The sequence below is a fragment of the Microtus pennsylvanicus genome, chromosome 7, assembly GCF_037038515.1.
Source record: "Microtus pennsylvanicus isolate mMicPen1 chromosome 7, mMicPen1.hap1, whole genome shotgun sequence".
Lineage (NCBI taxonomy): Eukaryota > Metazoa > Chordata > Mammalia > Rodentia > Cricetidae > Microtus > Microtus pennsylvanicus.
Window position 1 is genome coordinate 22609752 of NC_134585.1, and position 284801 is coordinate 22894552.

The following is a 284801-nucleotide window of genomic DNA, read 5'->3' on the forward strand; positions in this document are numbered from 1 at the left end:
GGCATCCTACATCCTAGGCAAGCACTCCGCCACTGAGCTAAGTCCTCAGACCCTTAGGTTTTCATTTTGGTTTTGTGTTTTGAGACAGTCTTTCTGCATAGCCCAGATGGTAGTAGTCCGGGCTGTCCTTGAACCCACATTCTTCCTACCTCAGCTTCCTCAGTGCTGAGATGAAGGTGTATACCAGCCTTCCCTGCAAGTTATTTTTTTCAAGTTCATATTTTTTTTCGTTCTTCCTTTCTCCCTCTCCCCACTTTTCCTTCTCTTTCTTTTGAGACAAAGTCTCAGGCTGTGGAGTTGAGGCTGGCCTTGAACTCCTGAACCTCCTTCTGCCTCTATTTTCCAAATGCTGGAATTAACAGGTGTGAGCCGTTATACCTGGTTTCTTTTAATGTAGTGATATTGGAACAAACATGATAATGGAACAGAGTTTTCAGTGTTGATCATTGCTGCATTCCTAGATAAATATTGTTCGGCCTTTTTTATTTTTATTTTATTCTATGCATATCAGTGTTTTGCTTGCATGTCTGTCTGTCTGAGGGTGTTAGATCTTGGAGCTACAGACAGTTGTTAGCTGCCATGTGGGTGCTGGGAATTGAACCTATGTCCTCTAAAAGAACAGCCAGTGCTCTTAACAGCTGAGCCATCTCTACAGTGCCCAGTGGTATATATACTTTCTGTTTATTTGTTTGTTTTTTTGTGACAAGAGTTTCTCCATGTAGTCCTAGCTGTCCTGGAACTAGCTCTGTAGACCAGGCTGGCCTCAGACTCACAGAGATCTGCCTGCTACCTTTCAAGTTCTGGGATGAAAGGTGTGCACCACTGTGCCTTGCTGCATTTTGATTTCTTCAGAATGTTATGTAGGGCTAACAAAATGGCTCAGCAGGTAAAGACCCTTGTCACAAAGCCCTATGACCTGAGGCTAGAGGAAAGTGTGGTTCAACAGACCACAGTGGCTGGTGTTGTTAAAACTCGGAGACCTTAACACCTGATCGCTTATTTCAGGCATATTTAAGCACAGCACGATTTGGAAAAGAGTTTCCTGGTGATAAACTCAATCCCTTGTTCACAACAAAGCTCAAGGCATGGTTTGATTAAACTTCTTTGTAAAGTACAAATGAGGACTTCCACAGAGATAACCTCCATAGATTAACTGAGGAAACTGCTGAAGGTAAACAGTGCTCTGGATTTGACGGACAGGCGGAGATAAACAGAGTCTGCCGCGTAGCCTGGCCTGACCTAAAGCACAGAAGTCACCAGGCTGTTAGCCACTTCCGTTCCCAGGCATCTGGGTGGAAAACAGGTTGTACATCTCCCCTTTGAAGAGACCACCCCGCGTGTTTAACTTTCCTGGTTTCCCTGGTGCTTCTTTTTGCGCACAAGGACCTACAGGCTTCCTTTTGAGACAGCATCCAGCCTGGCCTAGGTCTTACCATAGAGCCTAGGCTGTCTTGACATGTCATGACAGTCTTCTGAAGACTGCGTTCCTTGGCTCAGCTTCCGGAGGGCTGGAATTCTCAGACTGTGTCATTATACCCGATACAGATGGTCTCTTGTCCAGGTTTGTTAAGAAGGCAGCAAATGGTGCTTTTAGAAGGAGTTGGTGAGACTAGGTGAGAAATGAGTCCTTCCAGCTTCTCAAACAGAGCCTTTCTGGAATGTTCAGCTACATAGCTGAAGGTGACAAGAGTAACTAAAACTAACCCCTTCTACACTGAGCAGGGCCACAGCTCCTGTAGAGCACAGTAAGAGTCATCCAACTGCTCCTGGCTCCCAGACCAATTGCCATGTTTGCCTAATAAGTGTGTGTGGTCAGAATGATTTTCGAAGCATTTGATTCATCTTTTTCTTTTTCTTTTCTTTTTTAAAATGAAAGGTGTTTCAAGACAGGGTTTCTCTGTGTAGCCCCGTCTGTCCTAGAACTCACTCTGTAGACCATGCTGGCCGTGAACTCAGAGATCTGCCTCCTCTCCCTCCTGAGTGCTGGCATTAAAGGCATGTGCCACCATGCCTGGCTGCATTTTGATTTCTTAAGGAAGTTATGTAGGGCTGGCAAGAGAGCTCAGCAGGCAAAGACCCTTGGAAGCCGAATGACCTGAACTTGATCCCTGAGACCCTATGAGGTGGAGAGAAACTGTCCCTGCAAGTTCTTCCGTGAGTTCCATCCGCAGAGTAATTTTTAAAAAGTTGTGTAACTCCCCACCAACCAGCTGACCCCCTCGATTGGTTCCGCAGAGACTGTTTTTGTTGTGTGCTAAAAATTATAAACAGATGTGTGTTTACACGGCCAGTTACAGTGTAACCCCGGCCTCTCTGCTCTGCCCAGTTTGCTATGCTCATGGTGAGGAGGGGATCCCAGGCTGGACACCTGTCCCAGGGCCACTCAGGGGCTATTTGCTGCTGTCACTGTGGGCAGGACCCTCTTAGCAATTACCCTGAGCCCAGGGAGTTCTGGGATTGAAGGGAGGGTCTGACTGTTGAGGAGGGGCCTCTGACTGGTCTATGTGGGCTAGAGTGAGCTGCCTTCCTTCCTGCCAGAGGGAGCCTCACCAGAACTGAGGGGTCAGTGGCAGAGGAGGTGGCCTACCAGATAGAATCCTCTGTTTAGACTGGACCTCACTCTTGTGGGGAGGGTATAGGGAAAGGTGGGGAAGGAGCCGGAGTTCCCATCCATCTGTGGGGGCTCCCCATGCACCTGTGTCTCCCGCTGATGGGAGGGATTGTGGCTGAGGGAAACTGTTTAGTAAACCCCCATGTGAGCAACCGTTCTGCTCCGAGGCACGAATCTAACAAAGAGCAGCGAGCTTCGACACAGAACACTGATGTTCTAGCATCTTTACCCAGCCACAAATGGAATGGCATTTTGATCCAACACAGACACAGAACATAAGACCGCAGAATTCCTCAAGCACACTGAGTACCCCAGCACAGAGCAAATGACAGAACGAACAACAGGGGAGAGGATAGAGGTTTCTAGAGCTGGGGTTACTGTTGTTTAGTGGTCTCTTGTGAGGGACTGTCCTCTGAATCAAGCAACCTTAAACTTGGGGAGTTCAACAGTGCCCCCTGATTATCGCAGTTGGGCTTGTTGACTGTCTATATCCCCTCATGGATGTGTCGGGAGGGTCATGAGACCAGCATCTGAGATCGCTACCACCAGCGGCTACCTGCTGCCCGCCATATGCAGCTCTGCCTTAATTGCATGCGGGTTGGAGAGAGGTTAAACTATCCAGGTGGGAGGACCAGAGGAGATGAACTTCACCTATACAACTACAGAGAAGCCCTCATCTTTGTTGGGTGAGGCTTGATAGGTGGGGATAGGACCTACACCCCTGTAAGTAGCCCCTTATCTATGCTCTGTAAGGAAGCCCAATAAACTCAGTTACCCAGAGTAGGCTTCAGAGAACTGTGTCTTGGTTTGTCCTTGGTACCTTAGGAGAGGGAGTAGATGTGGCTTGCATTCCCCCCACCCCAGTGAAGGAATTTTAGCATTGTGGACACAGTACTGTTTTGAGGAGGGTGAAAAAAAATTTGGGATCTGCTTGGGGGTGACAGTTATGCAATATTGTGAACTCACTGGATACCACTGGGTGGCACAATATTACCTTGTATATGCTTTATCACGTTTTAGGAAATTGGAAAGGCAGGGTGGCATGGGCACCTTGCTCTTGCCTTTTGATGGGTTTGCTGCAGCCAGTGATGGTACTAGAAGCTCATGGAGTATATGAAAAAGAGCCCCAGGGATGCAGTGCATAAAAACTATTAAGAGAAAAGCTGGGCAGTGGTGGTGCACACCTTTAATCCCAACACTTGGGAGGCAGAGGCAGGCAGATCTGAGTTCAAGGCCAGCCTGGTCTACAGGGAGAGTTCTGGGACAGCTGGGGATGCTTAAGAGAAACCCTGTCTCAAGAAAACAAAAGCAAAAAAACCAAAAACCAAAACAAAAACACACACACAAAACTGTAAGTGAACTTCTGAGGTCTCATGGTGTCTGTAAAAGTGAGGGGGAAAGCCATGACTTGACTTTATGGGTGACCACATTTCTGTGATGGGGAGACGAGTATCTACCTCGCTAGGCTGCTGAGAAGGTCCGAGATGTTGAAACCCACCCTGTGCCTAAAACTCCACAGTCCTCAGGGGAGGCCATGTGGGAGGGAAGGGGAAGGAAGAGGGCAGGGAAGGGAGCGAGGGCCCTCTTCTCACTCTCTGACTTAGAAAAACATTTTACAAAATGCATTCATATGGTGTCCTAGAACCCACCCTGGGGAGGGATAGATAGACACGGGAGGGGACAATGGCCATGCTTGCTCAATTATTGCCTTCTGCCCTGTGCAGGGCACGGAGAAAACTTCCTGGAGCCCAGTGGGACTGAGTCCTGAGAGCAGTGAGGGACAGGGAGAAGAGGTTGTCCTTATTTCATGGTCACAGGGAGGCTGGGGTTCCCATAGAAAAGCCCAAGGTACAGCCAGAAAGCTGACATCACTTTTCTTTTAAGACAAAAACCAAGAACCAGATGTTGGGGAGACTAACAGTGAGTCCAGATGTGTCACTGAGTCCCCGCAGTGAATAACAAAGTCTGGTTATAGCCTGCAGAAGGACAGCAGCTGTTCCGGTCTGGGCTAGCTGGAGGACTAGCCTCTGGGGAGAGAGATGCAGAAGGATTCAGGTGTCTTCCAGTCCCAGGATGGTGGTGCCTCAGGATCCCCACCATGCAGACTGAGACGGTGACACTGAGGACCATCAGGGTGAGACAACTGGAATCATAGCGGAGACCCTTTGAGTCCCAAAGCTAAGCAGAAATCTTTGTTTTAGCCTCTTTGCAGCACAGCTGGGGACACCTGGGGTTGGAGGAGCAGTCTCACGTGGTTTTCAGTGTGTTTAAGAGAGTCTATAGGGCTGGGTCTCAGCAGAGGGGAGAGTGGCGGTCTTTTTATTTGTGTGAGTCACTCCTTGATTGTTTTCCATGGTCCTTCCTGTGGTTGAGGCTTGTCTCTGTGCAAGTAGCCCAAATCCTAACCTCTCATGAGACTTTCACCATGCATGACTTTGGCCCCCAGCAGCTCAGACACAGCCCATCACTGGCACCTACTTGGTGACAGGACTGTCCTTCTCTGGACAGCTGTAAGTGGAAGTCAACCCCCAAAGAAACTTACTAGGCAGCTTGGGGACCGATGGGGGCCCGATAGCAAACTGGAGGTAACCTCACCCACTCTGGGTCAGGTGCACCTCAGTTTGGTGTGCTTTCCTGGTGGTTCCTGACAGTCTCTAACTCCAGTTTCAGGGGATCTAACACTGTTTTCTGGCCTCTGCGGACATCAGGCATGTATGTGGTGCACAGACTTACTTGTGGGCAAGACACTCATACACATAAAATAAAAATGGAAGGTGCATGTTTGTATGTATTCATGTGTGTGTGCATGTGTTGGCATGTGCATGTATGAGTGCGTGTGTGTGAGTGCATGCTTGTGTGCTTGTATGTGTATGAGTATGTATGTGTGCATATATGCATGTGCATGTATGTGTGTCTGTGTATATGTGTGTATGCATGTGTACAGCACATATGCATGCATGTATGTATGTGTAGATGTGTTATGTGTGTATGTGTACGTGTATATGCACATTTATGCATGCCTGTGTGCTTGTGTATGTATGTGTGGTATGCTTGTATGTGTGTTTGTATGTGTGCATGTAGAGGCCATCTGTGGGGGGGAGCCTATGTAGAGGTTACTTCTCTGTGTGTATTTGTATGTATGTGTATGAATGTGTAGAAGCCTGAGTTTTGGTGTCATTTTCAGAAACAAGATCCACTTCCTTGAGACAGTTTCTTCCTGGCCCGAAGTTCACCATTGGGCTGAAATGGCTGGCCAGCAAGACTCAGGAATTCCCCTGTCTCTGCCTCGCCAGCACTGGGCTTAATGACAAGGGTAGCATTTTTGTCTGGCTTCTGGGACCTTAGCTCAGGGCTTCATCCTTTCCAGGTAAGCACTTTACCAATAGATGTATCTTTCCCAACCTGAAGGAAAGGTTTTAAATAGACAATGATGTGGTCAATGTGTTCAAGGTTATCCTTGGCTACAGATCAAATCTGAAGCCAGACTGGACTACGGGAGACCCTATCTCAAAATGTAAATAGTGGGCTAGCAAGATGACTCACTAAGAATCGAGGCGGAGTTCCCAGCACTCACATGGTGGCTCAGACTGTCCTTAACTCCAGTTCTAGGGGATCTGGCATTCTCTTCTGGCCTCTATAGATATCTGAAGGCAAAACATTTATAGACATAATATAAAAATAATAAATCTTTGGAAAGTACAAATAAACTCTCTCCTGTGCCCTTGGCCTCTCAACATGGTATCCAGGGTAGAGTGCCAGACCCAGACACCTAGCTGTCTTATTGCTACCATTAACTTCTTTGACCACAATTAAATTCTTTGTTGGACAACAAAACAAGGAGGAAATAAAAAATCCTCCCAAAACTCTATTCAAATAACAGCCTTCCTTTCCCTCTGACTTCAGTTTCTCTATACGTGAGACCAGGAGAGCTAGCAGATGACCTTTCAGAGTTCATGACCTCTCTCTGGGGATCCCTGCTATGATCCTACAAAAGCTGGTAGCCCCCTTCAAGCAGTCCTGAGGAAAGAGAAAAGCACAGATTATCCTTTGAGAGAAACTGAGGCAGGCTAAAGGACCTGCTGAGTGAATCCCGTCCCTCCTCAGTCCCGCAGATCTGTTTTCTCAGTGGAGTTTGGCTACAACCACCCTTTATTTTCATTCAGGGCCGCAGGTAGTGGGTGTCATGTATCAAGCTGTCAAGCTGTGGTCTCATTCGTGTGTGGCTGAGACCGGAAACATGTAAGAACAGGGGTTTCCATGGCTTCTAGACCCTTCTGCTCCTCCTGCTTGCTGGGGATTTAGGGTCACTGCAATGTCAAAGATTGGGGTTTGAATCTTTGGGTCTCACACGTACCTCATAGTTAATTTTGTTGGGGGTCTGTGTGGTTTGTCCAAGCCCCTCAGATTACAAACAGCCATGCATTGCCAAGTCCTGCCACAGCGCCCATACTGCAGCAAAGCTTGCCTGTACGCCACGGCTTGTGTCCCAAGCACATGAAACAAAGAGGGCATCGCTTGATAACAGATCCTGACATGCTGGCTGAGCAGGTTGAACTTAGGAGACTCTCGGACCACCCTGTTAAGAACCACTCCTTCCCCCATGGTGTGAAGTAGGGGAGAACTTACTGACCTGTGCAGATGGATTCTCTTGGAAGCTGAGGTTTCTGATGAGCAGCCCTGGGCTGGTGACAGCCTGTGTGCGAGCGCGCGTTCACACACACAAACACACACACACACACACACACACACACACACACACATACACACACACTTTGTCTTATAGTCTGCCAGGCTGGGGCTCCTGGTTACTTTAAAAAGTGAGAAGAGGGGACTGGAGAGATGACTCGTGGTTAGGAGCACCGACTGCTCTGCCACCATGCCACCAGCATGCTTACCATCAGATCATATTTATTGGCCCTCTATCAAGCTATATTCTTGATTTGTCAGGAGCAGAATGAGGGACAAAAGGCACACAGGAATCGGGGCATAGAGGTCATCTCAAACAAACGATCTTGCTGTGTCAAGGAGGGAGGGTCTTAAAGTTCGGCGGAGACAGCCTGTTGGCCATCTGCTGGGTTCCTGGCCACTGTTTGTGGTGTGCAGCAGTAGCTGTCAGGCTTGGTGACAGCGGAGGACTGAGGCAGTGTGGACAGGGAGGCTCAAGTCTTAGTCTCTGCTGCATATCAAGCCATTGTGAATCCCCCTGGGCGAATTCAGTTGAGCACTTCAGGGTGCGCTATTTTGCTATTTGGTTTATTTGTGTGTGTGAGACAGGGTCTTCCTCCGTATATCTATGCCTCCCAAGGGATTAAAGGCCTATGCCACTATGCCCGGCTCACAAGGCATGCTGGGTTTTTTTTGTTTGTTTGTTTGTTTTGTTTTTTTACCACACAGCCCCACTGCGGTTTCCTGGAGGATCTCCTAGGTAGCTCACGGGGGCATACTCCAGGCAGGTCTGTCCAGTCAGGTGGATTAAACAGTCGACTTTATAGTGGAATGTAATACTGCCATGGTTCAGGTTACAGGTCGTCAGATGGTTACCAGCCTTGGGAGACCTGTCACAAGAACCGAGAAGGTCATCGTCCCAGCCATTGTCAGCATCCCAGACCTGTACCCTCAGGGGTCCGCCTGTGGCCAGGAGCACATCCCCAAAGTCCAGCTTGTCAGTCCACTTGGGGTGGTTATTGTTCCACACTGTGCTGGTCCTCAGCTCCTGGCCACCAAAGAAGACCTTCACATAGGCGTCAGAGGCTGTAATGTAGTCTCCCCACAGACCCTTTGCCTGGAAATTGGTCACCAGCAGGTGGGCCAAGCCCCTCTGGCGTGGACAGCAGTCCTGGTTGGTGGTCTTCGAGTTGTGGCATACGCATTGGCATGAGTCCCGTGTGTTCCTATGCTGGCCTACCCTACAGGGTCGGTTACAGTTCTGCCAACGAGCCCTGCCTACCACGTAACCGCTGATAGCCTGTCTCAGTGCCTCCCGCCTCGGGTCCACATCTTCCACCAGCACGTGCAGGGACTCCAGGCTGTAATCCACCAGCCCAGGGCTGCTGACCAGCGAGGTTATCCAGGTTGAGAACTGTTCGGGGGTAGCCTGGTTCCCGAAGAGCAGGTCTTGTGTGGAATCGAGGTGGCCGCCGACCACGTCGACTTGACGCTCTCGGTAGGCCTGGTGGAAAGAGGTGGTCATCTTGTGCTGTTTCTTCTTCTCCTCGCAGGCTTTGTACTCACTGGAGGCACTGGCCTGGGCACCAATGCTGACCTGGGCCTCCACGTTCAGGCAGTCTCCTACCTCGTCAGCGGTGAGCCCTTCCAGGGCCAGCTGACATGTGCGCAGGGCTGTGAGGACGGAGACACGGCCACCTAGGTTCATAGCCGTAATAAAGTGGGTACCGTAGGACGAGATGAGCCTGTCATAAGCATCCTTCGTGGAGGTGTTGAAGTTGGGGGGAAGCCTCCTGATTGCTCTTCTGAAATCGGGGTGCAGTGGGGGTTTTTGGACCAGGCGAAAACTGTGGGGGGAGCAGAGCGTTAAAGTAGTCTAGTGGGTGGCATTTCCCTGGCTCAGTTCAACCTTCAAGGTCCCTCCCCCATACATACACAGAGATATGAAAGTAGAATGAGGGGGCCGGGCGGTGGTGGCGCACGCCTGTAATCCCATAACTCGGGAGGCAGAGGCAGGCGGATCTCTGTGAGTTCGAGACCAGCCTGGTCTACAGAGCTAGTTCCAGGACAGGCTCCAAAACCACAGAGAAACCTTGTCTCAAAAAAAAAAAGAAAGTAGAATGGGGCTAGTTGGGAAAAGGGAAGGGTTAGCAGGAGCTGGGATAAGAAATAATGTGATTAAAATATATACATGTAATGAAACCCATTGTTATTTAAAATTAATATATGCTATCTAAAAACATAAAGTGTGTATACGTGGGATGTTGTGCAAACTGTAATTTATCTTAATAACAAAAACCCAGAGTCAGATATTGGGGTAAATGCTGAAAGATCAGAGAAGTAATGGAGTCAGTCACTAGAGAGACTTTTTACCTCCTCTGAATCCTCAGATCAAAGTAGGCAGATCCTGTCTCCGGGAATCCTCAGACTGCATGCTATGAGCACCTGTCTCTTCCGCCTTAGATTCTTCTCTCTGCCCAACCATATCACTTCTGTCTCTACCTCTCCAGTGTTGGGATTAAAGGCATGTGACTCCCAAGTGCTGGGATTAAAGGTGTGAGCCGTCACCACCCGGCTCTGTTTCTGTCTCTCTCTCTCTCTCTCTCTCTCTCTCTCTCTCTCTCTCTCTCTCTCTCTTTTTGGTTTTTCGAGACAGGGTTTCACTGTAGTTTTTAGAGCCTGTCCTGGAACTAGCTCTTGTAGACCAGGCTGGCCTCGAACTCACAGAGATCTGCCTGCCTCTGCCTCCTGAGTGCTGGGATTTAAAGTGTGTGCCACCACTCCCTGACCTCTATGGCTAACTAGTAGCTTAGCTCTGCATTCTGATCTTCAGGCAAGCTTTATGTGTTAGAACATAAACAAAATATTACCACAGTGGAGTAAGGGGTAACGTGTCTCAATGGGTAAACTTTGTTGCTGGGCCTGCCAACCTGAGTTTGGTACCCAGAACCCACACAGTAGAAACAGAGAAAAGACACTTTCACAGGCTGTTTCCCGATCTCCACACGCTTGCTGTGACACACAGATGCACAAGCTAAATAAGTACATACATAAATCAATGAAATAGAAATAGTTTTTAAAAGCCCGAGAAACCAGAGCAGAAGACGTGGAGTCACTGTATCCATGCAGTGAGGAGGAAGGACACACTCAGGTTTCCTGTCTCTGTCCTTACCCAGGAAGGACACCATGGGAGGTTGACCATGCCTGGGAGAGAGGGCTTAGGTGCTCCCTGCCTGTACCTAAATGTCACCAAGCTTGGGCTCAGGAACAGTCTCGCTTCCATCCCGTTTTTCTCCAGATGTGGGTGCTCATAAATAGAGGAGGCCTTTCATGAATGGATACATATATACATACATACATACATGATTGATAGATACATAGATACATAGATGGTAGATAGATAGATAGATACATAGATGCATAGATGATAGATATATAGATACATAGATGATAGATAGATGATAGATAGGTAGATAGATTATAGATAGATATATAGATACATAGATGATAGATACATAGATAGATACATAGATGGTAGATAGATACATAGATAGATAGATTATAGATAGATACATAGATGATAGATAGATAGATAGCTAGATAGCTAGATAGCTAGATAGATAGACAGACAGACAGGCAGGCAGGCAGGCAGGCAGGCAGGGCTGTAGGATCTGTAATCTAAGGACGAGTGCCCTGTAGTTTTGTTGGCAACATAGAATCATCTGAGTCCCAGTGAGGGACTCTCTAGATCAGGCTGGCCTGTCGGCATGCCTGTGGGGGATTGTCTGGACTGCTCAACTAATGTGGGAAGAAGACCCAGCTTGAAAGTGGGCAGCGCTGATTCCTATTTTTGGGCCCTGGACTGTATACGAATAGAGGAAGGTAACTGAGTAGTAAGCATGAATGCATGCATTTCTCTCTGCTCTTGACTGTGGGTATCACGTGACCAGCTGCTCCAAGTTCCTGCCGCCTTGACATCATGTGATAATGGACTGTGACCTGGAAGTGGGGCTAAAACAAGCCCTCTCTTCTTAGCTGCTCCTTGGTCAGGACATTTTATCACAGCAACAGAAATGAATCTGGAGCAGTGGTTCTAAACTTGGGGGTCACGGCCCCACAGGGGGTGTGTCACATAGCCGATATTTACAGCACGAGTCATAACAATCACAAATTACAGTTATGATGTAGCAACTAAATAATTTTATGGTTGGGGTCAGCACAACATAAGGAACCATGTTAAAGGGTCATAGCATGAGGAAGATTGAGAGCCACTGGTCTAGAACAGTCAGGATTTAGTGTCCTTCTGTGAAGCTGTCTGTAGACTCTATGCTGTTGTTTCAGAGCTCCCGGACCCCTGAAGGGTCCCACTACTCTTCCGGCTCCTCTGTCCCACTGCGCGCTGCCCCAGCTCTTACCTGTACAGGTGACACTCCACTGTGTCAGAATTAAAGCTGTACTGGTCCTGATGGGTCTTCTCGGTTGCAAAGTTGGCTACCTGGGAGTGGGAGCCAGCCATGGACACGCGCATGCTTGCCTCGGGCTTGGGGTTCACATCCAGCCCCACACGCCAGTCATTATTGATGTTAGCAGCTGCATCCCGGGCCACACCCTCCGTCGAGCTCACTTTGGCTGTGGCCACTTTACGCTGGCAGCCTGAGCTGTGAGGCCGCCAGTGGGCAATGGCCAGAGGCAGGCGTTGTATAGCATCTTTCTGCAGGGCATTTTTACAGAGAGTACAAGTACGGTCAGGCCTCAGGAAATTCATTGTGTTCACTGGGAAGGAGCCGGAGCGGCGGAGGGTGGTCACGTCCACACCTTCCCCAGCCAACCATGCCCCTGGCACGAACTTGCGCTTCTCCTTGCATTCCGACCGAGTGGCAGTGTAGCAGGGAGCGGGGATAGGTGGTGGCAGCAGCAGGAAAAGGCCCAGGAGGAACAAGTGAGTGGCCATGGAGCTGTGGGTACTCTGCCGTGAACTCTGGAAAGCTGTGGAAACAGGGATGAAGGATGCTGACCTCACACACTACTAGGGATCGTCAGGGAGAGAGACTGAAATAACTCTTTAGTGACTGCATGCCAGAGCTGGCCTCGTCCATTGTGCAGAGAGGCCCAGAAAGGTTAAACGTATAGCCCAGAGCCACACAGCCAGGAGGAGCCCTGTGCTGAGATTTTACTATCTCAGACCTAGTGGGAATCAAGATTGATGACTCTGACCCTGGGCAATGGATGGGGTGTGGGGAGATGGCTTTCACTGTAAGAAGGGACAAAGCATCTATAATAGGTTTAGGCTTTAGAGAAGTTTTCTACCCACAACAGGGTGCGTTTTCCTACCCGATTCCGCTCTCCTGTCCCGGGGATGGACCCCAGAGCCTCATGCACAGTAGGCAAGTGCTCTGCCTCTGAGCCACACTTTACCTCTTTATTTATTTATTTATTTTGAGACAAGGTATCGTTAAGTTGTTCAGGGTGACTTTGAAGTCCCTTTGTAGCCCAGACTCTATGCTCTAGAGGAGCTAGGATCTTATGCCTGTGGTCCCAGGCAGGGCTCCTAACTAATCCTCGATCTCTGTTTCTAATTGTAGCGCTCACTTCTGTCTCTCCCTGCAGTGCGCTCCCTTCCCCTCCCTGCACTTCCCATTTGCCTCCTGGAAGGGCACTAGCTCCAATGCTACAGTGAACAATGGCTGCCCTGTGTCTGTGCCCTTGGCTCTCCTGTGAGGGGCTTTGAAGTGTGCCTTCCCCTGCTCAGGTTTCCTGTCTTGACATTCCCCACCAAGTTCTTTGTACTTGGACTAATGGGAGGGACAGACACCTATTTGTTGCCAACTGCTGGGCAACAATCACCTGGATTGTTGATCAACAGTCAACTAGAAGGTTCTTCCTTGCTTTGAGATGGGTTAGGGGCCCACTTTTGATTCCCAGTCTAGCTCTGTTCCACTTCAACGGTTCTTAGCCCATGGGTCACGACCATTGGAAAATGTGTTTCTGATGGTCCTAGGAACTGAGACACTGCTCAGGAGCAAAACTGCAGTTATGAAGTCACAGCGATAGACCTGTTGCTCTATCTCCTTCCAGGGCCCTCAGAGATCGTTTTCCTCCACTGTCTGCCATATGCAGCAGGGTCTTAGGCGAGGGAGTGGGTGCAGAAGTGTCTCTCACACCTAACTGCAGGCTTTCATGCCCTACCCAAAAGCATTGACTTGGAGGCGGAGTTCAGGTGACATGTGGGGCTGAGAGACAGACAGGCAAAAGGGAATCCTGTCAAGCTTTCTGGTCATCCTGCTTAGGTGACCAGAATGCTCCTGACACTGATCCAGGTTCATCAGTTCCCTTCTGGAACTCATTGTATTGTTAGGTAGTCTGTCTACAGGATTTTGCTTCTCCCTCCCCTCCCCTTCCCTCCCCTCCCTTTCCCTTTTCCCTCTTCCCTTCCCTCTTCCCTCCCTTCCCCTCCCCTTTTCTTCCCATCTCCTTCCTTCCCCTTTCTTGCATCTTTTGCGACAGGATCTCGCTGCCTTCCCTATGGTGGAATCATAGGTGTACCCCACACCAGGAGGCCCATTTCCATATTATAAAGACTCTCACTGGGGGCTGGAGAGATGGTTCAGTGGTTAAGAGCACTGGCTGCTCTTCCAGAAGTCCTGAGTTCAATTCCCAGCCATCACATGGTGGCTCATAACCATCTGTCATCAGATCTGGTGCCTTCTTCTGGTATGCAGACATACAGGCAGGCAGAATACTGTTTACATAATAAATAAATAAATCTTAAGAAAAAAAAAGGAAAACTGCCAGGATTTGAAATAGCCTTTGAGACTGTGGACAGTCTTCATTTACACACGAGCCCAGAGTGGGCACAAGGCCGATGAAGGAGTTAGTGACCAACCTGAAGGCTTTCGGAGACCCAGGGCTCACGTTTTATGGTCCTAGCACTGCTGGCTCCTTCGGGCTCTGCCTCCCAATTCTCTTTCCCAGATTATCCCAGCCCCTCTGCTTCCCACCCTTCCTCTCGCGTACCTGAAGTCCCACAGAGATGCTGCAGTACAGGGGACACCCGCACTCCCGATGGACGTCTTTGAAATGGTGCTGCGGTCCCCAGGCAGGCCCACCCTAGTCACCGTCACATCACTACTGCTTCCTGCCCTGCCCCCAGACTGTGGTCACAGGTCCCCACCAGCACCCACCCTGTTGTCACCTCGTCATCCGGTCTGTGACAGCCTTCAGGAAGTCAGCTGTGAAGGCCAGGGCTTCATCTGCCAGGCAGAGGTGTTGGGGTGTGGGACTCTGGTGCGGACCAGCAGGCTGACCATTCTCTGCTTCTGCAAGGAGCTGTCAGTCGGTGAGCATGGCCTGGGCTCGAGTGGCCTCTTCCTGTCTCAGCTCCTCATCCGAACCTCTCACCACGTCCTGGGAGAAGGGACATGAAGATGAGGGGCAGTGTTCAGAATCAGGCTGGATTGTCACTCATTCTCAGTACATGTGACTTTCCCCTCCTCCCTGGGTGTGGGGAAGAGATGTTCACAGCTGGTGCCCACTTCCTGTCCATACCTACATCCCAGCCCTGCACCAGGTTTGAGCAAGCTAGTACTGTTGAGAGCTAGGAAGGAATGAGAGACTTGCCCACTCTGCCTTGCTGAGGTTAGAGTGGGGTGATTTCCATGGGTGGGGTGACTCACAGGCACCTTCTGGGGGCAAAAACAAAATCATACTGGTTATGAGGTAGGTAAAAGTGGGCGAGGGGGGCTAGTTCTCAACACCTCCAAGTGCGTACGTGCTGGGAACAAGTAGCCACAGACCCCAGCCACATGGTCACATCTCGCCCTGGCTTATACCGTCCTCTCAAAACCTGGCCTCCTCTTCTGTTACTCTCCAAGAAATGGCACCTGCCTTGTCCCATGCTGGTATTCTACCCAAGTGGCCTGACTAGGAAGCCAAAGCTTGGAGGTATTTAGTCCCCAGCCATGCTGGAAGGACAATGGGAAAGGCATAGATACCCGTAAAAAGCTTACAGGAAAAGTCCAGACTCGAAACAGGCTCTCTCTAGCTCAGATACACTGGAAACCCACTTTCAGCAGTAGTTTTTTTAGCCTCTTTATACTCCTAAATTTGCTCATCTATGAAATCGAAGGGAGGGTGCTGGGCATGCGAAAAGCCCCGTGTCTTTACCTTCAGTACTATAGTCATTATCCTTGTTATTATCATGATCACCACTATCATCACTATTATATCACCATAATCATGATCGCAACTCCATTATCATCACCACCATCTTCATCAAATAAGCAGTATCATCTTCACTATCATCATATCAATGACATCACCAGCCCATCATCTATATCATCACCAGCACCACCATAACCACCATCACCACCATCATCATCACCATCATTATCATTACCGTCATCACCATCACCACTACCACCATCACCACCAGCAGCAGCACCACCACCATCATCACCATCATTATCACCATCACTATCATTATCACCATCATCATCACCACCATCATGCCACCATCACATTACCACCACCATAATCATCAGGAAACCTTTGTCTTTTTAAGAATCCTTTTAGCCGGGACTGGAGAGATGGCTCAGTGACAACGAGCACTGGTTGCTCTTACAGAGGACCCAGATTCAATCCTCAGCACGCAATGGCAACTCAAGTATGTAACTCCAGTCCCAGGGTTTCTGACACCCTCACACAGACGTAGACGCAGGCAAAACACCAATGAACACAAAACAAAAATAAATTATATATATATATGTGTGTGTGTGTGTGTGTATTTTTAAAAAATAATCCTAGCACATGACAAGATGTGTGTGTCAAAGGTTCCCCTTGGGGGTGTCCTTTAGAGAGCCATGATGACGCCAGTGCTTCTGACAGGTCTGGACTGGCAGACTTGGTGAGAGTTATCTTGTCTGTTGACGTGTGCAGCGCACAGCTTTCCCTCGGAGATACCAGTTTTGACTGTATTGAGATGTAATTCTCCGCTCTACACACACCCGTTGAACATATCTGACCCCATGATTTTTTGCTATGCTCAGAGGGCTGTCCATCTACCACCACAGCAGACTTTAGAATATTCTTACCACTCTCCAAAAAAAAAAAAATCCCTGAGCTCACTCGCTGGAGGGCATCTTGTTTTCCCTTAACACGAACCTAGTCTGTATCTCTGGATTTTCCTGTTTTCTTACTGCTTTGACTGTTTTTTTCTTTAGACTACTGTCATCTGGGAAGGGGGACCTCAGTGGAGGAAAGACCCCCATCAGATTGCCTGTAGACAAGTGTGACATGCTTTTTCTCAATTAGTGATCAATGTGGGAGGGCCCAGCCCACTGTGGGTGGTGACATCCTTGGGCTGGTGGTCTTGAGTTGTGTTAAAAAAGCAGACTGAGCAAGCCATGAGGAAGCGGGCCAGTCAACAGCCCTCCTCCGTGGTCTTGGCTTCAGCTCCTGCCTCCAGGTTCCTGCCTTGAGTTCTTGCCTTGACGTCCCTCAGCCAACTGTGACACTGGATACGTAAGCCAAATAGACCCATTCCTCTCTGCTACTTTTGGCCGTGGTTTTTGTCACAGCAACTGAAACCCAACTAGGACATTGATTTTTCACTTAAATGGAATCGTGCAATATGACTGTTTCTGTCTGGCTTATTTTGCTCGATAGCTTCAAGCTTCACGAGTGCAGGGGCATGTGTCAGCCTTTCCACGGCGGAATAATATATGACCGTATGGGCATACCACATTTGCTCAGCTATGCCTCAGTGGATGCTCATATTTTCCCACTTACTCATTATTATGAACCCTGCTGCTCTGAGTATTTCGGAACAGATTTCTTTGTTTGAACACATGTCTTCATTCCCTTCAGTGTATGCCTAGGAGTGGAATTGCACAGTTATGCGGTAGCTCCCATTTTAATCGTGTGGGAACTGTTTTCCCAAGTGGCTAAAGCATTTTCCATTCTCACCCGTGCTGTGTGAGGGCTCCGGCTTCCCCACCGTATTTCCCACCCTTGTGATTGTCTGACTGTGCTACCCTAGCAGGTTTGAAGAGATCGCTCACTGCGCTTTCGATTTTGATTTCCCTAACGGTGATTGATAATGTTAGACCTCAAACCTGGGGTGAACAGCTGAGATGCCTAGTTAAGGAGTCAAAGCAGATCCTGGCTGCCAGGCTCTCTCTGCATCCCTCATTCTTTACCTGTTACAGAGCTCTCTCAATTGGGATATGCCACTCCCTATCCTAAACGTCTTCAGCCTATGGGCTAGGCTGCCCTCCCCACAGCTGGCCTTCTCTATATAATCCAACCATTTAGGTTACCTGGTCCTTTCGTCTCCTCTCTTTTGGTTCTCCTTGCTGCTGTACCTGGTTCCCCTCTCTCCCATCCCCCCTCTACACATGGCCCAGCTCAGTCTGGTCATGTCCACCCTGGACTCCTTTAGATGTCCCTGACTCTGGCTATGCTTCTCCCTAATATCTATAATAAATGTTCTTCTCCACCACACCTAGGAGCAGTCATGTTCTTTCCTTTCTTATTTCTTTTTTTTTCTATTCATTTAAGAGATGTGTGCTTCCATCATGGGTCATTTGTTTATATTCTTCGGAAAACTGCTTTCCAAATCCTTTGCCCAGTTTTGAACTGATTTTTTTTATTACTGAGTTGTGATACCACTTTATATATATGGATCCTAGACCCTTCAGAGATACAACATTGGCCAGGACCCAGCAGGTCATTCTTCAGTGACAGGTTTCTGAGAGGAGGGACCAGGGGATCAGAAAATAAAGAAGATAGCAGAGTTTGGGATCAGGAGGTCTTGCCCAAGGTTTGTCTCATACCAAGCAAGTTTAAGAAGTGCAGCGTCTTGTATTTGGCTTGTAGGGGGAATATGGGGCAGAGTCAGCATTAAGCTGTCCTACAGTGGGGTAAAGTCAGCAGGAAGATAACCAAGCAATGTTGCACAAAGGGAACACAGGCTATCTCAAGTGCACACAGTGGCCTAGGGAAAGATAACCTAGCCTCTTCAAGGAGGAAAAGCCAGGTTACCAGGAACTGAAATCTTAACTCTTCCGAGGCTCTGCCCAGCCTCAGGCTGGACCTTGCCAAGTCTGCACCCAGCAAGGACCCAGAAGCAGAGTTCCCTTGGTCCTTCCATCACGTACTCTGAGATAGCCTCAGTCAGCCTGGCTACCAACACATGGTTTGCAAATATTTCATTTCTGAGTCTTTTTTTTTTATGATCTCATTTTTTTTCTTTCCCTCACTCCCTCCCCACTTTCCTTTTTGCTGTACTAGGAGTTAAATCAGGGCTTCCCATGCTGGGCAAGTGCTCTTCCGCTAACTCTATCCTCAACCTTCCCTTTGAGCTTCCTTTTTTTTGAACAAACTTGGGGGCTGCAGGCACCATATGCACACAGTGCACTTACAGACACACAGGCAGGCAAAACATCCAGACGTATAAAACAGAAAAAGAATGTGAGCGTAAAAAAATTTGGGGGGATTTATTTACTTTTTAAATTTTATGTGTACGGGTATTTTGCCTGCACGTATCTGTGCATATTTGCATGCAATGGCTGTGGTGTCAGATCCCCTGGAACTGGAGTTACAGACAGTCGCAAGCTGCCATGTGAGTGGTGGGAATGGAACCCAGGTTCTCTGGGAGAGAGGCCTGTGCTCTTAAATCACTGAGCCGTCTCCCCAGCTCCCAAGCTGGCTCTGAACTCATGTTAAAGCTCAGGGTTCTGCCAAAGATTCATGAGTAGCTGGGATTATGAGTCTACACCCTTAGGACCACTTTCCTTCTCCCTCCCTTCCTCCCTCCCTCCCTCCCTCCCTTTCTCCCTCCTTTCTTTCTTTCTTCTTTCTTTTTTTTTCTTTCTTTTTTTCCAAAACAGGGTTTCCCTCTCTAGACCAGGCTGGCCTTGAACTTACAGAGATCCACCTGCCTCTGTCTTCTGAATGCTAGGATTAAAGGCGTGGGCCGCCACTGTCCAGCTTTTGGTTTACTTTCCTTTCTTGTCTTTTGCTTTTCTTCTTGCTATCTAGTATCAGTTTTGGCAAATGACATTTCTAATGGAAAATTTCAGGCCCATGGGCTTGTTATTTATAGTATGGTACCTCTATCTTTAAAGCATAGCTCTCTGAGTTAGTAGTATGGTATTCTATTTTATTTTTAGAAGGAATCTCATTGTGTAGTCCTGGCTAGCCTGGGACTTCATATGCAGAGCAGGCTTCTCAAATGCACATAGATCCAACTGCCTCTGCATCCTGAGACTATGGCCTGTGCCACCGTACCTGGCTTGGTCGTGCTTTTTAAAGGATTTTTTTCTGAAGATTTTTAGATGCTGTATAATGTTAAGACCCTGTTCTTAATTTATTAATCACCCCTGTAGGGAGGCATTTTTCTACTTTGTTAATAGTTTTCCTTATCTATTTTCTTCTCCTTTTCTATATTATTTAGTCTTCTATTGATCTTTTTCCTAAGTTCTTTAGAAACACTCATTAATTTTCAACCTTCTTTTAGGAAGCACTGAAGCATTTTCTTACATATATTTTACTATTTACTTCCATATTTTTAATCAATTATTTTTTAAAGACTTATTTATTTATTATGTATACAGTATTCTGTCTGTCTGTCTGTTTGCAGGCCCAAAGAGGGCACCAGATCTCATTACTGATGGTTGTGAGCCACCATGTGGTTGCTGGGAATTGAACTCAGGACCTCAGGAAGAGCAGTCAGTGCTCTTAACCTCTAAGCCATCGCTCCAGCCCCCTTTTTAATCAATTATTTAACTTTAATTGTATGGGTGTTTTGCCTGTATGTATATATGTGCACCACATACAGAGGAAGTAGGGGCTGCCATTGAGATTCCAGATGTCTTAGTTACGGTTTCCATTGCTGTGAAGAAATGCCATGACCATAGCAACTCTTATAAAGGATAACATTTCATTGGGGTGGCTCGCTTACAGTTTCAGAGGTTTAGTCTGTTATCATCATGGTGGGACATGGCAGTGTGCAGGTAGACATGTGCTGGAGAAGCAGCTGAGAGTCCTATATCTTGCAGGCAACAAGAAGTGGTCTGAGACCCTGAGTAGTGTCTTGAGCACATATGAGACCTCAGATCCCACCTCCACAGTGACACACTTCCTCCAACAAGAACACATCTACTCCCACAAGGTCATACCCCCTAATAGCACCACTCCCTTTGGGGGCCATGTCTTTCACACCACCACACCAGGGTATTGTAGGGTGTGGTACATCTGCCAAGGAAAGCTGCGGGTACTTGGTAGAGCCATGTTAAGACAAAGCATACGGAGACCGTGGACAAAATGTCATGGGGTTAAATGAAAAATTTTCATAAGCTCATATGTTCAAACCCTTTTATTGCAAGAGGCTGCTGAGACTACTGGCCATAAGCCCTAGCTGGCAGATGTAGGACAGTTGGGTCACAGCTAGCATGTTAGCATGTAGCTTCCTTCTGCCCGTCACGATGTGAGGTGCTCCACCCACATCCCTGCTGCTGTGTAGCCGCCCCGTCATGCCTTCCTGGCCCGCATGGATGGTAACCCCGAAGACTATGAGCCAAAAGAAATCCTTTCTTCCTTAATACACTGCTCCTGGATCTTCAGTCTGTGTCCTGAGGGGCCCTCGTATGTCTGTCACGGTCTGTCAGACAGCCCCTCTGTGCTCAGACAACCCACCCCTGTCCAGTCACTGCTCACGATTCCCGTCCGCTTTAAGGGAATAGGAGTGGGGAGAAGCAAGACCCAGGCAATTAAAGTCTCCTTGGCGGGGGCCAGGGGGTGGGGGGGAGGGGGTATAATGGAAAAAGGAAGCACAGTTGGCCAGTAGTGAGAAGTCAGGCATAAGGGTCCCTCCGAGCTAATGAAGCTGTCAGTGGGAGCTGAGACGGAAACCACCTGCTCAAATGTCACCCTCCCCCACTCCTTTTGTAAAGACAGGGACTCACTATGTAGCTCTGGTTAGCTTGGAATTTTCAGAGGTCCACCTGTCTCAGTCTCCTGAGTGCTGGGATTAAAGAGGTGACACAACTCACTACTCAGAACCACCCTAGGGCCCTGGAAGTGAATGCAGCAGGCTTGTGTCTTAGTGAGTGCAAAACTGAACGGCTCACTCAGGAGCTAAAAGAATGAGAGGTTTATCACTTGCAGCAAGCAATGTGTGCCCTGAGTTATTTGCTCTCCGGGGCGGGGGGGGGGGGACAAAGAAAACACCAGAAATTCTATGCATATCCATATAAGAAAGTCAAGGCAGGGGCAGGCATACTTCTGAGCACGCTCAGTTTAAAGTTCCTACAAAGCCACCTTCCAACAGGAAAGATGGCTGACACATTCCTGAGCATGCTCGGTTGCAAGTCCTAGACCATGTGCTCAGAGAGGAAATATGGCAGATATGAATGCTACCGGGCATGCTCAGCTCAGTATTATAACGAGCCAAGTTTATTTCAGGTTGCCTAAAAAGAATGAGTCAGAGTGACGTAGTGACCTTAGACGTTCCTTGTAAGTTTTTCCAAAGAGTTTTTTTCACTGAAACAAAAACGACGACTTTGGAAATAAGTTCACCGCCATTTAAAGAGCAGCAGGTTCTCCCCTCAAGCCAGTGCAGGAGTTTGCCTAACTTAGCAGCGAACACCAGCGCTGATGGAGAGTTCAGGATGGTCCAAACTGAGCCCAGCTGGTCAGAGGGCTGCTGAAACCCAAAGCAGGGTTGGTACCTCTCCCACAGATGGGCTGCTAGACCTCAATTACTGACATTTCTTCCTGAGATCTTAGGTTCGGGTTTTTGAACACTGATAACATACGCCTTTCACTACAGAAGCCAGTCTCTGGGAACGGAATGGGTGAGTCTTCCTTCCTTGCCCGGTCAGTATGCAGGGTGAGGTCATAGGGCGCTTGACCTACAGGGAGGACATATCTCTAGCTGCTCTCTGGACAGTGGGGCTGGGCGTCTTACCCATTTATTTTGGAAGACTCAGTTGAGGTCAGCTCCTCTGAGCCAGAGGAAACTGCTCTGGGCCAGTTGCCGTGGGCTGCAGGGCTGCATAGCTCAGGGGTGCTGGCTTTGCCTTTTGTACCATACAATCTGGAGGTCATTTTTAGCTCCATCCAGATTTGGGTCTTCACACTGTCCTTTAGTTCTCCATGCGCTTCACCCTCTGGAGACCTCATCTCTCTGCGGCTCTGTGCGGAGCTCCACCTAAGGCAGAAGCCCAGCTCTACTGGCCCGAAAGTAGCCAGCTGGTGACCGAATCAGGGGCCCTGGGAGGAACTTCTGACCCGGTTCCCACCCTACCACCTCCCAGCTTACCCATGCTGACTTGGCTAATTGAGCTGGACATCTTGCCAAAAACAGCCCTGAGGCCTGGGAGCCAAACTCTGGGGCTGCTGGAGGGCCCAGCTGGGTTCAGCTGCTAGGACTTAACAAAGAAGAACAGCACCGTGGTTGGAGGGTGACTAATAGTGGCGGCTCCAGGTGTCACGTCAGTTGTCAGAGAAGATGATGGATCGCTTACCCCGAGTTCTCAAGACTCCTCCCTGAAGGCTGATAGCCTTACTCACTTTTCAAGCTGACTGCAGGGCCCGCTTCTGACTTTCTCAGTGCTCCACGGTGTTCCCTGCAATCTTCCTGCAGTGGGGTCAAGTTCAGGTGTGGTGGCAGGGCATGCACTCTAAGGCTAAACCTCTCTCCCTGCAGGGTGGAGAAGCTCACAGTTTGGCGAGAAAGGTCAGGTTGAATGCTTGCAAATCTGACAAGAGAGTGAGGACTGTGTTCTTTGGAGTCTCAAGAGCTGCTTCTAAGTCCCAACGAGCTGTGTGCCCTTACATTGGGTATATAAGCTTCTCCGGACCTCAGTTCGCCCTGTTTCTGAAATGAGGACACTATCCTTGCCACCAGAGTGCCATGGAAAAGTCAGCAACATCATTTTAACCCAACATTGGACGAGTTATCCTTGACTGACTCACACACAGCCTGTCCTGCCTGCTAGGTGCTGGTCTGTGCAGAATGGGCTCTTTCGGGTCTTGGCATTGTACTTCAATTCTCTGTGCACCTCGCTCTCTGGAGACCTCATCTTCTTATGACTCTGTGCTGAGCTCCACCAAAGGCAGGAGCTCAGCTCTACTGGCCCAAAAGTAGCCAGCGGGTGACTGAATCAAGGGCCAGGCAGTGGTGGCACACACCGTTAGTCCCAGTACTCAGGAAGGAGAGGCAGGCAGATCTCTGTGAGTTCAAGGCCAGCCCAGTCCTACAGAACAAGATCCAGGGCAGCCAGAAACATAGAAACCCTGTCTCGAAAAACCAAAAACCAAAAGAACAAAACAAAATAAAAAGCAAGCAAACAAGCAAACAAAAAGCAAATAATACATTTACTTTTTTTTTCAGATAGGCTTTTGTTAGAAGCCCAGTATAGCTTTTAACTCTCAATCCTTCTGCCTCTGTTTCCTAAGTGCTGGGGTCACAGGCACAGGCCCTGCTGATCTCAATAAACAGCAACAACAAAACAGAAATGTGTGAGAGAGGCGGGCGTGGTGCTGCTCTGCGCGTACTTCCAGCTTCCCAGGAAGCTGAGGCAGGAGGATCACATATGCCCAGAAGTCTACAAGCCTGCCTGGAAAAAAAGAGGGAAGAAAAGCATAGTTCTTTAAACTAGGAGAATTCTGCAAGTCTGTAATCCCGGCCTGAGCTAGCAAGATCTTAAACTCTTATAGGGAAAATTAGGTATCATATACAAAAATCAGGTTATCTGCCTCCTGCTAGGTCCCAAGCAGGTGCACATTCGAGTCCTTAGAACCACCTTCCTACTATGAAATCGGGGAGCAGAGTGGGGAGGACTGACGTCTAATGGGGATTCCACAATACTTTACAAGGTGCTAGCCACATAGCAGGCGCTCAATAAACATCCCTGTCCCCTAAAATGGCGGGATGTTGGGTAGTGGTAGGTGCTCGCCTCTTAAAGAACACGTAGATGACACCTTGGGACCGCTGATATTTGAGATGAGGCTTGCAAAAGCTCTGACCAAATCGAAAGCAAAGATTTCCAGGTATCTGCACGACTTGGCTTGACAGGGTACTCATCCTGGAAATGACCCAATGTCACCTCCAGCCAGACTACCACTGAGTGGTTGTCACAAGGAGGGCTTCTCAGTCATTCAGGGCTTTCAGTTTCTAAGACTAAAGAGGAAATTGAGACCCAGTGTCATTCCATCTGATGGCTTCTGCTCCCTGGTTCTCACAGAGCCGGACTGATGGCTGGTGGGACTCCGTCCCCCCCCCCCCCCCGCCACCACCGGGCTCTCTCTCTTTTCTTCTTTTAAAAATTTATTTATTTGTTTGCCTACTCTATATAGAAAGCTCCTGGCCTTGAACTCTCAGAGACCAGCCTGCCTCTGCTCCCGAGCACTGATATTAAATGTGTATGTAAACCCGCCTCTGTCTTTTCTCTACAGCAAGTGGCCTTTCTAGTCTCATTGCCACAAAAGCTCTGTGTTCCATGTCAAGCACCTCATAAAACGGCCATGGTAGCACCCTTCTATAATCCCAATATTTGAGAGGTGGAGGCAGGAGGATCAGAAGTTCAAAGTCATCCTTGTCCAAATAATAAGTTCAAGGCTAGCCTGGGCTACGTGAGACCCAACCTCAAATAAAACAAAAGAAGACGATACTTTAGGTCACGGCCTGAGGGTATGGCTTCTGGTATGAACACTTGCCTAGCATTCATGAGGCCCTGGGCTCAGCCTCTACACTGCAAAATCAAAACAAGTGGATTTTTTGTGCTAACTGGGAAATGGCGAGAAATGACTTTTAGGGATTTTGGGGTCCACCAAACTCATGGTGTTTTGTGTTTTGCTTTGCTATTGTGCTTTGAAATTTTCATTTGTGTGTGGATGTGTTCCTGTGTGGCCATGTGGAGACCAGAAATCAACCTCTGGTGTCATTCATGAAGAACCATTCAACTTTTCGAGTTAGTCTCTCTCACTGGTACCTGGGGCTTGCTGATTTGGCTAGCTTGGCTCTTCCGGGGGGAGGGGACTTCCTGTCTCTGCGTCTTCATCCTCAGAAATACAAAGTTTACATGGGTGCCGGTGATCAAACTCAGGTTTGCCATTCCCTGGCCCTGATTTTGTTTTTTAAAGGAGTCAGAGGCGCTGTCTGTCAGCTATGGATGCTGACTAAGAGATGATGCGTGGGGTTTGCTTTAAATAGCTTGGGTGCGGAGGCTAGCACTGATGTGATACTGGCCGTGTGACTGTAACGATAGAGCTGGGTACTGAGAAAATGAGGGGGTCTTCGTACTATTCTACCTTCATTTATATACGTGTGCATTTCTGAGTAATAAAGCAAAAGGTCAATAAGAAAGCGTCCCCCTCTTCCACTGAGCCTGGTCACTACTGCATCTGGGGCAGTGCAGTCATTTTGTGACAAAGAGGGGATAAGCCTGAAGATGAGACTAAGCATCAAGTAAGGCAGCACGGAAGGAGAGCTTTAAAATATCATATGTAAGTGGTTTTGTGCATCTACACGATATCTAGGCTCAATAATTGAGGGGATGCTTGACGTGTGTCCTGAGTCTGGCTTATTTCCCTTATTATGGTGATCTCCAGTTCGTTTAGTTTTCCTGCAAATGACGTAAGTACTTTCTTCTTCGTGGCTGAATGAATTTCTGTGGTGTATATGACCACATTTTTTTTTTATTAATCTGCTGATGGACACGTGGGCTGATTTCACAACGAGTGGAATCATTTTGAGGTGGTAGATTCACCAGCTCAAGAACTGGTTTACTTTTAGATTTCTTCTTTAGTTGTTGATTTGTTTATGTGTTTTGTGTGGGGGGTGGGGGGTGGGTGGGTGCATATTGGGCACACTCAGGGACAACTTCCCACCTTCTGCTGTGAGGATTCTGGGACTAAGCTTAGATTGTCAGGATTGAGGGCAAGTCCCTTCACCTGGCTAGTCATTTTACTAGCCTGGAATTCCTTTTCATGAGATGCTAATTAACATTAAAAAACAATTATTTGGCTGCAGGTACTCTTAATTATTCTAGAAAAAGGAGCAACATCAAGGCCTGACCCTTCGTCGATGAGGGGTGCCACCATGGCATCTGAAAGGGCACCAAGGTGGGAAGAAAAGCTTGTAGAAAACCGATGGACTCTCTCAGGGCTCCAGGAAGCACCAGAAGATGCTATTTTTTGCTTCCCCACTGGCCTCTGGGGAAGAGGATGTCCACATCCCAATCACAGACCTTATAGTTTCTGGGGCGGAAATCACAGAACCAGAGCTGGGAAGGACAGCTGTCCTTTCTGGCCTCCAGCCCACAGGGATAAGGAGACTTCCTTTCTCTGAGCCCCCCAACACCAAGCAACCGTGCCACGCAACGATTACACACAGGGTGCAAACAGCGCTGTTTCTAGCTGACCTCACGGCCCAGCTGCTCTCGGGGGATGTCCTCCGTTCTGTAATGCAAGACCAGTCACTGTGGTTAGCTGAACCCAGCCGGGTCTCCTAGATACGGACATTAGACAGTTGCCAAAAATGTGCGGAGGAAACGCTGGGGAAGAACAAGGAGGATGTGGAAAAAGGCCACAAAGCACGGATCTCTCCTTGTCCTCTGGATGCTCACAGAGTTCTGCCTGGGGCCACTGGGGCTCAACTATGCTCTAGGCCAGGCATCAGAGATTGGGATAACCGAAATCTGGAAGCCAGGATGAGTGGCAGGTCACAAAACTGTGTTTATTCTCAGTCCTAATTGGGCCCATTTTTTAAGATCTTGTTTAGTTGAACTGTAACCCTTAAATTTGAGCAAATATCAGAATCTCCCACAGCATGCTAGCTGCTGGGCTCACTCTCTCAGTTTGATCCAGCAGGTCTGGGGTAGAGCCTGAGAACCTGTATTCTAACTAAGCACAGGAGTAAGCCCATTCTGTAGTAAGGTTCCATATTTGACAATCACTGGCTTTTACCCCTGCAAGACCCTGACTCTCGGGCAGAGGGAGGAGGAATTCCAAACCCTTTGTCCTTTCACTTTGGCTGAATCAACCATAAGTGGCTCAGAGTGGTCCTGGGTAAGAGCTGAGAGCTTACGTTATATTTGTTGTGCTTAGATTTTTCTGTAGTGCTGGGCACGGAATCAGGGTCTCATGAATGCTAAGCAAGTGTTCTATCCCCGAGCTCACTGTGCGGTCTTGAAAAGTTATCTATCCTCTTCTGGGCCTCAATTTGTGCCCCTGTAAAATAAGCAATTGACACATTTCTGTATGTATTATTGTCTTCATTAGGGCTGTTGCTGCTGCAATGAAACCATGTGCCCAAAGCTATTGGGGGGGAGGGTTATTTGGCTCTATCACTGAAGGAAGCCAAGACAGAAACTCAAGCAAGGCAGGAACCTGGAGGCAGAAACGGATGTAGAGGCCATGGAGGGATGCTGCTTCCTGGCTTACTCCTCATGACTTGCTCAGCCTGCTTTCTTATAAGATCCAGGACCACCAGCCCAGGGGTGGTCCCACCCACCATGGGCCAGGCCCTCCCCCATTAATCACTAATTAAGAAAAGGCTCTACAAAAAAAGACAAGATTTCCTGAGTTAATTGGGAGCATGGGGACCTTGGGGGAGGGCAGAAGCGGGGAGGGGAGAGGCAGGGAGGGGAGCAGAGAGAAATGTAGAGCTTAATAAATATCGATAAAAAAAATTAAAAAAAGAAAAGGCTCTACAGGCCTGCCTACAGCCCAGTCTTATGGAGGCGTTTTTAAAATCAAGGTTTCCTCCTCTCCAGTACTCTAGTTTGTGTCAATTTGACATCTGTCTAGTCAGCACAACTATTGTTGCCATCATGAAGACGTTTTGAAAACTAAAAAGGAACACAGGGAGGCAGCATCTCCCAGGGGCCGTTGTGCTTGCAAGCTCACTGGTTGTGGGACACTACCTGGGCATGGATGTTTGCCAGCTGTGGGTTCTGGTCTGAGCTGCCTGACCTGGGGCTGTTGAGAAGATCAAGGTAGGCATGTCAAGTGTTAGCTATGATGACTGCTTCTGTTTTCAACATCTTTTAAGATTAAGAAACCAGAAAGATCTCTCCTCTTCCCCATCCCCGCCCCAGTGTGGATCTGGAGACCTTCACATAGACTCCCAGTTCCCATGCATGTCTTGAGTTTTCCCCTGGAGTGAGGGTTGTTCTGGGAATCACCTGAGCCCTCAGATTCTCCAGGGATGAATCCTTCTCTGATTCTGACTCATTTGATGATTTAGCATTGGTGAGGGCCTACTATGTACACAACACAGGGATTGAGGACCCTGGAGTTTAAAAAGCCCTCCCAGGTCCCTGCTCCCTATGGAAGATGGGAGCAAGCAGATGCTGATCTTGAAAATACACAGGATGACATTAGAACGCAGCAAGAACTGGCTCCCTTGGAGGAGAGAGAAGAGCCCTGCCAAGGTCCTGAGGCCGGGTGAGCATAGTGCCTGCAAGGAGCTAGGCTGGAGGGCTGTGGAGGCAGGAGGATGGGCAACAAAGGGTCTAGCCTCTATCCTGAGCCTGATGAAGGCTTTAGAGATTTGAAAACGGACAGAGCCACACGATGTGAGGGGCTGTCTCTTCTGGCTATAACTAGAGAAGATTCCAGGGGCCAGAGGAGATCTGTTAGAAACACAGCACGTGCTGTTCAGGAAAAGCGTGCTATGTTCTGGGTGATGTGGGTATGAGTTCGTCTTAGGAAGAGGATGCTGCATTTGAAAGATCTTCCGAGTCTGCTCCATGAACTCAGAAGTGACCTGGGAGCCCCAGGCTGCCTGGTGTCCCGATTGTCTAGGTGAACGTGGTGACTTGCACTGAGCTCTGGTGGGATTCTCTTCCTCTCTTGAGAATTTCAGAGCCACTGATTGCATCAAGGATTCTAAGATGAGAGCCCCCTTCCTGTGTTTTGGGGTTTTCACCTCCTCCAGCTAGTAATCAGACTTGTTTGCGATGATAGCAGCTGATACTTAACAAACCTCAGCCACTTGCTGGATACATTCTGTGACAACACTGCCCCTTGTCACAAACTCACACCCTTAGGGGCTATCGGGAACTCCCCAAAGTAAAGACGTGTGTCAACCTTGAGCCAGCTAATCTTCACCCTGGACCACAAGCAGGAGGGAAGGAAATGTGGAGGCTCTTTTTCCACAGCGGAGGCAGCAGGGACCTCGGTCAGGGGTCTGGCCCCCCAGCTGAGTCAGTTGTGTGACCTCAGTTGTCTAGTGGAACTATTGAGCCGAAGACTGGCCCTTGTAGACCCTACCCTCTGGGATTTTGGTGGTTCCAAGGAGCTCAGGCTGGAGGCTGGGCACATCTCCAGCCGGCTCAGTGGCTCTCCCTCACACTTGCTACAATGTAACCTCTCAATGCACACTTGCTACAATGTAACCTCTCAATTCACACACCCGCTTCCTCTTTCCTTCTGGGTAACTGGATCATGGCGTTTAGCTAATGCTGCCTTTCCTCTGTGTGGGATCTTCACCCAGGCAGGCTGGTTTACCTTCTCTGTGCATGGCCCCCTCCCAGCCGGGACACATCCTTTGCTCATCTGGCTTCTCTGTCTTCCCCAGGCTCCTTCTCCTCCCAGACATCCCTTGTCCTTACTAGCCACCGTCCTCCTCTAGCCACTGGCATTTCTCCAGACTTCTCTCACCTGGCGCAAAGCTTATTGGAACATGAGCCATCTCTTCTGACTAGCCCCTGGTGACAAACGACATCTAGCATCTTCCTCCCTGGAACCTTGCACTGAACATTGGATAAGTGTGGGAAGGCCATTGCCCATGGAGTGCCACCCACCCGTCCCTCCAAGCCACTCTCCCAAGGCATCAGCTTGGGAAACCCAGAACTTGCCTTCCTTGGAGACTCCTCCAGGCTACAAGAGTGGGTTTCTTCACAAGGCCCTGTTCACGTCCAGAGGCAGGGCTACCCAGCCACTTCCTCACCTTTTGTCCCCATTGCCCTCTCCCTAACAAAGCCTTTCTCAGTGGAAAAGGGCCTGGACACATAATCCTTGGCCAACACAAGCAACCATTGTAGCCTTAGGGAAAGGGGGTGGGGGCAGAGAAATAGGATGAGGTTTTGATTTCCCTTTGCCAAGGCTGGCTCCAGGGAAGGCCCCAGCCCACAGCTCATGACTCAGCCTCTGGGGCTGCAGCTGCAGTCTGTGCCTCTTGACTTGCTCTGCTGGGGGCAGGAAGGAGGAGAAGGAGGAGAAGAAGGAGTGGGGCCAGGGTGCTTGAGCTTTCTAGAGTAATCTCTGGGATGGCTTTTCCCATAGGGAGCAAGGGAGCTATTCTTATATCACTTTGCCACATCTGTTCCCACTTCACTGCCTGAAAGACTGAGGCCCCAGGCAGGCAAATCGTTATCTTAGAATCATTTAGTAGGTTTGCAGTGTTCTGAAGCTGAACCTTTGCAGCCCATAGCCTGTTCATCTCCTTGACCCTGCTTCGACCCTGGCCCACTTCCTGCCCACATCAACTTCACACTTAGCCCCCTCTGCCCTATCTTGACCTCACTGGTGGTTGATGCCATTTATAAATGAGTGCTTCGATGTCATTTGGAATATAATGGGCATGTGCTTTCTGAGCTGACTTCAGAAATGAGCTGGTCTCCCCAGACCTCAGCGTCATTTCAAAGCCGTTGGCACAGTTAAACACAAACAAGAAAATAATAAAAATAGCGAAGCCAATCATATGAGTACTTTGAAGTATAGACTAATTTCAAATCATGGAACATACTTGTAAAGTGGAACAAGAATGTGGGGTTTTCTGATGGGCTGTGGGCCCTGACTGTGGAACTGGTCTCGACAGGTCGTCAAGCCAGCATCTGCTGTGCCTGTTCTTCGCACTTCAGGCTATAGAGTGCGGGGTGGACATACTGGACGTTCCTCGTTTATTGTGTGTCTTTTGTGTCCTGTGGTTAACAGCTATGCCACAGATGAGGAAACAGGCTCAGAGTTGGGATTTCCATCTGGGCAGTTGGGCTGAGTGACCGTACAGGGCCCCTCTCTTCACCTTCCTGCGCCCTGCTCTTGATTAGAACACAGGACAGCAGAAGTACCCTAGGGTTCATGGTGTTGTCATCTGCAAAGTGGGAATATCCAAGGGGTCAGGAACTAGTAGGGCAACCCGGGAACTCCCCATCCTCATCATCAAAATGCTGTGGGACACCCCTAAGAGCAATGGCTCTGGAGTAGTCACAGAGCCGGCAAAGGGGGCGGAGCGGTCCTGGGAAGCTGTTCAGGCCGTGGCTCCGGAAAGCTCTGGCGTCTGAAGGGACGATCGCCCCGTGCGCCAGGAGCCCCCGCGCGCGGGCTCCGCGTGGCACTTCCGATTCGGGCCGCACGCCGTGGCTCGCCAGGCCCGCCCCCGCCCCCAGCGCCCGCGCCCCCCGCCCGAGCCGCGCGGCCCGCCCTGCCCGTGTACCCGCCCCGCGCCCCTAGCCGGTCTCGCCGAGTCCGGGCGGCTCGGGACAGCGCGGGTGGACAGAGCGGCTGCAGCTGGAGCTACCAGTGCAGGCGCCCTGCCGTGGGGGCCGGGAGCGGGCCGGCAGGAGGCGGAGGCTGCCGGCTGCTCTGCGATCTGGCAGACCGGGCACTCGGGCGCCTGCCGGTTCCCGTCCTCGCGCGGCCACATGGCTCGGCTCTGCGCGCTGCTGCCCTGCCTGCTGCCCTGGTACTGCACGCTCTGCGCGGCCGCGGGCAGTCAGACCCCAGGTGCGTGCGTGCGGGTAGCGCGGGGACGTGGGGGTTTCTGGGGTACTAGGGGTCCGAGTAGCCCCAGGATGCAGGAGCCAGCCTAGCAGGGTTCGAGGCGGGTGGAAGGCGGTGTGCACCAGGTTCAGGCTGAGTTACTTCGTTTTGGCTGCTTTTAGCCATTTCTGCCCCATTCACTGGCGAAGTGACCTGCAGGAGGGGTTTGAGAACACGCGTCTCTGCCCCTGAGAAAAAGTCACAGTGAGCTACCCCTCCCCCTGTCTTCCCCCACTTCTCTTGATCTTTAATGCCTTGTCTCCAACTTGGGTGGCACTTGTGGAATTGTGTGCACATGCGTGTCTGAGTGTGCATGTCTGGCTGTCCCACACGGAATCAGGCTAGCAGGTGATTGCTTCCCACAGCAGAAAACTGTGGGCACCGTTGCTTCTGATCAGAAAAAAAGGCTCTTCCCCTATTCCCCTCCAAGCCCACGACATAGCATCCTCAGATACTATAGGTTGTCTCCCAGGCATAGACCAGAGACATACCACATACATCTTACAGCATGGATACCCTTTGGGTGCTTTGGGGGCATACAGAAAGGCTCTGTCATTTCTAGGGAACGTTCATGTGCGCAAGTGGGACCCCTTTTACACAGTCTTGGGTTCCTTTGCCTGTCACAGCGAAAAGATAAAGGGACACCCCCCCCCATTTACAATGGCCCCCGGGGGATCTTAAAGGAGCATCCTTCTCTGTGTGTTTTATCAGTGCTGTTAGCTGGGGAGGCGAGGGATACGACTATGGAGAAGTGGAAATTCCTTCCAACTTGTGTCCATGAATCACCAGGCCTGGGAGCCAGTGAGCTGTCATTCCTGCCTGGCTGTGCACACAGAGAGAGGACTGCATGAGGATGGGGCCCACTGACTGGCAAATGGCCTAGAGCGCAGGGCCATGACCTCACACTTCAGTCAGCCCAAGTGGGCAGGTCACCCCCCGTGTCTCTTTTTATTTTTGAAGCTCTATATTTATCCTGCTTGGGGCTGGGCAGTGCAGATGTCTCACAGCCACTTCGATGCTTTTAAAAAAGTTTCCTTTCTAACCTCGGAAAAATATATAACAGCGCATTCCCTCACTCCCTTCTCCAGCCCCTCCTTTATCTGTGTCAAGGGCCCGGATCCCCTGGGTTTCTAGGTGTGTTTGTTTTGGCAGCGGCATTCTTGGGAGCGTGGCGAGGTCTCTACCCCAGGCTGGTGACTTCAGGGGGAGTTGAGGCAGGTCTGGAATTTCAGCCCTTTCTAAGCAGTGCTCAAAGTTGGAAGGCTTGTTGCTATGGTGATGGGACTCTGTTTGACATCATTTGTTTACTTCTGCTAAATATATATATATAAAAGACCGGACAGCTACAGAAAGAATGTACGTTCACAAATTTATGTCTACCTGATGGGTGAGGCTCAGGAAGTAATGAGGAGAAAAATGAATGAACTTGGGCTAAGGGCTCTGTGATAGGTGATGCTCACCGCTGCCTGTCCATCTCCCCCTCCCCAAAGGGAATTCCCAGATTCCTCTTACCTTTGTACAGCGTACCATGAAGTGACTCTGTGTTTACCTCCAGCAGACGGGCACCACCCTGGGAAACTCCGTGACTACGTCGTGACTGTGCCCTGTAGCACGGATTTTCAGGGACGCTTCTTGTCCCATGTGGTTTCAGCCCCCACAGCAGCCACTTCGCCTAGCCACCTCCGGGTGGCTCGCAGCCCCCCGAGACTGGAAAGAGAGACCTTGAGGCCTGGTGGTCCAAGGCACCACTTCCTCTACTTCAACGTGACTGTCTTTGGGAAGCTGCTTCACTTGCGCCTGCAGCCCAACCGGAGGTTGGTGGCACCAGGCGCCCCTGTGGAGTGGCACGAGGACTTCCGGGAGCTCTTCCGACAACCCTTGCAGCAGGAGTGTGTGTACACTGGAGGTGTCACTGGAATGCCTGGGGCAGCCGTTGCCATCAGCAACTGTGATGGATTGGTAAGGGACAAGACTTTCCCTCCTTCTGAGCATCGAGTTCCTTTCACAGCCCTGACCCCCTACCCATTCCCAAGAACATGGTACACAGTGCCACCACCATGCCCTTACTGGCTGCCATGCTCTGCCAGGTGTGAGGTAGCTGTAGTGGGATAGTACCTTTTATTCAACAGGAAACCACCAATAAGCTACTTGCTGGGACCTCTGGGCCCAGACTGAAACAGGTCATAGCCTAGGTCAGTGGTTCTCAACCTGTGGGTCATGACATGTTTGTGGGGGATAAAATGGCCCTTTTACAGGGGTCACCTAAGGCTATCTGCATATCAGATATTTACATTATGATTCATAACAGTAGCAAAATCACAGTTAAGTAGTGATGAAGATAATTTTATGATTAGGGGACCACCACAATGTTCAGAACTATATTAAAGGGTCCCAGCCGTAGGAAGGTTGAGAACCACTGTTGTCGGGTGTGCTGGTGGCTGTACTCAAAACCTATGCAGATCTGGACGAGCTATCCTTTCTATGCTTCTTCTCCTGAGTCTGTCTGCATGCACACCTGGGTCGAGGCATGGGGAGATGCTTCGTCTGTGTATCTTGGGCCTGAACTAAGGTAGGAAGGGGGTGAGCAGAACTATTCAGACCTCCTCAGGAACTGTCCTTGTCATTGAACCAGTTCACTGGTCTGCTGACAGTGGCTGACTGCTAGATGCTGCAGGGACCAGGGCCATGTGACTCTGACTGCTAGTGAGATGTACCTTACAGAGCCACAGGGTGCAGTGCACTTGACGACACTTGTGCTTGGTGGCCAGGGCTGGTGGATGGGTGGGCCTGGAGCTGGACTTGCCTAGGTTGGTGTTGCTGATTGCTGTGGCCTCTGTGTAAATGCAACCCCCCTTAGCTATGTCACCTTGGATAAGTTGTTTCCTATCTCGAGAATTTACACTTAATTTTTTTATTGCCTTTATTTATTAGCTGTGTTCATCCTCGGTGATAGGCAGGAATTAACTGCAGTACATGATATGTTCTATCCTAGGTGCTCACTGCGCTGGATGGTAGAGTGGGCGATGAGGGTCACTGCTTCGGGTGCAGGTCACAGGTCAAATGAGGGTGGAGCCCCTGCTTAGACAGGCTTAGGGGAGGAGGTGCCATTGCCTTAGAACTGCCCAAACATCATCAATAGGGATGCATGTGTGGGCTCTTGACGGCAGAGTGAAGGACGGACTCAGGAAGGCCTGAGAGTGTTTAGGTAGCAAACAAGGGTTGTAGAAGGCCCAGTTCGCCTCCTGGGAAGGGTTCCCTCAGGAGCTGATAGTCTGGGACACTTTCAGGCCTAAGGATCAAGATTGGGACTGTGTCCAGGTGACATCAAGTGACCCAAAGGGTTGCTCATCATGGCTATTGATGCTCTGTGTCTGGAGGAACATGGGGTTCCGGTAGAGGCCAATTTTTTGTGGGTGCTGGGGGGGCTCCAGGATTCAGAATGGGGTCTCTGCTTCTTGGTCAGGGCTATCTCCTCCCTGGGTCTACCCAGAATCCAGATTATCAGCTGAGCCTGTCTCCCCAAGTCCTGGTCCTCAAGGCCCTGTCCTGGGTTTCTAAGGGAGTCGGCTACACAGTGCTCCCTGTCTGTCTTCAGTGTCTCTCGGAGTCAAGGTCTGGTGCGGAAGTGGCCACATGTGTAAGATTTGTCACATCTGGTTCTGTTTTCCCACACTGCAAATGCTACATTTTTAGTGGCATAGGGTGGGATTGGGGAGGGGCTCTGAAGGCAGGATCCAGTCCTCCTTTTTCTCCCACCACTAGGTCCCAGCCACCTCTGAACTAGAGTCCTTTTACCTTAAAACGGGGCTGCAGTGGGCCTGGGAGCTGGCTTAGTCTTTGGTTAGGGACTTGCTGGGCAAAAACGTTGATTTTTCTTCCTTAGTTGTATCTCCAGGCTGTGGCTGGAGGGGAGGGTGGCTGGGGCTGGTGGACCTCCTGGTCTCCATGGGAGAGACCTGGGTGGGCTCTCAGTGAGCGCCTGCAGGAGCTCTCCCAGCTCTGCAATGGAAAGTTTTGAAGGTCCTGCCAGGTCCCTGGCACGCTGTTAGAAACAGCACATAGGCCTTTCCCTGCCTTGAAAAACCTGACCCCATCACCGTTGTCCACATGATGTCTCATCCCTGGCAGGTCAGCTGCCCGTGTCTGAAGATGACCCTAGCACAACAATTTCTGTAGTTGGTCTCAGCTCAGAACAGCCCCTTCCCGTCCTTGAAGAAACTATGTCTGGAAGAGGCTCTTGGGGCTCAGTCTCCCTCTTTATTTCCCAGCTAAGAAAGCAAACCCCAGTGATGGGAAGAGACCCAGGGTACATACAAGCAAGTGAATGCCTTCTCAGGGTGGGTGGGATTGCCAAGGCACCTCCCACCTGACTCAATGGAAAAGGATAAAGTTCACAGGGGTGGTGATTCAAGGCCAGTGATGGCCAGTGAGATGGTAGTCATAGCAACAGCTTCAGGATCCTGGATACTGAAAGCCACAGGGCTGTTCCGGGGACTCCTGGGATCGGTAGGGTGCTAAATGAGGTGGTTTTAAGGCTCCTGATCCAAGAGCTAACTTGCCAGCCTTCTATATAGCATTATCTTCCTTAGAACTTGGAGTCCAACTAAGAAAAATGACGCATCAATGGCCCATGTTATATGGGGGCTTTAGATCCAATGAAACTTTCTGGTTTCCTAGCCTCAAATCACGTGGTTTGTCCTCTATCCATTTTCAGATCTCATCGTGGACCGCTATGAAATAACTCACTGCATGTCATAGAACATGGCAAGTCTTGTGGTCTGCTTAGCTTTCAGTGACGTGGCAGGCACTTAGATAGGCTGGCTTAAGAGGGAGGTCTGTAGGTGAGCGCATCTGTCAGGACACAGACTGCTTCCAGAAGGCTCCTGGCCTGGAGATGTGGGGTTACTGTCCCCACAGTTCCTGCTGGCCCCTTAACCATGGCCACTGTTGTGGGAAAGTAGACGGTTTTTATTATTTAATTTTATGTGTACGAGTGTTCTGTCTCCATGTATGTCTGTGCCCCGTATGCGTTCCCGAGGAGGTCAGAAGAGGGTGTCTGATTCCTAGTAATTGGAGTTACAGCTGCTTGTGGACAACCATATGGGGGCTAGGAACTGAACCCGGCTCCTCCACAAGAGCTCTCAACCACAGAGTCATCTCTCTAGTGTCAAAAGTAATGGCCATAGTCCAACCTCCTCGGGCTTGGTGCCATATGCCTGTAACCAGCTCTACCCGGGAGGCTCAGCCAAGAGAATTGCTACAAGTTTGGTGCCAGCCTGGGTTATATAGAGCGTTTTGGGCTACATGAGCTACAGCATGAGGCTCTGTTTTATTTAAGAAGAAACGAAAGCCTGCCCGAGTTGAAGGCCGGCCCAGGTTACTTCGTGAGATCCTGTCCCAGAATTTAAACAAATCATAAGAGGGCTAGGGATGTAGCTCGGTGACAGCATGCTAGCATCCGCAAGGCCCCAGCTTCAGTTTGCCGTGCCACAAATACAATCCTAGTCTCCAGGGGCCTTTATAATTGCTTTATATAATCTACCACGGTCCTCTTTGGGATGCTGTAGTTCTATAGATGTGTTTGTTGTCTGTCTCCATCTCAGTGAAGTGGTAGTTCAATGTGAAGTTGAGGTGTGTGTGTGTGTATGAATGTAAGAGAGAGAGAGAAAGAGAGAGAGGGGGAGAGAGAGAGAGAGAGAGAGAGAGAGAGAGAGAGAGAGAGAGAGAGAGAAAGAGAGAGAGAGAGAGAAAGAGAGAGAGAGAGAGAGGGAGAGAGAGAGAGAGAAATGGGAGGAAGATATCAGATGGTTTCCTCTATCAATCATTTGTTTGAGACACAACTTCTCACTGAATCTGGCCAGAACTTACTGTTCTGGCAATCCCCCTGTCTCTGCCTCCCTAGCACACACTGCCCTTAGCTCTTTACATACATACTGGGGATCTGATGCTAGGTCCTCATTTGTGCGAGTGCTCTCACCCACTGGGCCATTTCCCCGGGTATAGGGACACGTCATTTTTTTTATTATATTGAGAGTATTTAGAATGGCCCCTCCCTGATGAATGGTTAAGAAGTGAACTAATGAATGGATGGATGGATGGATGGATGGATGGATGGATGGATGGATGACACTGCAGGTGAGTGGCCTTACGGCTGCAAGCACAAACATTTGTGCTGCTGGTAACTGAGAGTCACACAGGGGAGGTGTCAGAAGCTTGGCGATATGAAACATTCTAGCGGTGCAGTCCCCAAAGAGAATTTACTTGTATTTCGTCTGCTCTTGCACCTCAGTAGAGGGAACTGGGGTTCCCAGAGGGTCAGTGTGTTGTCAGGGCCACTGGGGCTGTTGACATGGGATTTGGGTGTCTGATGTACCCGACTCACTACTCTCCTGTGCTTCCCTGACTCGCACAGGAATCTTCTCCTAGGCTGCCACAAGAGCTCATCCATCACTTGCCACAAACTGACCCTGTGTCAGAGTCTGAGATAGACGTTTATACTTGTTATCTAATATGGGAGAGATATAGCTGAGAGCCACGGCAGGACTTCTGGGCTCTCCCTTGGCTGGCTGTCCCCTGCTGAGGGAGCTGTCTGTACCCTTTTGCTGGAGCCGCCCCAGGTGTTCTGGTTGGCATCTGAGCCCACAGGGAGCAGACAGCAGGGCCTCCGTGCAGGGAGCTGTTCCTCAGTTCAAGGCTTGGCAGCCACGTTGCCTTCTGGCACTGAAGGCCTGCTTCCTGTCTCCTCGTCCTGAAGCCACAGTTGCTGCCAGGACTGGGAGCCAAGCAAGGGGCCAGGCAGAGCTCCCAGTCCGATCATGGTGGGCTGTGGCAAGGATGGAGTGGGATGGGGGAGCCTTGGAGCTGTGTGGCTTCTGGGCATAGGGAAATGGAAACATGGTGGCTTCGGCCCCCAGGGAGAAATGCTCTGACTCTGGATGGCCTCCAGGACGTGGTTTGCGGAGGAAGGGGAGGCTCAAGACACCTGTAGGTGTTAACCCTACCCTGCCACTTACACCAGGACCCCTCCTTCTGGAGCTGGCATGCATGGAAATAAAATAGCCAAGTTGTTAGTGTTACTAGCCAACTGAGTTCTGGTTGGCAATAGAGGACAGTTCATTGTCACCACCTATGTCATTGTCGTCATTATCGTCATCACCATCAAAACCACAGAGGGGCATGAACATATTTGCACTGTGGTCTTCCTCACCTTGGGTAGCCACTGACTTGCCTGACTTGCTGTTGGCCATCTGCACTTCATAACCCTTCAACCATTTCCTGGACCTCAAGACCCTCCTTGTCTTTGAGGACAGTCTTAGATAGTTTTTTTTTTTCCTCCCCTTTTTGGATTTTCAAGACAGGGTTTTCCTGTGTAGCCTTGGCTGTCCTGGAACTCCTCCTGGAACTCTCTCTATAGACTAGTCTGGCCTCAAACTCACAGAGATCCACCTGCCTCTGCCTCCCCAGTGATAGGATTAAAGGTGTGCGCCACCACTGCCCTGCTTGGGCAGTGACTTTTCTCTCAGAGGTGTTGGCTTTGTAGGGAGGAGGTAATGTGGTCCTGAGATGGAGAGAATCCTTGGTCGCTCCCTCCAGGGGTGTGGGTGCTCCCAATGGCAGAGGCATGCAGAACCACCCTGGCTTGGCTTAGCCCCACTCGGGGTGTGCACAGATGGTTCGCTGGGGTTTCTATTTCCTGCTTGCTTTCTGCATTTCTTCTGACTACCCCAAGCTGACCCGCCCATCTGTGAAGAAGACCTGGAAGCCCTTAGTCATCGCTTTGAGAACCATCTCATGGAATGGAAGCTTTCAGTTCGGGTGTGTGGTTCTCGGTCCTGACTGTGTGTGGAAATCCACCTGGGTAACTCTGAGGGCATACTGATGTCCAGGCCCCTCCAACTGAGCTTTGATGTCACGGGGCCGGGGCATGGCCTGGGTGACAATAGATCTGCAAATTCCTCGGATGATTAAAATTGAGCGTCCAGGCGGGAGGACGGTTGTCATAGCCATGTATTTGACAGAGAAGTGAAGGTCAGATCATGGGGGATCAGGAAAGAAAATAGAAAACCCCACCCTGCTGGCGTCATACCTCAGGAGACATCGTCCTTTCCCTCCCTCATTTTATCTCCCACCCCCAACCCTTTGGTTTCAGAAGTAGAAATCGAGGCTTGGAGAAGACCTGTGCCACTTAGCATGAATGGGGTCTCAGACGTGCCAATCCCCCATGGAGCCTCACCACTACTTGGTGGGAGAGAAGGAAGAGTCCATTGTAGCGGTGCTGTGGTCAGAATTTAGAATGTTCCCCCAGACATTCTAGTGGTAAGGTCTGGTCACCAACTTGTGCTGCTGCTGGGAGGTAGAGACTAACAGAAGTTAGGCCGTTGAAGGCAGACTCTTGAACAGATATATGGAGACCCCAACTGCTTCCTGGCACCATGAGATAAGCCGCTTTGCTGTACCCCATGTCCTCTGCCGTGCCGCCCGGTGCCACCACAGACTCTGAACCCCCATGGATCGGAGCCATGAGCCACATGTACCTTTCCTTCTTTTAAACTTGATTTTCTCAGACATTTTGTCACAGCCACGAAAAGCTGATGACCACAGTCTCCTTTTTGAAACTGCTTTAGGGGAGGGGAGTTGTAGAGTTCCGTTGCCTTCTGAGAGAAGGAAGCCATAAGCCAGTCAGACAACACACCATTTTAAATAGAAAGAAATCACTCCTGGGTAAAGTTACCCTCTGCCAGCCTCCTGTTCTTGTTAGGGACTTTTCCTACCTGTGGGATGTGCCCTACCCCCCCCCCCCCCCCGTTCTTGGGAATGTCTTTTCCCATTTCCAAGCAGAGGATCTGAGCAGGTAAAAGCCAGGTTGTGGCAGAGCCAGGAGCCAGAGACAAACCTTTCTGGGGTTTAAGAATTGGGCTCCCATCCCTGGGCCCACCATCCCCTTTCTGAGCCCCCAGCCTCTAAAACATTGATTTTCAACCTGTGGCTTGTGGCTCTTTGGGAGTCAAAGGACCCTTTTACAGGGATTGCTTATGGCCATCAGAAAACACAGATATTTACATTGCAGTTCATAAGAGTAGCAGATTACAGTTATGAAATAGTAATGAAAATAATTTTATGGTTGGGGGTCATTACGAAATGTGGGACTATATTAAAGGGTCACAGCACTAGGAGGTTGAGAACCACTGCTCTAAAACATAGTTTTGAGTGATGTTAAGGACAACCACAACAGGAAATATAGATTCTCCACATCTGTCACTGGAAGGCAGAAATGTTGTCTGTCATGTGTTAATTACCTCTTTACCAGATACGTTCACAGAATGTCACCTTGCCCAAGATCACCTGGATGAACAGCAGAGCCAAGATTTGAACGACAAGTCATTGAACTTAGGGTCTGTGCATTTCCCCATATTACCCACGATATTGCTACAGATGAGCTAGGTTTAGCCCCTCCCAGAGCCTGCAGAGGTCACAACCCTGGAAACAGACTCAGTGGCCATCCCATCCCAGGCAATAGCCCCAACTGGTGGAGACTCTGGATTCCTGATGTTTCTACCAGCGCTTGTCCTGTCCTGGGAGTCCTCATGTTGCAGGCTGGGGGGATGGTAGAGCATACCCATTGAGGACAAGTCTGGCTTTTTCAGCCCCATCCTGTAAGGGCTCCATGCTGCTGCCTGTTGTCAAGGCTGCAATTCAGTCTGAATCAGTCTGCAGACTTTCCTGGGCTCAGGCCGAGGCCTTGGCTGCCCTTGCCTCTAGCAGATCGCCCGCAGTCGGGGCCTCACATCAGGTTTGAGTTTGCAGCATCCCTGGGCTTTCGTCTGAGCCATGCTGACTCACACTTCTGAGGAAGCAGGCAGCTTGGGTGCTGTGCGTGTGTCTCCTCTTGTGTTCTAGTCTCCCCGAGTCCGCAGCTGCCTTACTGAAATGTGACTCATACGCCATGTAGTTTACCCGTTCAGAGCACACAATTCAGTGAATTTGATCTTTCTTTTCTTTCTTATTCTTTTTTCTTTCTTTCTCCCTCCCCCTCTCCCTCCCCCTCTCCCTCCCCCTCTCCCTCTCTCTCTCCCTCTCCCTCTCCTTCTCCTTCTTCTTTTTAAAACAGGGTTTTTATGTGTAGTCCTAGCTGCCCTCACTCTGTAGACCAGGCTGGCCTCGAACTTAGAGATTAGCTTGCCTCTGCTTCCTGAGTGCTGGGTTGAAGTGCACCACCACACCAGGCTTCCAGGGGGTTTTCTTTAGACAGGGATGCGCAACTGTCTCCATAGCCAACACAAAGTTTTTGCTGGCTCATAGAGAAGGGGGTGCCCCTTACCTCTTGCCCTGGTCATATCCCTCCTCCCTGCAGCCACTCACCTACTCTCTCCACACATTTTCCTATTTCCTTTCCTGTAAAGGCGCTCCAAGAATTTGTCACCTTTTGTATCTGGCATCTTTCACTCGACCCAGCGTTTTCAGGCTCATCTGCTCTGTGGCATGCATCGGGACTTCATTCATTTTTATGGCCAGCTCTATTGCACAGATATGTCATGTTGACGGTAGGCGTCTGGACAACTTGCCCTTTGTGATGGCTATGAACAATGCTTCTGTAAGTGCTGGTGTTCGGTGCTCTTCTGGTTGCTATGACGAAATGTCTGGCAGGGTTTAACAAGAGGTACAGCCTGTAGTGGTGGGGAGACGAGGCGGCGGGCCTGTGAGGCAGCAAGCCTGTGAGGAGGCTGGCCACACTGCACCTTTGTTCAGGCAGCAGAGAGAGGTGAAGGCTGCCACTCAGCTTTCTGTCCCCATTTTTCCTTTTTATTGGGGCCGTGGGATGCTGCTGCCCACATTCAGGGTGGGTCTCCCTCCGTTAAACCTATCTGGAAATGCCTTCCCAAACCAGTCAAGAAGTGTGTCTCCTAGGTGGTTCTGGATCCAACCAAGCTGACAATAAATGTCAACAGTTCGTGGGCAAGTTTTTTTGTGTGGACGTGTTTTTGTTTGTCTTGGGTCTCTACTCAGGAGGGGATTTTCTGCAAGTTGTATTAAAGCTGTTTAATTGTGTAAGGAGCTGCCAGACTGCTTTCAAGTGGCTGTACATTTTACATTGCCACCAGCAGTGTGTAACGGCTCCAGTGTCTCCTCGTTCTTGCCAACACTTGTTATTATCTTACTTTGATTCTAGCCAGCCTGGTGGGTGTGAAGCAGCATTTCATTGTGGTTTGGATTTGAGTTCCCCCACTGACTAATGACACCGGGCACCTTTTCATTGGCCATTTAAATATATTCCTTGGAGAGATGGCTACTCAGATCCTTTGCCTATTTTTTTTTTTGGAGACAGGGTTTCTCTGTGGCTTTGGAGCCTGTCCTCCTTTGCCTATTTTTAAATTGGCTTGTTTGCCTTAATTATCAAGTTGTTCAAGTTGTATCATAAAGATATGAGTTCATTAAGACTAGTAGAGGCTTGTCTTTTTTTTCCTTGACTGGTCCCCATCATGCCCAGGGAATAGAGAAGCCCTGACGGGAACCCCACGCTAAGGTGGCAGATGGATGGCGCTTCTCTCATGCCATATCTCAGAGACAGTAGTCCAGCATGGCCTTTCAAGGACCCTGGGGTGCTGCATGCAACTGAACTGACTGCAGGATTAGGGTACCAGGAGTTGCAGGTCTTGAGTCTTAGCCTACCTTGGTTTTTTCCCCCCATAGATAGGTCAAAGAAGGGAGGGAGAGTAGGTCTGGACACAAGCCTAGAGTTCTCTGAAGTTTGCCTGGCTGGTGGAAATCTGGCTCGCTCTCTGTTCAGGGGGTTGTTGGGTAAACATGAAAGGAATACACACACACACACACACACACACACACACACACACACACACGGAGTTCCGAGAAGGATGGGATGGCTGGTATGATCAGGAATTAGATGCCTGCATGAGGTCTTTCAAACAAGGATAGGGGATAAGCTTAGGGAGAGTGTATGCTTAGAGAAGACCAGGCTAGGGCAAAGAAGCGCTAGCCAACTTTAGCCACAGTTTAGTCCTAGGTGAGCACCTTCAGGGAGTGGTGGCTCCAGAAGCCCGTTTGCGGTGGGGAGAGAGAGACAGGGAGATGGTGAGACACTGGGCAACGAGTGTAGGTGTCTCTTTCCCGTGAGCCTGGAGAGGCAGCTGGGTAGGGAGGGGAGATCTGTGGACGGGCTTCAGTGTTGAGGGTCTAGCAGAGGAGTGTGTGGTGTTGCCGAAGAGACAGCCATACTCACAGGAGTCAAGCCTGGCCTATTTCTAAGCTTGGATTTCCATTTTGTTTGAGAACACTTAGCCCAAGCCTTCCTGTGGTCACCCTGGAGGTTTGTTTGCTGTCTCAGTGTCCGCTTATCTCTAGATCTCCATGGACATACATGCATCTTTGGAGTTAACATGCTTATACATGCAAACTCACACTTATGAACAAATTTCAAAATAATTTGGCTTCCGTTATCTACTGAAATATCTGGGACTTTATACTGATGGTAGATGACTACCGGTCATGAACTGAACTTGCTCAGTTAGGTCCATAGCAGGTCACAAAGTGTTTTCCCTTCCTTCCTTCCTTCCTTCCTTCCTTCCTTCCTTCCTTCCTTCCTTCCTTCCTTCCTTCCTTTTTTTTTCTTTTTTTCTAAGACAGGGTTTCTCTGTGTAACAGATCTGGCTGTCGTGGAACTTATGTAGACCAGGCTGGCTTCGAACTCACAGAGATCCGCCTGCCTCTGCCTCCCCTGAGTGCTGGGATTAAAGGCATGCACCACCACTGCCCGGCTTTACACAAGGTGATTTCCAACCCCCCCACTCCACCTCAGTTGTCATGTGACCACTTCTTCAGGTGCACTGGGATTCCACTGAAATTGTGAGTTCTTCCGTGCCCTGGACAACTGGGGAGAACCTCAGTGTGGCCTGGAGGCCTCTGGATGCAGACAGAGAGAAAGCTGTTGTTGCCTTTGCTATTGAAGTGATGTATGTCTGCCCCCACTAGCCGTATGCGTCTCAGGAAGGACACTGCAGAGAGAACCACATTGAAGGGAGTTCAGTGCAAGGCTAGGGTGGCCTGGCCTTCCCTTGAGGGTTTCCATCCTGAGCGACTGGCTGAGGGCCCACCTGGTATCTGGCTCTCTAAGATGTAACCAAGGATTCATTCTTTGTTTTGCTTTTGTTGTGTGAGGAGCCTTTGTAGTGTGCATTTCCTACTTATGTACTGCTTGTGAAAGAAGAAGCAGAGGGGTGGAAATAGCTAGGCCCGGCATTCGTTTCCCAGCCCTTCCACAAATCCCTTTTCCCCCTTTTCCTTGATGTTTTATCCAGAAATTTGATTTGATTTTAGTGCTTTAAAATTAGCTACCACTTTTCAGAAATATAAACGTCGCATAAATTGAGAGCCGGGGTGGTTTAGTGAGGAGGCAGGGAGCCAGGAGTCCCTGCTTGCCAGGCCGACGGCCTTGCGCAGTGCCTGGCTTCCTGGCCAGGGCAGGGATTCAAGGGGACTTGTGCCAAGCTTCTCTGTGTGTCAGGGAGGCAAGAAAAGCTGGTGGGGAAGGGTCAGGGTTTGTGCTGCCCAGTGGGTCATACCCTAGAGGTCTCCATGAAGGTTAGGGATAGCTGGAGCTGGGGTCCAGGGCCAGGCTTGCCTCCTCATCCTCTCTCCAAGACCAGGGTCTCTGAGGCTCAGAGACTGCCCAGATCTGACCCAGGCCTAGGCATCATGCCCCAAATGGGATAAGAACAATCTTTGGACTGTTCTCTGCTCTTGATTTCTGGGGACCAATGAGACGCATAGTCACAAAGTGTGCCCCTAGTTGCTGGGTCTAGCTCTTTTGCCATAGTTAGTAAATTAGTTTTTTTGGGGGGGGCATTCTCAAGCTCTGCCCTGGGTCAAGGTGTGAGCCTAAGCAGACAGGACGGAAGAGTTTGAGGTGTCAGAGAGCTGAGGGGGTGTGGTAGGCAGGTTAGTGTGGGCTGAGTGTCCTTTCTGGTTGAGAGATGGGAAGTCACCCCGGGAGTGGGAGGGCACTGTTCCCTTTATGAGCCCTGTCCTTTGGTCCTCCTCTGTTGTCACACTCATGGTGGGAGGTGTCCATGGGAACAGCTGGCCAGAAGTGAGACTGAGCATTCTTGTTCTTAAAAGTCAGATTCTACCAGAAGCCAAGAACTTCAGGTGGGATTAGGAAAAGAACCCCAGGGCAGATCGTAGCCCAGATGATCCTGGGCTACTGTGTGTAGCTTTTATGTGGGTTCTGAGAATCTGAATGCAGGTTGTCAGGCTTATACAGCAAGTGCTTTATACTCAGAGATTTAGTCCATTATCATCGTGGTGGGACATGGCAGCAGGCAGGCATGGTGCCGGAGCTAAGAGTCCTTACATCTTGACTCCAGGAGACAGGAAGTGATCTAAGAGACACTAGACTATAACTTGAGCATATGAGACCTCAAAGCCTGTCCCCACAGTGAAGCACTTCCTTCAGCAAGGCCACGCCTACTACAGCAAGACCACACCTCCCGTTAGCGTTGCTCCTTTTGGGGGCCATTCTCTTTCAAATCACCACAGCCATTATTTCTTGTCGTTGCTCAGCGTCTGCCTGTGACCCCCAATGCCTCTCTGATCCATGGCACAGTCCCTGCTTTTGTATGCTGCCCAAGGCCCCCGTCCACCTAACATGCCCTTTCTATCTTGGGTGGCTTCCTTCGACCACCCTACCACGTTCTCCCTTCCTCTTATGCATTCATTTCCGTTCATCAAGCCGTGGGGTCTAGCCCAGGCTGCCAGTCTCCAGGTGCCTGATTGACCGCTGCAACCACCACCGCTCTTCCTCAGACTGCACTGTCTGGTGGCAGAGTGGAGGTGTGCTGTCAACCTGGGAGAGAATGAAGCTGGTGCCAGGAAGCCTAGAGCATTCGAACCTCTTGCTTCTAGTCCCTATTCTGGCTAGTATTTCCATGGGGCCAACACAGACCCCTTTGGGCAGTGGTGTCAGTTTGTGTTTTTAGCTCTTGTAACTAGGTAGCGGGTGCACACCCATCCCTTGGGACCACACCTGTCCTAGTGCTGGGCAGGGTTGGACGTTCCTCGTCCTTGGCTCCTTTCCAGAGCCAGAGGCTGAGCCTTATTTGTCTGCTTCCCAGAGCGAGTGGTAGGTGCTGAGTCTTTTGAAGGAATGATAATGCTGACATTGCATGGTGTGTGTGTGTGTGTGTGTGTGTGCTTGTGGGTGTGTGGTGCAAGTGTGTGCATGCAGTCATTCACGTGCCACAGCATGCAATCAGAGAGCAACATGCTTGGGTCCGGTCATCTTCTACCTTGATTTAAACAGGATCTCTTGTTCATGGTTCTTATGCCAGGCTAGCTGAGGTCTTCCTGCCTCAGCTTCCAGTCCCCCCTCCCAGGCATGCTGAGACTATGGGGGTAGCCTGGGCTACTGTGTCTAGCTTTTATGTGGGTTCTGAGAATCTGAATGCAGGTTGTCAGGCTTATTCAGCAAGTGCTTTATACTCAGTCTTCCCAGCCCGAGAGTCCTGTCCCTGGCATTTTAACAAAAACAGCAGGATTTTCTCAGACCATCCCATTACCTGACAAAGTGGAGCCTGGGTAGGTCACACACTGTCACAATGCCACCATTTTTTCCCTGGAACATTTCTTGGCCTCCCAGATGGGTCTGTAATGAGGTGTGACGGTGACCGTCTCGGTCCTGACCAGCTTGGTTTTCTGCTTCAGTAGCGAATGAAAAGGGCCCGATGCTGCCGGGCAGGTGCACCGGGGCCTTGGAAGGACTTCCCTGAGGCTCAGCTCCCAAGCAGGCTGAGCTGGGGAGGTGGGTGGAATTGAACGGCATGCAGTGGCTACTTTAAGAAAGGAGGGGGTTGTGGTTCAAATGGAGAAGACTCGTCAGCTTATAAAATGTGCCTTGGAGCTCGGCTCTGTGTTCGCAGCTGGGCTCCTGGTGTACGGGATACTGAGGGCTTTCAGTGGGTATTTGTTAGAACAAGTAATGAATTCAACAAATATTTATTTATTAAACATTATCTGCTGTTTTCCGTGCACCATGGTAGGCGGACTGGCCTGCTTTATGGAGGTGACGTGCATGCATGTGTGTCTATACACATGTGCAGGCATATGCATATTAACATACATCTCTTTATATGCTTTATTGGCCTCTTTCATTATGGTCTTGGTTGGTGGCTAATAGCACATTTTCTGGCTTTGGCCAAGGTTAGGTTTTTGTATTTTGATTTCCAAGGCCAGCCCTTGATTTGATTTTTTTTTCTTTTTAAGGGAATATTTTGATGTGGACAGAATGTGAGATTGAAAGTGGAGCCTGTGTCCTTGGGTCCTTGGTGCAGCATCCTGGCTAGATTCCTGTGGGGCCCATAGCCCCTGCTGTACCATATACGTGCACTTTGGGGCTGAAACAATAACCCTTTGTACTGGAGCAGGGTCGACACCTATCCACGGACTGATTTTCCATTTTGTTCTGGGATTTTCCCTTTTGCCTTTAGGGGAGTAGGATACTGTCAGAATACTGTGCCTAGCTGTGTGCGCCCACTTGCCTTGAAAAGTAATAATAGAACTCTTTGTTCACATGAAGCCTCAAATGACTAGAACAAGCAAGGCAGGTCCTGCTGCGCTTAAAATGGGGGTCCCCCACCCACGATCAGCCTTCCTAACTTCTCTGTGCTTCCCCATCAAGGGACATCCGGAAGTCCTAGGGCTTCCCAGGCTCTGCAGGGAGAGCCCCAATTGTGTCCCCCATTCTCACCTCTTCTATCTCTTGCCTTGTTCCTGTTCTCCCTGGCCCGCAGGCTGGCCTCATCCGCACAGACAGCTCAGACTACTTCATCGAGCCTCTGGAGCGAGGGCAGCAGGAGAAAGAGGCTGGAGGGAGGACACACGTGGTATACCGCCGGGAAGCCATCCAGCAGGAGTGGGCAGAGCCTCATGGGGACCTTCACAATGAAGGTAGGCTATGGGCAGGGGGCTCAAGCTTAACTTCCGGTTTAAAGCTCTCAGTACTTGCCCTCAGTTTTCTCATTTGTGAAATGGGCCTGGGCCCTAAGGAGCGGCCAAGCCAGGAGAGTAGCCCCAGTGGATTGACCGAGTGGCTATAAAATGCCCAAAAACTAGAGAGAGCCACTCGGGTCTTGAACAGGGGTCCTCAGGATTTCAGCATCTCTGAGGATGCTCAGTATGATGGAGGCTGTGGCTAAGCTGAAGCAGAAGGTTGAATGGCTATTGGTTCTTTCCTGCTAAAACCCAACCCCACTGTGTGGGCACCACAAGAAGATCCTTAAGGTTCTTGCTAATCAGTTCCTGGTGTTGGAGCAGCAGGGACAGCTTGGTGTCTGGTGCACCTTTTTGGATTCTTGCTCTGTGATCCTAGGCGGGTACTTTAACATCTCAGAGCTTCCAAATGAGTGAGGTGAATCGATGGAAGCTATCTGCTAAGGCCGTGGCATGTCTCATGGAGTACTCACTAAAGTCTGCACAAAGCCAGGCGAACAGCAGACCCTTGATGAACGGCAGGTCTCACTGCAGTCACTTGGAGTAGGTAGGAACCCCTTAAAAGCAGGAGCAACTCTTTCCCAGTACTTGGGCACCCTTGCTGAGAGAAGGATGTAGGGAATGTGACAGGTGCTGTTCCCGGCCTTGCGCCAACTTCACAGTGAGTTGTAGCTTCCCTATGGAGTTCTTTTGAGAAGCAATGATACTGGCTGGTTGGAATCTAGTCTTGAGTGGCCACACCCTCACACCAGGGTCCCGTGAGGTGGGGCCTTGTGTGAAGGAATGCCCAGAAGCCAGTTGTTCCCTACATCTGTGAAGCTTCAGCTGTGCTCCAAATTTCACTTGTAAGAACTGGGAGGCTGCAGGCCAGCAGGTGGGCACGGGATGGACGCTCTTAGCCAGTGTGAGTCAGGCTGTCATGGACACGGTTCTTCCTTTCTAAGAAGAACATGGGATTTTTTTTTTCCGATTCTGAACCAAAAGCTATGGATCTGTCTTTGAAGAAAGGCTTGGAGAAGTCAAACTTCTCTCCATTAGCCTGACCCCAGTCTCCTCTGTAGCCACACGATGGAGGCCCCAAGGCCAAGCTTGCAGAGTTGAGGTATCAGCCCAGGGAACTGTGTCCGGTGTTCTGTACCTCAGGCTACGTGGGTGAAACCTCTGAGTACCAGCCAATGGTCAGGGCCTGGCCACCCAGGGTCTTTCGTCTGAGTGGCAAGGGATGGTAGAGTGCTTTGTTGGGCACCTGTGACTCTGTAGGGACACTTGTGAGAAGATCCCGGGTGTGCCTGTCTCCTTGTGCCATCACAAGCCGAAGGTTTCTCTTAGCTCTGCTTTCTGCCCAGCCTGTGGGGAATCATTTCTGAGCCTGGCAGAAGGCGCCCCAGCTTGAGCCACCCTGTATCTGCCCATCCATATCCTGTGTGAGTGTCCCTCTCCTTGTCCCTCCGAGTCAGCACTGCTTCCTATTGTTCCATCTCCTTCAGACGCTGGGGGGGGGGTGTTTCCCGAGGGACAGACCCCCGGGCTTCATCACCTTTGTGTGACCCCCCCCCATATGGACTCTTGTCTCTCTGTGTGTGTTGGTGGTGTCCAGCTGTATGGAGGAGGACAGACAGGAGGCCTGAAGGGCTTTATCAGGTGAGCCTGTTACTCAAGCTGCCTCTGGAAGGGCAGACTGCCTTCAAGCTTCTTTGTTAAGGGGTACAGCATTCACCCATGAACTTGGGGTGGAAGGGACTATTCCTCCAGGGCCTGCACACCTACATACTGTTACTGTACACACACACAAACTCCTGCACCTACACATATTCTCACACTCCCGTCTGTACACTCAGACATTCTCACACAGTGAAATACCCACTACAGTAACGTCTCCCCTCATGAGCCCTCGCCTATTCATGGTTGACCTTGTGGGCACCTCCCCCACTCTCAAACCATACACCCACACATGTGTGTACTATGCCCAGACCCTCACACTCTTGCTCACTGGCCCTTGAGACTTGGGCCCCCAAAGAATCTCTTTCAGGGCGTGGCCAAGCATGCAATGGCCCAATTTCAGTGTTACAGTGTCAAAAACCAGGAGATAACACTGAGATGTTGGAAAGGAAAAATTTAATGACGCCTGGGCCGTATTTTCAGTCTCCCATAGTAGGAGAATGAAAATAAATAACCCAGATTAAAGGTAGAGTCCCCTTATACCAAGCAGCCAGTAATTAAAAGTAAAATTTTGCAGTTATCTTTATGATCACAGGAAGGGTACGTGTGTGGGTTTATGGTCAGACAGTTGACATACCACAAAACATCTTCTGGTCAGTCATTTCTCAGAACAATGGAAACAATTGAAGATGTGTAATTCACAAGATTATTGATGAAGAGCCAGTCCAAAAAAAAAAAAACTGACTTGTAGCTAAGGACATGATCAAAGTCAAACATTGTTTAAAAAGAAAATGGAGTCAGCGCTCCCTTAGCACTCAGAAGTCTGAACTGCTCGGCCAGGCTGTTGGGGTATCCCCCTATGCTATGGCTGCACCTCAATATCCCCAGCTCCCTGTCCATCTCCTAACCCTGCCCTCTTTTTCAGCCCTGTCCTGCCCTGTGCCTTGTTCCTTCTTCCCACATCCTTCGTGAGAGGCAACTGGATGTGTGAACCAGCATAGATGCCTACAGCCGAGCCATGAGCGTATGTGTGTGAGGTGTATGTCCATGTTCGTGTGCATGCTTTGCTTATGTGTACTTGTGGGAGCATGTGTGTTCACGTGTCTGTCTTCCTCAACCGTTCTTTACCTTGTGTACTGAGGCAGGCTCTTGCACTTGGATCTGAAGCTCAAGGATTTGTCGTCTAGCTCCCTAGCCTGCTCTGAGGAGTCTGACCCTGCCTCCCACCTGTTAAGACTACAAGCTGGCAGCCACACGTCCCCAGAATTTATCTGGGCCACATGCTCGTGTAGAAGTCCTTTACCAGCAGAGCCGTCTCCTCAGCTCTCAAACTCGCCCTTTTAAAATGCATGGCTCTGTGGCTTTACGCCGCCTTCACAATGCGTGCAACCAAGACCTTTGTTTAATTCCAAAACGTGCTTGTCACTCTCTTTAAAATCTTCCGTCCTCCCCACGATGAGGGTGGATCCCTCTGAACACAGGAATACAGTTCGAGGCCTGTTTGACATCTTCCCTTTAGCGTTAAGGTTTCGTATTACAGCAGTCCCAGCCCATGTGCACAGCACAGTCATTTTCCCCTTCACGCCTGCACTCCTCTGTCCGCACACCTTAGGGGCCGCTGTGACGGTGCTGGTCTGAACACATGCATGCGTGCCGTTTTCTGTGAATCCAGCTGGCTTTGGGTGTGGTCTGGGAATGGAATCCGTGGGTCCCTCTAGGTTTCAGAGCTTGGAGATTGCTGATGGTTTTGGGCAGCTGTACATTTTCCATTCACTTGGGGCTTCTTGGGTGGGCTCCCTTATGGCTCTCAGCTCTGGCTCGCTGTGCCTGGAGGGTCACGGAGAAGAGGGTGCGACTGAGGTACCTATGACACCCCAGTTAACATATAACTCCCCTTTTCTCATTTGCGGAGAGGGAAATTTGGGTAGTCCCAGCCTGGGTGTGGAGGGAGACTCAGGTTTACAGTTTGGGCTCCTGCCATTAATTTGCTGTGTGACCTAGAGTGAGTTAGGTGACCTTTCTGAGCCTCCCTTCAGTGAATGTAGAGGGAAGACTCCAGGGCTGTTGAGTATCTGAGTGCTGCTCACATACTAGGGTGACTGTTGCTCCCTCCCCTCTCATGGAGAGTACTTGCTCCTTCCTCGCCCCTGCCCCCCCCTTCTACCCCACCCTGCCAGGATTCCTCCCTCCTTCCTCTGAGATGCTGGAATCACCATTGGGCTTAGATGCCGGGCTGCCAGGAATCTTCACTGTTTTGGATTTTTTGGAGCCTTTCCAATTTGGGATTTTTGGATCAAGGATGCTCAGCTGTCCTGGTGTATGAGTTCCAAAGTCCAAAAATGCTGATCTGAAATGGATAAGAAGCCCTCAAACTGTATGTTGGCACCATTCCATTTCCGTCACCTGACCTAAAGTGTAGACTCCAGTGCAGCCCCTCCCCGTTTATCATCCAGCTGCCCTTTGTCTACCCATCTGCCAGCCGCTAGGAGTGCGGTTGTGGGATCTTCATACTCCTAGCTCAGGGCCCACTCTAATGGGATTTGAGGTAAGTGGATTCCTGAGTGTATTTAGGAACAGTCTGAGGGGCTGGGGATATGGCTCCATTAGTGGGTTCACCCAGCTGCACCCCGTGGAATTATATGGTGGCGTGTGCCCTGTCGTCTCAGAACTCAGGAAGTAGAGGCACGAGGATCAGAAGTTCCAGCCCATCTTCAGCTACATAATAAGTTCAAGACCAGACTGGTCTACAGGAGAGAAAAAGAGAGAAAGGGTCAGGTGGTGGAGGTGTGCACCTTTAATCCCAGCACTCAGGAGGCAGAAGCAGAGGCAGAAGCAGGAAAATCTCTGAGTTTCAGACCAGCCTGGTTTATGGAGTGAGTTCCAGGATGGCCAGGCCTGCAGGTTTCCAGAAACCCTGTCTCAAACAAAGCAGAAAGAAAAAGAGAAGAAGAATGAAAGAGAAAGAAAGATTGATTCAACATGTGTTACAGCCTCCCACTCTTTCTACCCGGTTCTAGCCTTTGGCCTTGGTGACCTGCCCAACGTGCTGGATCTGGTTGGGGACCAGCTGGGCGACACAGAAAGGAAGCGGAGGCATGCCAGGCCTGGCAGTTACAGCATCGAGGTGCTGCTGGCGGTGGATGACTCGGTGGTTCGCTTCCATGGCAAGGAGCACACGCAGAACTATGTCCTCACGCTCATGAACATCGTGAGTGTCCCTGGGCACTGGGTGGCGCGGGTGGGTGGGTGAGCAGCTCCCAGTGCTGCTGTCTCAGGCCTGGAGCTCCTCAGAGACGGTGTGGGGGAGTGACAGCTTGTAATTAGTGCAGGGATGTGTGAGTGCTACAAGCCTGGTTGGTCACTTCCATGTGGCTTCTTCTAGCCTAGTAGGTAATGTGGGACCCATAAAATAATTTCAGGAAGAGGAAGTGAGGATTAGCCATGGATGTGGACACATCTACCTCCTAGGAGTATTGGCTGCTCAACCCAAGAGTAGAAATTGCAGGTCCAGCTAGGACCACATGGCAGGATGTAATAGTGTTTGGCCGGAGGTGGCAGAACCAGCTGTAACTTGCTGGTCTCTTGTGAGGTGGCATCTAAGTGCTACTGTGTCCACTCAAAGCCTGGCCTCTAATGGTGGTCTTCTGCCAGGTGGTATTCCATGACCAGTGACCCTGGTGGAGGGGGGGAGAAGATTTTTTTCTCTCCCTTCTTAGCTTGGGAGACAAATGAGCAAGAGGAATAGTTTATCAAGCCCTCAGGTGTGAGGCAGGGGAGTTACCTTGAGTATCTCAGGTAAGTGAGTTACTCAAAGAAGTGGCCTAAACTGGAAATTTTGCTCAGGTCAAATAGGTTCTTTTAAAATTATAGTGTGGCCTGGAGGGATGGCTCAGCTATTAAAGGCTAGGCTCACAACCAAAATTATAAAATTATAGAGTGTGTGCGTGCGTGCGTGCATGCGTGTGTGTGTGTGTGTGTGTGTGTGTGTGTGTGTTTTGATTGATTGATTGCACTGCAGAGAGCTAATGAGGGTCAGAGGACAATCTGTGGGGAATTGGTTTCTCTCCCTCCACTGTGCTGGTCCCAGGGATTGAACTTGGATCCCTGTGCTTGACAGCAAGCGCCTTTGCCTGCTGAACCACCTCTCAGACCCTCAGGTGGGTTCTTTTTTGTTTTGTTTTGTTTTTTTTTTTTTCGAGAGAGGGTTTCTCTGTAGTTTTGGTGCCTGTCCCGGAACTAGCTCTTGTAGACCAGGCTGGCCTTGAACTCACAGAGATCCGCCGGCCTCTGCCTCCCGAGTGCTGGGATTAAAGGCGTGTGCCACCACCGCCCGGCCTCAGGTGGGTTCTTAAAGGAAGGAGAGCACATGGAGATGAGGAAGTTCCTGGTTGTTGCTCAGTCAGGCCCCAGAGGTTTGTCTTCATGGTGAAGCTTTCCAAGGGATTTTCTGTGGCTCCATTTCTCTAAAAAAACGTTGCTCTTTCAGTAAGGGAACTTCCAGAGGTTTCTTTCTGTGTCTGCTCAACTAAGAATATTTTCATCTTACAGTATTCTAACCACTCTGCCTCAAGACAAGCATGGATGTCCTGGAGGGGCCTTTACCCTCTGCCTTAGGGTCGTGCCCTTGTGTGGGGGTTCTGGGCTGTGGAAGGTGGCCTCAAGTGACCAGGGGATGGAGATGACTTTGAGGTTTAGAGCTGATGGATGATGGAGAATGAGAGAATGGCAGGAAGTTGGCACCAGCCAGATATGGGGCTTCCCTTGGAAACGGGAAGAGGCCATGCATTTTTGTTATTATTGTTGTTGTTTTAAATTTATTCATTTTATTTTATGTGTCTGGGCATTTGGCCTGCATGTATGTCTGTTCACCACATGTGTGTCTCCTGCCCTAGAAGTACAGAAGAGGTGTTGGTTCCCCTGGAACTGGAATTATGGGTGGTTGTGAGCTGCCAATTCAGTGGGTGCTGGGAACCGAATTGTGAGCCATCTCTCTAACCTGTGGTTTTTTTGTTTGTTTGTTTTGTTTTGCTTTTTGAGATAGGGTTTTTTTGTGTGTGTGTAACAGCCCTGGCTGCCCTGGAACTTGCTCTGTAGATCAGGCTGCATGCCCAGCTTAGCCACTATTGGTTTGAAAGCAGATCTTGCTAAATAACTCAAGCTGGCATTTCTTTTCTTTCTTTCCTTTTTTGTTGTCCTGGGAAATTGATCCTTGAGTTTTGTACAGAGCTCTGACCCAGCTCCTCGTGTCTTACTCTTTATTTTGAGGCAGCCTCTTGCTAAGTTGCCCAGGCTAGCCCTGATCTCACTCCTGAGTGCTGAGATTAGAGCCTGAGCCATCACAGCTCATCCAAGGCTAGGAAGATCCCTTTGGATGGATCGTGAAGAGACTGTTCCTTTCTAAGGCAAGAGCACTTTTGAAACTAGCTCAGGGAGACATGATCTGGTAAACCCCTTGGAAGGTTTCCGAAGGATACTTCTGGTTCAGAAGGATCTGGTAAGCCTCCTCAGCTCAGGAACTGTAAGAGAATGCCGTTGGAGTGGTGGGGAAGTGATGAGAAGTTCTTTCTGGCGGTTAGGTGTGTGGGGGTCAGTATCCAGTGGCCATCTTTTCTCAGGCCCTTCTGTACTTCCCCATATTTTACTGTTGGACAAAGTAGGCCTGTGGCCCTCCCTGGCTGTCTTGGAACATTCAATTTCTATGTCCTGATTTTTGACCCTTGACCCCAACCTATGGCTTATATCCTTGGCCAGGAATCATTGTCAGCTTCCCCTAAAGACAATGCTCTGAGGGGCTTCTTTGGTGACTGCTGTGTGGATAGCCTGGGCCTATTCTTTCTTCTCCCCTTCTCTCTCATTTCTTCCTTCTGTGTTTCCTCCTTTCATCCCCCCTCCTGTCTTTTTGCTTATTTATTTTTGAGTTGGTGTCTTCCTGTGTATCATAGACTGTTCTTGAACTTAGTATGTGGTCCAGGCTGCCACCCCTTCCCAAATGCTGGGATTACAGGAATGGGCCACTACGTCCAACTTGGGTTCAGTGCCGTAGTCTTGGCTGCTTGCTCACTGCTGCCTTGCCATTTGGAGAGGAATCACAGGGCCTGGGATGGCACAACTGAGGCCAGTGCTTACCATGGAACCCAGCTTCCAGGGCATGGATGTTCACGGTACACACACAGACTATGACTTATGGGATTGCCATATATACCTGCCACTGCCGTCAGGCAAGCCGGTTGTGTGGGGCTGTGACTTTGTTGAACAGAGCATGGCCAGCCAGACTTCCTGCCCCCTGGAGGTGAGCAGATGGGCGGCAGACAGCCTCGCCCTCCCACGGGACCCGTAGCTCATCCTCTTCATTGTGTTTGGTTGGGATGCTGGAAGCACAGACAGCCCTGGGAGACTTCATAGTAAAGTACACGGGTGTCACTTTACTTTTGCCTTGAAGCTCTGCCTACCTGAGCAGCCTTGTCTCTGCCAAGGTTAGCCTGGTGGGATCATGGAGGATATCTGGTTGCCAGTACTGATGCTTTTATTGTACTAGTACGTGGGGTGAGATGGGGGAGAAGTTGGAGCAGATTCAGAGAGAGAGAGAGGCAGTTACCATCAGCCAAGGAGATCCTGTCCCCAGAGCAGTCAAGGCTGCAGAGAGAGTGGCAGGCTTTCATGCCAAGCCTAGCCTGCTTCGAGTTAATTCTGCACTCACTTGGCTTGTGTTAGAAAGATCCACAGCTACAGATTGTGGGCAGGGAATCCTTCTTCATCCCTCTCTCACCTGACAGTAGGCTCTGGATGCCTGGTCTTTCTCTGTACCTTAGGCCCCTTTCCTTAGGGCGTCTTCAAGTCTCAGTGCTAGAAAGCCCTTTGAGCCCCTGAAACATAATGAGTAGTTATTTTCAGGATGTAGCCTGCACCTGCTGGGAGCCTGACATTCTCAAAGCTTCACTCAGGCTGCACAGAAAAGCCTCGGGCCTCTGGGATAATCAGATTCATTGAGGACAGTGCAGAAGGACTTAGAGGTGGCAGAGGCCCAAGAAGCAGGACCACCTGTCCCATGCAGGCAACAGCCTGAGCATTTCACAGCTGGCTTGTTGGCCCCCTACTCATAGCCCTAGGAAGTCGCATCTATTGGCTTGTTTCCTACCTACCACTTCTGCCGTTGCAGAATTTGACAGGCAGTTGTGGAGAAGGGAGAAGGAAAGTCCTGGGCTTCCAGCCTAATGTGCATGGGGTGTGAGTGGGGGCTGGGTTCCATCCCCAGTAACACACACACACCACACGAACCACTGCCTTGAAATGAGTTGCTTTTAACTTTGAGCAAAAACAAAAAACAAAACAACAACCACGAAACCACTCCAAAACCAAAACCAAACAAACAAATGAAAAAGCAGTAGGTTTTGGGAGAGCGATAAAGGCATGGGACCAAAGAGAAGGCACGGGCAGCTTCAGGCTATATTTCTTCCTCATAAGAACTGAAGGAGGTGGGATGCTGCCGGCATCTCATGAGTGGAGACCAGGGAGCCCCTAGCATCCTACAGTGCATGGGGCAGCTCCCCAGCCAGTGTCAAGTTGTCCACAGTGGCAGGTGAAGCCCCTGCTCTAAGGTATTTGCCCCCACTGCTACGTACAGGTATGGATGTTTTATAAGCCTGAGAGGAAACAGCTCTCACCCCAATAGAAGGCACAGCACAGATGCTGCCCCTACCCAGCATGAGAATCATGTTAGCAAAGAGCGAAGCGGGCCTTCCTGTCCCCAGAGCACTTTTACCTATGGCAATTCCACGTTAGCCACCACAAAGGAGACTCCAGACATCCTATTTTCAGGACAGTGGCTCCCTAAATAGAAGTTAGTTTTAATCAAACAGATGCCATTGATTAAGTCCAGGCTCCCGAACTGGAAATTTGTCCCTCTTCGTCCTCCACACCATAGAGATACTCAGTGGGTTTAGGAGGCAGAAAATGTTGCATTTTGGGCTTGCCAGGCCTCCTCGTGCCTCTGTTTATACGCAGGCAGGCGGACCTGCCTGGGACATCAAGGCCGCTGTGTTTCCTAAGTAGGTTGTGGGGAAATAAATGCTGAACGTTGTAGATGGATGAAAAGGTCTCTGTTGTGCTGGGCGGGTCTGTCCCTGTGCTCTCCGAGCCACCCTGCACAAACAACCTGGATCTGAGGTGGGCCAGACAGCCCCATCCCAGGGGAGCTATGCAGGCCAGCCCTTAGGCTCTGGGGAACCTTGGAGACACCATTTCCCTTACTGGGTACTGATTGGCAGGCAGGGGACACCGCTCACTGAGAGTCCACACCAGCCCTTTGAAATATAAGGTCGTGCTCATTGGCTTGGGCTAGGGGACAAGTTAGGAGACTCGGCATCCTCCTTTCACCTCCGTGCTGGTGACTCCAGGCAGGATTTGTTGATGTGGCACATGGGGAAGGGTGGTACCTTGGCGAGGTATGCTCCGAGGGGACAAGGTTTTGGCGCCAGGCCTAGCAACTGTAGGGGTCAGGCCGAGCACCAGGAAGACAAACCAATGCTGGGGAACCCTGTGTTTAAATCTAGCCTGGGCTGCCTTGTGAAACCCCTGTCCCTTCCCTCCTCATACAGAAATGAAAGAAAAGGGAAAAGAATATCTGGTACCCAAATCGGTAGACGGTCTCTAAAGTCCCAGGTTAGTTCTCCCCAAAATCATTAAAGCCACCAAAAGCCAGGAAGGGCTAAGAAATGGTGGCAGATATATGACCTGCATTATTGTATCCTGGATGAGGTCCCCTCCACCCCACCTCCCAGCAAAATAGGAAGTTAGGGGGACACTGGAGGGCCAGAGTGATAGATACACAGACTTGAGTTAGTAATTTCCTGCCAGTGTAGATTGGCTCATCCTGATAACTTGAACCATACTTATGCAAGATGCCGGCAGTGAAAACAGATGGGCACACTGTGCATGGGATGTCCCTACTAGCCTGGCAAATTCTCTGCAAGCCTAAAACTTCTCTGTTAGGAGAGGTTCCTTAGGAGTTGCGTATCTCTGCTCTGGAACACCTGGGACCAGAGTGTTTGGGGTTTGGAATGTTTGCATGCCAGCGGCAGCAATCTTGGGGAGAGGATTCAAGTCGAAACATGAAGTTCACACGTGTTTCATGTTCACCTTAGATACATAGCCAGAAGGCAATTTCAGATGTTATTTTTAGTGCACCTGATTTTTTTGACAGCGACCCATCAACCAGCCCAGGTGTGGAATTTTCCACCTACAGTGTTAGTGTTACTCTGGCAGTCAAAATAAATAAGTAAACAAATAAACTCCAGAAATTAGAACCCATTTCCAGATTTAGGATGTTCAACCTGTAATTCAAAAGAAAACGGAAAGCCAGGCGGTGATGGCGCAGGCCTTTAATCCCAGCACTCAGGAGGCAGAGGCAGGCGGATCTCTGTGAGTTCTAGTCCAGCCTGGTCTACAAGAGCTAGTTCCAGGACAGGCTCCAAAGCTACAGAGAAACCCTGTCTCGAAACACTAAAAAAAAAAAAAAAAAAAAAAAAAAAAAAAAAAAAAAAAAAAAAAAAGACCTGGGATGCTCTCCACCCTGGACAGAAAAGCAGTCAGTGGGGGAGATGCTCACTGTGCTAATGATAGGCCACTGAGTGCTCAGCCCTAGCAGGACATTCTTATCAACCCCGCCATCAACATCTCAGAAGACGAGGTGGGGAAGATGTAAGATGGAGGGCGGGGAAGAGTGCCGTGGGATGCTATCTTCTGAATATGAACCACTGCAGTTGTGATCACTTGCAAAGGTCTATACAAGAACAAGCCAGTCAGAATCCTTACCTAGCTAGGGCAGGCAATGATCTTCAGGCCCCACTCCATACCGGGGATAGTGGCAGTCACAGGGGAATGGAGAATTGTTCTCTATTGAAGATATATGAACTGGCAGGTTTCCCATGCTCCAGCAGATGGCTCCATGCCCAATGATGTGTGTGCGTGCACATGTGTGGTGTGTGTTTGTGTGTGTGTGTGTGTGTGTGTGTATGTGTGTATGAGACATGAAGTTGGGAGGGGGATATGTTTTTGAGGGCATGAAGAAAATTGAAGGAGGAACATGGGGAATAGATATGGTCATATTTCCTTATATAGATGGTTGAAGTTCTTAAAAAGCAAGCAAGTAGGCAGGCAGGCAGGCAGGGCTTCCTCTTCTGTCTGGAAAGATTGCTAGGATTCAGGGAGGGAGGTGAGGCAGGGAGGACCCCCGTAGGCTGGGTTAGCACCTAGTGGCAGTTGGTGCCTCTGCCTCCAGTTGGTGCCTTAGATTCCAGGGTCTTGCCTCTTGGTGCTGTTTCTGCTCTGTCTCCTGGCCTGAAACCTGCGTGAGCCCTTTGACAGAGGTGGACAGTCTATCCTGCAGCTCCTCCCAGCATCGTCCCTCAGGAGAGAGGGAATGCAGACCGCAGGTCACTGTACTCCGTGGAGCTGTCTGCCCTAGCTCTGCCAAGGAGAGACTGGTCTTGATGTGGAACCCGGGGGAAGACTGCCCACAGCCTTCTCATGTTCTTCTGGGGGCCTGGTTTACCCCTCTAGCCGCAGACTGAGGCTGGGGCTCTCCCACCTCAGGCTCAGAGTCTAAAAAAACGTATAGTTCTCATACCGCAGGACTGTGGGGGCCTGACACCCCAGGGTGAAGGGGAGGGCGTCTTTGCTAATGCTGTTTTGCTCTCCATTGGGCTAGGAAACCCTCTTCTGCAACCTGGGAAGTCTTCTGTGATCTGGAAGTCAGACTGTGTGTTTTGGGAAGTGGGTTATTTGGGAGAAGGTTCCAGAAAGTTTCGAGGCATAGGGTCCTGGCTCAGGGTCCCCTTCCACTGCCGTCCTCCATTTCACTCCTCTCTGTCACAGAGGATGCTTTCTCTCCACATCTGTCCCGCTGAAGTTGCTGTGTTCAGGGCTCGGGTGCATGGCGCTCCCGTGGCTTCCCAGTCCCATCTCCCCAAATTGCAGCTCATGTCAGTGGGACCATCAGACATCGGGCAACAGGGTTTCTCCACAAACCTACCCTCCCAGGAGCCATATTTCTGAAAGGAGACCTGAGGAGACACAGCTCGAGGTGCGGAGGGCTGCTGGTGCACCTACAGCCCTGGCTAGTAAGAGTTCAGCTTCTGTCTGCTTCCTCCTGGTGCCATCCTCCGCTAGCTCAGGGCTTCTGTGCCTGGCTAGGGCTGACTTTGTCCTCTGATCTCTCTGTACTGGGCTGTGGGAAGCCCGCTTGCTGTCACCCTGAAACTGTCTGGACAGCCCTGAGTGTAAATAGGGGCCGCTGTTTAAATCCCAGTTTCCCACTTGCCAGATGGGGGGCCTTGGGCAGTTACTTAGCCTCATGGAATCTTGGACCTGAGTTCAAATCTCTGGGACTCACAAAGAAAGCTGGGCATGGATGGCCTTTAACCTCGCACTATGGGAATCAGAGACAGGAGGATCCCTGGGCCTTACTGGCTGCTGGCTTAGGTTCCGGTTCAGTGAGAGACCCTGTCTCAAGGGAATAAGGTGGAAAGGGACAGAGCTGGACACCCAGTGTCCTCTTCTGGCATGAGCATGTACACTTGCCCATGGGGGCACACACCCTTACACACACACTTGTATACGCACAGTCTCTCTCTCTCTCTCTCTCTCTCTCTCTCTCTCTCTCTCTCTCTCTCGCGCGCGCGCACGCACACACACACACACACACACACACACACACACTGAAGAAAAGAAAGAATGAATGAAAGAGAATCTTGTTTCCTTGCTTATAAAACTGGAATAGTTCTGTTCTCTAAGATGGTTAGGAGGTGGTGAAGAAAGCCTGGCCCGGTGCCTGGCACACGGTAGTTATTCTGGGAGCAGCAACGCACCCCTCCAGCCCAGCATTCTCCACCTGACCCCTCCCTTCTGCTGTTTTGTCTCCCCTTGGCCAGCATCCTGACCTTTGCTTGTTTTTCTGGTACACACCCAGTGGCTATCTCAGGCCAATAGGTGATGTCAAACCCTAACCTAGGAGTCCTGGCAAAGGTGGCCTTGAACTTGGATTAGAGGTGAGAAGTGAGGAAACCAGACACTCTGTTCATTCTGCCATGTGGGTGTGTGTCTTGTGGCCATTCTGTGTCCAACCATGGGAAGCAATTTCTAACTGTTCCCTGACCCCCTCTCCCACAGCCATGGAGACTGAGGGTGTTGGGCCAGGTCCTGGATGTGCAGCCAGGGGGGATTTTGTCAGAGGGTCCCTGTGAATGTGTCCTAGGGTTGATAGGTTCCTGGGCCTGCCAGGTAGCCACACCTCCCTCTGGCTGTGGCACCATGTGTAGGGGCAGTTTCTGCTAATATGATGGCCCTATCCAGTCACTTTTCTGGCCCATGTAAAACACGACATAGTTCCAGCCAGATCGACTCTGAGCTCCCGACTCCAGGGCCAGGACTGGCAGGGGTATTCGAGATGAACATGCCAGGGCCCAGAGAACTGGAGCAGAGGCTTGGGAGGGCAGGGCCTATACCGTCTGCCAGTGTCCTAGGCTGGGTGGCAATTGGAACAAGGATCATTGAAAGCCTTGATGAGGGGCTGGAGAGATGGTTCCGCAGTTAAGAGCACTGGCTTCTCTTCCAGAGGACCTGGGTTCAATTCCCAGCACCTACATGGCAGTTCACAACTGTCCATGACTCCAGTTTCAGGGGCTCTGACACCTTCATACCAATGCACATAAAATAAAGTTAAATAAATTATGTTAAAAAGTCCTTGATGAGTAGATGTGGTCTGCTGAGCAAGTGACCAAAATGAGTATGGTTGTCCCTCTGTCCTAACGGGATCCAATGGGATAGTTTCTAAGACCCCACCTCTGTAGATGCTCAAATCTCCTTTGTAATGTATACAAGTTTCTGATTGCCACCCTCCAGCCTTCTGTCCCTCCAATCCTGACTCTTCCCCCCGTCTTCCTCTCCCCCCTCTTCCTCCCCTGCTTCCAGTTCTGGACTTTCGTCCTGGTTAAGTTTTCCTCAACTTGACACAACCTCGAGTTATTTGGGAAGTGGAACCATAATTGAGACAATGCCTCCATCACATTGACTATAAGCAAGTATGTAGAGCACTTTCTTCATTAATTCCTGATGCGAGAGGCCCCAGCTCACTGTGGGTGGTACCACCCCTGGGCAGGTGGTCCTGATGCTAGAAGAAAACATCATGAGGAACAAGGCTGTAAGCAGTGTTCCTCCATGGCTTCTATGAGTTCCTGCCGTGACTTCCTTTCATAATGACGTTTGGCTGGGTTTGTAATCTCAAATAAACCCTCTTCTCCCAAGTTGCATTTTGCTCATTTTTGCTGTTGTTTGTTTGTTTGTTTGTTTGAAAAACTAGGCAGGCCGGGCAGTGGTGGCGCACGCCTTTAATCCCAGCACTCGGGAGGCAGAGGCAGGCGGATCTCTGTGAGTTCGAGACCAGCCTGGTCTACAAGAGCTAGTTCCAGGACAGGCTCCAAAACCACAGAGAAACCCTGTCTCAAAAAACCAAAAAAAAAAACAAAAACAAAAACAAAAAACTAGGCAGGCATTCCACCTTTGAGCTGCAGAGCTGCAAAACCCTCAGCTTTTGTGATTTACAGCATTGCAGGATGGCTTTGATTGAGTTTTTATTTAAGATTTTCTTTCTTTCTTTTTTTTTTTTTTGTTTTTTTGAGACAGGGTTTCTCTGTAGCTTTGGTGCCTGTCCTGGAACTAGCTCTTGTAGACCAGGCTGGCCTCGAACTCCCAGAGATCCGCCTGCCTCTGCCTCCCGAGTGCTGGGATTTACGATTTTCTATTCTGTCATGTGCATGGGTGTTTTGCCTCCGTGTCTGTGAACCACATACATGCAGTACCAATAGAGACCACAAGAGGGAGGCAGAGCTCCTGGACCGGGAGTAATAAGTTTTGAGCGGCTGTGTGGTTGCTGGGAATTGAACCCAGGTTCTCTGGATGAGCAGCCAGTGCTCTTAGCCACTGAGTCATCTCTCCAGCCCTTTAGATAACTTTGAAAAATGGATGCAATGTAAAAACTGTGCACATAGCTGCTAGACTGTATTGGTTAGGAGTAGTGGCAAAGGAAAAAAAAAACAAAAGCACGTGTTTTATATAAAAGTTTTTCCTCAGATTTCCAGTGTACAGTTGGTTAGGCCTGCAGGTGCAAAGCCTTCCAACACAGAGGGCTGGCTGCCACACGCAGGATCCAAACAGCATTTTCAACAACCCATAGACTCGAGGACACATGGAAAACAACAATAACTCGGGAGTCCCTCCAGATGTCCAGAACCCAGTATATATCCTTACTTAAATGTCCCAGTTGCCTCTGTCTTCTCTTTGTTCTGGGACAGGCTGTGGAGTTGTGTGTCACTGATCTAGTTGAATGGTGTGTGCCTCTCCTGTCTTCCTTGGGCCATCTTAGAGCCCACATACTGTACTGCCCCAGCCCTGTGTAGAAGAAGGGCTGTGTTCTGATGCTGGAGGGGCTGAAAAATCAGGAGTCACTTCTCATGGGGCTACAGAGGCGGCTCAGCAATTAAGAGTACTGGTTGTTCTTCCAGAGGACCTAGCTTTGATTCCCAGCACCCACATGACAGCTCAGAGCTGTCAGTAATCCCAGTCCCAGAGGATACAAGGTTCTCTTTTGCCTTCCGTGTGCAACAGGCATGTACTTGGTGTGCCAACATACATGCAGCCTCATACATGTAAAAAAGGTCACTTCCCTGCAGGTATCAGTAAAATGTCTTGAGGTTGGCATTCCGTGGGTGTGGGGGTGTAGCTGATAGAAGCTGCAGGCTTCCTAGGATAAGTCTCAGGCATGTGGGCAGAGGAAGCTGCTGTCGTTACACAATGAAAGCACTTTCTTTCTGTGAAGTCTTTGCTCTGGAAGATGGGAGGAAACCCTTTGCCCCGGGCCTCTCCATCATGTCTTGCGGTGGGGATTGGCAGTGTGTGTTTGTCCGCAGCAGGCACTGGGCTTTGGTCTCAGCACTCAGTTGGATCTAGTGCTAGACTTTGGTCTCAGTACTCAGTTGGATTCAGACACAGGCGCCAGGGAAGCCGATGGCAAAAGCCCAATGCTGGCTGCTCTGAGGCCTGCACATTCATATACAGGGGCCACTGCCAGCTCTGGGCACTGGGAGGATGGGCTGCTGGCTGGGCTCTGTAGTGTAGGCAGCTTCTAATTCATGGTTCTGGGCCCACAGCCTGGTTTCATCCTGTGCTGGCTCATCAGGTCTCCATTCTGGGTTTCCCTCCTTGCGGGACTCATGTGTTGAGTTAGAAAGGATGTGTTCTCTCTGCTTAGTGGGCAGCCACCCCTCCACAGCCTGTAGGTCGGTTACTTTCTATATGCGGTGAGACTGTCCAGATCCCAGAAAGCCATGCGGCAGGAGTCAGAGGTCACCCCTTTGTGTCACTGACAGTGCCTCTGGGCTTGCGTCTCACTTGTGGGTTCCAGACACGTATATGGGGGCGGCCCTCAAACAGCCGTTGGTATTTCCATTCTGCAAAAAAAAAAAAAAAGGAGCTCCGTGCTGTGCCCCAAGCCAGCTAGGTGATTTAAAAAACAAAACAAAACGAAACAAAAAAACAGAGCTGAGGGGGCTGGAGCGATGGCTCAGCAGTTAAAGTACTGTCTTTCCAGAGGGCCAGGGTTCGACTCCCAGTCCAGGTCTTTCCCATCTGTCACCCCAGTCCCAGGGGATCCCACACCCTCTTCTGGCTTCTGTGGGAACCGCATGTCCTTGGTACACAGACATACATACGTGGCAGGTAAAACACTCATAAAATTAAAAATTAAAAAAAAGAAACCAGAGCTGGGATTTGAACCCAGGACTCCAAGGAGCTGCTTTATCATTGCCTACATTGACTGGCTGAGGAAGTTCTTTCTCCCTAAGACTCCCACCTGCTATCTGGGATGTTAGTCACATCGGTGATGGCATATTCTATGCAGACACCAGGAATCACAGTTAAAGATACAGAACATTTGCCCTGGAGCCAGCAAAACACAAACAGTATGTTCAGCATAAACTATCACACGGGCATGCACGTGTGATGGGAGTTTGTTAACTGTAGTCATTTTTTTGTTGTTATTGGTTGCTAGTGATTTAATTTTCTTTGTGTGTATGTGTGTGTGTGTTTACAGTGAAATATTTTGTTTGGTTTTTAAGCCTTTACAAAAGCCTTTGTGTATGAGTGTGTGTGTAGGGGGGTGCAGGTGTGCAGGTGTGTCGGGGTCCAGCCTCAACAGGTTTGTACATTCCAGGGTAGGGGCGTGTGGATTAGAAATGCTAGGTAGAAAAAACAGAGATACAAAAGAAAAAGACAGAGATACAGAATAGAGTCGGGAGGGCAACCGAGTGAATATTGAATTCACCCACATTTATTTTCCATAGGCTTTGTACATCCCAATCCCAAAGCAGGGGAACAGAGTAATTACCTCTTCAATACCCGAAACATCAAGCAACTATACCCTGAGTTAAGAATTCTGTTGTTAAGGCAGGACATTCAGGGACCATACCTTAGGCCAAACATTCATAGGCAGCCACACCCTGGGTCAAATCTCCTGTCACAACCTTGAAGGGGCAAGAATAGGCCTGAATCATCTGACCTTTGGTCAAGCTGGAGGGAATCTACATCCTTGGGCTCCAACACAGGTGTGTGGTGTGTGCGTGGCACACTGACTGTGCAGATCAGACAGCAATTTGGGTTGTCGTTTCTATCTTGCTTGAGTCAGGGTCTTTTTCATCATTCACTGCTGCAATCACCAGGCTGGGTGGACCGCAAGCTTGTGGAGATTCTTCTGTCTCCATCTCCCATCTCTCTATAGGAACCCTGGCATTACCAAGGCGTGTGCCATTTCACCCTGCTTTTACTCAGGTCCCCAGTTAACTCAGGAGATGGACATCCTCAGGAGAGGGTGAATAACCCATCCTTGACGCCGGGTGGTGGTGGAGCATGCCTTTAATCCCAGTACTTAGGAGGCAAAGGCAGGCAGACCTCTGTGTGTTCGAGGCCAGCCTGGTTTGCTGAGCTAGTTCCAGGACAGCTAGGGCTGTTACACAGAGAAACCCTGTCTTGGGAAAACAAAAGCAAAAACAACCCATCCTTGGGAGTAGATAAACAAGCTCACTCCCTCTCTATCCAGGTTTCCTGACAGGGGAGTACCTAGGACTGGGTTTCTGGATACAGCCAGTGGGGGACTCCCCAGTCTCCCAGATCCTGGACCCGTGAGACAAAAGGATTGTTCAGAGCTGAGCTCCTTTGCTTGATAGAGTCTAAGAATGTCCAGGGTGCCTTGTTTAAACGCAGATCTGACTGGGGAGACTTGGCTGTGAATACTGTTTCTAAGATGATTCTGGGTGATGCAGCCACTGTCCACCCAAGGGCCCTTGAACATTGTCCTATTCTGGGATTTCCCTTGGGAAGGGTCCATGGCTTGGGCTTCACTGTGTGGGCACCACCAAGTAATGCCATCCCAGGATAACTGGAAAATACTTAGCGATGTTACAACAGGGAGCTTCAGAGGGGACCCTTGAGTTGGGTGACTTCTCTGGAAAGACCCTTCAGAGGGGGACAGATCTTAAGAGGGGGACAGATCTTAAGAGGGGGACAGATGAGCATCTTGATGAACATGTTGGTCAGTCACTAAGCTTCAAGCTATCCCTCTTCCCATAGATGTGGGCTCTGTGGAAAGAGCTCAGAGTTGGGATTCAGTGTCTAGGGTTTGAATCCCAGCCATGTGTCCTTGGGCACGTCATCACCTCTCTTGGCCTCAATTTCCTTACTTGGTAAATTGGGAAGGAAAAGTCCTGCTGGATAAGGTCATGGAGAGGTGAAACGGTGCTGTATGTTAGATCCTAGCCTGACGTGTAGCATGCAGTAGGTGCTCTCAGGGAAATTTGCTGCCTTTATACTGCTCTCCTTGTAGGTGGATGAGATTTACCACGATGAATCGCTGGGGGCCCACGTGAACATCGCTCTTGTCCGCTTGATCATAGTGGGTTACCGACAGGTGAGCCCCTGCTGCCTGGAGGGGGGCAGGGTGGATGACAAGCAGGAGACCACCAAATCCCTCTCCATGAGGAGTCTGTAGGGAAAGGAAGGCTTGGAGGTGGGGCAGTGACAGGGACAAATCCCATCATTGTCGAGCTTAGGGACCCTGACCTCCGCAGCTGTAAGCCAGGCCCTTGTTCTCCCTAATGGGGGTGAAGTCACACTTTCCTCACTAGTTACCATAGAGACTGGATGAGGGAGTAAGTTGCAGGTTGAAGAGGATGGAAATCGTATGCCTTGAGTCTCTAGTGGGCATGGGTACGGAACAGTGCTTGGCAAGCACCAGTGGAGGGAGGATTGTGCCAGCAGCAGCCAGATGGCAACAGCTGGTGATTACTAGGAGAGGCGCTGCAGTCCCTGGGAGCTTCCGTGTTACCCTCTGGAGAGCTCCCATGATGTCTGAGGTCTTTAACCTTTCCACTGTCGGCACCCTGCAGTCCCTGAGCCTGATCGAGCGAGGGAACCCGGCACGCAGCCTGGAGCAGGTGTGTCGCTGGGCACACTCCCAACAGCGCCAAGACCCTAACCACACTGAGCACCACGACCACGTCATCTTCCTCACCCGCCAGAACTTCGGCCCCTCAGGTATGTAAGGGACTGTGCTTACCATGGTCAGGTGTGAGCAGCCTGCAGGGGAGGAGTGGAGATTCAAGGTTGGACCTGGAGAGCAATGTTCTGTCTGTGGGGCTCACTCCAGGGAAGAAGAGGGGACAAAACCTAGATGGACCTAGATGGCCTTGGAATTTAAGGTCTGTGGCCAGGGAATATAGCCCACTTTGGTGGCCACTACCTCAGTCCTACCTGGAGCTGCTCTTTGAAGCCCCCAGTTGCTTGAAGACCTCAGAGACCTTAGGCATGATTCTGCTTACTCCAGACTGTGAGCACTTGGGGAGATTGTATGGCTGTAGGAAAGGAAGCCCATGCTCCATGCCACCTCATGGATCGTGGAACTCTTCAGCTTCTGGATTCTTCCAAGTTGCAACTGGGGGAAAGTGTAATATTCACTGTCTTCCATCTGCCAGCTGCTCACTGGGTAGAGGGGTGTGCTGACAACCATAAGCATCTATATACATGCAGCTTTGATCATAGTTACCATATAGGGAAACTGAGGCACAGGGTGGTGAAGAGACTTGCCTGTGCCTCTTACAGACAGGCAACACACCAAGGCCACATTGGCTCCCTAGATCTCTTGTTGAGAGCTTTTGGGGTGTTTTACTCATTCAATGGTAGAAATGAGTTGGCTAGCCTGACTACCCAAGAGTTGCTTTGCCTGAACCACCAGGTTCAAAGTGTGTATAGACTCATATGTGTGCGTACACATGCATAGACATATGCATGTTCACAGAGACACTGTACATATATGTGCAGTTACACTCAAACACCCAGACGTATGTGCATGTGGACAAGACACAGACACGCACATGTGTGTGTGTGGAATGGTATGGCCCGTAGCGCTAACCCCAGAGCTGCAGGCTAAGAGGCCTCGTGCCATGTACCATGGCACTGTGCTTCCCAAACCCTGTTAAGATGGAAGGTGGAATCAGTGCCACTGTACATCACAGAGCGCTGCAGGCCTGGGTGAAGAGCCCTTCCCGTCCACACCTCCATCTCCAAATTGTCCCAGTCAGCCTTCCTGCTGCAATTAGCATCTGTTTTAGTTGTTTATTTGCCACCCGGGATGAACTGCATGGTCCCTTGCAAGCTCATTTTAGGCTTAGCCACTGAACCCCAGTCCTCAGCCCTAGAGGTGCTCCTGAAATCAGACCCTTTGCTCACACACAGGCTTCACACAGCGGTGCCTACTAACAGCGTGGCTACCTGACCTATGTCCATGTGGGCCGTCTACACCTCTGCCTGTGTCTCCCCAAACTTAGGAGGGTTGTCTTTCCTGTTTTCCAGTTTGGTGCCTTCAGAGGTCACTCCTTGGCTTCTTTCCCTAGGCCCATCTAACCTTCCAGGGGGACCATTCCTTTCCTTCCCTTCACCTCTTCCTAGAACTTTTGATCCTTGAACTGTGGTCCTCAGGCCCACGTGTGCTCAGTTCCCATCTGCCTGCTGAGTTAGACCTCCTTAATGATGGGGTGTGTTGGGAGTAGAGGCATGGTTGTCTCCATTTTCCCCATGGTATCTACAGAGATTTCTTCCTCCTCCTCCTCCTCCTCCTCCTCCTCCTCCTCCTCCTCCTCCTCTTCCTCCTCCTCCTCCTCCTCCTCCTCTTCCTCTTCCTTTCCTCCTCCTCCTCCTCCTCTTCCTCCTCCTCCTCCTCTTCCTCTTCCTCCTCTTCTTCCTCTTCCTCTTCTTTTCCTCCTCCTCCTCCTCCTCCTTCTCCCCTCCTTTTCTTCCTCCTCCTCCTCTTCCTCTTCCTTTTCCTCCTCTTCCTCCTCCAGTCTCTCCACCTCCTCTCCCAATCCTCCTCCTTTCTCCCCTTCTTTGTTGCTGTTGTTAATATGTGTTTCTCTTATCTTGTCCAGGCTGGTCTCAAACTCCTGGATTCATGTGACCTTCCTGCCTTAGTTTCAAGAATATCTGGGGCTATAGGCAGGTGCCATTGTACCTGGCTCCCCACAGTACCTGACACAGGGCCATCCCTGACCTCTACACAGAAAATGTTCTGAGCTTGTTCATTGAGTGACTCACAGAATTAGAGTATGGGCAGGCTTGGGTCTCACCTGGAAGTTCCACTTGTTCAGAACGTGGAAAACTATAGGCTAAGAACACGTCCTAAAACTGGGACATGGTAGCAACAGACCTTTGTTTGTTCTCTGGGGAGAGATTTTTGAGAACCTCTCTTCTCCAGGAACCTCTGGCACCTACCATGTTGGGATGTCTCTGCATGGATCAGGCTGGGCACACAGGTCAGCACACCCCACCTCACTTGCCTATGGTGACCTCTCTCCTTTTCCCTGGCAGGGTATGCACCTGTCACTGGTATGTGCCACCCCCTAAGAAGCTGTGCCCTCAACCACGAGGATGGCTTCTCTTCAGCTTTTGTGGTGGCTCATGAGACTGGTCACGTGTAAGTAGCATGGGGAGGGTGGGTGGGTGGCTCTGTGGCTATGGGCCGAGTACTGAGCTCAGAGGGGGCCTGAGCGTAAAAGAACAAGGTCAGATGATAACTACCAGCTGCCCAGAGCAGGACACAGTGCCATGGCTGTGGGGACCACATGTGCCTTGGCTTTTGTCAGGCTGGTGGCAGAATGCCTGTCCTAGGCAGGACCTGCTGTCTGGGTGGCCTCTATCCTTACTGTTTCTCTTTACCCCAGTGTCCTTTAGAGACTAGTCCCAGCTCACCCTGGCTTGTGCCCTCTGAGGTGCTGGCCCAAGCCCACCATAAACAGGCACACTTTGAGGCCAGGCAGTAAGCCAGTTGGGGTTGGCAAGCGGTTCTGTGGACTCGGATGCTGTTTAGAACACACATTTGCTTCCTCACCAGTATTTGCTTTATTCATTTGTTTGTGTGTTTGTGAGACAGGGTCTCGTATAGCCCAGACTAGTCTCAGACTGGCTGAGGGTAGCCTTGAACTCTGGATTCTCCTGCTTCAGATCACCCACATTCTGGGATTGTGATTCTGCGCCCCCTCAGTTGGCTTCGTTCACTATTTCTTGAGCACCTATTATGTGCTGGGGGTTTGACTTACTGTAAAGGGCTAGAGATAGCCACTCTTTCCTAAGTAGAGGCCCCTCCCTGCAGAGAGGCAAGGTCAAGCTTAGAGGTCTATGCCGTGTCCATCTAGTGGTCAAGGGCCGATGAAGTCACTGGCAGAAATTAGGGGTGTTGGACTTTGGTCTTAAATACCAGTTTAAAGAGCAAAGTTTTCAGCTGAAGCTTTCATGGGTGCCTTCTATATGCAGAATCCTACCCAGAGGGAGGGCGGTCAGTTTGTTTCTTCCAGACAGGGTCTCACTATGTGGTCTGGCCTGAAACTCACTGTGTAGATCAGACTGGCCTCTAACTCATACAGATCTGCCTGCCTCTACCTCTCAAGTGGTGGATTAAAAGCATGCACCATCACCACCTGTTCATCAAGGAGAGTTGTTTTGTTTGTTTTTTGAGTTTTTTAAAAAATGTTTTTTTTTCTTTTTTTGGGGGGTTTTTTTGAGACAGGGCTTCTCTGTGGCTTTGGAGCCTGTCCTGGAACTAACTCTGTAGACCAGGCTGGTCTCGAATTTACAGAGATCCACCTGCCTCTGCCTCCCGAGTGCTGGGATTAAAGGCGTGCGCCACCATCGCTCGGCTTAAAAAAATGTTTTTCAAGAAAGGTTTCTGTGTACTGTTTGGAACCTGTCCTGGAACTCGCTCTGTAGGTCACTCTGGCATCAAGGAGAGTTTTAAGACATTCCCACACTGAGGGATTTGACAAGCCACACTGAGGCTTACTAGGTAGAACTTAATGAGGCTGGTCCTTACAGGCTGAAGCCTTTCCGTGGGACAAGGCAAGAGCTGTTGATAGCAGAGCAAGTGGCCCCTGCTTTGGAGGGTAAGCCATGGATGTGGCAGCTGGAGCTGGGGTCATGCAACAGGAGCCCCCACAGGGACCTTCTATCCAGCAGGCAATGGGTCCGGGGGATGGGCCTGCCAGTTTGGTGCCAGCCACATGGGGAGTGTAGTGCAAGAGGAACAGAATGCACACCCTCCTCAGTCCTATCCGTGGGCTGTGTGTTTCCAGAGATGTGGATAGGCCTGGGCCACGGGAATGATGGGAAGAGTGAGTGGCCATTGGTGTCCCAGATGGGTCATACTCAAGAGCTGGGAGGATGTGTTTAGGGTCTGAGGGAGGGGTGGAGTAGAGGAGCAGAGGCATGGTCAAGGGGCTGAGGCTAGTAGGCCCAGTCAAGGCAGCGTCTGCTGTTTGGGGTCCAGGGTCAGGACCCACAGTATGACTTTCCCTTGCCCTCTAGGCTTGGCATGGAGCATGATGGCCAGGGGAATGGCTGTGACGATGAGACCAGCCTGGGCAGCGTCATGGCACCCCTGGTGCAGGCTGCCTTCCACCGGTTCCATTGGTCCCGCTGCAGCAAGCTGGAGCTCAGCCGCTACCTCCCGTAGGTTCCCTCCACCCCAGGGAAGGGATGGGAATGAGTGGCAGGCCCACCTCAGTGTGACCAAGGGACCCAAAGCGTGGGAGTACTATTAAAAACCGGGGTTCCCTACTCTACCCAGGTGCTAACTAGAGTTCTCTGTGGGTTGGGCCCGGGAATCTGTGTTCCTTAAGTGGGCTGCAGGGGGAGCGAGGAGAGCTTCAGTCCCCCAGGGCCCCAGAGACAGGGATGTGGGGAGGGCCTGAGAAGGTATAGGACAGGTGCTTCAAGCAGACAGAGACAGGGCCACCGGTCAGGTCACTGACCTTCCATTGCAGCTGGCTGGCACTGCCTTCCCAGCATGCCTTCTGTGTGGTAGGTACACTTTGACTCAGGAGGTGTACCCTCAAACTGTCCACAAGTCCACTCCTAATCTTATCCAGAGTGCACCGTGTTGTGTGTGCAAACCAATACCCAAAGCCAGCTATCAGCTATATATATCTATGAGGCCATAGTCGGGGAACATAACCCCAAAGGATAGGGCAAGGGATGACCCTTGAATCTGGAGGCCAGCTCAATCCACCCTGAGTTCTTTAGCCAGGATTTGGGACCCTTGCCCCTGGAATCTTCATGCTAGACTGTCACAGAGGGAGAGGGATGCTGTGACAGGCCATCCCCCTTGGAAGAGACAGCTGGGGCCCAGGACACTGGGCACAAGTTCCTGGAGGCCTTCCTTGATAGTTAAAAGCCCCCAACCTGGGATGGCCTTCCTTGCTAATTAAAAGCCCCCGCCTGAGAAGGGAAGGGAAGGGAAGGGAAGGGAAGGGAAGGGAAGGGAAGGGAAGGGAAGGGAAGGGAAGGGAAGGGAAAGGAAGGGAAGGGAAGGATTTCTAACCCTCGGGCTGGTTCGCCTCCCCTGTCCCCACTACAGTTCCTATGACTGCCTCCTTGATGACCCCTTTGAGCGCACCTGGCCCCAGCCCCCTGAACTGCCCGGGATCGACTACTCCATGGACGAGCAGTGCCGTTTTGACTTTGGCACTGGGTACCACACCTGCTTGGCTGTGAGTAGACTGGGTGCCAGGCGAGTACTACCCAGGCTGTTGCTTTATAGAATCCTGCCAATCCTGCCAGCAGTGGGCATAGAGACAGGCTTGCTGGCTTGGTTCCAGCACACTGGGAAGAGATAGGGGGCAGGGTGAAGACTCCATCTAGTCCTCACTTCAAGCCATGTAGATAGAGAGGCCTGGGCACAGAGACAAGGAGGGAAAGCAGCCACTGATGCCCTGACTGGTCTGGTCCCTTGAGGAGTTTACCTATGAGGTAGTCCAACCAGGTGTCAGGCCAGGGGCTGGGGCTGGGTCAGAAGAGTTCCCACCTCTGGACACTGGAGTGGGCATGGTGTTCTGTCTCCTTAGCCCTGTATCTGAAAGTTACCTCTCCATGGGGTCTGCCCACATCTTCATCCTCCTGCTGGAGGCCGTAGATACCAAAGAACATAACCGTGCTCTTACTCCTCCGGACAGATCAATGACTGACCCTTAAGGTTGACCCTAAAGAGACTCACACAAGAGGACATTTCAGGGCAGGGGCATTTAAAGAACAGGCGTTAGGACTTTATATCTAAACCCAGAGAATGAAGCTTCCCTCCCCTCCCCTCTGCAGGATAGGATGCTCTGTTTGGTAGCATGGAACCCTTGTGTGGTTATTTTCCCCACTCTAGGCCACACTGGGACGTGTGGCTTGACACACACAATACTGCATTGGGGCTGAAAAACAAGGTGTGGACTTCAGTACCCAAGCGCTGTATTTGTAGGAGTCCTGTTTGCCTTAGGGGAGATGCTAAGAAAATAGTAAGGAAATTGGGGGTGCCTTTCCAGTCTAGATCACAAGGCGGCTGACCTCTGACCTCACTGGTTGTCCATATTAGAAGGAGGGGGGGAGTCTGAACTTCACGTGGTTCCCCTTCCCCTCAAGATCCCCCACATGCCCACGGATGAATGGCATCCTGGGCCCAGACCTCTGTGGAGCCCCCAAACAGCTTCTGTAAAGAACAGTGAGAGGACAGGGTATGTGCACTGGGAAGGGCTCCTTCTCAGGCTGTAGAAGGGCACAGAGAAGGGGGCTGGAGAGATGGCTCAGCGGTTAAGAGCATTGCCTGCTCTTCCAAAGGTTCTGAGTTCAATTCCCAGCAACCACATGGTGGCTCACAACCATCTGTAATGAGATCTGGCACCCTCTTCTGGCTTGCAGACATACACACAGACAGAATATTGTATACATAATAAATAAATAAATAAATATTAAAAAAAAGAAGGGCACAGAGAAGATCCAGGGGCCGTTGGCATTTAGGGTTGAACGGAGTTGACGGTACATGAGGTTCTGGTTACCTCGTTCTTGGATCCCAGCATTCACATGCCTTCCTTCCTTTCTTCTCTGTCACTATCTACCTCATCCCCCTGCCTCACAGTTCAGGACCTTCGAGCCCTGCAAGCAGTTGTGGTGCAGCCATCCTGACAACCCATACTTCTGCAAGACCAAGAAGGGGCCCCCGCTCGATGGGACGGAGTGCGCACCGGGCAAGGTACCTGTGTGGGGCTGTGGAGGACGTGGCCCTCCTAAGGTATAGACCATCCATACCTTACATGGGTATAGGTGCCAGGACCTTGCTTCCATAGATGGCACACATGCCTAGAGTCCTTTTATGACCCCCTTCCTTTCACATTGCTCTTTCTCCTTTGGCCTCTACGGTCAGCCTGCTTTAGCATGGTCATTTGGCCTCTATGGTCAGCCTGATTTATCACAGTCCTTTGAGCTACAGCAGGCTCAATTCCTCACATTGCATAGATAAGATGACTGAACCCCAAAAGGGTTAAGGTCAGGCCACAGAGCAAGTGACTAACAAAGAGGGATAAAGGGGGGACTCCACCTATCCCACCTACTCCCCTGCTCCTTGGTGCTTCTCCCCCACCCCACATCTCTTCTCTCCTCTTCCGCAGCCCACCCTTCATGTGTTTCTGGGTGTGTGTTTGCTTCCCTGGACTTGCATGGTGCAGGGAAATCCCTGTCCGGTCCAAGAGCCCTAAGTAGCCCTCTTTAAAGTCGCATGCCCTCCCAGTCACAGTCCTGCATGCAGTTAGCCAGTGGGTCTCCATCTTGGCTACACATCATTTGAGGAACTTTATAAATCCCACTACTGGAGTAGGAGGTGGGCACTGAGGGGTACAGAGGAGTTTTGGGGGTGGTGGTGAAAATGTTCTGAAGTTCGATTGTGGTGCGGGCAGGATATGCACTTTGGATTGTGGAGATGTTGAGTTGTACACTCAGAATGAGTGGCCACTGTAATCTGTAAAGAACTCTTCACTGTGAGCATCTCAGGACCCTAAATGATTGGCTCAACTGTTTGGGTGAAGCACAGGTGTCTGGGGAAGCACAGTCCCCACTAGGGAACTCCGAGATGAACAGTTCATCTCTTGAGAAACATCCAGAAAATGCTGTATTTTTCCCAATCCCCTGTGATAAAATGGAAGAGTTTATTCATCTTAGGCCTTGTCTGAGTACCCAGACCTGAACCTTCAGTTCTTTGGGCATTTTAACCAATGAGTAAACTGAGCTCCAATAAAGTGAAGAGGCCACACGCATCTCGTAACAGCTGAGCTGGGATTTAAACCCAGGCTGTTCAGATTCTATCCCTTGGCTACAGTCCACAGAGTTGGTTCATACACGTTTATGGTCTCTAGGGGGACATTTCAGGGAACAGGTCAGCTTCAGACAGGGTGAGACGATTGTCTTTCCTTCCCCCCTCAGCCCCGCCCACACCAGACAGGGTGATGTAGGAAATAGTAGCCCATTCATTATCATTGGATAATGAATGTTTACTGTTTCTGGAGGGCTGTGTGTGCTGTTACCCAGCATTGCACTGGAGAAAGATGGCTACACCCAGGACAGCAAGTCTTTTGTTTGAGGTGGCTCAGCTACCTGTATTCCAGTAGGACTGGGATCCTGTCCAGTTCCTTCCCCAGGCTAATCTCTTAATGGCTCTCTCTTTCTGGCCTTGCCGTGGTATCTATCAGCTATGCTGTGTACCCCAAGGGACACCACACCCTTGTTGTAGGCTCCACTGCAGTGGCCCAAGGTGACCATAGGCCCTCTGTTCTACCCCAGTGGTGCTTCAAGGGTCACTGCATCTGGAAGTCACCAGAGCAAACTTATGGCCAGGATGGAGGCTGGAGTTCCTGGACCAAGTTTGGTTCATGTTCTCGGTCGTGCGGAGGTGGAGTGCGATCCCGAAGCCGGAGCTGCGACAACCCTCCGTGAGTGCAGTGGACTGAGGTGGGCAGGGGAGGAGAGACACTCAGAGGGGAAGGTAGTGGATGGGGTACAGGGGAGCAACCCCTACAGTCAAGTGTTTCCTGGATAAGAACCCAGAATGTTGGAGCAAGGCAGGTCTCTCCTATCTGCATTGCTAGTGAGCCATGGGGCTGACTTCCAGAAATGCTCCTGAAGTCGCGTTTCAAATTGTCATATCCAGAGGAGTCCCCAGAGAGAGTGGGTGGGCCCAGGACTCTGCCAGGTACTCAAGGCCTCCCACCACCTAATCTTTCCCAAACTCAGAGTAAACACAAGTTTCAATGCATTACACACCAATGCTTTCTGCCACATGTACAAACTTACTTTTCCTTTTTTTTTTTTTTTTTTTTTGGAGTCAGGGTTTCTTTGGTAACAACTGAACAACTGTAGCTGTCCTGGAACTAGCTCTTGTAAACCAGGCTGGCCTCGAACTCACAGGGATCTGCCTGCCCCTGCCTCCCGGTGCTGGGATGAAGGGCCTGCACCATCACCACCCAGCTTTCCTATATTTTTTCTAACTTCTTCTGTCTAACACCAGTTCCTCCATTCCCCACCACTTGTCTGACCCTTTTTGTCATCTTGGTAGGACCCCCTCCCCTATGTCACAGCTGTGGAATGTCCAAGCCCTGGTTCCCTACAGTCTTCATCTCCCAGAATAAAATTGCTCGCTTAGGACACTGTCATGAGGAATGGGCAAACTGGACGAAGCTGCCACGAGTCCACTGGTCTGGGGACTACCACAGGGCCTGGCTGAGGCCCTCCTTGTTCCAAGTAACATAATAAACATTCATAATAACAGGTCATAGGGCCACAGTGGATCCAGAGCCCTTAGACATAGTAGTCATTTGGGGCTTGGTGACTAAAGTCCTTGTCATGCAAGCTAGACTGGAGTTCGGATTCCCTAGAACCTACATAAAAGTTGGCCAAGCGTGAGGATGGACTGCTCATAATCCTAACGCTGGGGAGATGAGGATGCAGGGTTCCCCAGGGCAAGCTGGTTGGGAAGACTAGCCAGAACCAGCAAGATCAGCAAATAAACTGGGAAGTGAAGAGGACACCCAGTGTCAACTTTGGGCCACTGTGCAATGCACACACGTATACATCCATACACTTATAACCATGCATACACAGATGCACACCACACACTCACGCACATGCGGTAAGAGAAAAAAGAGACAGTGGTTACTGGTGGCGCACTGTTTACCTGCAAGGATTGGCGGCTCACTGCCTCCAGAGCAACCAGCGTCTTTGCTAACCACGCTGCACGAATGACCATCGGCATGGACTTTCTTGTAATTTTCCTCTCTGGGAGTCGCCGCAGCCAAGGAGGCAGGAAGGCATAGTGGTGCCTACTCTGATAAACCACCTTGCATGTGCCAGCAACGCATCACAGCTACCGTTTAGTAAACTTCCTGTGGTAATAGCTTTTTGTTATATGCGCCTTAAATGGAATAATATGTGTGCTCAGCACCAGAGTGTGGGTTAAATGCTCCAGAGGCAACAGCTGGTGTTGTTTGGAAGCGTTCTCAACACTGTGCAGGATGCTATGTACTCAAGTGGTAAGCCTGGAGTTCTCCTAGTGTCTCCGAGCAGGGAACTGTTCATCCTATAAATGGATACTTTATACTGATGGGTTTTTCTTTCTTTATTTTGTTTTGTTTTGTTTGAGATAGGACCTCACTTTGGTAACTTTGGCTGGCCTAGAACTCACTATGTAGACCAGGCTGGCCTCCACCTCCCAAGTGCTGGGGATTAAAGGTGTGTGCTACCACACCTGGCTGAATAGTCTTTTTTAAAAAGATTTACTTTTATTTTATGTGTTTTGCCTGCGTCTATGTATGGGCACTGTGTGTTTGCAGTGCCCGAAGAGGCCAGAAGAGGGCATCAGATCTCTGAGAACTGGAGTTACAGACAGTTGTGAATTGCCATGTGGATGCTGGGAACTGAACTTGCAAGAGGAGCCAGTATTCTTAACCACCGAGCGTCTTGCCAGCTCCAGTATTGATAGTCTTTTCTAATCCTCTTGACCTAATGGGGAAGAGTGTCTGATTGCTACTCTGTTGTTTCACAGCAGGAGGTGAGTTAGGCTAGCCCCACATTACAAGGGAGAAATCAAGGCATAGCATGGCCAAGTGACTGACCCAAGGCCACAGGGTCGGGACTAGGATGTCAGCTCTTTTGGTTCAAAACCCAAGTCTCTTGGGCTGTTCCTTACTTTATTATGCTATGAGACAAAGTGGATGTGGAGAACTCCTCGTCCTTGACACAGTCTGCAGTAAGGACTGGAGGGGTTTGAAGAATAAGCAGGACTAATGGCTGACTGGTAGGGAGGGCTAGCCAGTCCCTGTATCTGTCTGTCATTCTGCCCCCCCCCCCGCCAGGGAGATAGGAGCTAGCTCTATTCTTGCAAGTGAAATAGTCCAGGAGAAAGAGGGTCTGGAGAGGCTAGGGCTGTAGCTCCCTTGGTGGAGTGCTTGCCTAGCGTGCAGCCCTGGGTTCAATCCCTGCCATCATAGAAATTGGATATGATGGCAAATACCTCCCAATACTCTGCAGGTGGAGGCTAGAAGATCCAAAGGTCCAAGCCAGCTTCAGCTATGTAGTCCAAGGCCAGCCTGAGTTATATGAGACCCTGTCTCAGAAAGTAAAGAAAGGAGAAAGTCGGCTCAGAAGGCCCTGAGTTCAGCAGACCCAACACTGGTCACTACAGAGTGGATAAGTCAGTGGAGGTCTCCCACGGCTACCATAGGACTGAGTGTCGCAGTGTCATGTAGGAAGCTCCCCTCTTCCCAGCCTTCCCAGACAGCCAGGTCACCTGGTCTCTCCGCCACTGCAGTCCAGCCTATGGAGGCCGCCCATGCTCAGGATCCATGTTTGAGTACCAGATCTGCAACAGTGACGACTGTCCTGGGCCCTACGAGGACTTCCGGGCCCAGCAGTGTGCCAAGCGCAACTCCTACTACATCCACCAGAATGCCAAGCACAGCTGGCTGCCCTACGAGCCTGAAGATGGTGAGTGGCCCCGCTCTGCCCAGCTCTAAGCATGTGCCGGCTCCTGTTCTCCCACCTGACGAGGTACAGGGACCTGGGGGTGCCACAGGGAGCTGGTGGGCAGACGCACCCAAGTCCTTTGGGTTTGCCTGAGTGTCTTGTGTGCCCTGTACTTCTAGAGCCACCATCATCATTGAGGCCAACCATCCCTGGTGTGTATGCTTTCAAGGCAAGCAACTTGGGGAAGGGGCCCCCTCTCCAGGAATGCTGATAGCTGGTCACAGAGCTGGATGGCTTTCAGATATTTTTCATTACCTGTATAAAAAGGCATCTGCCCTAGGAAAGAGATGACAGAGAACATTGAAGAAAAAGTTACCCAGATGTGGTGGTGCACACCTTTAATCTTAGCGCTCAGGAGGCAGAGGCAGGTGGGTCTCTGTGAGTTGAATGCCAGCCTGGTCTATACAGTGAATTCTAAACCAGCCAAAGATACATAGTGAGACACTATTATCTCAAAAAATTAGGGGGGGGGAGAGAAGGAGAAGGAAAGGAGGGAGGGAGGGAAGGAGGGAGAGAAAAGCAAAGACTTAGTTTACTTCCTGGAGTTTGTCTCCAAGTCTTGGGAAACCTACTGTGTGGCCCCTGGGCTCTCGTCACGCCCCCATGGACATAGTACTGTGTCCAGAAGAGCTTCTATCACTGCAGGCTAGGCTTCGAGGTGTCATAGGTAAAGCATTCATTTAGCCATTACTGAAGGTCATTTGAAAAGCAGGAGGGTGGGAACCTGAGGGATCCTCATGTTCCCCCACCCCAGGCTGCCCTAGAATAGATGGAGACCTTAGGATTCGGAGGGCATGATGCTAGGATCACACTGAAACCAACCCCCAGTCTTTGCATGCATGCCCGGTGAGAGCTCCTGCTGCAGCCTTAAACCAGGAATGGCCAGGTTGCCTGGATCTTCAGGCCGGAGGCTGGAAGGGCTTTGCAGGTGCCGTGATTCCCACCTCTTGGATCCCAGGCAGCTTCTGTGAGAACAGTGGCTTCCCAAGCCCCAGTTGGCATCACCATCCTGAACTCCTGGATTCGGGCTTATGGGAGATTCCTCAGGTTGCAAGGGACTTCAGAGTCCCAGACTTCTCAGCATTGCCCTTGAAGGAGTGGGCAGGGACTTCCTTCTGCTTGGATGCCTCCCACTCTGGGGAGCTCACCACTCTTTTGCCTCTAGCAGATGCCCAGACACCTGCCTGCTGGGCCCACTGCAAGGACCCTGCTTCTCACCTGGAGGTAAAGCTCTCAGACTCAGACCTCATTGGGAATCTGACTCCCAAGCAGGTTCTCTAAGTGGTCTTAGCTGTCGTGACTCCATACTGGAGTCCTGTGTGAGGGAGACAAGGAGTGACAGTGTCTTGGGAGCTTGGAGAGAGGAGCAGACGCTGGCTGGACTCTTTAGGAGGGTTTCGGGATGGGCTGCAGGTCACTGGGAAGGGAGCTAAGCAGAGAGGCCTGGGCAGGAAGGGCAAGAAGGTCGAGGAACAGCTGGACCGCAGGCCTTCCCAGAACTTAGACCAATTCCAGGAAGTGAGCTAAGCCCCCAACCTCACTTTTTCTAAGAAACATAGCTAGTGTTTATGTGTTCTCTGCAACTTCCTTTTTAGGACATTGTCAGCTGGGAGAAAGAAGGGAACATTTTTTACTTTGGGACATACAGTTCTCCTACTGGTGTGCCTGGCCAGGCTGCAGAGCCAAAGCAAGATCCAAGTGACTTTGCAGTTAGAGACTTGGCTGAGCCATTCCATGTGTGGCCTTAAGCAAAATGATTTAGCCTCTGGTCCCATGTTTCCTCTGTGCCGTAGAACCTGGCCTGGGGTGAGGCTCAGTGGTAGAACACTTGCCTAGCATGCATGAGACCCTCGGTTTGATTCCCAGTACTCCTTGGGGTTGGGGAAGGGAGATGAGAACATAGCTTAGTTGGTAAAGTGTTTGTTCTGCAAATGCGTGAAGTTGAATGACTCCACGTTAAAAAGGTAAGTCTGGGGCTGGAGAGATGGCTCAGAGTTTAAGAATACCGACTGCTCTTCCAGAGAACCCAGGTTTGATTCCCTACACCACTGGTGGCTAACATCAATCTGTAACTCCAATTCTAGGGAGATCTGATGCCCTCTTCTGGCCTCCATGGGCACTGCACACACATGGCACACATATATATGTGCAGACAAAATACCCATACACATACAAATTTAAAAATAACTCTTTAAATATTTTTTTAAAAGATAAATCTAGGAATGATGGCATATATTTGTAATTCTAACACTAGGGAGATAGAAAAACTGAGTCCCTGGGGTTTACTAGCCAGCCAACTTAGACTGATTGGCACATTCCAGATCCCATGAGAGACCCTGTCTCAAAAAACAAGGCAGGGTGCTCGCTTCGACAGCACATATACTGAAATTAGAACAATACAGAGAGGATTAGCAGGGCTCCTAAAATAAAAGATAACAACAACAACAAGGCCCACACAAAGGCTGGGCACCGTGGCACATATGTATAACCCCAGTACTGGTGCGGATGGGCAGGGAGACTGATCCCAGCCAAATCAGTGGACTTCGGGTTCAATGAGAGACTCTGTCTCAAAATACTAGATGGTGAGCAACTGAGGGAGATATCTGATGTCCATCTCTGGCTTCCATATGCTTATACATTCATACACGTGCATGCAACACACACACACATACATACATACCTACAAACCCAAAGTGGTTGGCTCCTGAGCAAACACTAAGGTTGTCTTCTAGTGGGGTGAGGTGGTGGTGGCAGCTGTAAGTTGCCCATGCTCCTCTAAGTAACCCTCACCGATGTTTGTGTAAATGACCCTAATTAAACTCACTGGGTCACTAAAAAAATAAGTGTATGTCCTATCCCACTAGAACCTTCCTCACTCGGATGTTGAAATGAGATGAATCAAGTCATTGTGACAGGCATTTACTATTGTTTCTCAAAGTATGAAAGGGCTTTGGGAGGATCTGGTAGCCAGTGAGCATCTGCTAGGTTAATATATATGATATATATATATGATTTATTTTTAATTGTGTGTGCATACACTTGTGAGAGCGAATGTGTATACAGGTGCCCACAGACACCAGATGATCCCCTGGAACTGGAGTTGCAGTTGGTTGTTAGCAGCCTATCCTAGGTGCTGAGAATTGAATGCAGGTCTGCTGGAAGAGCAGCAAGTATTCTTAACCACTGAGCTGTTTCTCTAGCTGTAGGTATTGGCTTACAATTGGTGGTTTGTCAATAGATTTTTCTCAGCAAACTGATAGTACATTTTACTGACTGGCAATCATGAAAATAAGGGAACTGAGGCTCAAAAAGGCTCAAGACATTCGTCTCTGGTTATGAGACCAATCCATAAATGCCACAGCAAGGCTCTTAAACCCGTCCCCCAGACAGAGCTCCCATCCCTGCCCAGAGCTGGCCCCTGACTTCTTGGCTAGATCACACGCTGGTAACATCCTGAACCCTCCTACTTTCTGTCGACCCAGTGGTGCTTAGCAGTGTCTCTCTCCTCACAGACGCCCAGAAGTGTGAGCTCATTTGCCAGTCTGCAGACACAGGAGATGTGGTATTTATGAACCAAGTAGTCCACGATGGAACGCGCTGCAGCTATCGGGACCCCTATAGTGTCTGTGCACGCGGCGAGTGCGTGGTGGGTACCCCTGCAAGCTGTCTATGCTCTGCCACCTTTTGGTTCCCAGGATGATGGGTTTGCTCACCTGCCACACTTAAGGACAGCTAGGACAGCTGCAGAGGGGGTCCCTTTCTGCCCTACACAGTTAGGGAAGAAAGGCAATTTGAGACTCATTAATCACCACACTGGGTAATTCTTTACCTGGGTCACAGGGAGAATTTTGGGGAGTTCCCATGTTCTAGGGTTCCCCCTTTGGCCAGGGCCAGGAGTCTCAGGAGGGAGCCAGGGGACCTGATAGGTGGAGGCAGGGGAGCCTCTTTCCACTGACCTCACCTCCACCCCCAGCCCTTTGGTTGTGACAAAGAAGTGGGATCCATGAAGGCGGATGACAAGTGCGGAGTCTGTGGTGGGGACAACTCTCACTGCAGGACTGTGAAGGGGACACTGGGGAAGGCCTCCAAGCAGGCAGGTAAGCCCAGCTGGGTGTGTGTGGGGGGGGTGTGCTTCTCCTTGACCAGTGCTGGGGAGGAGAGGGTTCTGGAACCTGTCTGCAGACCGTCTCAGAACCGCCCGTGGTTGGTCCCTTCTCTTCTGGCATGCTAGCATAGGCAGAGCCCAGGAGCTCAAAAAGTTCTTTTGGGAAAGGGGTAGATAACATGGGAAGACATGTGCCCAGCCATCTCTTTGACCCTGGGCCTTTGATAGGACCAAGGGGGGGTCAGACTGTATTAATGGCTCGGCCATGACTGAGTCACTCATTTCCTGTTCTCATTTTAAAAACAAAGTCTGGGACATTTTCTGCTTTGAGTTTCTGGTACCTTGAGTTCTTTCATTTCCACCTCCATCCTTACCAAACTCGCTGTGGAAGAGGACAAGTCCTCCTTTAGACTCCTGTGTGGAGTGAGTCTGGTCCCCTTGGGGGAGTGTACAGCTTTGCCTCACCCTGTGAAGCGGGGGAAGGTTGGTGACCATGAAAGACTTGTTCCCAAGCTTTGAATCAGCCCTGTAGGACCTTCACGGCTGATTTTGTCTAAATCCCCACAGTAGCTTAGGAAGGAAAGAGGGAAAGCAGAGGTCAGAAAAGAAAGCAGAAAAGGAGGCCAAGAATGAGAAATAAACACAACTTACACACGCGGACATCAGTGCACGTGGGAGGACCCTTAGAGGACACTTGGAGCCACCGCATCTCATGTGCCCCCCTGACCTTCTTGTGATGGTCCCAACCCCAGTTTCCACCCAAGGGTGTTTTTGTGTTCTGAAGGGTTCTATGACTGAGAAGTTCTAGTTTTCCTAGTGGCGTGGGGTGAGGTGGGTGGGGTGCTGAGCAGGGAGCCACCCTCTCAGGACTCTCTTTCCTTTCCTGGATGCCCTTGGGTGGCAGCGGCTCTCAAGCAGGTGCAGATCCCAGCAGGTGCCAGGCACATTCAGATTGAGTTGCTGGAGAAGATGCCCCACCGCATTGGTGAGTGCTGTGGGGGGGAGAGGGGGAGGGGGGAAAGGGCGGGTCCCAGAGAGCAGGTGGGGCCTCCCACACTTAGATAAAGGCAGGCAACTCTTCCTAATTCCTAAATTTATGCTGAATGGATGAACTGTCCCAGACTCAAATTCCCGAAGGCCTAAAGGGGAGTTTAGCAAATACAACCAACCCTCAGGACCAGTCTCTTCCCACTAGGAGCAACAACTGTTCAAATTTCTTATGTGAGCAGATGACTTCAAAAAAAAAAAGTCGTGTTTGTATAAGGGCTCAGGCAGCTCTTGCTTCCTGGTAAACTACCCAGAATATAAGGGTTAAAAGCAGTTCTTACGGGATCTCAGTTCTGTGGTCATGAGTGGCTTGGCTGGGTGGTTCTTCTACTGTTGCCTGAACCCAAACAGGCAAACACTGGCAACTGGTGGGCCAGTTGGGGGCTACTTGGTCTAGGAAGTGTGGAGATAGTATTGACAGTTGGCTGAGCTATGACCAACCCCAACAAGCAAATCTGGGACTGTTTACTGGATGTCTGCTCCATGAACATCTGCAGTAGCAGGGTCTCAAAAATGAGGAAATAGATAATTAAGGTAGTGACTAAGGAAGACTGTGACAAAGATCCCTGGCTTCCACATTATAACCACACACATACCTGCATATATACACGTATACAAACATGTACATGCATGAAAAAACATGTACATGTACGTACTAACACACACACACACACACACACACACACACATACACACAACAAATTAGAATCTCCAAACAGACTGAACTTAAAAAGTCAAGGCCAGACTTAGTGGTGGTAGTGGTGCACACCTTTTATCCCAATATTCAGAAAACAGAAATAAAAGGATCTCTGCGAGTTCAAGGCTAGGCTGGTTCACATAGCAAATTCAGGCTAGCCATGGGTACATAGTGAGACTCTATTTCAAAATAAAGTAAAATAGACATTCAAGTTAAGAGCCATCCAGATGGGTCCACAGATAAAGGCTCTTGTCACATAAACTGAGTGACCACAGTTTGATCCCTGAAAACCACACAAAGATAGCAGAAAATTGAGCCCACAAAGTTGTCCTTTGACCCTCCCCCCCTCACTCTTAGGCCATGGCATATGCTCCTCTCACCAATAAAAATAAATAAACATTTTTTTTTCAATTTTAAAAGCTTATGTTAAGACATTAATGCGATATGAAAGATGTTTTTATTGTTTGGTTTGGTTTTGTCTTTACTGAAACCCAATTGGCAGTCAAAAAAATAAGCATGTCCAAAAGAGATTCCTCTCTGAAGACATCACACAGATCCATGGCGGTTGGGCCAGGGGGCGGGCGGTGCAATGAATGAGCATGTGCACTAGGGTTCTTTTGCGGTGGTGAAAGTATTCTGGGATTGCACAGTGATGATGATTAGATGTGCCAAACAATCACTGGGTTGCACACTTTAATAGGGCGAATTACACGGTGTGGCTTGCGTCTCAATGACAAACCCAAGAGGGCAGATTGGAACCCAGCCTGTCCGCTGTGGACAGTGGCTGCTTCTGCTTCAGGGGATGGCTGTGTTTTCCAATGTCTGTCTGTGCTCAGACCCCCTTGTGGAGGATATGTAGGCTACACTATCACCATGATATGTCACAGAGGCCTTTCCAGCCTGTTAGGCTACCAAGTCCTACTACTTCCAATTTATACATCACAAACACTTACGTGAAATGGGATGTTTCTTGGTAAGCTTAGCTATCATAAAAATGTTTCCAGTTATCATTTTAGATTATTATCGGTAACATGAGAAACGTCAAGCTTCCTGGAGCTGTGTCTCTTTCTAGCACAGCTGTGGTGGTTCCCACTCTTCCAGCTTTGAGGGCACCTGAAAGGCCATACCGCATCCACACAGTAGCCACAGAGAAACTGAGGCCTGGGGTCAATTCAGGGCCTTCTCTGGGTTCTTAGTCACCCTTGGAGGACAGATAAGACAGAACTATCCTGGGTCCTGGTCTCCCAGCACCAGCATCATGCCATTGTCAGTTCTGTGACCACAGGGGCAGCAACTGGTGCACATCAAAGGTAGTCGAGGCTGTTATATACATGAGTCCCTTTCATTGCCTGGGAGGGTGTGTGTGTGTGTTTAAGGTCTATCTGGGCAAGCAACCCTGTGTGCTGGCTACGGCCATTAGTTTCACATCTATCTATCTATCTATCTATCTATCTATCTATCTATCTATCTATCTACTTATTTATTTATGTTTTTCGAGACAGTGTTTCTCTGTAGCTTTTGGTGCCTATCCTAAAACTAGCTCTTATAGACCAGGCTGGCCTCGAACTCACAGAGATCCGCCTGCCTCTGCCTCCCGAGTGCTGGGATTAAAGGCATGCGCCACCGCCGCCCGACTAGTTTCACTTTATATAGAAGGTAAAACTGAGGCTGCACGGGGACAGCTTGCTCTCCTGTGCTCTGTGCTTTGCTTTAGATCCTACAGGGACATCTCTAAGGGCTGGGCTTTTTGAAAAGGGTTAAACGGAGTCATAACTGTAGGTGGCCATTAGTCAGTGTGGAAGAAGCCAGCTGCTGATGAAGGGTCAGTGGTGGACATCTGGACCCAGTGGAAGGACAGGTTTGCAGAGGGCTCTTGGGTGGCCCTGATGGGGGCGCTCAGGGAGCTAAGTAGAGAAGCAACCTAAGGAGGGGCCTCCTGGGAAAGCTGTGACTGTCAGTCAGGGGCCTCTGTAGAGGGCAATAGAAAACCTTGCCCCTCTCCCTGGCCAGCGGTGAAGAACCATGTGACCGGAAGCTTCATCCTCAACCCTAAGGGCAAGGAAGCCTCTAGCAGAACCTTCACTGCACTGGGACTGGAGTGGGAGCACGCTGCGGAGGAGACCAAGGACAGCCTTAAGACCAGCGGGCCCCTGCCGGAAGCCATCGCCGTCCTGGTGAGCCTTCTTGCCTGCAGTGGCCTTTCCTGTCCTTTGTGTCCGCTTTCCCAGGTGTGTGGGAGGCCAGATGCAGCCGTTACATGCTCCCAATTTCATGGCATGAGAAACGGGGTCTGGTGGAAGGCTAGCCCTGTGAAGTCAGGGCCAGTGCCTGTGTTCTCACAGCTCCCCTCAGCATCCCTGTGCATTGTTGCCTGGCAACATGTGTGAGGCTTCAGGTGGTTTGGACCATGGCAGTGCCAGCCTCTGAGAAAGGAATAGGGCCATTATCCTAACTGCCGTCCATTGCTGCCTATACCCCCTTTCCTATTCCTAGACCAGGCCTCATGGAGCAGGAATTGGTAATTCAGCAGATTGGCCAACAAGAGCTTTTCCCCCGTGCCATCGGCCTGAGCCGACAACAGAGGCCTTGGATGGGCTTTGTTCCTGGTGTTGCCCTCAGTGGTCACGCTGTGCTCTGGGGGGCAAATTCTGAGGCTGTTGGTGTAAGAATCCATCTAACACATCCTTCCCGTTCACCTCGTATTTGTGGCCACCTGTGTGCCTGGAGCCAGCTGATGTCTGCTCTGGGTACCGAGGCGGGTCGAGGGAGTGTGAATAGTCTCAACAAAGGATGCTGAGACAGCACGATTTTCAGGTGTAAAAGGCTGAAGCCAGACCTCTACTTAGTGCCATATACAAGTAACGCAAAACAGACGAAAGACCTAAGTGTACGAATGGTAGCCTGTAACTCTTAGAAGGAAATGGGTAAGTTTTCATGACCTTCTGTTCTTCAGTAACGAGATAAGCGACAAAAGGAATAGACGTAACACATTAGACATCACCAACCTGGAGACATTGATGCATTAAAGGACACACTGTCCAGAAGAAGGGGGGGCATCAAGATGGTTCCTGCTTCAGGGCACTTGGTGCCAATGCCAAGCCTCATGACCTGAGCTCAGTTTCCAGAGTTCATATGGCAGAGGGGGAGAACCCACTTCCCCAACTCGTCCTCTGGCCTCCATACTCACAGCATTCACCCCTTCCCCAGTCCTGCCCCCCAAATAATAAATATAATTCAAAAGAAAATGTAAGAAGTAAAAATAACCAGACATGGTAGCACATGCCTATAATCTCAGCACTTGGGAGGTGGGCTACACGAGTCCTTGTGGAAGTGAAAAGGGAGAGAGGAAGATGGGAGAGAGGTAACTCAGCTGGTAGAATGCTTGCTAGAGTGCATGAAGCCCCAGCTTCCATCCTATGCACACGGCCTAGAGGTTCACCCCTGTGATCAGAAGTTCAAAGTCATCCCATTCTACATGAGTTCAAGGCTAATGTGGGCAATGTGAGACCTAAGAAGTGGGGTGGGAGGAAGAGGAAAGAGGGAAGGTTTAAAAGGTTGCTCACTGGCAGCCTGGTTAAGTCAGACAGTTTAGATGCCAAAGACTTAGGATGTAGGTCTATGGAAGAGAAAATGGCTCATGGCCTGGTACTGGCTGCTCTTGGGTTTGGAACATAGCAGGTGCTATGGGCAGTGAAAGTTTGTGACTGTCCCGCCTGTCCCAATCAGGTACTAACAGTCACTGGATTAATGGTGTTAGTTATGTCTCAATTACAAACCCAAAAGCGCTATGGAATCCCGTGGCTGTGGGCAGTGGCTGCTTCTGTTTCAGGCAGTGGGTGTGTTCTCCCACGTCAATCTGTGATCAGATTCCCTCATGGAGTGTTTGTGGGCTACAGTGCCATCGTGGCATGTCCCAGGCCCTCTGCCCAGTCCCCAACATATTTTTGACCCCCTTGGACCCCATCGGCCCTGCTTCTGCCTCTGGCCTTGTGCTGCCTCCTTCTTGTCTCCCCTCAGGTGCTCCCCCCAGTGGAAGGTAAACCCCGAGGTAGCCTGGCCTACAAGTACGTCATCCACGAGGACCTGCTGCCCCTCATTGGGAGCAATAATGTGCTCCTGGAAGAGACAGACACCTATGAGTGGGCTCTCAAGAGCTGGTCTCCTTGCAGCAAGGCTTGTGGAGGAGGTATCAGCTGTTGTGGGAGTGGCGGGGGTAGGGGAGAATAGACCAGAGATTCTAGGGAGCTGTCAGGAAGATGTGCCTCCATTTGATGGGTCAACTTCTCTTGACTCAGTTTCTCACTGATCTTCCATGCCTAGAGGCCATTCTGAGCAGAGCATTGGGTGGAGTTGGGGCTTGCGGGAGCAGGCTGCAGGGCAGGTTGTCTGTTCAGCTATGCGAAGCCACTACTCTCTCAGCCAGTGCTGACAGGCCAGGAAGAGCCCCTCTATAAAGTTACTTGCATAGGACTTAGTACTGGGACAAGGAGGAAATAGACTTTCTAGAAAGTCCCCCTGAGGACAAGAAAGGGCAGGAGGCCTGGAGCAGAAGGCCTCGAGCTGGCCCACAGCAGCCCCATCTTTGCAGGAATCCAGTTCACTAAATACGGCTGTCGGCGCCGCCGGGACCACCACATGGTGCAGCGACACCTGTGTGACCACAAAAAGAGGCCCAAGCCTATCCGACGGCGTTGTAACCAGCACCCGTGTCCCCAGCCCACGTGAGTGTTCCAGGGGAGCAAAGTCTGGCCTCTGCCTCTCTCCACCCTGGCCCACATGGAAGGAAGCTGCAGTTGTTACGCTTAGCACTTCCTCAAACAGAAAGCCTGCAGCCAGGTTCTTAGGGGACACACAACAGCCCACAGCAGGCCCTGTGCCACCCTCCATGGCCTGCCATCCCTGTTGGGTTTCTTCATTGCCAATCTCCAATGCCAGGAAGAGGATGGCAGCACCTTGCCCCAGCTAGCGTTCGTTCACTGATAGGACCTGGGCTTTCTGTTGGTGAGGCAGGGGGCTCTTATCTCTGGGCAAGAATACTGTCTATTGCCTTCTCCCTCTTTGGTCACTGAGAGACCAGCCCCCAGTGTGGCTAATCCCTGGTTAAGATTCCCTAGCCTGAGGAACAGGCATTTGGAGCCCAAGGTCATGATTCAAAAGAGCATGAAGGGAGGTACTTGAGCTGGGCTTAAGACCTCCAGGTTTGTACTCTTGGCCGCGGCAGTGCTGCCTGGGGACTCCCAGAGAGCTGGGGGTAGCTGCTTGGTAGGAAACTGCAGAGGGTCTTCTTTACATTCTTGCTTCCCTGGGAATAACCCCTGAATGGGTGCCGTGGAACCTGGGGGCTCTCCAGGGCTGGACATGTGATCTGGGGCTGGGATGAGAATTGATAGCCAATATTAGTCTACTGTGATTCCCCTGGTACACAACCAGGAAGGGTCATAGTGTCATCCCCTCTGTCTGTGTCCCCCCCCCCATTATTTATTTCTGTCATTCATAAGACTTCCTACATCATGATCGTGAGGCCTGCATGCAGGACTGACTCTCTAAGATTCTGGGTGGGTTTTTCCCTAACAATCTTAGGGTTTGTTGGGAGATTTTCTTTCTTCTCCCCGCTTCCCCCTTCCCTTTCCTTCCCCTCTTCTTTAATTCTCTCTCTTCCTCTCCCCCATCTCTGGGGTGTGTGTGTGTGTGTGTGTGTGTGTGTGTGTGTGTGTGAGAGAGAGAGAGAGAGAGAGAGAGAGAGAGAGAGAGAGAGAGAGAGAGAGCAAACTCTGTAACCCAGGCCAGCTTCCAACTGTCAGCCATCCTCCTGCTTCAGCCTCCCAAGTGCTGAGATTACAGGCATATGCCACCATACCTGGCAAGATTTATTCTTCAAAGTAAAGGATTGGCTTTGAGAACACGTCTCCCACCCCAGTTAGCTAAAAGTCAAGGAGTCTGGGCCCCTTCCCTCTACCTAACTCATCCCTGACTGCAGACTCCCCTCTTCAGAACTATAGGGACTGAAGTCCTGTGGGTACTGAGAGCAATCCTTGCCCCCACCAAAGGGAAAAATCTACAAAAAGTGTGGCTTTGGTGTGTTTGGGGGCATCCTTGAGTCTCAGCATCCAGTATGGTTCTTTCATCTGGTAGCTCTGAACTCTTTATGGAGGACTAAAGCAATCCCGATGAAAAGATGGGGAAACTGAGGCTTGGAGGAGTTAACAGCTGCCCAAGGACAACTGAGGGGCCAGGGTTTAAACAGGTACCTTCCCCTTACCCAAGGAGACAGCAAGAGAGATTCCCAGAGGCCAACCAACCAGGCAGCAGCATTCTGAAGCACATGTCTTCTCTTGTGGGATGCAGCCCCAAGGGAAGTGTCCTTATGGTTCCACCTCCCTCTGCCTTTGTCCTGTCTGTCTCCAGGTGGGTGACAGAAGAGTGGGGTGCCTGCAGCCGGAGCTGTGGGAAGCTGGGGCTGCAGACCCGGGGGGTGCAATGCCTACTGCCCCTTTCCAACGGCACCCGCAAGGCCATGCCAGCCAAGGCTTGCCTAGGTAACCGGCCAGAGGCCAAGAGGCCGTGCCTCCGTGTGCCCTGCCCAGCCCAGTGGCGGACAGGAGCCTGGTCCCAGGTGAGTGGTCCTGGCAGAGTGGGTGGAAGCATGTGGGACAGAAATGGGTGTGGGTGGGGAGGAGTCCAGGGGTTTCTGGGTCCACAGTTGGTCTGACATTTCTCAGAAGGAAGGAGAGCAACCTTCAGGCACGCCATGTGTGATGGTTCTTCATGGAGACTCCTGCCTCCATTTTCACCTCCTCTAAGCTTCATGCCCCTATGTCATAGATGACCAAATTAAGGCACATTCTTATGTTCGAGAAATATTTATTGAGCAACAGCTGTATGGAAGATGTTATTCAAGGAAGGCTGGAAGCCCAGTGTCCCTGGACAGGCTGGTCTCTTACCCTCATGGAGCTTTCAGACCAGTGAGGGAGCAAGACAGACAAACAAACCAGTGGCAGATGTTACACAGCACAGCTGGACTTGCAAGGGTCACAGGGGGTGTGACAGGCACAAGGGAGTAGGAGCCATGTGTTCCCTGGTTCCCTTTGGTTCTCTGACACTTGTGTCTTGATCAACGGTTACATGCCCTAGAACAAGTTCTTCCCTGTCCTGCTAGGAGATTCTATGCAGTGCCTAGAAGTGACCCAGTCACGTTGGGCGATAGGGCTTTCCCAGTGACCCTTCCCTGCCCCTACAGTGCCCCCAAGTCCATTTATCAGTCAGGACTGTGTCAGATGCAAGGAAGGTGTGTGGGTGGCATCGATAGCCGCAAACCAGGCTCCTAGAAGCTCCAGGTTATGTCATGTGGTAAGTCAGAACAGAGGAGTCTGCCAGGATGAAACATAAGATAGTTGAAAACGGGGCATGGAGAGGAGACTGTGAACACAGGTTGCAGTTGATAGAATGGGGTCCCAGAAGCCCTCTCCTGAGATGCATTCACAGTTCAAATTGTGGAAGGATATAAGGAGTCCCAAGCTTGGGTAGCGTTCATCATACTGGCTCCAGAGAACCCGACAATGGCAGGGTCCTGGCGAGGCTACAGACCTTGCATACCCATCTGGTCAAATGAAGGAACGCATAGCAGCCTTCTTGGTCCTTTCTGTCACTGAGTTTACTGCCCCCTCTTCCCTCTCTCCTATCTACCCTGCACCTGGCATTGTATGGTTCTTGGCCTTCCTGCTCCTGTACAGTGCTCTGCCACCTGCGGAGAAGGCATCCAGCAACGGCAGGTGGTGTGCCGGAACAGCTCCAGTGCCCTCGGGCAGTGCGAGGGGGTCAAGCCGGACACTGTGCAGGTCTGCAGCCTGCCTGCCTGTGGAGGTGAGTAGATGGGATGGGGAGGCCCAGCCCCGTCTTCTGGCCATGACCCTGCAACAGCTCATATCCTGGCCCTTAAGTCCAAAGACAGGTTGAGCATCCCAATCCAAAGTGCTTTCTGATCCAGGACTTTTGGAGCCCTGGCATGCTGCCAAAGATGGAAGATTGCATTCCTGTCTGTGTAGGATATGTTGTGATCAGACTATAATACCCAGTTAGCCAGCATCCTCGAGGAGGAAAAAAAAGACCTTCCTAGGCTCTTCCACTTTGATACACAAACCGCATCCCATTCCCTAAGCATTTAAAACATTGTACAAAATTACTGCACACTTTATGTGTAAGAACCAGGTGGGGCCGGCAAGATGGCTCAGTGGTTAAAGTTTGGCTCACTTGCTACTAAACCTGATGGCCCAAGCAGAGAACTGACTTCTCCAAATTGTCCTTTGACCTCTGCACATGCTATGGGACATACATACCCACCCTTGTACATACAACAACAACATATAAAGAAATGAAGTAAAGAAGAAACAGATGCACCCATGTTTAGATTTGGGTCTCATCTCCAAGAGCTCTCATTAAGTCGGCAAATATTCCATATTGCAGGAGAAATCGTTAAAATTGGAGTGCTTCTGGTCCCAAGCATTCTGGACAAGGGATGCCCACCTGCTGTGTATAGTACATCTCCATTTCTGTTCACAGGAGGGCTCCAGAACTCTACAGTGAAGGCCACAGTCCAGGACCCTGTGACCAAAGTGGGGCACCAGGAACCCCAATCCAGGCCCCTGACTCCCACGAACCTGACTTCAACAAGTAAGCATGGCCTCTGGCCCTCAACTCCCCCAGCCTTTCAGGCACCCCAGGGTTTAGTGACAGTGGAACAGACCTAATGCTTGTCTGGTGGCCTCAGAGAGCATGAAGGGTCTGCTCTGGCCCGTGTCCTCTTCCGTGATTCCATTCACCTTGAGTTGTAAATTTGCTGTTATTCCTATGGTGGCCAAACCTGATCTGGGCTAAAAAGAAATCACATAGGCTTCTGCTGCAGAGACATTGCCATGCTTGGTGACAAGGTACTGTCCCACTGTTGTGACTGTGTCCTGTTTTATAAACCTGTAAAGCATGCCCCAGGGTTCTGAATTATGAATCCTGTCTGTGTCCACACTTCTGGGGTCTGCCTTCCTAGATAGGAACTCTTTCCCGGGCAGCTGAGAGAATGAACCATGGGGTGAGCATCCTCTGCTACTCCAGTGAACTCATCACAGGGGTAGCAGTGAGCTCATCCTGTGGTCCTGCCGGCATGTCGCTGTGAATGAAGACTTGGCTTGCCCCTGCGATGCTACACTCCCTTCCTAGGTTACCAGAGTCCTCTCTCTAGGGCCTCCAACTGGAGTCTGGCAAGATAAGTTGTACAAAGAACAGAACCCAAATCTAGTTAAAGAGTGTGACCTTGTGCAACCCTTTGACCTCCCTGCTCCCCCAACCCCCCAAAAGGCTGGGCAAATCCCTCAAAGCAGAAGCTGGTGGTCGGATTCTGGCTCTGGAGCTCTGGCGCCATCTAGAGGCCACCGGCTTCCACTGTCCCCGCTTCAGAGCGGGCTCCTGATCCTAGCAGTCTTGAGCTCCAATTAGTACAAATCGGAGCTCTTGCCCTCAATCACACTTTCTCTAAAGAGCTGTGCCTGGACCAGTCCCAGCAGCAGTTTAGAACACTTCGGCCTCAATGTTCTTGGTTGAGATTTAGTGGTAAGGGATTAATGTTCCACCTGTACCCCAAGTGGCTGGATGCTGATCTCCTGGTTACAGATGAGCTCATTGGACCTTAGCCTGGTCATTGGCTGCAGGGAGAGGCAGGGGCTCAGGCTTCCTCCTAGAGCAGGGTTCTCACACTTGGCTGGATCTAGAATTTCAGGCCCCGGCCCAGACTCTCCAGATAGAGCTTCTTGATGAAAACTGTATAGCCGATTATATAGTTGACCCAGACAGAGCCACAGCCCCGGGGTTTTCCCGTGCACTGGAGGATTTGTTAAAACAGTGCTGCCGTACTCTAGAGGTCTGCATAGAACCTGACAACTAGCCTCACCACCAAGGTCCCAGTGATGCTGATGCTGGGGTGGGGGGCACTTTAGTTTCTCTTCCCTATGAAAGGGTTCTGTCTTCTTGGGTGGAGCTATGACCCCTCTAGAAAGAGTTATGTAGCGATTCCAGCCAGGGCAGAAGGAGGAGAAAGGATTGCTGGCAGAGCAAGTCATAGTGTCCCCTCCTGATGGGCATCTCTCTGTGTTGGTGTATGTGCAGCGGAGCCCTGTGTGGGAGACAGGTCTATCTTCTGCCGGATGAAAGTACTGGGCCGCTATTGCTCCATCCCTGGCTACCACCGGCTGTGCTGTGAGTCTTGCACCTCAGGCCCCAGTGCCAATGTGACCTCACTACCCACCTTCTCCACTCCTGGGAGTCTCTTGCCAGAACCCAAGGCCACCAAGGAGGATGTGGAGTCCTCAAAGGGGCCAACCAGAGTGGAAGACCATCGGCAAAGCCATCCCACACAGCTACCACGGCTGGTGGACAGGATCTCCTCAGGGACTCAGCACCCCTTCACCCCCCAGATGCTAAGCCCTACAACATTTGAGGGCAATTCTTCTGCCACCCCACCACCTTCGGGCTGGACTCAAACTGCCATGACAGCCTCTGAGGATCAAGGACCGTCCAGGGAGGAAGCAGGACATGGAGGCACCAGCCTTCCTGCTACCTCCCCAGTGACTTGAACCCGTCCCTCTGGTCACATTTACACTCTGCATGTGGTCCAGTGACCCTGGCTCAGAGGACTCAAGCACAGGGGACAGGAAGTAGCACAGGTCTCCTTTTAAATTATTTGCTGTCTTGTTCTGTTTGGGGCTGTGACGCTCTTGACCCCCTGACAGGGTTGGGGGAAGAGAGAGATCAGGGATTGCCCTAACCAGAAATACCTCAGCCAATAGGGCTTGGGCTCCACTTTCAAGTGGCTCCTAAGATCTGTTCCTCCAGGCTCAGTAAAGTCCCTTCCCACAGCCACTGGGAGGGAGTTAGGGTGGGAGGGGGAAGCGGGCCCGACAGAGATGCTTGCTTGTCTATGACTTCTGACTACCAGGGAGACCTACACAGCCCCACTCTCCCCAAAGGCCAAAGGGGACTGGAGGAGGTGGGGCTACTCAAAGGCAGACTAGGGAAAGGCTAGCATGGAAGTGGTGGTGATGCTTCCCTGACACAGGGTGGGCCAGGGGAGAGGCGTTCTTCTCAGGCCTGGCTCTTCTCAGCTGAGGGCCACTAATAACTCCTGGACAGACATCCCAGACAGACATCAGTTCACCTTTGTGGCTGTGGAGTCACTTTTGTGACTCACTCTGTCCTTGTAGATGTCACCGCTGGTGACTCCAGGCTGTAGACTGAGCTCCCAATATTTTGTTCTGCTTTGCTTTTTTGTTTTTTGAGACAGGATTTCCTGTGTAGCCCTAGCTGTCCTGGAACTCGCTCTGTAGACCAGGCTGGCCTCGAACTCACAGGGATTCGCCTGCCTCTGCCTCCCGAGTGCTGGGATTAAAGGTGTGCACTACCACTGCCCGGCTCTGACTTTCCAATCTTGCATCCAAGCCACTAGAGAAGGAGGCCTGGATACATAACTTCAACATCCAGGAGTTTCTCAGCTGGGGCTTGACCCCTGGTTTGACCAGGAAGAACATCTTCAGTCGTCACTAAGGCCTGAAGGAGGTCCAGCAAAAAGGTGACCACCAGGTACTAGAGAGATGTCATTTCCCAGGCTGTACCCCTCAGTCATCACTCTGCTGAAAGCCTGCTGGAGTTGGGGGTCTTCCCTTCTGGTTCCAGCTGGGATAGAGGGTGTGATTCTCAGAAGGTCAGGCAGGTGTGGGGGAGTCACAAGGCCGAGGACTAGAGTCCACTTACATGGACCCTGTGGATGGCCTGGGCAGGATGCCAGCTGCTGCTCCTGGATTAGGGTAGGGAGGATGCGTGGAGTCAAGCTCATCTTCCACGGCCCTCTGGTTCTCAGGAAATGGCCTAGATCCTCACTTTCAGGGCCAGTGGCAGAGGTGCTGCAGAGGTGCTTATCCGTCCACCTTCCTCAGATGGAGGAAGGAAAACCTCAGGCCCCTGGCCTGCAAGCAGTGGGGAGCAGGGGTGCTAGGGACTCTGTGTGCTATCCCCATACTGCTGCCCCCTTTGCAGGCGGCTGGAGCTACTCTGAGTCAGTCCCCAGCATGGAGAGTCTGATTTTTAAAATATAACCTATTTATTAACACTGCCCTCAGTGTTTTGTTTTGGACTTCACAAGTGGCGCTGTGTGTGTGTGTGTGTGTGTGTGTGTGTGTGTGTGTGTGTTTCCTTTCTGTTTTAGAGGATGGGGACAATGAAGCCAGCGCTCTGCGGTCTGGGCCCAGCAGTCGTAAGATGATTGCAGGTGGGAACAAACAAGGAAGGACCATCAAGGAGCTGACTGGCTTTGGGCAAGCCTCCACACAAAGGATGGAGATGGCTGGGCGATATCTTTGGGGCCCACAGCAAGAAAAGTATTTGAATGGATCAGAGCTTTGCAACCCTGCAAAGGGTGGTTTCCTTGGAAGGTGGTGATGAAACAGTTCTTCCTTGAAAGGATCCAAGCAGAAGCTGGATGCCAAGCAGGAGGAAAGGTTGTGGGGCATCTTATTGGGCAAGAAGGGCTGATGTGAAACTCACTGTGTGATTTTAAAGTACCAGTCCACTGGGTTGGATACAGCTCAGTTGGCAGAGTGCTTGACTGGCATGCAAGAGTCCCTGGGTCCCCAGTACTGCAGAGGTGGGGGAAGGGAGGGGAGAAAGAACCAGTCTATGCCTCACCTCCTTCTTGTTGGTAAAATGCTTGCCTGGCATATCTGAGACCCTGGGTTTAAACCCCAACACTGCCAAGAGAGGAGAATGGGGGCTGGAGAGGTGGTGCAGAGGTTAAGAGCACTGGCTGCTCTTCCAGAGGTCCTGAGTTCGATTCCCAGCAACCACATGGTGGCTCACAACCATCTGTAATGAGATCTGGTGCCCTCTTCTGGAATGCAAGCAGAACACTGTGTACATAATTAATTAACTAACTAATTAATTAAAAAAAAGAGAGGAGCTGAGATTGGGGAAGCGGGAAGATGGAAGAATCAATCCATGTCTTTCTTTGTGTCTATGTCAGACATGAATAATCTATCACTACATTGGCTCTTCCCTGACATTTGTGGGACAGCATCCCCCCAACCTAGAGCGCCTGCCTTTTTCCATGCCTGTGCAGACAGTGCAGGCTTCACAGCCAAGCTCCATCTCCGCTGCTTGACAGGATGCTTGACGCTGCTTCTGGGAGCTGCCTCTCTGTAGACAGCCAGGGGGGCCTGGGAGTGCACGCCTTTGAGGACTGGCCTAGGGAGATGGCGCTAGAGGCCCCAGCTCTGGCGGTGGTGTGGCTTGTTGAACAGGTCAGAGAGACACGTAGAACACGCCCTGCTGTGTTCCAGCTTGTGCTCACAGCCGACATTACCAGCCCGTCACTGCACTTTCACCCTGAATTGCTCTGGGCAGTGGCCAGTGGATCTGTCTAAATGTTGTACAACACGAGAAACCTTGGCTCAATCAGCATTTAGATTTCAGTGTCCCAAGCAAGGAAGAGGGGCCCCAGGAACCTGGGGCTGCCACATATCCTTGGGACTCATGGAGTCCAGGCTGGACATGAGGCCTTGCCAAGGGGTCCTCAGGTCTAGCATTCCTGGGGTCCCTCAGCCTATCTGTACACATGAACAGGGAGTGGGCTGGGGTATGGCTCAGATGTTCTTACCTAGCGTTTTTGGCAAGTTTCTGTCAACTTGACGCAAACTTAGACATCTCTGGGCAAAAGGAATCTGGGTTGAGGAACGGTCTCCATCAGATTGGCCTGTGGGCATGTCTGTGTGGTCAGTTTCTTGATTAATGATAAGAGGGCCCAGCCCACTGTGGACAGTTCCACTCCTGGCCAGGTGGTTCTGGATGGTCTAAGAAATCCAGTTGAATAGTCCAGAAAAAATACTTTCCTCCATGGTTTCTGCCTCTGACTTCCTCAGATGACCGTGACCAGGGCATGTAAGCCAAATAAACCCTTTCAGCCCCAAGCTGCTTTTGGTGAGTGTTTTATAAGAGCAACAGAGAAGCCAACTAATCCATCTTGGCTGCAGGAAGTCCTGTGTTCCCTCTTCATCATCACATCATCGAGATGTGGTAGTGTGTGCCTTTTATCCCACCACTTGGGCAAGTGGAGTCAGGAAAATCCAGAACTTAAAATCCAATGCTATATAGTTCGAGGCCAGCCTGGGATACAAGAGACCGTACATCAGAAAGTGATGGAGTGGTTGGGGAGGTGGGGGGGGAGGGGAAATACACTTATTTATCTTGACCGCCTTGAAAACAGCATAACTGAAAAGCAGGTCTATGAATAAAGGCCTAACAGGGGTGTCACTGAGCTTCCTACTGTGTGACTACGGGCATAGCTTCCCTTCCAGCGGGCTTTGCTACTGCAAAAGAGGCAATTGAGCTAGACACTCGCCGGGCAATGGTGCGGCCAAGAGACATGGAAAGAGCCTGGGAACTTCTCCCAGCCTGGAGGCTGCTGGCGCAGGATCATTGAGCATGGGGTGTCAGAGTACTCCAGAGTGGGCAGCCAGGGCCTGTGAGAGAGCTAAGTAGGGCTCTTGAACTCCAGGCAAATCATGAAAACAAGGGTGTACTGCCTGAGAGCTTTTGCCAAGAACAAGAACCTGGCACTCCTGTAGTGTCCAGAACAGACTCAGGTCTGGTGGTGTATGTTCAAAACAAGCACTTCAGCCCTCTCTGGGCTTGAGTTGTTTTTTGATTTGTGTGCTGATTAAAAGCATGGGCCACTAATGCCTGTTAAAAGCAGCATCCTGTATAGCACTTTCTATAGATTATATCTTTGAGTCCTCATGGTAAGATCACGGCTATTATTATGCCCATGTGTGTGGAGGTCAGAAGACCTCAGGTGTCAGTTCTAGCCTTCTTTTGAGACAGGGTCCCTTGCGCTCTACCGCATTGTGTACCAGGAGAGCTGACCCGTAGGCTTCTAAATAATCTTCTGTCTCTCTCACCCATCTCGACAGAAGTGCCGGGGTTACAGATGTACACTGATGTGCCTAGCTTTTCTGTGGGTTCGGAGTATCCAAACCCAGGTCATTCAGCAGTCTCCCAAGCCTACACATTGTTTCTTTAAGCGCCTTATCTAATTTTAACAAGAGTATCAACCTCCTAATTGTTCTGTGTAGATTAAATATTTAAGAACTGAAGATGAAACCAGGCTTGGTTGCATACCTGTAGTCTCAGCGCAGGGGATGTGGAAACACAAAGATCAAGAGTTCAAGGCTATGCTCCCTGTTTGTCCTGCTTTGAAGCCAGACTGTGGGACAGACTTCCCTGTCACTGATGAAAATGTTTCTCTGTCCCTTTCTCATCTAGTGAAGTGGAACGGGGGAGGGGCCTGATTGTTGAGCAAGCCAACTGGGTGGGAGAACCAGGCACTGGAACATTCCTGTGTATGTCCACAGAACTATTTTCATTGTAGCACTATTTCGCCATCTCTTCCCATCAGCACTCTCCAAGGTGTGATCAGAATGCCCTGGTAGCCGAATAGATGAACTGAGGTGATGCAGAGGAACGTTTTGTTTTATTTAGAGTAAGTGGGACCTTTTAATTTACATTACCTTTTTTCTATTTCACATTCTTCCCCTCCTCCAAGTCCTTCCAGATCCTCTCCCCCTCCCTACCCAATTCTTTTTTGTTGTTGTTGTTGTTTGGGTTTTTGTTTTGTTTTGTTTTGTTTTTTGAGACAGGGTTTCCCTGTGGCTTTGGACTGGACTAGCTCTTGTAGACCAGGCTGGCCTCAAACTCACAGCGCTCTGCCTGCTATCCTTGTGATGCTTATCCCCAGAGAAAACAACAGGCAAAAGTGGGACCCGCCTAACATCATATATCAGAGGAATAAATACATCAACAATGTGGTCCAGGGGCAGGACAGAGAATGTAACTTAGTGGAAGAGTGTACCAGGCTTTTTCTTTGGGGCCACCAACTGCTCCCAAGTCATGGCACAGAGACTTACTAGTTTTGAATAATCAGCCTGGCTTAGCCTTGTTTCTGGAAAGCTCTTTTAACTTTAATTAAGTGCTGATTTCTCTTTATCTACCTTTTGCCTTGGGGCTTTTTGCTTTTCTTTCCTTCTGTATAAGTTACTTTCACTGCTACTCAAATCTGTCTGTCTGGCCAGGCGGTGGTGGCGCACGCCTTTAATCCCAGCACTCGGGAGGCAGAGGCAGGCGGATCTTTGTGAGTTCGAGACCAGCCTGGTCTACAAGAGCTAGTTCCAGGACAGGCTCCAAAACCACAGAGAAACCCTGTCTCGAAAAACCAAAAAAAAAAAAAAAAAATCTGTCCGTCTGTCAGTTGCCTGACTTATTGCCCTAGGCATGTCCCTTTCTTTCCCCTCATTCTCTTCTTCTCCCGAGCCTAGATTTCTCCTCCTATGTATTCCCTCTGCCAGCCAGCCTTGTCTATCTATCCCTCTTCTGCCTAGCTATGGATATGGAGCTTTTAATTAGAACAACAGGTGCCTTAGGCAGGCAATGTGAACCAGATGCAACACATCTTCATATCATTAAACAAATGTAGCATAAAAAAGTAACACAACTTTACACAGTTAACTACTCTGCAGCATAAACAAATGTAACACATCTTTGCCTAGTTAAAATAATATTCCACAGCAGTAGAGCAGTTTCCTAGCAAGTGCAACACACACACGCACGCACGCACGCAAACACGCACGCACACACGCACATGCACGGGCGTGTGCTCTCGCGCGCGTACACACACCCCAACACCAACCCAAAATATGTGATCTGTCCACGCGGTGGAATATTATTTAGCCTCCAAAAGGTAGGAAATCCTGACCTAAATGCTACGTAAATGAACCTTGAAAGCATTGTTAGGTGGAATAAGCCAGTCAGGAAATTCCGGGTGCTCCAAAGGCGCGGCCAAACAGTCGGAAACAAAACAAAGAACCAGGGCTGGGAGTGGCTTGGAGGAGGGAGAAGAGTTCCTGCTTAATGGCAGTAGAGGTTCAGTTTTACTGCTCTGGGAGAGGATGAGGAAGATTCCCCAACAGTTAGAACATTCTTGATGCTTCTGAGCTGTGCTCTTACGGTGAAGATGGTAAGCATAAAAGTTAACACTTGTTAGCACTTGTCTTTGGTTTTTGTTTGTTTTTTTAAGACAGGATGTCTGTGGGTAGCCTTGGCCACCCTGGAATTTGCCCCGTAGATTAGGCTGGCCTTGAACACAGAGATCTCCTTGCACGCGCTGCTGGGATTAAAGGCGCGCACCGCAACAACCCAGCAACACTTGGTATTTTAACACTTCATGTGTGGGAATGAATATGAGAGAACCAGGGACAGTGAGATGTGTCCGGCACTTGTCTCCATGGAGTGGTGATGACTAGTGATAGACAGCATCCTGTGACGTTCAGCACAAAATCTTCCCAAGTAGCTTGTGCTTGGCCCAGTACTTAACTACCCCCATTAACCAGTCCTGTGCCAAAGGACTCTAGGCTCTGGTTGGACAGAGCTGGGCTTTATGCAAACCTTGGAAGAGGAGAGTGGACATGCCAGGTAGAGTCGCCCTCCCCGAACCTGCAAATTGCTAAACCTTTTCAACTCCAAGTGATTAAATTGCAAGAGGCTCCTACCTCAGGACTAACCCATTGATGGATTCCAGCTGTTGGGAGGCGATGGGAACTTTTGGGGTTGGGATGGGAACTTGAGGACTAGCTGGAGGGAGGCACCCAATGGAGGGGGCATGTCCTTGGAGGCTCTGTCTTGTCCCAGCCTCCATTCTGTTCTCTCTGCTTCTTGGCTGCAATGAGCATCCGCCTCTATCTCTCAGTTCTTTACATTTGTTGTCCTGACGCTCTACCTCTCAGGCCTAGAGCAGGGTAGCCACTGACCAGGGACTGAAACCATGAGAATCTACAGTGACAGCTCCCCCCCGCCAGGAGTACACCTTGAGAAATTAAAGACAGGCCCACCATAGTGTCAGGGTTTTCATGCCAACTGGGGTTGTTTATTATTGAGGCAAGTGTCATCTAGGATTCTTTTACTATGTGGATACTTTGTTAGTTCACCTGTTAATGAAGACAGGTGATGGTATTTATGTGCCCTATGCTATGAACAGATCCTCGATGGGGCTCAGACCTTGATGACGCTGTGTGGTCCGGGCGGGAGAGCTTGACTGCTACACCAGTAAAAGCAGGTGGCAGGCGACTGTGACACACGTCACAACTTGTTTGACTCTTGAAGAAGTTATGCCAAGCAAAATAAACCTGACACAGAAAGACAAAGAGGATTGTACTAGTGGACTCCTGGGAACTATTCCACTCTCAGACACAAAACTGGAGCGTGGTTTTCAATAGTCGAGAAGAGGGGAGTGGGGGCTTACTGTTTTGTGGGCGCTGTGGTTTGAATGTATGTTTCCCCCCTACCCTCCCAAATTCATATGTTGGAAGGTGATAATATTAAGTAGTGTCCCCAAGGTGGCTGGTAGTATTAAGAAATTGGTACTTGACCAGGCATGGTGGCTCACAGTTTGTAGCCCCAGCACTTTATAGACTGAAGCAAGAGGATTTGGAGTTCAAAGCCTGTCTGGGTTAAATGATGAGCCCCTGTCTCAATTTGAAACGTAGGCCTTTGGGAAGGGTTGGCTCATGCAGGTTCTGTCTCCATGAATAGGAAGTGAATAGGGACCCTTATAAAGGGGCTCATGGGAGTGTGTCTTCCCATTCTGCCACACATGGCATACAGAAGGTACCATCTAGGAGTGACAGGTCCTTACCAGGCCCCAAACCTACCCAAGCCTTAACCTTGGGCTTTTCAATCTCCAGAGCTCAAAATGGACTTCGGTAGTCTATGAATTACCTAATCCAATACATATTTGCAGTAGTAGTTCAACTAGACAAGACAAAGTCTTTAGGTGCAGAGTTTCACTTCTGCAAGATGGAATAGCCTCAAAGATGGATAATGGTCCCACAATGGAGGGACCACTGCCCTTCTGTCTTTGTCAGTGTTCTGTTGTGGTGAAGAGACACCATGACCACAGCAACTCTTATAAAAGAAAGCATTTAATTGGGCTGGTTACAGTTTCAGAGGTTTAGTCCATTTTCATAGCAGACAGACATAGTGCTGGAGAGGTAGCTGAGAGTTCTACATCTGGATCCACGGGCAGAGGGGGAGGGAGAGAGAGAGAGACAGACAGACGGACAGACAGACTGGGCCCTGCATGGACTTTTGAAACCTCAAAGCCCACACCCATTAACACACTTTTTCCAACAGGCCACATCTACTAATCCGTTCAAATAGTGCCACTCCCTGGGCCTCTAAATATATGAGCCTAAGGTAGCCATTCTTATTCAAACCACCACACCTTCTGGGTGGCTAAGATGATAACTTGCCTGTTATATTTGACCACATTTTCCAAAAATGGATGGGGGTAAATGTGGAAGCAGCTAGTGGCAGAATGACGATAAAGCCAGAGAGGCAGCCATGGGCACAGCTGTCACTTATACCACCACTGGGGGGAAATAATAAACCAACAGGGTGACCAAGGGCTTTAAAAGTGGGGCACTTTAATAGTGAAAGCTGGAGCCAGGCATGGTGACTGTGAAGGTTTATGTTAGTCGTCAGTCTGGCAGGATCTAGAGCAGCGGTTCTCAACCTTCCTACTGCTGTGACCCCTTAATACCCCAACCATATAATTATTTTTATTTTTGCTTCTATTTCATAACTCTAATTTTGCTACTGTTATGATTCATGATGTACATATCTGATAGGTGGCCCCCCAGAGCGGTCGTGACCTATGGATTGAGAATCTCTGATCTAGAATCACCCACAGGACAGGCCTCTGGGCTTGCCTGTGGGAGATTATCTTGATTACATTAACTGATGGGAAGACCGTTGCTAACTGTGAGTGGTACCCTGGGCTTTCTCCATGGCAGGGAGCTCCACACTTCTAGAGTAAAATCATCTAAAACCATCTTGCGGTAGGGTAGAACTGCTGTCGTCCGGGGAAAGCTGCATTTTATTTAGTAGAGCGTGGCTGGAGACCAGGGGCTGGCGTTGACATAGCGCGACAGGAGCCCCCAGCCCCAAGCTTAGAAGCTGCCTTTGAGCTAGACAGAAGTCTCCGGGCTCTGGGCTGTGTTCCTCAGCTCTCGGCCTTTGACTTGGTCGTTTTCTCCTCTGAGTCCTCGCTGGGATGCACGCAGAGGACTTGGGCTTTGCCAATGAACTCTGGAGGAGGGGAGAGGCAAGAGATGAGAGAGCTGACAGGGAGGTAGGGCAATGTCAAAGCCAGCAGTGCCTTCAGTTCAGTGGGGGACTTGGGACAAACTAGCTCACTTCTGTGAGCCCTACCACTCCCCGGTCCTTTTTTTTTTTTTTTAATCTGGATACCAAACACGTGTCAAGCACCTACTGCATGCCAGACACACTTCTGGGCCCTTGGGGCGCTACACACTGACAAAGGAGAATCATATCCACTGTCGACAGGCATTCTCTCCCTTCCAGCTGTCCCCACACTGTCTGGTCTAAGATACTATGTCTCCTCCAAGGGCCTCCTCTCTGGACTCCCTTGTCCCTTCTTGCCACCCCCACCCCCATACATGCCTTGCACAGTGACCACAGGGACATACTACATCCTACTCCCTCCAGAGTGTCCTACACTCTTCAAAAGACAGGCCCAGGCTTGTCTTACCTCATACTGCTCTCCCCCACCCAGAAGGCCTGGATACCCCGACCAACTTATTCTTCCATCAGTATTCCAGGCATGGGGAGCTCTACTCCAAGGCCTTCCCTGGATATTTCTGTGGCTCAGGATAGGGAGCTCCCCCCCCCCCCAGTTAACCTGCTATCCTCCTGGGGGTTCTGCCCTTTGTATACTTCCTCTCTAAGATGTAAGCCCCAATCACATAGGACTTGTCCCAATTCTTTCCTCATGACTCGCCAGAACCTGACACACAGTAAGCATGCAATAAATATTTGCTGCATTAAAGAAATAACCCAACTTCCTTGGGCAGGAATCCAGGTAGAGCTGGCCTCAGTGAGCCTCTAGAATAAACAGCTCCCTTTGAGGGCTCTTACCTGGTTTCTCCGTCTTGGATAGAGGCTGCGTCTTCGTCTTCTTCAGGGATGGACTATAACCAAATACAAATGACAGGCTTGGGAGACCGAGTCTACAGACGGTAGGTTGGTTAGGAGTTGGGAGGTGGCAGAGGTGTGGTCAGCCACCAGCTTGTAGAAGAGGCAAGACACCCCTCCTGAAGAGCTGGTGCGGAACTGTCCACAGATGGACCCAGACAGCCTCCTGCACCTCCAAAGCAGGAAGCAGACAGTTGTGATTGTGTGTCTGCTGTAGCCATGGGGTTCCAAGGTCCTCTTGTCTGAGATAGCCAGGGCTATGGTCTATCCCACAGCCTCTTGTCTGTCAAGCTAATTCTGGACAAGTGACTAATGTTTTTCTACCTTGTGTGATCTGTTAGCTATTGTTACCCTTCACACAGCCACGTCAGTTCCCCCACACCTCTGGCAGGAGGCTTGAGAGAGAGGTGAAGAGGCTGACTTGGGGTCTCTCCTCTGAGCACAGTAATGCTTGCCTTCCCTGTTGTCCTCTTCTTCTGCTGGTATGTTTACTGTGTGTTGCAGCAGTTGGAATTGAACCCGGGGCCTATACAACTATCTACCGATGAACCCCAGCTCCTGAGCATCCTTTCTTCTCTCAAGCAGAAAAAGAAAACCAACTCTAGGACCCAAGCAAGAACCTATGCCCCAGGGCTGGAGTTGTAGCTCAGGTGGTAGAATGCTTGCCTAATGTGTGGGAAGCTCTGGGTTCCATCCCCAGCACTGTTTGGTAAACACCTGCAATCCCAGCACTCAGGAGGCAGAGGCAGGAGGGTTGAGCTCAAGGTCATCTTCAGGTACAAAGCCGGTTTGAGGCCAGCCTGACCCATAAAACAACCACCCACCAAAATATGCCTCCTCCAAACCTAAGCCACTTTCTTAACCATGCCCCAGCACCCCAAAATTTAATCCCTGCAGTCTGTTCATTCTTGACCACCAGGCCCTGGGCACCTCCCACCTCCTGAGATGGTCTTTTCCCAGTCTCCCAACTTTGCAGTTTCCAGTCCTCGGTGTTCAGCTGGGAAGATGACTAAGCGCATAAGACTCTTGCTGTATTAGCGTGTGAGGACCAGACGTCTTGCACCCACATGGGTGTTCCCCACCCTACTCCTTGAGGCAGGATCTCTCTACTGCATCTGAAGCACACAGACACATCTAGCCCAGCCTTCTTCAAGGATCCTGCCTTCATTTCCCCTAGCTATGGTGCTGGGATTATAGGTGGGGTCACAAAGCCAGGGTAGGCGGATACTGACCGCCAGGGTGTGGTTCTGGAAACAGAAGAGCAGATGAGGGGCCTGGAGCCCACCTGTAGGTTGCCTGTTGTATCTCTTGAGGAGGTTCTTGAAGCTCTTGGAGCTGGTTCAAGAGCTTCTCCTCTGGGAGGGTTGGGAGGGGCTGGGGGATGAGCTGAGCCACCGCTGTCTGCAGAAGTCCCAGCGCCAAGTCTTTTTCTATAAACAGCACAGGGCAGTGTCCTCAGCCCCTTTCCTATCTCAACCAGCTGGTCCCAGCCCTGGTGAAGGACATCTTCCTCTAATCATCCTGCATCTCCTCATAGGCCCCCGCACCCAAGGAAGATCCTCACAGTGCTTGTAGCTGTGTGCTGAGCCCTTACCTCTACATCGCCCTCTCCTACCATGAGAGCCATTTGCACTTTGGACTTGGCTCCTTCCGCTCCTCCCACCTCCTTTCCTCCCTCCTGGATCACATTTGGAAATCTGGGATTTATCTCCCCTGCCCTCCAACTCTTCCTTTTTCCCATCCCTTCCTCTAGCGAGCTTATAGACTCGTTCCCTGGGGATTCACCCCACTCCTTCCCCTCACTGTTCCGAAGCAGACATGTATCTGTGGGCTCTCTGCACAAGCTTGTGCGTTCTGGTATTTGCACTTATGTGCATGTTTCCTACAGTGACCGGGAGGGGCTGGGTCTGCTGGGAACAATCTTTATCTGTTTTCCCCGTCCAGACACCTATGTCTGAGGTCAGTACTAAAGAGGGGCCCCCTCCAAAGAACAGGGCCACAGAAATGCTGCCAGGAATTAGGGGAGGAGGGAGGAATGATAATGGGAAGCCTCTGGGATGCTTTGGGACTCCCAAGGAGAAAAGAGAAAAGACTGAGTGACATCTGTCCTGCAGGATCAGGAACAAGGGCAAGGGATGGGTAGCCCCCCTCCACATGGAGAGGGGGCTGCATTATGGTGTCCTCACCCTTTGGTGGCGCATAGAGCAGCCAGAACTGGATGGCACTTAAAGAATCCGTCTGTAGAATCTGACAAAGAAGCTCCAAGATCTATGTGAAAGAGGACAGGCTGCGGTCAGTGGGAGCCCCTGTCACACTCCAGCCAGAAGTGCAGGCAAACGTGGGTCAGGGAACAGCAGCCTCCTCCCCTTGACATGGGGTCCCCGGGCCACATGCTTGGCTAAAATGCTTCCTCCTAAAGGTTCCTCCATGAGACCTAGCACTTTGATGAGGGGGACTTTTTCTTAGAATTGTCCCTGTGAAATTGCTCTCTGTGAGGCCTTGAGAAAGGAAGGTGTCCTGCGGGGACTTGAGAACAGAATCAAGCCTCAGATACGGGACAGGTTAGACCTCTCAGCCCCATAGTCTCCACTGGGCTGGTTGGAACCTAGGGCCCCTCACTGGGACAGCAAAATCAGTGCTGACCAGTCACCTCCTCAGAGACGCACCGAGTGTTGCATGCTTGGATCTTTTGGGTGGTGGTTTGGGGCACCCCAAGGGCCTCCCCACCCGGGAGCGCCCAGAATCTGGATATGTTTTCCGGGAGGTGGGGGACTCGCTGTAGGCAGCCTGCTGGCGAGAGTAGATTGTTTCTGCCAGGTGCCTAGTGAGGGGCTCCTTCCAGCGAAGCAGCTGGGACTCTCGACTCCTAGCTGCCTCCTCAGCCAGTGGCTTCCCCTGTCTCCTCCAGGCAAGTAGCGGCAGTATATGGTCCAGCTGTGTCCAGGATGTGCTCTGGGGACCTCCTAGGCCAAGTTGCAGGTGGCAGTTGTATCTATGGAGGGCTGGAGGGGGGGCCCGCCGTAGGAGGTGGAGCTCTGGGAGTCCTAGGAAAGTAGGGTTCCCTCAGCCCTTTCCAGGCAGCTTCTCCAAGGACCTGGAGGGGTCTATCAGACCCTGGCAGGCCCACCTTATCATTGGTGGAGTCGGAACTGGGTTGGGCTTCTCCCTCGGGTCTGTACCTGCTAGATGCCCACCCTATCCTCCCAACCCACCCAGCACCCACTTGCAGCACCCACCCTGAACTGCCCTTTGGCCCTTCCCCATTCTTCCCATCCTCCTTACCTGCCCTGGGCCCCCTCCCCATGGGACCTGAGAACCTAACTCCAGATGCGATGTAGCTGCCCTATGGTGGAGAAAGTACCGATTCTAGCCTGGCTATGCTGGCCATCCGCTGGGAGACCTGGCCACAAAACATCACCCAAAAGAGCCTAAACCTCTTTGTGGGTTGAATGGGGATCCTGAGATCTGTCTGGTCTACCCATGTTGCTGGGCCTAAAAGCACTACCCTTCAGTGAGAGAGGTGGTGGCACTTTGGCTCTGGGGGACATGCATGCACACTCCCAGGGATCACTGATGCCCTTGTCCACTGCTGCACATTGGGGGCTCATTTTCAGACTCAATGAGGAAAAGACCACAGGAAGCCCAGTCCAGGCTAGCCTTGCAGGCTGTGGATTGAGAATGCTGTGGGCAGGCCCTTCCCTCTCCTAGGTTCTCAGTCCTTGGGCCACTTTCTCAAGAGCGGTGGATGCTGACCCTGGAGAGCTGCTTCCGTGGTAATGCAGTGCTAACATAGCCATGCTCCCAGTTTAACCAATGACCCACGAGAGAGGACTTACACAGAGAGGGTCAGGATGACAACAGGCTGTCTAGAAGCAGAGGAGCTCAGAGCCCAGGACGCTGACTCCTAGGGCATGGTCTTTGTGGTCTTACAGTCTTAGGGGGCACTGTCTCTGGAGAAGCCACCCTAAGGCAGGCCAGGAGGGTGCTGGCTGGAAGACCTGGGATCCTGGAGGCTGAGACCACTGCAGTCCCTGCCTCCAGAGTGGGGCTTACCAGTAGCTCCTGGTCCTCCAGAACGGAGGCTTGGGCTCCTCCGTCTCTGGCAGAAGGGTGGCTCCGCTGGCCCTGGCGGTTGCGGCGGCTAAGAGCTTGGCTGGAAGCCGGGATAAGCCTACCAGTCTTGGCTGAGTACTTTGCCCCCTGCTCCCTCACAGGAGGCTCTTCCTTTGGCTAGAAGGAAAGTGACAAGAGACTCTAGGAGCTGATGAAAGTGGGAGAAGGCAGGGGGGCAATGAAGAAGAGGCCAGGCCTAGGATGCTATCAAGCCGTCTCCATCCTGTCCCAGGTCCTCCCTGGCTCCTTCTGCATCCTAACCCAGCATCCCAGGGTTGGATGACTATAGCCCCAGTGGCCTTCGTTCTCCTCTAGAGGCAAGTCGGAGGTGTGGGAGCAGTATCCCGGGCCAAGACCCCTGTGTCAACCCTGATTCGTAGCTCAGCTGCTCCTATATCTGAGGTCTGTTCCTCACACTCACAGCTTAACGTCCTTTATTCTCTGCCTGCTACCTCTCTGTGAGTGTCTGTGTGCGTGTGTGTCTGCCTATGTGCATGTATGTCTACCTGTGTGCATGTGTGTCTGCCTGTGTGCATGCGTGTCTGCCTGTGTTTTTGCATTTTCATGTGTATACAGGTACACGTTTGCTCAAGTATGTATGCGTGTGCAGAGAGGTCAGAGGACAACCTCAAGTGTCAGTCCTCATCCTTCCCCCCCCCCCCACACCAAAATAAGGTCCTTCACTGGCCTGGAAATCACTTATCTCTGCCTCTCTAGAGTAAAGATTACAAGCATGCATTGCTATGCCAGGATTTTTTTTAAAGATTAATTTCATGTGTGCGAATGTTTGTATGTCTGGAGTGCACTGCATGTGTGCAGTGACCTCTGCTGATCCCTTGGAACTGGAATTACAAATGGTTGTGAGCTACCCTGTAGATTCCTGGGATTGAATCTGGATCCTTGGTAATAGCAAACAGCACTCTTTCTTTCTTCTTTCTTTCTTTCTCTCTCTCTCTCTCTCTCTCTCTCTCTCTCTCTCTCTCTCTCTCTCTTTCTTTCTTTTTTTTCAAGACAGGGTTTCTCTGTAGCTTTGGAGCCTCTCCTGGCTCTCGCTCATGTAGTCCAGGCTGGCCTCGAACTCACAGAGATCTGCCTGCCTCTGCCTCCCGAGTGCTGTGATTAAAGGTGTGCTCCACCACCTGCCTGCAAATAGCACTCTTAACTGGCTGGAGAGCCATTCCTCCAGCCAGCCCCCTGCTCCCCCTTTCAGGCTTTTGTTTTTGTTTTTCCAGACAGGGTTTCTCTGTGGCTTTGGAGCCTGTCCTGGAACTAGCTCTGTAGACCAGGCTGGTCTCGAACTCACAGAGATCCACCTGCCTCTGCCTCCCGAGTGCTAGGATTAAAGGCGTGCGCCACCATCGCCTGGCCCTTCAGGCTTTTTAAACGTGGGTTTCGAGGATTAAACTCAGGTCTTCAGGCTTAGAAGGCAAGTGCTTTTTGCTTTTGAATGACGGTCTCTCTACATAGACCTGGCTGTATTAAAACTCGCTGTGTAGACCAGGTTGGTCTCAAAGCTTCCCGATCCCAGAACCTCTGCCTCCGGAGGGATTGGGAGGGATAGATTGTATGCTCCACCATGCTCTTAAGTAAGTGCTTTGCTTTCTTTTTTGGCAAGTGCTTTCTGAATGAGCTGCCTTCCCAGCCCTTGACACCTTTTCTCTGCCCTGGAAAATGCTGGGTACAGGGCAGGCTTAGAGCCTCCTGCCAATGTAATTCCAGCTAAAGCGTGTAAACACCCCCTCCCCATTGTTTTTCTTTGCTTTTATTTGGTTTGAGACAAGCCCTTAGTGAGCAGCCCCGACAGGCCTGGAACTTGCTGTGCAGAACAGGCTACACCATAAGTGTGCAGCCATGCCTCTGTCTCCCTGATGCTGAGATCAGAGAAGTGATCACCACAGCTATTTTCTCCACATTTTAAAGACAACCAGACCTGCACGCTTGGCTGTGTTATCCTGAGCACTTCAGTGCATCAGTTGCAAGCAGGGACAAGCAGCCATGTCCCCCCCTCTACACGTGGACTACCCCAAAACGCACTCCATTACAAAGGTCTGTCCCAAGACCACCTGCCTTTACCACTTTGTCCCTGAAGGGCACCTGTGAAGTCATCCCCATTCTGTCTGAAAACCTCCAACTGTTCTCCACACCAGAGGAGCTTGAATGCTAACTGTGTGGGGAAGTTTGGAAGAAATTCTTCCTCCCACACTCAAAGTCCTCCTCTCACCTCTCCATCGCTACCCACTTCTACCCTGTGCTCCAGGCTCCGTTCCCTAAAGGTGTCCCAAATCCCCATAGGCAACTATGGATGACCCTAGAGGGTGCTTCTGGGGACCCTTCTTGGACTTCTCTGCTAGGTGTGATTTTGTGCCCCCCTTAGGAGCACCCCTTCTCATGCCAGTGGCAGAGCTTTGGAGGGACTCACCAAGGCTTTCTTTCCAGGCTCGCTCTTTGGTTCAGCACCAGCCTCGTTAGTCCTTGACTCGTTTTCCTTAGTGAAGACAGCCACTCGGGAAGCTAGGTCCTTTAGATTTTTCTTCCAGAGGTCTGAGAGGACAGGACAAGATCTTGGGGGGGCCCTGTTTGCCCTCCCCGTGTCATCAGGACTGGGACGGAGGGGAAAGATTCTAGGTGGAAGTGCCCCCTCCACGTTACAAGCCTTTCTGCCCAGAGGGAGAAGCATTAGAAACCCCAGTGGAATAAGGGTTGCTAATGTTGACAGTCTCCCTGAGTCTTCTCTGGGGGATGCTGGAGGGCATTAGGCTACTGCGCCTAAACACCAGCAGTTTGATCTGGCTTCTCTTCCCTTTTAGATGCCTGGAGCCAACACTGAGATTCAGAAAAGATGTCACGCCTGTTGTTAAGACGTTGAACTGTTTTCTAGACAGGCCTCAGCCAGCCCTCCGGCTTCTCTGCCCTGCGCTAGCTGTCACCCTGTTCCTTTCCAACAGGATTTCTACCACAACCCCACCCTCCTGACCCTCCCAAACCTTAGTAGCAGAAAAGTAGGGCTTGGCCTCTAAAGTCCCTCCAACAAAGCAGCTGGGGAGCTGAAAAACTGCTGCCTGCTCACAAGTCACTAAATATTACAAGTGTCACTCTCGGCTCTAGCTCCAAGTCATATGACTGTGTCCAAAATCAGTTTGACTCCAGCTCTTTGTTACTCCTCAAATATCTCAAATTCAACTGGGTGGTGGCAGCACACGCCTTTAATCCCAGTAACTCGGGAGGCAGAGGCAGGCAGATCTCTGTGAGTTTGAGGCCAGCCTGATCTACAGAGCGAGTTCCAGGACAGGCTCCAAAGCTACACAAAGAAACCTTGTCTTGAAAAACCAAACCAAGGGGCTGGAGAGATGGCTCAGTGGTTAAGAGCATTGCCTGCTCTTCCAAAGGTCCTGAGTTCAATTCCCAGCAACCACATGGTGGCTCACAACCATCTGTAATGAGGTCTGGTGCCCTCTTCTGGCCTGTAGACATACACACAGATAGAATATTGTATACATAATAAATAAATAAACATAAAAAAAAAGAAAAACCAAAACAAAACAAAACCCCTCAAATCCAGGGGATTAGGGCCTGGGGAACAACACAGAAAGGAAGAACCATTGAAGAGCAATGTCCCTTTTCGTCTCAGGCCCCTGCCCAGCCACACACTTTGGGAGAAGTATGAACCTTCAGATAGAAGGGTGTGGCCCAAGTACTCACCAGGAGGAAGCTGGGGGTTCCGGTTGGACTGTGGGTCCCCAATGGGGACTGAGATGGTGGGCATCCCCATCAGACAGCTGGATAAGAGTGCCGACTGAGTCACGGGTGCCAAAGAGAACTCGTCCCTGACCACACACACAGTCTTCCCGGTGAGATCTGCAGGGGAGACAAGACCTGTGGTTTGGGGGGCGGGGCGGAGGACTCCTAGGAGCTCCAGGGATCTGGAAAGAGGTAATGAGGGCCAGAGAGTGCTTCAAGTGCTCCTCTTCCTGTAACGGCAAACTCACGTCATCAGAGTCAAAACCATAGACCAGCAACCACCATGCTCATGGGTACACGAACATGGAGGATCTACTCAGGGTCTTCAGTGAGCTGGGAAGATGCAAGACAGAGTCAGGCCTTCGTGGGACCTCCTGAGGTCCTTCTGGCTTCCTGTGACAGGTCAATGAATTGTAGGTGGCTCAAAGATGAAGACTAGGGGGGCCAGGGAAACAGTTCAGCTGGTACGTGCTTGCCTTGGAAACAAGAGGATTTGAGTTCAATACCTAGACTCATGGTTTTAAAAAAAAGGGACTGGGAAAAAGGGACTGGGAAGACGGCTTAGTAAAAGCACTTGCCATGCAAATGGGAGGATCTGAGTTTGAATGTCCAGGATCCACATAAAAACCAGATGCATAGTGTGAGCATCTATAATCTGGGGAGGTGGGGAAGGGTAGAGGGAAAATATCCAGGAAGCTTGCTGGCCAACTAGCCTGGCATACGCAGTGGAAAAACAAAGACACTCTGTATCAAACAAGATGGAAGGCAAGGACTGACCCTTGAGATGGTCCTCTGACCTCCACATGCATACCTAGGCATAGATGCATACACATTCATGTCTGAATTCACAGACGTGAATGTGCATGCATACACTATACACACAAAATCAAACAGCGCACGTGCATGCATACATGCATGTACACGTGTCTGTGTGTGTACACAGACATACCTGTGCATGTTCACGTGTGTGCAGACAATGACCTTGGCTCTTGTTCCCCGGCACCATCTACCTTGTTTTATTTGAGATAGAGCCTCTCATTGGTGCACAGTTTACCCATCTAGCTAGGATGGCTGGCCCATGAGCATTGGGGATCCTCCTGTCTCCACCTCCGCAGCTCTCGGATTATAAACCTAGGCCACCAAAAGCTTGGCTAGGCCTTGACTGCTTTGGTCCCAGGATCCTCACTCTCCTGGCTTCTCCAGGCTCTTCAGCTTCCTCTCTTCTTCTCTAATGTCTCCCAGTCTTTTCAACCTCTTAATCCAAAACTCTGTGTCTTCACAATGCATTGTTTTTTTTTTTTCTCAAATGGCTCTCACAGTGCGTCTTCCCAGGCTGTTGGGGCTGTTTTCCTCCATCTGTGGCTTCTCCCCAACTCTATCCCCTACTCCACTGACCCTTGATGGCTTCTTGGTATTTGTGTACTCTGATTAAGGAATGATGTCGCTGCCTATCTGCCCTATGCTTCACTTTCAGTCAGTGGTCAACATCCTAGGGGGTCTTCCTTCTGTACCATTAGACTAGAGCTGTGGAATCTCCCACAGCCTGATGGTTTGGCTTCCATCCAGGCCAGCGGGACCTTGTGTAAATACCTCTCATGGTCACTTCTGTACTGCCACCCTCCCAATGGCCCCCACTTGATGCAGTGAAGTGATTGTTATTACAAATTTTAGACAGAATCTCCTTAGGTGGCTCAGGCTAGGCAGGACCTCTTAGGTAGACCAGAGTGCCCTTAAACTTATGGTGGCGATCCTTCTGCCTTACATTCCAGATGCCAGCATTATTTATACAAGTACACACATGCCAAGCTGAGGTGACTTAAGACAGCACCAATGGCCTGCAGGGTCCACCTGATTCAGCTCCAATGTCTCTCCGAAACCATCTCTTCCCTTCTACTTCTGACTCTGCTCTAGACACCCAAGGGGCTCTCCTGCTGTACCTCCAACAGAGCCAGGGCCATTGTGTCCCTCCCTCTGCAGGACATTCTAGTGCTTGATTGATTTGGGCTCCCACCCTTGCTTCCTTTAGTCTTTCTCAATATCTTGTCACTGACTAGGACTCTTCTGACGACCTTTTTGAAAGAGGCCATCTCCTCCTCTGGAACCTGACAGTGACAGCTAATCTATGTCCCATCCTTCCCAGCTGGATGTAAGCTCCAGGACAGCCGTGACAGTGGTCTGTTCTGCCTATTGTCATGTCCTTGGAGTCCAGACAAGTGTCAGTCTGTAGTTCACACTCTGTATATGCTGTGGATAGATGAGTGGGTGGGTGGCTGGCAAAAAGGACGAGGCAGCATGTGTCAGAAGTCAGAGCATCGTTCTGGGGGTGAGACCTTCATCCCCTTCTCTGATTCAGAGGGTGGAGAATTCTGTAGGGGACACCTCTGATATGCCCTTGCTGCCTGCACTTTCCTCCAATCCCCCAGGTCAGTCCTGGCTTGGCCACTGGGCAGCCGTGGGAGGCCCGTCAGGCCCCATGCTTTCTAGGCTTCGCCGGGAAATGGATAAGAATGCGCGCCTCTATACCAGATCTCGTGACCAATTAGTGATACCCACTTCTGCCGGGCCCTGTAGCAAGATTCTGCCCACTTGGCCTTACCTTGGATGTGTGTCACACGCTGTGGCTGGGGGTGGTGCCGGGAGAAGAAGGAGTGGTGGCTGAGGCGTCCGAAGCGATAGGCACTTGGTGTTTGGGGCTTAGAGGAGGTCTTCAGCTCCTCTTGGATCAACTCGAAATCCACAATGCCTGGGACCACTGGCTCTTTCTGGAATCCCACATCCCCGTGGCTCTTCGGAAAGTGCTCTGGTTTCTTCTCGGGCTCGGGCTCTGCCTTTGGACTGAAGGAGGATGGTTAAAGAGAGGCGAATGGTGTTTCCTCTGGCTCACGGGGCCTCAGGACTCAAGTGCCTATCATAGAACCCAAGTCTCAGAGGCTGAAATCTGCCTTCGTGGCACCCCCACCCTATAACCCCCAAAGCTTTGTTCCCCCAGAATCCTTTCCCAGTGATGCCATCCGATCCCAGTGAGCCTCTGTCTTGGTAGGGAGCTGGGGTTCATCTGTCAGAGGGCAGATGGAACCTCCCAGGATCCCTGCTTTCTTCCTGAGACCAGATATAAAACCAGAAAGAGAAACCTCAGACCCACCTAGTCACCACACCCCTAGGATGCGCCAAAAAGCCCCTTCTCTATATATTCTCTGGGAATAGAGGCTGGCCCCATTAGAAGTCTCTCCCCAAACCAAAATTTTGGCAATCCCAAGAAGCAGCTTCAGGCTGTCACCCTCCCCTGTGCTGTTCTTATCTTAGACTCAGCACTCAGGGGTCAGGACTAGAGCCAAGGTCAGGCTAGTCCCAGCGAGTCCTTTCCCCCACGTGATCCCTCCCAGAAGATGCTGAGCTGACACCAAAGATACCGCGGGGGGGGGGGGGATGGGGGAGGAGGCAGAGAAGCGTCCAGCTCTTGTCTTGTTGGGCTAGGCTGGAGACCAGCTGTCTCAGGTTCCCAGCACCGCACCTCAGCCCCAGGATCAGAGGACGCTTAGCCTCTGTCCCTGAAGGATGAGGAGGAGGTGAGTCTAGAGCCAAAGGTATCCCAGGAGGACCTGCTGTACCACCTGCCTGGTGGCTTTCTGTACTTCCCTCTCCTGCTGGCCCTGACTAGAGGGAGGTCCCTTGGTTGAGTGGAGGTGAGCTGGAAATATGCTAAGCCAGGGGTGCCTTTCCTGATTCCTGGGAGGATGTCACTGGGCTGTTCCCTGAGTTTCCTGTTCCATTTTCCTTTCAGCTCTAGGTAGTCTAGGACTTAAAGAAATAAAGCTTCTCTGAAGTGGCAGTTAGTAGCCTCCTCTACCCCCAAATAAGGGGAAGCCACTGGAAACTCTGGAACTCCTGTACTCCAGCTGCCTCCTAGCATGTAGTTCAGAGACCCATGCCAATTCAGCACCCAGGCCCTGGTACATGGCATTCCAAGGTGACGGAGGGTCTTTCCTAGAACTTGGACCCCTGTTTACCAAGTTCCTCCAAGGCTACCTTTGTCTTCTATCCTGCCTCAACTTCCCAGTGTGTACATCCCCACACTCCTATCTGGCCTGTGTGCATTTAGGCCCTCACCTCACTAGTGGTTGCTCAGCCAACTGGGTTTTCACCTCCATAGTCATCACAGGGTTTGCAACGAGAGATGTAAAGACTAAAATCCTAATGCCAGTGTTCTCGATGGATGGCGCAGCTCTGGTGGACTGGTGGTGGGTGCACAAACTGGAACAGGCAATCTGAGGGGAGAAGGGGACAGTATGTAGTAAAACACTATATCGCCCAGTGGTTACCCTCCCAGACATGAGAAAAACTCCTACAGATGTGCAACACGATTTGTCTGCAAGACTGCTGTTCAGAGGGTCCAAAACAGCAAATAAAATAAAACAAAACAAAACAAAAAAACAAAACCCAATGCCATCACATATATCTGGAAGCAAGAGTGAGTCTGGGCTATGTTCAGACCATGGAGCTTTTAGAGTGTTGTGAGAAGCAACAAACCATAGTGATGGCCACAGCATGGATAAATCTTACACACATGGTGCTTAGCATGATTTAGAAAACCACATAGGGTAACGATTCTCAACCTGTGGGTCACGGCCCCTTTGGGGGTCAAATGAGCCTTTCCCAGGGGTTGCATATCAGATATTTACATTACGATATGTAACGGTAGCAAAATTAGCTATGGACTAGCAACAAAATTTGATGGTTAGGGTCATTTGCAGCATTAGGAAGGTTGAGAACCACTGATACAGGGTCTCTCACTAAAATAGCCCTAGTTAGCCTAGAACTTGATATGTAGACCAGGCCAGCCTTGGCCTCAAACCCAGAGTTCCATCTGCCTCTGACTCCAGAGTGCCGGAATTAAAAGCTCCTCCACCATGCCCAGCTTGGGAATACTTTTTAAAAACAAAGTTTCACGGGGCCAGCAAGATGGCTCAACAGTTTTAGGCACCTGTCACCACACATGACTTTAATCCCTGCAATCCACATGATGGAAAGAGAAAACCCAGCTCCTACAAGTAGAGTAGGACAAGGAGGAGAAGAAGACACAGGAGATGTGATACTGGTGATGCTGTCGTTCTTGTACCAGACTACAGGTCAGTGTACTGTTAAGCAAACCAATTAAAGTAAATGGATGAAAGGTGACAGATGTCAAAAACCAAGAATTATGATTGAGTCGATGCAAGTGCGAGGGACGGGACTGAGTGCATTCTGAGAATGGCTCTCAGGGACGCAGAACTGCAAGGCTCTCTGGAAAGCCTCCATGCCACCTCCATCCGGTGAGTAAATGATGGCTTGCCTCATTTAAGGCTGCACAGCCAAGGACCAGCATCCAGCATCTGATTCACAGGCTCCTGATGGTTTGTCTAAAAGCAGTGAGAGAGGGGCTCCCTCCTCAGGAAGCCTCAGGCAGGTATCAGAGATGGCAGGGGCTGGGTTCTTAGATGCTTAGATGCTTCATGCTTGAAGACAGGGCATTTGGAAGTCCCTCATCCACCCGCCTACAGGAAAAGGTACTCTTTAGAAACTTTTTAATGCTTTTGACCTCACAACAACATGAAATCCAGTTTTCCCCTGGTCTCAATGTGTGTGTGTGTGTGTGTGTGTGTGTGTGTGTGTGTGTGTGTGTGAGAGAGAGAGAGAGAGAGAGAGAGAGAGAGAGAGAGAGAGAGCATGTGCAATGGATATGGGAAACTCTAAAACAGTAGCTATATATGTGATGCACGTGGATACTTGCTTCTTGTGATTTTTGTTTATTTGGTTTGTGTATGTGTGTGTGTTTTAGCTTTATGCATGTTAGATGTGACCCATTAAACTGCTTCAATGAGCTCACTACCCACACTAGAGGGATCAGTAGGGACCTAACAGGGGCAACAGATGAGGTCACTGTAACCCATCCCTGCTCTCCTCTGCCTTTGACCCTGGGCTCCCTGACAGTCAGGTACAAGAGATCTGAAGGTAACCACCACGCTAACCACAAGATGCCCTCTTATGCCCCGTTCCTTTGTCCTCACCTAGAGCGAGAGCCCATTTCATTTCCTGCCTCCAGATGACTTACCAGGAAGATGTCCCTACAGCATATGAGCAAGAAGCCCCTGGTGCCTGACTAGGACGGACAAGAAGACTAATCAAGGGTAAAGCTTGTCGGAACTGTTAACAAAGCTATTGCATTGTGACTGTGCAGAGTCCAGGGGTTGCTAGGTTACCCCTTCCCCACAACTCCAGAACATAGCTCAGCACCTTTCTCCCCCACCTCCATGGCGGGGTAGACAGCTCATAAAGGATTTTCTCTTGTCCCATGAAACTCCTCCTCCACTTCCTATGCAAGCACTTCCAATGGAGACCCAGACAAGAAGCTTGACTACCTGGTCCAACCAGTCAGCAGCAGATGGAGGGAGAAAATCTGGCCAAGGATTCTGGCTAGGTTAGATTCTGGTCTTGCTAGTTTGATACAGCCAGATGCTGCCTGTATCACAGTCTGCCTCTGTGAGCTTTGATTCTTGGGATCAGTACTCATGGGAGTTGTTATAAGTGGGGGGAAGAGGGCTGGAGAGATGGGTTAAGAGCACTGGCTGCTTTTCCAAAGGACCTGGGTTCAATTCCCAGCACCCACTTGGTGACACACAACTGTCTGTAACTCCATTTCCAGGGGATTCGACACCCTCACGTAGACATACATGCAGGCAAACCACCAATGCACATAAAATACAAATAAATTATTATTATTATTTGTTTTTTTTTAAGACAGGGTTTCTCTGTGTAACGGTTCTGACTGTCCTAGATCTAGCTCTTGTAGACCAGGCTGGCCTCGAACTCACAGAGGCCTGCCTCTGCCTCCTGAGTTCTGAGATTAAAGGCACATGCCACCACCATCTGACACAAATAAATTATTTTAAAAAGAAAAAACTGGGCAGTAGTAGCACACACCTTTAATCCTAGCACTCAGGAGATAGAGGCAGGCAAATCTTTGTGAGTTTGAGGCCAGCATGGTCTACAGAGCAAGTTCTTCCAAGTTCTCTGTAGCCAGAGCTACCCTGAGAAACCCTGTCTCAAAAAATCAAAACCAACCAGGTGATAGTGGTGCACACCTTTAGTCCCAGCACTGGGGAAGCAGAGTTAGGTGGATCTCTGTGAGTTTGAAGCAGCCTGATCTACAAGAGCTAATTTCAGGACTGTTACACAGAGAGACCTTGTCTTGAAAAGCCAACCAACTAAACAAACAAAGAAAGAAACAAAACAAGCAAACAACAACAACAACAACAAAAAGCTGGGCCATAGTGTTGTCATATCTATAATCCCAGCACAGGCAGACTGATTTAGGTGGCTTCTTGACACTCTTGGGCCAAGCATACTAGGCTGGCTAATTTTTTATTTTTGACACAAGTTAGAGTCATCAGAGAGGAGGGAACCTCCATTGAGAAAAGACCTCCTTAAGATTGAACTGTAGGCTAGACTATAGGTCATTTTCTTACTTAGTGATTGGCAGGGGAGGGTCCAGCCCATTGTGGAAGGTGGTCCTGGGTTCTATAGAAAAGCAGGTTGAGCAAGCCAGGGGGAGAAAGCCAGGCCTCCTCCTTGGCCTCTGCATCAGCTCCTGCCTCCAGGTCCCCACCCTGTTTTGGTTCCTGTTCTGATTTCCTCCAGTGATGGACAGTGAGGTAGAAGCGTGAGCTCTCTCCTCCTCCAGTCGCTTTGGTCGAGGCATTTCATCAGAGTACAGTACCCCGGCTAGGACACCTAGCCTACTTGGTAAGTTCTAGGTTAGGGAGAGATCCTGCCTCGAAAACAAAACAAACCAAAAAGTGGATGATGCCCAACAAATGATACGTTGTTCTCTGACCTTCATGTACACACGTGTGTTCATTTGTACCTGCACACGTGTGCACACACAAAACAGATGTTCACGAGGACGATGATGACTACCATTGTCGGGCACTAAGTGGAAGCAGGATCTACAGAAGGGTGACCTCTTTGTCCATAACTACCTTTTGTGATGATTCACTTTGTTTCTCTGAAGTTCAACCAGGATAATGTTAAGTAGAAGCAAGGTCAATCCTTGGTCCCGGGGCTATCACGGGCTGGGAAGCTTGTGTACAGGCTCTGCAAGCCAAGAAGGCTTGAGAAAGCGTCTGGAAGCTGACCTAAGGAATTAGCTGATTTTCAAAACGGATGGGGTGGCTTTGTGTCAGGGTTGGCTCACGTCAGTGTCCCGAGGCATCTGTGGGTAAGTCCCCAGGGAACGAGGGGTTGAAATGGACAGCTATGGGCAAACCTAAGCTCTTCCACCGCTCTGCCCCTCCCTGCTGAAGGGGGACTCAGGCCTCTGCAGAGAAGGGAGGCCTCTGACTTTGCCCTTGCTTCCAGCTTCTCCACACCCATTAAGTGGAAAACACTGTCTCCCTAAGAAGGGACTTTTCGTGGACCGGCCTCTGCCAGGTTCAGGTGACCCTTTGGGAACCAACTTGAAAGTCCCTCTTGCTTGTCCTGTGACCAGCCCCAGCCCCCTCGCTGCAGGTTCCAGCACTCTAGGGGGATTTCTCACCAAGTGCTGACACAGCTAAGGGAAACTCCCCTCCCACCCTCCCCACAGAGTGTCCTTTAATGCTTCCATTGTCTACAGAGCTGCAGCAGGGTCTGTCTGCATAGTGCAGCTGGCTGGGGTGGGGAAGGCCAGCAGTAGCTTAAGCATCTTAAGGATCGGTTTTCAGAGGAGCAAGAGATCCCTCAGACCCTTCCCTGAGTAGTGTTGGAGAGAGGAGTGAGCAGAGCTGCATTTGAAGACTGAGGCAGGAGGATTACCTCTAGCTCAAGGCCAGCCTGGACTAAACGGAGAGACCCTATCTAGAATAAATAGGAAAGGAAGGAAGGAAGGAAGGAGGGAGGGAGGGAGGGAGGGAGAAAGGAAGGGAGGGAGGAAGGGAGAGAGGGAGGGGAAGGAGGGAGGGGAGGAGATCCACCTGGGAGTGGTTTGAGGGCGAGTCCTCTGTCTCAGTCTCTCAGTAGAAGAGAAATAATGTTAGACTTGACAGAAGACACAGAACAAGAGGTCAATCACTTTGTTCCTGTCCTAGTCAAATTATTATGAATTCGTATTGAAACAGAGGGCACAGGGCTTAGTGCCTTCTACCAACTTAAAGGCTTACCGTCGATCGTGCCTGTAAGTAGCACGTCTTCCTGACAATAATTTCACAATGAGCTCCCCCACCATGAGAAATTTTGGCTGGCTTCCTGTGTGCCAAACACTGTGACAGCCCTTCCAGATCTTATATCTCATTTAACCCTCAACCCAGTGAAACTCGTGACCAGGGAGGTCTTTAGGTTGTAAATGTCTCCATCTCTAATTTGTTGGTTTTCTGTTCTCCTCACCCCTTGCTGGGGATTGAACTTGGGGCCATGGGCTTTCAAGAGGAAAGGTCTCCCTAAGTCACTTAAGAGTCTCCAGTCTCAGCTCTGAGTGTTGACATTACAGGTATACACCACCATGCCAGCTCTAACATATTCTTCTGGTAAAGATAAATTTCTAATTTCATCATAGTCCAATTATCCTTCTTATCCTTAATAGTTTTGACTACCCGAGGTTATGAAGCTATTTTTCCACGTCATTTTCTAGAACATTGTTTGGTTTATCTTTGAAATTTGAATCTATGGTCAACTGGAGACAGATTTTGTGTATGGCATAGGATAATGGTAAGATATATTTTCCAAATAAATACTTATTTGGGCTGGCATAGTGCTTCATGCCTGTAATTGTAGCATTTAGGCTGTTATGGTAAGATTGCTTTGAGCTCAAGGTTAGTCTGGGCTACAAAGTGAAACTCTTTCAAGAACGAACAAAGCTGACAAGATGGTCCAGTGGGTAATGTCAATTGACAAACCTGATGATCTGAGTTCAATCTCTAGAACCTATGGGATTAAGGAGAAAACAGACTCCTGCCAGTTATCCTCTGACCTAGACGGACTCTCTCTCCCTCTCCTTCTCCCTCTCTCTCTCCCTCTCTTTCTCATGCGCACACACACTCTCTCTCACACACATAACACACATACATACACACTCACTCCCATGCATTCACACACACACACACACACACACACACACACACACACCAGACTCCTTCACACACAAATGAAAATGTAATAAAAATTTAAAAGCAACAACACAAAGCACCCTTACTTCTGAATCTCTCTGAACTTCCTGTTTGTTGAGTTGTTACACTAAGCCTGCCTGTTCTTAATCATTGCCACTTTATGTACATCTTTCCCTGACTCCCTCCCTCCTTCTCTCCTTCCTTCCCTCCTCCTCCCCTCCCTCTCTCCTCTCCTCTCTTTTGCTCCTTCCTTTCTTCCTTTTTTTTTTTTTTGTGCTAGTCCAGTGCTATCTCTCTAGGCTATATTTGAAACCCTTGCTCTACTTTGTGCTCTTTGAGACGTGGTCTTTTTGTTTGTACAGACTAGCCTTGAGCTTTCCACCCTCTGCCTTAGGCTGGGATTATAAACTTGCAGCCCCAAGGCCAGTTTAAAGCAATCTTGACACCTAGTAGTCTAAGACTACTAGCTCTGGATTTTTCTTGTTTTGTTTTGTTTTGAAGATTTATTTTTATTTAGGTATAAGAGTGTTTTGCCTGCATGTTTATCTGGTATCACCTGTGTGCCTGGTGCCCACAGAGGTCAGAAGAGGGCACTAGATCCCCTGGAACTGGAGTTTCAGATAACTGTGAGCCACCATATGTATGGGTGCTGGGACTTGAACCCTGGGTTTCCTGCAAGAGCAAGTACTCTTAACCATGAGCACCTCTCCTGGTTTTTAAAATTTCCTTGGCTATTCTTAGCCTTTTGTCTTTTCTGTATCCATTTTAGAGTACTCTTATTGCCTACAAGAGCTTTCTGAGATTTAGTAGGAATCAATCCCTGGTCTGTGAGGAGAAGTGCAATCTTTAGAAGATACCAATGCCTATCTATCTATTTGTTGGCTGGTGTTGGATGTTTGTTTGTGCTTTTGAGTTTGTAAGTGTGTGTTTAGACAGATTCTCACTGTGTAGCTCTGACTGGCCTCAACTCTCAGATATCTGCCTGCCAGGAAGCAGAGTGTGGCGAGTACAGAGACTAAGGAATTGGAATTAGAAGTAGGTCAGTTCATCAAGTATTTGACCTCTAAACAGGGTCAAGGGCTTGTCTTCCTGAGGAGACTCACCTACAAACACCTACCAGTGACCTTTGTGAAGGACTTTGCACAGGACACCACCTGAGAGAACTTCCTGGTTTCTTCAAGCTTGATGTCCTCTGATAGCTATCTCCTATCTCCTACATCTTGGCCAGGGCGGGTTGAGTGCCCGTGGACACCCCATGAATCATCTTGGCATAGTGGAGAAGGTAGCCTGAGCAGATGCAGCAGGATTCGGAGCACAGCCAAGCTACTGTGCTGTACAATGTCAGGGTTTTCCAGGAGGGACAGGGGCCTTTGTATTGTTCTTTCAAGGGCACCCTTTTTAATTTCCAGACAGGGTTTCTCTGTGTAACCCTGGCTGTCCTAAAACTTGCTCTGTAGACCAGCTGGCTTGTAACTCACAGACAACCCCTTGCCTCTGCCTCCTGAGTGCTGGATTAAAGGTGTGCACCACCACTGCCAGGCTTCACATGACCGAGTGCTGTATTTTTGTGAGCTTTGTTATATCTTTCTAATGTGGCTATATGGATTTAACTACCTCTCTGTGACAGGAACACGCTTTCTTTCCCTTTGTATATCTTCTTGCTCTGTCCCTGCTGTAAACTCACAGTTTAGCCGCTTCTCTGGCTACACTGCACACTAGTGAGGGCTTACTTGCATTTGGAACTCGGAGAGGGCAGCTCACTTTGACTCACTATGCTTAAGTGGGCTCTCATCTAACTTCATGAGAGGGTTCCCAGAACAGATGAGAAGCCCAGGCTCCAGAGACACTCGGGTCACCATTCAGTATCTGTGTGGCTATGGATACACTTCAGCAGCTTCTCCAAAACAGGGGCAATGATTCTGCCCATCGTATGGGGGCCGTCTGGTGATTATATAATGCCTATATGAATAGCCTGCATGAGACCTAGCCTACTGTTTATCACAATGAATCAGATATTTTGAAAATAGCTGCTGTATTTTGGTGTTATTCTCTTTGAGTGTGTGGGAAGAACTCTTGTACCCACATGCCCTTGTCTCACAGGCTGTATGCATTCTGCTTTGGATGCTGGCCAGTGTCACCGAGTTGCTCTAATGAGGGCTGGCTGGCTGCTCTGAAACCTGAGTCTTTGCCTGACTCTTGGCACATGCCCTGGCATTACTGGTGCCCTTTCACCCTGAAGTCTGTGCTAGCCTTTCAGTGGAGTTGGGAAGAAAGAGGGAGGCGTGGCTGCAGCCCACCTGTGTCCTCTGGGCCGACCAGCCTGGTTACCTGTCATTGGAGCAGGACTCTCAGTTCCAGGACTGACACACATGGGCTAGGCTAAGCCGACACAGACAAGACTTAGTGAATCAGAAGAGCAGGTGCGGGGAGCCAGAAGGCACCTGAACTCTTTAGAAAGGTCAAGGTCAGGCACAAACAAGCTTTCTACAGGCGGTCTTTTTCAACTGAAATGTCTTTTCTTTGGCCTTCACCCTAGTTCTCTGCCCACGTTTTTCTTGGTGCCCAATGGTCCTCATAATTATATGTATCTCTTCTGCAAGCTTATAAACTCCAGGAAGTCAAAGGCTTCCATTGTCTTGTTTGTCACCCAACATGTGACCTTGATATGTGTGTTAGCTACGGGGTGTGTTTGTTTTGTGCTGGCCTTTCAAGTTCCTGCCACGACACCTGGTGCTCAGTATCATCAAATGAATGAATGAATCAAACAATCAACCAATCAATCAACCAGTTTCAGGTGTTTATCCAATCCATTTATCTTCTTCTTGCCTGGATCCCTGCCTCATTCTTGATGGTGTATACAGTCTTCAGTAACTCTGTACCCCAAGCTTGCCTTGAAGTTTGTGATATAGTTCTGTTGCCTGGAAAGTTCTTTTTTGTTGTTGTTGTTGTTGTTGTTTTTTGATTTTTCGAGACAGGGTTTCTCCGTAGCTTTTGGTTCCTGTCCTGGAACTAGCTCTCGTAGACCAGGCAGGCTGGCCTCGAACTCACAGAGATCTGCCTGCCTCTGCCTCCCAAGTGCTGGGATTAAAGGCGTGCACCACCACCGCCTGGTTTGGAAAGTTCTTAATATTAGCTGAAATATGTGTTTCTAGAGACTTCCAGGTAGTCTTGTTCTAGTCACACAATGCAGCCACTCTTTTTTATTCTATGATCACCCTTTCCAGGATAGTCCCAGAATCATTTATGAGATACATTGAAATAGGCTAAAGAGTTTATAAAGGTGAAGAAATCACTGGGCTTGAGAGGCGGCTCAGCGATTCAGACATCTGGTACTATTGCAGAGGACCTGGGTTGTCATTTCTAGAATTTACTTGGCAGCTTACAATTGTCTGTGCCTCCAGTTCCAGGAAACCTGACACCCTCTTCCAGCCTCCACAGGCACCTCACATAGTGGCGCAGAGACATACATGCAGGAGTGCCGTCCAAGGGTGAGGAAGACAAAGGAGAAAAGGTAAATCAAGCCAGGCAGGGGTGGCACACGCCTTTAATCCCAGCACTTGTAAGGCAGAGGCAGGCAGATCTCTGTGAGTTTGAGGCCAGCCTGGTCTACAGAGGGAGTTCCAGGGCAGGCACCAAAGCTAAATAAAGAAACCTATCTCGAAAGAAAAAAAGAGAGTAAAACGAGGCAGAGGCTGATTATAAGGGACCTGAAGTACCAAGTCCAAGAACAGCTTCAGTTAACCAGGCTCTGGATTGTGTCTTTATTTTGTGATGTCTTCTCCAGATATGGTGGGCTTCACTGGTAGGCCTGAACCATCCTCTAACAGGTGACTACAGCCCTAGTTTACCATGTACCAAATTCCTACCAGTCAAGAGCTTTCCACATGGCCTGGGGGAAGGCCCAGGCAACCTCCATTGACCCTCACTGATGCACGTCCTATGACTGATTCTCTGCCAACAAGCCTTGGGGTTTGGTTTGTTTTTATGGTTGTGCGTTGCATCCAGAGATGTTGGGCAATCCCCGCAGGACCTTCTGTTCTCAACTAGAAACCCTGCAAGTTTTTCCTGGGGTCAGCAGGAAGGCTTTGTTGCTGCAGATTGTTTGTTTGAAAGGATTTCTGTGTGGGAGGGACTGGTGTGGCTTCGTAAAAGAAACCAGTTCAAACTGACTCTAAGACGGTACACTAGTGAGGAGTGCTAATTGTCTGGGTCGACAGTAAGAGCAGACCTTTAGAATATGTCTGAGCAAGCAGTTTCCTCTCAGTGCCCCTGGCAGCACATGCTCCTATTTATACTCAATAGTTGAGAATAGCCGTCCCTTCAAGCCGATCCCCAAAGGCTAACTGCAGTCTGCTTGTCCATCAGGAACCAGGTAGGCAGTGGTTAGAGCAGGGCTCTGGCTACCTCCCAGCCCAGTGTCCCCACTGATATTCAAAGGGAACAAGAAGCTATTTGTACCGAGAATGGCCCTGGCATTTGTCCTATCTCCCTTGCCAGCCTCTCAGGGCTTGTGGTTCTTATTGTCCCATATGTTGCTTTGACAGTACCCTCACAGGTTGGGAAATTTATAACAATCAGAAATTTATTGGCTCATGATGCCAGAGGCTGGAAGTCCAAGATCCAGGGGTCAGCATCTACTAAGGGCCGTCTGACTCTGTCATCCTCCAGCGGGAGGACAAGGAGAGACAGAGAGAGCAAGAGGAGGAAGAATTTGAAGATGATACCGACATTAGGAATTCATTCACCAGGTCAGAGCTTCTTAAGGACCCCCCACCCCCGCATTCTTGCATTGAGGACATTTACAACACCTGATCTTTTGTGGTGGGGGGGAGTGCACATCTAAACACGGCAGGGCAAGCTTAGCTGGACAACCTGAAAATCTAGGTCTATTCATTAGCTAAGTAGGAGGTTGTGATAAAATACCACTGTGAATAACAGAAACTTATTTTTTTTAAATATTTATTTATTTAATATTCTGCCTGTGTGTATACCTGCAGGCCAGAAGAGGGCACCAGACCTCATTACAGATGGTTGTGAGCCAATATGTGGTTGCCGGGAATTGAACTCAGGACCTTTGGAAGAGCAGGCAATGCTCTTAACCACTGAGCCATCTCTCCAGCCCTAACAGAAACTTATTGTCTTACAGTTCTAGAGGTCTGAAATCGAGGTGCTGGGTTCTTCGAAGATTGGAGAGGAAGGTGTCTCCTGTCTATTTTTAAAAAATATTTATTTATTATGTATATAATATTCTGTCTGTGTGTATGTCTGCAGGCCAGAAGAGGGCACCAGACCCCATTATAGATGGTTGTGAGCCACCATGTGGTTGCTGGGAATTGAACTCAGGACCTTTGGAAGAGGAGGCAATGCTCTTAACCTCTGAGCCATCTCTCCAGCCCTTCTGTCTATTTTTTACATCCTGGTGATTTGCCTTAAAGCCATCACCTCCTTCCCACAGCTGTTCATATGTTTCCTTTTTAAATTTACTTTAAAAAAAAGTATTTTTGCCCACCATGGTGGTGCACGCCTTTAGCCCCAGCTCTTGAGATCCAGAGGCAGGTGGATTGCTGTGAGTTTGAGGCCAGCCTGGTGTACACAGTGAGTTCCAGGACAGCCCGAGTTACACAAGGAAACACTGTCTCAAGAAATCACACAGAGGCACACACACACAAACCATGCATGTATACACACAATAATCCTCTGTGTGTGTGTGTTGGGGGGGGTAAGGTATATGCAGTCAGAGGACAACATCAGAGTCAGTTCTCTCCTCTGCCTTCACATGAACTCTGAGATATGAACTCAGTCCACCAGGCTTGAAGAACAAGTGTCTTTACCCACTGAGCCATCTTGCTGTCCCAAGTTACACCAGTCATTTGGGGCTAGGCACCCAGCCTGTCCAGGGACTACAAACTGTGTCTACAATAATTTTATTTTTCTTTATTTTTTAATTTTATTTTTCTGTGCATTGGTGTTTTACCTGCATGTATGTCTGTGTGAGGGGGCCGGGTCCCCAAGAACTGAAGTTACAGTTGTGAGCCACCATGTGGGTGCTGGGAACTGAACCTGGGTCCTCTGAAAGAAGAGTCAGTGTGGAGCCATCTCTCCAGCCCCATGATTTCATTTTCTGGTAGTTACAGTCTGGGGACTCGAGGATTAGGCGTTCAACACAGGGAAGACCAGGGCCATAACTCATCCAGCAGAGATAGTCTTAGCATCGGCACAGACACCGCCCTGTTGGTTACTAATGTGCTGATTCTGACTGATGGGAAACCATGAAATCAGAAAGCTGAAGGTTAGGGAGAGGCCCAGTTCTGCTGCAGAGAGTTAAATGTATAGCCCATTAGGGATGCGGAGATAGCGCGGTTGGTAAAGTCCTTGTTGCGCAGGCCTGACCTGACTGCCATGTGTGAGGCTTTGGACTTGATTGCCAGCACTGCCAAAAATAAAATTAAAATGATAACTACCTCAAAATAAGCAACTAATAAATGATTTAGATTAGTAAGTAAAATTGAGAGAATTTATGGAGGGTAAAAGGGTATTTGTCTTGCCTTGGGAAATCTTTTTTTTTTTAATATTTTTATGGTTTATTTAACTTTATTTAAATTTATTGGTGTGAAGTGTCAGATCCCCTGGAACTGATCTTCAGACAGTTGTGAGCTGCCATGTGGGTGCTGGGAATTGAACCTGGGTCCTCTGGAAGAGCAGTCAGTGCTCTTAACCACTGAGCCATCTCTCCAGCCCCTCTTTTTTTTTTAATATTTATTTATTTACTATGTATACAATATTCTGTCTGTATGTCTGCAGGCCAGAAGAGGACACCAGACATCATTACAGATGGTTGTGAGCCACCATGTGGTTGCTGGGAATTGAACTCAGGACCTTTTGAAGAGCAGGCAATGCTCTTAACCACTGAGCCATCTCTCCAGCCCTTGCCTTGGGAAATCTTAAAGTTGTAGTGCCCATGACCTCTGGCCCGAAGCTCCACCCTCTCTGTTCCAGTATTCTATCTCATTGCTGTGTTTCCCAGGGCCCCAGCAAGCTCTAAGGCATCATATAGAAACTTGTTTATGATGCTTATCTGTCTCCTCCCACCAGACTGGGGCAGAGCTCTGTTTTGCTCAGTGAGATCCTCCACACCCAAGGTATTGGCACCTAGCATTTCAATAGTTGAATGAGCAGATGTTCGAGCCTATGGCTTACATTCCCAGGTGGCAGGTCACATGACCTACCTGGGGCAGCTGAAGGCAGGCACACTGGCCATATATGGCCCTATGCATCTGTGGCCACTGACCTGCACGCCAGGCCCTCCTTTGGTCTTGTCTCTGGCCACACTGGCTTTTCTGCCCCCACCAGTGGTCGAACAAGTACACTTTGCTCAGCTAGAGCCTCTCCTGCCTGTCTCTGCCTGGCTAATCCTTAGTTGCCTGTGTCCTTGGCTGGGACCATGTAGAATCCTTCTGTTCAGGCCAGTGCCACTAAACAAGGAACTAGCTCTTGTAGACCAGGCTGGTCTCGAATTCACAGAGATCCGCCTGCCTCTGCCTCCTGAGAGTGCTGGGATTAAAGGCATGTGCTACCACTATCCAGCTGTTTAGACTTTTTTGAAAAAAAAAAACCCTCTGGAGAAAAATTTTCACGTTTAGTTTTGTGGGGTGTGTGTGTTTGTGTGTGTGTGTGTGTGTGTGTGTGTGTGTGTGTGTGTATGGGTGTATTTATGTAGAGACCAGTTTGTGGTGTGTGTGTGAGTATGTGTTCATGTAGAGACCCTGGGTCAACCTTGAGTGTCTTCCTTAATTGTTCTCTAACTTATTCATTGAGACAGGGTCTCTTACTGAACTTGGGGCTGGCTCATTGATTCACCTAGACTTGTTGGCCAATAAAGTACAGAAATTCTCTCTGCCCCTCCCCCTAGTAGAGGATATAGGCATACACTATTGTGTCCAGCTTTTTATTTTTAGGTTTTAATTTATAAAAAATTATTTTATGTGTATGGATGTTTTGGCTGTATGCGTGTCTGTGCACCATGTGAATACTTGCACCTTTATGGAAGCCAACAGAAAGTGCTGGATCTCCTGGACCTGGAGTTATGAGCGGTTGTGAGCTGCCACGCGGGTGCTGGAGATCGAATCTGGGTCTGATGCAAAAGCATCGTGTGCTCTAAAGCTCAAGTCTGTGTTCTGGGTGCTCAAAGAGTTAGGTCCTCATGTTTGCATGATAAGTACTTTACCTCTTGAGCCATCTTCTCAGGCATTTTGTTTGCTTGCTTGCTTGCTCATTTATTTATTTATTTCGTTTGCTTGCTTATTTATTATTTATTTATTCATTTATCTGTCTGTCTGTCTTTCTGTCTCTCTACCCATCCCAGGCAGAGTTTCTTTACTGCCCTAGAATTATCTTTGTGGACTAGGTTGGCCTTGAACTCACAGAGATCCATCCGCTGCCTCTGCCTCTGCCTCCTGAGTGCTGGGATTAAAGGTGTGCACCACCAGCACCTGGCCTTTTAGTTTTTTACAGACAGAGTCTCACTATGTAGCACTGGTTAGCTTGGAATTTGCTACCCAGACCAGGCAGCCCGGCCTTGAGCCTGTTTTGACCCTCCCACCTCTACTTAAATACTCTGTTTTTGCATTCAGTCTTTATAGATAATAAATGACTTTTCATCACCTGGTGTGGTGGAAATTGCTGACTCTCCTGACCTCTGAACTGGAGACTTCGGTACTGCCTTGCCTTCCCTGAGTCCAGCCTCTCTGAGTCACCCTGGAAACTGGTTCTACAGGGGCATACCAGGAGAAACTGTGTGCCTAGGTTTGCAATAATTTATTGGTCCCCTGTTTACCCCGGACTTAGGTTATCCTAGGCTGTCTGTGCAAACAAGGTAGGGAGCCAGTTTGGTCTCCCAGGGCATCTGGCTGTACTGCTCCTCCTCCCAGCAAGACCAGGGCAGATGCTTCTCCAACAAATGATTGCATGACAGACAGCCCTTCCTAGGAACCCAGAGTTACCAAACAGACCACTGAGAAGTGAAACCCAAGCAGGCTGTGAAGAATTCAAAAAAACCACAGACGTGGAGAGAAGTTTCCCCTCTCTACCCAATCATGTTCTTCAATATTTTTAAGTGGGGGTAAAAAAAGTAAGATAGGGTCTCACAGTGTGACTCAAGCCTTCAACTAGAGAGCTTCCTGCCTCAGCTTTCCGAATACTTGGATTACCGGTTTGTACCAACACGCTCAGTTTTGAGATGAGGGAACTGAAACCCAAAGAGGGCAAGTGGTGCATTTAAAGCTGTATAGCACATATTCTCAACGCCAAAGCAAGAAAACAACTGTGTTTTCTGGGCCTGCGTTCCGGGGTTAAATATCAGGAGTTCTGGGTTCAGTCTCTGCTAGCTGTAGGACCAAGGCATAGGAAGAGATGGAAGTAAAAATCACCAGCTTTTACCTGGAAGTGGGCAACATGCACATAGCCAAGGATTCCATTCTTTATCCACTGTAGGAAAATCTCAACATGGGGACTTTGAAAAGTTCTTTGGAGGCTGAGCATGGTGGTACATGCCTGTAATCCTAGCACTTGGAGCTGGAGGCAGGCCAGCCTTGCCTACATAGTGAGTTTGAGGCTAGCTTGTCCCTGCCCCCGACTCTGTTCCCTGCCCCCACCCCAAATGTAAAGCAGGGCTGGAGATTTGGCTCAGCAATTAAAAGCACAGGCTAGTCTTCCAAAGGACCTGGGTTCAGTTCCTGGCCCCCACATAACAGCTTACCATCATCTGTAACCCCAGTTTCAGGGGATCAGATGCTCTCCTGGCTTCTGCCGGCATTGCACACACATTGTGTACAAACATGCATGCAGGCTCCCTCTGTAGCATCCCGGAGATGAGAAAACTTGTGATTACAATGACAGAAGCGGCTCCTTTGGTGCCCGGTGACAGAACACAGCCCCTCAGGATGAAGGCCTGTACACCATTCATTTTGCCAGAACATTCTAAGGCACAGGATCCAAATTTTAGCTTCCCTTCACATATGAAAAGCAGTGCTTTGTTCCTTTACATTGTTCCTGCTGATGCTTTGTTTTTTGAAACAGTCACAAGTGTAGTTCAGTCTGGCTTGGAACTTACTATGTAGCCAAGACTGGCCTCAAACTTAGGATCCTCCTGCCTCAACCTCCTAATTGCTGAAATCAAAAGGGTGTAATATCATGCTCAGCAGTGGTGCTTTACTTTTTTGGGGGAAGGACTGGCTTTATTATTTACTCTTCCAGGAAGGAATACCTTTACAGTGTTGCAAGCTAGTGTTTGAAATTTTGTCAAGTCTTATCTGGTAAAGATGTACTGTGTGTGTGTGTGTGTGTGTGTGTGTGTGTGTGTGTGTGTACACAAAGGTGCCTGTGGGTGCCTGCAGAGGTCAGATCTGCTGGAGCTGGTGTTACAGCTGTGAGTTGTCTGAGTCCAACGCATGTCCTCTGAAAGAGCAGCAACTGCCCTTAGCCACTGAGACCTTTCTCCAGCCCAGTAGTTTTGGAAAATTACATATCCTATGACAAGGCTACTCACATAGTAACTGGCCTGCGTGTGTAGCTCTTCCCTTTGTGATGATAGTGTGTTATGGTTCTGGGACACTCCTATAGTTTTGACTGCTGAGTGCTTTGAACCAAGGTGGTTCTGGCCTCTTTCTGTTCCCACCTCCCACCCTCCACACGCTCCTCCTCCTCCTGCTCCCACCTCCCACCCTACACACCCTCCTCCTCCTCCCACCTCACACCCTCCTCCTCCTGGCTCCCACCCTCCTCCTCCTCCCACCTCACACCCTCCTCCTCCTGGCTCCCACCCTCCTCCTCCTCCCACCTCACACCCTCCTCCTCCTGGCTCCCACCCTCCTCCTCCTCCTGCTCCCACCTCCTACCCTACACACCCTCCTCCTGTTCCCACCTCACACCCTCCTCCTCCTGCTTCTACCTCATGCCCTTTTTTTCTTGGAAATGCAAGGAGAGACTTTCTCTGAAAGTTCCTTATCTTCCTGGAGATCCAACAAGACTCACCTGTCACACGCTTTCCACAACAGTCGCGTTACCCAGGGCAGAGACTGGGGGTAGTGTCACAGACATTGTCACCTGTTCTAATGGCGGCCCCTGAGGGACCTTTTCCGTGCCTCACAAGACAACCTTCCTTGATTGTGTGTTCCCTCACTTCTGCCACACCAAGTATTGTCCCACCATCCTCGGCACACACCCAAAGCTCCATTTCTCTCTGTGGCTCAGGATGCTAGCTAAATCTTAATCATCTAGATTCCTTCGAGGCTTTTACTTATGGGGCTTCTGCTTGGAATCCCATGAGATAATCGTATGGTTTCTCTCTTGTTCATCTGCCTACCATAGATAAATCCTCGAACCTTCAGAAGGTTAAAAAAAAAACAAAACAAAAACAAGAACCTTTCCTCTGAAGTTTGTAGGAAATTGATTTTGAGGGGCTGGCAGATGGCTCAGCAGTGAAGGGTGCCCACTGCCAGAGTTCAGTACCTGGGACACACATAGGTTCCTGTAAGTTGTCCCCTGTCCTTGACACACACATCACGTCATACAGCTTCCCCTGTAAAAATATATCAACAAGCAGAAAACATTTTTAATGTGATTTTGGGATAGTAAAAGGGAATTAGAAAGATGAAAGTATTGGATCTGATAGGGCTGGGGACATACACACCTGTGAGGAGTAAAACCTGTAGGCAACTGGTAGCTTGGTACTCAGATGAACCTTGCAAGGCTGGTGGGTCTGTAAGGAATGGAGGTCAGACCTAACGTGACAGGCTGGACCGGGCTTAGCTCATCACAGAACTCTGACAGGGACCTGGTGATGGCAGAAGCAGGTGGAATACGATGTGTAAATGTCAACTGGAGAGGCAGGCACAGTGTGGGTGCCGGGGCACAGCTCTTACAATAGCCCCAAGAGAGACGTGATAAGCTCTCATTTGAGAGTCATAGAAGCCCAGCTCAGACAGTTAAAACAACTTGCTTGTGCCTTACTCCATTAGACATGTCTGACAACCCCTGCATTGCTAGGAGCAGCACTCTGATAAGACAGAATCAAGAGAAAAATTCAATGCTTTCCAAAGAAGCCATGGAATCAGACATGGTGGTACACATATGTGACTCCAGGACTCTGGAGGGGGAGGCAGGAAGATCAAGAATGAGGCCATCCTCAGCTACATATAAAATTTAAGGCCAGCTTGAACAACATGTGACCCTATCTACAAAATCAAAACAAAGACACACACACACACACACTCTAAAACTAAAGTAAAACAGCTTGTGAATACAGCTTAGTTGGTAGAATGCTTGTTTAACATGCACAAAAGCCCTGGGTTTGAGCCTTAGCATTGTATAACTATGAGCATGGTGTCAAACACCTATCATGCTAGCCCTTGGGAGATGGAAGAAGGAAGAGATCAGTTCAGGGTCAACCTTGACCACAGAGTGAGTTTGAAGCCAACTCACAGAGATCAGCCTGCCTCTGCCTCCCAAGTGATGGGATTAAAGGCATATGCTACCACTGTCGGGTGCTCACCTTGCTTCTTACAGTTGTGTAACTTTAGTATGTTTTTTAAAATTACATTTGTATGTGTGTGTGTGTGTGTTCAGAGAATGTCTTGTGAAGTCAGTTCTCGCTTTCCACCAAGTGGATTCCAGGGATGGAACTCAGGTCCCAGGACTTGGCAGCAAGTGTCTCTACTTTCAGAGTCATCTCCCTGAGTCCCAATATGTAACTTTGTATCGCGCAAAGAAGTTGGACAGGATTTAAAGGAGGGTGATTCCCCTTTTACCTCAAAGAATAGTGAACACATTGACAATAAACATAGCATCCACCCCTCACACGGACCTGGCTGGCTGGCGCTGAGGAAAAAGGAACTTGTATGTTGGTTAAGGAGGATGCTGGGTAAGAAGAGCACAGGCATCCAGAGTAAGATCCAAGCTATTTAAGCTGTGTGTCAGGCCGTGATGCGCATTTTAACCAGAGCGTCTTTTATTGCTGTCCAAATTATTTTATTTATTGGAAAGTTTTAAATTTTCTGTATTGGAGTGGGGCTAGGGGAGGGGCTAGCTGGCGACCTCGTGATGTGTTTTGTGATGGCTTGCTCACAGTGATTTTCGGGATTGGTACCTAAAACATGACTGACCCTAGGTAGACCAGGGGGTCACTTTAGCCATGGGAGTGCAGTGACTCACTTCTCCTCTCTGCTTCTAGTCACATGGCAATGACCAGGCACCTGCTTTGTTCTCTAGGCAACACCCCCCCCCAGCTGTGTGGGCCTGCTTTGCCATTGGCTAATCTCGGTTGTGGCTTCAGAGGTTGTAATGAACTCAGCCTGCTGCTGGAGCTACAAGCCTGTTTCTGGCCCCTGTCTGGTTATGATGGTTTTATAAACTCCTTTCTTTCTTTCTTTCTTTCTTTCTTTCTTTCTTTCTTTCTTTCTTTCTTTTTCTTTGTTGAGATGATTTCTTTATGTATTGCTGGCTGTCCTGGAACTCACTATGTATACCAGACTGGCTTTGAACTCACAGAGATCTGTTTGCCTCTGCCTCCCCAGTGCTGGTATTAAAGGTGTGCACCACCATGCCTAACTGCTTATGAACTCTTCGTTGGATTCTGTGGGTTACTTTCTTGATTTGTTCCTTCTTCCAGGCTCATATTTGTGGGGCTCCTGCTTGGAATCCCATGATATAATCATGTGGCTTTTGTTCTGTTTATCTGCCCACTGTTGGGGTATTTTCACTTTCCCAGATTCCTTTTCAGCGGGATCTCAGAAGCCACAAATCTCAGATCTCTCTACAGCCCTGTATACACACACACACTCATATAGACATATATGTACACACATACATACACTCATGCATATACAAACACACACACACACACACACACACACACACACACACACACAGAGCTCCCTGGCAGAGGCAGGTGGATCTCTGTGAGTTCAAGGTCAGCCTGGTCTATAGAGTGAATTCCAGGACTGAGGACTGTCAGCCAGAGATACACAGAGAGAACTTGTCTTGAAATCCCCCCTCAAAAAAAGAAAAAGAAAAGGAAGGAAGGAAGGAAGGAAAAAGAAAAAGAAAAGAAGAGGAGGAGGAAAAGGCAAAGAGGAAGTGTGCTTGGGAGATGATGTGCCCCTGTATATGGAGGAGATACCACTTATTGGCCATGGATGGCTATCATTTTCAGCAGAACCAGATGTGCTGGTGTGAGTGCTTTTCACAATTGGTAGGTGCGGGTACTGCAGTGAGATCCTCCCAGCCTAAACTGAAGACACCACGTCAGGGAAAAATCCCAGAGTGGCTTCCTCAATCAGGAAGACGGTCCGCTTTTTACCGGTTCCCAGCTGCATTTAGTCCCTCTCAGTCTCCTATTATCTAGGGAGGCACCAAGGGTATCAAAGGGCAGTTTGGGGCCCTCAGTTCCCCCTTCACTGACATATGTTTTTTCATTAAACTCCATAAACAACTGCGAACAAATGCGTCTTAAGAACATCATTTTTTGTGCTGGAGAGATGGCTCAGAGGTTAAGAGCATTGCCTGCTCTTCCAAAGGTCCTGAGTTCAATTCCCAGCAACCACTTGGTAGCTTACAACCATCTGTAACAGGGTCTGGTGCCCTCTTCTGGCCTGCAGGCATACACACAGACCAAAAAAAAAAAAAAAAGAACATCATTTTTCTCTGCTAGCAGGGTGAGGGGTGGACAGCATGAGTTTTTTTTTTTTTCTCAGATCTTGTTATGTACAGAGTATCTGGGAATCTTGCTACAGTGTAGGTACTAATTGAGGTCTGGATTGGGGTTCTAAAACCCCGAGTTTCTAGCAAGTTCCCAGAGGATGCCAAAGCTGTTCTTGGGAAAGGACAATGTGCTTGAGGGGGCTTTAGGCAGCCCTACCTCTCACCAGCTGGCCAAGGCCCCCTGATGTTATTCCACAGATAGAAGGATGGTGGGTGGGAGGAGGGCCCCAAAGTTTTAGGTTTTAGTTAGTCTCCCCCTTTCCCACCCCACGTGGGAGGGCAAGCTACTTCAGGGACCGACAGGGACTGTGCGGGTGCAAGCCTGCAGGCCTGCAAGCCTGGACCCGTGCTGCAGTCTCCACTCTGCTGGAAGCTGCCAGGAGTTGCTCCCTCTCCAGCCTCGGTGTTGTTGTGTGCTCTCTGGAGTCCATCAGACAAATAGCCGAAGGCCCTCTCTCACTCTTTGTTTTTAATTCATAAATGTGAATAATCAACAAGTCTCCCCCAGCTTCATTTGAAGTCTGAAGCCTTGGCTTTGCTGCCAAACTTCACTTCCCCTCGTGCGTCTATGGAAGATGTCATCTTTTCTGGTCTCTCTGTGCCTTTGTTTGTCAGTTGCAAAGGAGAATCAAGAGATCTGGACAAGTCGGGGCAGGAAACGAGCCTGTACACAGAGGCTCTTAGCATAGTTCTTCCTGAAAGATCAGATCAGTCAAGATGGCTGAATTGGTTTGTATTTGTGTGAAGAATCAGATGCATGGGGTGGGGAGGATTGGATATGGCCCTCCGGCCACCTGGAAGCCTGAATTCTAGATTCAAGAATGAGGGGCTAGAGAGATGGCTTAGCTGGTGCAAGCATGAAGACTTCAGTTCAGATCCCCAGTACCATGCAGAAACATGGGCATAGCCATGCTCACCAACATTGGGGTGGTGGTAGGGGGCTCAGACAGGTGAATCACGGGGGCTTGATTGTTCAGCATCATCCTCAGACCTCTGCACTCATGCACAGCCACACACACGTGTGTACACACAGAGGGGACATTCGGAAGTACTAAATGATTGTACGCTTAGAGATGGCAGTTAATTAGAGGGCTGGGGGCAGTACCTCCGACCTGAAGAAGTAAAAAACAAAACGGGATGGGCAATATGCAGGACAGGCCTGGTGTAACTCTTGAGGAACAGGCATTGGAAGGGCGCTGGAACATTATAGCCCTTACACCCCTGAGAACACACAGTAAGAGTGCAGAGGTATGTGGGCATCAGGGGCTGGCCCGGGGGATCTGCATGGCAGAGAGAGATGCCTGGGAGTTTTGGTTGTATAAGGGTGAGGAAGGATCCAGATAGCCTGCCAGACTTCTTTGGGGGACTGAGGGTAGCTGCCATGGGGTGCAGAGGAGGCAAAGTGTTCCCTCCTAGACACACCCTATGACAATAAGGATGGCGCTGCTAATGACAGCCTCTTTTAAGTATCACCATTCATGCTGGGCAGTGGTGGCGCGCTCCTTTAATCCCAGCATTCTGGAGGTCGACGCAGGTGGAGCTCAAGACCAGCCTGGTCTATAGAGTGAGTTCCAGGACAACAAGAGCTACACAGAGAAACCCTGTCTTGAAAACAAAATAAAACAAAAGTATCACCATTCACAAGGGGCTGAAATTAGGTATCTTCATGGGGACATTTCCATTCCATCCAGGTATCACTTAAAAAGCCTACCATATAAGTCATTGCTATAACTATACTGCCATCTGCTTCACCAAGTAAGTTTCGCCCTACTTATTTGAGAGGCAGTTGTTTTGGTTTTTTCCCCCCAACCTGGTGTGAAAGGTGACCTTTGTGATGCTAATGAGATCCTTGAATAGTAGTGATCCCAGTGATCCCAGCGTGGCTCTGAAACACCATCTCTGTCCAGCATTTGCTGTTTGCTCTACTGCCCAGTAAACTATTTGCCCTCCGTTTCCTTTGGGGGCGTAAAGGCTGGGGTGGTATTTCCATGAACCAAGTTGCCATGTTGTTTTTCATCAGTCACCATCAACCTTGGTAGGAAAATCACAGAAAAGAGACAAAGGGCCAATCCCTTGCTCGCTCAATGTGCAGGATGGTTTTATGTCGCCTTGACACAAGCAAATCATTTGAAAGGAGGGAACCTCAATCTAAAAAAAAAAAAAAATGCCTCCATGACCGGGTGGTGGTGCTGCATGCCTTTAATCCCAATACTTAGAGGAGGCAGAGGCAGGTGGATCTCTGAGTTTGAGGCCAGCCTGGTCTACAGACCAAGTTAAAGGAAAGCCAGGGATACACAGAGAAACCCTGTCTTGTAAAACCAAAAAAAAAAGAAAAAAAGAAAGAGAAAGAAAACCAACCAACAAACAAATAAAAAAAAAAGGAAAGAAAATCCCTCCATGAGATCAGATGCGGGCTACATTTTCTTAATTAGTGATTGATGGGGGAGTGCCCAGTCTATGGTGGTGCCATCCCTGGGCTGGTGATCCTGGGTTCTATAAGAAAGTGGACCGAAGCTGGGCGGTGGTGGTGCACGCCTTTAATCCCAGCACTCGGGAGGCAGAGGCAGGCGGATCTCTGTGAGTTCGAGGCCAGCCTGGTCTACAAGAGCTAGTTCCAGGACAGGAACCAAAAAGCTACGGAGAAACCCTGTCTCGAAAAATCAAAAAAGAAAAAAAAAAAAAGAAAGTGGACCGAACAAGTCAGCAAGCAGCACTCCTCCATGGACACCATTGCTCCTGCTTGAGTTCCCGTCCTGACTTCCTCCAGTGATGACCGGTGCTGTGGGAGTGTAAGCCAAATGAACCCTTTCCTCCCCAAGTTTCTTTAGTCATGGTATTTCATCACAACAATAAGTAACCCTAAGACACTCGGTAAAAATCCCTTTACAGGTCAAGTGGTTGCTGAGATTTGTCTTGTCTGCAGGCCCGCACTGGCAGGAAGTGACCAGCTGTGTCCAGTATGTGGGGGTTGAGGTGGTGTAGGGGAGTGGGAGTCTTGATTTGAAGCAATGTTCCTTCTTGAGCCTCTTGAATGCTGGGGTTACAGGAGTGAACCACCACACCAGGTTCAAGTTATTTTTATGTGTAAATATGTGTGTGTGTGTGTGTTTGCCAAGTGTCTATGAATGCTCTCAGAGGCCAGAGGAGAATGTCAGACCCTGTGGATCTGGAGTTATAGGCACTTGGGAGCTGTTTCATGTGGGTGCTGGGAACCAAACTCTCTGAGCCCTCCCTTTCCAGTCCCTTCAAGCCACCCTTCTAAATAACAAGCTTTTCAGGCCCATAATTTCAAAACTCAGGAGCCTGAGGCAGAAAGATTGGTTCAAGTTCAAGACCAGTTCATAGCTTTCACAACAGAGTAAGACCCCAGCCTCAAACAAACGCTAATCATTCCCCAAACTGCTGAGCATAGTGTCTTGTCCCATGCCTGTAATCTCAACATTTGGGAGGTGGAGGCAGGAAGATTGAGAGTTCTTTTACCCTCAGATAGATGACCAGTTTGAGGCCAGCATATGAGAACTTGTTTCAAAACAAAGAATTGGGAGGGAGATGTCATCCTAGCTACTTGGGAGGCTGTGCTGAGGCAGGATGATACCTAGATCAAAACCTTGCCTGCCCTACAGAGGGAATTCAAGGCCAGCCTATGCAACTTAGTAAAATCTTGCATCATAAAACAACAAGGATATAAGACAAATAAATAAAGGGTAGCCTGAAGAAGAAATTAGAGACCAACAGGGCCAGTCTTCTGTTCTAGGAGAGATCCCCAGACATCCTATCCGGCGCACATACAGCCCCTACCCGGCCAGCAGGCGGCGCGCACGCGCTATAGGGCGGAGTGCGGAGCCCGCTCCGCGCAGCGTCGGACGTGCGCGCATCCTAGAACGGCGAGGCCGCGCACGCCCGGGGCTCCCTAAGGCGGGTGGGTACCCCAAGGCCATTTCCGGGAGGGGCGGGGCCGGCGGAGGCGCACCTCCAATCTCTGCGGCGGCAGCGGAAGGGGGAACTCGGATCCGGCGGCTGGCGGCTCAGTCGCTTGCAGAGCGGAGGCGCGCGAGGTGTCCGGCTGCAAGGCTGAGCCTCTGCCGGGAAGAAGGCGCGGGACCTCGGCCTGAGGAGGTGGAGCCGCTGTGGCGGGCCGGTCGGGGCTGAGGCTGAGGGGAGCCAGGCCGGGCAAAGGGAAGAGGAGTGAAGGGGAGGGGGGGCGAGCTTAGAGGAGCAGGGGCGAGCCTAGAGGAGCAGGGGCGAGCTGAGGGGGCGCGAGCCTAGATGAGCAGGGGAGAGCCGAGGGGGGCCGAGGGGGAGCCGAGCTGAGGGGTAGCGGGGCCCAGGCTGAAGGGGAGCGGGGCTGAGGCGAGCAGGGCCGGGGCTGAAGGGGTGCTGAGCTAAGGGCGGGAGTTGGAGGCCCGGGCTGAGCGGTGGCGCGGAGAGTCGGGGCGCCGAGCTCGGGCTGCGGCTGGGCGGGGAGGCAGAGCGGGCGAGGAGCAGCCGGAGATCTAGCTGGCCGTGGGACCGTGGGACCGTGGGACTGTGGGACTGTGGGCCCGGGGACGGAGCTGTCTCGAGTCCCAGCCTGGGAAGGGGCGTGTCCCCCTCGTGGACTCCTCTGCTGGGTTTTTCAGGTTCGGCCGGCCGGAGTGTTGATAAGGCAGGCAGTGAAATCCCGAGCCTTCCAAGGAGCTAGGGAGGCAGCTGATCCAGCAGTGTGGCGACGCCTTTTCGTCTTAGAGTAAACAGATGTGTTTCCCCTTTTCAGACGCTGAAAAAGAGGAGTCCTGGGAAGACTCCTGCGGAGGAAGATGCCCAGTACCGACCTTCTAAAGTTGGTGAGTCCGACTTAGGAGAGAGACCCTTGGTCCCTAACTCTTAGAAGGATCTGAGTCATGTGGCGATTTCACCTCTAACGTTTGATTTTGGTAAAAGCTGAGCATCTCTACCCCCTTTTTAAAAACCGGAGTTAAAATGATCAGGATGAATATCTCGCGGAATGTAGTATATGCAGAATTTACAAGGTCCTGGAGAATCCTTTCTAAATTCACTGCAGACGGCTTGCAGCTTTTCCTGCTGTCGCAATTAGAGCAATTGCTTTTGTTTTGTTTCTGAAACAGTGTCTGGCAGTGTATCCCCGGGTGGTCTGGAACTCAGCAGAAATCCTTGGCCTCGAACTTTTAGTCATTTTTCTTCACTTTATCTCCTAGTGCTGGGACTTTTGTTTATTTAGGCTTTTGCTTGGTTGGTTTTTGGAGACAGGGTCTTATGGGTAGTCCTGGCTGGGCTGTATCTTGCTGTGTAGAGCAGGCTGGCCTGTAATTCCAAGAGATTTGCCTGTCTCTGCTTCTTGAGTGCTGGGATTAAACAAAGGATTTAATCTGCCAGTTTGTTTTCCAGGCAGAATCTCTCCTAGTAGCCTAGGATGGCCTTGAACTTACTTAACAGTCCTCCACTTTCAGGCTCTTGCTGGGCCCTTTTTGAGATAGTATTTCAGTAAGTAGACAAGACTGTCTCTGAACTCCTCATATAGCTGGAGCTGGCCTTGAACTCTGTAGTTCAGAGGAGAGACGGGAGTGCTTGCTTTGTCTCCCGAACCTAATTAAAAGTTCATCTAAAATAGGTTCTTATCTCAGATTTAATGAGTTTTCAGTAGGTAATTTCTAAAGTAGCATTTAGAAATGTTGGGAACTTTTCAGGATCCCAGGACTCGAGTTCAAGATCATCCTGGTCTCCTAGAGCTAGTTCCAGGACAGGCTCCAAAGCTGCAGAGAAACAAACAACAACAAAAAAATGTTGAGAGTCTCGCCATCCCCCTTCACCTTCTCCCTCCTGGCAGCAATTATTACAGAGACACTTGCTGCTGGCTTATTGGATAGTTAATGGAGAATGGCTCCTAACAATGGGCAGTTTCTTTTCTTTCCTCTGATCTATCTGGATATGTATGTAAATGATGAATTCCCATACAGAAATAGAATATTCATGTAAGGACTTGTGCGGGGATTAATGAACTTCTTTGTCTGAGCAGGACTTGCATTTATTTACTCTATTTGGAATCCTTTTTGTTCTGAGTTATTTCTTCAGCTGTCCTTGTACCCCTTGATGACTTCCTGATACTCTAGGATGGGGATTCTGTTCTCCTAGTTGCAATAAGGGAATTGACGTAGGTATCAATGATCTTGGCACGTCATTTTCTGAAGATTCCATAGAGATTACATAAAATGCTTTCATCAGAGAAGTTGTCATTCTTAGCTGTAGTGTGTTGTTACTTGGGGCAGAATGGTTTTTATTATGATCTGAGTTCAAGGTTCTCTTTCTACTTTTTATGATAGATAAAAACCGACGCTTTGACTGGGAAGAAAGGGCCTAAAAAAGTGAGAAAAAACAAAAAACCCCAAAAATTTTAGTACAGGAAAATGCCTCAGAATCTCAAAAAAAAGTCTCTATGTGTGTATGTGTGTGTGTTGGCTTCAGGGTCTTACATGCTAGGCCCGTGTTTTATTTCAGTTCTCATCGCTTATTTATTTACTTATTTATTTATTTAGTGCCAGGTTCTCACTAAATGCCTCAGTCAGTCTATGAACTAAGAATCCTCTGGCTCACCAGGTTCTGACTAAAAACAATCTTGGGCAGTGGTGGCTCATGCCTTTAATCTCAGCACTCCAGGGCAGAGGCAGGCGGATCTCTGTGAGTTCGAGGCCAGCCTGGTCTACAAAGGCTAATTCCAGGACAGGCTTCAAAGCTACAGAGAAACCCTGTCTTGAAAAACAAAAAAAGAAACAAAAAAATGTAGACAACTCACATCAAGAATGTATTAGAAGGGCTGGAGAGATGGCTCAGCAGTTAAGAGCACTGGCTGCTTTTCCAGAGGACCCAGGTTCAATTCCCAGCACCCACTGTCTATATAACTACAGTTCCAGGGGATCTGATACCCTCACATAGACATACATGCAGGCCAAACACTAATGTACATAAAATATAAAGAAATAATTCTTTAGAAGAAGCAATGTATTATATACAGAAAGAGATGGTCTACATACTTACTAAATTTTTACCACAAACTCTGAAAAATGTTCTGGCGCCCTTTAATAAACGGAAAACTAGACTTTTCCTGACTTCCACAGTAGTTGAGTGGCAGAGTTGTTTTACCACCAGTGAAATCATTTCAGAAGACCCCCCCGTCCCTTTTAACTTTGTAAAACCACCTTTGGGACATGTGTCTGGGAGGTAGAGGGTTGTTGATCATTGTGGCTGACCTCAGAGGGTTTGGGAAGACCAGAAATTGGAATTATTTGGGGGGCACTTTGGGAATGCATGTGGGGAGAAGATTCTTGTCTCCTGTGATCTTTCTTGAAAGTCCCTGATGTATTATAAAATCTTGTTTGTTTTTCTTTATGTAGCAGTTACGGCATTGGAGTTTTGAACTTTGTGCCTATTATAAGTGTAATGTTAAAGTGTTTGAAGAGCCTTAAAGAGTAATTAGTATAAAGCGGATGTCTAGTGACAGCACTGAACCACTGTGTGAACAGTGTGTTGGAGAGGAAAGAGGAAGATCACCTAGAGTCCACCTGTAAACAAGGAGCTTGAGTTCTGTGTGTTCCTGCCTTCAGTTTTGTCTGTCTGGTTTGGGTGGTTTGCCTGTCTTTTTTCCACTTGGTCACGCCTTGGGACTGTAACACTTTCCATCTATGTCTGTGGGAGAACAAAGGAGCATGCTTCTCTACGGAGAATATCTCAAGAGGGAACTCGATTTAGGCAGTTTCCTAGCAGCCTTTCTTCACTCAGGCAGCGCTTTCATCTGTACTCAGTTGTCGTTCCATCTAATGGTGTCACTTTGTAAGTTGTCAAATACAGTTCTAAAGGAAAATTGAATTCATAAAGCCAGGTAATAGGTGGTTTTTTTTTTTCTTGCCCAGAGCTGAAGAAAAAGTTTGTAGATATTCTATATAAAACAAACTTACCTTATTTTGACGGTAATTTTTTTTTCTCCCGATTCAGGGTTTCTCTGTGTAGTTCCCAGCTATCCTGGAACTCACTTTGTAGACCAGGCTGGCCTTGAACTAAAAAAGATCCATGTGCCTCTACATCCCGGCTACTGGATTTGAAGGCAAAGTGCCGCCACTGCCCAGCTGGTAATTATTTATTTGGATAAGTTCTTAACCTAGGTAGTTTTGCTTCCGAGAGACTTTTGACCATCTTGGAAAACACTTCTTGGCTACTAGCATCTTCTAGATAAAAACCAGGAAAAAAAATCAAGCATCCAGTAATGACCATGGCCTCCCCAGTCTGTAACAGGGATGTGTTATAGAATGTCTGCAGTCCTGAGGTTGAGAACCCAGTCGGAGGTCTCTAATATGGCTGTTTATCTGCAGGCTTGATTTTCCTGTGAGTAGAGAAATGAGCCTCTTGCAGTGTTATTTCAATTATTTTGCCCTGTTATCTTGATATATCTGGATGAATCTATAGTGTGATCATCTATAGGAGAACGAAAATCTTGGAGCTGGAGAGATGACTTTGGTAGTCAAGAGCACTGGCTATTCCTGCAGAATACCCAGGTTTGATTCCCACAGGTGGCTAACAACTATAATTCCAATTCTAGGGGATTCAGTGTCTTCTGGCTTCTTCCGAACCATGCACACAGGTGGTACACAGACACACATGAGGGCAAAATACCATTTTTTTGATTGGTTGATTGTCTAAAGAGCACCAGAAAAACCACATCAATCCATTGAACATCATGTTCGAAAGGAAAAAAAATCAAATCTTTCCCAGTCTTTGAACTTGTTCCATGACCTTTGACTCTTAAAAAATTATTTTAAATATTTATTTTATGCGTATGGATATTTCGCTTGTAATATGTGTATGTAGTGCCACAGAGGCCAGAAGAAGGCATCAGATCCCCTGTAACTGGAGTTACAGACCTTTGTGAGTCACCATGTGGGTGCTGGTAATTGAACCTGGGTTATCTGGACTCGACCAGTGCTATTCACTACTGAGTGAGCCCTTTTGCCGCAACCTTTGACTCTTTTTTCTGGGATACTTTCTTTCTGAATCTCAAGCGTAATTTAAGAATAGCCAGGTAGTGGTGGCTCACGCCTTTAATCCCAGCATTCAGGAGGCGGAGGCAGGTGGATCTCTGAGTTCTAGGCCAGCCTGGTCTCTAAGAGCTAGTGCTATGACAGGCTCTTTAAAAAAAAAAAAAAGCAACAAAAAACTACAGCAAAAACCTGTCTTAAAAAAACAGAAACAAAAAAGAATAAAATGAAATTGGCACTAAAAGTTATTTTCTATTATTTGAGCCTGGTTTCTTGATTGTAGGATTAATTGGAAGAAAGGGAAATTTTTTTGACTGACATAACATTTAAAATTGTGTGGGCACTCCAGAGGTAATTGTAGGGTGGATACTGTATTTGATATTGTTCTAGTATTGTGATAAAGCAGAGCTCTAGTAATTTCTCCAGTCTTTAGTCTAAAGGAAAGGGGGATTATAAACAAGTAAGCTACAAATCCCATAGTTAGCTTAGCTTTGCCTTCTATGTACTAGTCATTTTTAGTAACATTTGCCTTCTTAATTAATACACATTACTCTAATATTACATACAGTGTGTGCACATAGGTGGCAGAATTGAGAACCAGCCTGGGGTTAAGAATATTCCATGGGGAATTGATTTGCAGTGAATCAGTCTTCATGCATAAATACTCAGAGCCCAATTACTCGGAGAAAAAAACCCATGCAGTTAATGGAACAGTGCAGGCCAAACCGGTGTGGCTTTATCAGTCATCTGGCACAATCCAGCTGTGTGTTTTGAGTGTTTTAGGGACTGTCCAGCAAGGCAGGGCAGGCTTAAAGAAAACTAGTGAGGAGCCATGTGTGGTGGTATATACTAGTCAGGGTGGTACATACTAGTCAGGGTTCTCTAGGGGAACAGAAGTAATAAAATCTGTATCCATCCATCCATCCATCCATCCATCCATCCATCCATCCATCCATCCATCCATCCATCTATCTATCTATCTATCTATCTATCTATCTATATCTAGGATTTGTTAGATTTCCTTACAGGCTGTGGCCCAGCTAGTCCAACAATGGCTGTCTCTGGACAGAAAGTCCAAGAATCCCAGTTGTTTAGCCCACGAGGCTGGGTGTCTCAGCTGGTCTTCAGTATATATTGGAGTCCCAAAGAAAAAGGCTCTAATAGCAGTGAAGGAATACCTCAGCGACAGGATGTGGGAACTTGCTAGCGAGAATGAGGGCAAGCAAGTGAACAACAGCAAAAGCTTCTTTCTTCCATGTCCTTTCTATGGGCGGCCATGAGAAGGTGTGGCCCAGATTTAGGGCTGGTCTTCCAACCTCAAGAAAAGCCCGCACAGGTGGTGCTTGGATTTTTAGTTAATTCCAGATGTAGTCAAGTTAACAACCAAGACTAGCCATCCCACCTGTCATCTCAAACTCAAGGGGCAGGAGGACCCTGACCTGAAGACCTGACTTAAACACTGAAATCCAGGCAAACTGGACTACACGGTGAGACTGTCAACAAAACAAAACACCAAAAAAAAAAAAAAACCAACAACAAAAAACATAGCTAACCAAAAAACCTGACAGGGTATGGTTTGGAACGTCCTGATGCTAGCAGATGGAGCCTCTTAATCTCTCTTAGGTCTGAGAAGGCAGAAGAGGGAGTGTTTATTTTTAGAGCCTTAGGAGTTTAGCTGAAGGGGAGTGGCAGGTATCCTCTCGGATTGTAGCCACTGGGAGGACAGGCCTTGTAGGAAGGGAAACAAACTATTTTCCCACCCTCTGGTTTTTCCACTGAAGTTGGCATTCCCCAACAGAACCCAGAGACTACAAGGAGCCTAGTTAATTTAATTCATAGAGGCAGCCTTGTGAGGAACGCGGTAGAGCTAGAAAAGTTTGGATGGAGGAACTAAGGGAGGAGAAATGCTTAGAATGCTGAAGTCAAGTTAGTTTTCCAGGAGCCAGTAAAGAGAATGTTGAGAATGGATAGGATGAACCTGTTAGTAACTGGAGGATAGAACCACAGGCCAAGTGTTTCCACAGGCCGGCAAGCTCAGAGCTGCTTTTTCCTGGTACTAGTCATAGAATTTTAATTACCATTATGAAGCACCTTTAGAAACCTGAACTCCAACAGTCCCCTCCCCTCCTATCCCCTTCCCTCATCCTCATTATATCTCCCCAACACTGCACACACACACCCCTTTTTGGAAAGACAGGGTCTGGACCTTTAACCCAGGTTGGCCTTGCACTCACCATCTTGTGTCTTTCACTCCCTCAGTTACCGGCATTAAAGTGTGTGTATGTGGAAGTCAGAGGTCACTTTATCATGTTGTTCCTTAGGAGCCATCCACCTTGTTTGAGACAGGGTCTGTCACCGGGACCTGGGGCTCGCCGATTATATTAGTCTAGGAGGCCAGTAAACCCCAGGTATCTGCCTTCCGCTGCCTCCTAAACTCTGGGATTACAGATGGGTGCTACCAAGCCTTGCTTTGAATATGGATGTTGGGATTGAACATGCAGCAAATACTTTACCAGTTTAGCTCTCTTCCCAGTCCCAAAGGCTGCATGTTGTAATTGTACAGGTCAATAAATAATTCCTATATGAATATACTATTACTACCTAGATGAAAGCAGAGAATTCCCAGCACTCCAGCAGGTTCCTCACGTCCCTCCACTCCTGCTCGATGACTCCTCCAGGTGCTTATTCCTCCCACTTTAGATCACTGTTGATTTTCAGAATTTTAACTAGAAGCATAACATTATTTTGTGAGTGGCCATTTTGTTTAGTATTTTATCTCTTTATGTTTTTCTTGCTATTATTACAATGTATAAATAAATATCGCAATTTATTCAGTTTATTCTTGGTGAAAATTTATGTTTCCAGGTTTGGGCTGGTATGAATGATATTGTTACATTTTTTTTTTTTGGTTTTTCGAGACAGGGTTTCTCTGTGGCTTTGGAGCCTGTCCTGGAATTAGCTCTGTAGACCAGGCTGGTCTCGAACTCACAGAGACCCGCCTGCCTCTGCCTCCCGAGTGCTGGGATTAAAGGCGTGCGCCACCACCGCCCGGCTATTGTTACATTCTTGAACTTGTCTTTTTGTAAACGTCAAACAAACATTATGTCAAAATATATAGTGCCAAATTTCTGTAGTAGTTTTTTCTTTCTCTTTTGAGACAGAGTTTCATGTAGTCAAGGTTGGCCTCAAACTTCATTCTTTGCCAGGACTGGCCTTGACCTCTGATTCCTCTTGTTTGTGTAACACAAGTGCTGGAATTACAGGCGTTTACCAGCCCCATACCTTTTTTTTTTTTTTTTTGTAAGTTTTGAGACAGGGCCTTCCCTACAGGGCAGCACTGGATGACCTTGAACTTACTGCCTAAGTCCTGGAGTCTGCTACTTAATTCATTTTTAGTTTTTGAGACGTTCTCAACTGTTTGTACCTCAGATTATAACCTTAACTTCCATTCTTCTCGCTGTCAACCTCCAGAGTACTGAGATTACAGGCATGCCCCCAACCACACCCAGTTTATGTGGTGCTGAGGGTTGAACCCAAAGCTTCATGCTGATTAGGTAATTTTGCCAGCTGAGTTACATCCCCGGCCTTTAATTTCTTTCTCTTTATTTTTGAGGCAGAGTGTGGTAGTTTGAAGGTAATTGGCCCTCATGCTCTCATAGGGAGTAGCACTGTTAGAAGGTGCGGCTTTGTTGGAGTGTGTACGACCTTGTGGGAGGAAGTGTGTCACTGGGGAGGGGGTTGCAGTTTCCTATGCTCAGGATACTGTCCCGCCGACTTCCTGTTGCATGCCAGTTGTTCCTCTCAGGTACTACTCCATCACCGAGTCTCTTGCATACTACCATATTCCCAGTCATGATGATAATGGACTGAACCTCTGGAACTGTAAGAGAGCCACCCCCATTAAATGATAAGACTTACTGTGGTCGTGGTGTCTTTTCACAGCAATGAAAACTCTAAGACACAAAGTGTCACTGTGAATCTTTGGCTGTCCTTGAGCTCCTTAAATTTGCACTGGAGTGATGGAGTTCTCTGGACATTTTTTTCTGAAGTGTGTAGTCACTGTTTTGAGCTGCCTTTGGCAGATAGGTCTAAAGTGGAATAGATCAGTTATTTATTGAGTTTCAGCCTTAATGGTTTTAAGGTTTAAAAACATTAGAGGGAAAAATTTGTTTCCAAATTCTAGTAGAAGAGATTAGGGCAAAGATGCCATGGTGAACCTGGTCTTTGTCTAGTATTTTGTTTTTGTTTTTTGTCAAAGTAGAAGAAAGCCTGTGATTGTTTAGCTCAGTTCGTTTTGAAAATGTTTTCACACACTTTCCTAGCAGTCTGTTTGGCTGTCAGAAACATAGGAGTTTATGATCTGCAAGCTAAGCTAAGTTGTTAGCTGATTTAATTCTGTTTTGTTGGCAGGTTAAAGGGCACTTGCAGCCTTCTGATTGATTTATTTGGTATCGAAGGTTAAAATTTGATGTATTTGTTACCAAGTGTGCATATGCTTATTAAAATATATTCCGTTATCACCATCTGTGAGAAAGTACAATGTCAAGCACAGGAATTGAACTGAAGGCCATTTCCAGCTCCACTGACTTTTGCTTGATCAATGCAAAGGCTGTTTTACATTGTTATTTGTGAAAAGAAAGAAAATGATGAGCACCAGATAATTTATTTGTCAAACATTTAGTAAGTGTTGATTATCAGTAGTGATTTGGTGTGTGTGTGTGTGTGTGTGTCTTATACAGGTAAGTCAGAGGACAGCTTCCCGGCGTCAGTTCTCTCCTTACACCTTTATGTAGTTTCTAGGGATTGAACTCAGGGCACCAGGTTTACTTGGCAAATGCCTTTACCTGCTGAGCCATCTTGCTGACTTTTGATTATTTTTTCCTTTTAAAAGTTTTTAATACCCACATAAACTTTTGTGCAAAGGCAGTAGTATTTATATTTTTTAACTTTTCAATTTTTTAATGGGGACAGTCACTTGATAAATAGATAATTTTGTGAGATGGGGACAGTCTTACCCTGTAGATCCGGTTGTCCTGGAACTTGCCAGTAGACCAGGCTGGCCTCACACTCACAGACCTCCACTTGCCTCTGCCTCCCGAGTGCTGGGATTAAAGACAAGTGCCATCACATCTGGCTCACTGAACAGATTTTTGAATAAGAAAAATGATAGTGGTGGAAATTCGCCTGCTCTTTGAACTTAAGTCCAGTACTTATCCAGAATGGGAATGAGGATAAAGGGGGAGGGGAGGAGATTTTCCAATTTGGGTTTTTATTTTAACGTATTTTTTTAAGTGTGTGCTTAAAAAACTTTTTTTGTATTAGGGAAACTTGTCACTTATAATCTATTCAAAAGAGAAATCCAAAGCACCTGTATTTTTATAGAGCAGGGGCATTGAAAATGAGCCCAGCGTCTGTGAGTTTGAGGCTAGTCTGGGCTTCCTGCTAAGTAACAGGTCAACCAGGAGCTGTATGCTAGTAAGTCCCTGTCTCAAAACAAAGGAAAATAAACCACAAAAAGAGAATGTGCAAGCGGAGACAATACTAGTTTCTTCAGTAGTGAGGATGGAAGTTAGAACTTTTACTGAAATGTGGTAAACTTCTTTTTTTTTTTTTTTTGGTTTTTCGAGACAGGGTTTCTCTGTGGTTTTGGAGCAAACTTTGTTGTTTATATATGACCATTTGTTTGCCTGTCCATCAATTATCTACAGGTTGGCGAGCTGTAATGTTATCTTAGGGTCAGAAGCTGTAACCCAGAGGGTGACCTAGATAATACTGGCTTTCTATTGGAAGCAAACATTTCCCTGTTGGCTTTTCACATATTATTAAAATATCTGAAACTCTGTCAGATAAATTCTGTCTAGATAAATTCTCTCGCTGCTTATTTCTGTTTTAAGACTTGGATGGTAGACTTTCCCAAAGGTATTTATGTAGGTTGTCGGTCAGAGAGCCAGATAAGATTAAGTCCCTGGTTTGTGCTTGTGAACAGGATTGCAAGTTTCCCATGGCTTAATGACTCAGCTTGTGCATATTAAAATTTCTTATCTCTCTCTAATGCTAGCTTGCTCATGTAGGGGAAAGATTTCCACCAATATTTAAAAATTTAGAAAGTCAGGGATGGAGAAATGGTTCAGCAGTTAAGAGTGTGGGGACTGAAGTTCGGTTCTTACCTGTAACTTCTAGTGAGAACTGATGCTTCTGATCTCTGCAGGCACTTGCATGCAATGTAAATAATCCCATATAGACATGTACACATATTTAAAAATAAAACTTGTAGAAAATTTTAGAAGTCTACGCTTCTTTTTTAAAATTATTTATTTTTATTTTATGTTCATTGGTGTTTTGCCTGCATTTATGTCTGTGTGAGGGTGTCAGATCTTGGAGTTATAGACAGTTGTTAGCTGCCATGTGGGTACTGAGAATTGAACCTGGGTCCTGAAAGAACAGTCAGTGTTCTTAACCGCTGAGCCATCTCTCTAACTCTAGGCTTCTTAACTCAGTAGTAAAGATAATCTAGTATGGTTAGTTATATTTATCTAACTTATGCGCTAACTCTATCCTCAGTTGTGATATGCTCAAAGAAATTAAATCTTTTCTTCATGAAGAATATAGCTTATTTTAATGGATCTTACTTATTCTGTAAATTCACATTTCTAGTCTTCAAAAATGTCTTAGTTACTTTTCTACTACCCAGAGGGTGAGTCTGTGACCACCATGGCAGGGAGCATGGCAGTAAGCAGGCAGGCATGGTTCTGGAGCAGTAGCTGAGAGCTTATACTGATCCACAAGTGAGAGGCAAAGAAAGCTAATAGGGAAACCTTTTATGAGCTTTTGAAACTTCAAACCCTGTTACATATCTCTTCCCCCAAGGCCACATCTCCTAATCCTTTCCAAACATTTCTACCAACTGGGGACCAAGTATTCAAACATATGAGCCTATTCAGGGCAATTCTCATTCAAACCACCACAAAATAATAATACATTTCTTTGTGCTTTGAAAGGCAACCTGGCTGGGTCAACACAGTAAGCCATTATGATAAAAGAGTTTGGAGCACATTTAATAACACATTGGAGGAAACTTGCATAGGCTGAAAGAGCATTTCTCTCTGAAATCTTTTTTCTTTTTTTAATTTGGGGAAATATTTTTTGAGCTAGGGTCTGACAATGCATTTGAATGTGCCACCATACCTGACTCCTTATACTCTTCTGTGTCTCTCAGCATTTCTTTTGCTAATTGTATTTAGTTCTTCACCTAATTTTTGCTCCCTCTAGTACATTTTTAAAAGATGTGTTTTTATTACTTTTTATAGTTATTTGTGTATGTGTGGGATGTACATATGAATGAGTCCAGTGCCTGTGGAGAGTCGAGGCCTTGGATTCCCCTAGAGCTGGAGTTGTAGGGTGTTTTAATTCTCCTAATGTGGGCACTAGGAATCAAACTCAGGCCCTCTGCAAAAGCAGTTCTTCACTGCCAAGTCATCCTGCCAGTCCCTCTAGTACTTTTTGATGTATTTCAGAAGAAAGCAGCTTGTCTTTTTGATGCCTTGTCTTGATTGTGCACACACATGAATGCTTTACACACACACACACACACACACACACACACACACACACACACACACACACACACACAGAGTACTTTGGCTCTTCCACTTCTGTGAGTTTAAAAGACTTTACATTTCCACTAGTGTACTCCCAGTGATTGGGAACATTGTATTCTTTCTCCTTCTGTGGCCAGGGTTATTTGATATATCAGTGATGGGGGAAGAGTTTTACTTTAGTACCTCAGGGCTGCAGGTAGAACAATTCACTTAGAAGTGCTTGTGGAATAATACTGAGCGTACAGTCTAACCTTCAGTGATGGCTGGAGAGAACCTGTGGGTCTGTATGCTCTCTGAGATGGATCTCAGACACTGATCACCTGGACTCCTGCAGGGGAGGTTTAGGGGAAGTGTGCAGTTTGTTCTTGATGGAGCCTGTTTCTTCTGTATCACAGCAGTTTGGCTGCAATGGCTGTTGGGTTTGTTGCTCAGTTCTCACTTCTTTAATGACCCCAGAGAGTTTTCCCTTTGGGCTTATGATCTGCTTTTGCTGATTAACTCTGCTCTCTTTTGAGGCTCCTAGAGGCAATGTTTTCTTACCTGTTTACTTTGTACTTTGAAGTCTTATAGGATGTAATGTGTAAGATTCTGGGTCTCCATCATAGAACTCTCAAGTAGTTGATCTGGGTATAACCAGTTTTTCTTTTCCTTGGTAGCTAATTTCTGCTCTAAAGCTCAGCCTTTTGATGAGGTGTGGGATGGAAAACAAAACAGATGACTGAATGAGACCACAAGTCTGTTCTTTTTCTTACCAGAATGTGAGAACCAGGACTTTCACTTTGTAATAACATAGTTACCACACTAGACCATACTAGGGAAAGCAAAATGGTGTTTGTTTTGAGACAGGATTTCAATGTGTAGCTTGGCTGTCCTGGAACTCAAGTCTGTAGACCAGGTTAACCTCGAACTCACAGAGTGAAACAGTCTTTAATATATGATTCTGTAGAAAAGGACACCAGCATAGAGACAAGGCAAAAATGGTTGGTGTGGTGATTTTGTTCAAGCCAGTGGTTTTTTTTTTAATCCTGGATTGTGAGAAGTTTCTGCCCTCTTTTTCCTATAGGCTGGTATTTCAGGGATTTAGTCTTCACATTCTTTTAGTACAGACCCCTCTCTAAATTGCCATCATTTAGGATGCAAAGCCTTATCTCATTTTTAAGCCTTATCTTCTTTTCTGATTGTGGGCAATCAGTAAAGAACTCTTGAGTGCTGGGGGAACTGCCAACTAGGGCAAAGGGGCCCAATGCTTCCTCCTTATCTGTGTCTTTTTGATGAGCACTAAGTATACTTTGTACTAAAAATGCATGGTAATGATTTATTTTTTGCAGAGGTTGCACCCAGGGCTTTATGCATGCTAGGTAGGGCTCTCTACTTTCATATCTTTCTTTGCAGAATTGCAAGGTAGCTTTAAAATTTTTTAAGTGTCTGTCTAAAAAATAAATACTAGGAACAATTGATCTAGTTGACTTGGTAGATTTATGTGACTGGTTTATTGCTTCCTGAGAAAGCTTGGAGAATTTTTTTTTTCTTCCTTCCCAAGAGCTGGGCAATTGGGAATCAGCAACGTAAGCGAACTGTTTGTTGTTTCCCTATAAAGAAAAGGATGGGGAAAGGGTCCTGAGCCATTTCTCCCTACTCCTTGTACTAGGACTTGAACCCAGGGCTAGTCAAGTGCTCTACCAGTTAGCACCATCTCAGTCCTCTCACCTTTTTGTCTTTATTATTTTGAGATAGTTTCACTAAGTTGCCTAGAACTTGTGTGCTCCTGTTCCAAAGTACATATTTCTGGCCTTTTTCAGCACCAAGTGAACTTTTAGTGGGGATATTCTGAACTATAGCCCTTGGGTAATGTGGATGTACTCCACTGGTTTAGTAGAAAGTGGTGAGCCAGAAGATAGATTCTTTTGCAGGTCTGAGCTGAGGGGAAGCACATTTTGAAATTAGTTTTTGAGCCTTAGTTTCTTCATCATTGAAATGAGATAGGAGTAGATGGTCTTTGCGATTATCTCAAACAGTAACTTTTTATGACTTTGAAGTCAGTAATTTTAAAAAAAGAATTAAAATTTTTATGTATATGATGTTTACCCATATGTCTATATGTATCACATATGTACTTGCGGAGGCCAGAACAAAGTGTCCTATCTCCTGAAAGTGGAGTTAGAGATGGTTGTGAGCAGCTCTGTGGGTGCTGGGAACTGAATCTGGTTCCTCTGCAAGAGCAGCAAGCTTTTCCTAACTGCTATGCCATCTCTCTAGTCCCCAGAGTACTTTTTGAACTAATTTCTTTCATTAGCGGTCTATTTCTTTTAGAAGCAGGTAGCAGGTGTGAAAGCCGCACTCAGGGACTTGGCCTTTGATACTCCATTCTGGTCATTTGGCAGTGTCGTTCCTGGTTGTGAGGGTAGTGAAGCTGTGGGCCCTTACTTTGGCCATTAAGAGAAATGACCTAGGAGGAACTATGGGAACTGCAAGTGTCGAGCCTGTGCATCTTCTGGTTTGCACCTCTCATAGTTTGGTTCTGTAAAATGAGGTGATGGGAAATAAAAATGAAACAGGTTTGTGTCCTTTTTCCTGCCCCCCCCCCCACTTTTGCAATGTGATCTTTGGATCTCAGTATCTTTCCCTGTGCAGGACAGATGTGCTCTGATGACCTGTGATACTGTGATTGGCAAGCTTGTCAGCTCAGTGGATACAGAGCTCAGTTACAAATGACTGGCCTTTCTTTTTCCGTATTCAGTCCGAAGCCATTGTGCCTTGAACAGCTTCAGTGGCAGAGATGTAAAACTTCCTAGGATCTTGCAAAGCACATGATCTAAAGGATAGAAGTATTACAACTATTTCACTTTAGTTGAGGAAGTATTGAAGAAGATAGGTTAATTCAGTTTATTGGTAGTCTTAGTAGCACCAGAAGACCATGGATTAAAGTCTTTGTGCTGTTCTCCCTGAAGCTTTGCTCCAGGTCAGATTAAATCACAGTGCCCCTAGACTAATGCAGTTTGACTGTGACCGACACTTTAAATATGACCAATTCAAGGCATATTAAATGTTGAGCACATTAGAAGCGCAAAGAAAGCATTGTACTGGGGTAAAAGGATCAATCTTCTGTTGGGAAATAGTTTCCCAGACCTCTAATTTGATAGTGGTTTATAGAGATCCGGAAAATCGTTACTCTTTGAATGACTTACTCTCTGCCTGAGGTCTCAGTTATGGCCAGATGTGTGCTTTGGGGCAAGCAGGCAATTTGAGAGGTTTTGATCATACAGTCTCAGCTCACATTCAACTATTTAAAAGCCAATAGTCAATTGTTACAGGAGACCGTAGATACTAAGTTTTAGATTGGGATTGATTGAGCTGATGTGAAAATAAAAAAGGAGACAGATTTCTACGGGAGCAGATTTTCCTTCATCAGAACAGTGAAGGGCAGAAATCTACGAGGGAATGGAAACTGCGCGCTCAGGTTCAGGGGGCTTGGCTTTCATAGGTCGGGCAAGGGAACTTTTGGGGTAGAGGATTCCACATGTAGAGCTGTTCCTCTGCATCTCGAGGTTATAAATAACAGTGGAAGTTGGTAAGTTGATTACTTGTTATCAGAGTGTCAGTTTCCCTCTTTATAGCGTTTCCCAGCTCACCTGGGTTTGGGGGTTATTGGGCCTTAAATTCCTTTGCCAGTGGATATTGGTAGGTTGTTGGACTAGATAGATATATAACTTTAGTTAGATGTGAGTGGTATCATATACCTAAAATAGAGTCTGCCCCGAACATAAATTATAAACAGAAAACTCTTGGGGTACTTTTGAATGCAATGTATCAGGCAGTCTTTTGCCCAGGGACTCTAAGAATCAAGCATTGAAAGAAGACTAGAAAGATTAGGGTTGTAGTTTAGTGGTAGAGTATACACCTGATATGCGAGAGGCCTTTGGCTCAGTCCCCAGAACTGCAGTAATAACAGAGGGAGGGAAGGTGACTGAATATTGAGTTAGGAAACTCAGGTTTCTGGTTTTTCAGTCTGTCCTAAACCTTTCTGTAGGATCGTAAGCACGTCATTTCAAACCCATGGGGCCTCTGCTTATAAAGTGAGATTGTTTATGTTGTTCTTGATCACTAAGGTTCCCTTTAGGTCCTAGATTCTGTGTTGCAGTGTTGCATCAGGACCCAGCTTGGGGTTTGTACTGTTTTTAAGACCCAAAGGAGCTTGCCTTTTTCCAAGGAGATAATGCTAGGTTACTCCACAGAACTGTTCCGTGAGCTGTCTGTGTGGTGAGGCGCTTCTTCATTGGGGACTGAGCCTGTTGTTTGTAGTGACCCAAAAAGGACTTAGGATGAAGCCAGAAGAAATTTCTGTGATTAATTATTTGCCTGTACAAGTTTGTCATGAGCCTTGTTTACTTTGTTCCTACTGTCTTTGGAGATAGAGAATTTACAGTGGAACTGAATTCTAGGATTCCCATTCTCTTCCTGATAATCAACACAGTTGGGTTCAGTGAGTTCCTGCTCTTATAGAGGATCTTAGTTCAGCTCCCAGCACCCACATTGGGTGGTTTCCAACAGCATGTAACTTGGAGAGATTCTGTCTCTGTCTCTGTCTCTCTCATTCACACACACACACTTGAAAATTTAAAAATAGTTTTTAAAAGAAATTGACACAGTCACCAAGAAAGTATGTTCTTGCTGAATTTAATTTTGTAATTAAGTAATGAAGACTATCTCTATCTTCATACTGTAATTTTAAGGCTTTTGAGTATTTGTTTTTCATTTCCTGTTCTTTGCTTTGTCTTTAATGTTGTTATTTTTCATTCATTGCAATGAAGAATCAATATTTTATTTTATCTTTTGACACTGACAACATGTACTTTCTATGTGAACTAGGAATTAGTACCCCCTACTCATAACACAGGTTTTGTTTTGTTTTGGTCTTTTGAGTCAAGGTTTCTCATTAACTTTGGAGCCTGTCCTGGAACTCACTCTGTAGAGCAGGCTGGCCTCAAACTCACAGAGATCCTCCTGCCTCTGCCTCCCAAGTGCTAGGATTAAAGGTGTGCACCACCACCACCCAGGTCATAACACACTGTTTAACTATGTGGTTTAATCACAGCTTTGACCCTAGTCTCCTGGTAGAAATCATGGCATCCCTTTGGTGACAGACTCCTCTGTTCTTTCCCATTTTTTATGCTGTAATTGCCATTGCTTTGTAGGATTGAAATTGTTGATAGCAACAGCGGACTCTGGGGAATGGTCACCTGTTGTAGAGCTGTTTCCATGGATAGCCCTCAGGGAACCTAAAACCTGCCTAATGTTAATTGCCTTTTATTAGTCCAATTACTAAAGGTATTGTTTTAGTCCATTTGGGATGCTGTAACATAATACCTTAAACAGTGGCTTATAAACAACAAAAACTCATTTTTTTTGACAGTTCTGGAGGCTGAAAGTCTTAAGTTCAAGGCAACATAAGTTGAGGGTCCACTTCTAGAAGGTGGCACTCAGAAGAGAGTTCATATGAGGGTTTCTAGACATTGTCTGTTTGCTGTGACCTCACTTAGAAGGAGCAAGTTCACTCTCTGGGGTCTGTCTCTTGTAATCATGGCAGCTCCTCCATGATTTCATAACTTCCAAAGGTTTCTACCTCCTGGTAACACTAGCTTGAAGGAATGTAAGCGTTTAGTCATTGTCAGTTCAAGAAAGATTTGTTAAGTACCCGATCTATTTGTGAGATCTTGTATTCTTAACAATAATAGATAGCCAAGAGGAAGAAAACTCAAGCCAGTACCATCTTTTTTTTAAAACATCTACTTCTTTAGCTTTCCTTTTCTTCTAGTCTTACCATAGGTAAGTGGTAAACCACTTAACTAATCTCTCAAACTGGAGTTTGAAAATTTGGAATTATTTATACTTTTCTCACTCCATAATTTCTCATAGCCAAAAGTTTTTGTTCTAGTATCCTTCTGTTGCTGTGCTCAAACACTGACCAGAGGCTTTGTAGGAAAGGATTTATTTGGCATCACTTCCAGGTCACAGTCTGTCATTGGTGGGACTTGGGGCCTGAACTTGAAGCAGAAACCTCAGGAATGTTGCTTGCCAGTTTACTGACAGGCTGAAGCATAACCCAGTGCACTCCAAGTGCACACAAGTAACGGTCCACACAGTTCCTTACAGACATGCTACAGGCCAGTGTGATCTAGCAGTCCCTCATCAGAGACTTCCTTCTTACATGACTAAGCCCTGTCTGGTTGACATTTGAAGCTAACTGTGATGGCCACTAAATCCAGTTTCTACAGCTTTAGAAACATCTTTTACATTTGTATTGCTAGCTGGGTATGGTGACTTAAATCTATAACCCCAACGTGTAGAGGCTGAATCATTAAGATTACTGCTAGTTCAAGGCTGTCCTAGGCCATGTAGTGAGTTATATGAGCTCTTGTCATAAAAACAAAACACAGACTGCCCCAATTTTGCATTTTTTTTTAATGACGAGGAGAGAAACATTTGTTTAGGGTTATGGCTTCAGAAGGTAGAGTCCCTTGAGGGACTAGGAAGGCGTAGAAATGTGGTGGCTGGAGCAGGAGGCTGACTAATCACATTTTTTTTTAAAAAATCAGAACATGGGAACCATAAAGCAGAAATATGTATTTTTTTCTTATCAAATTGATAAGAAATTGATAGAACATTCCCAGTATAAGTTATGTCAGGGCAAACCAGTTCATTTCCCCCTTTCCAGCAATCACTCAACTGAACTGCTTGTTGCTGATACCTGCTCTGAGTCATCTTCAACAAATAATCTTAAAGTAAAAAATCACTTGCATGTTCAACAATTTATGTCTTTTTTATAGTCCTAATTTATTTCCTTTTTACTTAATACTATTTTTCATAAATTTTCTTTATAAAAAGATCTTTATTTTTAATGTTTCAGCATGGATATGTAACGTGTTATAGTTTAACCATTTCTCTATCTGTGGACATTTACATTTCTTGAATTTTTCTTTTGTTGTTAACAAAAAGCATTAAAAGGAACACACTTGAACATTTCTCTCTGTGAACATAATAAGATGTTTATAGAAGCCCCCAAAGTGGTGTTTCTGGCTCAAAGTTGATAAAGATTTACAACATTAGTATATGCCATCTACTTACTTTACCAAAACTTCTTATCGATTTATAATTGATCTTTCATGCTAGTTTCCCTAAGCCTATTACTGTTATTGTTGTTATTATTACATAATTATTGAGAAAGGGTTTCACTATGTAGACTAGGCTAGCTTGGAACTCAAACTCATTATCTTCCTGGCCTGCCTCATCCTTCCAAATTCTGGATTATAGGCATGGCGTGCTTTTATGGCTAGTTTTCAAGCCCATTTTTAGAATTTATTTATTTTTAATTGATGTGCATTGGTGTTTTCTTACAGATGTCGGGTACCCAGGTCTTCTGGAAGAGCAGTCAGTGCTCTTAACCACTGAGCAATCTCTCCAGCCCCCCCAAACCCATTTTTAATATTCTCCCTGCCTCACTTCTCTGCTTGATGCATCCCTTTTACCTCCACTATCCACAACTGTGTTCAGTTAAGATTGTGTGCTTGCTGTATGGTGGAACTCAGCAGTGGATAAGACAGACATGGTCCCTGATCTGTGTAGCTTCACTCTTACCATGTGGTAAGAATGTATGCTATACCTGGGTTCTTTTTATGCATTTTCAGCTGCAGTACTCTTCCTGTATGCCATTGTTTTTAAACATCCGTAGAATTTTCTTCTACCTTTTTAACTAACTTAAAATTTATCTCTCTCAAGCTGGTAATGGTGGCACATACCTTTAATCCCAGCATTCAAGGCAGAAGAAGGTGTAATAGTTAGAGGTTAGCCTGGTCTATATTGTGAGTTCCAGGACAGCCAGGACTCCATAGAAAGACCCCATTTTAAAATGAATATATTAGCAAAATTATTTTCTCTTTATCATTCTTCCCTTTAGTAAAGTAGCCTTTCCTTGATGCTTTCTTAGCATACACTGGCCCCTTTCTATACATTTCCTTCTGAAGAATTTCATCATTTGTGTATGGATGCATGTAATATATATACGAAAGTGTAGGGGCAAGAGAACTGATTTGATTACGAGCACTTTTTGCTCTTGCAGAGAGGACTCTGGTTTAGTTCCCAGTCCCCACGTGGTAATTTATTATCATCCTAATTCTAGTTCCAGGGTATCCCATGTTTTCTTCTAACTTCGTCTAGCACCAGACATGCATGTGATATACAGACATACATGCAGGCAACACATTGATACACAGAAAATAAAATTTATAATGTAAATACATCCCTCTTCACTGGGGGCAAGGTACTAGCTTAGTGCTTTAAAAATATTAGATAGTAAGCCGGGCAGTGGTGGCGCACACCTTTAATCCCAGCACTAGGGAGGCAGAGGTAGGCGGATCTCAGTGAATTTAAGGCCAGCCTGGTCTACAAAGCAATTTTCAGGACAGCCAGAACTGTTACACAGAGAAACCCTGTCTCTAAAAACCAACCAACCAATCACACAAATAAAAACCAAAGAAACTGTTAGTGAATAACAAAGAATCCAACAAACTAAGTTTTGCAAGGCGCTATATTCTAGTAAATAGGTATAAGAACAGATCCTAAGGGGCCTAACCTTGTAGTCAGGGAGATAAGAAATGGAAGAGAAGACTGTTACAAGGCTGGTTGTGATAAGCCTATCATAAAATTAATACTTGACAGAAATTTAGAGATGATTTTTTTTTTTCCTTTTTCGAGACAGGGTTTCTCTGTGGTTTTGGAGCCTGTCTTGGAACTAGCTCTTGTAGACCAGGCTGGTCTCGAACTCACAGAGATCCGCCTGCCTCTGCCTCCCAAGTGCTGGGATTAAAGGCGTGCGCCACCACCGCCTGGCAGAGATGAATTTTAAGAGTGAGATCTGTCCAGACTTGGTGGCTCCATTCTGTAATCCCAGTTGCTTGGGAGGTTGAGGCAAGAGGATTTAAGTTTGAGAACTGCTTTCCCTATAAAGTGAGTTCAGGACTAGCCTGGAAACTTAGTCATACCCTGTGTCAAAATTGTAAGTTAAGAAGGACTTGGGATGTCACTCAGAGAGAAGCCGTCCCAGAGTACCAGCAGTGAGATAAAGGTGATGCCTAACTCTTAACGTGATCAAGATGAGTCCTCTTATTTTACAAAATAAGCAGGTCAAAAATTGTGTCAAAGTCCATGTGGCACTGTTAGATGGAGCAGTTGTTGTTGAAACTTTGAGGGCCGCAGAAGATAAGATTATTGCTGAGGTGCGGCCACATCGTGAGTGTCAGCTTTGCCCTTGAAAAATGGGAATTGAAGAACAGACTTTCTTTCTCTGCATTTAGTAATGTTTCTGTGGTTTTTTTTTTTCTTTTACATTTCTAGAAGGACTTTGAGCCTTACTTGGAGATTTTGGAAGCATATTCCACAAAAGCCAAGAATTATGTGAATGGGTATTGCACCAAATATGAGCCCTGGCAGCTAATTGCGTGGAGTGTCCTGTGTACCCTGCTGATAGTCTGGGTGTATGAGCTTATCTTCCAGCCAGAGAGTAAGTATACTGCCTCTTGTGTCAAGCTGGGCCGGAATGTCACTCACAGTTGATGGGTTGGAAGCGTCTCTTGACTTAGTTAAATCTATTTAGATGGGAAATAGACCCTTATTTATGAATTATGAATTCTGTTAATACTTCTGGATAACTATTACTATTTCTGGTTTTGTGAATTTTTTCATTTGTAGTTTACATAAAAATCCCTTAGCTATTAGTTACTATAAAGATTCACAAGTGTCTCAGAGTATAGCTTACACATTTTTCAGTACCAATTTCTTCCTAGAACATAGTGTATTGTTTGAGATTCCCAGAGTGAAAATGTATTGCTTTCTTTGGAGCAGTGCTTGCAGAGCTACCGTTTGTCAGGGAGTCCTAGGAATATCTGCATGGTAGCATAGGGCTCTTCTTCCTTTGGAGTTGAACTTCTGTTAAGAGGGACATGGGGCTGCTGAGGATGAACTGTCTTTCAGTGGTTGGCTTGCAAATGTCCCAACCTTCCTAAGGCAGAAGCACCTTTTCTGCACACCCATCTCTTCCCCACCTAGACCTTCAGGTGACTATGACCATAACCCTGTGAGTTACTTTCTCCCACAGGCTTTTGTGCTTGGGAGGTTGTGTGATAATAATTGTAGCCAAACAGTGGATGTTGGCAGTGGGTATTTTGTAATGCTCTCTGGGTTCTCCCCACACTTACTAATATTAGAAACCAGATTGTCTTTTATCTTTTTTAAAAATGATTTTATTCTTATTATTTTTATGTGCATCAGTGTTTTGTCTGTATGTGTATCAATGTGAGGGTGTCACATCCCCTGGAACTGGAGTTAGAGACAGACAGTCAGTTGGGAGCTGCCATGTGGATGATGGGAATTGAAACTGTGTCCTTTGAAAGAGCAGTGTTCTTAACTACTGAGTCATCTCTCCAGCCTCTCCTGTTCTTTGTCGGTTGTTTTTGTTGTTGTTGTTATTGTTGTTTTGTTTCTTTAAATCTTTTTATCAGTAGCATTACAGTTAAAACAAAATAAATGTTGCAAAACATGAGAGCCAAGAGGCAAGTTCCCCTGCTTTAGAGCCTTTTAGTTGAAGTGAAAATGAGACGTGACTGTCCTGTCTAAAATTAGAGTTCACTGCAGCTTTAAAGCATTCTTTAGTTTCTATTCCTCATCATTGCTAGATTTTCCCCTACACTGTTGATGAGACTGGCCTTTCATTTCAGCTCATGGTTTATGTGTGGCTGTAGCCTTAGTTGTCTGTTCAGGAAGTGTTTGATTCAGTGGCAAGGAGCCATTGTATTCATTTATTCAGTTATGCTTGCTATCCCCTCCCTCCCTCCCTCCCTCCCTCCCTCCCTCCCTCCCTCCCTCCCTCCCTCCCTCCATCCCTCCGCCTCTTCCCCCATCTTATCTATCTTGTCTTGTTTTGTTTCAGCTTGAGATAGAAGCTCACTTTGTAGACCAGACTTGCTTGTAGCTTGCAGTGGTCCTCCTGTTGGCTTTCTTTCTTTCTTTCTTTCTTTCTTTCTTTCTTTCTTTCTTTCTTTCTTTCTTTCTTTCTTTCTTTACTGTGATAGTACATATATATCTATGTTGCTTTTTAAAAATATTTTATATTTTATGTGTGTGGGTGTTTGCCTACGTATGTGTCTGTGCACCATGTTCTTACTGTACCTTTTTAAGCTTGGTAAGGCGCTTGCTGGGATCCAGCGCTGGACCTTGTGCATGCCAGGCACGTTCTCTCCCACTGAACTGTATTCCAGCCTCTCACTTTGGTCATTTCAAAGTACAAAGTTTAGTGACAATTACATTTAATTCACATCGTACATTCTCTATCTCCAGAGTTTTCTCTTTAGTTTATATTGAACTTCGAACAGTTCCTGAGCCAGGCGTGGTAATGCTGCTTTGAGCTCCCAGCCCTTGGAAAGCCAAGGCAAGAAGATTAGAAGTTTGAGGTCAACCTGGGCTATATTAACCCTGTCTCTAAGCCCAGAAAATTTCAAAGCCCCATTTCCCATTTTCCCTGACCCCTCAAATAACCATTCTGGGTACATTTCATTTTAAGATTGTATATTTATAAAAACCAGAGTAAAGTTAGAGCTGTTGACATTTTTACTTATTTGTTATGATTAGTATTAGTTTTAGGTATTTACTTCTTTAAAACATTTATTAAACTGTAAATACTATGTACAACATACTGCTTTGAAGTATGTATGCATTATATCCTGGCTAAGGTAAGCTAGTTAGTATTCATTACCCGTTTTCTGTGATGAGATATTTCAGTTGTCAGTTTGCTGTGCCATGCATTTTGCTGACCTTGTAGCAGAAACAGAACCATCTTGGTCCAGAAGAATTTTTGTCTATTTATTTGTTTTGTTTTTCAAGACAGGGTCTCTTTATTTAACAGCTCTGGGTATTCTGGAACTTGCTCTGTAGACCAGGCCTCAAATTCACAGAGATCTACCTGCTCCGCCACCCAAGTACCAGGATTAAAAGCATGTGTCACCATGCCCCACAAGAATTTTTAATATAGGAAAAGGGATATAGTTAATTCACATAAAAAGGCTTACTTGTATGTAGATGGAGGCTGTTTGTTTGGTCCTGGCTGCCCAGATCCGAAATAATCACATAGAAACTATATTAATTATAATACTGTTTGGCCAATAGCTTAAGCGTATTTCTAGCTAGCTCTTATATCTTAAATTAACCCATTTTTATTATTTTACATTTTACCATGAGGCTTGTGTTTGACTGGTAAGGTTCCCGAGCATCTTTCTCCTTTGGCTACATGGCGTCTCCGTCTACTCCGCCTGCTCTCTCTCTGTATCTTTTCCAGCCTCGCTATATTCTGTTAAGCCATTGGTCAAAAGCATCTTCTTCATTAACCAATGGCAATAAAACATATTTATAGTGTATAGAGGGGAATCCCACATCAGTTGTATATCTAGGAGAAAATATTCTGAAAACAAAATAGTGCTTACAAATCAGTGGCTTCAGTCTCTCTTGTTGCTTTATCATAGTCTGGGTCTCCGCGGTTCTGTTGCCAGGATTTACAGTGTTGGTGGGATACAGTAGTAGGACAGTGCTACCTAAAGCAAGCACAGTAAAGCAAAGATGCAGGCAGGCCTTGATGAGTGCCAGTTGAAGGCATAGACAGGCATGGGTGGCACTAAGTTAGGAGCTGTCCTACTCAGATTCCTTAGGAATGCATCAAAGATTCATAATTCAGTTCATGCCTTGGATCAAAGCTGGGTGAGGGTCTCCTAGTTGCTCCTGGATAACAAAAGAATCTGTACAGAGCATTTTGTGTGCGCTATGGCATGTTTAAAAGATTACTTATTTTTAGCCTGGTTTGTAATAGCAAAAATTAAGAATGTGTCCTTCAGTAAGGAGAACATTAAATAGATTTCAGAACTTTCCGTTAATGGAATACACATGTGCATGCCCGCCGGCACATAGCTGAGCACGAGCGCATGTGCTCGTTCCTTGCACACACACAGACAGAAACGAATGGGGAAATGCTGATCTTTAGTACTTCTAAGGAGGAAAACAAGTCTAGTACAGTAGTAGGCTATACTATTTCTTCAGGAAAAAGGAAATACATGGGAACTTATCTTTACGGTTACTGGTAAATACATCAAACTCTAGAAGTGTATGCTGAAAACAGTGTGTATGTAAGGGCAGGTTGAGGTCTGGGTGGAGGAGGGGCACATAAATATAGACACTTTCCCTCTGGCGGAAGTGGAGTTGTAAGACAACTGAATGCTAAATAGTTGCTGTCTGCTGACTAGTAGGTTATATCCGTGGGATTTCATGTGCCTTAATAGACCTGTTTGTTTCTTGTAGGTTTATGGTCACGGTTTAAAAAGAAATTATTTAGGCTAATAAGGAAGATGCCAATTATTGGACGCAAGGTAGGTTATAGTCTGTGCCGATCTTTCCCTGTTTGGTGTACATACCACTTCTTTCTGTTGCCAGATCAATATTCTCAAGAAAGAGGAGTGATTTTTGCCCCCCAAACTTAGGGGCCATTTGACAGTATATGGAAACTGGTTAGGTGACAACTCTAATGGCACGCTTCTAGCATCTATGAGTGGAGGCTGGGCAGCTGTTAAACACTTCCCAGTGCGTGGTATGGATGGCCCCACAGCAGGAGAATCTGGCTTAAGCCACATTTGAGAATCCTCACCTTAACACTTTCTCCAGAGAGAGATGAGGAGTCTGGTAAGGAACAACTTGAAATTAGAAAACCCGACTGAGTGAAGTCTTACTGTGCTTTAGAACAATATTTGGCTGGACTGAATTTGGATACACATCTGGGGATTAGATTACAGGTTGGCAGACTTTCTGTGAAGAACCACAGGAATCATTTTTGAGTCTGTGGTTCCCAGAAAGAAGATAGGTAAGGGATGAACCTGCCTGTGTTCCAGGGAAACTATATTCACAGGACCTGGTAGGCCTCTGGCAATAATGCCCCATTTCCAGGGTTGGAAACGTGCGAAAGATAACAGCAGCTTTCTTGCCCTTTGCCCCTCTTTCCAGTAGACCCGCTCTCTTCACTTTGTCCTCTTTGCTATCACTCACGCGGGATAAGATTTCTCCTCAGGGCTGGACTCTTTATCAAGGGAGGATAAGCCGGACAGGCTCCTCGCAAGATGTAAAGACCTGTAAGTTCTGAGAGTCTTCAGAGTCCCAGTGCCCTGCTCTGACATGTCTCCTACCTCTCTGGCTTTCCCCAGCTTTACTTATTTTCAGTTTTTCCCACACTTCTGACTTTGAGTCTCCTGGAGTTGGGGACGGGAGGCTTCTGTGACAGGCTGTGTCACAAGGGAGAGGAGGACTCCCCATTAGTATTCCTTGGGATTTGAATGTCTCCAGCCTTCAGTTACTAGAATGATTTGATTTAACCGATTGACTGATTTTTTTTTGCAGTGTTACGAATTAAATCAGGTACCGCCTACAGAAAAGGCAAGCTGTCTGTCACTGAGCTGTGTTCCCAAAGAAACATTCTTTCTTTGATGGTGGCAGTGGAGGGTGGGGGCTTGAGTCCTCAGTGTAAGGCAGGCTCTTGACTGCAGAGCTGCCCTAAAATGTTCAGTTTGTTGAGGTTTGGTAGTAGCTGTGGTGATGGCGTCATTGTCGGTGATGGTGGCGGTGGTGGCGGTGGTGATGGCGGCAGCAGTGGTGATAGCCATGACACATGGGACCTCAGACATGCTAGATGCTGGGCCGCACTTTACAGCTGAGCTCCATTCCTAGCCCCTCGACAGTTTTGAGACAAATAAATAAATGCTAGGATTCCAGAACTTATTCTTAGACTTATAAAGTTATAGAATTGAAGATCCTTAGAGGCCATGTAGGTACCTTCATTTTTCAGATTCTGAGGCTTAGACACAGGAAGTTATTATATGCATTCACATGTACACGTTCTCAATATTCATTTTTTTTTTAACTGTTTTGCCAGTTGAATAGCAGCAGGTTTTTCCTTTTATGGAACTTGCATTTTAGTAGAAAAGACAGAAAGCAATTAAGCATAACATTTGCATTTTATAATTTTGTTAAAATTTTAAATATGAAGGTAAATTTTATGTGTAAGTATAAAATTTATAAATTTATAAAAATAAATTTTATAATGTAATGGATGTAAGAATTGGTGATGGGAAGAACTTGCTGTGCTTTTTAATATACTTCCCAATGGAATTTTTTTTGGGGGGGGGTTCTGTTTTCCCTCCTTAAAACAGTGATCTATGCATGACACTCAGCTTTCATAATTTGTTCCTCATGTATTGTCACTGTACATACAGCATGATCTTCTATTTATGACTTAAAGAACACTTCTATGTCCGAAGCATGCTTCAACGGTGTCCAGTGGTCTGCCCCTCAGTGCTGACATGCTCTGAAGGAGCAGCTTTTCTGTGACTTCCTTCATAGTTTAATCATCCGTGGCCAGGGCTGAGAAAATGAAAACTGGTGTGAGATCTTGGGCATTAGACTTTACTGACTGTATTGCTGAGGCTACAGCACTGTAGCATCTATATTGACTGTAACATACAGCCTTTCCCTCCATATTTACCATCCAAGTCTCAACAGTAGTAGCCATGTTGTGTCCATAATTTGCTGTTTCTCCTGGGCACCGTTAGTAGAATTTTGTCTCTCTTGCTAAAAGCAAGCTTCAAGAGATGAGGGCTTTGTATTGGTTTTTTGTTTTGTTTTATTTTTTCAAGACAGGATTTCTGTCTGTGTATAACAGCTCTGGTTGCCCTGAAACTCACTTTGTAGAGCAGGCTGGACTTGAAGTCAGAGATCAAAGACGTGTACCACTACCTCCCGGCTGTTTTTTTTTTTCATTTTAGTATTTTAGTGGCTGTATCCCTAGCTTATAGTAGGAAGTAGTTCAGCAGATATTTGTTGAGCAAATGAGTAAATAAATGAAAAGAAGTGGCTCAGAAAGTATTCCTTTGAGGATGGAAAAGAATCATAGTTGATAAATTTCATGGCAGAAAGGACCATAGTTTCTCCTAGCATTTCTGGGTCAGATGGGTGAAGCTGCCCATAGAGATTAAGGAGTCGTGGTATAATCATTCTGACAGTTCTTAAGTCCGTGCAGGCACCTTGGGAGCTGTGTGGATCTCCATACTTTTTAAATGTCTGTTAAAGTTATTTGTCAATTGTAAAACAGCTAGGACCCCTTTTTGCTGTAGCTTGGCCTGTTTTATGACAGCCTTTGTCAATGGCAGTATCGCTGTTGACAACACAGCAACAAAGGCCTTATGTCGCACTCAGACTAGTGCTGGCTTAAGCCAGCTCAAACCAAGTGCAGTGCAGTGTTAGTGATGTCAGCACAGCTGGCAAAGGTGGACGTTTAATACATCTTTGACTTTTAGAAGGAAAGCTGGTTTCTTAAATTTCTAAGAGGCATTGTACACACTGGCTGGCTAAAGAGATAAAATGTTCATTTTCCTTTAAAAAAAAAGATAAATCCCTTCTAATTTAGTACACCTATGCATTGTCTGGTGTTGAGCCATTGACTGGATCTCAGAGGTAGCCTCTCTATACTTCACTCTTTCACCTCTTGTTAACTGTTTTTTCTTTATCCTTGGAGATCGAAGAGCAGTTGCGGAAGACGAAGAAGGATCTTGTCAAGCACATGCCGTTCCTGAAGGTGGACAGAGAGTATGTGAAAGCTCTGCCTGCTCAGGGCATGAGCGCGGCTGAGGTTCTGGAGAAACTCAAGGAGTACAGTTCCATGGGTAAGCCTTGGCCCAGGGTGCTGCCTCTGTCCCTCATTGGCTAATGTTGACGCAGATCAAGGATCACATGTACTGGAGGACCCATTCCCTATTTCAAAGACCAGATTTCATATTGCATATTGTGGTATCGAAATTCATATCAAAATTGTGGTATCTGTTTCAAGGCACAGAAGATTACTATAATTCCATCATCCAAAGATGAGCACAAAGCTGGGTGTGGTGGTGCTTCCCATAATTCCAGTACTTAGGAGGCTGAGATAAGAGGATTGCTACAAGCCCAAGACCAGTCCAGGTCTTGTAGTATCAGGTCAGCTAGGACTTTAATAGATACTGTCTCAAAAAATGAACAAAGATGAACACAGATGATAAAGATACGTAGGTAGGGGCTAGAGGTTTAGTGCTTAAGAGTACTGGCTGCTTTTCCAGAGATCTGGGAAATTCCTAGCATCCACCTGGTGGCTTACAACTATCTGTAACTCTAGTTCCAGGGGATCCAGATAACCTCTTCTGGCTTCCCTGGCGTGAGACATGCACATGGGTACACAGACATACATGCAGGCAAAACACCTATAAACATAAAATAAAAGTTAATTGAAAAAAAAGAAAGAAATAGGTAGGTGGTTGATGGATGGATGTACAGTTGATTTGTATGGGTGTATATTTGTCTACACCTATTGAGTTATACAGATGTATTGGTCTTCTATATGCATTGACACATACCATCTTCAAGAGCATAACCGGAGAATCATTCAGGTTCACAAATGCCTGGACTTTCAACTTTAATATGACCTTGGGAGAGACATTTACCTTTTGTGTGCTCCAATTTATTTCTACAACCTCTACTTCCCTAAAAGTCAGATTAAGAGATTAAAGGAGAGCTGGAGAGATGGCTTAGAGGGTAAGAACAATGACTCTTCTTCCAGAGGTCCTGAGTTCAATTCCCAGCAACCGTGGTTCTCAACCATCTATAATCAGATCTGGCACTCTCTTCTGGCATTCAGGCATACATACATGCAGGCAGATACTGTATGTATAATAAAAAAAAAATCTTAAAAGAAAGATTAAAGGAAATCATATATGAAAACATGTCTTACCGGGCATATGTCATTGAATACTTGTTTAGTAAGTGCTAAGTATTGCTGTTGCTGGTAAACATAAACACATGCATGTTTGTTATAGGTAAGCCTTTGGTTTTTGAAACAGGGTCTTAAGATACCTGAGGATGACCTTGAATATTTGGTTTTCTTGTTACCACTTTCCGTCAGCTTGGATTGCAGGATGTGTCACTGTGCCCGGTTTATGCAGTGCTAGCACTGAACTTACAGCCCAGTACATGCCAGTCAAGCACTGACCAACTGGGCAACATCTCCTTCCAAATACGCTTTTTAGTTTGACATTTTAAATTATAAATAAGTAGCAAAAATGGAATAGCAGCTTCCTGTGTGCTCCTCACCCTAATTGTAAAGCATGTTACATTTGTCAAACTAGAAAAATAAGCGCTAAAAAAGCACTGTGAACTAGGAACAGATTCTGTTTAATTAGTTTTTCTATTCATATCCATTTTTCTGTCCTAGGACTCAATTCCGATTGTACTTTGACAAACAGCCTTTAAATTTTCTAATGGATATCTGTAGATTTCTTGATATTATGTAGTGTAGAATTAAATATAGTCTGGTACAAGTGTGTCCAACCTGTAGCCCATGGAAACATGTTTCCCAAGATAGCTGTGTGTGAGGCTCAACATGTTTGTAGATGACAGCGCCATATTTTAATGTATACAAGGTTGAGTGCACCTGGTCTAGGATGTGATGACGCGGAATAGTTAGCAACCCTGGGACCTGCATTGTGTAGATTTCTGTTTTTCAGGGCATGTTGCTGCCTTGCTTCCTACATTTCTTATGTCGTAACCCAGCTATATTCTTTTAGTTAAAGAGCAGGATGTGAAACTGCATCCTGTCTGTCCGTCGGCGTGGTGACCACAGGCCTGAAGACACGTGCGGTACACAGCCGTGTCCTGTAGGAAGAGTGAAAGTAGATGGAGACGCATGGCTGCTCTTGTTAGAACTGGAGAACTGGGCTTCGGAGGGCCAGTAGTTCCGTGCACTTTTTAGTTAGTGTGTTTCTGCAACACCCCTCTCACGGACCTCTTTTAATGGGGTGCAGTTTTGTGATAGCAGAAAGAGCCGAAGGACCCATCTCAACAGATTTGTTAGTATAATACAGAACCTTTCTGGGACAGCAAGTGGAACTTTGTGGGGAACCCTTCTTGCCTTGTCTCGTCACCTCCATGCCACTCTCGAAAGTTATGGCATAGGCAAGTGGCTATTGCAGTGGCGTGTATTAGGGTGGGGCCTGAGCTGGAGGTGCTCCTCCATTGGTATGCTTTGTGCTCTGGCTGCAGCTCTGGAGTTTGAATAGTGAGATTTCACACTGGCTCATTTCTGTCAGCTCTGCTTAGAGCAGTTCCTATTCTTCCTGTGACTGGATAGGGAAATGAGGGGATGGGGAAGCTGCAGAACAGGGTCATATGGAGAACAGGAAATACATGGAGGCAAAGGGCGACTTTTATGTTCAGAGACAATAGCTGAGAGTGAGGGCAGCATTACTCTCTGTCTTCGTTATACCTTGATGCAGTTCCTATTTTCCCGCAGTTGTTTTTTTTTTTTTTGGTTTTTTTTTTTTTTTTTTTTTGGTTTTTCGAGACAGGGTTTCTCTGTGGCTTTGGAGCCTGTCCTGGAACTAGCTCTGTAGACCAGGCTGGTCTCGAATTCACAGAGATCCGCCTGCCTCTGCCTCCCGAGTGCTGGGATTAAAGGCGTGCGCCACCATCGCCCGGCTTTTCCCGCAGTTGTTGACACTAATGAATAACCTTTCGTCTCTATTTTCGTCTCTATTTTGCTGTGGTAAAGCATTATTGAAATTCTTTTGGTTTTTAACATAAGAATAGCATTGAATTTCCACTCAACTTATTCATTTACTCTTTTTAATTTTTTTTTTAAATTCATATGTATGGGACTGCATTTGTGTGGGAATGTGTACACTTGAGTGCAGATCACCTCAGAAGCTAGAAGAGGGCATTGGATCGCCTAGAGCTGGAGATACAGACAGTTGTGAGCTGCCTGATGTGGGCACTGGGATCTGAACTCTGGTCGTCTGCAAGAGAATACATATTAACTGCTGAGCCATATGTCTGGTTCTTGAAATTTTTTTTCCCATATGCTCTAAAGTTTTTGTCTATCCTGTCTGTGTTACTATCTGTCTTCCCAGTGATGCCTGCTCCTGACTGAGGAACCTTGACTTTTTTCTGCAGATGTCTTCTGGCAAGAAGGGAAAGCCTCGGGAGCTGTGTACAATGGGGAGCCGAAGCTCACAGAGCTGCTGGTGCAGGTGAACACTGGGTGCTTGTGTGCATAGGCGCCATTCCTAGTTCATTTAATTATAATAATAATAGGAATAATAATATCACTTAAGGGAATTTTATTGTTGAAAGTTTCTTCTCACGCAGATGGGTGAATGTGCACATTGCCAAATGCATCTTCAAACTGTGAAAAGGTGAAATGTCATTTATACCTCTGGACTTTACAGGGTCCTCTGAGGAAACCATATTCCTAGAGAAGGAGCCTGCCATTTGAGGATATTGCTCATGTTTTTTGAGACAGGGTCCCTATATAGCCCTGACTGTCCTTGAGTTGCTTATGTAGACCAGTCTGCTTCAGACTCATAGAGATCCTCCTGCCTCTGCCTCCTAAGTGCTGGAACTTTGCTGGGTTTTATTTGAATTTTTGTTTTGTTTTGTTTTGTTTTTGAGACAGGGTTTCTCTGTGTAGTTTTGGAGCCTGTCCTGGAACTCACTCTGTAGACCAGGCTGGCCTCAAACTCACAGAGATCCACCTGCCTCTGCCTCCCGAGTGCTCTGATTAAAGGTGTGCGCCACTAATTAACGCCCTGTTCATTAGAAGTTTTTAATGCTAGAACCAATGTTGTTTGATAAGGGAGTCAGGGCAAGGCTGCTCGATCATAACGTTCTCAAAGCATACCCCACAAGATAGTCCTAACTGTAGAAGGGATGTAGCTTTTTCCATTTGTTATCAAGCTTATTAGTTTTGAAAGCCACTCTTGTAAGAAATTACACTTAAAGTTGTGGTCTCTCAGGCCTTGTGTTTATTACTGTGAAACCACACACACCTTAATGTTTCACTTAGTTATATATTGATATAATATCCTGGTCATAACTCTGTGTTTAAACTTTTCATCATCTGTTGATGAAGCTAGGTTCTCCTGCAGGAGGAATGATGTGTCTCTGTCCATTCAGACTCTACCTGTTGTTCCAGCCATCCCTGGTACCTCCCATGTAGGCATGTGCCTTGCTCATCCACGTTCTTTCCCTCCTGTTCCATAGGATAAATTTCCATTCATCTCATGAGGTTCCTCTCACCAAACACCTAGAGCACTCAGGATGTTAGCAGGTCCCTCATCGAGTCCCTTAGCACATATTCAACAACAGTGGCTGCTTTGTGGCAGGCAAACTGTCATTGCTTTTCATGTTTCGTTTCCTTTCATTATTGCTAGAACCCTGTAAGGTAGACACCATTAGTCCCCTTTGCCTGTGAGGAAACTGAGCCTCAGAGGGCTTATTTGACCTGTACAGCTAAAAGTTATAGGCAAAGCTGTATGACTTCAAAGTGATGATGATCCGTTGGTGCTATAGTTGAATACTTTCAACACTTCTTCCTTTATCACATTTGTAAAATCACTTAGGTACACTTAGGTCAGTCTCTTCTGTTATATTTTGATCTTTAAGTTGGGGAATAGTTCATACCCTTTTTCCAGTTCCTACTGTTGGACCCAAAACTTGAACACCTTACTCGGTGCATGATTTTCGCCTTATTTAGTGTAACAGTCTATCTCATATTGTACCCCTTTGCCTTACTTTGCAGGCTTATGGAGAGTTTGCCTGGAGCAACCCGCTGCATCCGGACATCTTCCCTGGACTACGGAAGTTAGAGGCAGAAATTGTAAGGATGACTTGTTCCCTTTTCAACGGGGGACCAGATTCCTGTGGTTGTGTAAGTGACTTGTAATGAACATTTTAAAATAGTCTACCATACAGTTATTATATTGTTGTTGTATGTAGAATATGAAAATGTTACTCGTACTTCTGGAATCCTGCGTGTCAACATTTCGGTATATATTCTAGGTATTTTTCCTTCTCAACTTCATATTTTCAAAAACCTTTAAGCCTATATAAAGTTGCTAGGACAGGTTTTTTTTTTTTTTTTTTTTTTTTGGTTTTTCGAGACAGGGTTTCTCTGTCTTTGGAACCTGTCCTGGAACTAGCTCTGTAGATCAGGCTGGTCTCGAACTCACAGAGATCCACCTGCCTCTGCTGGTCTCGAACTCACAGAGATCCACCTGCCTCTGCCTCCGGAGTGCTGGGATTAAAGGCGTGTGCCACCACTGCCCGGCTAAGACAGTTTAAAGAACACTGGGTTCACCAGATATTTTGCCACATTTCTCTACTTGACTATTTTCTCCTTCTCTTCTCATCTATATAGCTATTGATCTACTACCCCTCCCCCCATTTCTTTTTGGTATTCTGAGAAAGAGTCTCATAGCCCAGGCTGACCTTGAACCTCCTTTGTAGCTGAGGATAACCTTGAACTCCTGAAACCCCTGCCTCTTCCCCCGCCCCTAGTGTTGTGATTATTGGCGGTTGGCTTTTTCTGCTTTTTGTTTTCTTAAAGTGCTTTTCTTAACCCTAACATCACATTGAAAAAAGTCACCTTCCACACTGGCGAGGTTTTATTTCTTGTACAGCAGGGAGTTTGGGGTTTTCTGCAGTCTCCTGTTGCACTGTGTGACCTTGGGCAAACCCCTGGTCCATGCACTGTTAGAGGGGAAGATCCAGGTTTGGTTGTACTTTGTTTTAGGGTTTAGCTAGTTCTTAATGCTAGTTCAGTGATAGATATAATTTTTAATGATTTGTCAAACTATTTAGTTTTTTAATGTTAGAAAAGTTGCTTAGGGTATTAACTATATGTTGCTGGAAATAGAAACTCCATCATATTTTTCTTATATGACAGGCCGAAATCAATGGAAAGCCCCTTGCCCTCTGAATCTTCTTACCCTCATATCTTTTAAAGAATTTATTAATTTCATTTTTATGTGGGTTGGTATTTTGCCTGCATGTATGTTTGTGTGAGGAAGTTGGATCTGGAGTTACAGACAGTTACCAGCTGCCGTATGAGTTCTGGGAATCGAACCCAAGTCCTTTGGAAGAGCAGCGGAGGCTCTTAACCACCGAGCCACCTCTCCAGTCCCACCCTCCCATCTTTTCTAGGCTATTCAGGTATTTGCATGTTTCCTTGGATCTCCAGCTGTCCAGGCATTGACTGCACCACACAGCTCTCTAAGTAGAGAGAGGCATTGGTCTTTCTGTGGTTACCTTTTTTAAAAAAAAAAAAAAGATCTGGATTCACTATAAGTGTATCTCAGAACTTTTTGTTTTGAGTGAGGATTTTTTATTTTTAGGGGTGCTTATTCTGTTTCTTGCTGTCCTTAACAAATTTACTCCTTCTGTGAGTGCCATTTGTTATTTTGTTGTTGATCTGTTGTCTCATTCTGTTGTTTTGTTGTCTGGTTTTGATTTCCTGTTGCATTCATTATGATCTTATGATTATGTGGTAGAGCAGTGGTTCTCAACCTGTGGGTCAAGACTATCAGAAAACACTTATTTCCACCAGTCTTGAGGAACTGAGACACCTGCTGCTCAGTAGTGAAATTGCAGTTATGAAATAGCAACAAAAGTACATTCGTGGTTGGGGGCTCCTAAGATCATCAGATATATGTGTTTTCCAGTGGTCGCAGCACACAGGTTGAGAACAGAATTGCTGCGGTGAGACACCATTATAAGGAAGCCGCTTCAGCTGTTTCCTTACGAGCTTTCATTTCTCATACCCAGCCCTATATTTACAGTAGTTGCCATTTGCTTCATCCTGGTTCTGCAGTAATCTCTCCTGGTGGTCTGTTTATGTTGACTCAAGGTGGGTGACTAGTCTGCCCGGCTGGCTGAAGTTTTGTTCCTTCTCTATTAGAATTTCAGGGTCTGTTCTTCAGAGATTCTATTAAAAGTTCTCTCCGCACAGTTGCAAGAGGGTAGTCTACTTTGAGATTTAATCCACCACGAACCCCTGAGATCTTTACCCTTACAGGGGTCAGATTTGCTGTCTTTCTGTGTTGCTTCTTTCTCCCCATCAGTCATGTCCACCACACACAGAAAGAGAATAGGGAAACCTCTGTTTCTCTGAGGATGTAGTGGGAGACTTTGCAAGACTCTGCTGACAGCCTGATTCCCAGGGCTGACTAGGCACCGTTTGGTTGTACTTCTGCATCTGCCCTGTGCTACTCTTCTCTGTCAGTGTTTGAAATTTGTTACATAGACTTCTCTTTCCGTATTTGGTGGTGATCACCGCAGAGCTCTTGGGGTTGTTGCTGTTGTTGTTGCTTCCTTTCTGGTTTCTTTCAGGTAATGAGTAGTCAGTCTTCCATATTAATACAGAAACACAGCCCTAAGGACTGTCAGACTGCTGCAGTGAAGCCTCGTCTCTTTCCAGTTATCTTTGTGGTGTGGCAGGGACCAGGAGAAAGGACGACGTTCGGTTTCCAGTCTGTCCCTTCTTGTGTCTAGACTTCTATAGAGTGTTCTCCTCGTTTCCCTCCCTCCCTCCCTTAGTCTCATTCTCTTTTCTGTCTCTGCATCTCTCTGTGTGCCTCTCTTGATGAGCTGTTCCTGGTGAAAAAGAATTCACTGTTGAGAGAAGCAAGATTAGGCCAAATTAAAGGGAAATCTTTAGACTGAGCCTAGCTGTGGGTCTTAAATACTTCTCAGGCCTTTCTCTTCTGCTTCAAAGTATCTTTCCCTATAGTAACTTCATTTACCTCATTCACAATGGATTTGAGGACAAATTCGTATACTAAAAATCAGATTACAGGTACTTTGGCTGGCTTACATAAATACCACCATGTTCGGCCATATCTGAAAGAAAGTGTCTCATGTCCTTAAACACATACCTCAGAGTAAATTTTTATATATTTTGAAAAAAGTTGATAGACACAAGTGACTTGTGGCCTGTTTTCTTAATCCATAATTACATTTCTGTCCTGAAGACAGGACACATGATCAGATGACTAGGGAATTAGGAAATGTTGTTGTTTAGGTCATTGTCAGACTTGTAAGTGCGTAAGGCCTGGTACTTTCCCAGCTGTCTGGGTATCTCATGTGACAATGCTGAGGTAATAGGCTAGACCACAGAGTGTCATTGCTGACTTGTTGAGTTAATCTCAATTAGCAGTCTGTCTTTTCCAGCATAGAGGGTTTTTGTTTGTTTTTTGTTTTTTTAAAAACAGGGTTTCTCTAGCTTTGGAGCCTGTCCTGAAACTAGCTCTTGTAGATCCTCCTGCCTCTGCCTCGCGAGTGCTGGGATTAAAGGCGTGTGCCACCACCGTCCAGCATTCCATCATAGAGATTTACAAACAAGGGTCCTGTGTCCATTATGTGAGCTATTTTAGGGAGGGTGGTCACATGTTTCTTAAAAGGCTTCCTGAGTCAAAAAAATTACAAAGAAAATTAATTTTCTGAGTTAATTTTTTCCTAACTCTTGACCACTGGGATTCTATACTGTGATATTTTTATCCTGTATGTAGATGTTAGGAAGGTTCAGTAATAATTTTTCATTCTAGCTCTAATTAATATGTAATCCAAAGTACAGAAAGTTTTACTTATCAACAGATACAATGGGTAACACTGAATGAATTGTTTAGGATCTTGAGTTTTCTTCTTGAAAAGAAAAACCCAAGAGTGTAGGACTCTTCAGAGATGCTGAGTCTAAGATAAGATCCTACTAGCTCAGTGCGGTAGCCTTCAGCTCGTTGGGAAATTATTCAAGCTCAGATATTACTGAAAGATAGTGAGGTAATAGGGTGTGTTTACTGAATGTCAGGTCGGGTTTCAGAAGCGTTAGTTGCTGGACACCGGCACACCTGTATCCCTCATCTCTGACCCACATTGCCCTTCTGGACAGTGTCCGCTCTGCAGCATTTCCCACGCCCTCGTCTGTGTCTGCATCAAACATTTTCCAGGTCAAAGCGGGCTGTACCTCCTGATCCCTGTCCTTAACTTACTTCTTTTCTTCACGTAGATGACATCTGGGGGCACAGAAAGCATCCTGATGGCTTGCAAAGCTTACCGGGACTTGGCCTTTGAGAAGGGGATCAAAACTCCAGAAATGTATGTATGTGTGTCTGTTTCCCCTCTGATTATTGTCTGTTTGAGGCAGTATAGTGTCAGCTGAGCCCAGTCTGTTTCTCTTCCTCCTACAATGCCAGCCTTCTCTCCCTGGCCCAGCCCCTCTACCTCCCCCTTACCCCTTCACATCTAATAGTCTTCTAAATGGAGCAGTTGGTTAGGCGAGCTTAAACACAGTGAACACCATTAGCGAGAATGACATCCTTTTTCCAAAAGAGACAGAAGACTCTGAGTCCTCTGTCGTTAGTTTATCCAGAGCCTAAAGAAACTGTCTTTGCACTATAGCTCAGTGAATGTTTCTGAAGTGTCTTAGACTACCTCCACTTGAGAGATGTTTCTAGAAAAAAGAATTTAAAAATGGTTGTATTTTTAGGTTTAGTTACTACTATTGTTTTTGGTGTGGATATAATTTTGGTTCTTGGCTGACTTGCTTCTAGTCCACCTCTTTACAGGGTACTGATATTATACCTTTTAGGCTAGTGTTTTTTTGTTTTTTTTCTCCAAGCATAGGTAACTAAGTAGTTTTTGCTCTGAATGTCATCAAACTGACTCCAATTGCCTAGGAGAACAAACCTGGCTGCTAACACCATCTTCACATGTAAACCTTTGGTGCTTGGCACTTAGTCATTGTAGAGAATTTTCTCTTTTACGGAAACAGTAATGGGGAGAGTGGAGTAATGGGGATATCTGGAAGCAGATATGTACCTGTAACTCTGTTTTCTCTTTGAACATTATTCAAAAACTATTTGTAACCATGTAGGAGAGACAGATTTTAGTTTTCCATGGGTTGATGATTGTTCAGAACGGGCAGGCCCCTCTGGCCTTGAAGTGTGGCTGCCTCTCTCTGCTGGGCAGCCTTACTATCTGCATCTTGCTTCTCTCAGCGGTCCTTTGGGATGGTCTGCCTCATACACCCATATCTGAACCCTCTGCCATTGCTTTGTATCCTTTTGTGTTCTGAGATTTCCTTCCTGTTGCCAGAATAATATCCTAAATAGTAGAAAGAAATTGTCTGCAGAAAATCAATATGGCTCTTTTTGTTTATACCAAGAAAGTATAAACATAATAGTGCGAGGGAAATTACTCAGACGTTTGACCTGGTTACTTTCATTGCTGCGGTGTTCTGCTGGATCCTGCTGTGCGCTACATTTCTCTGTCCCTTCCCCCATCACCTAGTGTGGCTCCCGAGAGTGCCCATGCTGCATTTGACAAAGCAGCTCATTATTTTGGAATGAAGATTGTACGTGTTGCAGTGGACAAGAACATGGAGGTGAATGTGCGGGTGAGTCCTGAAGGTTCATGGGGCAGAGTGTCACACTGACTATCCAGTCCTACACAGACGGACTCCCCTGCTCAGAGTAGAGTAGCTGGAGCAGAAACTAGACTGACAGTGTGACACACAGCCAGATTTCTAGTGCTAACAGGTGGGCGATCTGGTCCCTGATGGTGTAGAACCCGATTTTACTTGCAACATCTTTACTTCCTTTTCTTTATTCGTGAAATGAGCATGGATGTACTTGGCCCCAACACCCGCTTTCACGGACCTGACCATGTTTTTATGTCTCACATATGTGTAGAGGAGCTTTTCATTTATCAAAGCTGTTCCATTATTGGAATTTGTAGGTTGCAAGGTTAAATCAGGTTTTTACTAAATCTTCACTGGTAAATTGTGGGTCTGGGACTCACAGTTACCCTCTTTGCCTCCCAGCTCAGTGTTGTTTCTATTTCCATAGCGGTTGCATTGCTCTCTGGTAGTGTTTCCATGTGGACTAGTGTGCACCCTTCATAGCAGAAGGCAGTCTTCCCAGGGTGCAGAGACAGAGGGGGCACTTGCGAACCTGGACTCTGAGCCAGTAGTCCATATTGTCCTTACGGCAAAAGACGTGAGCAGCTGTGACTAAGATTCTTATTTCTCTTAAACTTTCAATCCCTAGGCAATGAGAAGAGCCATCTCCAGGAACACAGCTATGCTGGTGTGTTCTGCCCCACAGTTTCCTCATGGTGTGATTGATCCTATTCCTGAAGTGGCCAAGGTGAGAAACAGGCTGTGCAGATGAATGCTTAAGATAGATGTGATGTACAGGGCTATGTGAAGAGAAGGAGTTTTAGGTTTGAACATAGCAGAGATTGCTAGCATTCATCAATCCTAAGGCAAGCAGGCCCCTGCACCTCTTTTGGGAGCCTCTTAAAGTCACTGGCATCTTGGTTGGGAAAAGGATAGTACGTGACCCAGGCTGCCTATAAGCCAGGTATTTTGAAATAGATGCTTAGATTCCTACCAGGAAGTAGTCTGCCATTAGGAACATGCCCACCACTTACGACTGAAGTAAGACCCCCCCCCCCCCAGAGGCTATTAAATCAGAGTTCTGCTATTTCTTACATGGGGTAGGGGAGCTTGAGGTCAAGGCATATTTAAATACAAATTACATGCAGTACATTTCAGGTGGATTCTTTTGAAGACTAAATATACATGAAAAATAAACTTCACTTAAAAATGTTAAAAATAACTCTTTGGGGTTTGGGATTGTGGATCAGTTGGTAGAGTGTACTCCAGGCCAGCACCAAGTCCTGGTTTTGATTTTCAGCACCCCATGAAATTGGGCATGGTCATCTGAGGCAGAAGGGTCTTCCATGAGCTAAATATCATGTTCAAGGCCAAGCTGGAGTACATGAGACCCTCTCTTCAAATAAATGTACAGGTAGCCACTTAACACCAATGGGGTGTAGTTCAGAGTAGCCACTCATATCCTGCTAAGGGTTTATATATAAATCTCCTCTGTTCTTTTTTAACTAGCTGGCTCTCAAATACAAAATACCTTTTCATGTGGATGCTTGTCTGGGGGGCTTCCTCATTGTCTTCATGGAGAAAGCAGGGTACCCACTGAAGAAACCGTTTGATTTCCGGGTGAAAGGTGTGACCAGCATCTCAGCAGATACTCATAAGGTGAGTTAAGGAAGTGGCCAACTGCTGGCAGTTGGTGAGTTTAGCTGTTCTCCACAAAAGGAGTTGAGTGAAACATTAGTCTCCCCACACACATAAACTGTTTTAGGGTTTCTCTTGATGTGAAGAGACACCACGACCATGGCAATGGCAACTCTTATAAAGGAAAACATCAAATTGGGGTTGACTTACAGTTCAGATGTTTAGTCTGTTATCATCACGGCGAGAAGCATGGTGGCACACAGGCAGCCATGATGCTGGAGCAGTAGCTAAGAGTTCTACATCTGGATCTGTCACACTAGACCTGGCTTGAGGATCTGAGATCTTAAGCCCCACCCTCAGAAACATGCTTCTTGCAATAGTAGCACACCTGCTCCAAAAAGGCCATACCTCCTAATAGTTCCAGTCCCTATGAGCCTATGGGGCCATTTTCATTCAAACAACCACACATACCAACTATGTAATAAAGTCTGACTCTTGTCTGTCATCAGGTGAGCTGTCAGGTAGTGGTTACAATGTGGAAGGGACAGCTCACGGAGAAAAGGAGCTCTTGCCTTTGCTCATACTGAGAGGATTTCCCTGTATACCAACAGCCAGGTCCATTGTGCCAAAAATCTCTGAAGTCTTAAGGTTATTGAAAGTGGTGAGGAATGATACTGGAGATCCTGAGCCTAAGTGACAATGTGCTAATAGCAGAGTCCTTTTTAAAAAGAAGCCCGTGTGTTCAGGAGCAGTTGGTGCTCGCCACCTTTGGTAGACTGAAACGAAATCCATCTTGGTTGGCAACTCTTGAAAGTTTATCCAGATATGGAAAAAAGTATTAATGGCTTCAGGGATGTGTACCTTGTTTTGATTATGTTGCTGGAGCTTGTTTTAAACTAGATCATAGGGAAGACTTGTTTTTCAGACTCTAAATGATCTATAATGCAATTTCAGTTACAGTTGTCTATCCGGACAGCTCCTGTGTCCTTTCCCCTTTTACTGTCCATCTATTTGCTATATGGGTCTGGAATGAAACTTGTATTAGCTGTGGTAAGAGTTCTCTAGGTGGAATGGAGTCACACAGTGTATTGCAAGATGGAATAGGTCGGGGCTGGAGAGATGGCTCAGAAGTTAAGAGCATTGCCTCCTCTTCCAAAGGTCTCGAGTTCAATTCCCAGCAACCACATGGTGGCTCACAACCATCTTTAATGGGGTCTGGTGTCCTCTTCTGGCCTGCAGGCATACACACAGACAGAATATTGTATACATAATAAATAAATATTTAAAAAAAAAGATGGAATAGGTTGCTTTGCTTTTGGACCATATATATATATATACACATATATGTATATATGTATTTATATATGTGTGTATATATATGTATATATATAAATTTCTTCAAGACAGGACTTCTCTGTGTAATAGCCTGGGTTGTTCTGGAACTCACTCTGTAGACCAAGCTAGCCTCAAACTCATGGAGATCCACCATCCACCTGCCTCTGCCTCTCGTGCTGATATTAAAGGCATGCACCACTACTCCCTGACTCAGTATGTTCTTAAAAAGAAGTATAATGTTGAGCCATAGAATAGGATTCAGATCAGATAGTAATTTGAGCTTCCAAGTGACTTGAGTTTTCTTTTTCCTGGTTTTTACTAGGAAAAATTTATCCTTATTTTCATACTGACTTGTTATTCCAGAGGAAGTTTTTGTTTTCTTTTTAAGGCAAGCTATTTATATAGCTCAGGCTGGCTTGAAATTCACTATGTAGCCAGAGACAGGGTGAATTCCTGATCCTCCCCTCCACCTCCAAGTGCTAGAACTATAAGTGTGTCCACTGTGCTCAGCTTCCCAGAGAAAGAATTTTAAGTAAGGAAAGCCAACGGCCGAGTGAAAGACAGAGGAAACCTAGTCTTCATTTTTTTTGTTGGATCTCAGATTCCTCATCCCTGACAAAGAGAACATGGACCCCATCCCCCTTCTGCCTATTAACTCTGTTAAATCTGAACCTTACCCAAATGGAAAGCGTCATAGAATTCCCGTAAGAAAGCAGGCTTTGCTGTGTATGGCAGTGTGGACAGAGTTGCCAGGCACCACCACACTCTGACCTTTTTGCTTCTCCCCTCAGTACGGATATGCTCCCAAAGGTTCATCAGTGGTGTTGTACTCTGACGAGAAGTATAGGAAGTACCAGTTCTTTGTTGGTGCAGATTGGCAAGGTGGCATCTACGCATCTCCAAGCATGGCTGGCTCACGGCCTGGTGGCATCATTGCGTCCTGTTGGGCTACCTTGATGCACTTTGGTGAGAACGGCTATGTTGAAGCTACCAAACAGATCATCAAAACTGCTCGCTTCCTCAAGTCAGAGTATGTGTGGAAAACGGGGTTCTGCTTTGTCTCTTGCTTTCTCCTAGTTGGCCAAAGGCATCTCTGTACTTGGTAGCACACCCTTTGACTACTTACTGTCTCCTGATAGAGGCGGGTTTAGACCAGCCCTTTACCAGATGGTGCTCAGGGAGGAGACACTTGCATTGCATTCTGTGCTATGACTTGGGAGTGGGGTAGACTGGGAGAAGCCAGTGGTTCTGGAGAGAGGTTAGGTCTTCTGGGATTTTGATCTCCGTAAGAATCACCCATCCCAGCCTGACCTCTGGTGTAGAAGACGAGACTATAAAGTCCCAGAGGGTAGCCTATGTTCATCAACCAAGATAAGGACCAGAGGAGTGGATATGGCTCAATTTCTTTCTCATTTGCTTATTTTTAGATTGGAAAACATCAAAGGCATCTTCATTTTAGGGGATCCTCAAGTGTCAGTTATTGCTCTGGGTTCCCATGATTTTGACATCTACCGACTATCTAATATGATGTCTGCGAAGGGGTGGAATTTCAACTACTTGCAGTTCCCCAAAAGGTATGCTTAAAGCCTCTGTTCCTCCTTTCACTTCATGACCTTAAGAGCTGAGTCATAAAGGTAATGCGATATACAGAGTTCAGTTCCTAGAACCCAGCACACTGGTAGCAACTGGAGTTCGTAGACATAAGGAACAAAATGCTTTGCTTTATGTTCAAGTAGAACTGCCTGCCAGCCTCCTGAGACAGGTTGTCACTTGTAAGGCCCTCTGTTCTTTCTCTGGCCTCTATAGTCTGTGATCCATCTTGTCCATAGCTGTCAGCTCACTTCTCTAAGGTTTGTTTGTACTCCTGTCTACAGCCTGCCTTCCCCAGGTCACAGTCATCACCGACCACATTTTTCTCCAAGTGAGTTAGGTTTTTTTTTTTTTCCCCTCTCTTGAGACAGGGTTTCTCTGTGGCTTTGGAGCCTATCCTGGAACTAGCTCTTGTAGACCAGGCTGGCCTTGAACTCACAGAGATCGCCTGCTTTTGCCTCCCAAGTGCTGGAATTAAAGGCGTGCGCCACCACCACCCGGCTGTGAGTTAGGTTTTTATAAGAGCACTGAAGCCCTTTAAGACCCAGCTCTATGGTTCTCTCCCCATCAGGGCCTACCCTCTGAGATGAAAACCTAGTACCCATCATTGCTCGCACACATGATTTACGGAGCCATCACTGACAGTTTATGGGATGGGGACAAGACAGAACAACCAGCTGTGTTCATTTTGTTAAGGCGGTTCTTAGTCATGCTTGAAAACCCTAATTTTCTCACTTAGAAAAAACCATGGATTTGAGAGCAGTAGTACTCCAGTGCATCCCTCCCCTGGGGTGGCTTTATTGTGGGGCGTCTTTCTTTTCAGAGTCTGTCCCTCTCACGCCCTCTCTTCTCCCACAGCATCCACTTCTGCATCACGTTAGTACACACTCGGAAGCGGATGGCAATCCAGTTCCTAAAGGATATTCGGGAATCGGTCACACAAATCATGAAGAATCCTAAAGCTAAGACCACAGGAATGGTAAGGATACCAGGGCATCCCCACGTAGAAGTATTGGGGGTTGTGTGGGAACCTGAAGTGGTCAGATTCTTCTGAGGCTGTTTCTGCCTCAGCTCAGAGTGCACAGCTCTCCTCAACCGTTAGTGTTGCCGCTGGTCCTGCTCCTTCTTGTTGGGTATCTCAGATGGGATGGAAAGCAGACGCTGCTGAACGGAAGCCAGGGCTCTCGTACTGTCTGTAAAGACAACGAGCACTCCCCCGACCACAAACAGTAAACCCCATAGAGTAGTTCCTTTATTTGGAAAGCCAGGCTGGAAAGTACCTGTGAAGAATATCCCATGGCAGCTGCTTTTCTGATGGGAAGATAGGATGCCTGGCCTAGGAAGGGGGGCTAGGTGCATATGAATGACAGCCATACTTATGTCACTAATAATACGTCCTTGGTTGGATTTGCAGGGTGCCATCTACGGCATGGCCCAGGCAACCATTGACAGGAATCTGGTTGCAGAAATATCCTCCGTCTTCTTGGACAGCCTTTATAGTACCGACCCTGTGACTCAGGGCAGCCAGATGAATGGTTCTCCAAAGCCCCGCTGAACTTGGATCCTTGATAATTCCATGGCGCTTCAGGCCTTCAGAAGGTTCTTGGCATTTGGAACAGACTACACACAACTTGACGTCTGGACCTGCTCCTGAGAGCACAATACGATAAACCATGAGATAGCTTCAGCCTCAGGACTCCTTTTGTTTCCTTTTGTGGCTTTTAATTTGAAGACCCTGACGGATTCCACTGCGCAATGAGTCTGCCCTGGTTATAAATGTTACCCTAAAAATTGTTTTAACCATATTCCCCTCTAACGTCTTTAGCATCATCTTCACTTAATCATTGTATGGTGGCTCTGACCTGTCCTGATTTCCTAGGGGAAGTGTGAGCTAGCAAGAGGGTGCCTTTGCTACCTCAGTCCGATGGTTTGGCTCTCAGGCAGGAGGCCTTTATGTACTGTGTTCCCCGGTGGGTGTTTCCACGTCCCAAGCAGGAGGTTATTTCAGCCTCTGCTTCAGGAGATGTCACTTGACTCTCAGGATCACTTTCATTGCAACTCGTTTTACTTTTCCAAGCACAGGTTGGCCAGGTCATTGACCTCTTTTTTTGCATAACTGGAGCACGGTCCCTTAGCAGGGTTTGAAGTGCTCCTTTGTCTTCTGTGCATGACCCTGGTTGCTACCATCAGTGGAGAAGCCTGTTGGCAGTGATACTTCCCCATGTTCCTGCTATACTGTAGGGTAGGAAAGGAAAGTGTTTTCAGAGACTCCAGGGCCTTTTGGCTGTGGTGCTGCCTGTGGATAGGGGTAGGTCATACCTGAGCCTTCTCCCGGGCCCGATGAGCTGAAACCAGATCCTTTCCCGTATTTTCTTGAATAGCAGTGTAGGTAAACACCTATGCACACATGTGGGTGGGGTCTTCCCCTTCCTCATTGCCTTAATCTATCATGTCCTGAGAACCTGTTTTGATTGAAGGAAATACTCCCCAAGTGTCCTTGACTTTCCTCAGTGGTGTGAAGATGTAGAGGGGACCCTTTTTCTATCAGTGTTTTCTTCCTGCCTCTTTCCCCGATTCAGCTTCCAGAGGTACGATGGCATTTTAGCTTCAGGTACTGGGTATTCCTCAGCCCCTGCTAAAAAGAAGCTGCATAGGACAAGAGAGGCATTTTGGAGTAGAAAGGCATGGCTGCAGCCATTACACCTGGGGCCTGGGATTCCTTCACAAGACTTGATACAGGGCCGGAACCAACCCCTGTGCCAGCTTCCCACTTGCTTCTCCCTTTTAGGGATGGGGCCTCTTATCTAGGCCGAGCCCCTGTCCTCCTCCGATGATCATACCATGTGCCTTTCTCCCAAGCAGTGAGTAGTAAGTAAACTTACTCATCACCCAGGTCCTGGCAGAAATGGACCAGTCTTTGAGGTGTGTCTGTGTGTAGGACAAGTCAGCAGGAGCCTTTCTCTGTTCCCTCCCTTTCTCAGGGATTCCTGAGTATTGCTGGCTATGAGAGAGCCAAACCACCAGACTCTTCCTCACCTTCCTTGGGAGGTGATCCTCAGCACTGTTCTGACCCCAGACCTGTTACTAGCCAGCTCATTGCATAGCGAGTGTGTATGTCCACTTCCCTCCTGTGTGCTCTATAGTGCACTGTGGGGCTCAGGGATGCTTGATGCTCGCATGTGTCAGAAAGAGGCTGAGTTCCTGAGCACTTCCAGTAGTTAGAGCTATGCAAGACTCATCTCTGGGTCTACAGTGCATCATGCTAGAGAGGTCCAGGGACCACCCAGCAGGCACCACTGGCTTGCCAGTGCCTAAAATGGAGAAGCAGGTCCCGCATAGTCTCAGAGGACCCAGGAAGTGATCTGCTCCCTTCCTTTGTGACAGTGCTGGTATGGGTGATGGTGATTTTCAGAGGGACCTGCTGTAGCTACTTTATGATTAGGAACTTTAGTGTGACTTCAGGCTGTCATTGTGTGTGTCTTTGTGTGTGCATGCCATGCCTAGCCAGTGTCGGGGGTGGGTGGGGTCTCTAGTATCATGTGGCTTAGTAGGTGCCACAGTAGCTTCTGCAAACACCGTACTGTTTTGTTTCTGTATTAGACGTAGGTAGTACTGTGAATATACTGCCATGTCACTTTTAATATCACCAGTTTTATACTCGGAAATGGTACTTGCCTCTTTGAAAACTGTCTCGTCTTCTCTAACCTTCCCATCATCTCCATGCCCTTTCCTGACTGCAGCAATAACTCTTAAACAGTTTAATAATTAAATATCCCAAACTGTTAATCATTGGATGGTTGCGTTCATTTTATACAGACCATAATACAGCAGTTGCTGAACCGGAAAGCCGTCCCCTATTTCGTCCCCCACACCCCAACCTTGGAGGTAAAGTTGTGACATACCTGTAGCCGTGTCCATCATGTCTGAGTCTTCAGTTGCCTCAGGAACTGGTTATGTCTGTCCAGAGAGGTCTGTAGTCTTGGCTTTTAATTCCCAGGTGCCATGGCCCTGACCTCTTTTTCCATCCACTTATACCAGAACATACTGATGGATTAGCCATCTGGGTGGTCCCCCACCAGCTGGACAACGTGGCTTTGTCTGGTGAATCAAAAGCCCATCATTTGGTTTTAGGGCCTATAACACTCCTGGATAATGGCACTGGGTGGTCTTGATGGTGAGCTGTGTAGACAGATCGCTCATTTCTCAACATCACCGTCTGCCTCTTCTGGCCCTGGGGAGGACCAGCTTACCTAGATTGACTAGACTGCAAGCCAGGGGTCATAGGTGAGGATTACAGTGGGGTGGGCTGCTCCACCTGCACTGGGTGGAGATGAGATTGGGCTTTGCTCCCATTCTTACCATCTTGTCACTTGGGCATTTTCTACTCTTGTGAATTGCTAGCTAGGGACCTGACCTGTGTAAACTGTCCTTAACTGCTCCAGTAGCGGATAGCCCGTTAATATACCACCTTGCTCTCCCTGTAAACAGCAGGCAAGCCCTTTGCTAAGACTGAGAATTGCAGAAGCCGTCGGAACTGGAGGTCTATCTGCTGTTGGACTCTGATGTATGCCAGTGAATTGGGAAGTGTAGAGTATACACAGAAGGGGACTGGGTAAGGAGTTGGTTCCTGTGATAATGGAAGCCCAGTTGGCTAGCTAGAAGAGCAGTTCCAGTTTAGAGCTCAAGATCCATGAAGTCAGGAAAGTACTGATAATCCCAGCTCAAATAGGAGTCCAGAGTTCTATGTGAAGGATAGGCAGCCTTTTTGCTCTAGATGAGCCTTCAACTGATTGAACGAACCTTACCTATATTAGAGCAATCTGCTTTACTAAGGACCAGTTCAAAGCTTAATGACCTCATCCAGACCCCCTCTGCTCCAACACAGCCAGAATCCTATTTGGTCAAATGTCTGGTACCTCAGGGCAAATCTAGGTTTATTCATGGAAAATTAGCCATGATAGCACAAGGAAGAAAATAATGGTTGCAAACTGCATTTCTAGATATAGGTTCACATGCTGTATGCACACACTGCCCTATTCCTGAACCACCAGCAGTTCCGGACTCTGGAGTATAACTGGCATCCTTTCTTGTCAGCATTAGTCCCTTCTGTGTCCCCTTAGCTCATACCTCATCTTGTAACAGTTCATGGTTTTTCTGTCCAATTATTCCTCATGATAATGAGCCTGCAGGTAAAGTACTGTACTCCCTCCTTTCCCTCACTACCTTGACCCTACCTGGCTGCCCAACAAAGTATGTGTTTCTATTCAGTTGCATTTTAGCTGGTGACAAGCGTGTGACCTTAGTGGGATCATTCCTGTTGGCCGAGCATGTGCAAAGCCCTGGGTTTGATTCCCAGAATCACAAAAACCAGAACAGATCCCTCAAAACTAAGCATGATTATGTCCGGGTGGTGGCGGCGCACACCTTTAATCCCAAGCACTCAGGAGGCAGGGGCAGGTGGATCTCTGAGTTTGAGGCCAGCCTGGTCTACAGAGTGAGTTCCAGGACAGCCAAGGCTACACAGAGAAACCCTGTCTCAAAAATACAAACCAAAACCCCCAAAATCTATAATTGATTTCAGTTTGTCATGGCCTGTGGAAAAGAAGGTTCCAGAAGCTGAACCAATTGATAGCATGGTTTTATTAGAGGCATTAAAGCACATGTTTCTGTGATACAGTGGGAATTGTTTTAGTTCTGGGGTCTAAGATTGAACTTTATGTCATGCTTTTTAACCCAGCTACTTGGACAGTGAACTAGAAAGGGTAGAAAAGGAGGAAAATACAGCCTGGAAAGAAGACTACCGTTGCTGGGAAGCCCATGGAGGAAGGGAAACTATTCAAAGTAGTGTAACATGGCAGAGCCCCAGTAAGGAGAGTGACACAGGCAAAGGTCGCAGTCCTTACTGCTGACATTGACACCTACATCTTCCTATACAGGGACTCATCCCTAAATGGAGATGGTGCTCGCTGCAAGCAGCAGGGACCAATGGCCAGCCTCCTTGGTTTCCTCTCTGGGTTCCTGTTCAGCCAGCCCTCCCATCCCCCATCTCCACCCCCGCCAGGAAATTTTAAAAAAGGACAGGTCTATGTCATAGACACAGCGACTTGTTCGATGAAGCTAGCCAGGTTTATGTCCCGTTCTGAAAGACCGGCACACTCGTGGGTGCTCAAGGTGATGTGGACCTGAATGAGAGAAAACCAGAAGTTCAGCGGCAGGCAAGCACCCTCCAGGAAGAGCAAGGGCCACCAGCTGTGTGCTCAGCTCTACCAGGGACCGCAGGACAATAGCCAGGCCTTCTGAGGACAGGAACTGGCCACTAGTCACTCCCGAAGACAGCAGCTGGTCACTGTTTTCCTGACAGCTCTAAGAAAGGGACACACCTGCTGACCATTTTCCTTCAATAGTTTCCCCAAATAATGATGATTTCAATAATAGGATAAAAAGTTCACAGAATGGAAGGAAGCCAGGGGCCAGCAAGATGTCTCAGTGGGAAAATACACTCGCCAACAGGCCTGACAACCTGAGTTCAACCTCCAGGATCCACAGAGTAGAAGGAGAGAACAGACTCCCACAAGTCGCCAGCTTGCTTCCACACGCACAGCATATATGTGCCCACACACTACACTAAACAAATGTTAAAACTTTTTTTTTGAAGACAAAAGTTAAAATCAGAACTGAAGGTGGGCGTCCAGACACATCCTTCATGTTTTTATAGACAGTCCAGCAGCGCTCTCGGCACGTTCATAAGACAGTCTGATCTGCTGAGAGAGACAAATGAGTTCCGTCTTACTGCTCTCTCTCGTTCTTTCATCGGGAATAAAGCCGCTAGTGCTATTAACAGTGCCCTTCCCAATGTCTGACCACAATCGTTCAAGGTATTTTACTTTGCACTTATTATCAGCACTGAGACGGGCTGTCTTGTGGGGAGTCTCTGTTGGCTCTAGGAAGGGGAATAGACAGAAGGGGCATCAGCTAACTGGTGAGGAAGGGCCCAGGGTCAGGTCCAAGAGCAAACCTTCAGAAGACGAGGTTCTAGGACGGGGGCAGGCTCACCTTGTTGTACACGTTAAACCACTCTGGGTGGTGGTCCAGCTTCTCAGCCTGTAGGGCCACTCTTGTCATGAAGCCAAAAGCCTGATAGATACAGGAGGATAGCTTAGCTTCTTCCAGGGCCTCTGGAGCTCTAACCTCCCCTGTGACATCCTGTCCCTCATTCTGAGGCCCGTGTTAGTGTTACTCACGTCCCCAGTGTGGTGCACACAGCACAGGCAGTTGGTGCTGGCCAGTATTCTGCTGTGATTAAAGTGCCTTTGGAAGAAGGCACTTGCTACCCTTTGGAGGACTGCCTCCTCCAAGCACTTCGAGTTCCGGGAAGGCAGGGCCCAAGGCCCTTCTCTTTGCAGGCCACTTGGAAATGTATTTCCCCTTGGCTAGTAGGACATGGCATGAGCACAGAATGTGGCCCGGTTAGTACCCCACCACCACCACCACATACCCGGTTGAAGTCTTTAAAATGAAACTGTTTGAAGATGGCATCTCGGCCTTCCAGTTCATTCCACCCTACCGCCCTCAGATTTGGCAGCAGCTGGTCCCGCTCCTCAGCACTCAGCCTGTGTGCCTTGCCAGCCTAGGAGAGGGAGAACAGAGGCCCCAGGCCTTCCTTTTACAGGTCAAGAACATGCCCCAGACTTTTTAGAGGAATTTAGCCGGGCTGTCTGCTGTTGATACAAGTGCCCTGCCCCAAGCCACGGGTCTTTGGGTTTGCAGGGAAGCACCCTGCTAGGAGGTGGGTCCTGTAATTTTTGTTTTGGGTTTTTTCAGTTGGTTGGTTTTGGTGTATGTGTGTGGATGGGTACATGTATGTGCATGTATGTGTGTGGAAGGAAATCTCAGATGCCATTTTCAGGTATCATTTGCCTTTAGTTTAATTTAAAAAAAATTCATTAAAATTTTTGCTTTATGTGTGAAGGTGTTTTGTCATCACATTCTGCTGCCTGAAGAGGCCAGAAGAGGGTGTCAAATACCTTAGAACCAGAATCACAATTGTGAGCTGTCACATGAGTGCTGGGAACCGAATCCAGGTCCTTTGGAATAGAAGCCAGTGTTCTTAACCACGGAGCAACTCTCCAGCCTCCTCCCCACTTTGTTCGCTTTATTTAGACAAGGTCTCTCCCCAAGTAGGCTAAACTCCCTGCCATTGAGCCTCAGAGACCCATCTATCTCTGTCTCCCCGATTCTGGGATTACAAGTACAAACTACATTTAAAAAGTGCTTCCTTGGATAAGAAGACTTGTGTGACAGGTTCCAGGCCAGCCCTGGGGCCTATGGACCAGCCCTGGGAACTACAGACCAGCCCTGGGGCCTATGGACCAGCCCTGGGAATTACAGACCATCACTGGGGTCTACAGACCAGCCCTGGGAACTACAGACCAGCACTGGGGCCTATGGACCAGCCCTGGGAACTACAGACCATCACTGGGGTCTACAGACCATCCCTGGGAACTACAGACCAGCCCTGGGGCCTATGGACCAGCCCTGGGAACTACAGACCATCACTGGGGTCTACAGACCAGCCCTGGGAATTACAGACCATCACTGGGGTCTACAGACCAGCCCTGGGAATTACAGACCATCACTGGTGTTTGTGCTCTCAGAAGCAAGGACCTCTGCTTCACTGACAAGGGATGGCTGTAGCGAAGGCAACAGAGATCTGCACTGTGGTTAATAATAGGGAAGTCTTTCCAGAGCAGGCTGATAAGCTGGGCTCTTGTAACCAGGCAACCAGATATCAACCTGGCATCAGAACCCACTGTTTTGTTTTTTTTGTTTATTATTTTGGTTTTATGTTTTGTTTTTTTCTTGACTCCCAAAGGAGTGGTGGGTACAGGTGAGCTGGAGGGATGCTGGGAGGTGCGGGGTGGGGAGTGGGGGATGGTACCTTCTCTTTAGAGTTTTCCAGAACCCCCTAGTCTTAGAATGACAATGCTCTGCACTCTGGGGTCAGAGGGGTAAGGGCCTTGTTTGCTTACTTAGCAAAGCTCTATCAGCCTTTGGCAGTGTGGGCCCAGGGATTACTGATTATCCAAGCCTGTGTCTTTGGTCCCTAGTGACCCTTCCTAGGCCACAGCTGCCAAAACGGCTTCCAATCCCCCGACTGCTCCAAAGGTGCAGAGAACTGTGCTGTTTGGTAAGAGTTTCAGGGATCTAGCAGCTCCAGGGGCACCCCTTTCCAAAGGACCTAAGATCCTGACCCATGAAGGTGGGACACAGAATCCCAGCTAGGTGCTTGGGCGGGGCGCAAGACCGGGGACAGCACTAGGGTGCCGAGAGAGCTGAGCCCCGCCAGATCCGGCACCCCAAGGGACCAGCTAGCCTTTAGGGACAGAACCACGCCACGGAGACCCGCCTTCCTGCCACACCCCGCCGGAGCTCGCCAGCGGGCGGCCTGGAGTCGAGACAGGCCAGGCTTGGTCTCTCCAGGCCCGCCACCACCGCCACCTCCCAAATCTGCACCCCAGCACCCCCGAGGGCGGCAAGGTGACCCTAGCCCAGCGCGATGGCGTTGCCCGCACCCTCAACATCGGAGCTCTAGCCTGACTTCCCGAGATCCCCGCTCAGGGTTCACCATACGTCCTGCGCTTACCATGTCCAGCGCTGGTAGCAGGTGGCGGCAGAGAGGGAGAGGCGCCGGCAGGCAGGAGGCCACCCGCAGGGGCGGAGCAGAGATCCGGCCGCCGCCGGGTAATAATTAACTTGGGTCCTCCTTGCTCCACGCCCTTCCAGCGTTTTCTATGCCCTGTGCTCTGTGAGCATGGCTGTGTGATGGGCTCCAGGGCAAAGGCTTTAGTTCCTCTGTCTGCTGCCTGTCTGCTGGAGGACTCTTGAGTGCCAGACTGCCTGACCTATTGGTATATTAACAACGACAACGACAAAAGCCACCCAGGTAAATGTGACACATATGGAATTGCACATACATAAAGTTCACCATTGTAACTGTCCTGACAGGAGAGAAGATATCTAAAGGGAGACACTGTGTCCCTCCCCTGTATTGTCGGGCTGTTGAAACAATGAACCCTAAGAAATCGAAATTTCTCTAGAAGTCTCATGTTAGGAGAAGGAAAAGGCTGGGATCTGCCAGAAGATGTCATACCATTCTGGCAACTTGCCAGACCACCTTGAAGGTGACCACACCTTGGCTGCAACTGCTTAGCTAGGCATTCCCCTTGCTCTCTATTCAAATCTGAGCCTTATAGCAGGAGATGGACTTGGAGGAACCTGGACTTCGTTTCTTTTGTTAGTGTGTCCATATTGAATACAATCACCTTGTTCTGCATCCCACTGTTTTAATTTTCAGAAAGATTTATTTATTTGTTTGTATATGTGTGTGTGTGTGCGTGCGCCCATGAGTTTATGTGCACAGCATGCATGTTGGTGTCATGGAGGTCAAATGGAGAAGGGATTCCCTGGGACTGGAGTTACATGTTGTCATGAGCTGCCTGATGGGGTGCTGGGAGGCAAATTCAGATTTTATGCAAGAAGTGTAAGTGCTCTGAACCCCTGTGCTGTCTCTTCAGCCCCTCTGGCTGACTTGGCTCTTTAGTTGACATACAGAGAACAGGTGGCCGAGCCTGGCTTGTTAGGGCTCCCAGGGTCAACGCTCTGACCCTAACAACTCCAGTAACAGGGTGAGATGTATACTTCTCCTAGAAAACCGTTGACCCAATCAGCTCTGAAGTTTCCTTGTGCCACCTAGTACCCTCTCTCCTTCCATGGCTCCCCCTAAGTCAACTGTTTACAATTGCTGTAGCCTGCGTTTTCTAGACAGTCCCATACATACAACCATATAGTAGTTACTCAGCATCTTTGCTTTGAGGTCCAGCCCTGTGCCATGTGTCACCAGTTCTTTGCCTTCATGGCTAAGTAAAATTATTGTTTCCTTAGCTGTGGAAGGGGTGGTGAGTATAGGTGAGTTGTTGGAAGGGGGCTTCATTGTCTCTTTAGCATCTTCTAGAACCTCCGAAGTCAAACTGACAACCCTCTGAACTCACTGATTGGGCTGTGAATGAAAGTTCCTGAAAAGAACTACTCCTCCCACTGAGCCTTCTATGAGGCTGATAAACTGATGTGATGGCTCTCGACCTTCCTAATGCTGCGACCCTTTAATACAGTTCCTTGGGTTGTGGTGACCCTGTCTTAGAGTTTCTGTTGCTGTGAAGAGACACCATGACCATGGCAACTCTTATAAAGGAAAAAAAAATATTTAATTGGGCTGGCTTACATTTTCAGAGGTTTAGTCCATTATCATCATGGTGGAACATGGAGGTATGCAGGCAGACATGCGGCTGGAGAAGGAGCTAAGTGTCCTTCATCTTGACTTGTAGGCAGCAGGAAGTGGTCTGTTCACTAGGAGTAGCTTGAGCACAGGGGACCTCAAAGCCCACCCCCACAGTGACACACTTCCTCTAACAAGGTCATTTTCTTTCAAACCACCACAACTCCCACCATAGAATTATTTTCATTGCTACTTTGTAACTATAATTTTGCTACTGTTATGCATTGCAGTGTAAATGTCTGATATGTGACCCCGGTGGGGTTCGTGACCCACAGGTTGAGAACTGTTGGGAGCCTCGGTGGTTCTGGAGAGTTGAGAAGGCTGCAGGTCCAGAAGCTTATCAGCTTGGGTCATCTTCAGCTCCCTTAATAACCACCTATTTCCCTCTGTATGTGACCTAGCGTGTTAGTGGCTGGTAGATAAATCCTTTGAAGTACACAGAGCCCTAGTTTTCATCAACCCAATGGCTAAAAATGGCCACCAGATGGCATGTGAGGTCTCTGGCTGACATTGCCCACTGTTCTGGAACTCATCTACTTAATGTTTCTCTCAATATGTTTGAAAAATGTCTTCATTTTTAAAGTTTTCTTTGTTCTGTTGTTAGAAAAATATGAAACTGTTAACCATGTTGGAACATGGAATTTGGAGTAGTCTAAGTGAGTGTTCCTGGGTCTCCATCACTCACATTTGGCTCCAGAATATACTCATATACTCTCTGTCCTTTTGGGGGTGAGGTGTGTGTGTGTGTGTGTGTGTGTGTGTGCAGGTACCCACAAGGGCCAGCTCCCATACAGCTGGAGTTATAGGCAGTTGTGAGCTACCCAATGTGAGTTCTGGGAATTGAGCCCAGCTTCTCTGGAAGAGCAGTAAGTGCTCTTTACTGCTGAGCCGTTTCTCTAGTCCCTTAACGCTCGATACTTCCTAAGAATATTAGGCTCGTGGTTAAGCACTGTTAAGTGCTCTTGAGAATGTTAATTCTGTGATATGTCTTTATTGCCTGCTCCCTTCAGTGGATTTTCCACTGATGTTTTTTTTTTTCTTTACTGTCTTTAAACAAACTAAGCTATTAGGAACTAGCCGCTCCCCTTGATTGACAGCTGCCGGCCCTTCCTTTGCGCCTTGCTGCCTTGAGCTGGGGGTCTGTCAACCAAGCAGCCCTTTCCTTAGCAATTGGTTCAACTGTCAGCAGGGCAGACCAGCTGCTTTGACTGCTTTCTCGTCACTCGGAGAGAACGCCACTCCAGGTGCAAAGGCCACTGCAGTCAGGGCTGCGGCTGGAGCCAGACCTGCTGCTGGAGGCTTTGCTGCAGTCATGACCAGTCCATGCAACAATCACAGTCTATAAAAGACGGGGAGACGCAGGCCTTGGTGAACTGTGGACAGTCTTGTTCTCCCTACAGCACTGTTTTCACTCAGTGTAGGGGCGGGAGGGACCTTGCCAGTGACGCAGTAAGAAGCCTGTGGTTGGTGTAATAGGAAACTTAAAAAAGCAAGCAAGCAGAAAACTACATTTATTTGCATGCTTGCTTGCATGCATGTGTGCATGTGTGTGTGTGTTCATGTGGGCACACATGTGCCACATGGATGTATGGAAGCCAGAAAACAACGTTCAGGAGTCAGTCAGTCCTCTTTTCCATCATATGGGCACCAGGGATTGAACTCAGGTTATTAAGATTTAGCAGCAAGTACCTTTACCCGCTGAGCCATCTCATAGGCCCAGTTCCTCCTTTCTTCACGGGATTGTCCAGGCCTTTGTTAGAAAACCAATCAACTGTATATGTGGGTTGATTCTGGGCACTCATTCATCTACTACCCACAGAGACACCCATACCACTGTCCTGACCACCACAACTTTTTAGTAAGTTTAAGTCTCCTATCACATAAAGCATTGTTTTTTATTTTTTATAATTTACTTTTATTTAATGTGTCTAGGTGCCTGCTTGCATGTCTGTGTGTGGGTGTCAGATCTTGGAGTTATAGACAGTTGTGAGCTTCCATGTAGGTGCTGGGAATTGAACCTGGGCCCTCTGGTAGAACAGCCAGTGCTCTTAATTGCTGAGTCATGCCATCTCTCCAGCCCTTTAAATAAGACTTTGTTTTGTTTTGTTTTTCAAGACAGGGTTTCTCTGTCCTGGAACTAGCTCTGTAGACCAGGCTGGCCTTGAACTCACAGCATTGTTTTTTTATTAACCTTTCTTCCTGCATACCCCCCCTTCCCCCTTTGTAGCAATGTAGCTAATGTGCTAATGTGAATTTTGCTTTTTGTTTTTGCAAAATTTCTGCTGCTTCATACACACATTTTAATTTATGTACTATATTACATATATATTACAAGAATACTATATTACACATTGTTTTGTATAAAACATAACACTTAAGTCAGAACTTTTGTCCTATCCATGGTGCCTCAGTCTATTAAAAGATTCTAACTACTGCTCTGTATTCTGTGATGGAAGTCCGCCCTGGTTTCTCATCGCAGTGACAGCCACTCAGGTTGTCTCTGACTCCTTACGACGACCACACCATGATCACCCCAACATCACCTGAGCAGATGCTCCCTCAAAACCCCCAGGACAAGGCTGCATTTACAGCTCCAGCAGCTCCAAGCCAACAAACACAACCTGTACAACCAGCACTTCCCCTCACAGGTGTGCGTCTCAGAACCTTCCAGATGTTTCCAGAACGGGGACAGCAGCAGCTGTTCTCGTTTGTGCCAATGTGAGGATTCCTATTTGCTCACACGTCTCACCTTTGGCAGCATCAGACCTCTGGGGGGAGTGTGAGGGGCTGACAGCTACAGACGGGGAGCTGGAGGCTTTTCTCTGTGAGTTGCTCTGGTCCTTGAGGGCGGTGAGGATTTCACCGGCGTATCAGCATTCGGGGTGCACTATCTGTGAGTTGCTTTCTAATATCCTTTTTGCCCATCTTCTAGAATTTATTATTTTTTTCTCTTTTTAGTAAACTCTTTGGGAGTCCCTGTGTAGACAACACTGCTTCTCAGCTTTGTGTCTTGTGAATAACTGGCTCTGCCACTCCTCTAGATGTACACTAACTTCAGCCATGGTTTCTTGTAGGTTCTATTTGTTTACTGAGGGGGGAGAAGGAAAGGGTGGTCAGCTGGCAGGCAACTTTCTGGAGTGGATTCTCTTTGATCTTGTGGGACCCAAGGACTGAGCTCAGGTCATCAGACTTAGAGGCAAGTACCTGTAGCCTTCTTGCCAGCCCATAGCAACATGGTTCATCTTCCTTTAATAGTGGTTCGTGTTCATGGACATAGGACAGTGGTCCTCTTCACTTGATGCATTTTCTTTTTAACATTTTTGTTTGTTTTTGTCGTGGTGTTGGGGACTACAGACACTCAGACCCTGAATTTTCTGTGACTCCTTGTCTGCTGGAGTAAACAACTTGTTTTCCTGTGCTTGCAGCTGCTCTGAGCACGAGACCCTCGTGAATTCCTGATGGCAGGGGAGTTGTTCCTGGTGGGCTTGCAGCTGAAAAGTCCTGAGAGCTGGGGCGTGGCCATTAGTCAAGGAGAGCCCTATATAAGCTGCCCTGGAACATAATAAAGGGGGCATTCTTGTTTCAAGGATAACGTGTGTGTATGTGTTTCAATCTCCAGCCCCTTGCCTGACTGGTGAACCGTCGCGTGGTAGACAGGTGGTACGGTACAGGTGGACTGTACATCTTGGGAGACAAAAAAGTGTTTTACAGTGTGGGCCACCTAGTGAGCTTATTGCCTCTCCCTCCCAAGTGCTGGGATTGCAGTAATGAACCATGAGCCATGCATTAGCATTTTCTAGAGACGAGCTCCCAAGAATCTTTCTGTGTTAGCAGAGAGACACTATTATTGTGATCACTGTTTTTTGTTTTTGTTTTGAGATGGGTTTCTCTGTGTAACAGCTTTGACTGTCCTGAAACTTGCTTTGTAGATCAGGTTAGCTTTGAACTCAGAGATCCACCTACCTCTGCCTCCCAAGTTGTGGGATTAAAGGCATGCACCACCACTGCCCGGCTGTTTTTCTGATTTGGAGACAAGATCTTTTGTAGTCATGACTGGATTCAAACTCACTGTGTGACTGAGGATGATCATGACCTTTTGATGCCCCTCCTGCCTCCCAAGTACTGGGATTACAGGTGTGTGCTGTTTTGCTTTTTTTAATTGCCATTTTGAATGCAGCAGTGACTTCCCACACAGTGTGCTTGCTGGCTGTCCATGACAAAAAATGAAATTCTGATAGGTTCTATCTGTGTGCATGTGGATGGGGCATATCATCAGGGTACCTGAAGCCATGGTTGCTCATGTTTGGCTCAGGATAAATGCTTACTGCTTCTGGAGCAAGAGCCGTGTTTCATGTCTATTTTAAAGTTTGCCATGGCGTTTGGGGAGGGGGCAGTGTTGGAGATTCTGCCCTGCAAGCGAGCCCTCTCCTACAGAACTACAAAAGAAATGGCTTCTCCCTGAATCTAAGGAAATAAGTCCTCACCATAAAGAAAATCTTCAATAATTGTTTTAGGATTTGAAAGGACAATCAATACAGTATGAGGAAAATTATGTGTTTCAAGTTTGTTTAAAAGCAATCTTGGGGCTGGAGAGATGGCTCAGTGGTTAAGAGCATTGCCTGCTCTTCCAAAGGTCCTGAGTTCAATTCCTGACAACCACATGGTGGCTCACAGCCATCTATAAATGAAGTCTGATGCCCTCTTCTGGCCTGCAGACATACACACAGACAGAATATTGTATACATAATAAATAAATAAATATTAAAAAAAGTATTTATCTAATTGTTGTAAGCTAAAGATAGCTCCAAATGAGACAGAAAGAAACCCAACAATACCACCAATCTTTCTTATGTGCAGAAAGTACAACTTAGCAACAAAACTGTTTTACACATCCTCCCCGTCTCCAAAGTTCTGGGAAAGGATTTCCAGGTCTTCACTTAGACCAGCACCATTGACTACAGCTCGCTGTTCCAGAATGCTGTCAACAAACGCCCAGGCAGAAATCTTAATCCGGGAACTGGGAGAGTAGCTCAGTGGGTAAAATGCTTTGCTGTAGGAGCATGAGGGCCTGAGTTCAAATCCCCAGCCCCTGTGTACAGAAAAGAGACATGGCGGCACCAGCCAGCGATCCCAGCCTTGGGAAGGTAGGGAGAGCATGATGGGGGCTTGCCCAGCCTAGCTGAGTTGGTGAGTTCCAAGCTCAGTGAGAGACCATGGTGCAGAGAGATGGCTCAGTGGTTAAGAGCACTGGCTGCTCTTCCAGAGGACCTGAGTTCAATTCCCAGCAACTGTAGGGTGGCTCACAACTATCTGTAACTCATTCCCAGCACCCACATGGCAGCTCACAGCTGTCTGTAACTCCAGTTCCAGATGATCGGAAATCCTCATATCAATTATGTACATTTAAAAAAGAATAGGGTGGGGGAGCAATCAAGGAAGACACCTAACATCATCCTCTGGCTTTCACATGTACCCACAAATACAAACTATACACACACACACACACACACACACTCATCTTAATGTGCGGACAGCAGTTCAAATCTGGTGTTGTGAATCATTTGGTTCTTTCCCCTGCCCTGCAAAAACAAACACCAAATAATACAAATAAAAATAAAACTGAAAATGAGCTAAGCATGGATACACACCCCTGTAGTCCCGGCACATCCCTGTAATCCCAGCCCTCTAGAGTTTGGGGCAGGAGGATTTTGAGTTCAAGGTTAGGCTTGTCTCAAAAACAAAATACTGAAGAGCGTTTGCTGGCAAGTTTGCTCGCAAGCAGTATATACCTTGCGTGTGGGGGACTTCCCAGGGCTGCTGGCTCTGCTTACCTGAGGAAAGGCTAGAGTCTCTCACAAATGGGAACACTCCAGAAGGCACTCCTATAATCAGGGCGGCTAGCAGTGACTCATGAAGATATGACAGGGATCAAGTGCTACACAGATGTGCCCTTTGACACCCAAATAAATGTCTCCCAACATCTCTACTGAAGGACACGGAGAAGGGGGGAAATGGAAAGAGAGAAAAACTGGTCCTCAGATATGCCACTAGAGGAGGGGCTAGGCTCAGAGCTCACTCTTCCCAGATCTTTTGGTCTTCTCCTATCCCCCTCCCCCTTCCTCTCCTCACCTCAAGTTAAAAAACAAACTAAAAACAAACAAAAACAAACAGGATTACTCCTAGAAATGGTGGAAGAGGCTTATTGCAGATATGAGGGAGAGAGCACAAACAGATGAATCTGGAAGGGTCCAGACTGAACTGGGCCATGAGGGAGGGTGGTGAAAGAGGGAGAGAGAGGAACCAGGAGTGACCCAGGAGACTGTGAGCACCAAGAAGCCAAGAGACAAAATGGCTGGCTTTATAGGGATGAGCATCTGCGGGAAGGGAGATGAAGCTCAGGGCTGAGAAGGAGGAACCAGGACTCGGTACCAGGTACTGGTACAATCTGAGAGGCATTGCCAGCAGCAGCAGCTCTGACATGTTAAATGGGCACCTCGGCCATTTCTCCTGAGTTTGAGATCCAACATTTCGCTCCCTTCTCTCTTCTCCATACCTTTCCTGCCCCCTTCTCTCCCTTCTCCTCTATCTTACCTTCTCCCCTCCTGTTCCCACCCGCCTATTGTTTAGCATCTTTTCTCAGCTCCATTTTGTACCAAACTTTTTCTTTTGGGCCACCAACTAGCTCTCAAATCATGACATGGAGACTTACCAGTTTCAGATGCCCAGCCTAGCATCTTGTTTCTGGCTAGCTCTTTCATTTTTTGTTTGTTGGTTTTGTTTTTCAAGACAGGGTTTACTCTGTGTAGCTTGCTTCCTTCCTTCCTTCCTTCCTTCCTTCCTTCCTTCCTTCCTTCCTTCCTTCCTTCCTTCCTTCCTTCCTTCCTTCCTTCCTTTCTTTCTTTCTTTCTTTCTTTCTTTCTTTCTTTCTTTCTTTCTTTCTTTCTTTCAAGCTTTATGTATTTTGTACAGTGTTCTGTCTGCATGTATTCTTGCAGGCCAGAAGAGGGCGCCAGATCTCATTATAGATGGTTTTGAGCCACCATGTGGTTGCTAGGAATTGAACTCAGGACCTCTGGAAGAATAGCCAGTGCTCTTAACCTCTGAACCATCTCTCCAGCCCCCCTACTCTATGTACTTTGGAGCCTGTCCTGGAGCTCGCTCTGCAGCCTTAAAATCATAGAGATCTGTCTGCCTCTGCCTCCCTTGTGCTGGGATTAAAGGCCTGCACCACCACCGCCTGGCTCTGGCTACCTCTTTTAACTTAAACTAACCTATTTTCTCTTTGTCTACCTTTTGCCTCGGGGCCTTTCCCTTTCTTCCTCTGTATATCTTACTTTCACTGCTTCGCCTGTCTATCTGGAGGCTGCCTGCCTGGCCTGGGCATGTCCCTTTCTTTCTCCTTGTTCTTTTTTCTCTTTTCTCCTCATGTTTATTCTCTCTGCCTGCCAGCACTCCCTATCCTTCTCCTGCCTAGCTATTGGCTGTTCAGCTTTTATTAAACCAATCAGGTGCCTTAGGCAGGCAAGGCAAAACAAATGCAACACATCTTTACATTGTTAGACATAAACATGCAGCATAAACAAATGTAACACATTATATTCCACAACACCTTTCTGCCTTGAACCTGACAGTCTGCCTCTTCTGTCTGGGATATTCTCTCTACTCAACCCTTACAGACTTCAAGGTACAGGGAGCTAAGGTCCCTTCTCAAACAAAAGTAGACAGATTTGAGGGTAAGTGTGAACTCCCGTGATAGAGTTAGAATCTGGTGCCATTGCCCACAGTTCTCAGGTCCCCGCAGGAGCCAGTAACTGCCTGCTTAGGTAGGCAGATTTCTTGAAACCGCCTCGATCACCCCGCTGTCTTTCCTGCTTATGACTTTTCTCATAGACGTGCAGGGAGGGAGCCTTTGGTATGATCTGCATCAAAGAATTTCTTCCAGCCTCATTTGTTCTTCAGCTTCGCAACTTAGGCAACCTAAGCGTTAAATTCTTTCATAGTCCAGTCTGATCGGCTTGTTCTTTATGTTTCCAGATCTCCATATATGTAAATTTTTAAGTCAGCTGGTGAAAGCTGGTCAATCTTATACAGGGTTATACATAGAGCCAAACAATTGCCATGTTGGGGAGTTCAGCTGAGCCTACTCACAAAAGCTCATCACAACTTGGCTTGTTGACTGTCAGCATTCACTCTTGGAAAGAGGAGGTAGGGAGGGTCATGGGACCCTCACCTGAGTCTCCAGCCTCACCTCCCAACCACTTGTATGGAATTCTGCCCCAACGTTTCTTCCTGGGAGGGGCTTGGATGTATAGGCTAGGAAGTCTAGGAGATGGGCTCCATCCATGAGAAAGACCTCATCTCTGCCCTGTAAAGAATTTCCTTTCAGCCTTTTGAGGGGGGCACACACCCTAGTAAGTTACCCCTTACCTAGGTTCTGTAAGGAAGTGCCATAAACTGTTGGTTCCCCAGAGTGAACTTTGGTGGCATTGTACCTCAGTATGTTGTTGAGATCTTAGGAAGAGGGGTAGATTTTAGCAATACCATCTCTCTGGCATTTCCTTGGGGGCAGCGTGTGAGATACAATAACAAAAGCCACAGATGTGAGAGCATTCCCGGTACTTATCCCTCATTCATCCAAGCAGATAAGCAATTATCTCCAGCACTGAATGCTCCTTCCTTCCCCCCTGAGCTGGACACCTGCTGTGGTTAGTTAGTTTTCATTTCATTGTCGTGGACTGGGTTTGGAGTCACCTAGCAGGCACACTTCTGGGCTGGTCTTTGACCATTCCAGAGGACTTTAACCTAGGGAGGGAACACTCATCCCGAGTGCAGGTGGCACTAACCCATTGTAGCGCCCGCACTACAGGATGGTACGCGAGCAGGGAACTAGGCTGGAGATTTAAACACACAAACAGATACAGGGATCATCCTTGAAACAAGAATACCAGCTTATATAGGGACCCTTAACTGATAGCCACGCTCCAGCTCTTGGAATGTCCAGCTGCAAAACCCACCAGAATTCACTCCCTTGCCATCAGGAACTCATGAGGGTCTCGTGCTCATAGCAGCTGTAGGCACAGGAAAACAAGTTGTTTCACTCCAGCAGGCAAAAAGTCTGAGGCAGACAAAGAAAATCAAGGGGCCAGGGATCTGCAGCCCCCACAACCCATGACCAGGGGTCCTTGACTAAGTGAAAAGGGAAGATGGCGGAAGTGAGCCGAGCACCAGCATTCTTCTCTCTCATTCCTAATTGTAGACACCGTGACCGGCCGCCTCCTGCTCCTGCTGCCACGCGGGATCGCAACCCCTCCCACGGTGAGGAAAACAGGCCCTCCTCTCTCTTAAGGTGATTTGGTTGGTATTTCGTCACACTGATGATGCGAAAAGTACTGACAAAGACGCAGCGACCTTTGTAACCTGCGTCCTCCAGCTACCTCCTGGCACTGGCGTCTGCGCTTTCTGTCCCAGCCCTTTGATCTGCCAGCTCTAATGTGTGTTTGCATTTCTCTAGCTTTATTGTTCGTTTTGAAATCTGGTTGGTCAAGTTCCGTCCCATTTTTCTTGTTTACCCTTCCAGATGAGCTCTCTAGTCAGCTTGTCAAGTTCTATAAAAATCCCCTTAGGAATCTGATTGGATATGCGTTGGATTTATAGATTTAATCTGGGAAGAATTGACATCTTCATATTATTGCGTCTCCCTGTCCCCAAGTATGATATATCACTCCATTTACTCAGGCCGTCTTCACGTCCTTCAGTGAGCTTTTATTGTGTCCCCGAATGAAGATGTGGACATTTCTTGTTTATTTGCTTTTTTTTTTTTGAATAGGGATTGGCCATGGCACATGGGATGTTTTTCCATTACCGTTCTAATTGGTCTTTGGGGTGCATGGGAGCTGTGTGGATATTTTAATGTTTTCTCACCTCCAGTCCTGCTGATGAACTTGATTTGTTCTTTTGTTTGCTGGTAGGAGAGACAGACTATGGCCTCTCTGAAAGTCACAGAGCCCTGGCCGCTCCTGGATGGCAGTTAGGGCTGCTGCTGTATGGAGCAGGACTGTTGAACTTCCATGCAGTGGTTCTGGGCCTGTGTCTGCACCCCTGAGCTGTGCCCCTCTCTCTGTTCAGCCCTTTCTCTGGTTTCCACAACGTCTCATGCTGGGAACCAATTGCCACGATATCCTGGATACAAAGGCTTTCCACTCTCGGGACGCTGGAGAGTCGCAATCGCCTCCAACCCTCTGGGAGTGTCACCTGTAACTAGGGCCTCTTCTCTGCACCGCCTCCTTCCCAAGGTGGAACACAGGGCTTTGTACAGTCCCAAAGAGGGGATTGCCACTCCCCAGGAACCCGGCTGAGGTCCTTGCTGTCACTGGATTTGGTGTCACAGCTATGACTCGTGCCTCGCTCTCTCTTGTCCTCTCTGAAGCCTCTCAGGCTCCCACACAGAGCTGGCAGCTCTGTGAACAACCTGCTCTGACAGAGGGCATTGAAAGCAATCCTCTGATCCCAGCAATGGAAGCCACACTCAGGACACGCTCTATATTTCTCCACAGAGTCCGTAGGCCGGATGCCTGCCTATCCACCAGTCCTGAACTGGCCACCTCTCGTCTTTTTCCTAGGCCACAAGCCCGGCACTCATTCCTTCCGTTCCCAACACAAATGTCTGTCACAGGATGTGATTAGCAGAGTTCTCATTTGTGGTGGTGGTAGCTCTTGCCTCCTCAAGGGGACAGACAGCTGGTGGTGTTTGGAGACATTTTCAATATTCATATCTAGGGATGGAAGTGGTACAGTCTCCAGTGGGTACCAACTAAACATGCTGCTAAGCATCACCCAGTACTGGGATAGTTCCAGACACCAGCGGCTGAGGCTGGTAAACCTGTCTCCTACAGTGCCCCTCCGTGTAAATATAATAGGGCCACAGGTGAGGGCTCTACAGAGATTCCAATGCTCTAGTATTTCACTTAAAAAGAGCTGGGCGGTGGTGGCGCACGCCTTTAATCCCAGCACTCGGGAGGCAGAGGCAGGCGGATCTCTGTGAGTTCGAGGCCAGCCTGGTGTACAAGAGCTAGTTCCAGGACAGGAACCAAAAGCTACGGAGAAACCCTGTCTCAAAAATCAAAAAAAAAAAAAAAGAAACATATGGAGTTACTTTTATTTTGCTTCCCTCAGAGAAGGGTCTCACTGGTCCTGACAGGTCTCAAACTCAAGGTATAGCTGAGGATGATCCTGAACTTCTGGTCCTTGTCGTCTTCCTGGGGAAGAGGCCTTCCTCATCACAGGTGGTTTATAACATGACAAGGACCAAACCCAGGGCTTTGTGTGTCCTAGGCAAGTGCTCCACCAACTGAGCCACATTCCCAGACCTGAAATTAGTTTTAATTTAGTGTCTGGTCCACCAGATCCCAGGTGTTATCATTTTATCATACAACCAGGATAAAATTGAAGCGCATTCCTTTTTTTTTTAAATGCTAGGTTTCTGGAAGACAGTGTGCATCATAGGCCTATATCCTTTTCATATTGGACACTAAATTTTCATCAGCATTGCTTCATCTTTAGTTAGATTTCATTAAATTGGGGTTTGGTATCCAAGTGCTTTATATAGGCATTTACGTGTGTATTAAAATGAAATAAAATATCACTTGGTCATAGGTCCAATATAATTCAGTGCTTACTGGTCACAAGTGGCTGTAGCTACTAGCCGGGACAACACAGGTTTGGCTGTAAGAAACAGATGGAGACAGAGGCAGGGGTATTTATGTAAGTTCAAGACTACCCTGGCTGGCATAGTAAGTTCTAGGTCAGCCAAGGCTACCTAGTGAGCCCAATAATAACAGCAACAAAACAGAACAAACACAAGAAAGAAAAGGAGAACTTGGGAGCTCATAGGATCCTTCAGGAGGAAGCAAAGCCCACTTCCTTTCCAAGGAGCCTCCTGTCTTCCGGGGACAGAGGGGACTTTGGGCACTAGTGGTGGGAACTAGACACGCATTTCAGTCATGTGTCCTGGGCATGCCGAGAGACAGTACGCTGTTATGACTTGGCCCCACAATGCTGCCAGTGATAAGCGCTGTGACAGAGGGCATGTGGTCATGCTGGAGCAGAGGCACAGGGACCTTCCGTGAGGCCGACAGTGAAGCAGGGCTGGTGTGTACCTTAGTGTTCACAGGAGACAGTCAGGCTGGGATGGGGTAGAGAGTGTTCGTGGGTGACCTGGGAGAGAAGGCAACTTGAACAATACCAGAGTCCTGTAAGGGGAGTCTAAATGGGACGGGTGGGGTCAGGAGGGGTGCAAGGTGAAGGTCTCTACATTAAGGTTAATGCTGTGGTGTGTGTGTGTGTGTGTGTGTGTGTGTGTGTGTGTGTGAGAGAGAGAGAGAGGGGGGGGGATGGACAGATGGACAGGAGAGTTCTGCTGGATAGCTAGACACCTTTGCAATGCTTCCTTCTACCAACAGAGGGCAGGGCATCCTCAAGAAATGATACAGGTTCCCTGCAACTCTTCAATGAAGGTGAGAACTTTCAGTGTTCAGAGGACATTTTCTTTTTTTCTTTTTCTTTTGGTTTTTCGAGACAGGGTTTTCCTGTGGCTTTGGAGTCTGTCCTGGAACTAGCTCTGTAGACCAGGCTGGTCTTGAACTCACAGAGATCCGCCTGCCTCTGCCTCCCGAGTGCTGGGATTAAAGGTGTGCGCCACCATCGCCCAGCTCCGAGGACATTTTCTAAGTTCCAGACTATGCTGCTGGGACCTAGGTGAGCCACAAAGGGCCCCATCATTTGCAGGATGTAGCCCTAAGAATGTGGGGTCCACAGAGTCAGTGAAGAATCTATCTGTAGGAAGACCTGAGAAGTGTTACCTAAGGGCGGAGCCTTTCTTTTCCTTAAGTGGTAAAAACATATTTTTATTAGTAAGAACGGAACATGATTCTATGATTTTAGCACTGCTAACCATCAATTTCTTTCCCACTGCTGTTCGGTGCAACTGCGGTGTTCCTTTCTTTTCATTGTTTGAGAATCTCATCATGCATATAACATGTTTTGATCAAGTCCACCCCCACTCCTCCCCTATAATCACCCCCTTGCCCACCCATTACTCCTTCACAAGTGTGTGTGTGTGTGTGTATTAACTTACTGAGTCCTCTTAGTGCTGCTAGTAGATGCATGTACCAGAGTGTGCGCAGCCTCATCATTAAAGAAAAATGACTCCTCCTCCTCCTCCTCCTCCTCCTCCTCCTCCTCCTCCTCCTCCTCCTCCTCATCATCATCATCATCATCATCATCATCACTATTTTGATTTTTCGAGACAGGTTTCTCTGTAGCTTTGGAGCCTGCCCTGGAACTCACTCTGTAGACCAGGCTAGCCTCTAAATCATAGAGATCTACCTGCCTCTGCCTCCCGAGTGCTGGGATTAAGGGTGCAACCCCACCACCTGGCTGGAAATATTATTTTAAGGTGTGTTACTTTTGTTTATGCTGGATTTGTTTAACTCTGTGAAGCTGTGATTCTTTGCCTGTCTAAAACACATGATGGTCTAAGAAAGATCTGAACAGCCAATAGTGAGGCATGAGAAAGGATAGGTGGGGCTGGCAGGCAGAAAGAGAATAGATAGGAGGAGAAAACTAGGAGAAGGGGTTTAGGAGTAGTATCCCGAGAAGGAGGAGGACACCAGGGGCCAGCCACCCAGCTGCTCAGCAATCCACAGAGTAAGAGTAAGATTTAAAGAAATAAGGAACTGGAAAAAACACATGAGGCCAAACAGTAGACGGGTAAATATAAGTTAAGAAAAGCGGGCAAGAAACAAGCCAAGCTAAGGCCGGATGTTTATAAATAAGAATGACTCCATGTGTGATTCATTCGGGAGCTGAGTGGGGGGAGGGGGCCGAAAAGAATCCAAAGAGCAGAACATCATATCACAACAAGCAGGTCTTGCACATTCTGACACAGCTGCTCTGAGTTCTAGAAGAGCCTACTCCACGAGATGGAATCCATGCCCAGCACCGTCATTAAGGCCCAGAACCTGTGGTGAGAGGTCATAGGCCCTAGAACAGAATCTGCTACTTTTAGGTTATTAAATGGACATAGTATTAAACTGGCTCCTTATGACATCATTATACTCATTGATTGGGGGCATTTCTCAACCCTCATTGGGGGAGCTTCCTTTTGCAGTGGTAGTGAACACAAGGACCCACAACTGGTCAGTGTACAGGGAATAAAAGACTGTGGAGTGCCTAGCCCAACATGGAGCTAGCTTATCCCTGCCTGTTAAGGCTCAGGGAACATAGCGGAAGAGGGGACAAAAGGATCCTAAGAGCCAGGGGTGGGGACGGCTTAAGGCAATCAGTGTTTCCCAGACACAAACAAGGCAGCCACACATGTGAAGAATCTCCTTGAACTGTCCATAAAGGAGGTCACAAGATTGCCACTCAGGGGAGGGGCATGACAAAGCAGGGCTAAGGAGGTGCCCCAGCCTGTGTGCCCAGGCCTCAGGGATACATCTACCATACAATTCTTGAAGCTAAGGCTGAGGGGTCATTGAGGAAGACATGGGCAGAAATACTCAAAGAGCTAGAGAAACAGCAAGTTCACTGTGAGATTGTGTCTTCTAGGAATTCCAGAGAAGCTACACCCATGAGGTCTCACCAGCATGGCTGCCTAAACATGACCAGAGCAAGGATGACACCAAGAGACACACCAACATAGAAGGGGAATGCTCACTCCGCCTCAACCCTAGACGAAGAGAGCACACTAATTGGTCATGCATTACCAAATGGTCAGCCAAGAGAATATATACATCCGCGCTAGATGGACTGAGCAGGTCATATTTCTATATTAGGAATATGTAGCCTCTAGTAAGTCCCCTCACTTCTCTGAGTTTAGACTAACTCTGCCTTGATCAAATAGAGTCATAGTAAAAGGAAACCCTCTACACACACAAGAGGGGAGCTTTCCTTGGATAACCACAGAGAGGCTGATAGCCTGAGTACTCAGAAAGCAGGACTCCAGAAGACTGTAAACTTGTTTATATGTGTATATGCATGGAAGTGTGTATGAGTATGTGTGTACATGTGTGTGTGAGTGTGTATGTGTGTGACTATATGTGCATGTGTGTATGTGTATATATGTAAGTATGTATGTGCATGTGTGTTTGTGAGTGTGTATTGTGTGAGTGTGTATGAGCATGTGAGTATATATATGCGTGGAAGTGTGTATGTGCATGTGTGTTTGTATATATGTGTGTGTTTATGTGTATGTGTGTGAATGTGTATGTGCATGTGTGTATGTGTGAGTGTGTGTATTTGTGAGTGTGTATGTATATATACATGCTCTCAGAGGTCAGAGGAGGGCAACAAGTGCGCTTTATCTCTCTTTACCTTATTCCTTCTAATTACAGCCACATACAACCACACCCAGACTTTTACTTGGGTTCTGGGGATTTGAGCTCAGGTCTTTACTCTTGCAGAGTGAGCCATCTTCCCCCCTTAAGCTGCTTCCCCAGGCCCACTCTAAACTTCTGCTCCAGCTCTGTTGCTGGTTTGCTGTGCACCTCATAAAACCATGGAGTCTCTGCACCTCATAAAACCATGGAGATGATGATGCTCTGTGCCTTGTTGTCAGCCTCCCAGAAGCAAGGGGAGACTACACACATCTCCCAGCAGCAAGGGGAGACTACACACGGCTCTCTGCAACAAGGGGAGACTACACACGGCTCTCTGCAACAAGGGGAGACTACACACGGCTCTCTGCAGCAAGGGGAGACTACATACAGCTCTCTGCAGCAAGGGGAGACTACATACAGCTCTCTGCAGCAAGGGGAGACTACACACGGCTCTCTGCAGCAAGGGGAGACTACATACAGCTCTCTGCAGCAAAGGGAGACTACACACAGCTCTCTGCAACAAGGGGAGACTACACACGGCTCTCTGCTGCTCCAGAAAGGCCACCCATAAACGAAAGCATCATGGACAGCTCCCATTGCCAGGCAGCCTTGAAGTTAGCTGGGGGAGTTGACCTTTCAGGAGGCTTAGCTAGGGCAGGGCGTTCTCTGTGCTCCAGTGCTGTTTACTGGCGTTGTCAGAACAGCCCGGCCTCTAATTAGCTCTTCCACAAGTGTGCCCAGGAGGTGGGCAGGAGGGCAGGTGTGAGCAGAGCTTCAGGAGGGGTGGGTGGGGCTGGGAACAGAACGCTCCCCCAGTTCCCAGGGTCCACGTCTGCCATCTGCCTCTATCCTTACTGGGGCAGCTGGGTTTCTCTCTCTGGGCCTCAGTTTCTCCTGACGGAAGGTAGCGTGACATAGTGGGAGGCGTGGCTCAGGTTGCTGCCTTGTCCTCTCTGTCACAGGAAGGACACTGCTTGTCCCGTTGAGTCTGTACATCTTGTCTGTGGCCAGGTTCTCTTGTGGGGCCAGCGACTGTCATGGACACACAGGGTCTGTTTCTTACTTATGCCATAGTGTGGCACGCTGATCTCAGGTTGACCTCCCCAGGCTGACCTCAGGCTCACCCCAGCTGCAGGGACCTGCTTAGGCACAACATGGGGCTGTGATATTATCCCTCTGGCAGGCCCTGTTGGGTTGTAAGTAGCCTGGTGTGGCATAGGGATGGTGTCCTGTCCTGTGGATGAGGCTAGTGACTGTCACTTTCCACCCCTAACGAGGCCCAGGGGGGCTCTCCCCATCCCAGCACCCCCACTGCCTCCTCTATAGACAACTGTTCTCATTCTGTCTTCCTTTTACCACAAGACCTATTTTTAACTTTCAGCCTTGGGGGAGGGGAGGGAGGGCTAATGGAGGGTGATGACCGGAGCCTTCCCTCTGTCCCTGTCTGTCCTCTTGCCTCTTCAGTCCTGCTAGCGTCCTCACCCTCCTCCCGAGTCCCATCCTCCCCAGGCTTCTTCCCTTCACTCATCCTCCCGCTTGGTCCCTGGCCCTGCCTCTCTCTCCAGGCTCATCCAACTTAATCTATCTCAGTTCTCTAAAGGTTCCCACTAGGGATACCTCTATGCAATGTCCCTCCCACCCACCAGGTGGCAGCAGTTGTTCACGGTGTCCATTCCTAGCACGAGACAGACCCCGCCCCTTGACCACAACTGACTACTTGTGTTCTGTGGCTGCAGACAACCACTCCGTCCTTTTGGAGCCTGACCTTCCCATGGTGTCCACAACCTTGAGTTATTCCGGCCTCTCTGGCCTTTCCATTAACTGTTGACATCAGCTGGTGACTTGGGAGCAACGGGGGTGCCTGCTTGCTACCACTGAGGCTTCCTTGCGTGCCTCCAGTCTGCAGCCCCATTTTTTCAAAGGATCTAATTGGCAGCGGGGTCAGAAATTGTGTGTGTGTGTGTGTGTGTGTGTGTGTGTGTGTGTGTGTATCTAGGCCAGTTTGGGCTGAGATCAGCCTTGGCTTCTGTTGGACAGAAATGGGTTTGTTCCCAGTGCATGGCACCGAGCACTTCTCTCTGTCTGGCATTTTGGCCATTGCACAGAGCACCAGGCTAATGGCCAGGTCAGTAAGGAAGAATACAGAGCCACTGATGAGAGGTTGGTTCCAAACACGACCTTGAGCCCCTTTCCCCAGAAGTCCCCAACCTAATGGTTTTCTTCTGAAGCCATCTGGAATTTTCATGTGTCACTTCAAAAATATGTATTTTTATTTTATGTGCATGGATGATTGCCTCCATGTAGGTATATACACCACATGCATGCCTGGTACCAGCAGAAGCCAGAAGAGCGTGTTTGATTCCCTGGAACTGGAGTTACAGACAGTTGTGAGCTTCCATGTGGGTTCTGGGAATTGAACCCAGTTCCTTTGCAAGAGCAGCCAGTGCTCTTAACTGCTGAGCCATCTTTCTACTCCCTCACTTTTTTCATCACCTTTAATCATCTGCTTTCCGACTGAGCCCTTGGGCTCAGCCTGGGCTTCTATCCTCATCCACCCGCCCTCAAATCCCTGCTCTTCTCTGTGGTTTCCTCCATCCTCTGGCCTAGAGCCCCAAGTTCCCAGCATAGCCTGTGTTCAGAACTTCAGGCCTGTGGTACCAGCTACCCCGGATGTTGTGGATGGAATGCCTGTGGCTGCGCACTCGGTATGCACTGTGAGTTCTGGGGAGATGGCTCAGTCAACAAAGGGCTTGCCAGGCACAAACACGAGGACCTAAGTTCAGTCCTTAGGGGCACATTTAAAAAACCTGGTGTCTCTGGCATGCACCTGCAATCCCAGGAGGATCCTTGAAGTTTGTTGTCTGACCAGCCTGGATAAGTTGGGAAGGTCCAAGTTTAGTCAGAACATTTTGGTGACGCACAACTTTAATTCCAGCACTTGCGCGAGAGAAGCAGGAGGACTTTCAAGGCCAGCATGGTCTACAGAGGCTGTTCCAGGACAGCCAGAGCTAAGTAAAGAAGCCCTGTCTCAAAAAACAAAAAAGAGAACAAACAAATAACAAAAACACCTAATGTAGAGAGTGACCGAGAAAGACAGTGTTGGCCTAACACACACAAACACACACACACACACACAAACCACAACACACACAACACTACACATCATCCTTCAGTCCTTTGTCTTTCTCAACTTTCTGATGTAGGATTATTGTCCTCCTCATTGAGTTTATCCATTCATCTTTCCATATATCTGTCCTCTTATTTGCCTACCCATCAAGCCACCTGCCCACTTATCCCTCCCTCCCTCCCTCCCTCCCTCCCTCCCTCCCTCCCTCCCTTCCTCATAACAACGATGTTAACAGAGCCTGTGTTTATTAAGCACCTACTTGGTACCAAGTGCTGTTCTAGTTAATTTCCACATGCTAACTCGTGCTCGAACAAATCAATGCAGAGACAAGGAACCAGACCCAGGCTTAAGTAACTCTGGGTTAGCATACCAAGCTTCAGATGCTTGCTGCTCAAATCACAGGCCTGGGCGTCGTTCTGGCTTCCTCTTTCCGACCCACCTGTCACGACATCCAGATGACTTGACCTCCAAAGTTAAGAATCTGGCCTGTTTCTCTGCCCTCACTCGGGGAGACTTTCTGAGTTTACAATAGTGGCCTCGAGTTTCTGTGATGCATGTCCCTGGACTGGTACCCTCATGCCTTGACCTGCTGGCCCTCTCCGAGTGCTGGACCTGATTGAGAACAGGTCTACAGGGCAGGGCTGAAGCTACATCATTTTGTCTTTTACTATCATGCTCCAAGTGCATCCCGAGTCAGGCTTAGCCCAAGTGCTTGCTAATGTTGAGAGAAGAGAGACCCGAGGGCTGGCTTGGAATCCCTCAGAGTCCTGAGCACACTTGGATGGAGTTGGCCTGTGGCTTTTCAGGAATGTCCCCAGGTTCCCTGAGAACCTCTAGATATGGGCACTTGCTCGCTAAGCTGGATCTTCCTCGGTTGGCTGCAACTGTTCAAGCTGCCAGGTCGGGTGAGGGCCAAGTCAGACACAGTCAAATAACCCAGAGCTTTTTCTGATGCTGCTCCCCGTAGTCCCTTCGATGGCTGTGGATGAGAATACCAGAGCTGGGGAGGGTGGAGACTGTGCTGTCCCCTTCCTGATGGCTGCTTCTCCCTAGGGAACCACTTGCAGAAGCACCATAGGAGCTGAGACCAGGTCAATGGGGACAGCCATGCCCACAGCCCATCTTGCAATCTACTGGAATGATTATCTAGAAAGCCTGGGGGCTCTTCCTAGCTTTGCAGGAGACAATTTCTGACCCTGGGATAGGGTGAGGTGGCAGAGCTGGGCCACATTTGGGGTACAGGATCCCCCAGTGGGCAGTGCCTCCTACCAGATAGCCTCATGGTTAGGCTGGCTGACACTTGCCCCACCTCATGCTATCATGGTCTAAGAGCACTGTAGTTTGTGGGTTCCTGCCCCCTGCTTGCTCCTTCTCCTGTCGCCCTTTGTGGGAATATCCCCAGTGACTCTTTTGTTTTGTGTGAGTTCCCACCATGCTGGTAGGAATGCATGGCCTAGAAATAGAACAACCCGCACAGCACCAAGTCCGGCTTTTGTGGGATCCTGGGTGCAGTGGTTGAGGGCACAAGTTCCTGTGTTCTGCCCTGGGACCTGTCTCAGCCTCACAGGCAGCCTTTGGCTTTGCTGAGTAGGGCTGGTCCTCCAGCTGCCGCTCCTGTGGTCCTGAGTGTTTTCCCATAGCCTCCTTGGTCTCTGTGGGCTCTGAAGAGTGTCAGGGCATACAATCTTTTGGGGATGCTCTGCCCCCCCTTCTAAATACACAGAGAATCACAGAGAGGTTAAGTGTCTTTCCTGCAGCCGCATAGGTCTGTGGTTTGTTGGCCAGAAGTGTGGGCATGGCCTGTCCTGGGTCCACCTCCCTTGGATGAGTGATTCCCTGTGGCTCTGCCTCCCTAGAATGACAGGTTGAAGAACTGTGGAATTCTGTTGTAGGCTTGTAGGCTGAGGCCCAGATAGAGGAGTAGCTTCCCTAGGCACACAGCAGGTTGACATTTAGTTCAGAGTCACCAAGGGGCCTCCTGATGCCCTACGGCAGCCATTGGATACTGGTGATAGATTCCAGCAGGTTTCCTGATAGAGGCAGCAGCTAAGATTTAGAACCCGTGGAAGACAAGCCTTTAGGAACGCCTGCAAGGCCTGCAAGGGATTATTATCTTCATTAAGCCAACTGAGGCAAGAAGACCCAACTCAAATGTGAGCCATCATCCTATGGGCTGCCATCCTTGTTAAAACCGAGAAAGCTAATCCTCTCACCCTACGGCAACATTTGTTTCTCTGCTCCCTGAACCCCAACATTTGTTTCTCTCTGCCTCCCGACTTCAGATACACTGTATCCAGCTGCCTCTGCTCTTGCCACAGTGCCTTCCCTGAGAGGACACCACCTTCAGACTGGGGGGGCACGACAGTTTCTCCCTTATATTGCCTATTTTTTTGGGGGGGGAACTCAGGTGCTTTGTGAAAGTGCTGGGAATACAGACAGCACAGGCTGTGAAGGCAGGCATGGGTGCAAAGAGGCCAGGGCCTTGGGGTGGGTTCCTCACCAGGGCTTCCAGGGAGGGGTCCAGCCTCCTACACTCAGAGTCTGCAAAGAGGGAGAGTTTTGAACTATCTGACTGTCTCCAGACTGGGGCGGCCTGAGGGAAAGGCTGAGATCTGACCCAGTCATTCTGAACCTGGTCCCTCCTGCATAGTGATGAGGGACATATCTCCCTGGAGGCCACCCCTCTGCGACAGCTCAAATGGGATGGAGATAGCAATAATTCCCAAGGGGGCTGAGCTGTCAGAGATGGTTCATGTTTCTGGGGTCACCTGTCCTGATGCTCAGAGTGCCCACGGAAACAGAAAATCTTAACAGAGGTTGCGTATTTTCTGGCTACCTGGGAATTACAGGGCCAGTACAGGAAGCCACCCAGCTCAGGCCCAACCCCATTAGGCTGGGGGTAGCTGTCTTGGAGTTTTAGGCACAGGGGGCTTTCCTCGGCTGCCTGGGGCATCTCCCCATGACGGTACATCCCAGTCCTTGAGAACATAGTTAGGCCCTTCCGCATCTGCTCTGTAGTTACTCACACTTGGGTACCCTATTCTTCCCATCGCTCCAGATTCTTCCTCCAGGAAGCCTCCTGGGCTTGTCCTAGCCTCAGAGTGCAGGGAGAACTCATTTTGAGGGCTCACTGTAGAGGTCAAGTGAAAGGGCTGCATGGAGCAGCCGAGGGGAAAAAACTCTGGGAAGGCAGTGTCAGGCTCAGCCGGGGAGTTCTGTGCTTGATTAGTGATGTCTGCCAGGGTCAGGGTGGAAGATGGACTGTGGGCTTGCTTGCTTTTATTTTTGGTGTGTAACATGTATATGGGTGTATAGGTGCTTGTGGACCAAAGGACATCCTCAGGTGTCATTTCTTTCTTTTCTTTTTAAGAGTTATTTATTTATGTATACAGTGTTCTGCCTACATACCAGAAGAGGTAACCAGATCTCACTATGGATGGTTGTGGTTTCTGGGAATTGAACTCAGGACCTCCCAAAGAGCAGTCAGGGTTCTTACCCTCTGAGCCCTCAGGTGTCATTTCTTAAACAGGGTCTCTGAGTGGCTTAGAGCTTACCAAATAGGCTAGATCAGCTGACCAGTGAGCCACAGGGATCCCCCTGTCCCTGCATTCAAACATGCAGCATCCTACCTACCATTTTTTAATGCAGGTTCTGGGGACTGAATTCAGGCCCTCATCCTTGCAAAGCAAACAACCCTCTTGTTCCTTTCTTCAGCTCTGTCTGTAGGATGAGAGTCACCGGACGGCATTGCCATGCTACCTCCTGCTTCCTGTTCCTCCTAGGTGTTCAGACTCAGTCTACTCTGGGCCAGGTGGAGGGCAGAGGGGACAGCATCACTTCCCTGAGCCCAGGAACCTGAGACAGTTTCAGAGAAGTGTCTTTCCTCACACCCCAGGGCATGCTGGGAAGGCTTTGCAGGTGGCAGGGTATTGCAGCCCAGGTGGCAAGTGGCTCCAGGCCATCCATCAGTCCCTCAGTTCTCTGGGCTTCACCTCTGAGAACATCCTAGCACGCTTAGTTCACAGCCATGAAGGACACTCTTTGTTGCTAGTTCCGTTTTCCATGTGGGAACTGGAGGGAGCTCCTGCTCATGACTGGTGTGTACCCTGTGAGTTGACGGTGGCTGTAGCAGCTCTCACAGTTCTTGGGTCTGTCAAGGAGGTTCCCAAGAGTGACCAAGCTCGAAAGCCACATACAGTTCTGGATTCTGAGCTCTTCATGACCCAGAACTTCCCCTGATGGCTGAACTTCTTAGCAGCTGCCCCCACCACACCCCTGGACCTCAGCATTGAGGGGGAGCTGTGACCACTTGTCTCTCCATGGATGCCTGTTTAGGCTTTTCTTGGGGCTCCACCCTGCCTAGGCCCTCAGACACTGAAGAGAGATCTGGCAGGATCCCGTTAGCTGCTGGACCAGCCTGGGAGGAAGGGCAAGCCTTTCTTTTCCATTAGATGGGACACTTTGGTGTCTCGCCCATCCTGTGAGATGTACCAGAAGCAAGGCTCAGTGCCAGGGAGGCCAGGGCACAGGCCTGAAGCAAGGACATGCTCAGCTTGGCCACTGATGAGTAAACCTTGTGACCATTACCCCTTTCAGAGCCCCGGCCTCTTCATCTCCAAACTGAGAGAGATCCAGGTGGCTGAAGTTTTGTCTAGTTTCTCACTATGTCTTTCACAATTTCTCATCATGGTCTAGATGACCGATAGCAGAGTCATTCTTGTAGCCACATTGTGGGCTCGGAGTGACCTGAAGAAGACAAAAAGATCGTGGAGGCCCTTGACACCCACCCTGCCTCTGCATGGTCCCCCACTAATCTCCGTCTCCTCTCAGCCGCTCCTTGTCCCTTCCGCTCTCCTGCGGCTGCTCTTAATTTGGTCGTCCGCCCAGCATGGTGTGCTGTAAAACGCTGGCCCTCAGCCAGGTTTTTGTGGTATTTTATTGATTTCATTAAGTAAGGCTGTAAGCAGGGCCCCCACCTGCGCGAGGGGCTGGGCTGAGTATCCACAGGGCAGCCTGTTTGGGGTCCGCGACTCAAGTGACCTTCACCTCTATCCCTCTTGTGTTCTACAGAGGGGCAGTCACAGCTCCGGTGACATTGTAATCACAGCTTAGCACCTTGGACATAGGCCAAGGCTGCCACCCTTCTGCCCCAGCCTGGGGTAGCTGCCTTCCTCCTGTGGGGCCTCCTCCAGCTCTGCCAGGGCCATTTCTCCATGCCCCTCAGTGGATCTATGTTGGTGGCTTGTGCAGCCCCTGTCTGTGGCCAGCTTGACAGCTTAGGTGCCCTGGTGGAGGCAGAAGTGACTTTAGATGACCTCTGAACTCCTACCCAACCTCTGACCTGGGAGAGAGAGGTTGGTTTTCGGTTTGACTAGGCCACAGGAATGTGCCCAAATCTCAACTGCCCAAGGGGCATGTGATAATTTGAATAAGAATAACTCCAATAAGAACAAGGATCTGAAGGCTTAGGGAGTAACACTATTTGAAAGGATTAGAAGATGTGGCCTTGTTGGGGTAGGTGTTGCCTTCTTGGAGGAAGTGTGTCATGGGGGGGGGGATGGGCTTTGAGCTTACAAAAGCCCGTGTCAGGCCCCAGTGTCTCTCTCTTTCTGATGCCTGCAGATCTGGATGTAGAACTCTCATCTGCTTCTCTAGTACCATGTGTGCCTGTTACTGCCAAGTTTCCCACCATGGTGACACTGGACTAAACCTCTGAAACTGTTAGCCAGCCCCAACTAAATGCTTTCTTCGGTAAGAGTTCTTGTGGTCCTGATGTCTCTTCGCAGCAATAGAACAATGGTTAAGACAGCCTGTCTTTCTGGACTTGAGTTCAGGGGGCTGGAGTCCGCTTAGGATATCTTGTGTTCAGGCCCCAGGTTGTCATCTTATATGGAGACTCTTGGGCCACTAGGGGGCTGGACAACCTTCTCACATCACAGTGCCGAACATGAAGTGTCACCCCCCCCCCCACCCCAGAGACGAGCAGCAGCTCATGGAGGCTATGTGATGGGCCTCTGGTCACCATTTCAGGCACAGCTTAATTTGAGCCCAGCTAGTCCCAGGAGGGTGCCCACGATGGATCTCCCCTGGCATCCCACTGACCACTTCTGCATCTGCTCTTCTTCCAAAACTCAAAAATAAGTTTGCCAGGGGGACAGTAGGGCCCTGGGGATGGAGATGCAGGTGGCAGTAACTGGCTAGCTCCTTTGGAGAGGAAGTTGGAGGACGCTGGAATCGATTTCTTTTTCGCAGGGAGGTGGGATGCTGGGCACGGGTGGAGGACTGCAGAGGGGCTTCTTTGTACAAGTGAAGTGTGGGCGGGAGATGTGCCTGGATAACTCAGAACCTGACCGTTGCTGACATGATCTAGAAGTCCATTGCCCGGATGAGAGCAAGGAGGCTCCAGGTTACATGGTTGGGAGGAGTCTCCCTGGGGGACTCCCACATGGGCCCTGCTGACCCACTTACATTGCCTCCAAGATGGGCAAAATCAGCTGGCTGGGTATCTGTTGGGACAGGGACGGGTGGAGTCGGAGTAGGGAGGGGCCAGGTTTGAGTCAGGGAGGGGCGAGGCAGTGGACAGGTGGCTGAGTTTTTCCCTAGTTCACAGCCACAGGCCAGCATCTGAGTGCACTTATGATGGCCCTGGGAGCCCCACCTCCTCCTGAGGCACTGGCCTGGTCCTCCCATCCTCTCCCGGACTTCCACTCAGTCTGTTGAGTCCTTGCTCCTTCTCTCCTTTCTCTGTCCTTCTCTGGGTCTTAGACCTGGTTATCTGGGTTCACCCACAAGCTGGCGATCCCCTCCCAGTCCCTAGGACCCACAGGGCAGGGGACCAATCTGTTGGGTGAGTGGACTGGGCTCTCTGGATGGCCTCGTTCCTGCTCTGTCTTCCCTTCAGTGCTCTTTGAGACTCCTCCCCAGGGCTGCACCATCCTCTGTTCCTTTTCATTGCTATGTGGTATTCACCAGAAGATTGTACAGTGGCTTATGTGTCCATTCTACGGGCGCTGGGCGTTGGGGCCGCTCAACTTTTGCTGGCTGCTACAAGTAAAGCTTTGATGACTGTTTTTGAGCATGTCCTCCATCAGTCACTTCCTCTCGCTCCCATTGGGTAAGTGCCAATGAGTGGGATTGCTGGATCACACCTACTTCATGTACTAAGCTTCAACCACGATTGCCTACTGGTTTCGCTCCCATCAGCAGTGCAGGGGAGTTCCCCTTGCTCTATGTACCCCTGCCAGCACTTGGAGGTAGCTCAGTGGCTTTAGCTGTTTCCTTGGCTTTCCATGGTGCTGAGAGCACTTTACTTATTAGATAACTCTACTGTCCTATGTCGAGAGCCCCCGCAGATTCTGCGAGAGTCAGATTTTTCCTTGATCTCTCTCTTTCTCTCCTGTCTCTCTGTCTCTAGACTGCCTCCAATGATGTATCAGAGGGTGACTTTCAACTTCTGATTCCCTGATCTCGCCTCCCTCCCAAGTGCTGGAATGACAAGCATGTGCCACCAAGCCCCAAGGCTGTCCTTGGTAATCCTGCTGGTCTCAACGTCCCAACTGCTCGATTTCAGACGTGCTTTTCAATCTTTATCTCCTTCTCACACGTTCCCCGCCTTGTCTAAAAGCTCCCCAGGTTCTGAACATGGAGTATCTTAAGTCAGGGGGACCTTTGCTGGAGGCCCTAGTGATGGACAGTTCTCGAGCAGAGGGGAAGACCAAGAAGGCAGCACACATATCTGGGATAGCCCTGGGTTTAGTCCTGACCAGTTTGCAGTGTGATATGTGCTCTCAGGCAAACCTCACCCCCTGCCCTGCCTCAGTTTCCCTTCTGTGATACAGAAGAATGAAGCTTCCTTCCCCTCCATCTCACTGGGTAGTCATAAAAGTAAATGAAGATTGGGCTCATGCCTATCCCAGCACTCAGAGGGCAGATCTGTATGAATGGAGGCCAGCTTGGGCTACATAGTGAAACCCTGTCTCAAAAACAAAACAGTCTGCACCTCAGGGATCATTGCAGGAGAAGGGGCAGAAGATAGTAAGAGCAAATGGATCAGCCAGTTCACTGGGAGATTGTGTCTCCTAGTAATGTCAGAAGCTACAGCCCTAAGTTCTCACCAACATGACTGCCAAAACACGAGCTGAAGAACAAACAATAGACATGCCAGACACACATATGACTAACATTACACAGACTGAGCAGGCTGTATTTATGTTTTAGGAATATACATGTGTACCCACGCGCGCGCGCGCGCGCGCGCGCGCACACACACACACACACACACACACACACACACACACACACACACATCTGGCAACAATTAATTGAAAAAGAATCTATGCATTTAAAAGAGCAACGAGGGCCATATGGGAGGGCTTGGAGGGAGGAAAGGGAAGGGAGAAGTGATATAATTATGTTACAATCTCAAAAAAAAAAACAAAATAAACAGTTAAACAAGCATGGTGGTGAACAAGCATTTAATCCCAATGCTTGGAGGTAGAGGCAGGTGGATCTCTGTGAGTTTGAAGCTAGTCATGATGACATAGGGATACCTTTGTCTTAAAAAATAAAACAAAGCCAACTAATCAAACAAAAAACGAAAACAAAGCAGGAGTTAAAAGATGTCAGATGAGAGTGTGGCCCACAGATAGCCCAGAAGCTACTACTGGTCTCTTGCAGGCCCTGCCCATATGTGAGGGCACCCTCAGTCCTACCTGTTCCCCTGATGCCCTGGCTGGGAAAGGCAGCTGGGAGGAGACACTGAGCATGCTCAGAGGGAGCATGACAGGGAACCTGGGCTGGGATTAACCCCAGCAGAGTGCAGCAGGCAGCTGTAAATTCTTTCTTGGTCTTTCCCGAATGTCCAAAACATTGTGCAAGTACAGTTAATTTGTTTACGGAAGTGGACTTGACAGCCAGCCCTTGAAGACATTTGCAGAGAGTGGTGTCATCTTTTCCTGTGTGTCATACATGGCGACATGCTTGCCACCGCCAGCATCCCCACATATACAAAGTCTGCCTGCTTGCCCTCCCTCCCTTCCTCCCAGTGTGGCTTTGAACTCGTGGCCCTCCTGCTCCAGTCTCTCAACTGCTGAGATTATAGGCATGCACCACCATATTTAGCGTATGTATTTGGCACTGACCTCTGTGTTCTAGGCTATCTTGGGTTAATGAATACTCCAAGTTCTGAGATGCCTGTGTTGCTGCACTAGCCTGAATTCATGCGTGCTGGGGAAAAAGATTTTCAGGTGTGCTACTTTTGTTTTATGCTGCATTTGTTTAACTGTGAAGCTGTTTTACTGTGCCTGTCTAACACACCCGGTGGTCTAATAAAGAGCTGAATGGCCAATAGTGAGGCAGGAGCAAGGATAGGTGGGGCTGGCAGGCAGAGCGGATAAAGATGAGGAGAAATCTGGGAGAAAGGATCTGAGAATGAGAGAGAAGGAGGCCAGCCACCCAGCTACCCAGTCAGACGCGAAGTGAGAAGGAAAGAAAAGGTATACAGAAATAGAGAAAAATAAAAGCTTCAAGGCCAAAGACAGATGGGATAAGTTAAGAAAAGCTGGTAAGAAACAAGCCAAGCTAAGGCCAGGCCTCTGTGTGTGATTTATTTGGTAGTTGGGTTGTGGGTCCCCCCAAAAGCCAAAGAGTAAAGAGTAAAAAACAACCAGCAACACAAATGTGTTTGAGGTACAGTGTGAGTTCAGGTCAACCTGGGCTAACTTACTTGTGAGTATCCGTGAGATAGCCTATGGGTCTGGGCTTTTTCGAGGACTTTCTTGGGCTAATGAGCAGGACCTGGGGGGCATCTTCATTATTGAGAAAGATGTAGTGGGGGGCAGAGCTCAGACCCCAGTGACTCTAGTATATATGTATATATATGTATTATATATAATATAAAATATACACACACTACACACACACGTATATTTGGAGAAAGGGTTTCATGTATTCCAGGCTGGCCTCTAAAGGTTTCCTGTATTCCAGACTGGCTCTAACTTTCTATCTAGCCAAGGGTAACCTTGGGTTTCTGATCTTTTTTCCACCTCCCTGATACTGGGAATAGAGGCATGCGTCACCATGCTTGGTACCTTCTAGCTCTTTAATGGTGGGAAAGAAGCCTCAGTTTTCCTTCTGCTAAATGGGAACAAACTGCTGGGTGACTAACATGGGACTCCTTGGAGAGTGAGCACCTGGGAGGCAGGAGGGTGGCTCTGTGGGCTTGTGGGTGAGAGAGGGAAAGGCATCCCCAGCTCTTGCCAGGCTAGCAAGGAAGGCAATGGGTGGCATACAATGGGACCATTGTGGCTTCTGGGAGGAGCATAAAGGAACACCTGCCCTTCCTGCTTCCTCCCTTGGAAGGCTATGAGGCCCTAGGTGGAGGGCTGGCTCAGTGCCAGCCTTCCCAGGTCCCCTCTGGCAGGCCTGGCAGCTGACTACCTGTCTTCTGAAAAGATGGAGGCAACTGAGGTTCGTTAGGGGGAGGGGAAGAATTCCAGGTGTCCCCGGCTCAGTGTTTTTTTTTTTCTTTTGGTTTTTCGAGACAGGGTTTTTCTGTGGCTTTGGAGCCTGTCCTGGAACTAGCTCTGTAGACCAAGCTGGTCTCGAACTCACAGAGATCCGCCTGCCTCTGCCTCCCGAGTGCTGGGATTAAAGGCGTGCGCCACCATTGCCCGGCTGCCAGAGTGTTCTATAGGCTATCACCTCTGTGTCCTATCTCCTGCCACCTCCCAGCCCCTAATGACCTCTGCTCTCTGGCTTCCTAAGTTCTGTGTGACCTCCTGGGAAGACTTCAGGTGTGTGTGTGTGTGTGTGTGTGTGAGTGTGTGTGTAGAGCAGGGCTGTAGCAACCTTGGTGTCGTTGAGAAGCCATCTTCCTGTTTGGGCTGCACAGTCCTCTGAGCCTGACATTCTGCAACCCTCAGTGTTCTCCTCCTGACCCCGTCTGAGGATGGGTACAGCCAGGCAAACATGGTCCTTTCCTCCAACCAAGTATACCTGACGCTCCCTCTGTCCTTCCTCTGGGGAGCCTTTTCAGATTTCCCTCCAGGGAGCTGTAGGTTCCCTTGGGATCCCCCCTGGAAACCGCTTCCTGGGAGCTCCTGAGGCCTCCCCCCCAATGAGAGGTGGGGTGGCCCCATCTGGAACAGCAGGACCACTGAGGTTCTTCATGAAGCCTTTGCTTCTGGGTTGGTCAGCTCTGCCATCATGACCATTGCCCAGAACCTGTTGCCCTGAGTGGGCTGCCTGGAGTTCTTCCCTGGCTGGGGACTCTGGGAAAGAAGACACTTTTAGCCTTAGTCCTTCACTGGGCTCAGCAGCAGATCCAACAGTTGTAGGTTAGTTCCTTGTTCTCCTGTTGGGCCAGAGCGTATCACCCTCTCCTACCTTCCAGGTCTAAGGATCTCTCTTCACCTGCCCTGGTGGCTCTCAGGTTGAACTAGGTTGTGGTCCTTCAAAGCCACGTTTATTGTAGAATATTATCTTAAGGTGTGTTACATTTGTTTATGCTCTGGGGCGTTTTGTTTAGCGATGTAAAGATGTGTTGCTTTTTTTTTTTTATGCTGCATTTGTTTAACTCTGAAGCTGTGATTCTTTGCCTGTCTAAAACACCTGATAGGCTAAAAAGAAGCTGAATGGCCAATAGCCAGGCAGGAGTGAGGATAAGCCGGGCTAGCAGGCAGAGAGTATAAATGGAAGGAGAAATCTGGAAGAAAGAGGAAGAAGCAAGAGAGAACAAAGAGAAAAGGACAACAAGGGCCAGCCACCCAGTTAAACAGGCAGCCGGGGAGTAAGAGTGGAAGAAAGGTTTACAGAAACAGAGAAAGATAAAAGCCCAGAGGTAAAAGGTGGATGGGATCATTTAAGATAAGAAAAACTAGCTAGAAATAAGCAAGCAAAGGACGGGCATTTATAAAAATAAGACTCTGTGTGTGTGTGTGTGATTTATTTGGGTGCTGGGTGGCGGGCCCCCAAAGAGTAAGAACAAAGAGTAAATAAAATAATACATGTTAATCCCCCTAGTGATCCCTGCCTCTTGGGGGTTCAGTGATGGGCTCGCCTGTGTTTTTTTCTTCCTAGAGAATCCTTCCCTCTGAGTGTCCCCTTCTTCACCCAGAAAAGTCTTCTTGGAGAGCCCACATGAAGGGCTCCCCTCCCTGGGGTGGCCCTCTGTGGCCTTAGAATGTGGTAGTTCCTCTTTCTGTCTTCTGTCTGAGGCTGCTGACTCAGTCCAGCAGTGATGAGCATTGACGCCTACTGTTTAATATCAGCTTCCTGGGAGTGGGGGAAATAGCTCAGCCAGGAACTGTGCTGCTTGCACAAGCCTGAGGACTCGAGTTCAATCCCCAGAACCCACAGAGGCAAACGCAGGCATCGTAACACATGTTTGCAACTCTAGCTCTGGGAGGCCAAGACATGTGGATTGCTGGACCTAGCTGGCCAGCCAGCCTGGCCTACTCAGCAAGGCCCAGGCCATGGAGAGGCCCTTCTCCAAAAACAAGGTATACAGTTGCTGACCTCCGTCCTCCACAATATTGTTCACCCTCTCTCTCTCCCTCCCTCCCCCTTCTCCCAACAACCTTCTGGAATCACATTTGCCATGTGGAGGCTCCCTGACAGTAGGGAGGTACTTTCCTGCCCTTGAGTGAAGTGTAGACAGGAGACTGAAGGAAGGATGGAGGATAGATGTAGGGGGCCATCAGGGGGCCTGGAGAGAGGTCTAGGTGTGAGAGGGAGGAGCATGGGAACCCCTCTCTGTGCTTGGCTGGAATTCCCATGTGATGAATGTGATGGCTTTCCCCTGGGACCAGGGGCTAGTGGCAGTGGCGAGTGGGGTCTCGTGTTGGAGGCACGGGTTCTAAGGGGTTCAAGTTCTTTGGTTTGAACAGCTTGGGAGGGAGGGCTGCTAAGGATAGGCGTTCATTTGAAGTTTGAGTTGCCTACTAAGCTCCAAGGGGACAGCGGGACAGGTGACTTGTAACCCTGGGCTTAAGTGGTTTGTTTTTTTCTGTCACGTGTGATGAAACTATTAATGAGCACCCATCCAATAGGACACTACTGCTGCTCTGGGTACCACAGCCTGTCATTCCCATTCTGACCGCTAGGTGGCAGCCTAGGATCCCGCCAGGACTTTAAGAACAGGGTTGGCCCATCCCAGCCTACATTTTTGATGTAGAATCGCCTCTCTTTACCCTCCCACCAGTTCCTTGGAGGCTCTAGGGCCATGTCTCCAAGGGGTGGCCGTCCACACTGGCTACGTGGGTCTTCTTTCTGAGGCACCTCTGGCCAGGCATGGGATGCAGAGGACATAAGCATAGTGACACGCAGCATTTGGTACACACACACACTCCAGATTGTTCTTCATAAATCTGAAATTCACCCAGTCTCCCTGCAGCAGTGGTATAAGCCACCTGTCACGCACACTCCTGCACCTAGCCCAGAGTCCCAACCTGTCAAGACTGACGGCTGCCAATGACAGTTCATGGCCACCTGCTCTGATACTCATGCACCTGTCTGTCTGTCCGTCCTCTAGGAGGACGGCCTAGAGCTGAGGACACAGAGACCCCTGACCACTGTTGTCCGCCCCCATCCTTCCAGGCCCAGCCCTTCTAGCTCTCCTCTGGAGACTTTGCAGAACCTAGTAGTTTGTGGTTGACTGTAGTTTCTGTCCCCAGTCAGCCCTGGAAGAGAAGAACTCGCTCACAGAGACACTGTCCATCTCCTTCTTCCCAGCTAAGGAACACGTGGTTCTGGCCCTGAAAGGCCAGCTCTAAGATGTTCCCTAGATACCCATTCTGTTTCCTCATGGGCAGACACCGGGTGTGGAGTCCCAGAGATGATGAACACTCCACAGACAAACAGCATCCCGGCTCCAAATCCGACGTCTTTCCCTGCATCCTCTAGGTTCTGACTTGCCTCTGGCCCCTGAGCTCTGTGTGTAGTACCTTCTGTCCCCCAGAGGTCTCCTTAGCCAGCCCTAAGCCAGGCCATCTGCAGCGATCCCTGCTTGGGTCCTTATAGATGTAGCCTTGTCCGCCCTCTCCACCCGAGAGAAGATTCATGAGGCAGGTGAGTTGGTTTAAAGGGACTTGGAGTCTTTTTATCACCTTGATGGCCTCCATGGATTTTTGTCTCCGGGAGTATCTTCGAGACTTTAATTAAATCAGGAACTCGGGCCCCGCCAGCTTCCCGCCTGCTTCCCGCCTGCTTATCGGCTTCTTAAGACCCTGATTCATTACCCAGGATTATTTTTTTCCATCCCTGAAATAATCTTTAAAGGCCTTCTATCGGGGAGATTAAAGCCGTAAGTCATACACATCCACGTGGGCGCTTTGTTTCCTCTGCCCATGGGTGGGCATGGAGCCACCCCAAGGGCCTGGGCTCTGGTGCTGTCCTGGGGCTGGGCTTCCAGCTGGGTGGGGAATTAGATTGAGCTGTGGGTGCTGGGTGGGCTGGCATGGGGAGAAGTAAATGAGAAATTCCCTGTGTATAGTCTCCTTTCTTTAACACTCATGAGTCACCTTTCTCTCAGTCTTTCCCTCTTCTGGGCTGAGCAGGACAAGACAAATGGTAACTCTTTCAGGAGCAGAGACGGGAGACGGGCTCATCTTTTCCTTGTTTTTTTTGTCCAAAGTTGTAGCAGCCAAGGCTCTCCTTGGTGGGTGGCAGCCTCCGAGCCCACCTTCAATGGTGACTTTCCCCTGAGCCAGCTTCATTTGAGATATAGAGGTCTCATCCAGACCCCCAGGCTCTTGCCAATGAATGGAGCATTGAGTTTAATCTCTTATGGGGACAAACACACTGAGGGCGGGTCTTCTGGAAGAGGCAATGATGGGAATGGGATCAGGTCTCAGGAAGCTTGTGTCTGGTTCCGGAAGGGGATAAAGTGGATCCTAAGAGCCAGGTCTCAAGTTCTGCTTTGTCTCTTTAAAGGGGGTGGGGTGGGGGAATATAAGGACGGGGAAGGGGCTTTAGTCTTAATGGACCTTTTCATCCCCAAGGAGGCCTACGATCCCATAAGTTGCTGGTTACGTGACAAGTGTCCCCTTGGTTGATGGTGGGTGGTGGTACTGGCCGTGATGCCCCTTTGACAGTGGCTGCTGTGTAGGTAAAGGTAGGGCATGGGTTGGAGCTTGGGGACATCTCTTAGGAAGATCTTGAGTCTGAACAGGGACTCAGATTCCTTTGAACCTTCTTGACGGGGGTCACAGGCAGTCCTGGGACCTCACGCTTGAGTATATAGAGCTGGGATGAGGGGCTCGGGAGCTGGGGGCCTGGAACCTTGCTCGGAGCACAGGAAGCATTGTCTGACCCTAGCACTTCTTGTTCTCTCAACCGCCAGGTCCTTGCACACTCTTCTTACACCTTCCTGGACCCCACAGCACCCAGAGTCACCCATCTGGGTAGGCATAGCCCACCTTGGCTCAGCAGAGTTGGATCCCTGTGTCATAAGTTTCTGAGTGCCCTCATCCCAGGTCCCCTCTTCTGAGCTCATTTCATGGTAACTGGCTGACCCCGCATGGTGCAGACTTTCAGTGAACACTTATTGAAGGAATTAGGCTGAGGGAGGGGATCGACCCACACGAGGAACTTTGGGAACATGGAACTCCCCAGAGGGATGTTCGAGTCCCTGGTGAGCCTGTATTTCACAGTCTAGAAACAAGACACATCCCTTGGAATGCTTTGGTGTGGGCGCCGAGGGCTCATGATTCCCGGGGCTGATGGTAACAGATCAGGTTGCTGGGAAGGAATCCATCACCCCAGCCCCTTTGCCACCACATGTGGCCAGATGTCATGAACACACGGGAGAGCTCCCACCTTCCCGGGGTAGGACGGGGGCTGCCATTGAGCAGGTGTAGGCTGTGATCTCCTACTTCTGCCACCCAGGTGGGTGGACACCCACCTTGATTTGTGTCACCCAGGATTACTTGGTTTTCTAAAACAGAACTCAGAAAATATCTATCTGCAGAAATTTTCAAACCCAGACTAGCCCGACTTTCTGTCCCATCCGCTCTCAATACCTGTGTGCTCTGTGCAGGGGCATGTGCTTGCAGAGCCCCGGGGGTGTTATTAGACAGTAATTGAGTCTCGGGGGCTAGAGGTTGACCCATGGTGCCTGCAGGAGTTGGGGGTGACAGGCAACCATAGGGAAGCAATTAGCTCCTGATCCCCAAAGGGCAAAGGCCTTTGCCTATACAGTGACAACTACTTCTCCAATGCTCACTGCGTGCAGCAGGCTTGGTGCTGGCTGTGCTATACACACCGACCTTAGGTCCTAATGGCCACTGTCCTAGCTCACAGGTGAGGGAATGGAGATGCTGGGGCGTTCATACACTCACTCATCCGATCCTGCTTTATTCAGTATCTTCACAGGCACTCTCCTGTGTGGGAGAGCCCAGAACAGGATTGCTGCCTGGTTGTAGCAACTTAAGTTTGCTTGATGGAAGTCCCAAGATTACAAGGTTAAGATCCCAAGGAAGCCAGATATGACAGCATGCACCTGTGATCGCAGCATCTGAGGAAGCTGAGGCAGGGGGATTGTGAGATCAAGGCCAGCCTGAGCTACACAGAAGCACCCTATTTTCAATCAAAACAGACAAATCCATGGAGATACCCATTCAAGAGATAGGAGGCCAAGCTGGACCTGAGCTCAGGGGCAGAGTCTCTTGGTCCTGGCCTTTGGGATCTGGTCTTAGCTTAGCTCCAGTCCTGTGCCAATCATCTTGTGGGTTCCACTCACACAAAACTCTGTTTGGAAACAATAAGGCTTAGCCATCCTTCCTCTCTCTGCTTGCCTTGGGCCCTCAATGCCCACTTCCTCACTAGGGAAGCCCAACTTCCTCCACCTGTGTCTTGGATACAGCATGATGTTATGGCTTCTTGTATCCCTGCCGACATAGCTATAGCGGGGCACAGGATGATCAAACAGTGCAACTCCAGGCGCTCAGGACACCGCGCATGCGCTTCCCTCTGCCTCCCTGGAGGGAGGCGCTTTCATTGCTACTTCCCGCTTTTAGTGAAGGACGCGCGGGCTATCACATCAATGTACAGTCACAGCCTGTGAGTCCTGGGATGGGTGCAGGAGGCTGGGGAGCCCAAAGCCTGGAGGTGGGAGGCTGCAGAAGCGGGTTTTAAATTACAATCTTGGTTGAACCCACAACTGCTGTGAGCCTCGATTCAGTTGTGAAGAGGGCTCCCACCTTGGGGAGACTGTGGTGGGGGTTGGTGGGGTGATGGGAGTAACCCCTTCTCCCCAGTTTGGGCACGTAGTAGATGGGTTAGAGGATGCTGGGGAGGAGGCGGGGAATACAGGAGAAGATAGCCCCTCCTCTTTCTAGATGTAAGTTGCAAAGGGTGCTTCATGGTGTTCTGCCTCTTGTACCCCAGAAGAGATCCTTCTTTACCACGTGCCTGTCCGCGAGTGGGGGAGGGGCGTGAATAGCCTCCAGCCAGAACATCTCCCCCTTTTATTTTTTCTGTTGTAGATTGGGGCAGGCAGCTAGGCTGTGGTTGTTTTCCTAGGGCCTCCCAGCAGGTGCTAGAAGCTGCAGGTCTGGAAGAACCCTGGGAAACTCCCAGCCCTGCTCAGGTGGGAGGGCACTGGGACTCTGGCCCCGCCCACAAGAGTCCCTGTTTGCCTGGGCAGGTGCTTGGCAGACAGTTTCTGTATGCATGTAGCCAGAGGCTGCTCGTTGGTTCCCGGCCACCCAGACCCTAATAATTACACAGAAACTATATTAATTACAACATTGTTTGGCCAATAGCTCAGGTGCCTTTCTATCTAGCTCTTACATCTTGAGTTAAACCACTTCTTTTAGTCTGTGTATTACTACGAGGCTGCGGCCTACTAGTAAGGTTCCAGCGGGTGTCTTTCTCCTTTGGTGTCTCCCTGACTCCACCTACACTCTCTCTCTATCTCTGTTCGGATTTCCTGCCTGATTTTACTCTGCTAAGCCATTGGCCGAAACAACTTTATCCATTAGCCAATAAAAGCAACACATATACAGAAGGACATCCTACGCAAAGTGCAAGTATTCTTAACTTCCTGTATGGATGGATCTGGAGAAGCTCCAGGGCCTCTAGCCTAGGCTTCCACTGTCACTGACCCAGGGACTTGTCCTTGGATTCTTCTTGGCTGTTTTAGTCTCCAGATCCAGTCAAATGGCCCCTGGACCTCAGAACCCCCTTCAAACAACTGGAATCAGTGGAGGACCCAGCAACTGCTGCGCCATGGCTGCTGGCCTGTGTGGTCCATAGGGGATGCACAAGGAATAGCAGGCGACCTTTTCCTGCTTCCTGGTCTAGCATGTGCCCTTCGCCAGTGTCAGCTTCCTAATGTATGAGTAATGAGAGGAGGATGGAGAGATGGCAGAGTGTGAGATCATACACGAGGCTGCCCCACACGCTTTAAAGTCAGACATTACCAATCAATAGGGAGCAGCTTCAGAATCCTTGTCAACCTAAGAGCCAGGGACTCTTTAACCGGTCAGTTCATGGATGACTTGACTTTCTAAGCCCCAAAATAGTTTGGGAGAGACAAGGTCTAGCTGTACCCTGTGGAGAGATTATCTAGTGCTCGCTGTGTGGAAAGAGGAAGAGGAGAGAGATGCTGGTGACATCTCTGTGGGATGAGCCTTGATCCAGAGGGAGGGTCCGCCACAGGGTTGTGCAAGAGGAAACGAGGAGCCTCAGGCCTCTAGCTGCGCATCTGCTACCCACCCCACTCCTCACCCAGCTCTTAGTCCAGGCAGGACTTGATACCCATCATGCCCACCTTCCTTTGTTGGGCACCTCATCTGTGCCAAGCCTTGAGCAGGGTCTGCACATGCAGGGCTTCATTAGTCCAGCTGCCTGCACCCCCCTCCCCTCGACAGACAGAGAGGCAGAGGAAGAAGCATCTGTCGTGACTTGGTTACCCAGCTAGATAGGAGCTGAGCTCAGCCCCTGTCTTCCCCTGCCGGATTCACCCAGGCTAGAAGCCAGGTCCCCAACATCGAATGAATTCCATAATTTGTAAACTCAGCGGAGTGGCTTTTACAGAGGCATGTCGGGAAGTGATAAACAATATCTTGGAGAGATTTACAGAGCCTCTGAACGCAGCATCTCACTGACTCCTGCTTTTGCTAAGAGCCACATGCGGCCAGAGCACGGGACCAAGAAGGCTTTTGTGGCTGACAGCCAGGCCTTTCATGGGGTTTTTATAAGACAGGTTTACTGCCTGGAGGAGCCTGGGGACACAGGGAGGGGGAGGGCTGCCTTAATCTGGGGCTCAGGCAGGAGGAAGACTGCAGCACAGAGGAGGAAGGCCCCGCCCCTCCTCCAGGCCCCGCCCCTCCCATAGGCCCCGTCCCCAACCCCCCTGCTCTCAGGGGCCTTCTGGATCTCAGGGCACCCAGGACCTCTGAGGGCATCTCTAGGTCAGGGCCAGGAACTGACGGCCTGCATTCTGGCGGCTCCTCTGACAGTATATGACCCATTGTCCTCTTTTCTTAAGCTGGGACTTAGTTTCTCCATTTCTAGGCCAATAATTCTCAACCTCTACTAAGCATCAGAGTTCATAAAGTAGCTCTGTCCCGGCCCTGTGCGCGGAGATCTGGTCCCTTGGTGGATCTCATTCTGACTCAGGTGGGCAGCATGGGCAGAGACGCCCCTCACTGCCAGTTAGCTGGTGAGCTCGGGAGGTCATGTTGCATCCCTCTGCCTGAGTCTCATTTGCTGAGAACACGGATCATCTGGGCCTAGGCACAGTAAAATGCAGGGGACACACATGCAGTCTCCTCACCCTATGTGGTAGGCCAGCATCAAGTGACAGGGGCTGTGTGTGCCTGCATCACACCAGCCATGGCCCTGCCCCTGGATGCTGTAGCTTGCCGCATCCTCCCTGTTTGCCCAGACTCCCAACTTTCCTTCTCTCAATAATGGGGAAGTCGAGGCCCTTGAGATTTGGAGGGGGTTTCCTAGGGAGTCAAGCCCGGGTGAGGGTGACAGCCGTTGAGGGACAGTGGCAGTCAGGTAGGTGCTGGCATTCACTGCTTCTCACTAGTTTATGGTGGGCAAGTGTCATTTTCTACAAAGGACTGACCCAGGGCTATGAACAGGGTCCTCAAGGGTTTGGAAGCTTTGACAGAAAAGAGCATGTAGTGACCCTGGAGGTGGAGATGGGGGAGGGATCAGGGGCTATCGCCCAGCTATCAAGCCCTTCCAGTGTTTGCAGATGTCCTGGAATGGAATCATGGGAGGTGGCAGGAAGAATCAGCAAGTGTGCAAGAGGAAGCTGGGGAACCAAGGGCAGGGAGTTGATTGTTCTCTTTCTCTGGGACGTGGTCTCATGCAACCCAAACCAAGCTGGCCTCAAACTTACCATGTAGATGAGTATGGTCTAGAACTGCTGACGGCCCCTCTGCTCCCGCCCCCCCCTTCCTGAGTGCTGGGATTATAGGTATATCATCACACCTGGTTTCTGCAGTACTGGGATGGAACCGGGCTTATGCACCCCAAGCAAGCAATCTACCAGCTGAACTACATCCCAGGCTTGCAATGTGGTCTTTAAAGCCCATCCCCACAATTGGGTTCTGTTTCAGCCCAACATACTCAGAAGCCAAGGAGAGGATCTCTCAGAGGGTAGAGTATAAATAACTATTGTGTTGTTCCTGGGACTAAGTGTCGCCGGGAACATAGGATCATTGGTTCTGAAGCCTAGAAAGGTGCAGGCAAACCAGGATGGGTTGGTCACCTTAGATCAGCGTGTCCTGTGGGATTGTACCCGTCCCAGGTCATTGAAACTCTGGCTCTGCCACTTGGAGATTGGTGAAAACATGCTGGCCCTCATGACCAGGAATGCAGCCTGCTGAGGTGGGAGGAATGAGTGGACCTTCTAGACCTGTAATTCGTGGTGACAGGAGACCGGGTCCCATACTACCTTCACTCTTTCTCTGGGATTTTCTTTTTCTTTCTGTGAAATGGGGCTGTATAGCTGGGTATAGTGGCTCCTGCTTGTTATCCCAGCACTCTGGAGATGGAGACGGTAATATCACAAGTTAAAGTCATCCCTGGTAGTTCGTATGGGACCAACTTAGGTCCACTAGTTATGTGTGACAGTGGCTAGCTTGGTCTACTTGTGGGACTCCTAGCAGTGGGAGCAGGGGCTGTCCCCAATATTTTGGCTGACTTTTGGGAACCTATTCCTCATACAGGGTTGCCTTGCCCAGCCTTAATACAAACGGAGACTCCTAGTCCTACCTCAACTTGTTGTGCCATGCTTTGTGGATACCCATGGGAGGCCTGCCCCTTTCTGAACAGAAATAGAGGAGTGGATTGGGTTCAAGGGAGGGAGGTGGGGGGAATAGATGGGAGATTGAGGGAGGGACAGGGTTGTGAGGGGGGAGGGAGGGGAAACTTTGGTCGGGGTATAAAATAAATGAATAAATTTAATTAATATTTTTAAAAGTGAAAAAGTCATCCCTGACTATGTAGGAAGTTTGATGCTAGCCTGAGTTCAGTGAGACTTTGTCTCCAAAGAGAAAAATAGTTTCAAAAAATGGAGTTGTGAGATGTGACTCAGTTGGCATAGCACTTGCTCAGTGTGTACAAAGCCCTGGTTTTGATCAGTATCCTGCATAAGACAGAACCCAGCACTTGGGAGGCCAAGGCAGGACAACCACCTCAAGGTCATTCTCAGCTATGTAGAAAGTTTGAGTTTATTTGGGCTCTCTGAGACCCAGTCTTAAAATAACAGTGGGACTTTGGCTAGTTTTTGTACAGGACTATCCTCTGAGCCACCCTGCCAGCATCTTCATCAGACCAGTTGTTTCTGCTCGCAAAAGATCATCACAGTTGGGTTTATTGATGGTTGGTCCTTCATAGAAGAACCCTTACCTGACTGTCTAGCCTGTCTTCCTATCCTGTTGTATGCAATCCTTTCCTAATTGCACATGGTCTGGAGGGGGTGCTAGAAGATTTAGGCACATAAGGACTCAGGGAGAGGGCCCCATCATCCATGTTCGGACCTTCCATTGTAGTCGCTTTAAGGTCACCCATGCTCCTGCCCATAGTTCCTCTCCTATTGTTCTGGGTGTCAGCCCTAGTAAACTCATCGGTTCCCAGAGTGACCTTGGTGGGATTCTATCTTGGTTTGTTATGGGATGGAAGGAGAAGGGGGTAGACACTCTTTACATCTCCCCAAGAGAAGGAATTTTAGCTACAGTTGGTAGCACAGGCAGGATACAACAAAACGAAGATCTGAGTTTGGGAAGAGCTGAAGTTAATGCTGCCTAAGGGTGGAGGGTCGGTGGAGGAAAATTTGACACTGCTTCTTGTCTCTGTGTGGCATGTGGCAAGTGTGCATTTGACATGGCTTTTTGTCCCTGTGTGCCTGTGGCAAGTGTGCCTTTTGGGGAGTTGTGACATCGGCATGGTTAAAGGAGAAGGTTGTGAGATATTTAACTAAGGGACTGCCACCTAAGCAGGGGCTGTCTTGAGGAAACCTTCTAGGTGGTATGGAATGGCACACCTGCCTAATGGATAGGGTCCGTGCTGGGAGTAGGGAGATGCTCAGAGAACAGCTGAAGGTCTAGCGCAGACATTGCAAGCCCTGAGAGTAGCATACCAGGGGTGGAAGTACCAGCAAGCAGCTGCAGAGGTGACCTGGCCATGCGATGGGTAATAATGAATCTGAGCCAAGGGGGCCACATGGAGGGCGGCTGCAGATGTAAGGAGATGGATTGAATGAGAAAAAGACATGGAACTCGCATCCTCTAGGTTGGCCTCCATTCTCTGGGATAGTTGACTAGAAGAGGGGGGAGATGGAGGTTATTTATTGGCTCTTCTTATAGCTGGGAGGCCAAAGTGGGCAGAGAACCCAGATCACCTCTGTATTAATGACTTCTTCCAGAAACCACCAAACCTTGAATCTAGGAGTCAGGTAGCAAAGAGGAAAGAAGTTAACAGAGGTGTCAGAAGACAACTGTGGAGTTTAATCTTTGGCACAGAGAAAGGAAAAAATGTGATCCAGCATGCAGACATGGGGATCTTAGTGACAGTCTGGTGTGGGAGACCCCGGTAATCAGAATATTCAGGGTTAAAACTGCTGGAATTACGAAAAAGCTTTAAACAAACAATACACGATTGCTCAGATCCTGGGTTGTGAGGTTGCAGGATATGGGGACAGATGGGAAACTGAGTGACATATCTTGACACACGAGCTGCATAGCCTGAGGCAGTACCAGGGGAACCTGGTCCCTGACGGACTGGCTCACACAAGACATCAGAGACACATGGTCATCTCCAGTGGAGGTCCCCATTGATAGCAGGGGCTGGAGGACAACAAGGAAGGGACAGGCACTACTGAGGAATCTGGTATGTGGGGGAAGTGATGGCTGCAGCCCAGCTCACAAGAAAGGACTGTGTTCATTAGAACCATAAGGGACTGGACTCAGGACGGCCAGGTTGGAATGGAACGTTAGCAGCTTTTCTGAGTCCTTTTGGGGGACAAGGTTGTCAAGTAGGAAAGGCTTTGGGGGCTCGAAGCAACTTAAACCACTGTGTAAAAGTGTCTGTAAAGTGAGAGCAGCCTAGAGAGAAGAGGAAGGCAAGGCAGAGGAAGAGGTCTGTCTTGGCGAGCCCAAGGCAAATGGCAAAGGATTTGTGTTGAGCCCAAGTTCCTAAGGTGGGTGAGAAAGCAAGCCAAATTGTCTTAAAGAGATTTCGGAAGGCTTTAAAGCCTGAGAAACAGTTCACAGAAGGCATCTATGTTAAAATAACACAGCTGAAGATGATTAAGCCTATCCCAGGGATGGACAATTATCACCTCCACACCAGGCTAAACAGGCTGCAGATCCCTCCTGCCAAAGGTTATACTAAGTGTGGGGATGCCACAGCCTCCCCAGCAGCCAGGTGTGGCAGATGGAAAGGCGACAGCTGCAGCTGGTCACAGCCACAGTGCCAAGCCAGGGCCTCTTAGGACCCAGGTAACCTGCTGCAGAGAAGAGCGGGGGCAGGGGGTCTCATCTTCGCTTGGTCCTCATAGGGTAGAGCTGCTGAGAAAACCCCACTGGGTTCATCCAGTGGAGAAACACATGGGGCTCCAGTACGCTGACATGGAAAGGCTTGGAGAGAACAATTGGGAATTGGGGAGCGCTAAGTTAGCGCCTCGTATCCATGCCACGTCCCCAACATTGATCCGTTGAGGAAGCAGTTGATAAAAACGGATGGAATCTTTCAGTGCTGCGTTGGGCCTTAGCTTTGACATTAGTGTGGCATCCTGGTTTTGAACTTCAATAACCACCTGACACATGCCTGGGACAGATGACAACAGGTTTTCAGGGTGTTTCCCCAAAGTTGTCTCTGTAGCCCCACTGTTTGTCATGGGGATGGTGGCTCAGGATGCTGAGCTTTTCTGCCCATCCTCAGGAAGAAGGTTTGTTATCCAGATGGCATAATGCCAACCTCTGAGTGTATGGACGGTTTGGAAACCCATCTGAAGGACACGGGGCTGCGTGTGAAAGAGCAAGCTTGGGAAATGAGTTTGCAAAGGGTCCAGAGGCTAGGTGTAGCTGGAGTATTCGTGGGAATTTTATGATTGGATAAGCACGGGTACCAAGTGGGAGAATTCTGCACTAGCCTGTGCCTAAAAGTGCTAAGGAATAAGTAAGGGTATCTTGTGGGAATGGAAAGAGGGGCTCCTGGAAGCCACAAGTTTGTGGAGAATCCCAGTGCTGAGGAAGGGTCAATGCAGGCTGCTGTTGCTGCTGTTGGTTACGTTCCAGAGCCAGATGCTGAGGGCCGATTGCTGAAGGTATCACATGCGCTGTTTGCAGAAGTTGGAGAAATACGGCTCAGACTGATCTAAAAATGTCTCTTCCCTTCAAGTTAGCTCCTGTAGTGCCAGTCAGAAGTTGTTACTAAGGTTGCTAGTTCCAGCCTGCTTCATGATGGATGTGCCAGGCAAGATGCACCAGCTTGTGCTGTGGTACTTGCTCTCTCTGTCCCTGTCTCTCTCTGTCTCTCTCTATCTCTGTCTCTCTCTGTCTTTGTAAGTCTGTCTGTCTGTCTCTCTTTGTGTATTTATAGACAGTAACAACTTTCTGTTTGGACTTAGGGCCCCCTCAGGGAGATTCACATCAAGTGCTGAAATCTTGGACAAAACCCTGTAACTAGGGAAGTCGTAGGCTTCAATGGAGAAGCAACTGCTCCAGCTTTGGTAAATATAAATGATGCAGCCGCTAAAATGAGTCCCCCATTGGTGTTTACGTCATAGGTTATTACCGCAGCCAGTCTCTTTGGTAGTTACCCATTTTCTATTTTTACTTTTGGATTTTCGAGACAGGGTTTCTCTGTGAAACAGCCCTGGCTGTCCTGGAACTCACTCTGTAGGCCAGGCTGGCCTTGAACTCACCGAGATCTGCCTGCCTCTGCCTCCTGAGTGCTGGGATTAAAGACATGAGCCACCACCACCTGGCAGTTTCCCCTTTTCTCATCCTTTCCCTCACTTGTGTTTTGTAGTGGGAGGAATACCCGAGACTGGACCATGTTGAGAGTGCACGAAGGTTTTGTACTTTGCTGGAGCTGGAGAAGAGTCAGACATCTCTTGCTCTCTCCCTCTGAGGACCACGAACCCTTGCAGAAGAGAGGGGTGGAAAGAATGGAAGACCTGGAGGACAAAATGTTGCAAGGTTGTATGGGACCATCCTTGGAGCCAAACCACCACCATCTTCAGGTCAGTTGGGTCTCATGCAAAAGACCATTGTGACTGGGTTTTGTTGGCTGTTGACAATCCTTTATAGAAGGGGACAGGTGGCTGGACCAGGGACCAGGTCAGTGACCTGTGTATCCAGCCATTCCTCCCAACCAGCTATACACTAATTCTACCCTGACTGCACATTACCTCAGGGAAGTGCTAGTATTTATAAGCATGGAAGGCCTAGGAGAGCAGAGTCCATATACACAAACATAGTGGGGGCAGGGAAGTCATCTGTGATGGCTGAAGACTGTCCAGTGTGGTTTCTTTAAGGCCACCCAGGCCCCTGCCTATAATTCTTCACCAGTTGCCTATAAATAGGCCAAAAATACTCATTGGGTTCCCCATAGTGAACTTGGGTGAAATCGTATCTTGGTTTGTGGTTGGGACATTAGGAGAAGAGGGGTCCATACTGTTTATGTTTCCCCACTGAAGGAAGGAATTTTAGCATCACTAGCCTAGAAGGGACAGCCCTCCCAAGAGAAGCCCCCATAGGTTCCTGAAGACTTTCCATGGTACAGAAAACACTGGATTCAACATTCAACAAATGCTAAACTCATCATCAGGGCCGGAGAGTCAGCCACTCAAACACTAGCCTGAGGGATGTTTATAGAAAATGCACTCTGGGGCTGGACGGCTGGCGACTTCCAGCCAGAGCAAGGCCAGAGCGTATGCTAGGTGCTCGGTGCTAGGTGTGTGTGTGTATTTAATGTGTGTGGCAGCTGTCTTCTTGTCCTCCAGCCCTCTATCCCCTTGGATGGGGACAAACTACCTTCTGGAGAGGGAGTGTATAGAAGCAGGTAGGGGACAGGGCAATGAAGGCCATCAGCCTGGAGAGGGGAGGCTGTTGTCAAGTGTCTTGCAGGTCTGTCTCCATCAAAGGAGTCTTAACTTCCTCTCAGTGCTTCCTAAAGGCAGTGCTGACTGGATCAGGGAGAGCACAGAGGAGATTTCCAGCTCAAAAGGGGAAGATGTTTTTAGATTCCTACTATTCTCCAGTGTAGTGGCTACAGAAGGGGCAGGAATGAGTATCTTGGTACCAGTGGTAATGGTAGCCAAGGATGGTGCTTGGTCCCTTGCCCTGCTCATATCAAGAACAACAGGTCTAAAATATTACCAAGGAAGATGTGAGCCCCGCCCCTCCGCTTCCTCCTTGCAGCCTAGGCTCAGACAGAGCACTCAGAGGGAGCCATGTCAAGGAAGCAGGATGAGGCTCCAGCAGCCTCCTGGAAGAAGCTGGGTTTCTGAAAGCCACCATGCCGAAGCAGGCTGTGTGGCCAGCAAGCATCCTGCCCTTGCAGGGATGCAGATGAGACCTGCATTGATCACCTTGGGCTTGGCACACAGGGCAAAGGGATCTTGATTTCAGGTGCGAGGAAGGGTTTGCATGTGAGCAGCTGCCTGACCTCTGCGGTTCCCTTGAATCCAGAGTTCCTTGGCAGAGAGAAACACGCGCAGTGCTCTGAGTGGCGCACAAGGTTACCGGGGACGGAGCAGAAACCCGAATATAGCCGGTGGGAGGAAGGCGGCAGCTGGGAGGAGAAAGTAGGTCCTTGGAACAAATGAGGTGGGGCACGAAATTAACGAGGCTGGAGAGGGCTGAGCTCAGGGACTCATTTTTAAAAACTGTCTCTTAGCAAGAAAAACGAGGGAAAGGAATTTGGGCGTTGGGGAGATAATGGAGGCTGGGAAGGTAGCTCTCTGGCTGGCCTCTTGCAGAACAAAGGAGAGATGCAGATCAGTGGTCTAGGGTGACCCCTGTTTGCCAGGCAAGGCAGACAGACCTTGACTGATACAATGATGGGGGGGGCAGCAAGCAAGGTGAACTCCTGCCCACATCTGACAGGATGGCTTCCTCTGCTCCAGCCCTTTCATTTAGCTTCTGTGCCTGCCAAGCACTGTGGTCTGTGTCTCTCATCCCCACCCTCACCTCTGACCTGCTAGTTTCTTCATTTAAGCTCCCATCCTTCTGGTCCCATCCCCTGAGTCCTCTTCTCTCTAGAAATAGGCCCAGAGGTCATCCTGCTGCTTATGTCCTGAAAATTTAGTGGTCATGCCATCCACTAGGCATCTAGAGCAGGCACATGGTCTTAGGAGCCTAGATGTCTGTACAGGCAAGCTCATCCTATATGATGCTAACGGTTCTTTCTGCTGGGTCACTCTGGGTTAGAATGGAGGAGAGCGGGGCAGCCTGTGCCTCTCCCTGGGTGACTAATAGCATGCACTCTTGCCTTAGGTCCCTTGGATCCTGACTACCCTTCCGTCTCAGGGCAGGTAGCTCTGCTCATGCCGTTCTTGCTATTGGTTTGGGGCTCTCTAGGGACAGGCGTTCTGCAGCATCCCCAGGCCCTGGTCTGATGCTGGGGGCTAGAGGTCATACAGGATGGATGGATATGTGCACACATGCATACTTGTATTGTGGCTGGGGCTGAGGCATCCAGTGCCGTCTTGTGTGGTTCTATCCTTCACTAGATGGGGAGAGTGGAGGGAGAGGAAGGAAACATGGGAGGTGGAGGAAATGACATGCTCCTGGCTCGGAGGGGGCCATCAGTCCCCTGCAGCAGTGTTTAAGACCTCCCTCCTGCCTCTCTCTGCCACTTGGGAAGAGGCCGCTTGGCTCTCAGTCAGATCTTATGTTTGGGAGGCAAGTCAAAGAGTCCATCTTGGATTGAAGGAGGTGGGGGTGGGACTGCCCTTGAACTTTAGGGTCTTGCTCAGCTGATTGTGGCTCAAAAGTCTTTGTTCATCAACGTTTGCTCCCGAGAGTGTCACAGACACTAAGGGTCCTCTTGCTTTATTCAGGAAGAGATTGTCAACCTCAGCAGCTGGAGTGCCAGTGGCTCCTGGACTGTGTGTGCAAACCCCAAAGTCTGTTACTCTAAGTCACCACGGCTGGCGCTTACAACTCTGGCTTTACCCAGAGGCTCAGCGCTCTAGGTGTTCAGGCCAGGGACCTTGGGGTGAGTACTGCAGCCCTCGAGATCTTAGGTTGCTGGGCCCCTTGGCACAGGTTTCTTAGCAGCTGTTCAGAGGTTGAATCTCATTGTCTTAGCAGTTTCTCACCTTCCTCTGTCTCTGCCATCTGTAGTTTCTGCCCTGACCACTCTTGTGTTCTGCAGCTGTCTTCCTTCTTCTGTGGCTGCTGATGTAGAGCCCTCTAGGGTCTTATCCTCTCTTTCTGAACCAGCCCAGCCTGCTCCACCCACGACAAAGATCACCAGTCAGCAAAACACCAGCCAAGAGAACCCTTTACTGGGCTTAGTGTCCCCACCACTATAAGTGGAATAGTGTATAGGACAGGAGCCTCCTATGTATCCAGAAGAGAGGTGTCATGCCTTTTCCTGGATTGTAATCCCACTGATCAGCCTTGTTTGTGTGTGCACACATGGCTTCTAGTGCCGCCAGTCCAAGCCTCACGTGAACACCAGTTAGAGTTTTTGCTGACTCACAAAAATGCTCCCCTCCCTTGCGGTGAGAACAACTGTCCCCAACAGCTTGTGCAGCTAGAAGCCCTCATGGAGTCTAGACTGACTATGAAGTGTTCACTGGAGCCGAGTTGCTGCCATGACAGGCTGACTGGCAAAGAGGCTGCCTGGTTGACAGCTTCCTGATCAAGGTACCTGGGCACAAAGGGAGAGTCAGTGGTTATACTGAGCCGACAACCACTCCACCCCCTCCCGGTAGCTTTTTTGCCTGTTTAAAACACACATAATGCACAAAGCTCAACTTGGATCCCTAGCAACAAAACACAACAAAGTAGGCATGGTAGCATCCATCTATAATCCTAACAGGAGGTAGATGCTGGAGGACCTAGGAGTTCAATGCCATCCTTGGCTGCATAGCAAGCTTAAGGCCCGTCTGGGCTACATGAGACTCATCTCAGAAAAAGAACAGCAGAGTTCAGAGATGTGGCTTGGTTGGCAGAGTCCTTGCCCAGAAAAATAATGCTTGTTTGATTGGCAGTATTGCACAAATCAGGATGGGGTGCATGCCTGTAACCCCAACACTTAAGAGATGGAGGTAAGAGAACCAACATCAAGGTCATCCTCAGCTATACAGTGAGTTCAAGGTCATCCCAACTATACAGTGAGTTCAAGGTCATCCCCAGATATGCAGTGAATTCAAGGTCATCTCCAGCTATGCAGTGAGTTCAAGGTCATCCTCAGCTATACAGTGTGTTCAAAGTCAGCCTCAGCTCAACAGTGAGCTCAAGGTTAACCTCAGCTGGACAGTGAGTTCAAGGTCAGCCTCAGCTATACAGTGAGTTCAAGGTCAGCCCAAGAAGTATTATCTCAGCTGAGCATGATGGCCCACATCTCTAATCCCATCACTTGGGAGTCACAGGCCAGCCTGGCCTATTTAATGAGTTCTAGGTGAGCCAAGGCTATACAGTGAGACCCTGTCTCAGCAGCAAAACAAAACTCAAAGATACTATGTCAAAAAGAAAAAGAAAGTGCGTATAACAAAGACTTAGTAGATTCACATTGGTTTTGTTTGTTTTATTTTATTTTGTTTTGGACAGCATCTCTTATAGCCCAGGTTGGCCTCAAAAATCTCTGTGTAACCAAGGATAACTTCAAATCCCTCCCCCCATCCCCGTTGTTTAAATGCTGGTGTTGCCGATGCATGGTCACGTCTGCCTTAATAACATTCTTAGAAGCATCTAACCATGCTAACCCCTAACTCTGTGTCCTCAGGGAGGGTTGTGTCCTTCTAAGATGTTTCAGAACCAGCCTGTAAAATTCGTAGGAAGTAGAGGAATCTGAAGGCTCAGTAACCATGATCTGGGCTTCCATCAGGGCAGATGTGGCATCCTTCTGATAGCCTGTCCTATAGCCATGCCCAGGAGTCAGGGGAGAGAGCTTGAGTCGATAAGCTTGGGGCCAATCTTCAAAGGACTCTAACTTACTGGGGACCTGGCTGCAGATGACCCTGTCTCAGTTACCAAGGGCTACATCTCCTGGAACCCTGGATGTTGTATTTGGAAAAGTCTAACTGGCATCATAGCCTGGGACCTGAGAGAGACATGTGACCTTACCTGATGATTCCTGTCTTCCAGCCTTACCTCTTATAGACAAGACTTGAAGGCCCAGAGTGGGGAGAGGACTCATCCAGTGTCATACAGTACAGGGGAAGGGCAAAAAAGACAAGCCAGATACCCTGTCTCTGGAGCCTCTTCAAGGCAGTTCCAGAGCTTTGCAGAGATACTCCCATATCCCCAGGTTCTTCTACATCAGTGGTTCTCAACCTCACTAATGCTGGAACCCTTTAACATAGTTCTTCATGTCGTGGTGACCCCCAACCATAAAATTATTATCATTGCTACTTCATTACTATAATTGTGCTACTGTTATGAATTGTAATGTAAATATCTGATATTCGACCCCTGTGAAAGGGTCATTCAACCCCCCCAAAAGGAGTCACGACCCACAGGTTGAGAAATGCTGCTCTAGACCCCTGCCCTCCTTAGGTATGTGGGGGGCATGGGGTTGGGGTCTGCTAGAGGGTGCTAAGATGAGCTGGTCTAGTTGCTGGTCCAGCAGCATGGTCAGTGGGTAGATGCAGACCATGATAGACAACTCTCTGCCCTCACTCTGCTAATCCCCAGGCTGTCAAGAGCCTCCAGGGGCTCCCTCTGGGTTCCTAAAAACCTAGCGGCCCAGACAGTTGGCTCCCTGCCACTAAACCAAGCCTAGTATGTGGCCCTGCCTTGGTGATACAGCCCTGGACTTCTCAAGAGCCTGTCCCAAGACGCCTAGGATACAGGATGGGTCCCCTGACCCGGCAAAGCCCTCTTCTAGGAAAGGCAGGAGCGGCCTGGGGTGCAGAAGAGCTCACAGCCCAGTGGCCAGGTCCCACCTTGCCAGGTAATTGCCACATTGATCCAAATCCCAATCTCCAGAAGGGCCCCCCAAAAATCAATGCTCTCCACTCACCCTCCAACACGGAGTCTCTTAAAGCCACAGCGTTCTGTATAAGAGCCTGCTGAGGTGCCAGAGCATCCATCTTTTGTCTCAGCAGGAAATAAATATCTCACTGCAATAGGAGTTGGACAGCCTGGGGCATGTGTGCCTGGGAGGTGTCTCTAAAACACCTTGATGTCTTCAGTTCTACTGGTAGGAAGTCAGTCTTTGTAGGAATCCAGGTCAGTAGTTGTAGTTTTCAACCTGCAGAGGCCCCAGGAGATGGAATGCTCCTTGGGGATGTGACGTCTTTTGGGAGTGGAGCTTGGAGGCCCTAGACATCAGGAGGGAAGGGGTGGGAAGATAGCAGAATGTGGGTAAGTGGGAAGAGACACCTTGTGTTGACCTGCTCCTCAGATTTGCTTTTTACCAGGGTGCCCACAATTAAAGGCCCAGAGAATGTGATGCTCAGCTTGGATGATGGCCACAGGCGTGGGAGTCACCAGGACCAGGTAGGGTACAGGTTCCTTGGGACATGAAGCTGGAAGGCACAGAAATGGTCTGCACAGCCTACCCTAAGTAGCTCAGTGTTCCTCCAGGGAGTGGCATCGGAAGCCTGAGGTCAGCCAGAATAAGAACTATGTGTGGGATCGGGGCAGAGAAACTTTAGGTGTGACTATGTACGTTGGATCTCCATTGCAGGAATCAGGCCTCTGAGGTCCCGTGAGATGGTGCTGTAGGCTGACATAGTTTTGGAGGAGGTGCAGGCTCTGAGGTCAGGATCTTAGCCAAGGCCACATAGCTGCTTGTGTGGTCTATTACTCTCCCACCTCTAAAATGCCCGGGGTCACTTCAGTTTGAGGGGAGAGGGAGGCTTCTGGGAAACCAGCAAACTGAATAGGGCAGGTTCTTTGCAAAGGAAACATGAGGTCAAGGCTCTATTATTTTAAGGATCCAACCTGGGAGGGTCTGTGATCTGCTGATGTCACAAACTCGGAGACTCTGGGCTGTAAACTCTGACTCACACGTGGGAAACATTATGGGCTGCAATTGTCCTGGTCTCTAGCCATTCCATTGTGGCTACAGAAATGTCGGGGTGCAATGTGGGTCATCTGTGGGCTTTGGGATGGGGTGACATTATTGCTTTCTGCTGCCCACGTGGACTGGGTTACTAATGCAGCACTTGGTGTTCCCACAGCCACCAATGACGCCGCTCTTGCGGTAGCAGTACAGATGGACAGAGTGATCCCATCCCTCCCCACTGGGCCCCTTACAGCTCCTTCCAGGGCATGCCCTCACGTTGCCAGCCTGGCGTCTGTGTGTGTGTCAGAGAGGGAGAGAGGCAGCTACTGTGAGATGCTTATTGCAGTTACCAGGGAACGGTTTTTCTCTCTTAGCCTGCGTGCACAGGAAAGCAGGTGCCACGCCTGTTTTGCCAATCATTGACCCCCATGGGCTTGGCGGTCTGTGGTAAGCAGGAGATGTTGGGGTGATTGAATGGGAGAAGGAATTAGTCACTGCTGCACCCCCAGCCCAGGAAAACGAGGATAGGGATATGATGACAGTGTTCCTTCTAGCCCCAAGGGGCACTGGAGGGTCCCTGCTTGACAATCTCAGACATTTCTTGGCCACAGCTATGCTGCCTGACCTAAGGGGAGTTGTTAGATGTCTCTGTTCACAGATGCCCTGGAATGGTGCTAATTGGCAAGAATGGCTAGTAATGGCTATACATTGAGAAGGCACTGGGAGGGAGGACTCCCTTTTGAAGGAGCACAGCATGAGCCCCTGGGAGGAAGGGCCTCTACCTCTCCTAGGGTGAGTCCCACCCATGGACTGACCTGGAACTGAGGGGTGAAGGATGAAGGGGGAGGGTAGGTGGGGCGATACTGGTCCTGAACTTGGGATGGACTGGGCTGGATTGAGTGAGGTTCTTTCTGCTCAGAAAGACTCAGGCTAAGACAAGAGGAGTTTTTCTCTCTGATGGGAGGGAGGGAAGGTAGCCATGGTGAGAACCTCATTTGCCGTAAGCACTTGTCAGCAGAGTGGCTTTCGGAGGGTCAAGGTCACAGAGATGTCCCCCCTTTTTGGGGGGGTTAGAGAAACTTTGTCCCTCCAGGGACTTGTCTCAACAGTGTGTGACAAGGAAACTAAGGGCTCTTCTCCCTTTGACTCTGGCAGCAAGAGAAAGTAGTTGCCCGCTGTCTCCTTTGTGCACAGCACTCTACAGTATAGTAAACGCCTTCCTCTCTCACTTGTTTTTTTTTTTTTTTTAATCTTCACAATCTTGAGAAATAGTATGGCAAGCAATGAAGCCTATTTCACAGAAGGGAAACAGAGGCACGGAAAGGAACTGCCCAAGGTGGCTCAGGAGTCATAGGCAGAGCTGGAAGATGCCCCCTTGGCTCCCAACCTCTGCTCTGGTCCTTTCCCGTGTGTCACTGTCCTGCTGCTGCTAAGTCCCCAGGCTGGCCTGAGCAGCCACACTCATGCCTCGTGCTCACGGGTTCCTTGCAGAGCCAGCCAGCCTGGTGCACCCTGTGGCCCCTGCCAGGTGGGTCCAAGTTGCCTCAGCCATCTCTGCGAGTCGCGTCACTGACATCATGACTGCATAAAATTAATTTATTTCGTTAAGGGAGGTGTTAATTAAGAGTTCTCATTCATTGTGTCTCTGCAGACAGCTCTGAGTTGTTAGTGCTGGTGACAGCAAAAGCTAATGGTATCACAAGTTATTAATAGAACCCTTCTGGGGGTGGGGAGGGGCGGGAGATGCTTTGGGGAGTGACAGGATGGAGCAGGGATGATCTGGGTTCGCTGCCAGGCCTGTGGTACTCAGCATTTTGGTACTCAGACTGTGGGCCCTGGAGGAAGTCTTGCCTAATAATCCCCGGTCCTGGTCATGCTACCAAAGCCCCTGTATTTGCTCGAGGGCCCACATTTATTGTGCTTAAACCCAGTGTCTGTCTCCGCTAGTCACATGGGACAAAGTGGGCACACAGGGGACTCTGGCTCAGGTGGAAGGGAAGAAAGACAGCACAGTTAGGGTTACCAGTGCTGTGAAGAGACACCATGACCACAACAATTCTTATAAAGAAAAGCATTTAATTGCAGTGGCTCGCTTGCAGTTCAGAGGTTCAGTCCATCATGGCGGGTAGCATGGCAACCTGCAGAAAGTCATGGTGCTGGAGAAAGAGCCCAGTGTCCTACATCTTGCAGGCAACAGGAAGTTGACTGACTGTCACACTAAGTGAAGCTTGAGAAAAAAAGACTTCAACGCCTACTCCCACAGTGACACACTTTCTCTAGCAAGACCATCCCTCCTAATACTGCTGCTCCCTTTGGGGGCCATTTTCTTTCAAACCACCACACACACCACACCACACACATGAGTTCAACTGATGAAGCTACCTCCTCCCAGCCTAGCAGAGACAAGATACAGCCCTTAGGGAGAGTTCTGGCAACTCAAAGACAAAGCCTGGTCAGGAAAGGTGGCTCAGTTGGTGTGAAGTAAAGGTAAGGGACTTGAGTCGGATATAAAAAAGCCAGGCGTGGCATGTCCTCATGTATTGGTAGCACCGGAAGCAGGACGAGTTGATCAGTACAGTTCTCAGGTCAGACAGCCCCACTGGCAAATCTCAGGTCCCAGTGAAAGACTTTGTCTCAAAAACCATGGTGGACGGCTCCTAAGTAATAACTTGAAGTTGAGGTCTCCACGTGCACACATGTGTGACCCCAACCTGCACATACTCCCACCCCCTGACACTCAAAGATGAGACAGACTTTGGCCCCAAAGAGCTTACCATTTTGTTGGAGAGGAGGCCCAGAAGGTCCCACAGAGGGTCCCGCAGACTGACAGAGGCTAGCTCAGGTCAGCTGGGAGCTCTTCCATGGAGAAATGAGGGACATTTTCTTGGAGTGGTTGGGAGTGTCCTTCCTCATGGGAGGTTGAATTGAGACATGAAAGGTGAGCGATGCTGCAGTTAAGGGGCTTACTGCCAGGCTTGGGGACATGAGTTCAATTCCCAGAACCCACACAGTAGGAGAGAAGTGACTTTGCCAGCTGTCCTCTGACCTCCACAGGCACACCCATGGCACACGCATGCCTACGGGCGTTCACTCGTTAATTTTGCAAGTTTGGAAAGGAGCAAGATGCAGGTTTGTAGAAAGTGCCACTGGATTACCATCCCGGAGCCATTTTCCATGGCTCATGTTGTCTGTCAGAGTTAACCCCTGGACTCCTGGACTCTGAGATCCAACTGAGCCACCCGTGAGTGTCTTTACAGGCTTGTGGGCATTGACTGTGAGAATCACTTCTTTGTTGATTATACCTGCCTTTTAGTCTGTTTTCAGGTGCTGTAACAGAACACTACAGACAGGAATAATTAAGAAGACTAGAGTTTGTTTAGGTCATGGTTCTAGAAATTGGGAAATCCAGAAGCATGTCATTAACACTCAGTAACATGATGAAGCCATTGTGTGGTGAGACAGGGCAAACACATTGCCCAGGGCCTCCCTTCTCACCCAAAACCACTGCTGTTGTCCCTGGGGCTCCACTCTAGGTGACTTCCGGTATTTTAATTATCTCCCAAAGGCCCTACCCCCAGATAACACAGACATGGTATACAAACTTGAACTTCGGGCATCTCCTGCTCAACATTGTGTGGTCACCAGGTTATCCTCTAAACAGGCCCAAAAGACAAGGAACAGAGAAAGAACTTCAAGGAGTCTGGATTCAATTTCAGACACTAAAGGGAGCTATGTTTCTTGTTTGGAATTTGAGGAAAAGTTGTGTTATGTTCCTCTCTTCCCAGGGCTATTGTGAGAGCCCAATAAGATTATGGATGTAGGATTTCTTTGAAAACTAGGGCTCACCATTTGGAGTCTTTACAAAAGACAGACTTGGAACTAGAATCAGGTGATGATTGCTATACTCTTCTAAAGGGTTCAGGTGGCGTGTCCATGGAGAATTCATGTGGCTCTGTGTCTTGCCAAGGACATATTGGGCTGAGCATCAGAAGGAAGGGTACAAGGGGAAACAGGATCTTTGGAGAGAAAGCCTAAAGACCCACTCAGAGACACAAGCAAGGGATGTCCCAGGGATGGAGAAATGGAGGGATGGAGGGACCATGAAGTGGGTGCTCATCCTAAAACCAGTGGGGACAATTTCTTCATTTCCTTATGGATGTGGGGACATCTTAGGATCTGCTTACCAATGGCCAGTCAATGTTCTGCAGTGTGAAATCATGGTAGGCTGGTGAGGTAGGGGACCTGGGACTCACACACGTACAAGTGGTCCTGTTACCCGAGTCCCATAACCCAGGGGCCATCTTCACTATGTGCGGGAGAGGGAAAGTCATGGCCCTGGTAGGGTAGAGACAGAAAAGAGTACATCCCCAGCTTAGGATGTCTGGGGGTGGTGGGTTGTGTTCTCCAGGCCAGGCTGACAATTTCCCATGTAAAGCACACTGGGCAGCACCTCCTTATTTCCTCCCCACTTCTGGGACCACACGTGCAGTGTAATGGCTTTCCATGCTCTAGGGGGCTTTCTCTCTGTGATTTTTCAGGGTGACAATCCTTGGTGCTGCTTAGAACCCTCAGCTGTGAGAGAGAGACTTGCACTGGATGCGTCAGTCCCAGGCATAACTAGTGTGGGGCCAGGAAAAAAAGGACTGAGCTGAAAAGTTCTTGTCTAGATTTAGGCTCAGGGGTTTGTGGGCCAGTGGAGTGTATTTTCTAGGGTGGATTTTTTTCCCCAAAGCAAAATCCCTCAGAGATTGACTTGGCTTGTGACTTACGTGGCTTAAACTCCAGGTTTGTGATTTTTCTCAGCTTTCCTTCTACAGTTTATGTCTATTTAACACCCTGAAACCTGTATAGGCTTTCTGATCTGAGATTATGGGAAGAGACCAGTCTAGAACGACACTGGCCAGAGAAGCCAGCAGTTGAGAAAGGAGAATCTGAGGAGGAGAGAAAGAGGGAACTGGTGTGTGGGAGGGGGGACTGATAACCCAGAATGAGAGAGATGGGCAACTCCGTGGAGTAGGAGAGAGGGAGAAGAGAAAAGGCAGAGGAGAGAATGAGACCAAGGGGAGGGGAGAGACAAAGCATAGTAGGATGTGTGGGGGACCAGACCTTAGCGGAGAGAGAGGAAGAGGGCAAGAGAGACAGAGCGATGAAGAGAAAGGAGAGGCAGGGGTGGGTGGTAAGGGGGTCAGAAGGTGTGGGTTAGGGATGCAAGGGGTGAGCTCGTGCAGGTCGCAAATTCTGTAGCCTGTTTCCCTAGCATTCGCACAGCAGAAGTACAGCTGGGCTTTTTCTTCTTTCTTTTTTTTCCCCTCTTCTTAATTGACATCTTTGATTTTGTCCCTGTTTGACAAATCAGGCCACTTATTATTAGCGACGGATAAATATCCCAGGCATTCATTTTACATCTGGGCCCGCTGATAACAGAAGTCAACACATCACCCTCTCCAGGTTGCTCCCTCGCTCCCTTCTAGGGCTCAAACTAGGAAACTGGGGTCTGGAGTTTGCATACATCTGCAAAGATCTAAATATCTCACCCGGAGAGATGGTGTGGGCCTGGAACTGTCCACAAGCTTTGGTGCTGACACTGCCCCCCCCCCCCCCCCCCCCCACTGCTCCGTAGCTCCAAGGGGAGCTGTTCACAGCCTGTGTACTGCTGAACGAATCTACTTTCCCCGGGCTGGAGTGGCTGGGCACATAATTACTTCTGACATGGAGGAGACAGTGGCTTAAGCTTCCTGTGTCTAGTGGTGGTTCTTACGGCTGGCTTTCAGCTTGCTCCATCTTCCTGCTGGGTCTCGGGTTTCCACCGATGCTGTGAAGGGCTGGATTAGGTGTTCTCTCGGGGCCCTCAGGCTCAAGCCTGTTCTGCTCCACAAAGCTCTTAACAGTTTTTCTCTGCTTAGAAGAACAAGGCATGGATTCTGTAGCCGGGCTCTGGGCGCGCTCTCTGGCCACGCCCAGCTCCTCATGCAGTTCTCCTTCTAGCCAAGAGCCTTCACCCTGGCATCAGATGTGCTCCTTGGTCCTTCACCATCCCCACTGCCCTATTTCCTCCTAGAATTCTCCACTTCTGATCTCCGATTGAATGGACCATCTGGGCTCTTTAATGGACAGAAGAGGCTTCACCTTAAGTGTGTTTCTAGCTTTTTATGCTAAGGCCTTGAGACTAGGCTTGAGTCTTCTATAGCTCTCCAGGAGGCCAGGCCAGGTCATGCACACCTTTAATCTCAGAACTAAGGAGGCAGATCTCTGAAAGTTCAAAGTCAGCCTTGCCTACATAGTGAATTTCAGGCCAATCAGGGGAGACCTTGTCTTGAGACAAAAAAAAAAAAAAAAGTACTTCCAGTCATGATCAGACTTTACTAGTTGTTTTTAAAATTGATTCTAGATAAACTCTTTCAGTGAAAATGTGGAAACTGAGGTTCCCCTGTGAAGGGGAAGGTAGTCATCCAGTTCCTATAGCAGAGATAGGATCACCTTGTCTTCTGGCTCCAAGACTGTGCCATTCTTCCTCCTACCAGGGCTGTGTGCATTTTGATAGTCACATGGAGGCTGAAGTAACTCAGTGACTGCTCTAATAATGGGTGCTTTTGGCATGGTAGCAGAGGTGATTGAGGGACCTCTCCTGCCTGTACCTTGGGTAGAAGAATTGTGTAAAGAGCAGAGATGCCCCTGAGCCCTGAGAAGTCTGACCTCTCTTGGCTGATGGGAGGGGGGATAGAGGGCTTCATTTTTCTCTACACCCAAGGATGGATGGCTCACGGGGAGCTAATGAAGCCATCTCCCTACCAACATGTCAAGACGATGATGGATGGCTCTGGGGAAGCAGGCAGGTGTTGGCACATGGCCCATTGGGCAGGATGGAGAGCCGCACGTTCCTCAATGTCACTGTGGATCCCAGTCACTGCTGAGCCCTTAGGGAGGGAACATGTGAACTTTGGGGCAGAGGGACAAGGACTCCCAGGAGAGCAAGCACCTCTCACTGTCCCATTTGTGTGACAAGCAGACTAGATGTCAAAGTTAGATGTGTATAACAACTTCCTGGTTCAATTGGCTTGTTGTCCATACACAGGACAAGGGGAATTGGTGAATTAAACAGAGTTAACAGCAAGTCACGGACAGAGATCCTATGAGGTCCAGAAGGAGGGAGGAATATGCCCACGAGCCTTCACTACATTGCTGTGGTCGGGTGTGGCAGAAGGGTGGTAGCATTCTCACGTCTGGACTCCCATTAAAGATGCACCCCCCCATCTACCCTATCTGTCCTTTGCCTGGCAGCCTGAGGTCCCTGTCCACCTCTCCTACCCATGAGCACATGTCCTCCAAGCCCCTCCCTTTCATCTGCTGACCTGTAGGTTTCAAGTGTATGACGGTTTTTTATAGTAGACTGTGCTTTTTGGCTTTCTGAATTCATTGTGGGCCAACTCCTCACCCAAGTTCTGCTCTGACACCACACGAGAGTGTGTCCCACCCTGTGATTATTCAGGGACACCTCCAACAACTTGCCCTTCTGTAGTGGCCATCCCTGACACCAAAAGCCTTGTAGCTAGAGATGTCAGTGCCCACCACAGGGGCTATGGCAGGTCTAAGAAAGAGATTGAAAGAGAACCCTTGCTTCTCATGGCTCAGGTCATCAGTCTGGGTTGAGATGGTCTGTGAGACTTCACTCAAGAGGCAAGACAGACAGTAGACCCCATGCGGAGTTGCTCCCCCTCATTTGTTTGGGGCTTACCTGCTACTGCCATTCTGGCCCTGGAGGATAGATAAGCTATGCTTCAAAGGCTCCGTGTCTCTCGGAAGACACTGAGGTTCAGAGGAGTACTTGCTAGGTGATGGGTGAGTGAATGGCATTCAGTCATGTATTCATGCCACAGAATATGCCCTTAGACTCTATGCTAGGAGCTGGGACCACTCAAGTAAGGCCAATGTTCTCCTTCCCCTGAGAGCCTTCTGTGGGTCCAAGCTTGCTGTGTTGCTGGCTCTCAGGTCTCCAGAGGGCGCTGTATGGAAGCAGCCATCTGTAGAGACTACTCTTGAGGCTCAGCACTCAGAATTATAGCACAGAGTACTTCCTCCTCATCCAAACAGCACCCCTGAAGACTGCTCACCTCTATTCCCTTTGAGTGTTCATTGACCCTTCGAATTGTCCTTCTCCAACTTCTACCTGCAGATCTTCTCTCTACTATTGTTTTTTCCAAGACAGGACTTCTCTAACTTTGGAGCCTGTCCTGGAACTATCTCTTGTAGACCAGGCTAGCCTCGAACTCACAGAGAGATCCGCCTGCCTCTACCTCCCAAGTTCTGGGATTAAAGGCACATGCCACCACTGCCCAGGTCCCATCTCTCTACTATTAAAGCAGGATTTTTGTTGTTGGTATTTTTTTGAGATAGTCTCGAATGGACCGAGCTAGCCTTGAATTCTGTATGTAGCTGATGCTGGCCTTGAACTCCTCCACATTCCAAGTGCTAGCTATAATGACAAGAAAGGACAACCAGGCAGGGCTTTCTCTTCACTGATCCCCATTCCATATTATTTGCCATCTTGGGGAACAAAATGAAAGCACAGAGAGGGAAACTCTGACCTCTAGATGAAAGGACCAAGGCAAAGGCTTGCCCCTCAATTTCCTGCTGAAATGCCGGTAGATACATGAAGACATCTGGTCAACCTAGGGTCAAGACCTTCTAGGTTTGGGGAATGAAGGGGCTCTGGTCTGGATACTGCCTCAGCTTTCTGCTTCCTACCCCTGCCACTGCCCACAGAGGCCAGCTTTGTCTTGCAAAGTGCCATCATTACCACAGCCTCCTCTCCCGCCAGTGCATTTAGGCTCAATTACATCTGAGGCTGGCTGGGGGTAATTAAGTGACATTAGGACATATCCTCTGCTGTAATGTAGTGTTCAAAGCTCTGGGCTCCACATCCCTCGATCTGCTCCCACTATACTGTGTCTGTCTAATGTGAACTATGATTGGGGCTAATTACTCCACAGACAGGCTTCATTAGTGACAAGCTTGGCTTGAGAGGTGGGGGACAGACTACCTCTTCTGCTATCCCTGTCCTCCCCAGAGCACCTGGCCCAAGCCCAGCCTTCCCTCTGCTTCCTCAGTCCAGCTTGCCTTGCTCCACTGAGCAGGTACAATATAAGAAAGGAGGGGTTTTCCCCCAGGAGATTCTTCTGGTTAATCAAAGTCATAGCCTTGAGTTATGGGGCTTTCTAGAACTTTTTAATTGCTTTATTCAAGCAGTAGGAAGTCAAGGCCTGGGAGTGGGAGAAAAAAGTCAGTGGACTGACTTTTACTGACTTGGGTCATCTCTCCTAAACTGCGGAGCTTGAAGAATGGAGTGGATGAAGGGGGTCTTTCCTCAGGCAGGTGTTTCTCTCCACTTCCTGTGTAAGCTGGTGTCTTGTGTCATTCTGGCTTGTTTGCCCAGAGCACTGCGGCTCTGCTGAGGGGCTTCCCAGAGCCTGTACAACCCTCAGCTCCCAGGCAGCCTCTGGGAAGCTTGGCAGTACACCGTACCGTGACAGAGACTCTTAGTAATAATTCTGTATAATTCCCAACTAAATTAAGTCTCAAATTGGTCCTGTGACTTTTTCCAGCCAATAGAATGTAAGCAGGAGATGCATGTGTTATTTCCAGTGTCAGGTGAATAAGCCTCTGGGAGTTTTTCCCAGACTGACACCTGACTGATGCTGGTGTCATCTTGAAGCTTCAGGATGATGGAAGGAACCTGGATCCCTGAGTCACTGCTTAGAAGAGAGGCAGCCAAGAAAGCTGCCTGGCATGGTCAGATTTTGCATGAAGGGGAAATAGATTTTGGTTTGGTTTTGTTGCGACTGGATCTTGCTGTATGACCCAAATTAGACTTGAATTCACAGCCCTCCCCAGTGTTGATTACAAGTGTGCGCTGGATTGAGAAGTAAACTTTAGTTGTGCAAAGCCACTGAGTTTCTTGATGATGTTCGTTCGAGTATAATTTTCTCTAACAGAGCCGGGTTGGGCTTGGTGGGAATGGATTCCGTCATGGCTGTTCAACTCAATCCTCTCGGCTCTCCTTGCCTCTAGGCTTCTTACATAGGCACTGGCTATGTAGCTTTTGACCTGTTTGTTGTCATTAGTATAGGGCCTCACTTTCAGGGTCAGCCCAGATTTCCATCTTACTTTCTGGACATGTTGTGCATCTGTCCCATGAGTGGAGGGTGAGTCTGCTTTGCCATCCTTGTGCATTCTTCCCTTTTTGCTTCTGAGCTCTGGGATTAGGGCAAGGGAGACAGAGGTGCCACAGAGAAGGGAAGGGGAGGCTCTTGTCACTCGGGTTTCAGCAGTTTCTCTGTTCTCACCACTGATCTCTGAGATACCAGATTCTCAGAGGCCTGGTGTTCCAGAAGGACCTTTTGGGGTTTGAATGTTTCAGGTGGTCCACAACCCAACATATTCCTGTCAGTGTAGCCAGAGAAGAGACACTTGTTTGGGACCTGCCTAGGACTGCTTTACCCCCATTCCTTATAACTGTGTGGGCTGTTCTCTCTGCTTCCAATTCTGATCCCCACCCCACCAATTCCCTCTATCTCTGTGGGCTCAGAAACTCCCAGGCACTCCCAGGAAGCAGCAGGATGCCCTATGCAAATCGAGTACTAGGCTAAACTCAACCGAGCCACACCCATCAGTCTTGTATTTTTTGTCTTCTCCCAGAGACAGGGTGGGGACTGTGCCTGAGATCGCTCTGGGTCTCCAGCGGTTCCCAGTGGTTTCCAGAATGAGGCTGGGCACTGACGAATGTGAATGATTGGAGGACAATCAGCAGCCTTGCTGTGAAATTACAGCTCCAGCCTCAGACTGGGATAATGTGTACAGCACTCCTGCCCCTGTTCTGTGGTCACCAAGTGTGTGGCTGGGCTCTGAAGCAGGCCTCACAAAGATCACCTACTGTCTTTCCTTCCTCCTCCATGGCACAGATGAGGACGGTATCTCCCGGGCAACAGCTTGCGATTGTCACACGAGTTGGTGACACATTCCCCCCACCAACCTGGAGCTGGCCTTGACCCAGAGGAAGTGAGCTGTTTCCTTTGCTTTGTGCTTTGGTGGAGACCAAAAGCTCCTGAATTTCTCAAAGTCACCTCCCTCCCTGGGCTGTGCTGTAGAGAGCTTGAGCCCTGATGTGAGCGCTTCATGTTCTAAAATGGCAGCTTCCTCATGAGGAGGACCATTGTGGGAGCCTCAATAGGACCAGCACACTGGATGGGAAACCCAGTCTCCAAGCCTGTGTGACTCTGCCTGCCCTCAGCATCCCCCTACCCTGGGTATGGTGAAATGTTAAGAGTGTCCATTGGCATTGAGGATTGTAATTGCTATTTGTCAGGAGGAAGAATGGCTGTGGGCAGTTGGTGTCATTGGGGAAACCATACCAAATGCTACGTCACTCCTCCATGCCTCTGTAGCTCCTCTCCAACAGCAGGTGAGATATGGGGTACATGCGACTGGACTTTCTTTTTTTACCACCAGCACCAAACATCGACACGGAGACTTTTTATTACTATGAAAGCTTGGCCTTAGCTTAGGCTTGTCCCACTAGCTCTTATCACTTAAATTAACCCACATTTTTATTAATCTACATTCTACCAAATGGCTTTTACATTTCTGCCATTTTGTGTGTCTGACTCTTTTTGAGTCTTGATGACATCTCCTAGGCCCATGATTGGCTTTGTCTCCTACTTCCTGGCTCTTTGCCCAGAAGTCCCGCCTACACCTCCTGTCTAACTGCTCAATGGTCACTGTGGATGCTGGGGAGGGTGGACATGCAGGTGCATGGAGTGATGACGCTTGGGTTCACAACTGTCTCTTGTAGCAGGGTGCCTCTTGGGTACCTCTCACTTGTGAAGCAGGGAACCATAGTGCAATGTTGATTTTTTTCTTTTTTTGTCAACAACTTGTCTGGACTGAGAGATGCCTATAGATCATGAGGCCTGTGTTTGGGGGAATCTGGGAAAATATCCCCAGAGACAATTAGCTTCCCAGAGGCTTTGACCTAATGAGTGGAGCAGTCCTTTGAGTTAGAACACCAGGGAATCCTGGGAGGCAGTGAAAGGGAGGATGTGGGACCATGTGGAGGAAAAGTGAATTACTGGGGGTTTTACCAGATGGGTGTGGCTCCCATCTCTTCCCATCCCCTGGGGCCAGAGAGACGGTGGCTCAGTGGTTCAGGGTGTTCACAGAGCTCACAGATACCTGTAATTCCAGCTACAGGGGATCCAATGCCCCCTTTCAGGTTTTGTACGTACATGTGCGCATTCACGCGCAAACACACACACACATAATACACACTAAAACAAATCTTAGAAAAACTCTCATCCTCTCCTTAAATTATTTCTCTCAGGCATTTAGTCAGAGCTAGGAAAAGTGATAACACCAACCGTAGCTGACTTTATGGGTGATGGGGAGGAGTCCCTGAGATGGTCAGTATGAGACACGGGGAGGAGCACTGGCGCCACCAGCCTGAAGTGACCCTTCTCCTCCAACCCCATGCTTTTGTGCTCCAGCACCTGGCAGCCTACCAGGATATGTCTCTTCATACAGACCCCCATCTGGCCTTGGGCCCTTTTCCTTCTGCCCTCCATTCCCTACAGGTCAAACCTGTTATCGTGGGAAACCTCCACGCTTGGCTGACCCTGCACATTCTAGTGGCTTAACACCACACCCTTATTCACACAACGGGCAATTATTAAGCACCCACTGAATACCAGGCTGTATTCTAGCCTTCAATGGCGCAGAGGGTGGGGCATCTTCCCTTGTGAACCTTCTGCCTCCCCCTGTCCAGCCCAGTGAGTCCGTGTAGGAGTCGAACAATGGGCGGAGTGGTATTTAGCAGGGCTAGGACAGTGGAGATCTTCCTGAAGACCCATGCCTTGGAAGACCAAATGATCCGCAGAGCCCCAGGGGCCATACCTGGAGTCAGTGGGCAGAACTGAGGGGTCTGGAGCCGTCACGCCTGCTTCAGCCAGGATCTTACCTATGCGAGCACTGGGCTCTGATGGACCAGGCAGTGCAGTGACAGCTTGCGGGGAGAGCTCTGCTTGAGGTGAGGAAGCCCTGGTCAGCACCCCGACAAGCTGTGACCTAGAGCCCTCCAACTCCTGGCTGAGGGCTCCTTGCACAGCACGGGACTCTCCATCAAGCACAGGTCAAACCCTGAGCACAGCAGACCCTAGTGAACACCTCCTCCCACCACCCACGGCCCCGCTGATTAATGATGGCATATTAGAGATGGTAGCGTAGATTAATTTCTGAATTACACCATTAGTGAGCAATTACTTTTTTTTTTTGCTCTGGAAAATGAAGATATTCCTGTTATCTAAGCACTGACCGGGCACCTCTATTCATGCTAGTGTGGATACCCCCCACTTGTTTCTCTTTTGTATGAAGACTTCCCTCCTTTCTCTTCCCCCACTTTTTGGTGGGGCAGCAGCTATTTTTTTCCAAGGAGAAAGAGAGGCTCTTAAAGAGGGGGAGGGAGGGTGGCTCTCAATACCTTCAGCAAAAATCAAAAGATCCTGTGTGCTTACCAGCAGCCAAATAATGTCCTTATTGGATGCTGTTAGGATACGGTTGCCATGGAAACACAGGATCTTGACCTGCCAGGTTTGGATGCTCAACCAGAAACATGCATTCTCCTTTAAGCCTCCAGAGGCCTGGGAGTAACAGAGAAGAGGGAACCAGGCACAGAGACGGTGCTGTGTCTCTTGGGCTATGCGGTGTCTGCCTCCTCTAGAAAGCCCTCCAGGATTGGCTCTCAACCACTGGTCTCTCATGGCTGGTGCATTCTCTGGCTGACCTAACTCGGCTTCCCATATCAACTTCAGGCCTCTGCCTCCTGGACTGCCCAATGTTTCTGTCTGTGTGAGTCTCAGCAAGTCACTTAGCCTTTCTGCGTCATTCCCTCATCTCTAACCTTTCTACAGCAGTCTGGTTTTCAAGGCAGATTGTGGGAATCTAAGGAGTATGAATGGAAAGTACTTAGCAGAGTGTCTGGCCCGGCGCAAGTGTTTAATTAGTGAGCGATATGAAGCGAGGGGCAGAGGGTCGGAAGTGAGTTTATTCTGCGCTGGGTTGGTGTGTGCCTGGCCCAGTCACAGCATCTCAGATTCTTGGCTTGTCTACCGGATGGGGATGCTACTGTGGACTGCACATGTGCAGGAGGGACAGCCACACCTCTCACTGACCCTGGTCCTGGCCCACTTGTCATCCTGGCCCACCTGGTCATTGCTATTGGCAGATATGCATTTAATGTTTGAGAACCCCCCTCAAGAGGCCCCAGAGCACTGGGTTCAGGTTAAGTCCTTGACTGACTGTTCTTCTGCCGCCACCATGGCCTGAGTTGGTCTTGGCAACTGTCTTGTGAGCTCTATTCCAGGTTTCCCAGGGCAGTCCCACTCAGGCCTTGGTCAGAGCTCATGTCAAAGGGGCAAAGGACAGAAAAAGGCCACTGACCTCTGCCTGGCTCCTGGGGGCCCTTTTGACCCAACTCAGTCCCAGCTAGTGCCCAAGAGAGACATCTCCTGGTCATTGCTCCCTAGGCCTCCCTGAACATCCTGCCTTTAGCATAGGGCCCAACTGATCTCATGTGCCTCCATTCCCCAGCTCAGAATACCTTTTGGATCAGCAGACCCTGTGAAGGTCATCTCAGGCCACTCAGCTAGCCATCTTATGCTCCTGTCTGGGGCATCCATGAAGGGTTTGACAACCAGAGTCATGTGTCACTAATTGGTGTTGGGGACTGCAGACCCTCAGACCCTGAATTTTCTGTGACCCCCTTGCCTGCCGGAGTAAACAACTTGTTTTCCTATGCTCTAAGCACAAGAGTCTCATGAGTTCCTGATGGCAGGGGAGTGGTTTCTGGTGGGCTTGCAGCTGAAAAGTCCCAAGAACTAAGGTGTGGCCCTTAGTCTAGGAGAGCCCAATGTAAGCTGGCCTGGAATACAATAAAGTGGGCATTCTTGTTTCAAGGATGACCCGTGTGTGTGTGTGTGTGTGTGTGTGTGTGTGTGAGTGTGTGTGTGTTTGTGTTTCAAGCTCCAGCCCCTTGCCCGACTCGCGAACCATCCCGTAGTGCAGGCGGTACACTACAATTTGGAACCTCAGGTTCCTCATCTGTAAACCAGGTAGAGTTAGGCCTGCTCAGCTTGTTGCTGGAGCAAACTCAGTACACAAGAGTGAGTGTGTAAACTCCAGAGGGCTGTGCACCCTGTGTAAGAGGTGGGTCCCGCTTGAGTGACTCCTGCGACCATACCTGATGCTGTCTGTGCAGGTTTCTTTTGGTTTCTTTTTCATTGCAGTTAGGTTTCCATGGGAACAACATAGCTTCTCCCATTCATTGGTGCTTTGCCAGAGAGGCCACTCCAGGGATCCAGCAAGCTTCAGTGGTTCTGCTCTGGGCTTGCTGAAGCACTCCAGACACGATGCCTCAGTAAGCTGGGCAGCCATGCTGCCTCCTGGTTTTGGAGCTCCACCCAAATTAGCCCAAGTCTCTGTGCCTCAGTTGCCCATTTGTGCAATTGTCCTTATGATATCTATTCCATATGCCATGAGAATTTGCAATTGACTGTGTGACACATCTCTCTCAGAGTCAAGACGATGGCATGTGGTGATTACAGATGTTACTCTTCACGGTGACAAAGTTAAAACGGTACCCAGCGCTGCCGAGATGGCTCAGTGCATAAGGGCGTTTGCTTGGTGACCCGATTCCTGTTCCCAACTGATTCCCTTATGCTGCCCTCTGACCTCTATACATGCACTGTGGCAATGCATACCCAGACACACGATGAACAAATAAATGGGGGGTGGGGAGAAACAACCCATTACTCAGTGAGGGACATCATATACACTTCCTGTGCAAGAGACGTGTGGGGAGGTTGATGGGGGTTTAGTGCCCTGGTTGCGAAACTCAGAACTCCTGAGCCTTAGACCTGCCCTTTGCTTTGAAGAAACAGCATGACATCTATCTGAGGAGCAGGGAACTGAAGTTCAAGGTACTGGAATCAGGGACAGGAGTGGGTAGAGGATCCCTTGACTGACTCTTGGCTTTGTGTCCCTCTGCCACCTCAAAAATCCTCTTTCTAGGGGACCAAGGCAAATAGTGCACAAAGGCTAGGCCATACCCAGGCAGTGACCATTTGTTGTTGTTGTTTTGAGGGGAGTGCCTTCCTGGGTGGGGTCGTGAGAATTTCCCTGAAGGATATATATATTATTTAGTGGTGAGCCCTGGTGGTCCCCTCTCCTGGGAGCTGGGGTGGGGGAGGGGTAGATGGCGAGCAGTGTCTGTGACCTGTGGTCTCCCTGAGGTGTGAGTTCAGAGATCAAGCAGGTTACCACGGTGGGCAGAAGGCTCACACAAGCAGAAGTCAATGAGAATGGCTTGAGCGGCCAGGGAGATGGCATGGTGCTTGAAGTACACACACAAGCGTGAGGGCTGGAGTCTGGGTTCTCAGGAGCCACATAAAGCTAGGCGTAGCGGTTCTCAGCGGTCTCTCTAGCATCCCATAGTGAGCTCTGAGGAAGGATCAGCCCCAGGTGGCCAGGAGTGCCCAGCTGTGAAGAGTCCTGACTCAAACAAGATGGAAAGTGAGGACAGACACACAAGGTTGTCCTCTGACCTTCACAGGTCTGCATCTACACTCACACCCAAATGCTCACACACATGAACACATATAGGCATGCATGCCTACACACACACACCATATACACAAACACATTAAGTGTTTTTTAAAAAATAGCTTGGCATAGATATGGTACTGGTCCTGTCATCATTTGTCAACCATGGGATAATCCTGTTACCAGAAGATAAATGCTTCAAAAAATCTAACAAAAAAATTCAGGTTAATATCACAAGCATAGATATAAAAAAATCTTTAATGAAAGTTTTATATGAAACACTTTAAACACTAATACATCATGAGCAAGGGAGGCATATCCCTGCAACTCAAGAATAACAAAACAACTTCAAAATCAGTCAATGATTTGCCACGTGGGAACTAAATAGAAAAATAAAATTGTGTGGTCATCTCAACAGATGCAGAAAAAACGTAAAAAAAAAAACCACACACACACACACACCAAGCAATCTAGAAATAGAAAGCAATAAATTGTAGTGTGTGAAAGAGTTGAAGTTCTGAGCTTGGAAAAAGCAAGGATGTGAAAAGACCGTATTTGGAAAGGGTGGTGGAAAGACTGTGGGCACAGGTGGCGTAAGGGAAGTTACAGCAGAATACCATGGACAAACAATCCAGTTTTATAAATGGGCAAAATATTTGTGCATTCCCTAAGGAACACGCACCGAAACCCCAGCACTTGGGAGACAGAAGCAGGAGGATGGCTGCAAGACCAAGGCCAACCTGAGCCGGGTAGTGAGTCCTAGGCCAGCCAGGGCTGCACAGTGAGGCTGTCTCAAAACACAAAGCAGCCAAGACGTTACCAGCAGCAGGTAAATTAAGCTACAATAAGATATGAGCAGACGCTTATTGAAGCAGCAAATGAACACGAAGATGGTAAACTTAACAGGTGTCGGGCGGGACCGGAGCAGTGCTAGTCAGGGGAGAAGATGGGACAGAGCCTCCAGAAAACAGTGGCTCTATTTTAAATACATCAATAATGTCTTGTACAGTCTGGCACGCCCACTCCCAGCCTGGCGCCATGCCAAACTTGTAAGTGCAGTACTCGGGCAAAAGTAGGAGGATCATGAGTTCAAGGTCAGCCTGGGCTACATCGACTTGGTCTCAGCACCGCTTCCCTAGATAAATAAAACTAGGAAACGGGGCAGCCTGGGCTAAGCCCGAACCTGTCCCAGGCATATCCACTTGGGTCCTCTTAGACGCTCTCAGATTTGTTCACAGCTGAGAAAACTGAGGGCCACAGAACGGCCATAACAGAGAGGCACAGCAGGACCCGCAGAACTGATGGCCGCCCTTGTCCAGCCCTCTATAGCAACTTCACTTGGGCTAGAGGAGACACTGGATTTGACTATGTGTTCACTTCTGTCCCTGCTGCGGCAACAGGAGCGACCCCTGTGTCAAGTCCAGATGACAACAGCAGCAATGCAGGGTGGTTGCTGGGGGGCTGGGGGTCTCACACAGGCTGACAGCAAAGGGGACTCGGGGCACATGCTTACTCTACAACTTGGTCTCCCCATCTTTAAAACGGCACCCTCTGCCCCACGGCTTCAACCCTAACCTAGGTCCTATGTCCCTGCTACCTTTCTTTCTCCCCCAGGGGCCCCTCTACTGCCCCCTCATTCTCTGATGGAGACAAACGAGAGAGAAGGAAACCTCTGTTTTGACTTGCTAGTGGTGCCCATGCCACAAGCTTGGGCTGTGACATTATGAGACTGTGTCAGGTGATGCTGTGCATTGCTGGATGACCCTGGGATGGTCCTCCCAGGGCCTTGGGTCTCCTCGTTTTGATTCCAGGGCAGCTCTTCCCCCCATTCTCTGTCTCCTTTAGTCCCCACCCACGCTCCCCGAGCAGGGCAGATTGTGGGATGGCTGAGAGATAACGGATGCGAAAGGTCCTAAGGAGCTTCAAGTGCCAGACAAATGTGAGGGGCAATAGCAATCGGCTGCTATTTATCACGTGACCTGGTGGGCTGAAGATGCATGTCCAGCCGCAGTATTAATGATGTTAGTAAGGACACGGGCAACCCCCTGCCAGGCTCTGCACATCTGTTTTCATTCATCCATGTTTCTCACATTTCTTTGTGAGCTCAACGTCTTACACCCTGATGTACAGATAAACAGGTAAACTGAGGCAGGGAGCTGCTGTGTTTGATTGGCTAAGGACAATGAAACAGGTGTGTGTGGTAGGGTTGGTGGGGGGAGTCTCAGATATGCCAGCACAAGCCTAGGGCTGTTAGTCTTAGACCAGCTGCGGGGTGTAAGTCTTGTCTCTCTGTCTGTCTATCTATCCTTTCAAAAATGTGTACATGTGGAGGCTAGAGATCAACCCTGGCACCATCCATCTTGCTTCTTGAGACAGGGTCTCTCATTGACCTGGAGACCAATGAATAGCCTGGATGGGCTGGTCAGCGGGCCCCAGGGCTGCTTCCACCTACCTTCCCAGCATGGGGAACGCAAGTGTGCACCATCCTCAGCTTTGGATATGGGCTCTGCGGTTGGAACCCAGTCCTCACACTCGTTCAGCAGGTGTGCACTGACCGAAACATCTCTCCAGGCCTCGTCTTTGCCTGTGAGTTCCCATCAGTGTCTGGGTAAACCGAAGGAGCCTTAAACTGGGTGGGCAGAAGGTTCTGGAAGAAGTCACCTTCTCCAGCTGCTGGCTGTGTGGTCCTGGGAGAAGAGTCCCTGCCTCATTTCCCCCATCTTCATGTGGGTTGCCTTGCCACCCTAGTATGGTGATCGGATTAAGGCCTTCAGTGAAGGGCCAGCTCAGAGCCTGGCATACCAACCTGGCTCCTGAGCTGGACCCCAGGGTCCACCTCAGAGTCCACCCCAGGGTCCACCTCAGATCAGAATCCAGTAAGTGGGGGTGGGGGACTGACTTTTTCCTCCTAGGCTGCATTGGAAGGGTCACTGTGGACTCCAATGAAGGCATTTCCAAAGCCAAGTGGGCACCTTCCCTTGTGGATGAGTGTGTGCCCCAACTATCTGGCTGGGTGGCCAGTATGGCAGAGGTCCCTTGCTACATGAAAGGTGACAATTACAGGGCCTGTCCTGTGTTCCCCGACCTCCCAACCCTGTCACAGCTGGTCCTCTTCTCTGCAGCCTCCTGGGCCTGGCTGGCCATGCTGTTCTGAGGAATGGGACAGTCATATGCCCTTACTGCACATCTAGAGAGGCTGTACCCCTGCTGCCACAATTGGGCACCGTGGCACCCAGCTCTTGAGTTTACCCTCCTCTCATTTCCTGCTACCCTTTTCTGCAAGCTGGGTACACCCCTGCCTCAGCCCTCTGGGGGCTTCTTTCCCATGTTATAACTGGCCTTCCGTGGCCAGCCAGCTCTCAGTGCCTCGACTCTCACCCTCCCCTCCATGGCCCTGTACTGACTGGCCTTGGAGGCCATGGATGTTTCCCTCTTTCCCCTGTCGTTTTTCCTCCCACGTGCTGCTCCTCCTAACTGGAATGCCTGTGTATTCTCCCTAAGCTCATACAAATGCTACTGTATCTGGGAAGTGTTTCCTGGTCCCCAGGCGGGCCATCCTGTTCCTACATCATGTCCTTCTTTCCCTGTTCTTCTGCCTCTCTATGTCCCTCTCCAAGCTTGGCCCAACCAAGGATAGTGGAAGCTGGACCCCACTTCCACCCATGCCTCTTCCTATTCCTTGGGCATCTTTTAATTTTATCTATTGTTGATGTTTTATTTTATTTGAGACAGGGTTTTAGGTAGCCCAGGCTAACTTCAAATTGCGTGTAGGTGAGGATGACCTTGCACTCCTGATCCTCCTGCCTCAATCTCCTAAATGCTGGGATTGCAGGCATCTACCACCCTGGTCAGAGTACATGGTGCTATGGATCTAGCAAGGCTTCATGTATGTTTGGCAGTGATCAGCCCTTCTGCATCCCTTAAGAGTAGTCCAGGCTGGTCCAGAAAGCCTACAGGACTTGCTTTCACCAGGTCCAGCTCACGTGACCCTTGCTCCATCCATAGACACGCAAAAGATCAGAGAAAAGAGGTGGCTTTCCAACATCATGTGATTGATAACCCACAGACTATGGGAACAATTTTGGGTTAAAATTTTTTAATCATCTTTGAGAACAAGGGGAAGAAAATGAACAGCCTCAGGAAGTGTGGTAAAAGGGAGCATCCTTCCCGCTGCAGGGATGCAGTCTGAGGGGAATGCAAAGATTTATGCCTGAAGGCGCTCATCACAGCCTTGTTTATGAGGCCAAAAGCCTGGAAACAGCCCAGAGGGCCGACACAGAGATTGGTTAAATGAATTATGGGACCCCCTATGTGATGGAATACCATACAGCCATTAAAAATGATGGCCCAGTAAAAGAATATTTTAATGACACAGGGAAATGTTCACAAGATATTAAAAAGTAGGCTAGAGCAGCATGGTTTGCGTGCCCGCGACTCTGCTACAACAGTGATTTAAAAAGGGGAGCCCAAGGCCTCTAAGGTTATTTACGATGTTGGCTCACTGCCTCTGAGACATCAGCCTCATTAATTCCTGTTCCCACTTGGCTTAGTAGGAAGCACAAGAATTTAACATGTGAAGGCCTTTTGGAGTGTGGTCTGGGCCGCTTATGAGTTGGGTGGCCTTGGGGCTCTGGGCCTCACCTTTCCTCGTCTGCAGGATGGGCGCAACAGTCCTGTGGCATGGTGTTAACGGAAATTAAATGATGGGGGGGGGAAGAGTGACTGAGAGACTGGGGCTCCCCTCTGAGAGGCCCACTACCCTTTCATCTCGCTCCAGGCTTGGTTGTATCCTGAGCTGATTATGGTCCTTGTTCCTTATTGGCCCTCCAGGCAGGACCAGAGACTTTATTCTCTCCAAAGGGAAGGAGGTGGGCCTCGCTGAGGGAGGTGACCTGCTGGGACCTATGCAGTAGGCAGACTCTAGCTTAGCTTTCCCCCCAGCCACTCCTCCCCAGCAGCCTCCAGACTCACAAGGGATTAAGACCTGGGCTGTGAGGGTACCGGGGCTGGGCACTGGGATGCCCTGGTGTTCATTCTCTCTCTGTTGATTTTCTTCTGCTCAGACTGTATTTTAGAGGCTGCGTTCCTCTGTCCACCCTTTCTCCTTCTTTCTCTCCCTTTTTCTCCTCCCTTCCGCCCTCCCCCCTCATCCCTCCTTCTTTCTTCTGTAGGTAGATGGACCTGATAAATCATGAAAAGGATATAATGGGTGTGGGGGGGGGGGACTCAAGGTGAAGCTACTGATGCCACCCTGGACCCTTTGCACAGCGTGTGACCACCGCCCAGTCCTGAGACCCGCGCTTACGATTCTGGAGACTTCCAGAGGGAGCCAGAGACATGGCCTGTGGAGAGCCCGATACCTCACGGACAGCTGGACCCTGGGAAGGTGGCAGCCCTTCCACATGACGCCACTTCCTTGTGACTCAGCAGAGTCTGCCACGCCCGTGCTGTGCCACATCTCCTCTCAGCCTCCTTCCTCTCTGGTTTCCCTCCCTCCCTCCCTCGAGGTGTTCCTGCAGACATGTTTCCTCAGTACATCTTGTGCCCTACATCCTTGCCTCAGGCTCTGCTTTCATGGGCCGGGACATGAGACAGGCGGGAACCCTGGTGTGCCTTTTCTAAAGATAGCTCACGAGCACTACACGTGCAGTCTCTGGGCTTAAATAGAACGGCTTTCAAGCATATTATTTTTAGAGAGAGAAACTAGATTGAACGCACCAGGAAGCGTACTACAGACGGGATGGAAAGCAAGGCCTAGAGACATGCTCTTGTATAGGCATAGTGTTTGTTCCCTGGCGAGGCTCCTGGCAGCAAAGACTAGGTCCTACGGTGTATGTGCTGCGCACGAAGATAGCTCCTCCCAAACTCGGCCATGGTGTGCTCCAGCAGAGGCCCAGGGGGACTGGCCATATCTGAACCCAGCCTGGAATACCCTTCACCTAGACAGCTCCATGGGGGCCACACCTGGAAGCTTCCCCAAGAGCCCAAAGAGAGCTGTGTGCTCATCAGTCTAGGTGGTACCATGTAGAACCCTCATGATTTAAAATAATTTTATTTAGTGGTGTTGGAGGTTGAACCTAGAGTCTTGCATGCAAACCAGCCAAGTGTTGACCTACCAACCTGGCTCTATCCTTTTCTGTTAGTGTTGGTGGCCATTGCTTACAATCATGAACTCCAAAAGGCCTGAAGTTGTGATCATCCCCTTAACGAGTAAGGAAACTGATACTCCAGGAAGTTTTGACCCTCTCAGTTTAGGGCATACAGTTGCCTGTAGAGGCAAGTCTGTGCATCCACAGTGTGCAAAAGTGGTCTATCATCAATGGGCTGGGAGGACCAGGCCAGGGATGGACCTGCGCCTGCTGGGACTCTCTCCAGCTACTCCTAGTCAGTGCTTGCCCTGAACTTGTTTCTGTCTGTCGACTGTTCCTGCTAGCTATCCTATTACAGTGGTCAACGACAGTGTGTAGATGTGGGGTGAGAGAGAGACTCCCTCACTTAGAAAGCAGGTACGCGCAGGGTTTGGTGGGGGAGGTGACTTGGGCAGGCTTACTGAAGACAGAGAAACCTCAAAATATTGAGTAAGGCAGGAGCTAGAAATCAGCTGGGGACTGGGGCAGAAACTCCATAAGTTGTGGGGAGTCAGGGGCAGTGGGGGATTCTGGTCAGTCTGGCTCCAGAGCGGGTCTGTGTTTCTGGCGGAATGCGGGGCGCACCTGCCTCTCTCGTCTCTTTGTTCCAAGGACTGCAAGCGCTGACCTCCACTGGTGCATCTTCAGACTGTCACAGGCTCTCTGTGCAGCCCCAGCATCTGCCATCCATCACTTGGTAAAAATCCCTGGATTTCTCCAATAGGCAATAGGCACTTTGGTGGGGGGGATTACTTAGTTATGATCCAATTACACAATAATTACATTGGGATGGCTTTGTAAGTGCAGCATTAATTACCTTTGATAGCCCCATATATCATCAGCCTGAGGACGGTCAGGAGATAGGGTGGGTGGAGACAGAGGGTGGGCCTGAGAAACCATTAGTAGATCTGGAAGCAGGGGGCCTGGAGGGATGGTTTTTGGGGGAGGGTCGTCTCTAGCCACTCTGCTGACTCGCAGGATGGGTGTGATCTTCAGTTCGACTGTCCTGCCAGTCAAGGACGAGGGTCAAGAATTGCTATTATAGGGGGCTGGAGAGATGGCTCAGCGGTTAAGAGCATTGCCTGCTCTTCCAAAGGTCCTGAGTTCAATTCCCAGCAACCACATGGTGGCTCACAACCATCTGTAATAGGGTCTGGTGCTCTCTTCTGGCCTTCAGACATACACACAGAAAGAATATTGTATACATAATAAATAAATATTAAAAAAAAAGAATTGCTATTATAAGAAGCCCCTTCTCTATGGCTGCAGAGTTTTGGTCTTGGCACTGGGGAAAGATAAGACTAGCTGTTCACATCATGTTGGGGGAGTGTGAAGGGCGGTGGACTTTAGGAGTCAGGGACAGACAGCTTCCTGATTCCCTAGTGGCTCCACTCAAATGGTACAAAGGAAATGGTAAAATTCCTTTAATATATTTAATCTCAAATCATGTGCATCAAAAATATCAGTTCTAAATGAATCAGTGTAAGAAATATTAGAGAGACTGGGGAGATGGTTCAGTAAGATGCTTGCAATATAAGCATGAGGACCTGAGTTTGATTCCTTCATAACCTAGGCAAAAAGCCGGGCATGGTGGCAGTCACCTGTAATCCCAGCAGTGGAGAGGCAGAGACTGGAGGATCCCTGGACTCTCTGGTCAGACAATCTAAACTAATTGATGAGCTCTAGACTGGTGAGAGATCCTACCTCAAATGCCAAGCTAAGTAACGACAGCCTGCATCAACCTATACACACACACACACTCATAGAGACACATATGCCTCCTTCATACACAGACCCACACATAGACATGTACTCAAACACAGAGATACATATACATCATACATACACAAACACACACAGGCACACTCAGACATGGACATACACATACACAAGCAGAGACACACATCATATATACACAGATGCACACATGCATAGACACACACATGTACACAGACAAACACACATAGGCATACATACAGACCCAAATCATACATATACAGGTAAATATGCAGACAGGTATGCACATAGGCACACACAAATATTGTACCCATACAAACACATGTTCATTAAAATAAAGACAGCCCATATTACATCAACTTTAGTGAAACCTTTGAAATCAGGTATGCATTGCTTTGTGTGTGCGTAACTTAGGAATGCTGAGAGTGGGAGAAATGTCTTCCCTAGGGAAGAGCACACTGGTTGGCTATCCAATACCAAGTGGCCCGCCCTGAAAACATATATGAGTAACATTATGCATATTGGGCATGCTATATTTAGAATTATATATATTTACATATATATGTATCTATACATACATATGTGCATGTAGCAACAATTAATAAAAAAGAGGCCATGAATTTGAAAGACAGCAAGGAGTATATGGGATGGTTTGAAGGAGAAAAGGGAAGGGGGAAAGATCTAATTATAATCTCAAAAGATAAAAGAAGTAACAGACCCCCCCATAAAAATTTTAAAGGAGGCTTTTGATTTGGCATACACCTGGAGGGGGGGTTGACTCATTCCATTCCATTCTGTCTGAACAACTATACCCTGACCTTCAATTCTGCTTAGTCCAGAACTCCTCCATACTGCAGGCAAACTTAATCAAGGTACCCTAGGAGAAGGAGTGAGCCTCAGGACCTATGAGAATATTATCTCTAACTCTGTGTGTTTGTGATGATCTTGCAAAGGAAATCTAAAACGTTCTTTCTTGTGAGGAGTCTGGTCCCCTTCATCTGGACCTGCTGGACAACCTGTGACTGAGAGTCAGCGACATTAAGCCAGAAATATTCACACCGTAGAAGTCAGCACATCACAAAGCAAGGGTCCCCTTCTAGTTCCCAGAGAGGCCCGTGCCACTGCTAGAGGCCCACAGAATTCTGAATCTATGGTGAAAATCAACAGGACGGCCAGTTTTTCTTTTCTAAGAGTTATTTTATGTGTGTGCCTGTGTGTGTCCATGTGTGTATGTGTGCACTATGTACAGGCAGGTACCTGGAGAGGGCATCACATCCTCTAGAACTGACAACTTCCATTGTGAGTTGCAACCTGGGCCCTCTGCTAGCTCAGTAGAGCTCTTGATGGCTGAGCCATCTCTGTAGCCCACAGAGGTCCCCTTTCAAGGTGGGGGCTAGTACGTGTGCTGTCTGATTTAATTTTTCTCTTGTTCTCACTCCAGCACTGGCTAGGAGTTCCTTCTGCTTTCTAATCGGGGGTGAGGGGTTGGGTGGGTAACTCGGGTTAATCTAAATCGTGATTGCCTGCAGGCTGGGAACTTTCTAGGGTTCAGAAGTCTGGATAATAGCCCAACATTTGAGGTGTCCCATGTTTGGTTGGGTGCCCTGCCATTGGTCCTCTGAATGAGACCTTGCCTGCATTATACAATATGTGTTTGTAGACCAGCTCCTCAAACAAACAAGGCTGCTAGGTTTCCTGCCTGGCATGCAAAACATGGGTGCAGGGGGTGGACAAAGGGCAGCAGCTGTGACCCACATACCTCTCCTCTAAGACACACAAAAAGCTCCCCCTCCATACCTACCTGGAAGAAGAGACCTGGCTCATGCATGCTGCTCACTTGACCTCCACACAGGGTGCACAGAGGCTGCTGAAGTCGCTTCTGGTCGAATCCTAGTCACCTGTGCCCACCGCCCTCCCTTTCCAGGGACTCAGTCCATACTTTTATAAAATGAGGCTCATGACTCTCAGAAAATACCCTGGAACTAGTACTTTGGGGGACAGCACCCCAGTAGGCAAAGCAGGAAGAACTTTGCTATGTGTCATCTTGCTGGATCCCCAATTCTCCCTTTGTCCTCTCTCATGGATGATATGAGTTGAAAGACCTTCCAGACTGACAGGGTGCTTGTTCTACCAGTATGGTGGGAGTGACCCAACTATAATGGCTATTCTTGGTTGTCAACTGAGCTATATGTGGAATGAACTACAATCCAGAAATGGAGGGCACATTTGTGACCTGGATCTTGAGACAAGAAGACAATATGCTGAGCATGAATAATTAAAACCCAGAGACAGATATTAGGGTTCAACCTGAAGATCACAAAAGCAAAGCAGCCAAACCACTTGAGAGCTCTTACCTCTAAGAAATCCTCAGACTGAAAGAACGAGTTGCTGTCTCATCCTGCTTTGTATTCTTTGGTTCTGGGATTAAAGGTGTGTGACCCCCTTAGTACTGGGATTAAGTGTATGAGCCACCACCACCTAGATCTGTTTCTGCATTGATCTTGTTTAGCCCAGGGTGGCCTTGAACTCACAGAGATCCATCTGCCGCTTCTGTCTCCCAAATCCTGGGATTAAAGGTATGTGACACCACCTGGCCTCTAGTAGCTTAGTTTTATTTTCTGATCTTCAGGAAAGTTTTATTTATAAAACATAAATATTTTATATTGGCTCTTTAATAGCTTTTCTTAAGATATAAGATTCTTATGATTAATATATATATATACATATATATAATATATTTTTAAAACTTTTTGTCATGAAATTACTGATCATATAGAGTATTAACTAATTCTAGAAAAAGGTTTCATTTACCTTCCTATACATGATTTCAGGTTTGAGTATCAGTTTTCTGCAGTGAACCATGAGCACACTTAACAGCGATTTATGTAGTCTCCATAAGGAGGATGGACCCACAACAATGATTCCTCCAGGACTATGATAACATCACTAAGCTGAAAAACACAACCTGAAGATCAACTTTTAGACTAAGGTGGCTAGCTGAGAAGATCCAACCTAACAGACTACTCTAGTCAGGATTTGAGACAAGCCCTGCACTTTCCCATTATGCAGAGACTGGACAACAAATGATAGAGCTACCTAACCCAAGATTTGACAATTGACAATTAACTTTTTCTTTTCAGGATTCCCTAAAGATACTGTCACCCCCAGACAGCAGGAAGTAAATTTAAGAATACAACACCCACATTCCCAAGAGGTGGCATGTGTGGTTTTTAGTTGTTCAGTGGGTTATGGATATTTGTCATTGTTTAGGGGGGTGGTTACAAGTTATTGGTTTTGGTCAGGAAGAAAGTTGAACAAAGATTAGACTGAATTCTTGTTTTGAAAAGAAAAAAAGGATACAGATATAATAGGATAAAAGGGTAGAATCTAATTTGAAAAGAAAAAAGAGATGATATAAATATAAGATTAAAAGGTAGAAGCAAATGGATCTCTGTGAGTTCAAGGCCATCCTGAGCTACACAAGATCAATGCAGAAACAGATCCAGGTTGTGGTGGCTCACACGTTTAAACTCAGGAGTAGGGAATCACATGCCTTTAATCCCAGCATTAAAGGAGAATAAAAGGAGGGAGGAGACAGAGGTTCGGGGCTCAGTCTGCAGTCACCCAGCCTTGGTAGAGGTTAAGGCTTTTCTAGTGGCTTGGCTGTTTTTCTGATTTTCAGATTGAACCCCAATATCTGTCTCTAGGTCTTTGTGTTTTTATTATTCATGCCACAACATGCGTTTGATCCGGATCTTGAGGCTGGAAGACACACCTTTGATCTGGGCCATGCCTTCTGCTGGAAGCCCATATAAGGAGGAAGGATGTGCTTTTCGCCTGCTTGCCCACTTCTTGTCAGTGCATCCATTCCAGCTGAGACATCCAGCTTCATGGGATTGAGCAACTACTAGATTCTTGGACTTCCCACTCACAATAGCAATTGTTGAATTGTTCTCTCTCTCTCGTTCTCTCCATATCTATCTATCTATCTATCTATCTATCTATCTATCTATCTATCTATCTATCATCTATCTATAAATATATCTAGATATAAAAATACATCTACATATATCTATATAAATAGATATCTATACATATATATAAATTTATATACATATAAATATATCTACATATATCTATAGATAGATATGTAGAGAGAGAAAGAGAGAGTTTCATTCTGTAAGTTCTGTGACTCTAGAGAACCCTGAGTAACACCCGGACCCTTTCCAGACACTCACACCAGGAAGTTAACTAACTTGCTCCAGGCCTCACGCCTCCAGGCAGGACATGCACTTCTCTGGACTCTGCCAGGATATGAAGATCTCTCTGATGTCACTCGAAAGGTCCTTTGCCCTGAATGGCTCCTAGCATTGTGGGGGTCTTTCCTGAGAGGAGTATAGAGGATGGACGCTCTAAGGGTCGTGGTAAAAATGAGAGTAATAAATAGACCACCAGTTCCTTGTTAAGTGTTCCCTCTCTAAATTGGGACCTTATCCTGAAGACGTGGTGCTCAGACAGGATAACCAGCCTTTGCAGTGTTCTGGGAGCGTACTGAGGTGGAGGGAAAGGGAGGAGAGTTTTCTCTTCTCAGACCCCATTGACGCTGTTCTGCCACACCTGGTGCTGCCACTCCGTCCCTGCCACACCCATCCCTGCCACACCCGTCCCTGCCACACCTGTCCCTGCCACTTGATTTGCAGGATGAAAAGCAGCTCTAGGAAGCAACATCTCCCACGCCATCATTTGCCTCCTGTTTGGACTGGGAACCCAGACATCACCATGGGGGATTACACCCATCAGCTCCCCATCCAGGAAGCCTCCCCAGTGCCCTTCTCCCGACGGCACTGCAGTCACCAAGTCTCCTGCTCTGCACTCGCCAAACTTTGGTTATATCTGGCTAGAGGCACCCTTCTACTTGGGGGCAAAATCCTTTAGATAGGTTCTTGGCCTCGGATTCTTCCCATAGATTCCTGTCGGAGGGGTCTCTTAGTAGACATACAGAAAACAGACTGGTTAGAGGAGCAAGCCCAGTATGTGGGGCACATATCTGGGGACAGCTTTTGCCGACAGATCACGTACAGATACTTACTGTTTATTCAAGACAGTCTTAGGGCATCTCAGAAATGGACTCAATTGATTCCTAACCTCAGTAAGTAGTAGTATTTACCCATTTCTCAGCTGGGGAAAGCGAGGCTCGGGAAAGTTCACTACCTTGCCACACCATGCCACGGTGTGAGGTGTAGACTTATACAGTTCACAGTTAGGACCTGGCTCTGCCACCTGGGCAATTACTCCCATTCTCTGCCTCAGTTTCCCCAGGAGTCAGTTGGGACTATTAATTCCACTCCTGTTCCCAGGAGGAAGGCTTGCTTCTCCCTGGGTATGAGAAGATCAAAGGGGCTAACGGACATGGATGCTCTCGGTAAATCACAGAATGTTCTACAAATGTCAGGCATTAATGCGTGTTGACTCCGAGGCCCTCTCTCACAGCCCCTTTGGTCTTTAGAGGAGGCATTTCTTCTAGAAAACCAATCCCTGTGGATGAGAACTGGCATTTTATAATCCCCTCCAAGCGCAGAAGTGATTTGATGTCCACAAAAGACTTCTTTGGAGAATTCAATGATCTGATTAAAAAAGTAGTTGTGGGGCCAGGTGTCCATCTCTCGAAACACACCGGCCAAAGCCCCATCTTCAGTCGGTCTGTCCCAGAGGGGACCCATTTCCTCCTTTATTCTTAGAAACACATTTCAAAATGCCTAAATAATGGATAGACTTGAAAATGCAGACAGACAGGAACTTGAAAATTAAAATGTCTTTTAATAGCCTGCCTCCCAGAGAGAAGGCTCTGAGCTGGGGTGACAGTTTTGGACTTACTAAAGTAGAACTAGACACCCAGAAAAGTCCTGGACCATGACCCCATTGCCTGTCCCCAAGCAGAGTTAAACATTGGCCAAGGCATGCGTAATGGCACAGGCTTGAAGTCTCTGTTAGCTGGGAGCCCGAGGCAGGAGGACTGAAAGTTCAAGACCAGTTTGGGCAACTTTGACCTATCTCAAAAAGTAGCGAATGGGCTAGGGGTGTGTAGCTCAGTGGGCCAGTGCTTACCCAGCATTCACATGGTAATCCAAAGGTTTAATCCCCAGCACTAAATAAACAAAACAGCCATGCAACCAAACAAGAAACCCACCCCATTTGATGGACACATCCCAACTGATTTTAATTATTTTTCTGACAAAAGTATATTTCTATGTCATGTTTTTTAACTTCAACTAATAAATTGATACCTGCACACAATGAATAATTCACAGAATACTCAAGGGAACAGAATGAAAAATGAATTTGGCTCTTCCTCTGGGTCCCATATTGAACTCAAGTGGGAAGGGGCGAGTCTGGTCTCAAAATGGAGGGCCACAATCCAAAGGAACCAGAACAGTTGAGGAAGCTATTTATTGGTGGTCTGAGCTTTGAAGCCTCAGATGATAGCGTAAGAGAACATTTTGAGAAATTGGGCACACTTGCAGACTGTGTGGTAAGGAGAGATTCCCCAAACAAAACGTTTCAGGGGCTTGGGGTTTTGTGACCTACTCTTGTGTGGAAGAGGAGGATGCTGCAGTATGTGCTCGGCCACACGAGATTGAATGGGGCGTGTGGTGGAACCAAGGGCTGTTTCTAGAGAGGGTTCTGTAGAGCCTGGTGCCCATTTAATGGTGAAGAAAATGTTTGTTGGTGGAGTTAAAGAAGAGGTAGAAGAATAGAATCTGAGAGACTACTTTAAAAGTATGTTAAGATTGAAACCATAGAAGTTATAGAAGCCAGGCAGAGTGGGAAAAAGAGAGGATTTGCTTTTGTAGCTTTTGATGATCAGACACAGTTGATAACTTGTTGTTCAGAAAAACCACACTGCTAATGGGCATGATTGTGAAGTGAAAAAGGTCCTTCCTAAAGAAGAGATGCAGTCTGTGGGGTCACAGAGAGGTCGTAGGGTGGATCTGGCAATTTTCTGGGTTGTGGAGGAAACTTTGGAGGTGGTGAAGGTAATTTTGGTTGTGGTGAAAACTTTGGTGGAGGCCATAGTGGTGGAGGTGGTGGCAGCAGAGCTAGTTATGGAGGTGGTAATGGTGGCGAGAACGGTGTGGTCCTGGTTACAGCGGTAGAGGAGGCTATGGTGGTGGTGGATCAGGGTATGAAACCAAGTGGTAGCGGTGGAGGAGGATTTGATGGTTACAGAGAAGGAGGAAACTTTGGTGGAGGTAACTATGATGGTGGTGGCAACGATAATGACTTTGGGAATTATAGTGGACAACAGCAATCAAATTATGGCACCATAAAAGGGGGCAGTTTTGGTAGAAGAAGCTCAGGCAGTCCCTGTGGTGGTGGCTATGGATCTGGTGGTGGAAGTGGTGGATATGGTAGCCAAAGGTTTTAAAAGAACAGCAGAAAAGGGCTGCAGATCTTAGCAGGAGAGAGCGCAATGAGTTGTCAGGAAAGCTGCAGGTTATGTTGAGACAGCCATCCTGAACACCTTAGAGGAACTGTAAAAACCTGCCCCAGAAGGAAATGGTGATCCATAGTCAGAGAAGTTACCGCAGCTTAACCAGGAGGCCCTTCTGCTCAGGACCGCCATAGCCACAGTCTGCAAAAGGTGCAGCTATTGATTAATGCAATGCAGTGTCGATTAGGTGGACATTCCTAGCGTCTTTTTCTGTGGTAGCTTCGTCTTTGTCTTTTCAATAAATCAGGTAGTGGTATCAGGAATAAAAACTAAAGGAACTTTTAACTTCAAAAAAAAAAAAGAAAAGAAAAGAAAAATGAATTTGCCTCCCACCCTTGCTTGCCCTGACCGTTGCCCCCATCTCTGCCCCCACCCGTCATGTCCCTCTGAAGGGCTCACATTGCTCCTCCCCATACTCTTTCTGAAGATGGGGAAGGTGCAGCCCCCCTACCGCATGGCTTGAAAGGCTCCCAGTGTAGGGAAGCGTCAGAGTCATTTGCCCCACCTGGTGCTACTGGGCAACCAGATGTTCACTAATAGTATTTAGTAATCACACTCCCAGTCTTTCCTCCAGGACTTGGTGGTGGGTTCCCTGGGCTGCCGATGCGGACATTTGAAAGGGTTTTATACCTCAAGCCGGGTATGGGGGCACATGCCTGCAATCTAAGCACTTAGAAGGCTGAGTCAGGAAGATCGTCACGGGTTGGAGGCCAGCCTGGGCTACTACCAAAACCCTCTTAATTAAACAAAACCCACGACAACTACATCTCATTGTCCTGTTGTCCTCCACCCTCAGTGTGTCATAACGGCACCAATACAACTCCGTGCGTGATACTTACTCTCATCTGAACTCGCCAATCATGGATT

General features: G+C 48.6%; 5 protein-coding genes and 1 non-coding gene across 7 annotated transcripts; 3 read left to right on the forward strand and 3 right to left on the reverse strand.

The window, feature by feature from the left end:
* Positions 1-7476: 7476 nt before the first annotated feature.
* On the reverse strand, positions 7477-14372 carry Prf1 (perforin 1). Its single transcript, XM_075978865.1, has 3 exons — positions 14291-14372; positions 11692-12262; positions 7477-9123 (listed from the first exon to the last, which is right to left on the reverse strand). The coding sequence occupies exons 2-3, from the start codon at positions 12225-12227 to the stop codon at positions 7995-7997; spliced, it is 1665 nt and encodes a 554-aa protein (XP_075834980.1). The 5' UTR covers positions 12228-12262; positions 14291-14372; the 3' UTR covers positions 7477-7994.
* Positions 14373-31694: 17322 nt separating this feature from the next.
* On the forward strand, positions 31695-99162 carry Adamts14 (ADAM metallopeptidase with thrombospondin type 1 motif 14). Of its 2 annotated transcripts, none has more exons than XM_075980173.1 (22): positions 31695-32011; positions 33603-34006; positions 48847-49003; positions 53722-53912; positions 68631-68714; positions 69193-69340; positions 71666-71771; positions 73655-73798; positions 74706-74838; positions 76245-76358; positions 77939-78087; positions 80961-81136; positions 84688-84821; positions 85149-85272; positions 86185-86265; positions 89035-89198; positions 91042-91210; positions 91613-91745; positions 93430-93637; positions 94755-94884; positions 95581-95691; positions 97174-99162. In XM_075980173.1, exons 1-22 carry the CDS (start codon positions 31930-31932, stop codon positions 97638-97640), a joined length of 3609 nt encoding a protein of 1202 aa, XP_075836288.1. In that variant the 5' UTR covers positions 31695-31929; the 3' UTR covers positions 97641-99162. The 2 variants fall into 2 exon arrangements, with proteins under 2 accessions (XP_075836288.1, XP_075836289.1); XM_075980174.1 differs by having other exon boundaries at positions 33606-34006.
* LOC142855166 (U6 spliceosomal RNA) lies at positions 83534-83639 on the forward strand. The gene has a single exon (XR_012911431.1). It is a non-coding gene; the product is annotated as a U6 spliceosomal RNA (small nuclear RNA).
* A 6932-nt stretch (positions 99163-106094) lies between the features above and the next one.
* On the reverse strand, positions 106095-120155 carry Tbata (thymus, brain and testes associated). The gene is made up of 9 exons (XM_075979126.1): positions 120115-120155; positions 118604-118842; positions 115969-116124; positions 114689-114810; positions 112210-112386; positions 110343-110424; positions 109442-109586; positions 108100-108152; positions 106095-107250 (listed from the first exon to the last, which is right to left on the reverse strand). The coding sequence occupies exons 1-9, from the start codon at positions 120153-120155 to the stop codon at positions 107165-107167; spliced, it is 1101 nt and encodes a 366-aa protein (XP_075835241.1). The 3' UTR covers positions 106095-107164.
* Positions 120156-144762: 24607 nt separating this feature from the next.
* On the forward strand, positions 144763-193225 carry Sgpl1 (sphingosine-1-phosphate lyase 1). The gene is made up of 15 exons (XM_075980175.1): positions 144763-144992; positions 145630-145699; positions 166882-167047; positions 170884-170951; positions 174140-174287; positions 177598-177674; positions 179225-179353; positions 183485-183573; positions 184768-184873; positions 185526-185624; positions 186386-186535; positions 188641-188879; positions 189277-189423; positions 190298-190418; positions 190854-193225. The coding sequence occupies exons 2-15, from the start codon at positions 145673-145675 to the stop codon at positions 190992-190994; spliced, it is 1707 nt and encodes a 568-aa protein (XP_075836290.1). The 5' UTR covers positions 144763-144992; positions 145630-145672; the 3' UTR covers positions 190995-193225.
* A 1834-nt stretch (positions 193226-195059) lies between these two features.
* On the reverse strand, positions 195060-199357 carry Pcbd1 (pterin-4 alpha-carbinolamine dehydratase 1). Its single transcript, XM_075980176.1, has 4 exons — positions 199083-199357; positions 196935-197066; positions 196493-196573; positions 195060-195621 (listed from the first exon to the last, which is right to left on the reverse strand). Exons 1-4 carry the CDS (start codon positions 199083-199085, stop codon positions 195523-195525), a joined length of 315 nt encoding a protein of 104 aa, XP_075836291.1. The 5' UTR covers positions 199086-199357; the 3' UTR covers positions 195060-195522.
* Positions 199358-284801: the final 85444 nt, after the last annotated feature.

Bases quoted from the DNA above. Each gene is read 5' to 3' on its own strand.
- Prf1 (XM_075978865.1), bottom strand. From the start codon at position 12,227: ATGGCCACTCACTTGTTCCTCCTGGGCCTTTTCCTGCTGCTGCCACCA. The intron at 9,124-11,691 runs GTAAGAGCTGGG...CTCCCCCCACAG, and splicing joins GTGGAGTGTCACCTGTACAG to TTTTCGCCTGGTCCAAAAAC.
- Tbata (XM_075979126.1), bottom strand. From the start codon at position 120,155: ATGGAGGTGAAAACCCAGTTGGCTGAGCAACCACTAGTGAG. The intron at 114,811-115,968 runs GTGAGTACTTGG...CTGTCCTCTCAG, and splicing joins GAACCCCCAGCTTCCTCCTG to ACCTCTGGAAGAAAAATCTA. The intron at 107,251-108,099 runs GTAAGAGCCCTC...CCCCTCCTCCAG, and splicing joins ATCCAAGACGGAGAAACCAG to AGTTCATTGGCAAAGCCCAA.
- Sgpl1 (XM_075980175.1), top strand. From the start codon at position 145,673: ATGCCCAGTACCGACCTTCTAAAGTTG. The intron at 170,952-174,139 runs GTAGGTTATAGT...TTATCCTTGGAG, and splicing joins TGCCAATTATTGGACGCAAG to ATCGAAGAGCAGTTGCGGAA. The intron at 186,536-188,640 runs GTGAGTTAAGGA...TTCTCCCCTCAG, and splicing joins TCTCAGCAGATACTCATAAG to TACGGATATGCTCCCAAAGG.
- Pcbd1 (XM_075980176.1), bottom strand. The intron at 196,574-196,934 runs GTATGTGGTGGT...TGTATCTATCAG, and splicing joins ATTTTAAAGACTTCAACCGG to GCTTTTGGCTTCATGACAAG. The intron at 195,622-196,492 runs GTGAGCCTGCCC...TCTCTCATTCAG, and splicing joins GGTTTAACGTGTACAACAAG to GTCCACATCACCTTGAGCAC.
- Adamts14 (XM_075980173.1), top strand. From the start codon at position 31,930: ATGGCTCGGCTCTGCGCGCTGCTGCCCTGCCTGCTGCCCTGGTACTGC. The intron at 53,913-68,630 runs GTGAGTGTCCCT...CTCTCCTTGTAG, and splicing joins TCCTCACGCTCATGAACATC to GTGGATGAGATTTACCACGA. The intron at 86,266-89,034 runs GTGAGTGCTGTG...CTCCCTGGCCAG, and splicing joins GAAGATGCCCCACCGCATTG to CGGTGAAGAACCATGTGACC.